This window comes from Eschrichtius robustus, chromosome 4 (genome assembly GCF_028021215.1).
Source record: "Eschrichtius robustus isolate mEscRob2 chromosome 4, mEscRob2.pri, whole genome shotgun sequence".
Lineage (NCBI taxonomy): Eukaryota > Metazoa > Chordata > Mammalia > Artiodactyla > Eschrichtiidae > Eschrichtius > Eschrichtius robustus.
In genome coordinates this window covers 58314470-58602827 of record NC_090827.1, presented here as the reverse complement: position 1 = coordinate 58602827, position 288358 = coordinate 58314470, and the positions used below count along the sequence as shown (strand labels likewise).

At 38.0% G+C, this 288358-nt stretch overlaps 1 protein-coding gene, 1 long non-coding RNA gene and 2 pseudogenes across 6 annotated transcripts; 3 read left to right on the top strand and 1 right to left on the bottom strand.

Annotated features, from left to right (window-relative positions):
- Positions 1–79848: 79848 nt before the first annotated feature.
- CNOT6L (CCR4-NOT transcription complex subunit 6 like) lies at positions 79849–199028 on the bottom strand. 5 transcript variants are annotated; one of them, XM_068542789.1, is made up of 13 exons: positions 198573–198693; positions 153659–153784; positions 148777–148898; positions 146170–146356; positions 144747–144832; positions 122975–123064; positions 110250–110318; positions 107423–107580; positions 104722–104876; positions 93777–93928; positions 90974–91201; positions 88576–88778; positions 79849–83506 (listed from the first exon to the last, which is right to left on the bottom strand). In XM_068542789.1, the coding sequence occupies exons 3-13, from the start codon at positions 148886–148888 to the stop codon at positions 83294–83296; spliced, it is 1653 nt and encodes a 550-aa protein (XP_068398890.1). In that variant the 5' UTR covers positions 148889–148898; positions 153659–153784; positions 198573–198693; the 3' UTR covers positions 79849–83293. The 5 variants fall into 5 exon arrangements, with proteins under 5 accessions (XP_068398890.1, XP_068398891.1, XP_068398887.1 ...); XM_068542790.1 differs by lacking the exons at positions 153659–153784; positions 198573–198693 and adding an exon at positions 198952–199028; XM_068542786.1 differs by lacking the exon at positions 153659–153784.
- Positions 199029–236607: 37579 nt separating this feature from the next.
- Positions 236608–255063, top strand: LOC137763464 (centrosomal protein of 78 kDa-like; annotated as a pseudogene).
- A 2185-nt stretch (positions 255064–257248) lies between these two features.
- On the top strand, positions 257249–281981 carry LOC137763680 (uncharacterized). The gene is made up of 3 exons (XR_011073836.1): positions 257249–257445; positions 259471–259549; positions 281606–281981. It is a non-coding gene; the product is annotated as an uncharacterized lncRNA (long non-coding RNA).
- LOC137764436 (serine/arginine-rich splicing factor 3 pseudogene) lies at positions 262914–264940 on the top strand (annotated as a pseudogene).
- Positions 281982–288358: the final 6377 nt, after the last annotated feature.

Here is a 288358-nt window from a genome sequence, read left to right as displayed (position 1 = left end):
TCCATGATTTTTGGTCTTGGGCTCACCCTATCCTGAGCAATGTTTCCTTCCCCTTATTAGCCTTTCTCACTAGAAACTGAAATACTTAGAGGTTGATCTTAAGTGGGGTAAGGAAACATGAAGGAATCACAGACTCTCAAAGTTGAGACATACAGCGGAAGTCATCCAACCAAGTTATCTCATTTTCCAGATAAGGAAAGAGTAACCCAAGCTAATTAATAGCCTCACCAAGGTCATGGAACTAGCAGATGTCAGGGTAGCATCAGAGCCAAAATGGGTCATGCTTCCACATTCAATGTTCTTTCTGTCACCTGAACCTAAACTTGGAATAGGCAACAAAGAGGAAGACACACAACTCTATTAATTAGTTAGTTAATTAATTAATAGAGTTTGTGAATCAAATTTTTGAAATGTCTCCATCATCACTTTGCCCACTGGTTGCCTACTGATTATAAGAGTCAGCAAGAGAGAAGTTCCGAGAAAGCTTAGTTCAAAAAGTAAACATTAGAGAAAATACAGGATGAATTACAAATTTCAGACACCACAGTGTATGTACCATTACTACAAGGCAGAGAAATTTAAAAAATTTTGTTTGCATCTCATTTCACAAATTATAAATAAGGCCTGAAAAAAGCTAAGCCACACATAATACCCTTGGCCCAGCCCTCGGATGATTTGTCAGCTGCACCATCTTAAGCAATTCCTTAACCATTCTCTATACCTCAGTTTCCTATGAAATGGTGTAATAATAGCATTATCCTCATAAGCTTGTTATGAGGACCAAAAGCATGAATATGTATTGTATAATAATTATAATAATATAAATATCCAGATATAATATATATTATATCATATATACATTCACAAACTGTGAGGCATAGAGTGAAATTATATAGGTGTTTGCTATTCTACTTCTTTGTTAATGTATCTGAAAGGGTCATATTCAACAAAACTCATTTTGGGGAGTGAAAGCATGAAAGGGAAGTCTGAATTAGTATTTATCAGATGGAATTAGAAAAAAAAATTCCCTGAGGGTACAGAATTGCACAACTAAGTAAGTCTGAGAGTAGAAGGAGCTTAAGAGGAAAAGACCAGAGTGTGGTTGCAGAAGGTCTGAGGGCACAAACTCTGTCTCCTAAAATTAATCACCTTAGGCACTAATATTTCCAAGGGACACCACCACTCTCTGCCACAATGCTGGCTAAGCTTCAGCTGAAACTCTTGGAGTACCAGTTTCCTAAGGGGTAAGCAAGCAGATTGAACAAAACGTAATCTGAGGTCTCTTTCTGAATTCTATGACTTTAGGGGACTTACCTGAGGCTACTTAGCGAATGAGGGGCAGAAACAGGGTTGAAACTCACATTTCCTGACTCATTCCACCTTCACTTCTTCTCCATTCTTGCTGCTACCACACAACTATTTTTTGTTTCTACTGGGTCACTCTTCACTCTTTTTAAGGTTGAATTTTATTAAACTGGAGAAATATTTTATCCTAATTAAAAAAACCCCACGCATTCAATTTGTCACTTATTTCATCAATATTTGAGAAGCAACAGGCTGTTTGGGGACAATAATGAGTTAAGAGTTAGACAGACCTGGTTCAAATTCTGGTTCTGTTATTTAAGAGCCATGTGACCCTGGCCCAACTACTTACCTTTGCAGAGTCTCAGTTTCTCCATCCAGATGATGGAATGGATAATATCCTCTTCTCAGATTTGTGTGAGGATTAAGATAGCATATTTTTAATGGACCTGACACTCTACATCTTCTCCCTTGTGTCAGCCAGTACTCTCAGTACAGAGTCATAAAACTTTTTTAGCTTAGCTAGGAAAGACAATTTCTTTTGTGCTATGTAACTCAAGGGTGCAAGGCAGAGGCACATGGTGCTAGCAGGAAGCCAGGCAGAAGCCTGGAAGTCAGATTGCTCCCATGTGAAGTCAGTTGGAGCCCGTGCAGAGCCAGAACCAGAGACAGCTGAGGGCAAGAGGCTCTGATGTGGTGATTAAGAGGCATGTGATCAAGGTAGCTCCCCAGAGAGAGAGAGAGAGAGAGAGAGAGAGAGAGAGAGACATGCTGTGCAGACAACACGTGTCCCCTATTCCCCCACTGTGAGCACGGAGATCTGATTTGCATCACGGGCAGCTTGCTGTTAAGGCAAGTCTTAGGCCAGGTGCACAGCATCCAGATTAATCCCAGCTCACTTTAGTAATATTTCCATATTGTACCTCACCACCTTGACGTTATGATCCTAGACTTCGACTTGACTAGCCACAGGCCGGTTCACTCTTCTCATTTCCAACCGTTTTTCCTTTTTTCAATATTTCAATGTTCATTGATATGGAGTTCCATTTTGGTGACATAATCTGTTTGATCTTTCCTCCAAAGTTTCTTTGGCCTAGGAAAAGATTATTTCTCAGAGTTTTCACACATGGTTCAGCTACAGTCACACAGAAAACTTTGAGTAAGTAAATAAATGCTCAAAAACACACCCAATCATTTGATTACAGCACATGAAAATAGTTATAAAAATTGCATTGTTTCTGAGCATTTATTTACTTAAAGTTCAGAGTAGGAGACGTGTTTAATCTTTCCTGTGCCAAAATTTCTGAGTGTAAATTTCTACAGATTCAATAAACAATTAGACCTGCATAGCAGTCGAACTTCAGACAACATGTCTGAGCCTAGCTCCACTGTCTCTCAGCTTCTGATTCACCTTATTCTTCCCTTTAATTCTTAGCACAATTAGAAAAAATTCTCCTCATGTCCTGGAGTGGGAAACTCTGTCCACACTTGGACCTTCTTCAAATCTTTGTTTCTATCTCAAATGGCTTATCAGGAAATGTCTTCTGAACAAAATAATGTGCTCTTGATGAAAGATTCCAAGTAATTTGTTCCACCTCATTTCAAAGCACGTTCAAATTAACAGAACAACATAAAGTGTAAAGCTTTATCTTCCAGATACTGAATATTATAATTATTATTGTCATCATCAGAAAAAATCTAAAATTTTAGGCATTGATAGAAGATGTAGGAAGACTTTTGGGGGGCCTCTAAAAAAGTCACACCACTAAGTAAGTAGATTCTACTTTCATGTAATTAATATTGGTCCATAATTTCCCCTTCACTCTTACTTTCCTCAATGCAATGACTTAGCTCCAGAATCATTTTCCTGAGGTTCAGATGATGATATTGAAAATACTATAGAGGTATAATGATGAGTCATGTCTTTTCTAGGTGTTTCCTGGAACCACAGGGGCCAGGACTGAAAATTGGGCAATTTGTTATAATGGGGATGTGTGGTTTTTAAAAACAGTCAGTTGACAGTTTTTGTATAGGCCAGCCTAAGCAGCCTTAGTTACTCCTTCCCTATTTCTTCTGCCAAACTTCAGCATCTCCATTTTTCCAAGATTTTGAGGATTATGCCCAAGAGTTTGAAGGCACCCAGCACACCTTTTCTGCCATCTTTCCCCACTGAAGCATCAGCAGCAAATCTGACTCACATATTTGAGGTAGCTGAGGGCATGTCCATGGGCAATTGAGAAACTGAGCAAATCATACTCATAGTTATAACTCATAGTTTCCTCATCTGAACTCAATGGCCTTGGATATCCCAGCCAAGCATTACCGACCTCCTCCTTATGGGACTAGGGGAAATATAGACTAGGAAAACCCAGTCCCAACTTATGTGTTGTTCATCATTTCACTGGGAAGTAACTATAATGCCAGGCAACATGTAACAAGAGCTGTGACAGCAGGCTCGAGAGGACAGCTTGACTCTAATTATGTGCACAAGGAAAAATCTGCTGGGCTTTGAAGATTAAGTAGTGCTTATACTTGTGAATATAAGAGAAAATGACATTTCAGGTAGAGGAAAGAACTTATGCAAGAGACATAAGAGTGTGTTGTAAAGAGATGGAGCCCGGAGAGTAGAAATGCTTGTAATAGAAGAGCAAGTCTCCTAGGTAACCGTGCAGTGTAGAGCCAGCCAACAGGCCTCGTCCCTGTTCATTCCCTTCATAGCACCTATCACAATTAGTATGTATATATTTATTTGTTTATTTGCTTATATTTTCTAATGTTTTATAGCTTTATGGATTTCTAACATAATTTAAGCATTATATGCTTAATTAATTTGTATATATATATATATATATATATATATATATATATATATATACACACACAAATTGGGCTGTCACACTACCAGCCATCTGCCACTCACACTGCTTTTCATTTCTAGTAAGAGTTCTTATGTTCAGAATTATAGGAGACAAATATTTTAACTGTCATTACTAAAATATCAGTTGTACATCACTCTTGCCAATTGTTCCATTTTAAGATTCGGAGCGATTGTCCTGAGAGTACCATTGTTCCTGACGAATTACTTCCCTCTGGTTCCCATTGAGAATCCTCACTGTTTCAGGGCTTTGAAGCCAGTGAGCAGAATCTCTCTGCACTGATTTTACCTGTGCAGGGCTGACACTGAGTCCACTCTTACCTTTGTTCACAAGAGATAAAGGGAAGTGGTGTTTTTGCTGTGCCTTCCTTAGAAGTGGCAGGGCAGGCATGATTCAATCCAGGACCATACAAGAGATTTATAGATTCAGCTGAATAGAAGGCTCTTTTTCCAAGTTCTTCTTTTTAAAAATTCAAGAGAATTGTTTGGTTGTCCTCAGAGATTATGTGACTCTGATTTGGTGACTGTACATTGCATTGGGGCTATTCAACCTTGATTTAACCCTCAAAATTGGAGCCTTTTGTCCCTGCCTCTTTATCTGTAAATGGGGTCTACAATGTTGATTTCATGAAAGAACGGTTTAACGACGTGGCTGAGTGACACAGATAAAGCATTTGGTACTCTGTCACCTAGATCGAAGAAATACACTAACCATGGTAAAATAGGAAAGTATCTGTGAGACCACTTACCTAAAGTAAGGTAGAATAATCAACTCAGACACCCAGTATCTGTCTGTCCTCATACTATTCTGAACTTTTTGTATTTGGAAATCAAACCACATCTTCATTGAATAACATAGGCACATTGGATAAATATGCAATGAATTATGTAACATTTTAAACAGTTATTTTCATATTGCTTCTAAATATTCAGTTAGGAGTAAAGTCCTGTAAGTAAACTATTGATCATAACTATGTCTGTGTGGCCTTTTGAAATTGGGTATAGGTATTCAAAACCTGAAAGTATCCACTTTTAAAAGACAGAGAGAATGGGAGGATTAACCAAGATGGCGGAGTAGAAGGACGTGCTCTCACTCCCTCTTGCGAGAGCACCAGAATCACAACTGGCTGCTGGACAATCATCGGTAGGAAGACACTGGAACTCACCAAGGAGGACACCCCACATCCAAGGACAGAGGAGAGGACACCCCACATCCAAGGACAGAGGAGAAGCCACAGTGAGACAGTAGGAGGGGCGCAATCAGAGTAAAATCAAATCCCATAACTGCTGGGTGGGTGACTCACAGACTGGTGAACACTTATACCACAGAAGTCCACCCACTGGAGTGAAGCTTCTGAGCCCCACGTCAGGCTTCCCAACCTGGGGGTCCGGCAACAGGAGGAGGAATTCCTAGAGAATCAGACTTTGAAGCCTAGTGGGAATTGATTGCAGGACTTCGACAGGACTGGGGGAAACAGAGACCCCACTCTTGGAGGGCACACACAAAGTAGTGTGTGCATCGGGACCCAGGGGAGGAGCAGTGACCCTGGGGAAGACTGAACCAGACCTACCTGCTGGTGTTGGGGGGTCTCCTGCAGAGGCGAGGGGTGGCTCTGTTTCACCGTGGGGACAAGGACACTGGCAGCGGAGGTTCTGGGAAGTGCTCCTTGGCGTGAGCCCTCCCAGAGTCTGCCATTAACCCCATCAAAGAGCCCAGGTAGGCTCCAGTGTTGGGTTGCCTCAGGCAAAACAACCAACAGGGAGGGAACCCAGCCCCACCCATCAACAGTCAAGTGGATTAAAGTGTTACGGAGCTCTGTCCGCCACAGCAACAGTCAGCTCTACCCACCACCAGAGCCTCCCATCAAGCCTCTTAGATAGCCTCAACCACCAGAGGACAGGCAGCAGAAGCAAGAAAAACTACAATCCTGCAGCCTGTGGACCAAAACCCACAGTTACAGAAAGATAGACAAGATGAAAAGGCAGAGGGCTATATATCAGATGAAGGAACAAGAAAAAACCCCAGAAAAACAACTAAATGAAGTGGAGATAGGCAACCTTCCAGAAAAAGAATTCAGAATAATGATAGTGAAGATGATCCAGGACCTCGGAATAAGAATGGAGGCAAAGATCGAGAAGATGCAAGAAATGATTAACAAAGACCTAGAAGAATTAAAGAACAAACAAACAGAGATGACCAATACAATAACTGAAATGAAAACTACACTAGAAGGAATCAATAGTAGAATAACTGAGGCAGAAGAACGGATAAGTGACCTGGAAGACAGAATGGTGGAATTCACTGCTGTGGAACAGACGAAAGAAAAAAGAATGAAAAGAAATGAAGACAGCCTAAGAGACCTCTGGGACAACATTAAACGCAACAACATTCGCATTATAGGGGTCCCAGAAGGAGAAGAGAGAGAGAAAGGGCCAGAGAAAATATTTGAAGAGATTATAGTCGAAAACTTCCCTAACATGGGAAAGGAAATAGCCACCCAAGTCCAGGAAGCGCAGAGAGTCCCATACAGGATAAACCCAAGGAGAAACACGCCGAGACATATAGTAATCAAAATGGCAAAAATTAAAGACAAAGAAAAATTATTGAAAGCAGCAAGGGAAAAACGACAAATAACATACAAGGGAACTCCCATGAGGTTAACAGCTGATTTCTCAGCAGAAACTCTACAAGCCAGAAGGGAGTGGCATGATATACTTAAAGTGATGAAAGGGAAGAACCTACAACCAAGATTACTCTACCCGGCAAGGATCTCATTTAGATTTGATGGAGAAATCAAAAGCTTTACAGACAAGCAAAAGCTAACAGAATTCAGCACCACCAAACCAGCTCTACAACAAATGCTAAAGGAACTTCTCTAAGTGGGAAACACAAGAGAAGAAAAGGACCTACAAAAACAAACCCAAAACAATTAAGAAAATGGTCATAGGAACATACATATCGATAATTACCTTAAACGTGAATGGATTAAATGCTCCAACCAAAAGACACAGGCTTGCTGAATGGATACAAAAATTAGACCCATATATATGCTGTCTACAAGAGACCCACTTTAGACCTAGGGACACATACAGACTGAAAGTGAGGGGATGGAAAAAGATATTCCATGCAAATGGAAATCAAAAGAAAGCTGGAGTAGCTATACTCATATCAGATAAAATAGACTTTAAAGTAAAGAATGTTACAAGAGACAAAGAAGGACACTACATAATGATCAAGGGATCAATCCAAGAAGAAGATATAACAATTATAAATATATATGCACCCAACATAGGAGCACCTCAATATATAAGGCAACTGCTAACAGCCATAAAAGAGGAAATTGACAGTAACACAATAGTAGTGGGGAAATTTAACACCTCACTTACACCAATGGACAGATCATCCAAAATGAAAATAAATAAGGAAACAGAAGCTTTAAATGACACAATAGACCAGATAGATTTAATTGATATTTACAGGACATTCCATCCAAAAACAGCAGATTACACGTTCTTCTCAAGTGCGCACGGAACATTCTCCAGGATAGATCACATCTTGGGTCACAAATCAAGCCTCAGTAAATTTAGGAAAATTGAAATCATATCAAGCATCTTTTCTGACCACAATGCTATGAGATTAGAAATGAATTACAGGGAAAAAAACGTAAAAAAGACAAACACATGGAGGCTAAACAATACGTTACTAAATAACCAAGAGATCACTGAAGAAATCAAAGAGGAAATCAAAAAATAGCTAGAGACAAATGACAATGAAAACACGACGACCCAAAACCTATGGGATGCAGCAAAAGCAGTTCTAAGAGGGAAGTTTATAGCTATACAAGCCTACCTCAAGAAACAAGAAAAATCTCAAGTAAACAATCTAACCTTACACCTAAAGAAACTAGAGAAAGAAGAACAAACAAAACCCAAAGTTAGCAGAAGGAAAGAAATCATAAAGATCAGAGCAGAAATAAATGAAATAGAAACAAAGAAAACAATAGCAAAGATCAATAAAACTAAAAGCGGGTTCTTTGAGAAGATAAACAAAATTGATAAGCCATTAGCCAGACTCATCAAGAAAAAGAGGGAGAGGACTCAAATCAATAAAATCAGAAATGAAAAAGGAGAAGTTACAACAGACACTGCAGAAATACAAAGCATCCTAAGAGACTACTACAAGCAACTTTATGCCAATAAAATGGACAACCTGGAAGAAATGGACAAATTCTTAGAAAGGTATAACCTTCCAAGACTGAACCAGGAAGAAACAGAAAATATGAACAGACCAATCACAAGCAATGAAATTGAAACTGTGATTAAAAATCTTCCAAGAAACAAAAGTCCAGGACCAGATGGCTTCACAGGTGAATTCTAGCAAACATTTAGAGAAGAGCTAACACCCATCCTTCTCAAACTCTTCCAAAAAATTGCAGAGGAAGGAACACTCCCAAACTCATTCTATGAGGCCACCATCACCCTGATACCAAAACCAGACAAAGACACTACAAAGAAAGAAAATTACAGACCAATATCACTGATGAATATAGATGCAAAAATCCTCAACAAAATACTAGCAAACAGAATCCAACAACACATTAAAAGGATCATACACCACGATCAAGTGGGATTTATCCCAGGGATGCAAGGATTCTTCAATATACGCGAATCAATCAATGTGATACACCATATTAACAAATTGAAGAAGAAAAACCATATGATCATCTCAATAGATGCAGAAAAAGCTTTTGACAAAATTCAACACCCATTTCTGATAAAAACTCTCCAGAAAGTGGGCATAGAGGGAACCTACCTCAACATAATAAAGGCCATATATGACAAACCCACAGCAAACATCATTCTCAATGGTGAAAAACTGAAAGCATTTCCTCTAAGATCAGGAACGAGACAAGGATGTCCACTCTCACCACTATTATTCAACATAGTTCTGGAAGTCCTAGCCATGGCAATCAGAGAAGAAAAAGAAATAAAAGGAATACAAATTGGAAAAGAAGAAGTAAAACTGTCACTGTTTGCGGATGACATGATATTATACATAGAGAATCCTAAAACTGCCACCAGAAAACTGCTAGATCTAATTAATGAATACGGTAAAGTTGCAGGATACAAAATTAATGCACAGAAATCTCTTGCATTCCTATACACTAATGATGAAAAATCTGAAAGAGAAATTATGGAAACACTCCCATTTACCATTGCAACAAAAAGAATAAAATACCTAGGAATAAACCTACCTAGGGAGACAAAGGACCTGTATGCAGAAAACTATAAGACACTGATGAAAGAAATTAAAGATGATACCAACAGATGGAGAGATATACCATGTTCTTGGATTGGAAGAATCAACACTGTGAAAATGACTCTACTACCCAAAGCAATCTACAGATTCAATGCAATCCCTATCAAATTACCAATGGCATTTTTTACGGAACTAGAACAAATCATCTTAAAATTTGTATGGAGACACAAAAGACCCCGAATCGCCAAAGCAGTCTTGAGGGAAAAAAACGGAGCTGGAGGAATCAGACTCCCTGACTTCAGACTATACTACAAAGCTACAGTAATCAAGACAATATGGTACTGGCACAAAAACAGAAACATAGATCAATGGAACAAGATAGAAAGCCCAGAGATAAACCCATGCACCTATGGTCAACTAATCTATGACAAAGGAGGCAAAGATATACAATGGAGAAAAGACAGTCTCTTCAATAAGTGGTGCTGGGAAAACTGGACAGCTACATGTAAAAGAATGAAATTAGAACACTCCCTAATACCATACACAAAAATAAACTCAAAATGGATTCGAGACCTAAATGTAAGACTGGACACTGTAAAACTCTTAGAGGAAAACATAGGAAGAACACTCTTTGACATAAATCACAGCAAGATCTCTTTTGATCCACCTCCTAGAGTAATGGAAATAAAAACAAAAATAAACAAATGGGACCTAATGAAACTTCAAAGCTTTTGCACAGCAAAGGAAACCATAAACAAGACGAACAGACAACCCTCAGAATGGGAGAAAATATTTGCAAACGAATCAACGGACAAAAGATTAATCTCCAAAATATATAAACGGCTCATTCAGCTCAATATTAAAGAAACAAACACCCCAATCCAAAAATGGGCAGAAGACCTAAATAGACATTTCTCCAAAGAAGACATACAGATGGCCACGAAGCACATGAAAAGATGCTCAACATCACTAATTATTAGAGAAATGCAAATCAAAACTACAGTGAGGTATCACCTCACACCAGTTAGAATGGGCATCATCAGAAAATCTACAAACAACAAATGCTGGAGAGGGTGTGGAGAAAAGGGAACCCTCTTGCACTGTTGGTGGGAATGTAAATTGATACAGCCACTATGGAGAACAATATGGAGGTTCCTTAAAAAACTAAAAATAGAATTACCATATGACCCAGCAATCCCACTACTGGGCATATACCCAGAGAAAACCGTAATTCAAAAAGACACATGCACCCGAATGTTCATTGCAGCACTATTTACAATAGCCAGGTCATGGAAGCAACCTAGATGCCCATCAACAGACGAAAGGATAAAGAAGAAGTGGTACATATATACAATGGAATATTACTCAGCCATAAAAAGGAACGAAATTGAGTCATTTGTTGAGAAGTGGATGGATCTAGAGACTGTCATACAGAGTGAAGTAAGTCAGAAAGAGAAAAACAAATATCGTATATTAACGCATGTATGTGGAACCTAGAAAAATGGTACAGATGAGCCAGTTTGCAGGGCAGAGGTTGAGACACAGATGTAGAGAACGGACATATGGACACCAAGGGGGGAAAACTGCGGTGGGGTGGGGATGGTGTTGTGCTGAATTGGGTGATTGGGATTGACATGTATACCCTGATGTGTATAAAATTGATGCCTAATAAGAACCTGCAGTATAAAAAAACAAACAAACAAAACAACTAATACTAAACTTTCATTGGGTTATTTGTATGGAAATATGTTAATATAAATGTTTCAGACATTACATGAAATTTCTAAAAATCTTATATGTTCTGGTATAATGTTATAAGTCATAATCCTAGTTATTATCTTAAAATGTATATCTCAGAAATAACTAATTTTCTTGTCAACTGCATTAATATGAACTTTCATCAAATTTTTAACTGTGGTCACTTTTAAGTCTTTTGTCATTTACAGACAGTTCTGTGTGTACTCTGATGCTTTTGCAAATATGTTCCTATAAAAAGGTTTCATCTTTAAGAAATTCATGGAAAAGACTCTGACAAGTACAGGTTTCTGGTAACTGATTGTACTGCTGAACTGAATGAATAAGCAGAACTGAATTTTCAGAACTCTAATGAAAAACTGATGAACTCATAAAAGTGCTAACAAAAGATCAAGATGGAAAAAAAAATTAATTACATGGGACTGAGTGAACTGATGAGGATGAGTATAATTTTTGTGACTTTCTGTCTGAATTAAAAAAAAATCCAACAAGGACTCAGAGGCAAAGAATATACAAATCAATTTTCACTGCAAAGTAAAGGAGCTGTTACAGTGGAGGATTACTGGACTGAATGTCAATATTATGACATAGTATGAGTGTGTTTCATGTTTGGTAATTGCAATCATTGTTGCTTTTGTTGTGGTCATCCATGTACAATGCTTGGTGTCAGTCTACTTATCTCTTGTAAAAATAAAATAGAGTGTGTGTGTGTGTGTGAAAAAAAAAAAAAGACAGAGAGAATGAACAATTATGTTGTCCCATGGGGAAATTTTTCTACAATGTTAAATAAGAGGGATAGTCACATATTAACAAGAAAGTCTGATATTCCCAGTTTGAGCAGCATACAGCCTAGAGAGTCTGAAAGCAATGAGGATGGAGAATCCAAGCCAGTGGACACCTTTAGCCAAGAGGATGATAAGTTACATCCAGAGAGGTGAGCTGAGGCAGAGAGTATACAGGCAAGGAGACAAGTCAGGATGATCAGCTGAGGCCAGGCCCACTGACCCAGACCAAGAAACTCAGAGCAAAGAGACCTAAACCCAGACAAAGGGTCTGAGTTACCAGGAGTTATGAGTTAGCCAAGGGTTTGGGTTAATTGGCATGGAGCCCCACCAACTGGATACTGGATACTGAAATACCTTGCTAACTATAGTTCCAGATCCCTAGCTTTACTTCAAACCTGGACATTTGTCAGGTTTGTCTTGGTTGAACATCACCCAGCAACCCCCCCTGCCCCAAACACACACACACACACACACACACACACACACACACACACACACACCGTATAGTATTCCAGTGAGTGCCCTTCTTCCTTCAATTATGGAATCTGAAGTAGAAAATCCTCCCAGTTCCCATGGCCTGCAGCCGTGGGTCAGGGGCACGTGATCCAGGATTAAGAGATCAGACACTCTTGCCCAGGACTATGAGTTTGATGAGAGGCACAGAGATGAAGGGATGCTTGGGGTTTACTCTGGGCAGCTCAGATGGTATCTAGAGATGGTGGCAGTGAGTGCTGGCATGATCCTATGGTAGCAGTGGTGGCCTCCTGGCCACAGTCTTCCTGATACAAGGCTCTTGTGCTTCCTACTTTTTTGTACTTCTAGAGCTTTTTGGTTCCTGCCTGTCCTCCAACTCTCATTCCCTACCCTCCTCTGGATTCTGTTAGCCACCAAGGTCCTTGTAGTAAACTCCTTATTGGCTTAAGATAGCCAGACCCTGCTGCTGCTGCTTGCAGCCAGGAACCCCATCAGTTATTTCAAAGTCTATATTCCAAGTCTCAGTGACTTTCAACACTGACTTCTGATCAATCATCAGGTCTTACAAAATCTGCCTCCTCAGATTCTCATATCTACCTGTTCTTCCATTTCTACTGCAGCAGCCACATAACTTGTCACTGAGATGACTACAAGATGACAGGAGACGCTGCCTGTCTGATCGTCATATGTTCATCTTCCAAACCACAGCTAATGATGTCAGTAAGGTTGGCCTGGATCTCTGAGCAGAGGTTATACAAAACAAAATAAAACAAAACAAAACAAACAAAACCATGAACCCATTTCAGGTGAGAACACCAGAACCTTTCCACCAAAGTGAGAACATAAACTTCCCACAGGAGAACTCGGTTTTAGTGTTGCTGCTTTCCACAGCACTAGCCCACTCAGCCAACCTCTCAACAATCTCCTGAGGACACTGATATCCCCATTCTAAGCAATCACCTCTCTCAAATGCTGTACATTTTCTATTGAGAACGTGGGGACAATAGTCATTTTCTTTCATTGACTCTTGATGACTGACCTTTCTGAAATCATCGTGACCGTGTCACTCCCATGTTTAAGATCTTTTGGCAGCGTCTTCATATCTTTCAAGATAAAGTCCAAAGTGCTTAGCTCAGCAGATGGCCCTATATGATGGGACTCCTGACTTTGTCACCTCCTCTAACTCCCTCATCTAACCTCTATTACAGCCATGAGACAGTTCCTTGGAGAAGTTAGAACATTTTATGCAAAACTGTTCCTTCTGATTGGGATTACCTTTGTTTCATTTTCAAAATTTAAAATGTATATGGTTTAGAAAAGTAAAATAGTTCTACAAGACATATAAGAAAGGAAGTTTCTAGCTCCATCCTTCTCACCCTTGAATCCCATTCCCCAGAAATGACCAAAATTTACTCTTCTCATCATGTCTTCTCTTATTTGGCTCCATATTTCTAAATAACATGCTTGTACTGTTAGCTCTTAATATTTTTCAGGTTTTAATATTATTATTTGACTTCCAACTATATGATAAAGATGTAGCTTTTCACACACACACACAAACACACACACACACACACACACACACACATTTACAGTATCCTGATCCTCCTAATTAGTTATAACATCTGGCTAGCTTTATATTTAATATTTATATTATTTTGACTTTAAACATTAATCACAGAAGGTCCACATAGATTCTTTGATTATGGTTTTGGTCCTGTTTTGATTCCCTGTTTTGATTGCCCTTTTAAAATTCATTTTCTTGGTTTTCTATGTACCTATCATTTATTAATTCACAAACTCCCTAAGAAAATGTTGGTCTCCATTCAATAATTTCAAACACACCTGATAATCAATCATTTCACCTTTTTCTTGGTGACATCTTTCCTGTTCTAATCTAGACTGGTTGGTGCACAGCTGTCATTCTAGGCTCTTCCTTCACCCCTTCCCATGTTGGATCCACCAGCTACTCGCTTCTTTTGTTGGAACACACTCTCCGATAGCTTTCTAAAAAGGAAGGAATTTTTGTTTTTGAGATTTTGAGATCTAAAAATGGCATGAGTATCAAATTATAGGTTGGAATTATTATTTTCCTCATAAATTTAAAGACATTGCTCTTTTTTTGCAGCCTCCAGTGTTGGTATGAGTAAATGTGATATAATTCTAATTACTGATCATTTGTATATGACCCATTGTTTTTTCTCTCTGAGAAGTTTAGAGATCTCCCATTCGACTCAGGGTTCAGAAATATGATGCTATGCCTTGATGTGAGTCTCTTCCCACATCTATTGTGTGAGGTTTTATGGAATGAATTGTCCCTCTTCAGGGTTCCCTTTTTTTTTCCTTTTCTTTTTTTTTAATAGATCTTTATTGGAGTATAATTGCTTCACAATACTGTGTTAGTTTCTGTTGCACAACAGAGGGAATCAGCTATGTGTATACACATGTCCCCATATCCCCTCCCTCTTGAGCCTCCCTCCCACCCTCCCTATCCCACCCCTCTAGGTCATCGCAAAGCACCGAGCTGATCTCCCTGTGCTATGCTGCTGCTTCCCACTAGCTAACTATTTCACATTCGGTAGTGTATATATGTCGATGCTACTCTTCAACCCAGCTTCCCCCTCCCACCCCATGTCCTCAAGTCCATTCTCTATGTCTACCTCTTTATTCCTGCCCTGCAGCTAGGTTCATCAGTACCATTTTTTTTTCTTTAGATTCCATATATATGCATTAGCTTTTAAAGAAGATTCTACTTTCTCTGGTCCACTAAGTCAGTTATCACTTGTCAATTTGTTATATAGCTTCCTTTTCCTCTCAGCATCTTTGCTCTTGGGTTTTTGACTTTTTAAAATGTTTTCAATAGCATTTTAGTGGAAGTTGAAGATTTCAGTCTCTGTTGAAGGATGGGCTGCAGCACAGCTGGAAGAGGGGTGGTGCTTGTCTGCTGGGGTCCAGGACAGGCTGGGAAGTTCCCCTCCCCTCTCGGAGCCAGGCTCCTCTTGCTGTATGACTTCTAGTGAGGCCTGAGGCCTGTGTCAGGCAGAACCAAGGCACTCCATTTCCAGTTTGCGAGATGACCAAGGATGCTCAAGCCAAATCAAATGTTGACAGTTCTTCAGGCTTTTCTACCACAATATTGGAATTGAACACATTGGCCAAATAAAGTTGAAAAATCTTTTAAAAGGCAGAGTGGGAAAAAGAGGGACCTTGTTCAGCCTTGAAATCTATGGGCTCAGCCCCCAAAGCACTGGGAATCCATCCTCCCCAGTGAACAAAGGCAGCTACAGCTTTTTCTCCCCTTGGTCAGTAGTTCCAAATATTTTTGTTATCACAGTTCCCGTTCGTTGTATGTATGTCCTCTTGCTACCTGCATTTTTTCTCACTTTTTTTTTTAATGAACCCATCAATTTTCCTTTATTTATTTAACTACTCCCAAGCAAAAAATGAAAAACAGAAAAACCCCAGTATGCTCATTACATTTTTCTTTAGTCAAACCAAGCTGTTAACAAGGTGAAGAGTCAATACACAAAATATTCAATGAAAATTATACAAAGCCACTCTAAAAATATCATTAGTGCAAATCCACTTGTGATTCACATTCTAAATAACTGGTGAAACCCAACGATCAGCATTTCATCCACCTTCAGCTTTTCTGCAACCATACCACGGATGGAATTATTGGCAGCTGGCTGTTGACTGTGGCATGCAAAAACATGATGGATTTGGGGTAATGGCATATTCATCAGCTTCCCCCTGACAGCTGCTTTTCCTTGGAACTGTTTCCCTCCCAGGACAAATGTGTTGCCTGGGTACAGAGATCACCCAGCTGTCTCCTATCAACATCAAAGTGACGATAATACAGGTGGACAAAACTCACCCTGACTTACTCCCACATGGGTCTCTCAGCCATTTCACTCAATATCTGCTCTAAAGTCTGGGGAGGAAACATCCCGAGCCACCAAGCCAGCAACATACAGTGGACAAAAGCTGGAATGACTAACCTGTCCTGGGAGGAAAAGTACAGTTTTTAAACCTATTTGTGCTCAATTTATCATTTTCAACTGGAAGATCCTCTGTTTGGAATACTCCTGACCTACCTATCGGGTTGGACCATATTAAATTACCAATTTCTGAGCTATAAGAATGGTAATTTCATACAGTTCAACCCAAATCACTTCTACCTGTCCTTCAGGACTTGGCTCAGCTATCCCCTCGTCAGGACTCCTTCTCTGGCTTCCCTGATTTAGATGCTACCATTCTGCTCCCATTGCATGCTGGGTATATCACTAGGTAGTACTTATTTCTTCACAGTGGTATCTTGTGTTTACCTCTGTCTTTTCCACCAGAATTAAGGAACCATGTCTTATTTAACTTTGAATACCCTGCATGTAACTCAGTGACTGGCAAACAGTAGGCACTCAATAAATGCTTAAGTAAATGAGAATATAAAAGAGAACAGCTAGCTGGACAGATTATGGCAGAGATCTGTAATCTCATCTAAATAAGGTCCAGGTGTGGATGAGTCTCCTTGGGTGTATCTCCTTAAATACAGCTACTTTGAGTACTGTTCCTCTCAATCTACAGATCTGTGAAACTAAAGAGATAGTTATCTGTGTCACATACACCCAAAATACAATGATCATGCAGGCATAGGGCAATTGCTATAGAAACTCCTACTCAAAAAGTGGGAAATGGGATACACAAAGGAGTTACTGCCCATAGCAATTCTGAAATCCAACAGAGGGAATACTGCAAGCTCCTCCCTTTGTTTTCAAGGCCTGGGAATAATTCTCCAGGGCTCTCAGCTCTATTCTGTAGGCTGTTCCACCCTCTGAGTCATCCTTACTTTTTCATGAAAGATAGCACTTGTTTGTGGTTGAATAATTTTCTCAGTCTGCTTCCTGCCAGTAGAATTTTGGAGGCCCAGTGGCCTCTTTCCATTCTGTCCTGTCTCTGTTTCTTTCAATCCAAGCTATCAGTGTTTCTGTTTATATAGTTTTCTCAAAAACTTTGTGGGACTTCTGTGCAATTCATTGGGTTCACACCATTAGACACGTGTCACATCCATAAATCTCTTCTAGATCAGCTCTTCTCTATGCTGGGCTCCTGCTGAGAAGAATGAGAGCCCACATTCTAAGCTTCCCTTGTTCCCTATTGTTTGAGAAGACTTGTGAGATGTGTCTTTAATCTCTTCAAAGGGCCCTCTGTGGACTAAATAACCTGATCCTTTGATCTTTCTGGGGTCTGAATAAAATGTTGTACAGTTACTCCTTTGGCTTTATCCCTAGACCACGTTTCCCTGATAGTACTCAGAGGTCGTTTCTTAATTTTAGCATTTTTTGTTCTCTAGAGAGGAGAAGATTTTTTCAAAACTTTCAAGTTCAGGCTTCTTTCTATTTAACAGTCCTTTCCTCAAGTTCTCTCTCTCCTCTTGCATTTCATTATGAGCAGCAAGAAGAAACTAGGCAGCACCTTTCACACTCTTGGAAATCTCCTTAGCTAAATTACCAAGTTCATTCAGCACTTTTCCTGCTTTCCATCTAAGTGCAGATGACAGTTAACAGTGTTGCTAAGATTTCTGACAATACATAACAAGGATTCCCCTTCCTCCGGTTTGCAGTAACACGTTTCTCACTTCCTTTTGAACCCTCACAGGCAGCATCCTCAAGGTCTGGATTTCCGCTGCCAGGTTGTTCAAGGTGACTTCTTAAGCTTCCTATATCATGCTGCTCAAGGTCTTTCCAGCTTCCTCCCACTGTCTGGTTCCAAAGCAACTCTGAAATTTTTAAGTATTTGTTACAAAGGCACCCCACTTCTAGTAGCAAGATATGTATTGGTTGTGTAACACCACATAACAAATTATCCCAAACTTAGTGGATTAAAATAGCAAGTTACTGGATTCCTGGGTCATGAATCCAGGTGCAGCTTAGCTGGGTCCTCTGGCTCAGTGTCTCTCACAAGGCTCCAACGAAGGTGTCAGAGGGGCTTCAATCATCTCAAGCCTTGAATAGGGAAGAGCCCTCTTCTCAGCTCACTTACATGTTTGTTAGCAGGATTCAGTTCCTGGCAGGCCATTGGCCAGAGGACACCCAGTTTCTTGCCACATGGGACTCTCCATAGGGCAGCTCACAATGGCAGTTTGCTTTATCAGAATGAGCAAGAGAAAAGAGTCAGAGAGAGAGGGAGTGTGAGCAAACAGAAGCCACTCCCTTTTATGTCTTTATCTCGGAAGTGACAGCCCATCACTTTTTCCATATTCTATTAATCATAAGCGAAACCGTGGGTAATCATTAGTCAAACCCATTTCACTTGCCTTCACTAATCAAGGTAGTTTTAAGACTTGCATGTTCTCCAAGCGGCATGTAACCTAAACAATAAGATGTTTGCCTGTTGTTTTCCAGGAACTTGGAGTCAGCTGTGTCTAGTTCGAGCTGAGCTGGTTAAGATTGGATAGGACCACCTACCCTCCAGCTGGGCATGTGCGAGTGTTCGCTTAGTGACCTTTTGACGTCAGAGGCTGAAAACTCCACCCTCAGATCGTGCTAAGTGCCTCCTTTTTTTAACGTGCAGAGGCCTGTAGCTTAGTTACACCTGCCAGAACAATGATGATCGCTTCTTTTTCCAATCACCTTTCCCCACTGCTCCCCACACTCACCACACCTCAGACCGCCCTGCTTCTTTATTCTTTATCCCATAAAATCCCCGAGCTCCTTGCTTTCAGAGAGGCAGATCTGAGATGTGTTCTGCCATCTCCTCGCTTGCCTGCCTTGTGAATAAACCCTCTCTTTGCTGTGAACCTTGGTGTCTCAGAATTTAGGCTTGTTGCGCATTGCGCAAAACGAACCTGGGTAACTTAAGCAAGCCTCTCAGTCCAACCCACACTGAGGGAAGGGGATTACACATGAGCATGAATAAAAAGAGGCAGGGATCATGGGGACCCATTTTAGAGGCTGCTGAACTACAGCTTCATAAAGATGCATGAATGGGCAGTTATTATTATTTTAAATTTAATGTTTATTCAGAGTTTATTATGTGCCACACATTATTCTAAATGTTTTGCATACACTCATTTGATTCTTAAAACAACCCTCGGAGGAAAGTACTATTATCACCCCTATTTGACACATGAGTTATCTCAGGATTTAAGCTTAAATAATTTAAAGTTAAGAGCATAAATAATTTGCAAAGGATTTCCAGCAAGTAAATAGTTAAGCCAGTATTTGTTTGTTTATTTATTTTTAAAATTTATTTTTGGCCACCTTGTGGCCAAACTCTTTGTTGCTGTGCACAGGCTTTCTCTAGTTGCAGCGAGCAGGGGCTACTCTTCATTGCGGTGTGCAGGCTTCTCATTGTGGTGGCTTCTCTTGTTGCGGAGCATGGGCTCTAGGTGAGTGGGCTTCAGTAGTTGCAGCAGGTGGGCCCTAGAGTGTCCAGACTCAGTAGTTGTGGCTCGCGGGCTCTAGAGCGCAGGCTCAGTAGTTGTGGAACATGGGCTTAGTTGCTCCGCGGCATGTGTGATCTTCCCGGACCAAGGATCGAACCCATGTCCCCTGCATTGGCAGGTAGATTCTTAACCACTGTGCCACCAGGGAAGTCCCTAAACCAGTATTTAAACCCAGGCAGTATGGCTCTAGAGCCTCTTAACCACCACAATCTACACCTTCTTATTCAAAAAGGTAGGACACTAGGGAGGAATAGATTTACAGTTGGATCCAGACATTGTGGAGTGCCCATTAAATAAACAATTCTAGAGCAATTTTCTTTCTTCTGAACTTTTCATGGTGCTGTTGTAGAAGAGACAGGATGATAAATATCTCTATATTAACTTTAAATTTTCATAAACATTCTTTTCATGGGAAAAATTATGATTGGAGAGATTTGAGTGACTTGCCCTAAGACAGTACACTGTGTGCTGCTTTTCTCATATTATATTCATAAATATTTTCCCATATTATTAATCATTCTTGAAAATGACAGTTAATATCTGTGCTTCTTGAGCTTTAATTCAATATTCATATGACACTCTTCATTCTGAGAGTGCTTGAAACATCTGGATTAAATTCTTTAAAGTCACAGTGTGCTGCTATGCAGAATTAGAATTCTGGAGGAAAAATAATGTTTAAAGCACGTTGGTAAAACACAATAGAGTGCCAGGCAATATGGAAGCTAGACTCTCCTCTCCCGTGCCCTTTGAAATTCCCATTGAAATGGAGGACCCATTATAAAATTAGGGGGGCACAGCAACAACTCTGGAACCACTGTCCACATATAGGATTCTCTGAGGAATTTCTGTTAGATGCCATGGGATGAAAATGGATTTTTATAGCACTGATTTCCTTTGTGAAATTATTACACAATAACGTTAAAGGTTTAAGAAAAATACATGTACTCAGGAGACTTGTGGTATTGCTGGAGACTCGCAGCATGTCTGCAGTCAAAGACCCTCTGCAAACTTCGCCTATTGGGACAACCATAGTGAGGGGAAGCTGGGGCCACTGGAGGAATCCGCGAGTATCTCCATCCACGTGGGTCAAGCTGGGGTGCAGATGGGCAATGACTGCTGGGAGTTCTACTGCCTGAAGCCCCGCATCCAGCCCAAGGGCACCGTGCCCAGCGACACAGCTCTAGGGAGCAGCAATAACTCCAGCACCTTCACTGAGACAGGGGCCGTCTTTGTGACCCTGTCATAGGTAGGGTAAGAACTGGCACGTATAGGCAGCTCTTGCACCCTGAGCAGCTGAGGTCTGGCAAGGAAGATGCTGCCGACAACTGTGCCGGAGGCCACTACGCTGAGGGGTCCCAAGGAGATGCATCATTAGTCGGGTGCTGGAGCAAACCCAAAAACTGATGAGTGGACCAAGTGCCATTAGCACCTGCAGGAGATCAATGCATTCTTAAACCTCCCTCCCTGGCCTAGGAGGCTAGACACGTGTGGAAAAAAGGGAAACCACAGGCCTGTGGCTGTGACTAGTGTCTACAGTGTCCCCAAGGTTCCTCCAGCCTGTCCCTCCACTTGGCTTGCCCTAGGGGTAGCTGTGTGTCCTGGTTTGGATCTAGGGTTAGAACCTGGCTCTGCCCTGAGTCTGTGGGCTCAGGCTTCTGCCCTGCCCGATTCCTCGCTTTGCCAGGCATGATTGTCTGATCCAAGCCTTCTTTGAACTTTGATTCATCTCTAGCCTCAGCAGGTGGGAGGAAGCTTCCTGGCTGCTCAGCTTATTGTTCTTAGACTCCTAAGCAGAACTGCCCAGCTGGGAGAGGCTCCTGCTTAGCTTTTAGCCGCTTCCCCAGTTCACCCCATCCCTTGCCCGAGAAACTAAGAACCAGAAGCGAGGCCAACTAGGAGCCAGCACTTTGGCACTGGTCCTCTAGAGGGATGGTCCAGACATACTCCCTGCTGCTCAATAGACTGAGGATGAGTGGGAGACCTGAGGAATGGGATTCTGTGTGAAAATAAAACAAAGCATCCCCTAGGCTTAGACCTTTCTTAAATGGTGAATTTTTTTTAAGTTATCAATTTGCATTAAGCCCGCTTTTCTTTTTATTTAATTTATTTTTACTGAGATATAATTAATATATAACATATTAGTTTCAGGTGTACAAGATTTGATGTATCTATAAATTATGAATAAATGGAAAATTTTGTATTGACAAAAAAACCCAAGTACTTGGAAATTTATTTTCTTTTTCTAGTTGCTACTTTCTTTGTACCATCTAAGAAATCTTTTCCTACTCTAAAGTCACAGAGAATTTTCCTGTGCTTTCTCCTAAAACTTGATAGTTAGCTTTTATGTTTAGGCCTTCGAGTAATCTCAAATTGAATTTTGTGCTAGATGTCAGGTAGAAGTCTAGATTCATTTTTTTAAAATACGAGCTTACTTTTTAGAAGCTGAAGATATCTTTCTGCCACACACTCTTTAATTAAAAAAAAAAAACGAAGGCAATTCTCACCTTTTTTTTATTTTCTATGTTAAACACAGAAACTAATCTCAATATTTGTATCAGTTATGATTAGGTTTGACTGTGAATAATAGAGATCATAAAAACAATAATTCAAGAGAGTTAAATGTTTCTTTCTCTCTCACGTAAAAGCAATCCAGAAGCCAACAGTCTCAAGCTTATATAGCACCTTAATGGTCATCAGAAACTCAGGCTCCTTCAAGCTTCATCTATGCCATCCTAAGCTGTTGCCTTCATTCTCATAATCCAATGTAGGGATGAATATGCAGCCAATATGTCCACGTTCCCAACAACAGATTAGAGGATGGAAACAAAGCATTTGAGCAACCTTTCAGGTGACTTACCAGACATTCCATTTATATACCATAGGCCAGATTTTAGTCATTTCATCAAATCTAGCTACAAATCAGTATTTTAGCTAAGTAGCTAGCTAGGTTATCAACGAAAAGTTGGGGTTCTATTGCAGCATTATTCACAATAGCCAAGATATGGAAGCAACCTAAGTGCCCATCGATAGATGAATGGATAAAGAAGATGTGGTATATATATATATACAATGGACTATTTTTCAGCCATAAAAAAGAATAAAATCCTACCTTTTGTGATAACATGGATGGGCGTAGAGGATATTATGCTAAGTGAAATAAGTCAGACAGAGAAAGACAAGTACCATATGATCTTACCATATGTGGAATCTAAAAAAACAAAACAAATGAACAAACATAATGAAACAGAATCAAAATCATAGATACAGAGAACAGACAGGTTGTTGCCAGAGGGGAAGAGTGGGATGGGGTGATGAGTGAAATGGGTGAGGGAAATTAAGAGGTACAAACTTCCAGTTACAATATAAATGAATCGTGGGGATGAACTGTACACCATGGGGAATATAGTCAATAATATTGTAGTATCTTTGTATGGTGAAGAAGGTGGTCAAAAGGTACAAACTTGCAGTTATAAGATAATTCAAATACTAGGGATGTCATGTACAACATGATAAATGTAATGAACACTGCTGTGTGTTATATATGAAAACTGTTAAGAGAGTAAATCCTGAGTTCTCATCACAAGGAAAACATATTTTTCTTTATCTTTTATTTTGTATTCATATAAGAGGATGGGTGTTCACTAAACTTACTGTGGTCATCATTTCATGATGCATGTAAGTCAAATCATTATGTTGTTACACCTTACACTTATACGGTGTTGTATGTCAATTTATCTCAATAAAACTAGAAGAAAATCAAGGTAGAGGTTCTATTGAGAAAAAGGAGAGAATGAATATGAGAAGGACTTAGTACTCTCCTCAATGGTATACAGCACTAGGACACTTTAGAAAAAGTGTCTAGCCATTCAACTTTAAACAAAACAAAACAGCCCATAAGCTTTTCTTCTTGGAAAAAAAAAATTAACATTTGTTTTTTTAATTTGCAATTAATTTTTCCACCATGTAAAGCCAATTCGAACAAAAGGTCATTTTCCTTACTTTGGCATCATTTCTATCCTTCCACAGCCTGTTAGAAGAAGCTTTAGAAAAAGTGTGACAACTAAGCAGCCCTGTGTGGAGAGAGGCTATTTATTTAATACCCACAAGGAAATGACCCCAGTAAAAACCGAATCTAAGGAAATAAAGCATCTGAGATCATTCTTAACCTCAATTTTCCCTAAAATAGCATTTCATAAAATCTTAGAGGGGTTAATACCCTGGAGTTAAGGACTCTATAGAGCTTCATGACAAATATATACTGTTATTCCACTTTGCTTTGTTTTATTATTGTTGTTTTCCTTTCTCCCTGGACCCTAAAGAACTGTTTTGAAATCTCAACTGCTGTCAAATGTTGTCCAAAATGGTTGTATACACCAAAAGCACAAGCAACAAAAGCAAAGATAAACAAGTGGAACTACATCAAACTAAAAAGCTTCTGCACAGCAGAAGAAACAGTCAACAAAATGAAAAGGCAGCCTACAGAATGGGAGAAAATATTTGCAAGTCATATATCTGATAAAGGGTAAATATTCAAAATACGTAAAAACCCCATACAACTCAATAGCCCCCCAAAAATCTGATTAAAAAATAGGCAGAGGAATTGAACAGACATTTTTCCAAAGAAGATACACCAATGGCCAATAGTACCTAAAAAGATGCTCAACATCACTAATTAGGGAAATTCAAATCAAAACCACAGTATCGCCTCACACCTGTCAGAATGGCTATCATCAAAAAGACAAGAGATAACAAGTGTAAGCAAGGGCATAGAGGAAAGGGAACCCCTATACACTGCTGGTAGGAATGTAAATTGGTACGGCCACCGTGGAAAGCAGTATGGAGGTTCCTCAAGAAATTAAAAATAGAACTACCATATGATCCAGCAATCTTACTTCTGGGTATATAACTGAAGGAAGTGAAAACAGGATCTTGAAGAGATATCTGCACCGCCATATTTATTGCAGCATTATTCACAATAGCCAAGATATGGAAACTACCCAAATGTCCATCAACAGATAAATGGATAAAGATATGAGGTACAGACATAGAGAAGAGAAGTGTGGTTGCTAAGGGGGTGGGGGAGGGAAGGATTGGGAGTTTGGGGTTAGCAGATGCAAACAATTACATATAGAATGGATAAATAACAAGGTCCTACTATATAGGGAACTATATTCAATATCCTGTGACAAACCATAATGGATAAGAATATATACTTTACTGTATAGCAGAAATTAACACAACATTGTAAATCAACCATACTTCAATAAAAATTTTAAAAAAGAAGATGTGAGATAGATACATATAAAATTATTATTATTATTATTATATGAAATATTATTCAGCCATGAAAAAGGGAAATCCTGCCATTTGTGACAATATGGATGAACATAGAGGACATTGTGCTAAGTGAAATAAGTCAGACAGAGAAAGACAAATACTATATGATATCACTTATATGTGGAATCTGAAAAAAGCCAAACTCATAGAAACAGAGAATCGAGTGCTGGTTACCCAGGTCCTGGGGGATAGGGAAACGGGAAGATATTAGTTAAAAGGCACATATTTCCAGCTATACGATTAACAAGTTCTGGGAACAGCGTGGTGACTGTAGCTAATAATACTGTACTATATACCAGAAAGTTGCTGAGCGAGTACATCTTAAATGTTCTTACCACAAAAAAGAAATGGTAATTATGTGATGGGATGGAGGTGTTAGCTAATGTTATGGTGGTAATCATTTTGCAACATAAGTCAATCAAATCAATACATTGTACACCTTAAACTTATACAATGTTATATGTCGATTATCTCTCAATAAAGTTGGAAAAAAATAAATGCAAATATTAAAGTCTAAAAAAAAGGGTCTTATAAACAACTTGTGGCAAAGACAGTAATGCTTACCAAATAGTACATTAGCTTCCTCCATACTCAGTCCCCTAGTCCTTCAGTTCACTCCATGTTCAACACCCTGGTCTGTTGGTTCCACGTGTGCTCAGTCCCCTTGCAGTCAGGGAGGGGCAGGTGACTAGTTCTGACCAATGGGCTGTGAAGGAAGTGAATGTGCATTACTTCTGGGCTATGGCAGTGAAAGCCCACTTGAACTCTCCAGCGTTCTTCCCCATTCCTCTATGGATGCAGAGGAAGCTCCTTATTCAGAGAGAAAAATCAGAGGGTCAAAGCAGTTTAGATAGCTGAACCATTGCTGAAAGACAGGTGCCCTGAAGAGCCATCTAGATTTACAGATGACTTTGCATTAGCAAGAAATAAACCCTTGTCTCCTAAAAAACTTCTGTTTTGCAGTTGTTCATAGCTATAAACCTAGCTTATCCTAACATGCAACCCAACAGAGCAATACAAATGTTCAATAATATTTGATGAAGCATTATGTAGCCATTGAAAAGAGCTGTCACGAAACTATTAACAACATTAAGAATTATTATGTTATTAATTGGAAAAAAAACGCAAAAAACACAAATATGATTAGAAAGGTAGATGGGAATAAAAAGCAGGGCTTTCCCAGTAAAACTGACAGAATGGATAAAATTGTGATTCAGAATTTTCCATAAAATGTTTTCCAGAAAACTACTGACATATCAGAATATGTGTATTTACTGGGGAGGGGGAGTGAGGATGAAGAATGCGGTGGTCCCCGCTGAGACTAAACCCATATTCAGGCTTGTTCAGATATATGTTGACTTTCTGCTAAAGAAGGAGCTTCTAGGAAAAAACCCATTTTAAGGACGGACAGAATAAAGACACACATTTTGTTCAATAACAATTTATCAGTCTTTGGCGTGAAGGGGAACTCATGTCTGAGCCCTTGAATTTGTTCTCTGACCCAGATTCCTTGGACTCATGTCAACACTTGAGAGCTGTTTGTCACATGTCTTGGTGTGCAATATTAGAAGCCCAAGGCTGTGTTACTTTGGGAACAGGGTAGGGGTGGGAGTCAGAAATTCACTTGGATTCAGTGAAGGACAGCACTGATCCAGCATAACCTGGAGTCGGGGTGTAACAGAAGGTGGCCAATGTCAAGGGCACTGCAATGACACCAGCAAGCCAACTTCCGGGGGCAGCAGGAGGGCTATACATGATATAGGCTTAGCAAGGGCTATACATGATAGGCTTAGCAAGTGTACCTTAGCAAGGCTCCCAAGTGTACCTGTGGCTCAGAGGTGCCAGCTAACTCAGCAGCAGTGGGAGGCAGCTTTTGAGCAAGGGGCAGCACTCCTAGAGCAGACATCAGTGCTGTGGATGGCCACCCTTAGCTCTGGGACGGTAGTGACCTCAGAGGTCAGTGGAAGCTGCAAGAATTTATTCATGAGCTTTTGTGAGTGGTATCCTGGGAACTCTCAGAAGAGAGGGCTGGAAATTTGCAATAAGTCAGAGAGACGCAGAAGAGGGCAGGAGATCCCACAGTAAGTGGGGAGAGCTAAGCCAAGCAACCTTGTTTATTATTGCAGTGACCCCCATTTTCTGCCCAGACTGAACAGCTTAGGACATGTATGTTTCCAAATGACAGACACTTTAACAGAAGAAAAGAGATTAACCTGGAAATGGACAAATGAGAGTCACGGAGGCAGCATTTCCTAGAGCTTATCCCTCCAGCACCGTCCACAGGAGAGAAACTCTGATCTGGGGAAAAGGCTTTAGATCACCAGAGAAGGGTTTGTCAGGCCTATATGGAAGCCCCCTCTACTAACACCCATTTTGACATTCCAGGTACCCTGATACTTGCAAGATGCTGCTCAGGAGAGTAACATGAATATTTCAATCACTGCAAAGTAATCCACTGGTATGGACAGTGAATGATCAATGATAGTACAAAGTGCATGGTCCCTTTCATAATCTTTAAAAAATAAAGAGGCATTCTGGTTATCAGATCAGTCTCTTGGTTAAAAAGAACCTGTTCTCAAAAGACTGAATGCCCTTGGGTTACACTGATCAGATCACTTTTGAACCTACAAAGCTGAGATTTGTGACTCCAAAGTAATGTCACTAGGAGAGATCTGATCACAGCTGCTGTCTAAATTGCTGATATCATTGGCATACTCTATAGCTGCCACAAAAATTGTAAAAAAAAAAAAAAAAAAAGGCAAAATCATCAAAATATCACCATTATTCAAATTTCTATAATAATAAATTAAATTGTCATTATATGTACACATATATAAGAGAACAAAGGAAAATGCAGAAAAGAGGTGTGCTGGATACTGTTCCTCCACATTTAACCTCCACCCTTCCTCACCCTGATCGATGCCCTTGGTGGATGGCTTCCACTCACTATATGAACCCAATCTTTTCTCTGTGAACTTTGTCTGTGATGTTCTTCCAGGAAGAGTTGATAAGGTCAGTTCCATCAACATTTTACCCTATAGTTTATGCTTTTAGGCCCTTGTTTTAAAAGGCCTTTCCTATTCCAAAAATATTCTCCTGTGCCTTCAACTATTAGCTCTATGGTTTTATTCCACATTTATGTTGCTTTCATTTGTTTGTTTGTTTGTTTTGGCAACACTGCATGGCTTGTGGGATCTTAGTTCCCCAACCAGGGATTGAACCTTGGCCACAGCAGTGGAAGTGCCAAGCCCTAACCACTGGACCACCAGGGAAATCCCATATTTATGTCTTTAATCCTTCTGGGGTTCACCTTTATGTGGTGTAAGGCAGATATCCAACTTTTTCTCTACATAGTGAGCTACTTTCCCCAACTTCATTTGGAAACATTCTGTAATTTCCCTTACTGATTGTGAAGTTACATTTATCACATAAATACTCATATACAATATTTCTGGACATTATTCTTTCATTATATTCTTTCCTCTCTATTTTGTTTCATTAGACTCTTTCACTGTTTTTATGAATACAGATTTAAGAATTCCTACTATCTGTCATATTTTCCAGAGCTGGCTTAGCAACTTTCATGGATCTTGATATTTCCAAATTTTAGGATAAATTTGTTAAGTTTCTCAAATAAACTTGCTAGACTTTTAACTGGAATTGCACTGGGTTTATCAATCACTTTAGAGATAATTAAATCTTTATAATACATACTAAATGAAGTCAGACAGAGAAAGACAAATATCATATGATATCACTGATACGTAGAAGCTAAAAATATGATACAAATGAACTTATTTACAAAACAGAAACAGACTCACAGACATAGAAAGCAAACTTATGGTTACCAAAGGGGAAATAGGGTTGTGGGGAGGAGGGATAAATTAGGAGTTTGGGATTAACAGATACACATTACTATATATAAAATAGATAAACAACAAGGACCTACTGTATAGCATAGGGAACTATATTCAATATCTTGTAGTAACCTATAATGGAATAGAATCTGAAAAAGAATATAATTCTGAATCACTTTGCTATACACCTGAAACTACCACAACATTGTATATCAACTATACTTCAATTTTTAAAAATCTTTATAATATTATCTTGCCCTATCCAAGAATATGGAATGCTTCTGCATTTATGCCAGTATTCTTGTATGTCACCTACATGATTTTTAATTGCTCTTTTTAAAGGTATTGTGCATTTTTGTCAGGTTAACTCAATAATCTGCATTTTTCTTGCTATAGGTAACAGTAAACCCTCTAAAGCTGTTATAAAGAGGGTAAACTTTGGAAGCACATGTACACTTGAGAATTCTTTATTTCACTCTCAACTTAAATGATAGATTAGCTGGTTATAAAATTGTGGCTTCAGCATTCTTTTCATTTACTACTTTGAAATATTTTTTTGTCTCCAATATGTGTTTGGTGTAATTCTTATTTGTGGTTCTTAGTAGGAGGCCTTTATCTCTTGAGGTTTTGAGAATCTTTTTTTTATCTTTGATTTTTAAAATTTCACAGGAATTCCCTGGCAGTCCAATGGTTAGGACTCCATGCTTTCACTGCCGTGGCCTGGGTTCAGTCCCTGGTTGGGAAACTAAGGTCCCATAAGCCATGTGGTGTGGCCGAAAAATAAAAAATTTCACAATATAATGTACCTAAGGACTTCTAGGAACAAACACTTTCAATCTGAGGTCTTTCACTTTCTTTAAATCTGGGGAAATTTTGGTCATTATCTCCTCAGATATTTTCTCTTCTTTGTATATATATATTTTTTACTCTCTTTCTAGTTCTACAATAAAACAGATGTTTACATAACTACTATGATCTTCTTAATTTTTTCTTTCATATTTTCTAACTCTTTACCTCTGGCTGATGCTTTATGGAAGAATTTCTTGATTTGATCACCCAGCTCATTCATTTATTTTTCAAATTGCATGCATTTTGGGATTCATCTCTATTACTGTTTTCTATTTCAATCATTTAATTTGTATATACATTATATGAAGTCAGGTTTAATAGGTTGTCTCTAATAAGCATCTTTCACCCCACATGGTCTCAGGATATAGAAGGCGAGGTCAGGGTGAGGAAATATCCAGAGGCTGAGGGCCTGTGGTATCTTTGCTATCCCGTTTTCATTCCAATCAAACTAGAATACTGTTCTGATATCACCCTATCATTGGGTTTGCTCTTCCTTTCAAGACCAAGTTGGTAGGAAAAAAAAGGGTGTGGATTATAAAGCTTTTCCCTGGCCTTTCTGCATCAAAGGCACTAGATCCTCTTCCATTCTGGGGTACCATTACCTTCTACACCAGGACTCAACTACCTTTATAGTTTTACCTTAATTTTTCAGCTTTGTTGACTTTCTTCTACTTCTGTGGCTTCCACAGGGCTAAATTTGAGTGAGGGGGTAACTCTTCTGGTTAGTTTGCCATCTTTGTTGAAGTGGAATGGGGAAATCCTTTCTAAGTTTAAATGCAGAATAGAAGCTGTTTTATAGATATGAATCTGGCAGCATTTTGTAGACATTCCTTGGGAATTCGCTGGTTAGCAGACCTAAGCCCATTCACAAAGAGACCTGTTAGCACTACTTAAAAAAAATAAAGATATCTTCAGGGACATTCAATGCAATTAGGAGTGTTGACTTTGGTAGGGGAACTCATCACTAAAAATGTTCTATTATAAAACTTCCGAAGAAAAGCTTTGAGAGTAAACAGGAGAAGAGGAATGTCAAGGGGTTCTCCTTATATCTCGTGGAGAACAACAGAAACAAAGGACTGGACCCTCTGTGTTCTACCTGTGCCCCACAGAGGAATAATATAGCGAGCAGGTGGGGACTGAAGGCTTGGCAGTCACTACTAACTGGAAGGTGGGTCGAAAAAGAGTGGGAGTGAAGATGGAAGAAGACAGGCTTGAGCAGCAATATGGTGGAAAAAACATGTATATGAATAGAACAGGAGAGATATTTAATGGCTGGATGAATGTAGACATTTAGGGAATGGAAAGAATGATTAGAGGAAATCATTGGGAAGATGTCTATGTGGTATGCTGTATAAACCCCCATAGGAAAGTCTATATTATTCCTCAAGACACCTGGAGTCTTATTTGTGTTTTCATTTCCTGTGACTCTATGCAGAGGCTAGGCCACTAGATCCTTGGCTTTTATTAAAAATATTGATAAATAAAACCCTTGTCCAGGTGCAAATTTGTTTTACTTTGTTTTTCCAAGTCATCAGATCCTGAGTATCTCGTGTGTATCCTTTAACACAGCACTTGCCAAAGTGGGTTCAGCAATTATAAATAAAGAGGGTTCTAGAGTCAAATAAGTTTGGGATGTGTAGGGTTATACAGTATTAACATGAGTTCTTTGCTTGCAGGATTTCTCAGAGCCATTAATATGCAAATATTACTATCATTTTCCAAGAAGGAGACATGGTATGCCCTATTTCTCAAATTTGACCATAGAATCATTTTTCTCAAGGCATCTTAAGATACTACTGTTCCATGGACCAAACTGCTCTGATGGATTGCCTACCTTTGTTTGAGTTATAATGTGGACTTAGCAGATGTAGTCAAGGGCAATTTTTTTGCAGCTGTTATGAAATAGCACCTTGCAGGATGCATTCTTCATGTTATTACAATCTAGCAATTGCTTTAACCATGAAAGTGTTATCTGTCATTTCCATCAATATGCATGATTATATTCAATTAAGTAATTTATTTCAAAGCCACTTGTATTGTTCTCTCTTTGTGCACCTCATGTGGTTAGTCTTATTTTCCTAAGAGTGTGTAAGCTCTGTAAAGGTAAGAATCATGCCTATTCCTTTACTGAATCATGCATAGCACTTGGTGCAGTGCTAGATGCAAGATCAAGATTCAGTAAGTACACTCTGATTGGAAAAAATAAAACTTAAAATGCAGCAGAAGCAAACTATTATAAACTTCCTATGTATTTGATAACATATCATCCAAGTACTTTTGTGCTTTAATTATCACTCCCCACTCCTTTTTTCTCTCTGTGCCTTTTCAGCACTAAATACACCCTGGAAGGAAAATGGGGGCAATAAATCTAAGCAAAGCAGCCCTGAAAAGTTTTTTTCTATTTGTTCCAATATTAAGAATAAATCTTTGGCTAACAACTTCAAACTATTCTGACTCATCTTTTTGTTTGATTCCCTCCCAGTTTATTCGTTAATTGTTCAACATTTTTGCTCCTACTTTTCCATGGCTGTGTTCTCCTTTAAATATAAAATTCAGTATCTTTCAGAACATTTTCTTTGCTTTGCAAGTCAGGAAAAATTTCCCTACCACCTCATTCTGAAAGCACTTGGCAGGTAAACTTCTATTATCATATCACTGTATATGAAGGTCCTTAGCTTAGTCTAATTATGCTTTGCCAAGTAAACAATTTATAGTGTATTATTTCCATTGGAAAGTCCCCTTTTCAAATTGAAGGATTTCACAATAAAAAAAAAAAACACTGGTTAAAGAAACCCCAAGTTCTTCTTAGCATTGGGGTTTCAACTTAATGGGGTCATCATTCATAAGACCAGGTTGATAACACCAATACATCAAATTTACAATGGAAATTTAGGACCAAATTGTTCTGTCAACAGCTCCATTGTTCCCAGTTCCCTTGTCTGCCTGCTCCCTCCCACATCTCCTTCATCGATAGACTCATTGGCCCCTCCACGGGAACCTCTCCAGATCCTGCCCTTGCTATCCCCTCAGCCTTACCCCGCCTGGAACTTGTCTCTTACCCTTGCTTCTTCCCATTAATGACCCTTGCTGGCTCCTTTCATTGTTCCTTCCCAAACTCCATGAACTGTCCACATACTTCCTCTTTCTTCTCAAGTCTCTCAATTAGTGAGAGACTTTCTCCAACCCCAATCTAAACCCGAGCCAAGAGATGTGGCTGACATACTCCTCACTGGCATTTCCAGACCATAGCACCAAACATTTTATCAATAACGCCACTTACTCTGCTCATACAGGATTCTTCCAACATTCCTACCACTGTCATTTCAGCCTCCAGGGCCAACCCTCAGCTTCGTTGATGCCAAGCTCACAGTTTTCATTCCTACTGCATTTCCTACCAGAGATGGAGTAGAGTATCAAAGTTGACTGTCCAACCAACGTCCTGGCCTCCCAGCTTCAGCTTTTTCCTTTTCTCTGACTTCCTAATCCACTCCAACATGGTACCTCCCTACCACACATGCAAACACAGTCATGCCTTAGAGGTTTATATTGGGTGCTGACTAGGTCAAAGATCTTGTAATTGGCCTATCAAACAAGCTGGACTCAGTAAGGGTGACATTATAAACTAGCTTAATGTTTATTTTCACACAGCTGCCTTTGACTCCATTGAGCTTTTTCAGTCTTTGCCCTCCTGAATGAAATTTCAGGCAGATTCCATGTTTTCTCTGATTACTCTATTCCCAGCTATTAATAAATAGCTCCGTCTTTGACTTAGTAAAAAAGTTCAATTAAATCTAAATCAAAACTTCAGTCTCTCAATCTGTTCAAGTGTTTCCCTTCCCCTCTGTCAAGTTACTCTCCCTATTCCTCTCCATCACAGGTTAATTAGCCACTCATTCTGATCCCTTGGGAAAATGAAGGTGATAGAAGGGAAAGACTTAAGGAAAAGGAGAAATCAGACACTGATGCCACTGAAATCTCTGTGTTGCATGCCCCAATTCTGGCTCTTTTTCTTTTTAGTGTTTTATGAGTTTTTAGGAGACTCATTTACATTCTTTGAGCAAGGCTGATGTCTCCTCCTGGATTGTCACACATGGCATAGCTCTGCTCCTAACTTCTGGTGATCTTTGCTAGTCTGACCTTCCCACTCTTCCTAGGAGACCTGTATGGCAGAGATTCTTTAAGACAACTCAAAAACAGCTACCCATAGCTCAACAATAACAAGACAAATGATCTATTTTTTAAAATGGACAAAGGGATTTGAATAAATTTCTTTAAAGAAAATATATAAATGGCCAGTAAACACATGAAAAGATGCTCAACATCAATAATATTAATGTAATGAAAATCAAAACCACAACCATATGTCACTTTATACTAAGGATAAAGCCACTAGGGTGGCTACAATTTTAAAAAGGTAGAAAATAACGAGTGTTGGCAAAGATGTAGAGAAGTTGGAGCCCTCATACACTACATTCTCATTGTTGGTAGAATGTATAATGGTACAGCAGAACAGTCTGGAAGCTCCCCAAAAAGATGAACATAGAATTACATATAACTCAGCAATTTCACCCCCGGGTATATACTCAAGAGAACTGAAAACAGGCATTTAAACAAAAACTTGTAACACAAATGTTCCTAGCAACATTACTGATAATGTCAAAAAAGTAGAAATAACCCAAATGTCCCTCAACTGATGAATGGATTAAAAATGGTATACCCATACAATGGAATATTATTTGGCCATAAAAGGTCATGAAGCACTGATTCATGCTATGACATAGATGAAACTTAAAAATATTATGCTAAGTAAAAGAAGCCATACCCCCCAAAAAAGGCAATATATTGCATAATCCAGGGGTCCCCCAGGCTGCAGACCACTACCGGTCCTCAACCTGTTAGGAACTGGGCTGCACAGCAGGAGGTGAGCAGCGGGTGAGCGAGTGAAGCTTCATCTGCCGCTCCCCATCGCTCGCATTACCACCTGAACCATCCCCCCCATCACTCGCATTACTACCTGAACTACCCCCTCCCCTCACCTCCCCGTCCGTGGAAAAATTGTCTTCCATGAAACCAGTCCCTGGTGCCAAAAAGGTTGGGGACCGCTGGTGTAATCCCATTTATATGAAATGCCCCAAATAGGCATATCTATAGAGGCAGAAAGTAGATTAGAGATTGACTAGGGCAGTGGGGTAGGAGGAATGGGGAGTGACTGTTAATGGGTACAGGGTCTCTTTTAGTGGAAATGAAAGTATTCCACGATTAGAAAATGATGATGGTTCCACGACTCTGTAAATATATTAAAATACACTAAGTTACACACTTTAAAAGGGTGACTTTTACGCTAAAATAAAGCTGTGAAGAAGGATAAGGAAGAGGAGGGGAGAGCAGTTGCTATATCAGGTCCATATCATCGCTGCTGTGGTCCTCTCTCCTTACTCTAATGCCATTCACCCTCTAACAAGGCTTTCTCTTCTAGACCTGTTTTTCAGGAATGACTCAGGAACCAGTCCCTGTGTCATCCCAATTTCAGGAAGCATATGTTCAGCTCTCAAGTGATTCTTCTGAAGTCTCCGTCTCTTGACTTCAGTTTGAGAATGAGGATGGGGAAAGCATCTCTCTGCTTTGCCCCATGGAGATGTAGCACACTAATTCTCCAAAGGAATCCTTACTGTGTCTGAGCGATTGTGAATTCTTAGCCTCCTCTTAAGAAGCTGTTAATGGGTTACTGGTGGGAGAGTCTGATTAGAACCACCCTCTTTGCAAATCCTTCAAGATGGGGTAGCGCGTGGCTAAATCAGGGGTCAGCAAACTTTGTGTCAAGAAGCAGACAGTAAAGGTTTCAGGCTTTGCTGTCTCTATAGTCTCTGCTGCGACTCCTCAACTCAGCCACTGTAGTACGAAAGCAGTCATAGACAAAACGTAAATGAATGAGCATGGCTGTATTCCAACAAAACTTTCATTACAAAAACAAGTGGTGGCCAGACTTGGTCCATGGGCCTTAGTTTGCTGACCCCTGTTCTAGGGTCACTTGGAGGAGTTTAGATAGTGAAAGGGGATGCTTGACACCTTTTGTTTTCACTGAAACAGAAGAGCCCATTTTAACATCCTGTCGTAGTAACAGATGATGAAAATCCTCTCTCCAACCATATTCTCTGGTCCAGCACTCTAAATGTTTTCCCAACCCTGAGCCTACACTGTGCTCTCCTTACCCCTCTTGTCCCTTCACACTCTCCCATTTACCTGATTGATGAGGTAACTGCCTCATTTCAGTCAATCCCTCACATCCTGGTCCATGATCTCAACTTTGCTATACCTTCCTCCTAGATTCACTTAGCCCCTTGACCTCCTACCAAACCTTAAGAATTCCCAACTTTAGAAAATCCAGCTATGTGCTATTTTTCCTGCTCCTGGACTGCCCAGAGCTGCCAGGGTAATCTCACAACCACAGTAGTAAATTCTAGCACATGGTTAGCCCTCTAGCTACATCAAGGCCTTGCCATAAACCAGCAGACTTTTCTCTAACTCTCAATCAGGATGTTTTTAAATTGAAGTAGAGTTGATCTACAATATCATATTAGTTTCAGGTGTACAGCATAGTGATTGAGTATTTTTGCGGATTATATTCCATTAAAAGTTATGACAAGATAATGGCTATAATTCTCTGTGCTATACAATATATCCTTATTGCTTATCTATTTTTTATGAGGTAGTTTGCATCTGTTAATCCCATACCACTAACGTGTCCCTCCCTCCTTCCCTTTCCCCTTTGGTAACCACTAGTCTGTTTTCTCTATCTGTGAGTCTGTTTTACTTATACATTCATTTGTATTATTTTTTAGATTCCGTATATAAGTAATATCCATACAGCATTTCTCTTTCTCTGTCTGACTTATTTCACTAAGCATAATATTCTGTAGGTCCATCCATGTTGCTGCAAATGGTGAAATTTTATTCTTTTTTATGGCTAATATTCCATTGTATGTATGTGTGTGTGTGTGTGTGTGTGTGTGTGTATGTGTGTGTGTATTTATATGTTGGATATTAACCCCTTGTTGGTCACACCATTTGAAAATACTTTCTCCCATTCCATAGGTTGTCTTTTTGCTTTGTCGATGGTTTTCTTTGGTGTGCAAAAGTTTTTAAGTTTACATAGGCCCTCAACCAGGACTTTTGATCTCTGTTTTGCATTGATGGTAGAGACCACCTTTATGAACTCCCATCCTCCAATTTAAAAGTGCTCTGTATCTTATTTTTTTTTTTAAACATCTTTATTGAAGTATAATTGCCTTACAATGGTGTGTTAGCTTCTGCTTTATAACAAAGTGAATCAGTTATACATATACAATATGTTCCCATTTCTCTTCCCTCTTGCATCTCCCTCCCTCCCACCCTCCCCATCCCACCCCTCTAGGTGGTCACAAAGCACCGAGCTGATCTCCCTGTGCTATGCGGCTGCTTCCCACTAGTTATCTATTTTACATTTGGTAGTGTATATATGTCCATGACACTCTCTTACCCTGTCACATCTCACCCCACCCCCTCCCCGTATACACGCAGGTATAGATTGTATCTTAATCTATACCTGCGTGTATACCAATATGGTGGCCACAAGCTACTTGTGGCTACTGAGTACTTGAAAAATGTCTAGCTTAACTGAGGAGCTAAATTTTTAATTTTTACTTACTTTTAATTCATTTAAATGTAAAAACTAAAGCAGTGTAAGATATTTTCTGCTAAACACATGTATTTGTTTTAGTTGGACAGTTTCACTTTAACCATTGAAAATGTAGCATCTGAATTAAGATGTGCTGTTAAGTGTAAAATACAGTTAATCCTTGAAGAACACGGGGCCTGGGGCGCCAATTCTCCACACAGTCAAAAATCTGGATATAACTTATATTGGGCCCTCTGCATATGCAAGGTTCCTCCCTATGCACAGTTTGGCATCTGCAGATTCACCCAACCATTATCATGCAGCACTGTGGTATTTACTACTAAAAAAAAATCCACGTATAAGTGGACCCACACAGTTCAAACCCATGTTGTTCAAGGGTCAACTTACACTGAATTTCAAAGACTTAGAAAGAAAAAAAATGTAAAATAATTCATTAATAGTTTTATATTATTACCTTTTGAAATGATAATATTTTGGATATTATTTCTATTGGACACTGTTATGCTATACTCTTCTCAGTTCTTCCTGTATCAGAAGAATAAGTCACTTCATTTTTTTCCTTCAGGGCTGTCCCCCACAAAATTTATGAATCCTGAATCCATTTGTCCTATAGAATGTCACATAGAGTTCCTTTTCTCAATTATCATCAACGATTTGCTCTCTACTAGTTCATTTTTATCAACGAAATATCAAAAAAGAAGGAAGGATGTTTAGGAGCAAGTTCTGCTGAGACTTCCAGGGGGCATGAAGAAAATGACTTGGAATCAACTCAAATAGCCCAAAGCTAAGGGCTGAAAGTCCAAAGCAAATTTCTTTCCTTACCCAAGTGATTAGAGACCAAAAACTGAAGGGCCCATTCCCAAAGACAAAATTGAAGAGACCCTCAGTACATGTGCATTACTACTGCATCTAGTTATACTGAGCTACGTAATAAGGAGCTTGATCCAGAACTTAATCCAAAGTAGATACTTAAAAATGGACTAAGATAGTCTGCTAATTGGAATTTTGGAAATGTGGCTACAAAAGGACATAACTACCTCCATTTCAGTGAAGGCCAACAACTATTAGTGTTTGGGGGTGATTTTTCACTGCTATTTCTTTTTTTTTTTCTTTTTTTCTTTTTATTTCATTTTATTTTTTAACATCTTTATTAGAGTATAATTGCTTTACAATGGTGTGCCAGTTTCTGCTTTACAACAAAGTGAATCACTTATACATATACATATGTCCCCATATCTCTTCCCTCTTGCATCTCCCTCCCTCCCACCCTCCCTATCCCCCTCTAGGTGGTCACAAAGCACCGAGCTGATCTCCCTGTGCTATGCGGCTGCTTCCCACTAGCTAACTATTTATGTTTGGTAGTGTATATATGTCCATGCCAATCTCCCACTTTGTCCCAGCTTACCCTTTCCCCTCCCCGTATCCTGAAGTCCATTCTCTAGTAGGTCTGAATCTTTCTTCCCGTCTTGCCCCTAGGTTCTTCTGACCTTTATTTTTTTTCTTTAGATTCCATATATATGTGTCAGAAAACGGTATTTGTTTTTCTCTTTCTGACTTACTTCACTCTGTATGACAGTCTCTAGATCCATCCACCTCACTACAAATAACTCGGTTTCGTTCCCTTGTATGGCTGAGTAATATTCCATTGTATATATGTGCCACATCTTCTTTATCCATTCATCTGTTGATGGACACTTAGGTTGCTTCCATGTCCTGGCTATTGTAAATAGAGCTGCAATGAACATTTTGGTACATGACTCTTTTTGAATTATGGTTTTCTCAGGGAATATGCCTAGTAGTGGGATTGCTGGGTCGCATGGTACTTCTATTTTTAGTTTTTTAAGGAACCTCCATACTGTTCTCCATAGTGGCTGTATCAATTTACATTCCCACCAACAGTGCAAGAGGGTTCCCTTTTCTCCACACACTCTTCAGCATTTATTGTTTGTAGATATTTTGATGATGGCCATTCTGACTGGTGTGAGATGATATCTCATTGTAGTTTTGATTTGCATTTCTCTAATGATTAGTGATGTTGAGCATTCTTTCATGTGTTTGTTGGCAATCTGTGTATCTTCTTTGGAGAAATGTCTATTTAGGTCTTCTGCCCATTTTTGGATTCGGTTGTTTGTTTTTTTTGATATTGACCTGCATGAGTTGCTTGTATGTTTTGGAGATTAATCCTTTGTCAGTTGCTTCATTTGCAAATATTTTCTCCCGTTCTGAGGGTTGTCTTTTGGTCTTGTTTATGGTTTCCTTTGCTGTGCAAAAGCTTTTAAGTTTCATTAGGTCCCATTTGTTTATTTTTATTTCCATTACTCTAGAAGGTGGGTCAAAAAGGAACTTGCTGTGATTTAGGTCATAGAGTGTTCTGCCTATGTTTTCCTCTAAGAGTTTGAGGGTGTCTGGCCTTACATTTAGGTCTGTAATCCATTTTGAGTTTCATTTTGTGTATGGTGTTAGGGAGTGTTCTAATTTCATTCTTTTACATGTAGCTGTCCACTTTTCCCAGCATCACTTATTGAAGAGGTTGTCTTTTCTCCACTGTATATTCTTGCTTCCTTTATCAAAGATAAGGTGACCATATGTGCGTGGGTTTATCTCTGGGCTTTCTATCCTGTTCCATTGATCTATATTTCTGCTTTTGTGCCAGTACTGTACTGTCTTGATTAATGTAGCTTTGTAGTATAGTCTGAAGTCAGGGAGCCTGATTCCTTCAGCTCCATTTTTCGTTCTCAAGATTGCTTTGGCTATTCAGGGTCTTTTGTGTTTCCATACAAATTGTGAAATTTTTTGTTCTAGTTCTGTGAAAAATGCCTGTGGTAGTTTGATAGGGATTGCATTGAATCTGTAGATTGCTTTGGGTAGTAGAGTCATTTTCACAATGTTGATTCTTCCAATCCAGGAACATGGTATATCTCTCCATCTATTTGTATCATCTTTAATTTCTTTTATCAGTGTCTTATAATTTTCTGCATACAGGTCTTTTGTCTCCTTAGGTAGGTTTATTCCAAGGTATTTTATTCTTTTTGTTGCAATGGTAAATGGGAGTGTTTTCTTAATTTCACTTTCAGATTTTTCATCATTAGTGTATAGAAATGCAAGAGATTTCTGTGCATTCATTTTGTATCCTGCTACTTTACCAGATTCATTGATTAGCTCTAGTAGTTTTCTGGTAGCATCTTTAGGAATCTCTATGTATAGTATCATGTTATCTGCAAACAGTGACAGCTTTACTTCTTCTTTTCCCATTTTGATTCCTTTTATTTCTTTTTCTTCTCTGATTGCTGTGGCTAAAACTTCCAAAACTATGTTGAATAATAGTGGTGAGAGTGGGCAACCTTGTCTTGTTCCTGATCTTAGTGGAAATGGTTTCAGTTTTTCACCATTGAGGACGATGTTGGCTGTGGGTTTGTCATATATGGCCTTTATTATGTTGAGGAAAGTTCCCTCTGTGCCTACTTTCTGGAGGGTTTCTATCATAAATGGGTGGTGAATTTTGTCAAAAGCTTTCTCTGCATCTATTGACATGATCATATGGTTTTTCTCCTTCAATTTGTTAATATGGTGTATCACGTTGATTGATTTGCATATATTAGAAGAATTGTTGCATTCCTGAGATAAACCCCACTTGATCATAGTGTATGATCCTTTTAATCTGCTACTGGATTATGTTTGCTAGTATTCTGTTGAGGACTTTTGCATCTATGTTCATCAGTGATATTGGCCTGTAGTTTTCTATTTTCATGACATCTTTGTCTGGTTTTGGTATCAGAGTGACGGTGGCCTCATAGAATGAGTTGGGGAGTGTTCCTCCCTCTGCTATATTTTGGAAGAGTTTGAGAAGGATAGGTGTTAGCTCTTCTCTAAATGTTTGATAGAATTCTCCTGTGAAGCCATCTGGTCCTGGGCTTTTTTTATTGGATGACTTTTAATCACAGTTTCAATTTCAGTGCTTGGCATTGTTCTCTTCATATTTTCTATTTCTTCCTGGTTCAGTCTCGGAAGGTTGTGCATTTCTAAGAATTTGTCCATTTCTTCCAGGTTGTCCATTTTATTGGAATATAGTTGCTTGTAGTGATCTCTCACGATCCTTTGTATTTCTGCAGTGTCAGTTGTTACTTCTCCCTTTTCATTTCTGATTCTATTGATTTGAGTCTTCCCCCTTTTTTTCTTGATGAGTCTGGCTAATGGTTTATCCATTTTGTTTACCTTCGCAAAGAACCACCTTTTAGTTTTATTGATCTTTGCTATCATTTCCTTCATTTCTTTTTCTTTTATTTCTGATCTGATCTTTATGATTTCTTTTCTTCTGCTAGCTTTGGGTTTTCTTTGTTCTTCTTTCTCTAATTGCTTTAGTTGTAAGGTTAGGTTGTTTATTTGAGATGTTTGTTGTTTCTTAACGTAGGCTTGTATGGCTATAAACTTCCCTCTTAGAACTGCTTTTGCTGCATCCCATAGGCTTTGGGTCATTGTGTTTTCATTGCCATTTGTTTCTAGGTATTTTTTGATTTCCTCTTTGATCTCTTCAGTGATCTCTTGGTTATTAAGTAGTATGTTGTTTAGCCTCCATGTGTTTGTATTTCTTACAGATTTTTTTCCTGTAATTGATGTCTAGCCTCATAGCGTTTTGGTCAGAAAAGATACTTGATACGATTTCAATTTTCTTAAATTTACCAAGGTTTGATTTGTGACCCAAGATATGATCTATCCTGGAGAATGTTCCATGAGCACTTGAGAAGAATGTGTATTCTGTTGTTTTGGGATGGAATGTCCTATAAATACCAAATAAGTCCATCTTTTTTAATGTATCATTTAAAGCTTGTGTTTCCTTATTTATTTTCATTTTGGATGATCTGTCCATTGGTGAAAGTGGGGTGTTAAAGTCCCCTACTATGATTGTGTTACTGTCGATTTCCTCTTTTAGAGCTGTTAGCAGTTGCCTTATGTATTGAGGTGCTCCTATGTTGGGTGCATAAATATTTACAATTGTTATATCTTCTTCTTGGATTGATCCCTTGATTATTATGTAGTGTCCTTCTTTGTCTCCTGTAATAGTCTTTGTTTTAAAGTCTATTTTGTCTGATATGAGAATTGCTACTCCAGCTTTCTTTTGATTTCCATTAGCATGGAATATCTTTTTCCATCCCCTCACTTTCAGTCTGTATGTGTCGCTAGGTCTGAAGTGGGTCCCTTGTAGACAGCATATATGCGGGTCTTGTTTTTGTATCCATTCCGCCAGTCTATGTCTTTTGGTGGGAGCATTTAATCCATTTACATTTAAGGTAATTATCAGTATGTATGTTCCTATTACCATTTACTTAATTGTTTTGGGTTTATTATTGTAGGTCTTTTCCTTCTCTGTGTTTCCTGCCTAGAGAAGTTCCTGTAGCATTTGTTGTAAAGCTGGTTTGGTGGTGCTGAATTCTCTTAGCTTTTGCTTGTCTGTAAAGCTTTTGATTTCTCCATCAAATCTGAATGAGATCCTTGCTGGGTAGAGTAATCTTGGTTGTAGGTTTTTCTCTTTCATCACTTTAAATATGTCCTGCCACTCCCTTCTAGCTTGCAGAGTTTCTGCTGAAAGATCAGCTGTTAACTTTATGGGGATTCCCTTATGTGTTATTTGTTGTTTTTCCCTTGCTGCTTTTAATATTTGTTCTTTGTATTTAATTTTTGATAGTTTGATTAATGTGTCTTGGCCTGTTTCTCCTTGGATTTTTCCTGTATGGGACTCTCTGTGCTTCCTGGACTTGATTAACTATTTCCTTTCCCATATTAGGGAAGTTTTCAACTATAATCTCTTCAAATATTTTCTCAGTCCCTTTCTTTTTGTCTTCTTCTTCTGGGACCCCTGTAATTTGAATGTTGGTGTGTTTAATGTTGTCCCAGAGGTCTCTGAGACTGTCCTCAATTCTTTTCATTCTTTTTCTTTATTCTGGTCTGCAGTAGTTATTTCCACTATTTTATCTTCCAGGTCACTTGTCTGTTCTTCTGCCTCAGTTATTCTGCTATTGATCCCTTCCAGAGAATTTTTAGTTTCTTTTATTGTGTTGTTCGTCTCTGTTTGTTTGCTCTTTAGTTCTTCTAGATCCTTGTTAAACGTTTGTTGTATTTTCTCCATTCTATTTCCAAGATTTTGGATCATCTTTACTATCATTATTCTGAATTCTTTTTCAGGTAGACTGCCTATTTCCTCTTCATTTGTTAGGTCTGGTGGGTTTTTGCCTTGCTTCTTCATCTGCTGTGTGTTTCTCTGTTTTCTCATTTTGCTTAACTTACTGTGTTTGGGGTCTCCTTTTCGCAGGCTGCAGGTTTGTAGTTTCACTTGTTTTTGGTGTCTGTCCCCAGTGGCTAAGGTTGGTTCAGTGGGTTGTGTAGGCTTCCTGATGGAGGGGACTAGTGCCTGTGTTCTGGTGGATGAGGCTGGATCTTGTCTTTCTGGTGGGCAGGTCCACGTCTGGTGGTGTGTTTTGGGGCGTCTGTGGCCTTATTATGGTTTTAGGTAGCCTCTGAGTTAATGGATGGGGTTGTGTTCCTGTCTTGCTAGTTGTTTGGCATAGGGTGTCGTGCACTGTAGCTTGCTGGTCATTGAGTGGAGCTGGATCTTGGCATTGAGATGGAGATCTCTGGGAGATTTTTGCCATTTGATATCACGTGGAGCTGGGAGGTCTCTTCTGGATCAGTGTCCTGAACTTGGCTCTCCCACCTCAGTGGCACAGCCCTGACGCCTGGCTGGAGCACCAAGAGCCTGTCCTCCACACGGCTCAGAATAAATGGGAGAAAAACAAGAAAGAAAGAAAGAAGAAGTTAAAATAAAATAAAGTAAAATAAAATAAAATAAAGTTATTAAAGTAAAAAACAATTATTAAGAAAAAAAGTTTTTTAAGTAAAAACAAGCAAACAAACAAAAAAACGGACAGACAGAACCCTAGGACAAATGGTAAAAACAAAGCTCTACAGACAAAATCACACACAGAAGCATACACATACACACAGAAAGAGAAAAAGGGAAAAAAAGATATATATCGTTGCTCCCAAAATCCACCTCCTCAATTTGGGACGATTCGGTGTCTATTCAGGTATTCCACAGATGCAGGGTACATCACGTTGATTGTGGAGATTTAATCCGCTGCTCCTGAGGCTGCTGGGAGAGATTTCCCTTTCTCTTCTTTGTTCGAACAGCTCCTGGGGTTCAGCTTTGGATTTGGCCCCGCCTCTGTGTGTAGGTCGCCTGAGGGCCTGTCCTTTGCCCAGACAGGACGGGGTTAAAGGAGCAGCTGATTCAGGGGCTCTGGCTCACTCAGGCTGGGGGGAGGGAGGGGTATGGATGCGGGGCGAGCCTCCAGCGGCAGAGGCTGGCGTGACGGTGCACCAGCCTGAGGCGCGCTGTACGTTTTCCCGGGGAAGTTGTCCCTGGATCACGGGACCCTGGCAGTGGCGGGCTGCACCGGCTCCCGGGATGGGAGGTGTGGATAGTGACCTGTGCTCGCACACAGGCTTCTTGGTGGCAGCAGCAGCAGCCTCAGCATCTCATGCCCGTCTCTGGGGTCCGCGCTGATAGCCGCGGCTCGCGCCCGTCTCTGGAGCTCCTTTAAGTGGCGCTCTGAATCCCCTCTCCTCGCGCACCAGGAAACAAAGACAGAAGAAAAAGTCTCTTGCCTCTTCGGCAGGTCCAGACTTTTTCCTGGACTCCCTCCTGGCTAGCCGTGGCGCACTAGCCCCCTTCAGGCTGTGTTCACGCAGCCGACCCCAGTCCTCTCCCTGGGATCCGAACTCCGAAGCCCGAGCCTCAGTTCCCAGCTCCGACCTGTCCCAGCGGGTGAGCAGAGAAGCCTCTCGGGCTGGTGAGTGCAGGTCGGCACTGATACTCTGTGCGGGAATCTCTCCACTTTGCCCTCCGCACCCCTCTGGCTGCGCTCTCCTCCGTGGCTCCGAAGCTCCCGCCGTCCGCCACCCGCAGTCTCCACCTGCGAAGGGGCTTCCTAGTGTGCGGAAACCTTTCCTCCTTCACGGCTCCCTCCCACTGGTGCAGGTCCCGTCCCTATTCTTTTGTCTCTGTTTTTTCTTTTTTCTTTTGCCCTACCCAGGTACGTGGGGAGTTTCTTGCCTTTTGGGAGGTCTGAGGTCTTCTGCCAGCATTCAGTAGGTGTTCTGTAGGAGTTGTTCCACATGTAGATGTATTTCTGATGTATTTGTGGGGAGGAAGGTGATCTCCACGTCTTATTCCTCCACCATCTTGAAGCTCCTCCCCCCATTGCTATTTCTTATTGTTAATACTATTTTTTATTTTTTATCCTCCTTTGAGGATGTACAACGGGAGGAAATTATTGATATATTTCTCTCCCCCTGAGACTGACTGGGAGCTTAACCCAGCTTCCAAATGGAAATAGAGGCCAACAGGTCAAATCCCTGGGGCTACCATAAAAAAGTAACTGCTAATCTTTACAGAGATCCAAGCTGAGCTCTTGTAGGTCCCTTATTCCTTAACAAAAAGGAGTACTGGATCCATATTTTGCTATCATCTTATCGAAAGTCTATCAAAAAAAGGGCTAGCAGATTGTTTCATCTCTGAGTTTCATCTTTGAATGTACCTGAATTTTAAATAATTCCCTTTCAAATCTATGGTTTGAATCTATAGTCCCTGATAAACTTCTGGTATAGAGAAAAGGTCTTCTTGTTGGTAGCCTGGATTTTGAATTTTGAGACCTCTTTGTGTAGACCTTTTTGGATTTCTTTATGTAGAAATAAGAGAGAAAGAGGGAATTTGTGTATTTACACATGTGCCTTCATGCATACCTATGTATGACACAGGACAGAAACTAATGCCAGAATAAAATTAAAATAGAACTGGCATTTTGGAGAAATTTGAGCTGCTCTCAAAAGTAGGTTCATCTGACTTCCTTCCAAAGAGAACAGTATGGAAAGGGGGAGAAGGAGTGTCTTTACAGTAAAGAAACCTGATGAACAGTATCACCAAGCAGGTAGTCCAGTCAACATCAACAGTGATAAGCCACGTTGATAGTATGTACCCTTGATATGATGTAATGAGAATGGCCCTTTATCTCTGGGGCCTTCTTCCCAAAAACATGTAACTCCAGTCTAGCCATGATAAAAAGAAAAATCATAAAAATCCCAAATGGGGAACATTCTGCAAAGTATCTGATGAATACTCCTCAGAAGTGTCAAGGTCATCAAAAACAAGGAGAGTCTGAGAAACTGTCACAGCCAAGAGAAGCCTAAGTAGAATGACAACTATATGTAATGTGGTGTCCTGAATGTCATCTTGGAACAGAAAAAGGATATTAGGTAAAAAACTAAGGAAATCTGAGTCAATTACAGATTTAAGCTAATAATAATGCATCAATATTGATTCATTCATTATAGCAAATGTACCATACTAATACAAGATATTAACAATAGGGAAACTGGGTGCAGGGTATATGGGAACTCTCTATATCCACACTGTTCTAAAATGAAAAGTTTATTAAAAATTAAAAAAGAGAAATGCTGCTTGTTTGTTCCAGTGTAGGTCCCTAGTAGATTATTAAATAAAATGAATATAAATGACTTGTTATGAACCTTGCTGTAATAATGTCCTTGAGTTCATGCCATAGAACTACCTTATAAATATGATCATTGTAGGACAAGCTTCTGTTAGTGCCTTAGTAATTAAAAGTCCCAAATAGCATTCCTCACTCCCAAGGAAAAGTGAGTGGATCCCTGGGTCACACAGGACTTAAACAGATAATAGCATCACCCTGGCCCATTGTATTGCCCATTCTGCTGCTGGCTGAAACCTACTGTTATTCATGACATTAATAATTGGATTTTCTTGGAAAAAATATTTCTCAGTGTAATAAAAATACCATGAAATTCAACTCTGTGTAGTAACTCTTAATAACCCAATCTGCTCTCCACTGCAAAGTGAACAAATTTGGAAAGAAGCTTGTAGACCTATAGAATAAAGTATTTGTTTAATTTTCTAACCACACTTTTCTGTTCAGTTTTTCTCAATTTAGCTAATAAATTAAAGTTGCAGATTGACTAATACTACTTTCCAACTAAAAAGCAGAATCTCTATAATTTTAACCACTTCTTTGATTTTAGAAAACAAAGCTAGATTTTTTTCAAAAGATGTTGCAAATTGAATAATTTGGCATTATGCTTTCATGGAAGATTGCTTTCAGAAAGAGTTTAATTATCAATAGGAGTGTGTGCAGTATTTTATTTAGAGTGCAAAAATATGGTAATGAGAAAAACAGATCATTCATTCTGCTCATTCAGCAAACAGTGAAACAGTATCTGCTATGTCCCAGGCCCTGTGCTAAGCACATGAATATAATGGGGGCCAAAACAGATGGAGGCCATGCCTCTTGATGCAGGATGACATTAACCAAGTAATTTATGTCAGACTATGTAACTAATTTGACTGAGCAGTCTCAACAACTTGGGTATAAACACAGGACTGTTTTATTTTTCCAGTAAATGTTTTCAATTCTGCTCTGTTAATCCTCCTTTTTACTGGGTAGCATGACCCCTAATATCATCTCAGTTCTGTCCCTTTCAGTTGTTAAAACAGGATGTCTTTGGTTATTAGGACTCAGTTCTCTTTCTTTTTAAATTTCAGTCACGTTTGATAGAGGCTCCCCTTTCCTACCTTGCAAGCTGACTTACAGCTTAGGTGGGTAGAGGTGGAATGTGATTGGCTCTTTCACACCACACCCCTCCTTCCTTGAAGTTTCCCTCCTTCCAAGCCCAGAGGGATAAGAGAAAAAGACATCTGCTTATGGGACAGACCAGGCGATGCTGATGTTCCCTTTCTCCCAGTCATCTCTACTGATCATGCTTGCTGCCCATAGACATGGTGTTGAGAACCAGTGCCCAACAAGTTCACTGATGAGGAATTTATTCCAAGTAACTTGCCTAGGTTTAGTGGTCCCTTGGGAGATTCAGCCATACCTTCCAGCTGGCGGCCTCATACTGTACTCCTCTGATGTGCATGCCCCTGGAACAGCAAGCCTGCCACTCCAACTCTGCTCCATGGTCCCAATTCTGGAGTGTATAGGAATGGGCAAAATTCATTTTCTGTACCTATCTGGAAACACAAATTTTCTACCTGGCTTGACATTACCAAACACTATGTCCTCTCAGACCTCTTTCCCGATCTTCACCCTTCTTGGGCAGGGACAGGTCAACAAGTCTAGTAGCGAGAGTACATCCAACTAGGAAAGGAAATGTCAGTCTCCAGATGCCCTCTTAATTACCAGCAATTCTCTTGCCCACCACTCCCCACTTCCAGAGTTTCAGTGGAAACTAATCAAGCTTACCCCTTCCCTACAGAGAAATGAAAGAAAGGAAATACTCCACCCTGAGGCTTTCAATGGTCACTTGGTGTATCAGCTAATTATGCAGTGGCCCATGCCCCAGCCTGTGAGATGCCTGAAGCTTCTGGGCCTCCAGAGAGGAAATGTGGGAAATTACAGATGAAACATATGTGAAATGTGTGCAGGAAACAGAGCCTGAGCAATCCAGATGCAAAGCATCTGTTTTGCAGTATCTATTAGAGCTGAACACATGCCCACCATATGACACAGTGATTTTACTCCTAGGTGTATACTCAACAAAAACGAGTACATAAGCACCCTAAAGGCACAACAGTGTTCATAAAAGCATTTTTCATAATAGCCAACATTGAAAATAAATAGTAGAAATTTATTAGAAAGGCTAAACAAATTGTGGCATTCTTTGAAGCAAAGAAGAGAGACAAACTTCTGCTATATGCAACATGGATAAATTTCACAAATTATAATACGGAGAGAAAGAAACCAGAAGCAAAAAAAAAAAAATACATAATGTATGATACCATTTATATGAAGTTCAAAAGTAGACAACACTAAATGATGGTGCTAGGTGTCAGGATAATGATTACCCTTGTGGAGGAAAAGTGTATTAAGGTAGAAGAATGGGTGCTTCGAATGCTCTATTTCTTGATCCAAAGTGTTCACTGAACTCTACACTTATAATCTGTGCAGCCTCTTGTGAAGTACATGAATTACACTTCAACAGAATGATTGTTTAAAAAAAGACAATTTAATTCCTTCTCAAAAAAGTTAGTAGTTGTTATATAAAAACTGTGCCCAAAAAAGCTGATTTAACACACGCAGCCTCAGAAGTTAGTATTGATACTTATATATCCTCAGGTGAAGCATGACTTTTCATTTCATTTCATTTATGAGCAAACATAAATTATCTTGCTCTTTTTCAGTTCTAAGTGTTCTTTGCATGTACCAAAGTGAAGTGAGAATGTGTTGGTTCCAACAGCAGGAAAAGTGTTCAATTATGTCAGTTTTATGTCAAAGACTCCAGATGCTTCAGAGAGAAAGTCAGTTAGGATAAGTCCAATATTAGTTCATTGTTTTCCTCCACTGCAGGGGATCAAGGTTGGAAGTTCATTACAGTAAGAGTGAAATGGCTCTCACAATTGTGAATGCTATTGTAAATTCAGTTTAAAATTTCAACATTGGAGATAAATTTACTTGGTTTTTACAGTTACAATATTTTGGTTTAATGCACATATATTTTTATTGAAAGTATTTTAAAGTAGGACAATTTTATAGGCCTATCAATATAACCAAACCAATATGTTACATAGTTAATAAATTCAAAAAAATTATATAATTTTAATGATTTTAACCATCCCCTCTCAATAGTGTACCAGTTCTCTTATATGTTTTATATATAAAGTTCACTTTCAAAAGTGTCCCAAATAAGGAGTGACATGAACAAGATAACAGAATAAGAAGCCCCAAACCTCATTCCCCCACAGAGACACAATTAACAACAACGTATGGTACAAAGGCTTTTTGAGAACTCCAGAAAATAGTTAAGAAGTCACAATACCCCAGGCAAGTGCAAAGCAAGAACAGCTGTATTGAAATTAGTAAAAAAAGCCGTTGCTTTTCACCTAAGATAACCTTTCTTCCAAGCTAGCACACCTCAGTCTGATCAGGAGAAACTGCTCAGCTCATGGCTTCTCCCTCAGGAGGGAAAGAGTAGTACATTCATCCAACATTCCAGCTTTTCAGGGGCTACCAAGGACTAGTATCTCTCTAGCCTGACTTGGAACGCTGATGAGGAATTGACATACTTTGGGTGCCTGAGGGCCACTGAAAATGAAAGAGAGCTCAGTGGCGTGGTGCTGCACCAGAGAGCCTGAGGTTCAGAGAGACATCAGAGGGAGCAAGAGATTATGAGCGCCAGAAAAAGAAACAGGCAAACCTCTCTACCTGGGAAATTACATGTACAAGGCCAGAGAAGACATATCCTCAGAAAGTTTGAGAGGCCTCCAGAATCTCTACCCAGGCTGATTGGTGAAAGTCTTCCCCTGTACAAAGGCAGTCTGTAAAGAATGGGAGAGGTGGCTGTTCTTTCAAATACCCAAATCCAAAGATAAATCCAAAGAATTCCACACCAATACACATTATAATCAAATTGTCAAGTCAAAGATGAAGAAAAAATCTTGAAAACAACAAGAAAAAAGTGATTTGTCATGTACAAGGAAGCTCCCATAATTATCAGTAGATTTCTCAATAGAAACCTTGCAGGCCAGAAAAGAGCGGGATAGTATATTCAAAGTGCTAAAAGGAAAAAAAAAAAAAAAAAAAAAACTCTGCCAAATAAGAAGCCTATATCCAGCAAAACTATCCTTCAGAAATGAAGGAGAAATAACGACTTTCCCAGATTAAAAAACAAACAAACAAAAAACCACTAGACCTGCCTTACAAGAAATGCTAATGGGAGTCCTTCAAGTTGAAATGAGAGGATGCTAGACAGCAACACAAAAGCATACAAAAAAGTATAGCTCTCTAGTAAAGCTAAATATTTAGACAAATACACAATCCTGTAATATTGTAATGGTGGTGCATAATCACTTTTATAGAATTTAAAATATAAAAGCATAAAAAATAATAGCCATAATGATAAAAATATGTTAAGTGACACACATATAAAAAGATGTAATTTGTGACATGAATGATATAAAGTAAGAGAGATGTAAAAGAGTAGAGTGTTTTTATGCAATTGAAGTTGTTATCAGTTTAAAATACATTGTTAGAGGGGAGCTCAAGGTGGCAGAGTAGGAGGATGAAGAGCTCACCTTCTGCCATGAACACATCAAAAATACATCTACATGTGGAGCAATTCTCACTGAAAACAAACTGAAAACTGGCAAAAAGACTTGTACAACAAAGGCTGTAAGAAAGATCCACATGGAATCATGGAAGATTCACTAGAGGGTTTCAAAAGCAGACTTGATCAAGCAGAAGAAAGTATCAGTGAACTCAAAGAATCTATAGGAAAGGAAAAATTCCACTAGTAAAGGGAAATACATAATAAAAACTGTTGATCAACCACTTAAATAAGCTAGTGCAAAGGTTACAAGACAAAAAAATTGTAAATTCAACTATAACTACAATAAATAGTGAAGGGATAAACATGAAGATGTAAAATATGACCTCAGAAACACAACAGTGGGGACTTCCCTGGTGGTCCAGTGGTTAAAACTCCGCCTTCCACTGCAGGGGGTGTGGGTTCAATATCAGGTTGGGGAGCTAAGATCCCACATGCCTTGTGGCCAATAAACCAAAATATAAAACAGAAGCAATATTGTAACAAATTCAATAAAAGACTTTAAAAATGGTCCACATCAAAAAAAAAAACTTTAAAAAACCCCACAAAAGTGGGGGAGGGGAGTAAAAAAAAGTAAATCTTTTAGAATGTACTTGAACTTAAAGGACTACCAGTTTAAAACAAATAGATATAGTTATAGGTCAACACACATGAACCCTGTGGTAACCACAAACCAAAAACCTACAATAGATACACAAAAACAAGACACAAAGGAACACAAGCATATCACTAAGGGATCCATCAAACTACAAGGGAAGAAGCTAAAAGAAGAAGAAATGAACAGAAAAGAACTACAAAAACACCCAGAAAATAAGTAACAAAATGGCAATAAGTACATACCTATCAATAATCACTTTAAATGTCAGTGGACTAAATACTCCAATCAAAAGACATAGGGTGACTGACTGGATTAACAAACAAGACCCATCTATATGCTGCTTACAAGAGACTCCCTTCAGAGCTAAAGACACAGACTGAAAGTGAGGGAATGGAAAAAGATATTTCATGCATATGGAAATGACAAGAAAGTGGGGGCAGCAGTTCTCTCATATCAGACAAAATTGACTTTAAAACAAAGACTATAACAAAAGACAAAGAAGGGCATTATATAATGACAAAAGGATTAATACAAGAAGAGGATATAACACTTGTTAACATATATGCACCTAATACAGGAGTACCTAAATATATAAAGCAAATATTAACAGACATAAAAGGAGGAATTGACAGTAATAAAATAATAGTAGGGGACTTTACCACTCCACTTACATCAATGGACAGATCATCCAGACAGAATCCAGACAGAAAATCAATAAGGAAACAGTGAACATAAATGACACATTAGACCAGTTGGACTTAACAGATATCTACAGGATAGTCCATCCCAAAACAGCAGAACACACATTCTTTCAAATGCACAGGGAATGATCTCTAGAATAGATCACAAAACAAGTCTCAACAAATTTAAGAGGATAGAAACTATATCAAGCATTTCTTCTGACCACAACAGCATAAAACTAGAAATCAATTACAGGAAGAAAAATGAGAAAAACACAAACACGTGGAAACTAAAAAACATACTACTAAAAAAGAACAAAAAAACCACAATGGGTCAATGAAGAAATCAAAGGGGAAATCAGAAAATACCCTGGGATAAATAAAAATGAAAACAAAACTTTTCAGATCTATGGGATGCAACAAAATAGTTCTAAGAAGGAAGCATATAGCAATACAGGCCTACCTGAAGAAACAAGAAAAATCTCAAATGAACAACCTAACCTACCAACTAAAGGAATTAGAAAAAAAAAGAACAAAGCCCAAAGTCATCAGAAGGCAGGAAATAAAAAAGATCACAGAGGAAATAAATAAAATAGAGACCAATAAAACAATAGAAAAGTTCAATGAAACCAAGAGCTAGTTTCTTGAAAAGATAAAAAAATTGGTAAGTCTCTAGCCAGGCTCATCAAGAAAAAAAGAGAGAGGATCCAAATAAAGAAAATAAAAAATGAAAGAGGAGACATAACAACCGATACCACAGAGATTCAAAAAATCATTAAAGAATACTATAAACAGTTATCTGACAACAAATTGGACAACCTAGAAGAAATGGACAAATTTCTACAAACATACAACCTTCCAAAACTGAATCATGAAGAAATAGACAAACTGAACAGACCGCTCACTAGCAGTAAAATCGAATTTTTAATTAAAAAAAAAAAAAACTCCCAGCACACAGAAGTCCAGGAGCAACAGCTTCACAGAGGAATTCTACCAAAAATATAAAGAAGAGGTAATACCTATCCTTCTCAAACTATTCAAAAAAAAATTAAAGAGGACAGAACATTCCCAAATTCATTATACAAGACCTCCATTACCCTGATACCAAAAGCAGACAAAGATACTTTTAAAAAAAGAAAGAAAATAAAATTACAGGCCAATATCTCTGATGAGTAAAGATGCAAAATCCTCAACAAAATATTAGCAAACCAAATTCAACAATATATAAAAAGGGTCATACACCATAATCAAGTGGGATTTATTCCAGAGATGTGACATTGGTTCAATATTCTCAAATCAATCAATGTGATACACCACAATAACAAAGGAAGGGTAAAAATCACATGATCATCTCAATAGATGCAGAAAAAGCATCTGACAAAATTCAACATCCATTCATTATAAAAACTCTCATCAATGTTTGTATAGAGGGAACATATTTCAACAAAACAAAGGCCATTTATGACAAACCCACAGCTAACATCATACTCAAAAGTAAAAAAAGCTGAAAGCTTTTCCTCTAAAATCAGGAACAAGATAGGGATGCTCACTCTCACCACTTCTATTTAACATAGTATTGGCATTCCTAGCCACAGCAATCAGATAAGAAAAAGAAATAAAAGGCATCTAAATTGAAAGGGAAATTAACTGTCACTATTTGCAGGTGACATGATAACATATATATAGAAAACCCTAAAGTCTCACACACAAAAAAACTATTGTAACTAATAAATAAATTCAGTGAAGTTGCAGGATACAAGATTAATATACAGAATCTGTTGCTTTTCTATACACTAATAATGAACCATCAGAAAGAGAATTCAAGAAAACAATCCCATGTATAATTGCATCAAAGAAAATAATATACCTAGGAATAAACTTAACCAAGGAGGTGAAAGACTTATACTCTGAAAACTATAAGAGATTGATGAAGGGAACTGAAATTGGCAGAAATAAATGAAAAGATATGCCATGTTCACAGATTGGAAGGATTAATATTGTCAAAATGTCCATACTACCCAAAGCAATCTACAGATTTAAGGCAATCCCTATAAAAATACCCATGATATTTTTCACAGAACTAGAACAAATAACCCTAAAATTTATATGGAACCACAAAAGACCCCAAATTGCCAAAGCAATCTTGAGAAAAAAGGACAAAGCTGAAGGTATCACACTCCCTGACTTCAGACTATACTCCAAAGCTCCAGTTATCAAAGCAGTATGGTACTGGCACAAAAAAATAGACATAGAGATCAATGGAACAGAATAGAAAGCCCAGCAATAAACCTACACACCTACGATCAACTAACCTACAACAAAGGAGGCAAGGATATACAATGGAGAAAAGACAGTCTCTTCAATAAGTAGTGCTGGGAAAACTGGACAGCTACGTGTAAAAGAATGAAATTAGAACCTTTGCTCACACCATATACAAAAATAAAATCAAAATGGGTTAAAGACCAAGTGTAAGACCAGAAACTACAAAACTCCTAGAAGAAAATATAGGCAGAACACTCTTTGATGTAAATCATAGCAATATTTTTTGCACCCGTTTCCTAAGGCAAAGGAAACAAAAGCAAAAACAAACAAATGGGACCTAGCTAAATGTAAATGCTTTTGCACAGCAAAGGAAACCATCAACAAAACAAAAAGACAACCTACTCAATGGGAGGAAAAAGTTTGCAAATGATATGATTAATAAGGGTTTAATCCAAAATATATAAACAGCTCATATAACTCAACATCAAAAAAAACAACCTGATTTTTTAAATGGGCAGAAGACCTGAATAGACATTTTTTCCAAAGAAGACACACAGTTGGCCAACAGGCACATGAAAAGATGCTCAACATCACTAATCATCAGAGAAATGCAAATCAAAGTGAGATTATCACTTATTTTATTATCACAGTGAGATTAACACCTCACACTTGTCAGAATGGCTATCATCAAAAAGTCTACAAATAACAAATGTTGGTGAGGGTGTGGAGAAAAGGGAACCCTTGTACACTGCTGGTGGGAATGTGAATTGGTACAGTCACCAGGGAAAACAGCATGGGGTTTCCTCAAAATACTGAAAATAGAACTACCATATGACCCAGCAACTCCACTCCTGGGTATATATTCAAAGAAAACAAAAACACTAATTCGAAAAGATACATGCACTCCAATGTTCATAGCAGTGTTATTTACAATAGCCAAGGTATGGTAGCAACATAAGTGCCCATCAACAGATGAATGAATAAAGAAGACGTGGTATATATATACAATGAGATATTACTCAGTCTTAAAAGATAATGAAATTCTGCCATTTGCAACAACGTGGATGGACCTAGAGGGTACTATGCTTTGTGAAATAAGTCAGACAGAGAAGGACAAATACTGGGTGTTATCTTATATGTGGAATCTAAAAAATAACACGAATGAATATAACAAAACAGAAACAGACTCACAGATACAGAGAACAAACTTGTGGTTACCAGCGGGGAGAGGAAAAGGGGAAGGGGCTAGATAGTGGTAAGGGATTTAGAGGTACAAACTACTATGTACAGAATAAATAGGTTACAAGAACATATTGTACATTACAGGGAATATAGTATTTTATTATAATTTTAAATATAATGTATAAAAATTTTGAATCACTATGCTGTACACCTAAAACTAATATAATATTATAAATCAACTATATTTCAATTTAAAAAATAGATTTTTATACCATAAAATGTTTCAGATAATCTCCATGGTAAGAAAATACGTAGAGAATGAGAACAGAATCACAGCCTGCACTGTAAAAAACCAACCAAACACAAAGGAAGACACTGAGAGAGAAATAAGACATAAAGAAAAAATTAACAAAATGGCAATAGTAAGTCCTTCCCTATCAGTACTTTACATATAAATGGATTAAACGTCCCAAATCAAAAGACATCAAATGACTAAAATGGATTTTAAAAAAAGATCCAACTATATGCTGTCTACAAGAGACTCACTTTAGATGTAAGGACACACATAGGCTGAAAGTGAAAGGATAGAAAAAGATAGTCCATGCAAATGGTAACCAGAAGAGAGCTGGGGTGGTAATAATTATGTCAGCAGAGACTTTAAGTCAAAAACTGTCGCAAGAGATAAAGAAGGACATTATGTAATTATAAAAGGTCAATTCATGAGGAAGATTTAATAATTATAAATATATATGCACTAACATCAGAGCACTCCAATATGTGAAGCAAACATTGACAGAAATGAAGGAAGAAATAGGCAGTAACACAATAATAATAGTAGATTCCATACCCCACTTTCAGTAATGGATAGACCAACCAGACAGAAGATCAATAAGGGGAAACAGAGGACTTACACAATACTAGAGACCAACTGGACCTAACAGATATACACAAAATTCTGTTCAACAATAGCAGAACACAAATTCTTCTCAAGGATACATGGAACATTCTATAGGATAGAGCACACGTTAGGCCACAAAAAAGTCTTAACAAATTTAAGAAGATTGAAATCATACTAAATATCTTTTCCTTTCACAATGGAATAATATTAGAATTCAATAGCAAAATAAAAACTGGGAAATTCACAAATATTTGGTAATTAAACAACACGCTCTTGAACAACAAATGGGTTAAAGAAGAAATCTCGAGGGAAATTAGAAAATATCATGTGATGAATGGAAATGATAATACAACATATCAAAACTTCCAGGATGCAGCAACAGCAGCACTAAGTTTATCGTTAGTAAATGCCTACATTAAAGAAGAAAGATCTCCACTCAATAACCTTACTTGACACTTCAAGGAAATAGAAAAAGTAGAACAAACTAAGCCCAAAGTTAGCAAAAGGAAGGAAATAATAAAGATTAGAGCTAAAATAAATGAAATAGAGAATAGAAAAAAATTCAACAAAACTAAGAGCTGGTTTTTGAAAAGATAAACAAAATTGACAGACTCTTAGCTAGATTAAGAAAAAAGAGAGAAGACAACACAAATCAGAAATGAGAGAGGAGATGTTTCAACTGATGCCACAAAAATAAAAAGGATTATAAAAGACTACTACAAACAATTATATGTCAGCAAATTGAATAATCTAGAAAAAATGAATAAATTCCTAGAAACATACAACCTACTGAGACTGAATCAGGAAGAAATAAAAAATCTGAACAGACTTATAACTAGCAGGGAGACTGAATCATTAATCAAAAACCTCCCAACAAAGAAAAGCCCTGGACTTGATAGCTTTGCTGGAGAAGTCTACCAAACATTTAAAGAAGAATTAAACTAATCCTTCTCAAATTCTTCTAAATATTAAAAAGAAGGGAGCACTTCTAAACACATTTTATGAGGCCAACATACCAAGGCCAGACAAAGATACTATAAGAAAAGAAAAATTCAGACCAATGCCCCTGATGAATACTGATGTGAAAATCCTCAACAAAATACTAGCAAACTGAACTCAACGGCACATTAAAAGGATTATACGCTACAACAGAGTGAGATTTATTACGATCCTGGAATGAGATGAGATTACTACGATCCTGGAATGCAAGGATGCTTCAATATACAAAAATCAATCAATGTAATACACCACATTAATAGAATGAAGAGGGAAAGGCCACATGATCATCTCAATTGATGCAGAAAAAGCACTTACGAAATGTAACAACAAACTAGAAGGAAACTACCTCAACAGAATAAAAGCCATATATGAAAAACCCACAGCAAACATATTATTTTGCTTATTTTGTGAAATAAGCCAGTCACATGAAGACAGATATTACATAATTCCCTATGATGTATGTAAAATAGTTGAACTTTTAGAAACAAAAAGTAGAATGGTGGTTGCCAGGGACTAGGGGTAGGAAGAAAAGGGGAGTTTCTGTTCAGTGAGTACAGAGTTTTTGGTTTTGCATAGAGTTTATACTACTGTACCATACACTTAAAAATGGTTAAGAGAGTAAATTTTATGTTATATGTTTTTTACCACAATTTTTAAAAAAAGTGTCCCAGTTAAGTTATATGTTATACATAGGTTAAGTTATGTTATATGGTCTCCCTACCAATGACACATAGCTGAGTCATTCAAGTAATCTGAAGCAAGCCATCTCCAACACCCCTCCCCAACCTACTCCAGAGAATGAATCACTCAAATCGGTGTTTTATGATAAATCTGCTTGAGGTGGGGGAAATATTCAAACTTCCATGACTTTGCACGTGCTCTTCCCCAGTTTGAAAAGGTCATGGCTTATCTGGGGAACTATTCCATCTGCTGTGGCAGGGAAATAAGGGCTGAAGGGGTAGGAAGAAGGTGAGGTTGGAAAGGTCCAATGCTGTGCAAGGCCTTTCAAAATCTGACCCCATCCAAAAAGTGGGAAGTTTATCCTCTAGTCAATGGAAAAATCTCTAAAAAGTTTCCACAGCAGTGAGTGACAAGATCCCATTTGTGTTTTTAGAAAAATATTTCTGACAACTGCAAAGGATGGATTGGCAAGGGCAGAGTTGGTATGACTCAGCTGGTGTCATCTATACTTTTGCAAAACTTCTTAAAGAAATTGTGGAAGGGATGAATTTAGGAGATGTTTTTGAGGTAGAATTAAGAGGATTTGGTGACTGACAGTAATGGAATTAACTGAAAAGCATTTGAAGGAATAAATGTAATTCACCTGGCATAGGGCCTGACACATAGTAGGCAGCTAATACATATTCATTTCCCCATTACTTAGAAGTACATATGCTTTACAAGTAGCATAATTGTTCTGTTACTTGGTTGCTGGAATAACTAGGATTCTTCTTTTTAAAATAAATACATGCATACCACATTTTATTGCCCTTTGCTTTATTGCACTTTGCAGATATTGCATTTTTAAGAAATTGAAGGTTGGTGGCAACCTTGCGTTGTCAGATGGTGGTTAGCATTTTTTATCAATCAAGTATTTTTAAATTAAGGTATGTACATTGTTTTTTTGGTTTGGTTTTTTTTGTTTGTTTATAAATTTATTTATTTATTTATTTATTTTTGGCTGTGTTGGGTCTTCGTTTCTGTGCGAGGACTTTCTCCAGTTGTGGCAAGCGGGGGCCACTCTTCATCGCGGTGCGCGGGCCTCTCACTGTCGTGGCCTCTCCCTTTGCGGAGCACAGGCTCCAGACGCGCAGGCTCAGTAGTTGTGGCTCACGGGCCTAGCCGCTCTGCGGCATGTGGGATCTTCCTGGACCGGGGCACGTACCCGTGTCCCCTGCATTGGCAGGTGGGTTCTTAACCACTGCGCCACCAGGGAAGCCCCTACATTGTTTTTTTAGACACAATGCTATTGCACACTTAATAGACTATAGTATAGTGTAAATACCGCTTTTTATATGCACTGGAAAACCAAAAAACTTGTGTGTCCTGCATTATTGTGATATTTGTGGTCTGGAATCAAACCTGAATTACTGCCGAGGTATGCCTGTAATATATTTTCATCTGCGAAAAAAATTTTAATACAATGGAAATAGAAGCAACCAGTCAGGAAAACTTTTGGTAATCTTTGGCAAAATTTGGCAAGATTGAGTCAAATTGAATATACTCATATCCTAAGACCATGCAACTCCACTTCTGTCTATAATCCCTACAGAAAGTCTCATGTATGTGACAACTGAGAACAAAGAACCAACCAAAATGTCCGTAACGAGGAAAATGGATAATGAATTGTAGACTATTCATACAATGGTATGCTATATAGTACTTATGAGCATGGATAAATCCCAAAAATATATTAGGCAAAACAAAAAAGTTGCAACGAGATATGTATGATACCACTTAAAGTTTAAAACCTGTTAAATAATACTATGTAATAAATAAGAGAAGAGGCTTGTATAAAGGAGGAGTGCATAGAGGGTCTTAGTTACATTTATGACATTTAACGTCTTTGAAAGAAGGGCTTGCACAGGTACAGCATAATGTTAAGATTTGACAGAGGTACATACACTGGTGTTCATTACCAGATTCTCTATACTTTTTTTTTTTTAACATCTTTATTGGAGTATAATTGCTTCACAATGGTGTGTTAGTTTCTGCTGTATAACAAAGTGAATCAGCTTCACTGATGTATGCATGTATCCCCAAATGCCCTCCCTCTTGCATCTCCCTCCCATCCTCCCTACTTCACCCCTCTAGGTGATCACAAAGCACCGAGCTGATCTCCCCATGCGATGCATCTTCTTCCCTCTAGCTATCTATTTTACATTTGATAATGTATATATGTCAATGCTACTCTCTCACGTTGTCCCAGCTTACCCTTCCTCCTCCCCCTGTCCTCAAGTCCATTCTCTATGTCTGCGTCTTTATTCCAGTCCTGCCCCTAGGTTCATCAGGACCATTTTTTTTTTTTTTTTTTTTAGATTCTATATATATGTGTTAGCATACGGTATTTGTTTTTCTCTTTTTGACTTACTTCACTCTGTATTACAGACTCCAGGTCCATCCACCTCACTACAAATAACTCAATTTCATTTCTTTTTATGGCTGAGTAATATTCCATTGTATATATGTGTCACATCTCCTTTATCCATTCATCTGTTGATGGACACTTAGGTTGCTTCCATGTCCTGGCTACTATAAACAGAGCTGCAATGAACATTGTGGTACATGACTCTTTTTGAATTATGGTTTTCTCAGGGTATACGCCCAGTAGTGGGATTGCTGCGTTGTATGGTAGTTCTATTTTTAGTTTTGTAAGGAACCTCCATACTGTTCTCCATAGTGGCTGTATCAATTTACATTCCCACCAACAGTGCAAGAGGTTTCCCTTTTCTCCACACCGTCTCCAGCATTTACTGGTGGTAGATTTTTTGATGATGGCCATTCTGACTGGTGTGAGATGATATCGCATTGTAGTTCTGATTTGCATTTCTCTAATGATTAATGATATTGAGCATTCTTTCATGAGTTTTTTTGCAATCTGTGTATCTTCTTTGGAGAAATATCTATTTAGGTCTTCTGCCCATTTTTGGATCGGGTTGTTTGGTTTTTTGACGTTGAGCTGCATGAGTTGCTTGTAAATTTTGGAGATTAATCCTTTGTCAGTTGCTTCATTTGCAAATATTTTCTCCCATTCTGAGGGTTGTCTTTTCGTCTTATGTTTTCCTTTGCTGTGCAAAAGCTTTTAAGTTTCATTAGGTCCCATTTGTTTATTTTTGTTTTTATTTCCATTTCTCTAAGAGGTGGGTCAAAAAGGATCTTGCTGTGATTTATGTCAAAGAGTGTTCTTCCTATGTTTTCCTCTAAGCGTTTTATAGTGTCTGGCCTTATATTTAGGTCTTTAGTCCATTTTGAGTTTATTTTTGTGTATGGTGTTGGGAGGTGTTCTAATTTCATTCTTTTACATGTAGCTATCCAGTTTTCCCAGCACCACTTATTGAAGAGGCTGCCTTTTCTCCATTGTATATTCTTGCTTCCTTTATCAAATATAAGGTGACCACATGTGCGTGGATTTATTTCTGGGCTTTCTATCCTGTTCCATTGATCTATATTTCTGTTTTTGTGCCAGTACCATACTGTCTTGATTACTGTAGCTTCGTAGTATAGTCTGAAGCCAGGGAGCCTCATTCCTCCAGCTCCGTTTTTCTTTCTCAATATTGCTTTGGCTATTCGGGGTCTTTGGTGTTTCCATACAAATTGTGAAATTTTTTGTTCTAGTTCTGTGAAAAATACCATTGGTGGTTTGACAGGGATTGCACTGAATCTGTAGTTTGCTTTGGGTAGTATAGTCATTTTCACAATGTTGATTCTTCCAATCCAAGAACATGGTATATCTGTTTGTATCATCTTTAATTTCGTTCATCAGTGTCTTATACTTTTCTGTATACAGGTCTTTTGTCTCTCTAGTAGGTTTTTTCCTAGGTAGTTTATTCTTTTTGTTGCAATGGTAAATGGGAGTGTTTCCTTAATTTCTCTTTCAGATTTTTCATCATTAGTGTATAGGAATGCAAGAGATTTCTGTGCATTAATTTTGTATCCTGCTACTTTACCAAATTCATTGATTAGCTCTAGTAGTTTTCTGGTAGCATCTTTAGGATTCTCTATGTATATATCATGTCATCTGCAAACAGTGACAAGTTAATGTCTTTTCTGATTTCTATTCCTTTTATTTCTTTTTCTTCTCTGATTGCTGTGGCTGAAACTTCCAAAACTATGTTGAATAATAGTGGTGAGAGTGGGCATCCTTGTCTTGTTCCTGATTTTAGAGGAAATGGTTTCAGTTTTTCACCATTGAGAATGATGTTGGCTGTGGGTTTGTCATATATGGCCTTTATTATGTTGAGGTAAGTTCCCTCAATGCCTACTTTTTCTGGAGAGTTTTTATAGATTCTCTATTCTTATTCATATGTTTGAGACATTTGCAGTAAAAATTTTAAAATGAAGTAGTCAAATGTCTACTGTCCTCTAAGCTCCAGAAAAATATTGTGTCCAGTATTTGCTAAAGCTGCAGGACAGAAACTAGGTCACATTTTTAACCTCGAATGGTCTCTGTAGAAACAGCAACCACTTTGGTGCAGTGGACATGGGGTTCTGAGAAACTAGTGCTCATCTGGCTCTGATCTTGGGCAACTCAATAATTCTCTTGTGACCTTGAGCAATTCATTTTACTCTGGTCGTCAATTTCCTCACCTCTTCTTCAACCAATACAGCTTAAATCCCCTTGAATTCAGAGGAGAGCCTGAATGTTACAGTGAATCTTAAAAATAATAACAAGGATAGCTTACCATTATTGCTACATGCCAGAGATTCTGGTAAGCACTTTAATGAGGAGGATTAAAAGGTACAATGCATTTGTGTCCTGTTATTATCTCTAATCTATACATCAGAAAACTGAGGCTTAGAAAGGTTAAATAACTTGCCAGTGACACACAGACAAAGCAGGGATTTTAACCCAGATATATCTGTCACTTTCTGACTCCAATGCCCATGCATGGTCTTAACCAGACCCGAGGACCCTTGCTTGGTCAGATCCACACTATTAGTAAGTACCCCTCCTAATATTCGGAGTAGGGTGGCCACGTAACTTATTCACCAAACTGTGACACTGAGAGTAAAAGGGGGACTATTAATAATTATGCCAGGCATAAACCAGGACTGTCCCAAGCAAACTAAAACACAAGGTCACCACATTTCTGACTCTCCAGCAAACAAGTTCCAGCAGGATTTTTAGAGATACCATACAAGCACAGTGGTTTTCTAGTAGCAATCAAGTGGGTCATTTAGATACCCAGTCTAAGGGTCTGCTGCTCTAGTAGCACCAGAAGTACTCCCAACCCAGCTGGCAGAAATAGCTGCTGGAACAGTGCCTTCTGATGATGTCTTCATACACAGGTGTTGCCCACAGAGGGACACAGCAGCTGCTCCAAAGTCCTTCCACAGTTTCTCTCTTACTGCCCTATTCATATTCTGGAACACAGAGTTTCTGCTTCCTCACTTGCTGAGGCATTTAGGAAAATCCTGTCTGCTGAGAAGGCTCTCACTCCTGGAAGCCTTGGATGGGATAATGTCGCCCTCTAGTGTGATCAAGGAGGCAGGGAGCACAGACCTGGTCAGGAGGAGGGTGCCTTACAGAAGTGAAGGCGAGGAAAGCAGTTCTTACCAAACAAGCATATTAACAAGTTTTCCTATTTAATTCTTACAACAACTTTACAAAGTCCATTCTTATGTTATCCATTTTTAGAGATAATAGAAGTGCTCAGAGAGATTGAGTAACTTATTCAAGCTCATACTACTAGAAAATGGATAGAAGTTTAAACCCCAGTCTCTCTAGTATTAAAACCCATGGTCTTTCCTTGTATCATTCTGTAGGCCATATAAAAACTGGGTCTTCAAATATTCAAAATATATTTTGGAACACTATTTAATGCCAGAAATCGAAGTTAAGAATAGATTTATTTATTCCATAAAGAGACCTCAGAGTACTTTAAGATGAAGTATGTGTACCCATCCGTGTGTGTGTGTGTGGGAGGACAGGGGTGGGGGAGGAAGTGGAAACAGTCCCTAGGTGCCTTTCCTTATGTGATTCTTTCACTTATAATGGCCTTCTACATCTTTGTTAATATTTTCCTGTATCATTCATAAAAATTCAGCGTTCCTTACCAATCCTTGTCTCTCACTTCTGAAGCACCTACCACTTTTCTTAGTGAACTCAGTATTACAGTCATCATCACATCGAATTCCTCCATCCACCATCCATGTATTACTTAGTAAACTACCTGAGAGCTGAGACTGTCTTACTTTTTTTCCACTTCAAACCCTTGAACTTCTATCACAGTGCTCCACAAAGAACAGACCCTCAAGGCATTTGCAGAATTTGGACTGCAATAGATGTTGGTCACTGTCCTTGATGAGATTTTAATTCCAAGACATTAATAGCTTCTTCCAACTTGATAACATCCCACTGTGTCCTCTTACAGAGCAAATTAGCCAAGTTAAATGTCTAACAGCCTGGCAAGATCAAAGCTCTGCTAACTCACATCCAGATACTGGTGAAAATATAGGTCAATGAAACTTGGAGTTGGGAAATGGGCTGAAGGTGTGGTCTCTCTCCTCATCTCAAGCGTGGAGGATGTGGGCCAGTGTTCCGCCATGCCTGTCTCGGTCTTCCTTCATTTCCTCATCCTCCTCCCTCGGTATTTGGTGATTCTGTTCTACCCTAGCACCATCTACCCTCTCATTCAATTGCTCCCTTAAATAGAACCCCTCTGCTTTTTCCTTTCCCTAAATGGCTTTCACTGATCCTGACTGGTGTGTCCTCTATGTTTAGGGAAATGTGACTAACCTCCTGACCTCTAATTCTGCCACAGACCAGCTGTCTTCCATGTATTAACCCTGTTTAAGCAAGTATTTAAATTCCTGGGATGCTCAGTCAGCAGCATCAACATCAGCAGCACCATCTGCTGGGAGTTTTAACCCCTGGCTCCCTGGGTTGTAATGGTGGAGGTGGATTAGCAACCCAAGTTTCACATGGGGCTAGGTCTGAGCCACATAATATCTTAATGTTCCTCTGCAATTCCAATGATTCTAAATGTTGGCAAAGTAAGTTTTGATATTGAAAATGTAAAATTTTAGTACATTTATGTTAGTCTCAGCGATATATAATAGCAAAATATTAGAAGCAATTTATATATTCATTAAATACAAAATTCAACCCTATGAAAGCACAACCAAAACATTTTGAATGGCTTTATAATATTCTGTGGTTTTGAAGTTATTATTTATTAACCTGGAGAAATGCTTAAGTTATAATGTTAAGTGGAAAAGAAGTAGGATATAAAAATGAATTAAAACATAGTAACCATTTTGATGTATTTTCATCCATTTTTTCCTGCACCAATATTCTTAAAAATATAAAAAGAGAACTTCCGTTAGTTTAAAAAGCACTTTTACATATTCATAGTAATACCAAATCAATGCAATACGATAGCTCTGCTATAGGTATAGCGTGTTAACCAGCATAAACCCACAGCTAACAGGTGAGCTAAACCATTTTTATTGTTTCCTCCAGTTCCTAGAACTCTTTTTTCTACTACCAATTTTTCAACACTACCACCATAAAAAAAACAAAAACAAAAAAACAACCACCCTTTCAATTCTCTTCTTTCTTCTTTTTCTTCCCAAAGTCATCCCAGGCCCTCTTCTTTGCACCTGAGTCTCAGATAAGGGGAATAGAAAAGCAGATCAGAGCAAACATTTCTCCCATTTCATCTTTTCACTAAGACACTCCTCCTTACATCCCTGAAAATACACAAGGCACTGTCACTACAGAAAAACTGGTGGCCCATGAGTTCACAATTCCACTAGAGATGATAGTCCCACCACTGCAGTTTCAGACAAGATCAGAATTTTGTATAGTAATTGCATAATTGCCTAATTCTGGCAAAAAGACAAATATTATACATGCTTTTAACAACTGTACTATAATAAGGCACTCTCAGACCTTTGGCATGTATGCTGAAAGGATTTCTTATTCCTTTCTCCTGCGTTTGTTTTCAGGATAGGAAGAGACACTGAGAGCTCATATGACATAACACTTGTCCCTCCAGACAGCTGAGTATTTTCCACAGATAGACAACGACATTTACTTGGAGAAGCTTCTTTAATATGCATTTAGACAGCAGATGTTTAAAACACAGTTCAGCCCTGTCAAACAAAGACCCATTTCCAGTCGTTTCACTTGTATTCAGAACGTAATCAGGTAAGAGGAATACCCCTAGATAACATTAGAGTAAAAAAGACGTTCCGTATAGGCCAGTAACAAAGCCCATCCAATGTGGCTTGGACTTAAGGAGGAAGTATGCAGAGGAGAGGGACAAGGAGGTATAGATTTAATCAATTCTTTGATAAGTTTTCCATTTTTATGAAATCCCACAATTGATTATTTTTTCATTGCTCATAATCTATTATAGCACGCACACATATACACCACCTCCCAACTGTGGAGATTAAGTTCCCAAATATCTACAAAATGGGAGCAGTTGAATGTGAGAAACTTAAGAGCCTAAAGCACTAGGAGTTGGCAGACCAAGTTTAGTATTGAACTTTTAGAAGTCCTTTATAAATAAAACTATAAAACAGCACAGTAAAAAAAGACTATCAATGACTTTTTGTACAATTTAAATTAGTAATAATAGATTTGTACTTAATAAAATAGAGAAGAGATAGTACTTATCAAGTCCTACTGGTCTTACATCTGTAATGTTTCTGACTGACCTCTTGCTTTCCATGGCTCCCCAAACCTTGGCCTACTCCTGACTGGTATCTTTTACTCACCCTACCTAAGAAACCAAGAGGAGGAACAGGACAAGTGATGGAAAGATTCATTTAATTTGGAATATAGTGAAATTAGTGTGCCCAAGAATTTCACTGAGGCAGTCAGAAATAGAGGACTAAAAATAAAGAAAGAGATTGGGGTAGAGTTAGACGTTAGGGAGTCGTCTATGGATGGAATAATGAAAAGGAAAGGAAGCACCTAGGGCTGATGCTTGGAATAATTCAAGGGTAGTGGAGAAAGAAAGAAAAGGAACAAACAGGGAAGAAATAATTTTTCCTGAGTCTTTTTCAACTCTTCTGAAGGTTCACAAAGGCCAAGAGAATGGAATTTTTAAGAAGAAATGGATGCTTATCATGAGTGAATGTGACAGAAAGGTTGAGGGAAATAAGGACCAAGGTCATTGATTTGATATCTGGGAGTTGGCCGACCACCTCTGGGTTTCTGGACCCACTACTCCACTAACCTGCTTCCCTCCAGGTCCAGAGGGTCTAAAGAGTGAGTGAGAGAGGAGGGAAACAACAAGAATTTTCCTTTCCTTCACTGTCAAATTTGTTATTTCCCTTTCTTTTGTCTTCTCTTTCAAGATGAGAAGGTAATGGAATCAAATGAACATTCTACAGAATGAAAGAGGCTTAATTATGTCCAGTTAAGAGTTGAACTACTTATTCAATTACTCATATACATAAATAAATTGGCCATTACATTTCCTTCAGTCCCAGTTATATTTTAATTCTTTGCATACTTCAAAGACATTTTTATTAATGACTATGAACATAACTATCTGAATGATAATGAAAATTGAAGATTCTATGAGTCTAAATGCCAGAGTTGGGAGGCCAATTAGTGGTCATCTAGACTTACTGTCTACAGAAACCGTATTTTCTTCTATGGTGTTTCCAGAAGTAGTAGCAAGGAAATCTCTATGTGGTCTGTTTTTAAATACTTCTAATAATTTAAAAACTCTCCCATTTATTGTTCTGTGTGTCTTTAAAGGAAGGAAAACTAAGAACAGAGGGTAGCTATTAAAGAGAGGCTCAATAATTCCTCTCCCATATGATAAAAGTTTTCAAACATTTGAAGGGCTGTCATATTTCTAAGTCTTCTTTAATGAATTCATTCAATAAACATTTTATTGAGGGCACTGTGCAAAGATGATAAAAGCTGCTCCACCCTCTAAAACTGGGAAGTTGCAAAAGGAACCTAATTTTTTGTATCTTCTCACATCCCTCACTTAGCCTACACATTTCCTAATGGCTCCATGCCTTTTTTTTTTTTTTTAGTTTTTTCCCCAGAAGTATGCCTATGAGCTGGCCTGCATCAGGACAGTAGAAGAAACATTTGTCTTTTGCCATCTTCACATTGAATCCAGTAGTCACCGTCACGTAGTCTGTACGTGGCGAGTTTGTTAAGTCAGATGTTTGTGGTGATTGCCAAAGATATCCCCTTGGTTCTAATGGAAGGCATTACTATATACAACTGAAACCCTGGTCATGTGGAGAGCATCCAAGACTGTTCAGAAACAACTGCTTGGCCAGTTGTGCTGAGGAGAAACCCAATCTGGAGGGTTAAAAGAAGTAGCACATTCTCATGCTGTCAGCCTCTCTAGCAAATCTTTCCTCCCTCCTATGGGGGAAAAAAATAGAAGCTGTTACATGGATCATTGGGTCAACGCCTGAATCTAACTTCCTGATCACAGGGTAGAGAATTCACATAGTCAAAACATAAAGTCTTTCTTTTTTAAACCTGGTATAGAATGTAAACTTTCCAAACTTATCTGATTTTTGGTAGATAAGAGTTGACAAACCATCAAGGGTATAAGCAAAAAGTTTGGCAAGAGTATTTTTGGCTTAGAATAAGACTCTTAAAACAAAAGAGTTCCCTTTTTCCCCCTCATAGAATATTTTATAGATGTGGAAATACTAAAAATAAGGATTAAAATTTCCACGGAAATAAATATCTCACAGCAGGATTCTCCATACTATTTCCTCTCCATATGTTTAGTACCTCATTTTGACACATCACTTGTGGTCTACTAAATTTAGACTAATCATCTTGGCTATGTAGTTGCAAATTACTAAAGAAAGCCAAGCTTATGGAAGGGAAGGTGTGTGTTGTTCTTTGGGTTTTCTTAATTTTCTCTATTAACAGGTAAAATATTGAATAAAGTAGTCAAAATAATGAAAGTACTTAGAATCGTATTTGAAAGCTTGCTACTTCAAGTAATTTCATGCCTCTCATAAGATGATATTTATGGTGATTTCTTCTATATATAAAAAATATGTAGGTAGCCCTACCAGAAAATAATGCTAGGATGACATAAGATTCATCTGGCATTCATGCTGTTACTACTAATGACATACAAATATAGCCATATGTTTGCAAGCTTTTCTGAAGCAAAGTCTGTACTGTATCATCTCTATGAATCCGCCTACAGCACCAAGTGTGTACATAATTACAAAAAAGGGATATACTTCTTGTGCTGGTCATTTGCCTGCTTGCTCTCAGATTCATTCCCATTCTTCCCTAGTTCTGCCTGTATCTCAGGATCTACATTTCCCAGGGTCCCTTCACAAGTGGTTTCTCAGTAGGTTTGGCAAATGGGAAGCCTTGCTGGATTACTTGGGAGTGGGAGAGAGAAGTAGTCAGGGCATTTTACCCTCTCCTTCTCTGCTTTGGTGGCATCTCTGGCATTGGCTATGTTCCCTCCATAACACCAGTTCCCATGGGATAATCATTCCTATATATTTCAGATCTCACAAGATAGCCACTGAGAGGTTCCAGCTCCCAGTAGATGGCTCAGCTTCTGAGCCCTGGTAGCACTCTGTCCTCCCTACATTCCATCCACCCGAGTGGTGGTAGCAGTTTCCTGCTTTTCCACATTTTTTAGGATTGCCTCAACACCTTCTTATTTGGCTTCCCAGTTCTTCCATTTCCTGTAACCAATCCCCCGCATGAAATTTCTTCTGTTTGCAACGCCCGAAGTGGTTTCTACTTTTCTGAATGGCTCCTTACTGATACAGCTCTTGGTATCAGGAATGGTTGCAGGAAATTGATATTCAACATGGAACCCTGAGATTGGGTTGTTATCTGTTTGACCAGGAATGCAGTGAAGACCTCTTTATAGGCAATAAATGAACACCAGTAAGTTGTGGCGTGCAGCATCATCATGATTACTTAATAAGCTGTGGTTTCTTGAGACTAGTACAGGGTTAAGACAACGCTTTGGCCAAGTAACTGATGCACTTGACCATTATGATAATAATCATGATTAACAAGAATTATTAGATGGTATGGATGCTTCTGATTGATCTGAAGAGTATACACAAAGAAAAAGATAAACCTAACACCTTAAAGTCTTAACACAAAACCTTAGGCTTCATAGCCACATTCCATTGCCCTGTAGTCACAGAGCAGACATGGCTGATAATACAGACTGAAAAGTTGCAACATTACTTAAATGTATAGTCCTATTAGTTATTTTATGCTAAGATAAGGGCTCTGGATGCAAAGGAGCATTTCACTGAGACTTTGGATGGTGGCATTTGCGCAGACAGAGATGAGGCTGCAAACTCTGAAATTTCCAACTTCCTGAATCTTCCTAGCTAGCAGTAGTTCTCCCCTTGTCAATTTGTCAATTTAACATCTCACCCAAGGCAACCAACCCTCACTTGCATAAAACCTTTGCATGACTTCACTTGTGGCATTTGCCAGAGAAGAGGATGATTATTCCCCATAGAACCCATTCTAACCATCCATCATTGTCTCTAGTCTCATAACAAAAGTTCTATCCCAACATAGTCCAGATGGAAAAGCTGGTACAGGACCTGCTCCAGTGAAAGACAGCAAATACACCAAAGGAGTTGCAGAATTTTGTCAGTTCGTATTGAAAGAAGTCTTGAAAACATGTATAGGAATATGTCTTAGTCCATTCAGGCTGCTATAACAAAATACCACAGACTGGTAGCTTATAAACTACAGAAATTTCTGACAGTTCTGGAGACTGGAAATCCAAGATCAAGGCACCAGGGACTTCCCTGGTGGTCCAGTGGTTGGGACTCCGTGCTTCCACTGCAGGGAACACGAGTTCGACCCCTGGTCAGGGAACTAACATCCTGCAAGCCACGTGGCGTGGCCTAAAAAGACAAACAAACAAACAAAAACAAGATCGAGGTACCAGTGTGGTCACCTTCTGGTGAGGGCCCTCTTCCTAGTTCATAGATGGCACCTTCTTGCTGTGTTGTCACATGGTGAAGAGACAAAGGATCTCTCTGGAGCCTCTTTTATAACGCACTAATCCCATTCATGAAGCATCCAACTTCATGGCTTAAGCCCCTTCCAAAGGTGCCACCTCCTAATATCACAAACTTTGCGGGTTAAGATTTAAACGTATGAGTTCTAGGTGACGTGATCATTCAGACCACAGCAGAATATATTCTAAGACTATTCAGAAGAATGGAGTTCAGAAGACTGAATCAGTGTGAACATACTGACATGCGTACACCTGCCTGGGATTCAGGATTAAGTGTGTTGACTGAAGCACCAGGGGGTGGGACTAACCCCGTTAGGTTAGTACAATAATGCCAAAAACATGTGAGGCAGAGATGGCAGAATGTGCTTGGCACACTGAAGAACAGTGCTATCAGACAGAAATATGAGCCACATATGTAATTCCTAGCTTTCTAGGATCCATATTTTAATCAATTTTTTTTAAACTATCATTTCAAGTGCTCAACAACCACATGAGGCTAGTGGCTACCACGGTGGGTAGCACAGGCATAGGCAAAGGCATCTGGAGAATCCTAGAGATGAGGCTCTGGAACGGGTTCATAATGTACAAACTGCTTAGCCGCTCCCAACCATACCCTCACCTTGAAGGGCCCAGAAGACATTCTTTTGCCACAGTATTAAGAAATACATCTGCGACAGGAGCATATTTGTGTAAAGGACACTGGCGTCCTGTTACATAGCAGCATTAGGTTGTGGTTGTATTGACACTAAAAATGGTTAGACATGAAGAAGGGTTCTAGGAAGATGGCAGAGTAGAATGCACCAGGAATCTGCCTCTCCACCTAGACAACAATTACACTGGCACAATCTATCTGAGAACTCTGGAGTCTACTGAAGACTTGAAACTTCCAGGGGAAGGCTTGGACGGTAAATCGGGATTAATTTTGGTCAGTGTCAGCTCTTAGCATAGTAGCAGCTACCCCACCCCCAGCCACGTGGCGGGCAGCTGTGCACCTGTTCCTGGAGCAGCCAGCGCACAGCTTGCAAGAGGCAGGGTGAGCAAACAGAACCCAGTTCTCCAAATATTGGGGATCTGTGCTCTGACTGCCAACTGCTGCCTTTGATCACAAAGGTGCAAACACAGGGAGATCAGCTGGGTGCTTTGTGACCACCTAGAGGGGTGGGATACGGAGGGTGGGAGGGAGATGCAAGAGGGAGGAGACATGGGGATATATGTATATGTATAGCTGATTCACTTTGTTATACAGCAGAAACTAACACAACACTGTAAAGCAATTACACTCCAATAAAGGTGTTAAAAAAACACAAAACACAAAGGTGCAAAGTAAGAGGCAGCCAGTGCTGTTGCACCTCCCCTCACTGTTGCAAGCCCCTCCCCTCACTGTTGCAAGCCCCTCCCCCTCGGGCTGAAGTGACTTCCAGAAAATATAAAGGGTTGGTGCCCTTCCCCCTGGAAACATCACAGCACAGCCTGTGCAGAGGAATACAACAGAAGAAAACAACTTTCCCAAAGAATTATAAGACCTGGGCTAACATTATGACCAGGTACTGGAGAACCATGTGGAAGTGGATTTTGAAAGCGCTGGGCCAGAGAGACCTCAGTTAGAGTACATAAGAAACAATTTATTGACACAGTGGCACTCTCTAGTGATTCAAAATTTACAGTCTTAGCAGGGAGTCCTGGAGGCAGTCCTAATATGCTTCTGGCATGACTCCTTAAAACTAGGTGTGGCAGGTCCTGTTCCTTGGGAAGCATACTCTGAGACGGAGATTAGTGTGCAGGAAACTTATTACTTTAGGAAGTGCTCTCAGAATCACACCCCGTGAAAGGAATTAGAACTGGACCAAGGGAGAAGTTGGGTTACAGTGAAGTCTCAACAGAGGCACCATGGGGAACTCTGAACATCTGGTGGGTTGGCCCTTCAGAGTTGCTGAGGTGTGGACTGAGACCAGGCCTTCATGCCCACGCTGCCCAGGCACTGGATGTAGGCTGCCCCCAGGAACGGGCCATGTGGGGCTCACCATGCTAGTGTAAAGGTTCACCATACTGCCATGAGAAAGTACGGGTGCTACTACTACAAAATGGGAGGCAGGAAGAAGCATGTCTGGAACCCACGGGATTCACTGGGCGGCTCTTGGTAATTTCATGCCCAGGGATGGGTTAGCAGACTGTTTACCAATGGCCCAACAAGCATAATACATCTTGTTGGGATGAAGGTCTGGGTCACCCAATGTTAGGGAAGGAACCTAGACCACTGATGTGGTGGTGCAAAGCTAGATGTGGAATGCATGATGGAAGAGGGAGGATGACATTAATCATAGATTAATTGTAGCCTCAGCTCCACCAAATGTTTCTCGCTTTCTGCACCATCTCCCACCACATTTCTCCACTATTATTGTATGGGATACCTGCAGGAACCTGCTTAGTGCATTTGATAGGTGTACAAACATGGATAGGAAAAGGAATTAACACCCATGGAGCAACCCTTGCCTCATGGGAGATGGGACTCCACAAACAAATCCTCTCCTCTCCTACCCCTCATGGAGACAATTTTGAGGTGCATTCCATTCAGCTCTTCAGAGGGTCAGTGGCAGGTTTACGCCCCAGTTGCCCACAGAGGATTAGCTCAACAGTGCATCCTTGACTTGGCTTTCCCTCCTTCCCTGTTTCATTCTTCCTAGTGCCCTACTCTGCTTTCTTGGGATCACTTCTTCAAATAAACCACCTGCCTGCAAGCCCTTGTCTTGGTGTCTGCTTTTTGAGAGAAACATTTCATGAGATTTAGTTTCTTAAATTCATTTTACCAATGAGGATGTGTTTTGCCCAAGATCACATGGTGGAATGCAAGGTCACCTGGTCAATGTCTTGATTGCCCTGTGTGTCTTCTTAGTAAGGCAGTATCCTGAAACCTGGTCCCTTCAAGATCCACTTCAGAGGTGAGTGATTCTACTTTTCGAGGACTTCCAAAATGCTGGCCAACATCAAGGCCTCTGTAAAGAGATGGTCCTCAGGGTCAGTGACAGGCTCACAATGGGTCCTTAGTAGAAAAGACAAATCAGTAGGCACTGAGCTTTCAGCCTAGAGATTTGATGTTCTTAGCAATCTGTTCCAAAATAATCTGTCAGTATCTTCCCTAAACACTTGTTAAACTGGGCAGTTCAGTTTTTTATTGTGTTTCACTCAAGAATAATATTGAATTATTCATTCAAAAATAATCTGGTCCCAATCACACCATGCGTTAATATCATTTTTCTACTGAATATCCCTAAACATAGCTTTCAGAATTCCTAATTATTTCACTGTGTGCCTTTCCCTCTCCTCTTCCAAGATTCTAAGATTTAAGATACCTTTAACTAAAACACTTCACTATTTTCTCCTTAATCATAAATAAAAGAGGATTTGGAAAGTGAATTCTTGGAGGATGGGGAACCTGTCCAACTTGTTCATAGCAGATACTTAAATGTCTGTTGAATGAATTTACTCTAAGTCTTGGCAGGTTCACCTGTTGAGATTAGTCAATACTGGTAACTCGGCACATCTGTCTGATGGTTGTCTATCGGTCAGGACAGGCTAGATTATGCTGTAATAACAAACGTTTACTGAATTAAGACACTGAGATTTGGCAATTGTTTTTCACTCACACTACATGTCCTATGTAGTTCAGCAGGGGAGCTCTGTTCATCATTACTCAAGGATCTAGGATGAGAGGTTTGATCTCAACATACGTTGCTATGATCATCAAGGCAAGAAAAGGGAATATGACAAATTGCACACTGGCTCTTAGAGCCCCGCTCAGAAGTGACACATGGCCCTCTGCTCAGATTTCTTCAGCCAAAGCAAGTCTCATAACTATGACTATTTTCCAAATCTATTCTAAACAAAGTGTTACTTAAGTAGTAATGTAGTTTTCACCAGGAAAAAAAAATGTAGTATGAATTTGTAATTTTTGCCTGACCTTGGTTCCCAACTTCACTTTAGAAGAGATACGCTGACCTTAAAGCAGACCTTTAAACTGCACACATAAAGAGTAAAAAACCAAGACAAAGGTATGCAGTTGCAAAATGGCCATTTATTGCCTACAGGGGAAGGAACGGGAGGGAGAGAAGGGGAAGTACACAGGTGCGAGGAAACAAGCATATATTTAGCCCTATACATCATGTGTGAGCAGTACCCAATCTCCAAAATGGAAAAAAGTATTTTGTCATCTGACATAGTAGTTAAGGTTCTTAAGCACCTCCCTCCTGAGCTGCCACAAGATTTAAAAGGCAGGACTGCTTTGATTAGTCAATGTTCACATTAATGAAAAAATACTACCGCCCAACTGTGTCCTTTTGCACGCATATTTTGTACAGTGTCTATTGTGAAAAACATCTCAGCTGAGCAGTTTGGTCAAGATACAGACCTCATCAACTGTTTAACCGTAATAAATAGAAAAATAAAGCAGCTGGTGATTTTGTCAGAGAGAATGTGTTCCATAAGAGTAGAACCACTTTCTCCGGGGATGACAGAGTGTTAAATGATTAGAACACCACAGAACCAGTCTATCAAACATTAAACACTAGTAACCTACAATTACATGGCACTTCATTAAATCTTCTGATTAAAAAAAAAGAAAGAAAATCTCAGATTTTAAACTGATTATTAGAACACAATAACAAATTGATTTAGGGCTTGGCTTTTTCTTAGGACAAAAGCAAAGTAAATATACAACCTAAAACAGTAGAACCTGTTTTGGAATAGCATCAATAGAAACTACCAAGTTTGCAAGGAAAAAAATTACCAAAACTTCTTGTTCAGTTTTAAACTCATGTGCTTTGCTTTCCAACCATTAAATTAGTTACAAAAACACTTTAGAGGCCACAGAATGACTCAAATGTAGGCAAAACAATGGATTATTAATTTAATGCCAAGAAATTAAAATAAATGAGCCCTTCCCTATTCAAATGGTAAACTGAGTGGAAGAGTCCAGTCATCTCACGGACAATTAGTTGGCACTTGTTTTATGGTTGAAAGAAATCACAATAGAAAAAAAATATAAATTAATCCACGGTGAATTTGACCAACACCCTGGCCCTTTCAGAGAGAAAAGGTACACACACACTCTCAAAAAAATCCCCAAACAAAAAACCACCTCCCTCCATGCCACCCCACTCCACTCAGACAACAAAACCAAAAGTTGAAACATTCATCCCTCTCAAAACATACTAAGTACTCCAATGAATCCTACTCCTCAGCTTCTCCTAGATGAAAGAATTGCTTGCATGTGGACAACTGTACGAATGCCCATAGTGCACTTCTCAGTGCTGCTGGTGTTTAAGAAATTTGCCACTCACAACACTGAACAATTCCACACCCAGTGTGCAGTAACACAGCCATCCAAACCACACCCCCAAAACCTGGCAGAGCACCGCCCAAGAATTTCAAAGGTAAGGAAATATATTTTAAGCAAATTAAGCACAGAGAAAGAACAGTACAGTTTCTGAATAAATACACACCCAGACTAGTGCATCACTTACTGCATCAAGATTTAAACAAGTAGCAGGAAACTAAGCCTGTTCAGTAAGAAGCAAAGTCATTGTTTGACACATCAACGCTGAGCCAATTGTGTGAGTTAACTAATTAAACAAATGTGGTACATATAGCCATTGATAACTTGAAAGAAAACAGTCATATAGCAGTAATTAGAAATTAACACAAAACTGAAATGAGCAAGAAAGGACCACTTCTGAGAGGGCTACCATGATTCTTACGCTTTCGAGTTAAAAGTGACAGACATACAAATAGGGAAATTATCTAAATTTGGGGAGACTGTTGTAACAAAAACAACAACTAGTAGGCGCCAAACTATATGCCTTCTGAAAGTTTCTGGAAGCTGAATATATCCAATGCTACTGTGCCAAAAGACTCATATCACTTGGCATTTGCAAACACTCTTCATAATGGGATTTATTTCTGATGACACAATTTCTCGTGTCAGTATAATGCTACTAAATTTTACACCACTGCCATAGAAAATTAATATTTAATATGCAGAAATGTCCTTATTTCCCATGCTTTGAAAGTGAAAATTATTTTACTTAAAATTCCATTACTTTGATGTCATAATGTTTGTTGAATAAAACCTCAACATGCTTGTTGTCCTTTGGTTCCAAGAATAACCAAACAAACTTATGCCAAAAGAAATTACTAACTAGGCTAATAAAGCTTGCTTTTCCTGGTATTTCCCTATTTCTTACAGAACTTGTGATTTAACAGAGAAACTTACACAAGGCATTTGGTTATAAACAAGAAACATGCATGTTCTCCCTTACCATCTTCCTGAAAAGAACTACTTTTTTCTTTCTGTGGATCTTGTTCAGAACACCCTGCAGTACAGGTATAAGAACCTTCTTTTTTCTTTTAAGCTTTAAGGTGACACACAATGAAGATGTATCATGCTGTAAAACACAAGACGCTCTTGGCATCCTGTTCTTAAACAGATTACAACTTTGGTAAATAAACCAGGTTAAGATGTACTAATCTACTTAGGTTTGAATTCAAATTTAGTAATCATGAGGCTGTTAAAAAATTACAATCACTCAAAGCAACCATAAGTATAAAAGTTCTCATCTGTCTACAAATTCAAAACTTTAAAGCTCCTGGCTTAGAAAAATATTCTAATTTCCCTAGTTAATTTGTGTACCAATAATTCACAGAGTTCTACAAACATGATACAGTTCAGAAGGAAAAGGTTAAACAAATCTTCTACATATGAGAAAGGTGTCTTTTTTTTTTAAGGGGGAGGACAGGTAGAAGAGAAAGACTACCTTACAAATGTGAGAATTCACATTTCTGTCAAAATGTAAGTATATATGAGTGCTATTTTGAAAACGTGCAGTGAAGTCTTTGCTTGCTATGAAACCATTATTCTCAGGGCCTGCCAAATGTATCAGAAACTGATGACGTTTTCTGTGACTGAAGCTACTGATCAGTCAGTGCCTTTTACAAAGCTATTAAAATCCCTCAGACACTTAGAATATAAGACCTTAGAAACAAAGAAGTAAGTACTGGGGATACAGTCAATTTTTATTGCTAGAAAATCTAGCCTTGGATTGGGAATGACGAATCATATGCCTCTGGTTCCATTGAAGAACACATTTAACTTTTTTTTTTCTTGTGCTTTCTCTATTCTTTGCTATTTGATTTGAAAGTATACATGGCACTAGTGATTTTTAGAAACTCTTGGAAATGCAAACACAAACTTAATCTTTCACCCATTTAATGGTATATACTTAGGAGATACAATTTTAAAATGGAACACCATATGATTGCCCATGTTCCAGTTTTAAGGTGTCACATCCTCAATTCTAATACAACCCACCGTAGAATCAAGTGATATGAGCCTTCGGGATCTTTCAACTTTCTCCCTTGCTTCTCTGTGATTTAATAGGTAACTTTAAAACACCAAATAGGGACAAGTAAGAAATGAAGCTTTATATTTCTGCAAACTACAACACTAAAACACAGTGGCTTCTTTAATACATTCACACAGGATGCTTATTAGTAAAATTAAATATTTGCCTATGAATATCAGAAAAGTAATTTGAAAAGAAAGAGCTCGGAACAAGGCAAATGGGAGGGAGGAAAAGCTGGTCTCAGAACCCATTGTGCCATACCTGACTTTAACATGTGATATTCAAACGAACGTTCACACGCCTTACATCAAAGAAATGAAACAAAAATATTCAGCTACGTTGTACAAACATTTTTTTTACATAAAACATCATAAATCTTGAACAGATTTACTATATTTGAATTCTAAAAAGTTGCCTATAGAATGGTGCTGGGATTCTGTTCTCTGCTTGCTTTTAGGCAGTGCTGTTGCTTAAAAGTTGACACCAGGCACAATATTTTAAAACAAAGTCAACAAGCAAGGAGCAGTAAGTGGATTTGAGCCTTTCCCAGATGTCAGTCCTGAGGATGCTGCAAGACTCCCCATCAACATGTGTAAAGCTATGAGGCGGATACTGATGCCTGAGAGAGCGGGTGACGACACGCACTGTGTGACTGTTGTAATGCCAAATAGTGCAGTTTTCCCCTCCTCAAACAGCACTGTTTCAATAAATTTAAAGAACACTCCAGTTCTTAGAAAAATATCAGAAATCATATTTAACAGTTAAAAGAAAACATTATCACAATCTAAAAATGCCCAAATTTTCTCTCATCTTCAGATAAAATATGCAGCAGCCCCATGGCATAAAGCTTATTAACTTATTCTGAGAACCAGAAAGTATATGAGCATAAATATTTTACTTTCACTGAATATATACCATATGTCATTCACCTCTTCCTTTTGGCTTTTCATGCCAAAGGTCCAAATGGCATGCGTTTTTAACAAGACAATACTGAGGAGAGCAGCATTTCTGATCATCTGAATTGGCAGCTCAAAACAGATACCACTCCTTTTACAAAGGGAACAAAGGGTGAAGGGTGTGTGAAATTTGGGCAGTGGGCTAAAGGGAAACCGTGCACATGAAATTTGGGTCACCATGCCCCAAGTGTGTTTGCCACCCAAAACATAACACAATTACCTACTTCAACAGAGCTACTACCAACATTTACTAAAACCACATTAAAAATACACAGGATAATGAATGGTTTGAAAGAGTGCATTTGGAAGCAGAGAGAACCCAATTACACACCTTCCTGCAACAGAGTGCCTCAATCATACACAAAATAAACTTAAGCTGTTTACAATGTTTCCCAATTTTTTTTATTTTTCCCTCTACATTTAACTATTAAAAAAGTTTTTTATTAATAAATGGGCTCCTCTGTGGTTCATATACAATCATAAGTGAACTTTAAATTCCATTTTATACAAACATCTCAAAAAATATTGGGAGTGAAGTATGGTAAGAAATATTGCTCACATTGCTAATTAACATGCGTAGATGAAAGGAGGAAAATGTTTTGTTAGTGCATATACCTCCAGAGCAGAAAACCCACCCAAAACAAAAGATTTAAAATAAAACATACAGTAGCTGATTACAAAAAAAGGTAATGTCCACAAAATTAAGTTTTTCATGCTATTCTACTTTCCAGTACTATGTAATCAATTTGCATGGCTAGATGTTGAATGCTTGAGGTATATAAGAAGGGATACCTGCACATTGAGGAAAATCTGTCATCTTAAGGGTTGTTTCTTTGTTTATTTTGTTTATTCTGATATCTTGACATTTTTAAAAGAATATTTTATTTACATCAAACTTCACTCAACTACAATGACATTCCAATTATAATAGATGACAAACAACGCCTCTATCACTAGGCACTTTTAAAAGGGAGTTTAGGCTTTACAGAACCCTTCTGATGCAATCCCATATATGACATTACATCAACCCACCTCCCTCGTTGCACTAAAATTACCCTTCAGGGGAAATATCATATTATGTAGCCTGATTAATTTACTATGGAAGAAATTAGTATAAAATGACCAAAGGAAATGCATCATTTAAGACTAATAAAACAGCCTAAGATGTCAGGTTTGATAGAGGAGACAAATTGTATATATTTAAAACTAATTAAATAATTTAAATTTGACCTGTACTTTATATATTAGTGAAACACAAATATAGGTTATTTTCTTTTAAAATTTCATTCACATAATGGAAAGTTTCTTGTTTATTAAAAATATCACATTTTGAGACTAGAAACAGTAAAGTGCATGAAAAGTTTAAAATATAAATTTCAGAAAACTCTTATAGCAGCAAAAAAGCAGAATAAAGAAAAACTTAAAAACACAGACACAACCTTTTCCTGTTACTGTGCCATAATTAACATCAAGTAGCCAACCAATTTTTCCCCCATTAAACGGTATTTCAATCACTGCCTCTTGAGTCACAGACTTTCAGCTGGCCCCTCCTGGGCGAAAAAAGGATTCCAACATATCTAAAGAGCATCAACAGTTGGGAATAAACCAGTAGCTTCTTAATTCAACCCTGACAGACAACGGAAACAAAGATTAAAAGCATATAATGGCCATTTGGCAACTAGAGTCAGGAAAAATGATCCAAGGTTTTCAACTACTCCCTGTTCTCTCTCTCTCCCAAATCCTTCCCACTGTCACCTCAAAAAGCCAAAACCAACAGCCACTTGACCTACTCTGGGAAACACATGAAATATTTGTAGCTTTCGTCTTCTAAAACTTTGATCAGGGCCTTTTCATTCAGTAGTTATTTTTTAAACATTTGACCATAACAGCAAAAATGATACAGATCATATAATATCTGTTTTTTCCAGCACAACCAGGCAGAAAAGGGTGGATGGAAACAATAAAAAATACTGGACACTAATTTTGTGGGCATCCTAAATAGACCAAATTCTATTTTCAAGATGTGTGGCAGCAGAAATTACCCGTTGTTTTCCTATAACGAAACTGAAGAGACAGGCTTAGAATTAATACTTCTAGTACGGTTATAACTAATAGGGGAACAAAATACAGAATGATTCCTCAAAAAACAAAACAAACAAATAAAAAAAACCAACCAGCACTTGCCCAACAAATTGTTGTGTGCTGTTAAATGCTTGATTTTGAAAGCATATTGTGCAATCACCTTTCATTCCTCAGTTTTTCTCATTATGGCTAGTTTATGTACAGATCTAGCAAATTTAAGTGCTTTGTTAATGTGCAAATGACTGGGGAGACAAAAATCAGTTTGTTATCATGGAAAACAGAAATTCAAGGAAGTTTCCTGCAAGGCATGCCATCATTCAGTTTAAAATCTTATATTTATAGTTTTTAAAAACTGCCTTTCACAAAAATGAAAAATGGTTGGCTCACTTGAAACCATTCAAAAGAAAGTATTTGTTTTGGAAAAACAAATACCCTGTTGTTGGGCCTTGAATCGGTGATTTATCAATTATGAATGCTGACTCCTAATATAATATGAAGAAGGTCCAACTTAAAAACATGTTAAATTAAAAATTTGGAAAGAGAGTGATAATACTTTGGTTCCAGCCCTAGTGCCAAATGATACCAATATGCACAAAATTGTACAAAATCTTATAGCAAACACATAATGAAAGGAACCTGAAGAAGCAGCTTAAGGATGGCCATACTTCACTCCTACATACTTTGATTTACAACTGTACAGGTCCATAGTAACAGATCCCCGTCTTTGCGGGGCAGTACTCCACTACCTCCGATTAGGCAAGTGAACACCATTGACAAGAGGCAGGAGTGGAGGGTGGAGTTCAAGTTGTGTTAACAGTGAGAAGTGGTCTGAAGGGATGTGAGGGTGTGGACACCCAGTGATGTTGTTCTCAACCAGCCATTGAGGATCTAAAGGCCCCAGGACACCAAGCACGTTCATATGAGTCTTGGAATAGAAAATGTAGTCAATCACGCCCTGAAAAGAGATTGGGAGTTGGGAAAAAAAGAAAAATATATGCTTAGATAAAAGAAAAACTTACGATATATAAAAGAACAATACATAATTTGTAAAAGCCAAATACCTGAGTAACCTGTATTTCTGGTACACCTGCTGTCTTCACAATGGGTCAAATAGAGCTCAAATCTTGAATGGGTACTACATGAAATAAAGGTGGCTGGACAGGGAAACACAGTACCCTAGTGGAATCATAAAGCCTTGCACATGTGCATAAGTGGTAAGCAAACTGAGAAGCTAAGCACACCAAATCACGTCTAGGTATCTTTAGAACTGGCTTGCTTGGGTCAGTGAAATCTAATTTATCAGTATAAACAATATGGAAACTGCACTGACTCTGTTACAATAAACAGAAAATCAGAATATTTATACAAACATATACAAAGTTAATGAAAAGTTATGACAAGAATAATTCTTTTAATGATAACTGGTATGATTTTCAGTTATTTGTACATCAATCAAACACATCTGAATGAAGCCACTGTAAAGCATGTTTTCAGATTTGCTAATCCTAGTTCAGCTTTCCCAGATTTTATACATATATACAAAATACTGCACACATTTAATCATCCTAATCTGTTCTTAAGTTTAGAATATTCATTTTCACAAATCCTGGTGTACTATAAATTCTGGATTCCTTGATGCATAACAGTACCTCAGCAAAAAACATTCAGTAAAGACCTATCTATATATTCAGTTGTATCTCTCAGAGCTAAATGATTCGGTTTATCTGATCAGTAAGTTTCAAAACTAGTGTGCTTTTTTTGCCCCAGGCTATGTATGCAAGAGTGTGAAGTCAGATTTCTTCCTTCCCACATCAAGAGAGCCTGAGCCCAAGTACGAAGAAAGAGTTCCACACCTGGAAATACCTATTCATAAATACTATACACAGTGAGTTCTAGCTAATATTTTTAAACGGTATCACAGTGAAATGGGCTACTTTACTAAAAGAAAAAAAAAGAAAAGAATTCAATGAAAAAAATTATACTGTGAAATTTCGGAAACAATTACCTTAGTTTGCTGATTTTGACATGACCAAGACCAAAACAACAGAACAGTTCTTTTGAGGGAGAGGGCCTTATTCAACATTAGATACTTTAACTTTACTTTACCACAAATTAAGGAACCTACGTGAATCCAGGGGAGTACTTTCTGCCATTAATGCTCCAAGTCCAAATAGTCAAGAAATATTAGCGCAATGTATTTTTATCCCTTCATTTTGGCTAATGCCTAGTTTTGCAGTGACATTTTAGGAAAAGGGTTGACAAGAGTTACAGTGGTTTTACTTTCTTTTATGAGACCACCCTTTGCTTCAGCAAACACATTTAAAACATTTGTGTTTTAAACAAAACACAAACAAAACATTTTCAATTATTTATGTTGAATAAAACCTCTTATATCTTATCACTTTATTATAAAGTATCATTATGCACATTAGCTACTAGAGTTAGAGAATCCTTTGCAAACATAGGTCCCAATAAAGATGTTAAACATTCCAGAAAGTAAGAACTGGAGATATCACTTGTAACTGTTTTCTTGGTTTGAAACATCCAGAGTAAAAGCTCTTATCAAAATCCTTAGCAAGTTCATGTCTGAACTCACCCAAATATTTATACATATGTAGGTACACTTGTACACTGTATCATATTCACAAAGAAGGTTACAGACTAATGATTCTTAACCTTTTCTGATTCAAACTGTTTCTTTTTTAAAAGACCATAAAAAGGTGGGAAAAGTCTTTATATTAGTAAAGTCTATAGGTAAGTCTATAGAAGTGTATATGAGAAAAAAGTAAAAACAATGAAAATAGTTTATGAGGTGACATTATGCTAAGCTTTGTTTTGTAAAAGAATGTGAGAAAATTATACACTATACATTTCACAATGTGTTAACAGAAAGATTTACTACTTGACATAATAGGAAAACTGTCCTTCCTCTTTTCATTAAGTGGTTCAGACACACCCTTAGATTGGCACGGGGCAGGAGGGGGAGCAGGTGATGGTGAAAGCAGCGGCAAGTTTGAATTAGGCTGTTTATTCAACTTATCTGATGTTATGAACTGAATGTTTGTGTTCCCCCCAAATTCCTATGTTGAAATCCTAACCCCTAACCTGATGGTATAAGGGGGTGGGGCTTTTGGCAGGTGATTAGGCCATAAAGATGGAACCCTCATGAATGGGATTAGTGCTCTATAAAAAGAGACCCCAGAGAGCTCTCGCTCCGCCATGTGAGGATGCAATGAGAAAACAGCTGTCTGCAACCCAGAAGAGGACCCTCATTAGAACCTGACCATGCTGGCACCTGATCTTACACTTCAAGCCTCCAGAACTGTGAGAAATAAATTTCTGTTGTTTTATAAGCCACACAGTTTATGGTATTCTGTTATGGCAACCTAAACTCACTAAGATACCTTGTCTACAAGTAATTCTCCTAACTGCTTACCCTTCAAGTCATTCCAAATCAGTTCCAGATTAAATGACTCTGAGTTCTAAATACCACTTTTCTACATTTCTAATTTATTCGAGAACCAAGAAAGTAAAAAAATGCTAAGCCAAGTAAACAAAATTTAACAGTACTCCATTGATGCAATGGCAGAACACCATACTTGGATCTGTATTTAATGCTAATCACATGACATTTTTACATTTGATGTTACCTATCCTTTTTTACCAACTGCCTTCAATATTGGCACAGCACTAATTACATAAAATGCTTTGTATGAAATTGAAAAGTTTATTGTCTGCTACTTGGACCAAAAGCTTAATTCTCTCTAGTCAGGTATGCCCTTAGTTTGTTCTCTGATCATCCTTCTTTTCCATCCTATTCCACCCTCCCATCCATCTACCCCGCCAGCCAGCGTATTTATCTTCCCATTCATGCCTCTCTCGCACGGATTTAGAGTTCTGCCCTTTCTCACCCTATCCTACATATGCAAACATCAAACACTCTCTGAGGCATGCACTTTTGGTTCTTTAACTGTACTTCTTTAGGCAATATAAATGGTTCAATAAGATTCTTTTATTCACTTATTAATACATGTAAGTTCTTTTGAAGAAACATCAGCAAAAGGTTTGAAAACAACTCAGATGATAGAGGAAGATGGCTTAGATTAATATTCTAAACCTTATTTCCCTAATTTTTACTTTGTGGATAAGGTGAAAGCAACCTTTATAAAAGCCTAGTTAAGGTAAAAATGATTTGGTTTTTTTACCTACACACAAACCAAAAGAACAGTAAGAGTTGTAGAATTACTGAACAATTATTTTAAGGAACTTTATTTTAGGTTTTCTGGGTTGTGCTGTGCTGGCAGAGCTGTATTATATACCACTGTATAGGATTTAACCTACAGTAATCTGTGTATCATTAAGTCCTGAGGTTTTCCTTTAAGCTTACACAAGAAGCTGTGGTGTGATAGAGTCAGCTAGTACTTGCTTTCTTAGCACTTCATCCCAACTCTGTGTTCAACAGTATGATGTTGGGAGCTTGAAATCTACTACAATGGGAGCACATGTACCACAGAAATCAGCAAACACTACAAATTTGGGCTTCTTTTTTTCTCAGAAAGCTGATTATTAAATATTTACCAGTACATTACTGCATATGAGTGATCTGAACAAAATCAATTATCTCTGAATAGTATTTTCTACTCTAACAGCAAAAATACTAAAATTAGATTCAACTTCTAAACAATTCTTTTCCACTTCTTGATTACAAAAACTGACCAATAACATAAGCACACAAATTTCCTTTCTTCTTCCTACTATCTGTTTCTTGGAAAGGGGCTAACAAGCAATGAAAATGGAAAAAGGTTATCGGAGATGTGTAAGAGCCCAATTCATAAATTTCCTTTGGTATTTTATTAAATTCCCCATCTAGGATTCTTACTCCTAACCACTTTCTAACAACTGCATTTTTTCAGGATTGTGTAAGACTTTAGGATAGATGCCTGAAATGCCAGAAAGTCAAACAAAGGTACAATAGAAGAGCTACAGGCAGACAGAGTGATTAGAAAACTGGCAAAGGGAAAGGGACTGACTACAGAAAATCACTACCAATCAATGTTTCAAAAGAACAACTGGGGGCTTCCCTGGTGGCGCAGTGGTGGAGAATCTGCCTGCCAATGCAGGGGACGTGGGTTCGAGCCCTGGTCTGGGAGGATCCCATATGCCGCGGAGCAACTGGGCCCGTGAGCCACAATTACTGAGCCTGCGCGTCTGGAGCCTGTGCTCCGCAACAAGAGAGGCCGCGATAGTGAGAGGCCCGCGCACCGCGATGAAGAGTGGCCCCCGCTTGCCACAACTAGAGAAAGCCCTCGCAGAGAAACGAAGACCCAACACAGCCATAAATAAAATAAATAAATAAATTTAAAAAAAAGAACAACTGGTTTTGTATAACTGGCCCTCTAATTTTTTTTTTTCTTATTGTGCAAAAAAAAAATATCTTTCTTGTCCTTTTACTAAGCTGGAATGGTCTACTGCCTGGGCATTGATTAGCATGACAACACGGATATAAAATAGACCCTAAGCACAACTTTCTCTAACCCATTTCACAACGAAACCTGGAATATATAAAGATAAATAAGATATCAATGGAAAGTACTAAGGAAATTTTGAGGGACTATTCTACAGATTCATTCAAGATGAATGTAGCTATATCAGGTTGCTTATTATTTGGATCCTTACTGAAAGTTAGGGATGGTACGGACAAGTGAAGATTAACTATATTAATAAATATAAAGTGCTTTTGAACAGTGCCTGGCACACACATAGTAAAGTATTTTGGAATTTTTTGCTATTATCATGGTTATTTGAAATTTGAACAAATAAGGGTTCAAAGAGAATTCTCAAGTCAACAATAACCACCACAAAACCTAAGAAACCTCCTTACATTATGTGCACACTTAGCCAAGACGTTTTGAGAATGTAAAAAATCCTGAAGTATATACTATTAAGCATAAATAACACATATCTTTCTTGTCACATGTTTGTATTTGACATAATTTCTATGCCAACCCAGAGGCTGTCACTCACTTTGAAATCAAAGGTGTAATTGGTGTAAGGCATCAAGTTATTTTCATAGGCGCTCTTCAGTTGGAAGCCATGTGTGATTCTCCCTTCTGAGCTTCCATTCTTTCCATTGCAGCTGAAGTTCATAAGACACTCATTGTACCTTAGTTCCTTGAAGTCTTTATGGTTGTCAGCTACTCCTCCATTGCTTAAATATTCCACGACACCTAGTAGAATAAAGAAGGAAGAAACACTACCATTTAGCATTTAGACCTTACAGAAGACTTCATGGCCAAAATCTGTTGCCAGGTGCATGCACCAAGTTCAGAGTGGTTTTACTACACTGAATATTTACTTTTACATATGAAACTGCCTTTTTGTTGTTGATGCTAAAGAAATCAAATATCAGCAATTTCATATGGTTCCATCAAACTGAGGTGTATTTGCCTACTCCAGAGCAAAACATCCTGATCACCCAGAAATATCTTCAGTTTTCTTAATGGTTCTTCAAGCTGAAGATGATTCCCAGGGTCTAGGATGGCATTCACCAGGAGGGTCTTGACCCTAAATATTTTTAGAATATTATTCCAAAGCACTATCTCTTTAGCATTTCACCATTCTATGCAGTCAATCAACGACTTCTGGAATATGTAAAATATAGCATACATAATAAAAAAAATTTTAAATCATTGACAGTAAAAATAGATTTTGCATCTTCAACACTGCAATGTCTAGCTTCAGCTAGGCAACATCATTCTTTGTTTTGAGCTACAGTGACACTAAACAGTACATTATATGCTGGAGGTATACCACTTGGTCAAAAATATTAGATGTGCCTAAAAAGCTGAAGAGAGTAGAGGCATTCAAAAAAAGCTCACCACTTCCACTGAATAAGTAAACATGAAAAAAATACCACAACCCTTCTTATGACGATGATGATTACTAAAGTTTGTCAGTCATCTCTTTCTATTTGTGATCAGGAATGACAGCAACATATATAATGAATACATGATGAGTGCAACATCAGTAGTGTGAATAGCTGAAAAGGAGCTATCATTTATCCAGCAGTTACTACATGCCAGGCACTGCTGTAAGTGTCTTACACACTTAAACCTTACAAACAACTCTATGAAGTGGATAAAATGATTATCCCTTTATTTAAAAATGAGGAACCTAGCCATAGATTGCAGAGCTCCTGAGTGGCAGAACCAGGATCCAGGCCTGACAGTCTGGCTTGAGTCAACTCAGCCTGCTGTGATGCCAAATGATAGCTCATTGGCTTAACCAAATCAAATGAGATGGGGGAAACCTGTGCTTGAGAGCAATTTACTCAAAAAAAAAAGAAAAGGATTAAAAAAGGAGGACATGGTTAAGGTGTCAATGGGCCTAAGGGCTGAATACAAACATTTGTGAAAGGATGATTTCGGCATTTATTTGCTAAGGAGAAAAAGCAAAGGTGTTCTCTAGATTTGAGACTTTTATTAATATTACAATTGTAGGCATTTGGGTTATGTTATATTTATTCTTGAGTGGTTATTTTAAACAATTTAAAGTAGCTTACTGAAAATACACAAAATTTAGAACATGCCTCAGTAACAGCAAAACTGTGATACTTTAATGTTTTACATTTGAATTTTAATATCTAAGTGCAGAACTGATTTTTTACAAAGATCTAGAATAATTTAAGTTAGGACATAAAGTAGTTAAGTGGAGCTCAAGAAGTAATGTGAAATCCTAAGATAATTTTGATTACTCTTCTGCACCTAATATCAGAATTCAAGCATCATTTAATGAATTCACTTAAAGGTTGCCAACATTATTAAACTAGATAGCTACCTGTGCTGCATATTTTCTGGTTGCTTCTTCAGGTCACCCTTCTCCACTGCATTCTGTGCGGCAGGAGGCTGACCTTTACTTGCATCAACTGCAAACCCCTCCCCGCTCTAGCTTCTAGTTGGATTTGGTCAATGGACAGCAGTGGCGAGAGATCAGAGGACAGTAGCAGAGTGAGGCAGGGATATATATTCCCCTGGCTCGTCAGTTTGCAAGGGATTGATTGCATCCCAATTCAAATCCATCGCTCCTATTACATGGCCCTCTCCTCGTAACTATTTTTTCCAAGTACTGATAACAGCTCCCACCACTTTTCCCCCTTAGGTGTACAGGTAGTGAAGGGTCCCTATCTCCCCTAGTGGCAGGGTACTGCATCCTTCATTGTTTTATGTCCCTAACCCTGCACACGTCTTTGGAAATAGCTTAACTAAATAAACTCTCCTCAATTACTCCATGCTCCATCCCTGGGATTCTTACTGATACACTCTATAATTTAGAAAGTCTCTACTCAAAAGTTAAGAGCTAACTGACCTTTCAACTAGAAGTAAAAACAAAACTGAAAGTGAAGAGGAAATGATGTTATAAATACCTGAATCTGGCAATGAGTTAAGATCTGCACATAGCACCAGCGGGATGGAATTAGGATCTGCAGTTGGGCTGCCAGGCCTACTTGAGGCTTTCTCCAGAATGTTTTTAACCTCTGAGACAAACATCATGGTCTGAATGAGTTTCACATCAGAATACTCTGGGTCCCAATGCATGTGGGCATTTGCCACTATAAGCAGCTGTTTGTCTGCAGCATGAATAGGCTTCATACCTAAATTTAAGCATTAGGGAAACAAAGGTTAAGCTTATACTTTATGTATCAAAAAAGCAGTATCTTAAGGTTTTCTCCCCCAAACCCATAACCACTTCTTTATTCTTTTCCATTCATTTATATTTTCCCCTTTATCTCATAAAGTAGTTCTTAGAAGCTAAAGTGCTGAGATTCTGGTAATCCCAACATGGGGGTCGACAAACTGCAGCCCATGGGCTAAGTCTGGCCGACCACCTGTTTTTGTACAACCTGCATGAGCTGAGGCTGGTTTTACATTTTTAAAGATTCTACCAAACATTTTTTAGAAGATTGTGATAGAGGCCATATGTGGCCCACAGAGCCTAAACTATTAACAACCTGGCCCTTTACAGAAAAAGTTTGCCAACTCCTGCTCTCTACCCAAGTTAGGAGCTATACTGTGATGTAACCAACATTTAGTTATAGTACCTTGATTTGCTGAGCTTAGTGTAAACAAGCAGTTTAAATATCTCTGTCATTTAAATATCACAGTAACCTAGTGAGGTAGGTTTTCAGTTATTTGAATCACCTAAACCTTAATTTAAGTTCTTCCTACTGCCCAGTATTTGTTCACCTTGCATTTCCTGAGCACATCAGTGACAGGGTCAGCGGTAAAAGGCAGTAACATTATATTAACCTATACAAAATAAAGTAAGGCAGTGAATTTGCTATGAATCTGCTACCAAAACAAATTCATACCACACACCCAAAAGAAGTAATGTAAAAATTGAGAATTAGGGAGTAGTGTGCTCTCAAAGTCTGGACATGGGTTTCACACTTGGCTTTATTACTAATTACTAACCTTTATTTCTAATCACTTAGCCATTCATTTGGACAATGAGGTATTCAACTATAAAATCTCTAAGGTTATTTTTCCCCCTAAAATACTGTTTTATAATTCTGTTAAAATAAATATTAACATGGTGGATGAGGATAACACATTAAAAAACTTGCCCTTTCAAAGAGGCCATACGTACCTCTGAAGGGGCAAACTGTGACAATTCAACTCAGTTAACATGTACTGACAGAGAAAAAAAGTGTCCATAAAGTTCTTAAGGCTCAAAACTCAATATGCACGGTACGATGCCATTTAAATAAAACTATACACATATATGTTAGTAATGTGTAAAGAATGAATAAGAGTTACTCCGAGAGGGTATGAATAAGATGAAGGGACTCTCACGTTTTACTCTATGTACTTTTGTACTGTTGGAATATTAGATACATACAAAATTAACTTTTCTATAGAATTTCTATAAGTATCTCTTAACATTTTCTATTAAAAATATCAACTCTGCAGAAAGACCTGATTTTCTTAGTCTACTATTTTGGTAAAGTTTCCGTCTTACCAAGCTATAATTATCTTTAATGTTGAGTAAAAAAATAACTGAAGTTATCTTTCATATGTGACAGAAATGGTCATTTTTAAAGCAATCTGATCATTCTCTAAGCTCTCTTCTTTTCCTAGGAGTTTCACAGTATCACTTTTGGCTGTAGATTATATGTTCACTATACTAAATATTAAAAACTTGCCCCTTCAAAAAGGCCATAAGCACCTTCTATAATATTAAATTACTCTTCCAGGAGTATAAGAGAGAGGTATTTCAGAATGTGAAAGTTTTAACTATATAATTTGTAATTACTCTTCTGCAAATTAAAAGGAGAGTAAAACTCTAAAAGAAATTCAATGTTCGCATTACCAGAAAAAATGGTACCAAACTTTTGAGAAGAATGAGACTGGAAAGGACATAAAAGTCAGTAAAAATGGAGAGGCTAAAAAAGAAGAAGGAATTTAAAATCTCACATCAAAGACTGATTGTCTTTGATGATGGATAAACTGAAGAACAGTGAGAAAAGGAGGTTTGACAGATATGCATGGTCTGAATAATTCAATCAGTACTTAAGGCAAAAATCTTTTCTTCTACAGGTAGTAAGTAAAGAAAAACAATTTAAAATAAAAGCCCTGATGTTGTCTTGACACCTTCTCCTTGCTCTTACCTAAAATATAGTTAAGTAAACAATGAAATGCTGAAAGGCAGGCAGTAGAGAGGGGAAAAAAAGGTCTGGATATGCAAAGTACATAATGAGTTTCTTACTTTGAAGGTAGCTATAAATATCTAAAGTGGAAAACAAAAGTACCAGGTAGATAAAAGATGCCTCTCTTACCCTGACAATGACTGAGATATAACAAAGAAATTAGAGAAAATGTGCGAAGTACTTAACCTTCAAGACAAAAGATTTCACAGTCAAGAAGCTAAAAATATGGCTAAAAGGAGAACCAAATCATCGTAATTTCCAAATTCAGCTTAAAACTATTCTTATTTCAAATAACCTTCTGGAATTAATGGCATAGTGAAGATTTTCCTTTTTACAGATTACCTGGCAAGTAATATTCCAAGATATAGATGACGCTTTACACAATTCGTGCTGTTTTCCAGCCTGTCTCCCTTAAATTTTCTCAAAAGACAAGAAAATAACTATGCAATAAATATCAGCAAGACTCGCTGCACTTGAGATGGTGCTTATTTTTTCTAAGAATATTTTAAACTGCACTCACCTGCTCCAAATAGTTCTTTGTGGACCTCTAATACCACAGCGACACCAATATTATCTTTTGTCATCACTCTGTTCAGCATAGCTTCGGATCCATCTGAATTAGCCATTGCCACTTGGTTAAATTCCACTGTATGCTTCTGCACCAATGTAAATCTAAAAGGTACAATGCATTAGTATTATGATATTAGATACTTGGACTATCATGCTAAAAGCCATTAAATGAAGGGAGCACAAGGTATAGATGCTACTCATTGTCTCCTTAGTCACTTTCTAGCTGCAAGGGGCCTTGTGATATAGTTCTGGCCAATGAGAGGAAAAAGGTCTGATTACTGTAGAAACTTTCTTGGAAGTGCCACCTAGCAAAGATGGTGCGTGTGCATGTATGTGTATGTGTGTATTCCTTTACCCTTTTCTATCTCTGCCCCTGTGGTGAGAAACAGGAGGGTAAAAGCCCACTCTGAATGGAGAAGCAGCTGAACCAGTTCTGGACTGCCATTTTTGGACTTCTTGTGTGAGAAAATTACTCTCCTCCTACTTCTTTAAGCTACTGCTGGGATTTTCTGGTACTCAAAGGTGAACACAACCTTAACTAAGTCAGCAGATTAATAAGAAAGAACAGCAAGAGGGAGGGGATATGGGGATATATGTATACGTATAGCTGATTCACTTTGTTATACAGCAGAAACTAACACAACAATGTAAAGCAATTATACTCCAATAAAGATGTTAAAAAAAAATAAGAAAGAACAGAATAAAATCTACCTACCCTGTTTGCAGTTTTATTCTCACCACATCAAGAAATCTGTCAAGAAAATGCAGGGACACACCCTTATCTCGGCTAAGTCGAAGCCGATTTTTCCATCTGGCTTTTACTAGAAAGCTGGAATTAGGTGAATGTAAGTGAACAGAAAGAAAGATTCTATAAGATGAGGAATGGCTCTCCCTGTGATTATAGCTTCTGCATCTGCACTAATATTTCGTTTCCTTAGTGCCAAAGCAGGTATTCTAGCATTGTAGGATTTAATAGAATTGAGTCTAGCACTGTCATTTAATAGCAGTATGACTTTGGTCAAGCCATTTAACCTCTGTCAGCCTAGTTTTATTAAGTTTGTGAAGTATTTATAAACAACCAAAAGCTACTAAATATACTGTCTACCTTTCACTAGGTTTTAAGTGGAGAAAAGACATCTTTGCTCTTATAAAAGGTCCCCACCCCATGTTCTCCTAGCTTTGAAAGAGAAGCCTGCACACATTCCTTCAAAAATACTGACTAACATCTTACTGTGTTGCAGGGCACTGCTAGATGAAATAACACTCCTCTCCTTGCTCCAATTCTGAATGTCTCAGATGCGCTGAGAAGAATAAAAGGTCGGGTCATGTGCCTACTCCTAAGCCAGAGTGATTAAAGGGAGTGCAGTTTCCACCCTCTACCTTAAACAGGGGATATTTAAACTGAAACATGAAGGATGAGGAACTACCAAGGTGAAGAATGGAATCAAGAGCATTCCAGGGCTTCCCTGGTGGCTCAGTGGTTGAGAATCTGCCTGCCAATGCAGGGGACATGGGTTCGAGCCCTGGTCTGGGAGGATCCCACATGCCGCGGAGCGACTGGGCCCGTGAGCCACAATTACTGAGCCTGCGCATCTGGAGCCTGTGCTCCGCAACAAGAGAGGCCACGATAGTGAGAAGCCGGTGCACCGCGATGAAGAGTGGCCTCCGCTTGCCACAACTAGAGAAAGCCCTCGCACAGAAACGAAGACCCAACACAGCCATAAATAAATAATTAATTAATTAAAAAAAAAAAAAAAAAAAAAAAAAAAGAGCATTCCAGATAGAGGAAGAAGAGAGAGGTCCTGGGTCAGCAAACAACTTTGTACGTTTATAGGTTAGAAAGGAATGGAAGGGTGGAAATGGTGTTGGAGATTAAGAGGAAGAAGACTGAATAGGTTCTAAGCAAGGATATGTTATTATTTGATTTATATTTTTTAAGATCATTGCAGCTGCACTGTAGAGAATAAATTACAGGAGCCAAAGTTCAGGAATTATGAGAACAATTAGAAAGTTTCTGAGGTTGTCTGGATGACAGATGATGGTGGCTTAGACTAAGGCAAGAGAAATAAAGAGAAGTAGGCAGATTCAAAATAAGTTCTACAGATACAATTGATCATTCTCCATATCAGACTTTTAAAAATGTCTTTAAGCAGTGGAATACCTTTTTCAAACAATTTCTGGTAAGATTCTTATATATAAAACAGATAAAAGCAGTATTACATTTAAATAAATCAATCACTGAAAATGATGAATCTGTTTTGATTATAAAAATTTGAAATCAGAGGGTATAGATGATAATTATAGTCATATCAGTCTCAGTACCCAGTTTATTTCTCTATTCTGTTTTGGTTACACAGTATTAATAATAAAAATCCTGATTCACACAGACACACAGATACAAGTGGTAAATAACTGACTTTGAACTCAGAAAAAGCAAGCAGGCAAAAACTCAATTCAGAGGTCTGCAACAAGTCAACTAAGCAGCGTATCAGGAACATGTTATCAATTTCCAAAGTGTTAAAATTTGATATTTGAAACATCTGAGTGAACATGTTAGTTTTAAATTACAGTTTAATTATTTGTATTTAATTTTTGAAATATCTTGTAAATATTAACTCTTAAGGCTTATTTATAGGAACCTAAGGTTCTGTAGGAAAGTTTGAAAATCCTACTTAATGGTTATATTTTTAATATTGGAATATTTTTCTTCTACCAAAGTCAGGTTATTATTTGGTAGGGGTTCTAATAATTAGATATTCTCTCCCCCCCATATCTAATATCTAACTCTTAGAACTAATATATCTAATTATTAGAATTGTCTAATTATTAGAGAATATCTAATTATTAGAACTGTCTTCCCTAACTAAAATTTGTTTCCCTGTATCTTTCTTCCATCAAAACTAGATCTATATCATTTCTTTACAGGAATATAGAATTTCTTTTCCATTTGACACTACTTTAAACATCATCCCCAAGTCTTCCCCAGAAAAGAAATCATCAATTCTTTATATGATATATGGTGTAAAACAGTTGTTCATTTGAAAAACTCAAGTTCACCCAAAGGTGCAGTACCTAGAACTGGGCAAAAATGAACTACTGCCTTCCTCATTTTGGACTGTATTTTTGTTAATAAAGACTGAAATTGCACTTGGGGACAGCCATATTATTTATAAGCCAAATAAGTACTAATATATATCTAAAACTTTTTGGTCCTTTTAGCTCTTAAACCAGGTCTCTTCAGTTCTGCATTTATAGATGCTTAAAAACAAACAAGTGAAAAAATGATTTTATTAAGTTACATATGTTTATTATAGAGATTTGGAAATGAGTTAAAAACATAAAGAAAACTTCAAGTCACTTGCAATCTAACACCCCCATCAACAAGTCAATATATTTCCCCAGACTTTTCTCCATGCACGTGCACACAAACATTTTTTATACAATCAGAATAATACTCTAGGTCTATATTAATGAACATTCTACCACGGACATTTCCCTATAAAATACTATATGTTTCAAAAGTCAATTTTTATGATTGCATCATAGTCCACTATACAGATTCACCATAATTGAACTATTCTGTGTTGGACATTTACTTCTGATACGAGCTATTATAACTAATGCCGTTAGTTATAGTAATTAACATTTAGTTTAGTAATGAACTTTTTTCAGTGTAAATATTCTTCTGTGCTCTCAAATAATTTTACCTCTTCCTCTTTCTTTCCCTTTAACAATCTAAGAGTAGCAGACTTTATTTCTGTTGAGTATCATTTCATGAGCTTCTGCGCATTAGTTCACCCATTCAGATATTAAGGGTACTTGGAAACTACATTCTGTTTTTCCAAAAGATTAAATATCCCTGCCAGCTTTTCAGTTTTTATAAATCTTATATGTATATATATATCTTCTCTTAAACAATCAAAATTCTCAATAGGACAGTACAAATAATAATAAAAATAAAAATAAGGGGTCCGTTACTGAGGATCTACTTTGTATCAAGACCTGTGATAGGTACTTCATACATATTAGTCCTAAAATTTGTTAAAACTTTGCAAAGGGGTGGACATGAAGAGATGCTGCCCAGATTCCTCATCAATCCTTCAGGAATTGCTCCAGTTGCAGAGAGCTGCCCCACCAAGGTCAAGTACTTCTGGGAGTGGCACATATCCAATTACAGATCAAAAGCAAAAGATAAAGGTCTGGGGATTTTGGCCCCTCCTGGGTTAACTCTCACAGGCCATTTCAGCTCTAAAGCTACAGGGTGGGGTCAGCTGAGGCTGTCCAGGTCTGCAGCACAGCTCTACTCTCTATGCTCATTTCTGCTTTTTCCCCTTCCTTTCCACAGTTGTTGATCCCTAATAAACTCCTAAACACCAAAGTAACTTGGAGTCTTCTTTCTGGAGAACTCAAATTGCAACAGACAGTATTACTATTACCATTACAAAGATGAGGAAAACTGAGGCTCGCAAATTTTTTGGAAAATGAGGTGGTTTATTTGTCCCCAGTATATTAGGACTTTTCCTGTACACCAATATTCATGCCATCTATTGGGCTGGCCACAAAGTCCGTTCGAGTTTTTCTGTAACATCTTATGGAAAAAACCCGAACGAACTTTGTGGCCAACCCAATACTCCTCTAATCATACTCTGGCAAGATATTTTAATACTATGGGGACATGGGATATAATTATATTGATATGGAAACCTAACTAGTTAAGGCACTTTAGTGACTCTCTTGGCTTACCAATCTCCTCTTCTTGGTTTGCCAATCTCCTCCTTACCTGGTCTTAGTCTTTCCACTTTGAAAATAATTCTCCTCAACAGAGACCATGAAAGCAAAATAGAAGTTGCATACCTCTGTTTTTTTCTTGATCGTCAATTAGTGATGGCACAATCCACAAACATATACCCCTTTACAGTGCATACGTTATTTAAAATATCCTCCTCGTTGCCTTAACACTTTCACCCAATTTTCCCTTTTTCTTAATTTTCATGGCAAAGAACATAGGTTCATAAACTCTTTTTTTTTTAACACATACTTGGTTATTGACTTTTTTAATCAAAAAGAAAAAAAAAAAACACCCCAAAACAAAAAACACTCCTTTTAAAACTAATCCTGAACAATTACCCGGTTCATTAGATGCCTCCAACTACCCCTCCAACTTTCTTCCTCATTGTTAGTATAATTTATAATTGTATTGCCTTAGTTTTGACTTTTGAAACTTCCCAATCTTCTTGAGGTATCTGCTTTTTAATGTCTTTGGTTTCAAAAAGTTCAGAAAAATAACACCAGTTTTCCTAAATAGAGTACATGTCATTATAACTTACACCTCCCTCCTTGGGGCTTAGAGATACTAAAAGGGTCAGGGTTATATGCTCAATTTTATTATTTCAGCTTCACCAGTAGTTGAAGAACCAAAGAGATAGTTGAGAACTAAGGAAAAGAAAATTCCTTCTTTCCAGTGAGAATTAAATAAGAGCATAGATACACTTCTTGAACCATAAGAACTTTTCAGGGACTCTGCTTTTATAAAATGAGATTTCCAGCACCAGTATAGGGAGTTATAATCTCCTATAACTTATCTTGTGTTTGTGTTTATTTTATACTATATTTATAATACATTTATAAAATAGTAAGAAATAGTTATCCATATTCTATCCATACTACTTTAGAACAATACTATTTCTTACTTTCTCCTCTCCTACCTACAACCAAATAACCTTCACTCTGCTTCTACTTTCTGTTAACTATGACCCTTTCTGATCACATTAAACTCACTCTTAAACCTAAACCAAATAGAAGTTTTTTATTGTATATTCAGTATAAGATGCTATAAAATGTGTTCTTAGGTCCTTTCAAGTAATCATGGGAGTGCCAGAAAACAATCTGCTAGAAAAGGTAAGCTTAGAGAGTGAGATAAATAGGGAAGAAAAGTGGATATTCACCATCCTACCTATATTTGTACAACACTTTTAACCACTAAAAGCACTTTCACATTCTTGATCATTTTAGCCCCATACGAAACCTCTGAAGTTAGGCAGAACAGTTATTATTATCCATACTGGAAAGGTAAAGGAAACTGGCATAAAGCAATAATTTTATGTTTCAGATTAAATTAATGGGAAAGCTAACACTGGAAACCAGAAACCACAATCTCAGATTTTAAAATTCTAAACACAACCACCACCTATGACAGACAAAATTAGTAACTGAGAAACTATTAAGACAGGATTATCACAATAGGTCATTTTGGGACAACACTATAACCTCTGAATGACCTCTTCTCAACCACAAAACCACCTGTCGTAATACAGAAGGAAAAGCAAGGACTTGGCCTTACCTGGTACCTCTGAGACAGACAGCAGAGGCAATACAGTAAGGACTAAGCACCATGACAACCTAGTTCCCAGTCCTATTGGAAGAGACTGCCTCTTCACAGTGTAATGGTCACACTGTTCTAAAACTGCTGTTTTCATCTTTCCCTTTCTCACTGATTTGAAACAAAGCATGATCAGATCAGAATTGCTAACCTCAGGAAAAGCAAGTAAGTCTAGTATCTAGATCTGGTTTCAGCTCCATTTTTCAACATTTTGGATTTCTTCAATTTGTGTATCGGGCTCCAAGACTCCATTTCTACTAACTGTTTAGTCTATAGGACAAAACATGGGAAAGAGAAACTTTCTGACTCTAAAAAACTTATCTATAATAACAGTCTCTTCTTACACACACACACAAAATACAGGCTTATATGTATATGTCTGTTTTATAAAATATTTTGGACTGAAGAAAACACCTATTAAGGTAAAGGACAAAGATAAAGGTGATTTCTGGCATCTTATCAACCAAAATTTCTATTTTCTGGTATCTAATTACCCAAAAAAAGATGTTCATAATAACCAAAAGGTGCTACCAAATCTTGAAGTGCCTTCTGAATCCCCAAAGATTAAACTAGAATGAATACAATATAAAGTATAATGTACACAATATAAAATATAATGTATTCTAATTCTCTGAATAATGGTCTGTGTCCAGCCATTACTAAGCAATATACTATCCTTCCATCATGATGGATAAGAGATTTTTATTATAATATTTTGCTAAAAATAGCGATTATTATAGTTTCCATTTATTGTTACCCATTCTGTACCACTGTTTTCCATGAAGGGAAAAAAATGTCATCAATGAAGATGAGAAATTATCTGATACTCTGGTTTTAGAAGATTAAGACCCTGAGAATGAGTACAGAGAATTGAAGCACTCTTCTACAGCTATCTTTTAACTGTTAGTTTTGTAAATCATATAAATTCTCTTACAAGGTAATACACAAATATGTACAAATGAGAAAATAAGGCCAGAAAGGGTAAGTGACTCATTCAAGATTATACAGCTACATAAGCAGGAGAATCACCCGGCTTCAAAACAGTCTTTTCTTTGCACTGCATCATTTCTCCAATCTGAAGAAGGAGTAGAAGAAATGCAGCATAGTATACTTTGTGTTAAATTCCAAATAGTTTGGCATTGGATAGATAACATGACCATCAGCAAGTTATTTGGCACTGTTCAAAACAGGTGGAATTTAACAACATATCACACTCAAGGTCTTCATCTGTTGCTGGATCCATGTTACTATTTAGGCAAAAAGTCGAAGAAGGAAAGAAATGCAAATGATGCATCTAAGTATTTCCTATGTATTTATCTCTTAACTAATTTACAGCATTTTTAATAATTCAAGTATCAATTTTCAAATATTTGGTTGTTTAAAGTTGCCTAGACAATTATTAGTTCAAAATCTTAATTACCTCTAGTAAATTATCAAGGCAGTTTAGACTTTCCTCTCAAAACTGTGAAGGGAATGAAAAAAATTTTATGTATTATCATCTTTCAGAAAGAAACAATGGCAAATGGAAAAACAGATTGATATTACACGTCTCAATGTTATCAGTAATTCTTTTTTTAATTATGGTGTTTCAAGGAAATTTGTGCGTGAATACTGGTAACAAATATCAAATTCAAGGCAGTATTTCCCAAATTAGGTAACCTTTTAAGAGGTACAAGTGATATTGGAAGCTGAAACAATAAGTCTAAAGATAAACAACAAGGACATACTATATAGCACAGGGAGCTATACTCAATATTTTGTAATAACCTATATAAGAATCTGGAAAAAAAAATATATATGTAAAACGGAATCACTTTGCTGCACACCTGAAACTAACACAACATTGTAAATCAACTAGACTTCAATTAAAAAAAGTAATAAATATTAAAAAAAAAAAAAGAAATCTAAAGACACAGTTTAGTACAGTGGTTAAAAGCATTGACTGTGAAGTCAGATAATCTCTATGTCTTGGTTTCCTCATCTATAAAAATGAGGAAATAGCTCTATTCCTACCTCTGAGGATTGCTTTAAAAATTAAATAAGATAATCAGTATAAATAAAAGAAAACGGCCGACATGTAAACACTATGAAAGTAATAGCTATTGTTATTCTAAAATTTGTAAAAAAAAAAAAAAAAAATCACTAACCCACTAGAAGAATTTAGCATATCCTGACCTCAAATACTTCAGGGCTGTGTACTAATTATTAAACAAATGAAAAATCTCTATTAAAAAGTCACAGAAAAGATATGAAAGTAGGTACAAATAAGTGAAAAGAAGGGGCTCAAATAGCTTTCAAATTCACTTAATTCATTTACTTAAAATAACATGCCAGGTTGGTAATAAATAGGCCTGTATCAATAAAAATATTGAAATGATTTGTTATAATAGGCACCAAACAGGAAAATATAGGAAAATAGTCACAGGCATTTAATAGATGATTCCCTATCTAATGTATCAAACCTAAGTTATTAACTACGGGATACAATCTCTATGAGAATCCATATATTTCAGTCTTCTATTGGAGGTTCCTTCAAATTTTCCACTGTAAAACTGGCAGCCTTTATGAGGCAAAAAAACACTTCTCTCTTTTCCTCAGGATGATAACCAAAGGAATCTGCCTCTAACCATCTAGTCACTCAGCCAGCGTTCAAGAGATAGCCTTCTATGAAATAATGCCATTTGCAGCAACATGGATGGACTTAAAGATTATCATACTAAGTGAAGTAAGTCAAAAAGAGAAAGACAAATACCATATGATATCACTTATATGTGGAATCTAAAATATGACACAAATGAACCTATCTAAGAACAGAAATAGACTTACAGACATAGAGAACAGACTTGTGGTTGCCCAGGGGGAATGGAAAGGGGGAGGGGCAGTGGCGGAGAGATGGATTTGGAGTTTGGAGTTAGTAGATGCAAACTGTTATATATATAGAATGGATAAACAAGGTCCTACTGTACAGCACAGAGAACTATATTCAATATCCTATGATAAACCATAATGTAAAAGAATATAAAAAAGAATGTATGTATAGCTGACTCACTTTATTGTAAATCAACTATACTTCAATAAAAATAAATATAAATAAATAGATACATAAAAGAATGAAAGAGTCACATAATAAACTCTTCACAATTCCAAACCAAAAAAAAAAAAAAAAAAGGGAGAGATAGCCTTCTAAGTGTGTTACAGCTCTGCACCCTCAAGTAGGAAATGCAGTTCCTAAATCCAATGCACACAACATCATAAACCCAGTAAGAGAGAAATACTAATATTGCAAAGGATTACAGAAACAGAGAAATATGACAATAATAAAAATATTTCCAGGACACTTAATGATTTACGAAGTACCTATCCATTCGTTATCTCCTTTAATTCTTGTCGCTAACTCTGAACAGATACTCTTTTCCATTTTAAACTCAAGAATACTAAAGCACAGAGGTCTCTACAAGATTGTTCATGTATTTTAATAAGCAGTCATCATCTTTTTATCTTTGACTGTATTTTCATCAACTATATTACAGCCCTGAAAAAACAAAGGTCATGTTTTCTGTTTTCCACTTCAGGTCATGACCGCTTTCCACTGTCCTGTCTCAGTCAATCCTTTAACTCCCTAGCTCCATAAGCTCTGTGCACGTCCTCCCTTATCTATCCTTGCATATCTCCGTCTCACATATACCATATTAGATTGTGATTTTCCTACTAGAGCTCTGAGTGGGATAGAAACTATATGTCTTTGAGTCTATTGTGACTAGCACAGCACTTGTCACAAAGCAAATGCTCAGTAAACATTTAGTGAATGAATGACTAAATAAACATATAGAATGTTAATTTAAAAAGATGAAAAGTTCATAAAATGAATGATTCTGAAAAAGGTCAACTAGCAAAAAAAAATCTACTTTCTTTTTTACACAAAAACTAATATTTTACTTCATGAAAATATATATAGAAATACAGTATCATTCAAGTATATACCCTTTAATATTTTTAATGTAATTTGGCAAAAAAAACATAAAGAATAATACAGTAAACATTCTTATTTCCAATACGAATCAGTATAAATAAAACGGCTGACATGTAAACACTATGAAAGTAATAGCTATTGTTATCCTAAAATTTGTAAAAAAAAAAAAAAAAAAAAATCACCAACCCACTAGAAGAATTTAGCATATCCTGACCTCAAATACTTCAGGGCTGTGTACTAATTATTAAACAAATGAAAAATCTCTATTAAAAAGTCACAGAAAAGATATGAAAGTAGGTACAAATAAGTGAGAAGAAGGGGCTCAAATAGCTTTCAAATTCACTTAATTCATTTACTTAAAATAACATGCCATGCTGGTAATAAATAGGCCTGTATCAATAAAAACATTGCCTAAGAAATAAAACATTACCAGCAGTTTTAAACTTTTATATTACCTGTCTATTTCAGGGTCAAACCAAAGACAGTTTCAAATGTGTGGTAATTAAAGAAATAAGTACACTATTATGCTTCATTTCCTTAACTCACTTTTCTGTTTTGAAGAATATTGCACAACCATCCACATGCTTTCTCTCCTGCTCAGACATGATTTTGGCACGTGACTTTGGAGAAAAAAATCCATCATATCCACGCTCCTTCAATGCTGGCAGAAAGAGAGTGAAGTATTGCTCTGTTTCCACTTCCTGAGACGAAAGAAACATTATCATTGACATGACAGAGGAAAACTAAGATATAAAAACGTGCAGCATTGTGAGTAAGGTGTGACCAAGTTAAAATACTTCACTTAAAAAATACTATCTAAGTACCTTACCTTATTGCTGGCAGCCACCATTTGACAATGGCAGCTTTTTAAAACCTAAGAGAACCAGTAAGTAACGTGATTTTCTCATGCTCACACAGGTAATTGGTCCCAAGTCTCTTGACTCCCAATTTAGAATTCATTCCACTATACTTCACTTCCTCAACTGGTAAATGAACAATGAAAGTTGGTCATATTATAGATTAGGTGGTATGAAATAGCAAATTTTATATTATAAAGAGGTAATTTTAAAAATTATTTCAAATTTCTCAACTGTGGTGGAAAGAAATGATACTCAAGAGTGAGAAGCTTAAGATCTACCAACAAAAAATTCTACTTAAGGAATTTTTAGGTACCTGAATACCAATAATCCAATGGTCTGTGTTGAAGTAGTAATTATTAAGTTAGACCCATAACATATTTTTAACAAATCTTTCCAAATGAAATAATCAAGTGTGAAGATAATGATTTATGTATGCTAATGCTCATAACAACATGATTTTGTAACAGTGAAAATATAAACAGCCTGAATGTCCAACAGTAGGGAAAATGCTAAATCAATTAATATATATTCATATAATTGGCTTTGAGGAATTTTAGTAACATGGAAAGTGTATTAAGTGCAATAAACAAGAAACAAAATACATCAATGGTGTGATCTCTATTTTGAAAACATATCTGTACATATCTGTAAAAAAATAGGCAAGTGAATTTTTTTAAGAGTGTACAAGAAATACTTCAGAAGTTTTAACCCAGCAACTATATTTGGGATATGGGATTAGGTGTTTTCCTCCATTATTCTTTATATTTTTTCAAAATTTCCAACTTCTCTAGAATGAACACTTTATAATATAATATTACTTTAAATATGTTCTTACTATAATAAGAACGTATTTTTAAAATTATGATGCTTTTTTTTTATATTTTGGGCTTTGTGGTCCATTTTCTATCTTTATTTATTTATTTATTTATTTATTTATTTATTTATGTCTGAGTTGGGTCTTTGTTTCTGTGCGAGGGCTTTCTCTAGTTGTGGCAAGTGGGGGCCACTCTTCATCGCGGTGCGCAGGCCTCTCATTATCGCGGACTCTCTTGTTGCGGAGCACAGGCTCCACGGCAGGTGGGATCTTCCCAGACCAGGGCTCGAACCCATGTCCCCTGCATCGGCAGGCAGATTCTCAACCACTGCGCCACTAGGGTGGGATCTTCCCAGACCAGGGCTCGAACCCATGTCCCCTGCATTGGCAGGCAGATTCTCAACCACTGCGCCACTAGGGAAGCCCCATATGATGCTTTTATACTTCATACTACACTTTACTTCTGAATCAAAAGGAGGACAGTTAAGTAACTACAACAAGCCTATGCTTATTTGCCTCCTCCTCCCCCCAAGTTTGTGTCAGTTGTCAGTGTTTAAAACAAAATTTAATTTCTGAAGACTTCTTGTTATTTCCTAGGAAGTCAAATGAACCATGGATAATAACACAAATATAAATAAGCTGTTCTAGTACAAAAAAATTATTATAAAAAGTAATAGCTTTCTTAAGCTATGCTGAAAAGGAGGTATGACATTATAACACTTAAAATTTTTAAATACCTTTAAGCATTTAATATGCTTTGAAAGTTGCTAAGGAAAAAGTACTAAAAACTACACATAAACCTTCTTGGCCATTCATTAGCTGAGTGTTGAAAAGAAGCAATAAGACAAATATTTCAATGGAAAGGTACTTTGTCAGTTAAATTCACTATAAAGTATCTAGATTTCTGAGGTTGCTTTTAAAATAAGGCAAAAATGCATGATTTATAGCGCAATATTTTTAAATGTTTAAAATGCTTATCACTGGGACTTCCCTGGTGGTCCAGTGGTTAAAACTTCACCTTCCAATGCAGGGGGTGCGGGTGCAATCCCTGGGTGGGATCCCTATTCAGGGAACTAAGATCCCGCATGCCTCGTGGCCAAAAAAACCAAAACAGAAGCAACATTGTAACAAATTCAATAAAGACTTTAAAAATGGCCCACATCAAAAAACAAATGTTTATCATTAAAGAACAACGGTGGGCAAGTAATTCTGTTTTACAGAACCCAGTATAAGTTAAATTTATAAACCTTAGAGATGCAATATTCTGCAGTTTTCTCTTTCGGCAATACCAACGATTTGTTCATAAAATGAATTAACATGAATAGTGTGGTGAGATTACTTTCATGTAAGAAAATAGTAAATGAGTATAAGTTGGTGGCTATACTTAGCAAAACAGTTTCACTGTAGAAATATCTGAAGTGCTTATTAAAATTGTCCTTTTTTTTTTTTAAGAGGAAAGAAAATAATTGCTTTGGGTTTTCCTTCGAACACAGGAACTCTCCCAAAAGTAAGGTCTTCTATAATTTTTAGGTTCACCTTTAAGTTAAAGACAATTTAATTTCTATAGTGTTACCTGAAGACTAATGATATCTGCGTCACAGTTAACAATTTCTTCCATAATTCCCTTTTTCCTGTATTCCCAGTTTAATGCCCAGGATGGGCAATAGCCATATAGCTGCCGGGTGGCGTATTTATCACATAACACATTGTAACACATAACCGTGAATGATGCTAAGAAGTGGGAGAAAAAAACAACAGACAAAAGGGAGAAAATTAGGCAATGTTTTCTAAAGCAATATCACATATACACCTACACAAGCACACATGCCACACAAACATACCCCAAATATCTTCATCGTGAAATGCCTTGGGCAAGATTCCGTTAAACTATACCTACAAAACTTCACTGGAATCCATCACACCAAAGTTCTTTTACCAGAATTAGACTAATACTTCATATTTGTGATTTTTTAGAATATTTTAATAAATAAAAATTCAACTTTTAAATCAGAATACTATTTTTTGCACATAATTTACTGAGCGAAACTTTTCTCTATAAATGGAATAAAAGTAAATTTTAATTTCTTTCTCGTTAAAAGGCTCTAATTTCATTAACTTGTATTAACAAAATATCCATACTTAATACTTTTTTGGGCCTCTTACTGCTCTCACTGCTCTGAGCCAGAAGAATATGGACTAACAAAGTTCAGTCATAAGAGAATCCTTTTTTACCAAATCAAATGTTCATTTCTAAAACTAAATTCTCATTTTAAAATGCCTATAAAAGGACTACAAGCAAACTAATAGGAAAACGCAGCTTGTATCCCTGCTACTCAAAAATGTGCTCTAAGTACCAGCAGCATCAGTTATCACCTAGGAACTCAGTACTGAAGAATTTCTGGCTTCACAAAGACTTAATGAATTGGAACCTGCAATTTAACAAAATCCCCAGGTGATTCATATGCACATGCACACCAGTTTGAAAAGCCCTGATTTTTATCATTAATTCTCTATCCTGGCTGTCCATTAGAATCAGTTTGTAGAACTTTTTTTAAAAAAATGCTGATACTCAGCGCCCTACTCCAGACTAATTAAGTTAGTATATTAGGATTTGGGTATTAATATTTTTAAAAAGCATCCCAGGTGATTATAATGGGCAGACACAGTTGAGAATCAAGTACTTAATAAAAGGTGAGGAATCCAAGAATGAAGTAACACTTGACTGAAGTTGATTCAAAGTCAGATGATGGGAAAGGTATTAAGAGAAACTTAGTTCAACGGTCCCCTGGAAATCTGACTGGTGGCCATTTTGTATACTGGTACCTCTTTTCACTATCTGGGATTAATTCTTACATAGTTTAATTACCATTATAGTTTTGTGGCTATAAATCACCCATAACCATTGTTAGTTATTATACACATCTCCCTATGCATCAGAAGTAAAAGGCATTTTTAATATCTTTTTTTTTTTTGTAGCACTGATTCTACTCACGGAAGTCAGACATCCCAAGAAAAATCCATAGTGGTTTTTCAATAAGGAAAACCCAAGAACACATTACTTGAGACTTCAACAACTAATAAAAACTTGTTTCTGTTGTTCCTCTTCTTAATGGAAATGAAGGTATGTGATATTAGGAAAGATCTTCTTCAAGATTATGTTAACTCGTGCTCAGAAAGGGATTACTTTGAAGAACTAGAAAATGGTGTTTTTAATATCATTTTAATACCAGAAAGGGAACAATTAATTACACATTAAGGAAGGCTAAGCATAAAATAAATCTGCCTAACTTAAGGCTTTGTAGAAAAACTGAGGTATTCGTTTTACTCAGACCATCAAGGTGAATCCTGATAACAGAAGTGTTATTCTTGATAACACTGATACAGTACCTCTTAGAACAGGCTGATACTATGGCTCCAGAGTGTGGTGGTTTTAAAATTATTACCTCTAGAAGATACAGAAATGTACTGATATGATAATATTTCTCAGTGTTATTAAAATATAAATAGAACTATGAACACATCACACTTCCCACATCGCCCGATACCTAAGCTAATGATTTTTTCTGAATCCTTCCACTTCTTACCTTAAACTAAAAAAAAAAATAAGACGGGCTTTATATTGTTGTAAAAGTACATAATAAATTCTGTGGTTTACCCTTTAAAAATTAAGTATCGGTATTCAGTGATTGGTTTACCTTCATATTAAAACAGTAAAATTTTCATTTTTAAAACAAAATTAGGTATCATGAAAACTATCACTTGTGATTAAGAGGAATATTAATTCATAACAACTTATTTTAAGCAGAATTCCCAATCATAAAATGTCTAATAAGCAGTAAGAAGCCCTATAAATGTCAAATCATCATTGGTCTGCACCAAAAGATAAAGGTTTATATTTCCTACATTACTGCAGTTCTAGAAATGCTAAATCATATAATTAAACTGCTCAAATCTTCACTCTGTATCATTTTTATACCCTTGGCCTGGTATCATATTTTGTTTCCAATATAGTAAATTTAACTCAGTCTAAATTATCCTTCTACAAGCGTTATCAGCCTACCCACTCAAAAAAGATAAAGTATCTAAGTAGTTCAAAATTCTTCAGAAGAAAATTCATTACTACTCACATTTTTCTTAAATCACCAAACCCTATGTGAAGATGCCATTTGGAAAGCTCTATTACAAGAAATAATTTTAAAACCAAGAGCTGCATCACTGTGAAAGGTATGAGATTCCTGTACATAAGCCTTAGAGTAGACTTTTAAGTCTATTGATCAGTATTTTTAAACGCATCTACTTAGGGGAGGTAAAATGAAGGCCTGCCAATTTTATCACAAAGTCCAAATGGCATTTCAAGTATATCTGAGAAAAGTCAAGGAAAAATAAGAAAAACTATTTACCTGATGGCAGAATTTGGTCTCGTTCTTTTAATGTAATCCATGGCCTCGGAGGAAGCTGCTCTGGATGAACTGGAAAAAATGTATATTCTTTTAAACATATTTTCATATCTTTCTAAAATCAGTATCATTTGCTTTATAATGTCAAATCAGCTTCTGTTTTCTCTTCAGCTATAATGCCCCACAAACTGACTTAAAAATATAGTACTGAAATATAATGAAGATTTAGAAGCTGAAGGAAGTTGACGAAGGGTTCTGCATAAAACACGTAACTAATATCCAAAAAGAACATGAGGAAATTCATTAGTGGCATTTATACTTACACAGTATTTATAAAAAAGTACCTATTTAAAACCTTCAGTAAGGTTGCTTCCATGTCCTGGCTATTGCAAATAGTGCTGCAATGAACACTGTGGTACCTGACTCTTTTTGAATTATGGTTTTCTCAGGGTATATGCCCAGTAGTGGGATTGCTGGGTTACATGGTAGTTCTGTTTTTAGTTTTTTAAGGAACCTCCATACTGTTCTCCATAGTGCTGTATCAATTTACATCCACCAACAGTGCAAGAGGGTTCCCTTTTCTCCACACCCTCTCCAGCACTTTTTTTTTTTTTCAGCATTTATTTTTTGTAGATTTTTTGATGATGGCCATTCTGACCGGTGTGAGGTGATACCTCACTGTAGTTTTGATTTGCATTTCTCTAATGATTAGTGATGTTGAGCATCCTTTCATGTGTTCGTTGGCAATCTGTATATCTTCTTTGGAGAAATGTCTATTTAGGTCTTCTGCTCATTTTTGGATTGGGTTGTTTGTTTTTTTGATATTGAGCTGCATGAGCTGCTTCTATATTTTGGAGATTAATCCTTTGTCAGTTGCTTGTTTGCAAATATTTTCTCCCATTCTGAGGGTTATCTTTTCGTCTTGTTTATGGTTTCCTTTGCTATGCAAAAGCTTTTAAGTTTCATTAGGTCCCATTTGTTTATTTTTATTTTTATTTCCATTTCTCTAAGAGGTGGGTCAAAAAGGATCTTGCTGTGATTTATGTCACAGAGTGTTCTGCCTATGTTTTCCTCTAAGAGTTTTATAGTGTCTAAAGGCAGGACGGGAATAAAGACACAGACACAGAGAATGCACTTGAGGACACGGGGAGGGGGAAGGGTAAAGCTGGGACGAAATGAGAGAGTAGCACTGACATATATACACTACCAAATGTAAAACAGATAGCTAGTGGGAAGCAGCTGCATCGCACAGGGAGATCAGCTGGGTGCTTTGTGACCACCTAGAGGGGTGGGATAGGGAGAGTGGGAGGGAGACGCAAAAGGGAGGGGACATGGGGATATATGTACACATATAGCTGATTCACTTTGTTATACAGCAGAAACTAACACAACATTGTACAGCAATTATACGCCAATAAAGATGTTAAAAGAAAAAAAAAAAAAACTTAAGTAAGATGTTATGTCTTAATTACACATGTAAATTGTGTTGACCCAGCCTTGTTTCCAGCTGGAAAATCAAAGCTATGTGAAGTTTCAACACACTGATGAACAAAATATTCAAATATTTTTAAAATAGAAAAAAACAAATATGCATGCATAATAAAAATTACTGAATTTTCTAACAGGGCTTTCATTTCCTAATTTTAACTCTTTCTCTCTTTCATAATGTCAATGCAAAGCAAGAGATTAGAGCTACATTATACAGAAAAAAAGAAGGCACTGGTTAAACATTAATTGCTCAGATATGATTGTCAATACTATGGAACTAAATGTTACCAAACTATAAGATGAAAGAAAATTACTAAGTTAAGATTTAACTTCCTCTTTTTCTTCTCCCTTTTAAACACATTTGCAGTTACAGAACAATTTGATTAGAGGTTGCAGATTTACCCAGGGAATTAGTGGATAAGAAATGTATTCCTTTAAAACAAAAACACTCCATCGTCATCCAGCCACAGATATTTTGACCACAGTATCCAAGACCTTTAAAAAAGTTTCACTTTACTAATCATTTTGATGTTCTGAAGTCTACCTAAAGGATGCCTGTTTTAGCAGCCATGCTTTTCACAAAGTGAAATGAATGTTATTTTGCACAGTCCATATGAAGGTCATCATAAGATGACAAACAAACCATCCAGCTGGTTCAACACATTGAATCCTGGAAAATAATCATGCCTGCTAGGAGTGCCACGCCAGAATCTTGGCAACTATCTCAAAAAATGGAAAGCTCATTATATAAATATAATGAAGAGTAAACAAGGAACTTTTTAGCTGCTGGGATCCTTATTAGCAAATAGTTAAAAATTCAGAAAGCACAAAAAATATCAAAATAAGACAAGTAAGGTGATGTCAACATTCTGACACTTCCCATATCTTAACTGATACAGCACAATATATCAGTGTAAGTAAAACGTATAATATTCCCCAACAACAACCAAAGAACAAAAACATAGGAAAAGATACTCTATCTCACCAGTAACCGGGAAACGTTAAAAAATGAGATAGCATGTCTTTATCCAGATTGACAAAAAAAATTTTTAAGTTTACTAATATCCAGGGTTGGTGAAGGTGATAAGAAACAGATACTTGCATGTACAACTGGTGGGAATACAAACTGGTACAGCTATCTGGGAGGACAAACTGGCATCATCTTTTAAAATTTAAAACATTCATGTCCCTGTGACCCAGCAATTCTATTTCTTGGGATCAGCCCTATCTGCTTAAAGCAGCATTCAAATATATATTCATTATGCCACTGTTTATAATAGCAAAAGCAATGGTAAATGGTAATTATCGATTTCACAGAAGTCTATGCTACAGTTTAAAAGAAAAAAGATATATGTGTGCTAAAGTGGAAAGGTATATAAGAAATACTGTTGAGTGAGAAAAAAAGTAGAAAAATATATAAGATACATTTTAATTAAATAATAAGATACATTATAACAATAGGATAGATTTTATTAGAAAAAAGTTTAAAACACACATGCAAAGTAATACCATAAAATTTCTACTGGTATAATTTTTATATGTAATGTCTATAGACACGTCTACAAGGATACACACCCAACTTACAAGTGTGTTTACTTACACGGAGGGGAGTGGAATTAAAGGTAGTGGTCAAAGGAAAATCTAGTCTTAACCGGAATTTAAGTATTTCTTCCAAGGAGAATAATATATTCTTGTGTGGCACATACTTAAAATTGACTTTTTTCAAAGATAAAATTGCATAGCCAATGATACGACAAAGGAGAGGAATACAGAGTTATATGGGCCAACTATCAAATCAGATAAAGACTGTTTAATAGATAAATCTATATGGTCCTAGACACAGCACCAGGATTTGGATCAAAATTGAAGATAAGTCTATTCTCATTATGAAGAGAAGAAACAGCAGTTGACATCTTAATACGTCTTTCAGCATCATACCTATAATGTGATAAAACAATTCTCCCATTTTTATCTCCCACACATGCCACACTAAGTGCGAGACAGCCCTGAAGCCACCAGGAATAGACCCAGGGTGGCGAGGCATGCAAGGAAAGTTCTGATTTCCCACACCTCCCAGTGGCTGGCAGCACTGGGCCTGGTCTCCCCACAGAGAGGGTGCCAGCTGAGCCTGGGAGGAACAACAGAACCTACAGGCTAAACCTAAATTGGCTGCCTGCTACTGAGGTTTTTAAAAGGTCATGAATCTCCTAACAGAATATTCAAAATATCCAGGGCACAACTGAAAATCACTGGTCATACCAAAGACCAGGAAAATCACAACTTAAGTGAGAAAAGACTACCAACAGACAACAACACAGAGATGATTCAGATGCTGAAATTATCTGACAGAAATTTTAGAGCAGCCATCATAGAGCTGCTACAAAAAGTAATTACAAATTCTCTTGAAAACTGAAAAAACAGAAAACCCAAGCAAAGAAGTGGAAGGGCACAATAATAACGATAACCAAAGATAAAATGATTGGATTTGAGAACAAATCAAGAGAATTTACTCAATAGGAACAATAAAAAGAAAACTGAAAAAAACAATGAACAGAGCTTGAGGAACCTGTGGGACTATAACAGAAGATCTAAGATTCATATCATCAGAGTTCAGAAAGAGAATGTAGACTTAAAAGTATTCTAAGAGATAATGAGTAAAAATTCTCAAATTTAATAAACAACATAAATCTACAAGTTTAAGAAGATGTGCAAACTTCAAACAGAATAAAGCCAAAGTAACCCACACCAAACCACGTCATAATGAAACTGCTAAAAATTAAAGACAAAAATCCCAAAAACCTCAGCGAAATGACACATTACCTAAAGGGGAACAATAAGTCTCTTTTCTAAAACCATGGTGCCAGAGGAAGTGATAAAGTGCTAAAAGAATAGAACTGTCAACCTCAAATTCTGTGTCCAGCAGAACTTTCCTTCCTAAATCAAGGAAAAATAAAGATGTTATCAAAGGAAAACTACAAGACTTTGTTGCTAGCAGACCAGCCCTTAAAGAATGACTAGAGGAAGCTCTCTAAACAGAAAGAACATAACAGAAGAAATGGAACATCAAAATGGAAGGAACAGAGAATGACTAATATTAAGGATAAATATAACAGATTAACCTTCTCCGCATAAGCTTCTTAAATCATATCTGACGGCTGAAGCAAAATTTGTAATGCCTGTGTGGTACTTAGTACAGGTAGAGGAAATACTAGGGACAATAATATTTTAAAAGTGGGGAGGGTGAAGGGACACAAATGGAAGTAGGGCAACAATAATTCACTTAAAGTGATAAGACACCATTATCAATAGACTGTGGTATGTATGTAATTGTGATATTTAAAGTAACGACTAAGAAAACTATACAAGACAATATACTCTAAAACAGCATAAATGAAACAAGACGGAATCTTAAAAAAATGTTTAAGTAACCCACAAGAAACCAAGAAAAGATAAATGAAGGAGAAACAAAGGAAACAAACAGAATACAAGTATCAAAATGGCTGATTCAAGTTCTACATATCAATAATTATTTTATATGTACATGGTCTAATAAATACACAAATTAAATGAGTGGAATCTTGGCAGAGTAGATAAAAATCATGACATAAAAGTCAACTGTACACTAATACAAGAAATTCACTTCACATACACATAGTGAAGCTGAATCTAAGAGTATGTAAACATTAAACAAACCAAAAAGAAGCAGAGTGGTTATGTTCACATCAGATAAAGCAGACTTAAGAGCAAAAAAGATACTAGGAACAAGGGAGGTTATTACACAATGATAAAAAGATCAATTCATCAAGAAGATGTAGCAATCCTAAATATGTATACATCAAACAACACCACTTCAAAATACATGAAGCAAAGACTGACAAAGCTGAAAGGAGAAACAGACAAATCCACAACTATGGTTGGCAATTTCAGCACTATAACATCTGGTAAGACTACTACATAGAAAGTTACAAAAAATATAGAGGAATTAAATACCACCAGCAACCGGCATGATCTAATTTGCATGTGTAGAATACTCCACCCAACAACCCACAAAATATATACTTTTTTCAAGCACTCATGGAACATTCACCAAGACAGACAATAAAACAAACCCCAAGAAATTTAAAAGAATTGAAATAATACAGAATGTTTCCCAACTGGTCCCAAACTGGAATCAAACAAAAAGTTAGTAACAGAGAGCCTCCCATCAAGCCTCTTAGATAGCCTCAACCACCAGAGGACAGACAGCGGAAGCAAGAAAAACTACAATCCTGCAGCCTGTGGACCAAAAACCACAGTTACAGGAAGATAGACAAGATGAAAAGGCAGAGGGCTATGTACCAGATGAAGGAACAAGAAAAAAACCCAGAAAAACAACTAAATGAAGTAGAGATAGGCAACCTTCCAGAAAAAGAATTCAGAATAATGATAGTGAAGATGATCCAGGACCTCGGAATAAGAATGGAGGCAAAGATTGAGAAGATGCAAGAAATGATTAACAAAGACCTAGAAGAATTAAAGAACAAACAAACAGAGATGACCAATACAATAACTGAAATGAAAACTACACTAGAAGGAATCAATAGCAGAATAACTGAGGCAGAAGAACGGATAAGTGACCTGGAAGACAGAATGGTGGAATTCACTGCTGCGGAACAGACTAAAGAAAAAAGAATGAAAAGAAATGAAGACAGCCTAAGAGACCTCTGGGACAACATTAAACGCAACAACATTCGCATTATAGGGGTCCCAGAAGGAGAAGAGAGAGAGGAAGGACCAGAGAAAATATTTGAAGAGATTATAGTCGAGAACTTCCCTAACATGGGAAAGGAAATAGCCACCCAAGCCCAGGAAGCGCAGAGAGTCCCATACAGGATAAACCCAAGGAGAAACACGCCAAGACACATAGTAATCAAAATGGCAAAAATTAAAGACAAAGAAAAATTATTGAAAGCAGCAAGGGAAAAACGACAAATAACATACAAGGGAACTCCCATAAGGTTAACAGCTGATTTCTCAGCAGAAACTCTACAAGCCAGAAGGGAGTGGAATGATATACTTAAAGTGATGAAAGGAAAGAACCTACAACCAAGATTACTCTACCCGGCAAGGATCTCATTTAGATTTGATGGAGAAATCAAAAGCTTTACAGACAAGCAAAAGCTAAGAGAATTCAGCACCACCAAACCAGCTCTACAACAAATGCTAAAGGAACTTCTCTAAGTGGGAAACACAAGAGAAGAAAAGGACCTACAAAAACAAACCCAAAACAATTAAGAAAATGGTCATAGGAACATACATAGCGATAATTACCTTAAACGTGAATGGATTAAATGCTCCAACCAAAAGACACAGGCTTGCTGAATGGATACAAAAACAAGACTCATATATATGCTGTCTACAAGAGACCCACTTTAGACCTAGGGACACATACAGACTGAAAGTGAGGGGATGGAAAAAGATATTCCATGCAAATGGAAATCAAAAGAAAGCTGGAGTAGCTATACTCATATCAGATAAAATAGACTTTAAAATAAAGAATGTTACAAGAGACAAAGAAGGACACTACATAATGATCAAGGGATCAATCCAAGAAGAAGATATAACAATTATAAATATATATGCACCCAACATAGGAGCACCTCAATACATAAGGCAACTGCTAACAGCCATAAAAGAGGAAATTGACAGTAACACAATAATAGTGGGGGACTTTAACACCTCACTTACACCAATGGACAGATCATCCAAAATGAAAATAAATAAGGAAACAGAAGCTTTAAATGACACAATAGACCAGATAGATTTAATTGATATTTATAGGACATTCCATCCAAAAACAGCGGATTACACGGTCTTCTCAAGTGCGCACGGAACATTCTCCAGGATAGATCACATCTTGGGTCATAAATCAAGCCTCAGTAAATTTAAGAAAATTGAAATCATATCAAGCATCTTTTCTGACCATAATGCTATGAGATTAGAAATGAATTACAGGGAAAAAAACGTAAAAAAGACAAACACATGGAGGCTAAACAATACGTTACTAAATAAACGAGATCACTGAAAAAATCAAAGAGGAAATCAAAAAATACCTAGAGACAAATGACAATGAAAACACGACGACCCAAAACCTATGGGATGCAGCAAAAGCAGTTCTAAGAGGGAAGTTTATAGCTATACAAGCCTACCTCAAGAAACAAGAAAAATCTCAAGTAAACAATCTAGCCTTACACCTAAAGAAACTAGGGAAAGAAGAACAAACAAAACCCAAAGTTAGCAGAAGGAAAGAAATCATAAAGATCAGAACAGAAATAAATGAAATAGAAACAAAGAAAACAATAGCAAAGATCAATAAAACTAAAAGCTGGTTCTTTGAGAAGATAAACAAAATTGATAAGCCATTAGCCAGACTCATCAAGAAAAAGAGGGAGAGGACTCAAATCAATAAAATCAGAAATGAAAAAGGAGAAGTTACAACAGACACTGCAGAAATACAAAGCATCCTAAGAGACTACTACAGGTAACTTTATGCCAATAAAATGGACAACCTGGAAGAAATGGACAAATTCTTAGAAAGGTATAACCTTCCAAGACTGAACCAGGAAGAAACAGAAAATATGAACAGACCAATCACAAGTAATGAAATTGAAACTGTGATTAAAAATCTTCCAAAAAACAAAAGTCCAGGACCAGATGGCTTCACAGGTGAATTCTATCAAACATTTAGAGAAGAGCTAACACCTATCCTTCTCAAACTCTTCCAAAAAAAAAAAAAAAAGTTAGTAACAGACAACAGGAAATTAAGTAACATACTTCTAAATAATCCATGAGTCAAAGATGAAGACTCAGAGGAAATTTTTTTTAAAATACACTGGACAGAATGAAAATGAAAATACAACATATCAAAATGTATGGAATGCAGCTAAAGTAGTTCTGAGAGGGAAATTATAGTGTATAGTGCTACATCCTTACATTGAAAATGAGGAAAGATTTCAAATCGACAATCTAAATTGTTACTTCAAACAAGAAAAAGAACAAAATAAACCTGAAGTAAGAAGACCGAAGAAACTACTACGATATAGGGATACAGAAAGGTTTAACATAGAAAAAACAGAAAAAGATATACAGTGCAAATTCTAACCAAAAGAGAACTCATGCAGCTGTATTTTTTTCATGTAGCTATATTAATATGAAAGTAATAAGAACAGCATAATGATAAAAGTTTCAAATAACCAGAAAGATGGAACACATGAAAATATATCCTCAATATATGTAATGAAAAGTTGTAAGAACTACAAGAAGAAATAAACAAATCTATAATCAAAGTGGGAGATTTTAACACAGCTCTATTAGTAATGAATAAAAACAAAGTAATCATTAAGTATATATAACACATTCAAATTAGCAAACTTTAATATACATAGGATGCTGTACCAAACAACTATAGAATGTACATTCTTTTTAAGTACATATTTAACATTTATAAAAAGTAATTAAGCATGAGCTGGCTAATATATAACATATTTTTAGAATTTAAATCAGAGTATGTTCTTTGACCACAGTGGAATTAAGCTAGGAATCAGTGACAAAGAAAACTAGAAAAACTCCCCTAAAAATAAAAAAATAAACTTCTAAATGACTCATCAGTCAAAGAAGAAATGAGAGCTTGGAGAAAATATGCTGAACTGAATGATAATGAAAATCATACAAATTAGAACTTGCAGGATACAGCTAAAAGTCATGTTTAGAGGGAGATTTATTAATGAATACATCAGAGAAAAAAAAGTCTAAAAGTGAAAGATTTAGGTGTTATAAGAAGTTAGAAAGAAAACAGCAAATGAAACCCAAAGAAAGCAGAAGGAAAAAATAAAGATAAGAAATTACTGATAGTGAAAAAAAAGTATGATAGAGATGACCAAAAAAGCTAAAAATTGGTTCTTTTCTTCAAAGAAAATATTGATAAATCCCTGGACAAGACTATTCATGAAATAAATAGAGGCAACACAAACAACTAGTATCTGGAATGGAAAAGAGACATCACAATACATTAAAATGGACATTAAAACCTCATAAAAAGATATTCTGAACAACTGTATGCCAATAAATTTGAAAAATGAGATAAAATATTCAAATTAACAAAAAAAAACTTTCAGAAACTGATAAAAAGAGAAATGGAAAATCAGACGAGTATTATAGTTATTAAAGAAATTAAATCAGTAATTGAAACTGCCTACAAAGGAACCCCAGGCTCAGATGTATTCTACCAAATATTTAAGAAAGAAAGAATACCAATCTTAAATAAACTCTTCTAAATAGCAGAAAATGAGGAAATAATCCCCCAAAACTTTAATGAGGCCAACATAACCTTTATATCAAAACTTGACAAGAAAAATTACTGGCCAGTCTCACTCAAATACACATGCAAAAAATCCTAAGTAAAATATCAGCAAACAGAAACAGGGATATATAAAAAGAATAATAATATATTACAAGTTACTTGGGCTTATTCCAGGAATACAAAGGTGGTAATACGAAAAACCATCAATGCAATTACCAAATTAACAGAATAAAGGACAAAAATTTTATACTCATCTTAATAGAAAAAAAGCATTTGATAAAACTCAACATTTATTCATATTAAAAAATAACAGACTCTCTTAGCAAACTAGGAATAGAAGAAAATCCTTAATCTGTTTAAACTATCAATATAAAAACTACAGTGAACATCATACTTAATCATAAATTATTAAAAGCTAATAAATTATGAAATTAGACAATGATTCCCATTATCACCACTTTTAGTTAGCAGTTTACTGGTGGTCTTAGCAAGTGCAATAAAGAAAAAGAGTAACAGATATAAGAATTAGAAAAATAATATTAAAAGTAGAATTTACAGATGATATGATTGCATAAATTGACATTAAAATGCATTAGGATTAAAAAGAATTGAGCAAAGTGGTTGAACACATATTTAGCAAGTGTTCAGCAAGGTGGGAATACCAAGAAGTATACAAAACTCAACTGCACTAAACAAATCAGCAATATCCATTAAGATACTATTTATTTTCAAAAAGACTATAAAAGCATCAAAAAAGTCAATACCTAGAATAAATGTAATAAAAAATGCACAAGACCAATACACAGAAACCTAAAACTAAATAATGAGATAAATTAGAGAAGGCACAATAAATAAAAGAATATTCTACACTGTTAGATTAGAAAACCCAGTGTTGTAAACATGTCAATTCTTTCCAAAGCAGTCTACAGTTGACCCTTGAACAATATGGGGGTTAGGGGCCCTGACTCCTGTACAGTCAAAAATTTGCATATAACCTTACAGTCAGCCCTTCATATCCACGGTTCCACACCACAGATTCAACCAAACGTGGATCCTATAGTACTGTTCATTGAAAAAAAAAATGTGCATATAAGTGGACCCGTGCAGTTCAAACCTGTGTTGTTCAAGAGTCAACTGTATCCCCAATCAAAATCCCTACACTTGGGGGAGGGAAGAAATTTGAAAAGCTGTTTCTAGCAATTTTAATGAAAATACAAGGCAAAAGAAGCATGGGGCCAAAACTAGCCAAGACTTTATAATCAAATCAAGAGGGAAGACTTACTCTACTGTATCTCAAAACATTTTATAAAACTGCCATAATTAACAACAACGTTATACTGCCATAAAGACTAGTGGAAGAGAACAAAAAATAGAGAATCTAGAAATACCATACAAACATTGATGATTCATGACAAAGATGGCACAAAAAAACAGTAATGAAAGGACAGTCTTTTCAATAAATGGCTAAGGGTTAATTTAATACACACATGGAAAAACTGACTCCTGTGTTACACAAACATCAATTCTGGGAAGACTATAGCTCTAAGTGTTGCAAGTAAAAAATGGAGTTTTTCGATACTAACATAGGAGAATACATTCATGAGCTTGAGGTAGAGAAAAATTCTTAAAGAGAACACACAAGCAGTACCACACTAGAAAGATCAATAAAGCAGAGTATGTTAAATTTTTTCTATTCATCAAGAGACAAATTAAGAGAGTGAAAAAGCAACAAGAGCACCAGAAGAGGTATTTGCAACATATGTATCAACAAACAGCTTATATCTAAAACACGTGAAAAACTCCTTAAAAATTACACACACACACCACACATGCCATATGGCTGGGTCAACAGGCTATATCCATAGAGACAAGAGATACTTAATTTTTAAACAACAAGGAAATAACATACACATGCTTTGTATACAACTTAACAGCCACATATTCTTAATTTCTTACTAAAAGGACTTCTCTAATAAGTTTGTTATCTCTCTCTCATCAATCAACCAAAAAACTTTTAAATAACATTAATTTGACTTCACCTTATTGTAAATCTTACGATTTTTTTTAAATTTTGTATGTAGGTGGGTGTCTTCTATGATACAATTAAAAAGAGAACAGCCAAAATATTGTGATGATGGCCTCTATGCTGGGATCTAGATTTCTCTAGCTCTGTTTCAAGATTCTGTGTTTTAGAAAGGCATTATTCCAAGAAAAATATCTGAATTTAGTAGCATCTCCATTCTTTTAAATGTATTTTGAGTGTTTAAACAAACAAAAAAGTTTTAAGTCAAATACTTAATAGCTTTCTTACATTAAAAATTTTTCATCTAGAATATCACTATTTTGATCAGATAAATCTGGTGTTCTTAATTAAAATCTTGCTTTCAAAATTTCCACAGATGTGTAGTGAATCAAACAAGTCATTTCATTCATGAAAAATGTGCACAATGTGTGGGTTCCAAACATTCTGCATCAAATTCAAACAATTGATAACTATGTATCTTTGTGATTAAGAGCAAGACAATCTTGAGTTCACAGCTCTGGCATTAATCAGCTGTGTACTTAGGTAATACTTTATTCTCTGAATCTCAGAATTTGCATCTGTATAATGCCAGTAAAAATTCCTACCTCCTATGTTCCTAAAAAGATTCAACAAGACGATGTAACTAATGATCCTAACATAAAGCACTCAGTATGTGAAAAGAAGAATGTCCCACTACCATGGAATATACTAACGCCAGAAACTTCAATCCTATAAGCAGTTATAAAAAAATGGTCAGATGCCTACAATAAAAATTTTTAAAAATAATAATAACAACAACTAAAAAATAAATGGTCAGAAGCTCTTAAGCAACATGTGATCTATTAGCTAACGGTAATATCTGTAGAGTTTAATATTTACCTGCAAGATTGTCAAGCATGAAGTTCAGTAGCTTTCGGGTTCCATCTGGGTCCTGGTATAAATTGAGAATATCCTGTGATAAAGGATTGCCTAAAGACGAAGAGAAAAATAAAATCTGTAAGAGTTACAATTGGAAGACAAAACAAATGTACACTATAAAACAAAATACTAATTTTCTAAAGTGAAGTTTACTGTACTTAATCTGTTACATAAATTTAAAGAAATCATAGAATTAAATACTCTTTGTTGATAAAGTCATAAAGAAAAACTTCAAAAGAATTATTTCTTTCCAGATTTCAGTTTATACTGTATACCTATAATTTGGGTGTGTCAAAATCACATATATACATACATACATACACACACACACATACAGATATTAATCTTGGTCAGTTCTGAAGTAATATCAAAACTTGGCACCCTTAAGTAACCCATAGGTTCTACATTTATCTTTGAAGATAATACTCTAACTGAAAGAAAAACAGCCTTGTATGAGAAAGAACGAGTGATATCATAAAAAAGGAGGGTCTTCCTAGTTAGAATATTTATACTACACATGGAGAAAAGGAAGGTATTTCAAGTGAAAAGAAAACCTATCATTACCAAGATGAGTTAATGAAATGTAGAGGGAAATAAGAATTTTTTTTATGACAGTGATCAGGGGTTATCTGAATACTGAGAGTACAGATATATCAACTTTCAAAAAACTAACTACTGTTAACAGTCTATATATTCTTTTAAGAAATAAAGGCGGTATTTATTAAGACAAGCATGCAAAAATAGTCTAGCAAACAGATTTGAGAAAATAAAAATTGTAGAACTTTCAGAAATGAAGTTTCTAACTATTAAAACAAAATCTTCAATATAACACACACCAATCAGAATAGCTAAAATTAAAACGCAATGACCAACGAAGTGGTTAGAAAGAATGTGAAGTACCTGGAACTCTCAGAAGTTGCTGGTGAAAGTGTAAAATAGTACAACTATGGTGAAAATCTGGTTAGCAGCTTCCAACTGACTTGAAAGTGGGAAAAAGAAACTTCCTGGGTTGATGGAAATGTTCTACATCTTGAGTTAGGCAGTTACGTTTGTCAAAATTAGTCAAGCAGCATACTTAAGTACTTGGGTATTTTACTGTATGTAATTATAACTCAGTAAAGTACTAGGGGAAAAAACCTAGGCAGTAGATGACATACAGCTGAAAATAAAATAAGTGAACAGGAAAACCATATTCAAAGAAATTACCCAGAATGCATCACTGAGCATCAAGAAAATGTAAAATATGAGACAATAAAAATATGGGAGTTAGAACAAGAAATCTTAATATACGTTGAACTGGAACTCTAGAAAGAGAGAACAGTAATTTGGTTTCTGGTCCGACATGTAAAGAGACTGGAAGTTGTCACTCTCACCTCCACAACTGAGGTCACAGGGCAAACTGCTATCCTGAACACAAGCAGGGCCCTATACTTTGCTGCATTTTACTCCCCGGGGTCCTACTGGGTTCTCACTATAAAGACTGGAAAAAAAAACCCTTGTGCTTCTGTTAGGGGAGAGGGAAAGTAATGTTCTCCTTAACCAATTCTGCCCACAAGGGAAACCATTTTACCAGAGTATAACCAAGTGGGGTTTTACCAAAGCCTAACCAACCCAATATTTCTCTTATCCCACTCCAGCCCCCTCTAGCGTGTGGGGAGGGAGGATACCCAACTCAGACTCACCAAAAGACTGAGACCTAATCATAGGACTAGAGGACTCTTCTTCTCCTTCACACTTTATCACATCAACAGAGCTCCTATGTAACAGAGGGTTAGAGCTCAAGAACTGCAAGCCTCAGACCCTAGTTAAAGAGTCTCTGGGAAAACCCAAGGATAACAGAAGTGACAAAAACAAGGACATGAGAGGAAATTTTAGATTCTGACACACAGATGGAATAAACAGTAAACACATTCTAACTCCTAGCCAGAAGGAGATTAGAGAAAGAGGAGAAATGAGACAGGCAATATTCAAAAAGAAAAAGGCTGCAAACTTTCAAAAGCTAACTTCTAAAAAATTGAATAAACTTATACAAGAAGCACAATATATACAAAGAAGTTTACGAAAACTTTCATTTTACGTTGTACTGCAAACTAGAGAATGCCAATGGCAAATACAAGACTTTAAAACCAGATAGGGAACCACAGTTACAGAAAGATAGACAAGATGAAAAGGCAGAGGGCTATGTACCAGATGAAGGAACAAGAAAAAACCCCAGAAAAACAACTAAATGAAGTGGAGATAGGCAACCTTCCAGAAAAAGAATTCAGAATAATGATAGTGAAGACGATCCAGGACCTCGGAATAAGAATGGAGGCAAAGATCGAGAAGATGCAAGAAATGATTAACAAAGACCTAGAAGAATTAAAGAACAAACAAACAGAGATGACCAATACAATAACTGAAATGAAAACTACACTAGAAGGAATCAATAGCAGAATAACTGAGGCAGAAGAACGGATAAGTGACCTGGAAGACAGAATGGTGGAATTCACTGCTGCGGAACAGACTAAAGAAAAAAGAATGAAAAGAAATGAAGACAGCCTAAGAGACCTCTGGGACAACATTAAACGCAACAACATTCGCATTATAGGGGTCCCAGAAGGAGAAGAGAGAGAGAAAGGACCAGAGAAAATATTTGAAGAGATTATAGTCGAAAACTTCCCTAACATGGGAAAGGAAATAGCCACCCAAGTCCAGGAAGCGCAGAGAGTCCCATACAGAATAAACCCAAGGAGAAACACGCCGAGACACATAGTAATCAAAGTGGCAAAAATTAAAGACAAAGAAAAATTATTGAAAGCAGCAAGGGAAAAACGACAAATAACATACAAGGGAACTCCCATAAGGTTAACAGCTGATTTCTCAGCAGAAACTCTACAAGCCAGAAGGGAGTGGCATGATATACTTAAAGTGATGAAAGGGAAGAACCTACAACCAAGATTACTCTACCCAGCAAGGATCTCATTTAGATTTGATGGAGAAATCAAAAGCTTTACAGACAAGCAAAAGCTAAGAGAATTCAGCACCACCAAACCAGCTCTACAACAAATGCTAAAGGAACTTCTCTAAGTGGGAAACACAAGAGAAGAAAAGGACCTACAAAAACAAACCCAAAACAATTAAGAAAATGGTCATAGGAACATACATAGCGATAATTACCTTAAACGTGAATGGATTAAATGCCCCAACCAAAAGACATAGACTGGCTGAATGGATACAAAAACAAGACCCATATATATGCTGTCTACAAGAGACCCACTTTAGACCTAGGGACACATACAGACTGAAAGTGAGGGGATGCAAAAAGATATTCCATGCAAATGGAAATCAAAAGAAAGCTGGAGTAGCTATACTCATATCAGATAAAATAGACTTTAAAATAAAGAATGTTATAAGAGACAAGGAAGGACACTACATAATGATCCAGGGATCAATCCAAGAAGAAGATATAACAATTATAAATATATATGCACCCAACATAGGAGCACCTCAATACATAAGGCAACTGCTAACAGCTATAAAAGAGGAAATCGACAGTAACACAATAATAGTGGGGGACTTTAACACTTCACTTACACCAATGGACAGATCATCCAAAATGAAAATAAATAAGGAAACAGAAGCTTTAAATGACACAATAGACCACATAGATTTAATTGATATATATAGAACATTCCATCCAAAAACAGCAGATTACACGTTCTTCTCAAGTGCGCACGGAACATTCTCCAGGATAGATCACATCTTGGGTCACAAATCAAGCCTCAGTAAATTTAAGAAAATTGAAATCATATCAAGCATCTTTTCTGACCACAACGCTATGAGATTAGAAATGAATTACAGGGAAAAAAACGTAAAAAGGACAAACACATGGAGGCTAAACAATACGTTACTAAATAACCAAGAGATCACTGAAGAAATCAAAGAGGAAATAAAAAACTACCTAGAGACAAATGACAATGAAAACACGACGACCCAAAACCTATGGGATGCAGCAAAAGCGGTTCTAAGAGGGAAGTTTATAGCTATACAAGCCTACATAAAGAAACAAGAAAAATCTCAAGTAAACAATCTAACCTTACACCTAAAGAAACTAGAGAAAGAAGAACAAACAAAACCCAAAGTTAGCAGAAGGAAAGAAATCATAAAGATCAGAGCAGAAATAAATGAAATAGAAACAAAGAAAACAATAGCAAAGATCAATAAAACTAAAAGTTGGTTCTTTGAGAAGATAAACAAAATTGATAAGCCATTAGCCAGACTCATCAAGAAAAAGAGGGAGAGGACTCAAATCAATAAAATCAGAAATGAAAAAGGAGAAGTTACAACAGACACCGCAGAAATACAAAGCATCCTAAGAGACTACTACAAGCAACTTTATGCCAATAAAATGGACAACCTGGAAGAAATGGACAAATTCTTAGAAAGGTATAACCTTCCAAGACTGAATCAGGAAGAAATAGAAAATATGAACAGACCAATCACAAGTAATGAAATTGAAACTGTGATTAAAAATCTTCCAACAAACAAAAGTCCAGGACCAGATGGCTTCACAGGTGAATTCTATCAAACATTTAGAGAAGAGCTAACACCCATCCTTCTCAAACTCTTCCAAAAAATTGCAGAGGAAGGAACACTCCCAAACTCATTCTATGAGGCCACCATCACCCTGATACCAAAACCAGACAAAGACACTACAAAAAAAGAAAATTACAGACCAATATCACTGATGAATATAGATGCAAAAATCCTCAACAAAATACTAGCAAACAGAATCCAACAACACATTAAAAGGATCATACACCACGATCAAGTGGGATTTATCCCAGGGATGCAAGGATTCTTCAATATACGCAAATCAATCAATGTGATACACCATATTAACAAATTGAAGAAGAAAAACCATATGATCATCTCAATAGAGGCAGAAAAAGCTTTTGACAAAATTCAACACCGATTTCTGATAAAAACTCTCCAGAAAGTGGGCATAGAGGGAACCTACCTCAACATAATAAAGGCCATATATGACAAACCCACAGCAAACATCATTCTCAATGGTGAAAAACTGAAAGCATTTCCTCTAAGATCAGGAACGAGACAAGGATGTCCACTCTCACCACTATTATTCAACATAGTTCTGGAAGTCCTAGCCACGGCAATCAGAGAAGAAAAAGAAATAAAAGGAATACAAGTTGGAAAAGAAGAAGTAAAACTGTCACTGTTTGCGGATGACATGATACTATACATAGAGAATCCTAAAACTGCCACCAGAAAACTGCTAGAGCTAATTAATGAATATGGTAAAGTTGCAGGATACAAAATTAATGCACAGAAATCTCTTGCATTCCTATACACTAATGATGAAAAATCTGAAAGAGAAATTATGGAAACACTCCCATTTACCACTGCAACAAAAAGAATAAAATACCTAGGAATAAACCTACCTAGGGAGACAAAAGACCTGTATGCAGAAAACTATAAGACACTGATGAAAGAAATTAAAGATGATACCAACAGATGGAGAGATATACCATGTTCTTGGATTGGAAGAATCAACATTGTGAAAATGAGTATACTACCCAAAGCAATCTACAGATTCAATGCAATCCTTATCAAATTACCAATGGCATTTTTTACGGAGCTAGAACAAATCATCTTAAAATTTGTATGGAGACACAAAAGACCCCGAATAGCCAAAGCAGTCTTGAGGCAAAAAAACGGAGCTGGAGGAATCAGACTCCCTGACTTCAGACTATACTACAAAGCTACAGTAATCAAGACAATATGGTACTGGCACAAAAACAGAAACATAGATCAATGGAACAAGATAGAAAGCCCAGAGATTAACCCACGCACCTATGGTCAACTAATCTATGACAAAGGAGGCAAAGATATACAATGGAGAAAAGACAGCCTCTTCAATAAGTGGTGCTGGGAAAACTGGACAGCTACATGTAAAAGAATGAAATTAGAATACTCCCTAACACCATACACAAAAATAAACTCAAAATGGATTAGAGACCTAAATATAAGACTGGACACTATAAAACTCTTAGAGGAAAACATAGGAAGAACACTCTTTGACATAAATCACAGCAAGATCTTTTTTGATCCACCTCCTAGAGTAATGGAAATAAAAACAAAAATAAACAAGTGGGACCTAATGAAACTTCAAAGCTTTTGCACAGCAAAGGAAACCATAAACAAGACGAAAAGACAACCCTCAGAATGGGAGAAAATATTTGCAAATGAATCAACGGACAAAGGATTAATCTCCAAAATATATAAACAGCTCATTCAGCTCAATATCAAAGAAACAAACACCCCAATCCAAAAATGGGCAGAAGACCTAAATAGACATTTCTCCAAAGAAGACATACAGACGGCCACGAAGCACATGAAAAGATGCTCAACATCACTAATGATTAGAGAAATGCAAATCAAAACTACAATGAGGTATCACCTCACTCCTGTTAGAATGGGCATCATCAGAAAATCTACAAACAACAAATGCTGGAGAGGGTGTGGAGAAAAGGGAACCCTCTTGCACTGTTGGTGGGAATGTAAATTGATACAGCCACTATGGAGAACAATATGGAGGTTCCTTAAAAAACTAAAAATAGAATTACCATATGACCCAGCAATCCCACTACTGGGCATATACCCAGAGAAAACCATAATTCAAAAAGACACATGCACCCGAATGTTCATTGCAGCACTATTTCCAATAGCCAGGTCATGGAAGCAACCTAAATGCCCATCAGCAGACGAATGGATAAAGAAGAAGTGGTACATATATACAATGGAATATTACTCAGCCATAAAAAGGAACGAAATTGAGTCATTTGTTGAGACGTGGATGGATCTAGAGACTGTCATACAGAGTGAAGTAAGTCAGAAAGAGAAAAACAAATATTGTATATTAATGCATGTATGTGGAACCTAGAAAAATGGTACAGATGAGCCAGTTTGCAGGGCAGAAGTTGAGACACAGATGTAGAGAATGGACATATGGACACCAAGGGGGGAAAACTGCGGTGAGGTGGGGATGGTGGTGTGCTGAATTGGGCGATTGGGATTGACATGTATACAGTGATGTGTATAAAATTGATGCCTAATAAGAACCTGCAGTATAAAAAAACAAACAACTAATACTAAACTTTCATTGGGTTATTTGTATGGAAATATGTTAATATAAATGTTTCAGACATTACATGAAATTTCTAAAAATCTTATATTTGTATTTGTATGGAAATATGTATGGAAATATGTTAATATAAATGTTTCAGACATTACATGAAATTTCTACAAATCTTATATGTTCTGGTATAATGTTATAAGTAATAATCCTAGTTATTACTTTAAAATGTATATCTCAGAAATAACTAATTTTCTTGTCAACTGCATTATTATGAACTTTCGTCAAATCTTTAACCGTGGTCATTTTTAAGTCTTTTGTCATTTACAGACAGTTCTGGGTGTACTCTGATGATTTTGCAAATATGTTCCTATAAAAGGGTTTCATCTTCAAGAAATTCATGGAAAAGACTCTGACAAGTACAGGTTTCTGGTAACTGACTGTACTGCTGAACTGAATGAATAAGCATTTTCAGAACTCTAATGAAAAACTGATGAACTCATAAAAGTGCTAACAAAAGATCAAGATGAAAAAAAAAAAATTAATTACATGGGACTGAGTGAACTGATGAGGATGAGTATAATTTTTGTGACTTTCTGTCTGAATTTAAAAAAAAAAAATCCCACAAGGACTCAGAGGCAAAGAATATACAAATCAATTTTCACTGCAAAGTAAAGGAGCTGTTACAGTGGAGGATTACTGGACTGAATGTCAATATTATGACATAGTATGAGTGTGTTTCATGTTTGGTAATTGCAATCATTGTTGCTTTTGTTGTGGTCATCCATGTACAATACTTGGTGTCAGTCTATTTATCCCTTGTAAAAATAAAATACAGTGTGTGTGTGTGAGAAAAAAAAAAAAAAAAAGAAGAAAAGAACTAAGGTTGTGGTTTTGGAAACTATTTTTATTCTTTTTCCTTCTTGGACTCTAAAGCACATTTATTTATTAAAACTTTTGAGAAATCAAAAAAAAAAAAAAAAAAAAAAAACCAGATAGGGAAAAAGGATCAATTACTTCTAAAGAAAAAAATATGAGAATGCCAACAAAATTCATTAACAACAACAGAATACAGTACAGTAACAGTAACAATACAGTAGAATAATATCTCTAAAGAGTTGCAAGATGGTATTTGAGACTTTAATACTCCTCTACCAGTCACCAATATAAAAAGTAGACAGAAAATCAATAAAAATGAAGAAGACCCTAACAACACTGTCAAACAACTAACTGATATCTATATAATACTCTACTCAAACACAAGAAGATATACATTCTTTTCGAGTACACATGAATATTCACCAAGAGAGACCATACTTTGGGCCAGGAAACAAACTATAACATATTTAAATGAAATGAAATCACACAAAGCATACTATCCGACCATAACAAAACTAGAAATCGACAACAGACAGACATCTGGAAAATCCCCAAGTACTTTGATACAACTAAATCAGTGTTTAGAGGAAAATTTATAGCATCAAATGCTTATATTAGAAAAGAAAAATCTAAAATCAGTGACCTAACCTCCATATTAAGAATCTAAAAAAAGAAGAGCAAATACACCCCCAAAGAAACCAAAAGGAAGGAACTAATAAAGAGCCAAAATCTATAAAATCTAAGATAGGAAAACAACAGATTCCTACTGAACCCAAAAGATGGTTCTTTGAAAGAGGCAATAAAATTGACAAACCTCTCTTTGACCAGGACAAAAAGACACAAACTATAAACATCAAGAATGAAAGACAGAACAGCCCTTGAGACATTAAAAGGATAGAGAGTATTAAAAACTGTTTATGTGCATAAATTCAACAACTTAGAAGAAATGAATAAGTTCCTTCTAAGACAGAAACTACCACACCTCCAAAAGAAATGGATAGAGAACAGCAAAAACGGCAGAGAAGAACTCCAAAATTTTGCCCCTCCACGAAAGCAGTATCAAAAACCAAAAAAGCTAGCAAACATTGCAGACTCAACTATTTCAGAGCTCTGGAAATTAACTAAATGATTACGGCAACCCAGGGGGTCAAGAAAAAAGGACAGTGATTTGTGGAGTTTTAAACCTTCTCCTGGTCCCTCACGGCCGGGGCAGCTTGGCAGCCACTTTGGAGCAACCAAAACTGAGCTGGAGCACTCTCAAAGCCTCATTCCCAAACACTAGTCATTATCTGACCTGTGTGGTGGTTCCTCTACTCTTGCATAGTGTTATAAGACTTCTTCCTGGAGGAGAAGGAGGAAACTATTACTGGCAAATGTTTTAAATTTGTAGGTGTCCAAGGTCATGGAAACAGTTGGGGCAAACAACAGACTAACCAAAAAGCTTAAAAGGAAAAACTTGGGAATGAGATGTCAGTACGTGCTCCAAAAAGCTCTGACATACTCCTGGGACTCTAGAAGGTCATATGGACATGGAGGTCTACGCACATGCTCAGGAAAGACCTAAAAATAGCCTAAGCTCTCACCTCTGTCTGACCTTGAGGCTTTGCAATGAAGGAAGTGAAGGACAAGGCAGAGTTATAAACTTCTTGGCTGAGTAATGAAGGTGAGCCCCAAAACACAAACCGAGCCACTTGGCCAGGAGTGGGAGACTTACTGGTTACAGGCAGTTAAGGAAATCTCTGTCCAACCATTAGCTGACCGTAAACTGAATAAAAAGACTTCAATGGCCACACGTGACAAAGCATACAAAATTTACAGAATTAGTTCTGAAAAGTCACTAAAGCAACAAACAACAAATAAAACAAGCAGCAGCAACAGACAACCCTGGGAAAGGGAGAGAGTCTAATTCCAAAGTTGCTGCATTATTTGAAATGTCCAGTTCTTAACAAAAAAAACCTATAAAACATACAAAGAAACAAGAGAGTATGTCCCATACTAAGGGAGAAGAGCCATCAATAAAAACTGTCCCTAAGATAAATAAAAATTGTACCCAAGGACTTAAGAGAAAACACTTTGAAAATCCACTATTTTAATATGCTTAAAGAGCTGAAGAAAACCATGTCTAAAGAATTAAAATGAAGTATGAGAATGATATCTCACCAAACAGAGAATATCAAAATAGAAACAGAAATTATAAAAAGGAACCAAATAGAAATTATAAAACAAAACAAAACAAAATCACTAGAAGGGCTCAAGAGCAGTACTGAACAGGTAGAAGAAAAGATCTGTGACCCTGAAGAGAGGTTAGTTGAAGTTACACAGTCTGAAGAAAAGAAAAAAGAATGAAGAAAAATTAACAGAGCTCAGAGATCTATCAGACAACAAGTGTACCAACATATGCAAAATGGGAGTCCCAGAAGAGGAGGAGAAAAAAGAACAGGAAAAAAATGTAAAGAAAAAATGGTCAAAAGATCCCAAATTTAAAGAAAAGCATTAATAGAAGAAGCTCAATAAACTCCAAGTAAAATAAAATGTAAGTGAGATCTACTCCTGGACAAATTATAATAAAACTGTGCAAAGTCAAAGACAGAAAGAGAATCTTGAAAGCTCTAAGACAGAAGTGACACATGGTATACAGATCCTCAAAATAAGATTAACAGCTGGTTTCTCATCAGAAACCATGGAGGCCAAAAGGCAGTAGAATAACATATTTAAAGTACTGAAAGGGGAAAAAAACCCAAAAAAAAAAAACAACTATCAACCAGGAATTCTATATCCAGCAAAAATATCCTTCAAAAATAAAGGGGATAGTAAGACATTCCCAAATAAACAAACAGAATTTCTCACTAGCAGACCAACCCTACAGGAAATACTAAAGAGATTCCTCTAACTGAAATGAAAGGACACAGGACAGTAACTTGAATCCATATGAAAAATCAAGAGTACCAGTAAAGGTACTCTACATAGCACATATAAAAGACAGTATAAATGTAATTTTTGTTTTTAATTTTTTTTCCTGATATGAGATAACTGCATACAGCAATAATTTTATATCTATGTCGATGGGCACACAATGTAAAAAGATGATATTTGTAATGATAACAGCATAAAAGAGAAGTGAATGGAGTTATAGGTGCAAAGTTCTTTTATATTATTGAAACTAAATTGCCATTGATCCAAATTAGATTGCTGTAAACTAAGATGTTAATTGTAATCCTCAGGGTAACCACTAAGAAAATAACTCAAAGTAACACAGTAAAAGAAACAAGGGAATTAAACTGTACACTGGAAAATATCCATTTAGCACAAGAGAAGGCATTAATTGAGGAACAGTGGAACAAAAAGGACATAACACATACAGAAAACAAACAGCAAAATGACTGACATGAATCCTACTTTATCAGCAAATACATTAAATGTAAGTGGATTAAACTCTGATTAAAAAGCAGAGATTAGCAGAATGAATAATTAAACATGATTCATTATATGTTATCCAGAAGAGAGACACTATAGATCAAAGACATAAATAGAAAGTAAAAGCACAGAAAAAGGTATGACATGCAAACAGTAACCAAAAGAGAGCTGAAGTAGCTACACTAAGACAGGGATAACCTCAAAGTCTTGTATCAATGAAAGAAACTGAATTAGTAGTTAAAAACTTTTCAACAAAGAAAATTTCAGGCCCATATAGTTTTACTGGAAAATACTACCAATAGTATAAGAAAGAAATAATACAAATGGAAATGCTTCAAGAAAATAGAAGTGTTAGTAACAGTTTCCAACTCATTTTACGAAGTCAGTAGTATCCTTATCAAGCTAGACAAAAACATTGTAAAAAAAAAAAAAAAACTACAGAATGCCTTACAATCATAAATGTATAAATCCTCAACAAAATACTAGCAAGTCAAATCCAGTAATATATTAAAAACAAAATACATTATGGCTAAGTGGTATTTAAAATGGGAATAGAAGGTGAGTTCTACCTCTTGATAGAAGTCTGATTATTATTGAAAAACCACCAATGTAATTCAGCATATAAACAAAGTAAAGAAGAAAAGTTATGATCATTTCAACAGTTGCAGAGAAAGTATCTGACCAAATTCAACTTGCATCAATGACAAAAATCCTCAGCAAAAGTGAAGAAATAGAAGGAAAATTTATTTAACCTGAAAAAGCATCTACCAAAAAACTTGCAGTTGATATAATTCATGGTGAAAGACTGAACGCCTTCTCCCTAAAGTTAAGAACAGGGCAAGGACATGCACTGTCATCACTTCTATTTAATATTGTCCTTGCCAGTGTGATAAGGCAAAAAATAAGGAAAGGAAGAAATGAAAAGGTCTTTATTCACAGATTAAAAGGTTGTAAAAGTTCCTAGAAGTAATAAGTTTACTAATGTTGTAAGGGATAAGGTCAATATACTTTTAAATGAATTGTGTTTTAATTCTATAAAATATCAATGGGTAACTGGAACTTTTAAAAGTAGTATCATTTACAATAGAATCGAATATCAAGTAAGTAGCAAATCCAACAACAATATATAAATCTAGCAAAATATTTGCAAGATCTGCATGCTGAAAACTACAAAACATCAAAAAAATAAAGAAGACCTGCGTAAATAGAGAGGTACACTGTATTCATAGATTGCAAGACTCAGTATTAAGTCTCAAGATTAACATACTGATTCTAACTCCAAACTGATCTACATATTCAGTACAATTCAAATAAAAATTCTAGCAGGGTATTTTGCAAAAATCATAATCTGATTCTAAAACTTATACGGAAATGCAAAGCATTTAGAGGTGTCAACGCAATTTTGAAAATAACTATAGAGTTGGAGAACACATACTATATAATCTCAGGGCTTACCACAAAGCTGCAGCAATCAAACATTTTGGTATTGGCATAGATCAGTGGACAGATTATATATCTAGCGGTAGACCCACCCACATAAATTTGGGTCTAATGAATTTTGACAAAGTTACAAGAAAATCCACATGGAAAGCATAATCTTTTCAACAAATAGTGCTGTAATGACTGGATGTACATATGCAAAAGAACAAACTTTGCACCATACTTACAAAAATTAACTTAAAACAGACCCCAGACCTATATGAAAAACCTAATTATAAAATTTCTAGAAGAAAATCTTCATGTACTTGGGTGAGGTAAATACATCTTAGATGTACTTGGGTGAGGTAAATACATCTTTGGTGTATTTGGTAAATACACCAAAGACATAATCCATAGATGAAAACAAGTGATAAATGGGACTGCATCAAAATGGAAAATTGCTCTTTAAAAGGCCCTGTAAAGAAAATAAACATACAAGCCACAGATTGGGAGAAAATATCTGCAAAACATACTTTAAAAAGGACTTGAATCCAAAACATATAGTAAACTCTCAAAATCTCAGTAATTAGAAAAAAAGCAACTCAATAATAAAACTAGGCAAAATATGTGAATAAACACTTCCTTCACCAATGAAGACATACAGATGGCAAATAAACACATGAAAAGTATAATTACTCATTAGAGAAATGACAAGCTAAACCACAATGAGATATTACATCCTACTAGAATGAAAAATTTACCAAAAAATTGATAATACCAAGAAGTACTGACAAGGATGCACAGCCAACTAAAACTCACTCATATTTTTGGCAGGAATACAAAATGATAAATCCACTATGTTGGATTATCACACAAACAGTCTGGCAGTTTCTTATGAAGTTCAACATACACTTACCATACCACCTGGCAGTTCCAGTCCTAGGTATTTACCCAAGTAAAATAAAACTTACTTCACACAGAAATCTATACAAATGTTTACAGTGCCTTTATTCCTAATCACTCATAACTGGAAACAACCCAAATGTCCTTCAACTTGTGAACACATAAAAATCGGTGGTATATCCACACAATTGGATACTACTCAGCAACAGAAATGAGCTACTGAAATACACAACAAGATGGATGAACCTCAAATACATTATGTTAAATGAAAGAATCCAGACTCAAAAGGCTACATACTATATTTCCATATATGACATTCTGGAAAAGTAGTTGCCAAGGGCTAAGAGTGGCATAAGGTATTGACTTCAATGAACACAAATGAATTTTGGACGGTGATAGAACAGTTCTATTTCTCAATTGTAGTGGTGGTTATGCAACTGCATACATCTGTCAACATTCACCAAATGTGAATGTCTGTCAACAAAGAGGTCAATTTTACTACATACATATATTTCAGTAAAAAAGTTGCTAAAAATTTAATTTTTCAAAAATATATTCAAGGTATAATTTCAAGAGTGACCACTGAGAGTCCAGAAATAGAATGTACAAATCCCACACCAACAGAAGTATATAGATCAAGAAACAAACAAGGGAAAAAAAAATCTGTTTTTAGAAAGGCAAAAAGAAAACAAAAAATCACACAAAGAATGGAATCAAAAAGTAGGATGGCAACCAGACAAAAATATCAATAATTGCAATAGAGGTAAGGCAATTGGCCTGAACCCACACATTAAAATAGTCAGACTGGATTAAAAACAAAGACCAGTTATATACTTTTTGTAAGAGACACACCTAAGCATAAGTACACAGAAAGGTTGAAAGTAAACAAAGGAGAAAAGATGTATTATACAAACATTAACCAAAAGAAAACTTGCATAGCTATAATATGAGACAAAAAAGACTGTAAGATGAAAACCCTAACAGGAGGCTCATGACCTAATATCAGGTTCAATTTACCAGAAGGTATAGCAATATATAGGCATAGTTGGTATACTTAATAAAATAAACTCAAAGGCTATAAGCAAAAGCTGACTGAAGTACATGGGGAAATGAACAAATTCAGCATTTAAATGGAAATTTTAGCATATATACCTTAATTATTAAAAGAGCAAACAGTCAAAAATTTATAAAGATACAGCAAATATGAGGAACACAGCTAACAAATTTGATCTAATGGAGAAACATATAGATCTGTACCTAACAATTAGAGAAACAATACTCTTTTCAGATGCAGTAAAACATTTATAAAAATTGATCACATACTAGCCCATAAAGCAGGAATCAACAAATGTAAAAGAACTGGTTCATACAGGTTACCCTAACTGCCTATAATGCAATTAAGTTTAAAGTTAACAATAAAGAAAGGTAAATTTAAAATCACATGTGCATGGAAATTTTAAATAACTGATGAGTTAAAGAAGATATGATAACCTATATTAATAATACTTAGGCAAAAATGATGACAATATTTCATATCAAAATCATGGGATGCCAAATAAATTTATAGTCTTGCCAAAAAAATTTATCATCTTAACTGCTTATATTTATTTGAAAATAAGGAAATCTAAATATGAATAAGCCATATATCCAACTTAAAAAGAGAAAAAAGGAAAAAACTATAATAAATCTAAACAAAACAGAATAAAGAAAAACAGAAACAAACCAGTTTTTAAAAAATAAAAGCCAATATTGACTCACTGAAAAGAACGTAACCAACAAATCCCTGGGGAGACTAAATCAGAAAAAAAGATAGAAAGCACAAATAATCTTACTAATGAAGAAGGGGGTAATATAAACAAAAGTCTAAAAATATATCAAGAGAATATTATGAACATTTTTATGCAAATTTGAAAACTTTAAAAAGTTGAAAAATTCCAATATTACAGATACAGTCCAAAAAAACTGACTCTTCAGCAATTAGAAGACTCAATGATTCTTATCACTACAAATACACTGAGGTGATAGTTCCACCAGGCAATGGTAGTTTTATAGTCTTGTTCTACCAAAATTTCAAGGAACAGATTAATTCAATATTATACAAACTCTTTTGAGAAAATTGAGTAAGAACAGTAAGAACACATGTCTATCTTATTCATGAACATACATGAAAAATTCCTTTAAAAAGTTAATGTGAAAGGCAGTCTGTCAGGGTCCCTGTGCTTCCCCCCTTCATTCTTTGTGAGTGCAACAGATTCTGAAACTTATCTGTCTCTTGATACTGAGCAGTTTCTATAGCTAGTTAAATAGGGAACTAAACAGGTAAAGGCAACCAGAGCAATACTTCCATATAACTCTTTGTACCCTTGAAGAAGCAGGACTAGTTGTTTTGTTTTGGGTTTTTTGCAGCTAGCTACAATATTTGCTGCTTGCTTGAAAAGTGCTGCACCTTTGGACTTAGATTACTCAATTGCAATGCAAACTCTTTGTGTATACAGCATGTGTCTGGGTCCACCTTTTTGCTTGAGTGATAATATTCTTTGTCTCTGACCCAAGAGTCTCATGTCTTCTACCATTATCCATGAAACAATAATTGGCTAACTTATTAGCTTGTAATAGGGTAAAATCTCAGAGCCTTAACAGTTCTTGACAAACACTATCAAAATAAATCCAGCAGTGTATAAAAGCACCAAGTTGGGTTTACCTCAGGAATGCAAGTGTGGTTTAAAGGGGCAGGTTGGGGGGATGCTTACATATAATTTACCACTTCAATATATGAAATGAGAAAATAATGTAATCATCTCAACAGATGAAGAAAAGCATTTAATAAAATTCAGCACCCGAATAAGGATTAGCAAAGTAGAAATAGAAGGAAACTTCTAGAACCTAAAAACTTTTTACCAAAAATATAGAGCAAATATTCTTAATGGAAAAATATTAGAAACATTTCCTTTAAAATTGGGATTAGAAGCATGCCCAGTATTAATGCAATATTGTATTAAACACGCCAGTACATTACAATAAGGAAAAGAAATTATAAGAATTTGAAAGGAACAAAGTCTTTATCAGCAGATGAAATCATTATCTGCATACAATACCTAAAGAATTTGTAGACAAACTTTTAGGAAGAATGAGAATTTAGCCAAGAAGGCTTACTGTAAGATCTTTTTTCTTTTTAATGGTAATTCGTATACCCCAACAGCAAACAGGCAGAAAAAGCAACTTAAAAAAGACATGGTTTCTAAGAGGAACAAAAAAACTTATAAAGTATCTAGAAACAAATCTACAGAAGATATGCCTGAACAGTGTGCAGAAAGTTATAAAATTTTATTCAAAGACATTAAATAAGATCTAAATAAATGGAGAGAATGCACAAATTCATGGATAGGAAGACTCAATATAATTAACATGTCAATTTTTCTTAAATTGATCCAGACATTCAATGCAGTTCCAAAGTCCGAACAGCATTTTTTGTGAAACTTAACAAGCTGTTTCTTATGTATGAGGAAGATTCAAGGCACCCAAACTGCCAAGACATTGCAAAAGTAAAATGTAAAGGGACTTCCCAAAAGAGATATCAAATCTTAATATAAAGCCATAGTAACAATTATGACAAGGTAGTAATCAGTGCAAGGTTAGACAAACTGAGTACTGGGTACAGAGAATGGAGATCCCAAAACAGGCCTACTACACATTGCTGATATATGAGAGAGGTGACTTTGCTGATCAGTGGGAAAAGGGAAAAACTAGTCACTAAATGATGTTGAGACAACTGGTTATCCACAAGGAAAAGACAAAATGAGATCCCTCCCAAAATTAGACCTCTCATACCATGTTAAAATATCAACTCCAAATGAAAGAAAGAATTAACTATGAAAAGCAAAACTTTACAACAACTTTTAAGAGATAATATAGAAAAAGTATTTTTGACTGGGGTAGGGCAGGATTTCTTTAATAAAACATAAGATGCACTAGTCACAAAAGAAAAGACTTTTAAATTCAACTACAATAAAAAAAATCAAATCTATTCATTGAACAATACCAACAAAGAAAACAGAAAGAAAAGCCAGAGTGGAAGAAGACATTTACAATACAGAATAGACAAAAGTTAAAAATTCCAGGTGAAAATAAGCAAAAGATATCAACAGCAATTTCAGAGAAGAAACGTGGCCAATACATATATGAAAAGATTCTCAGTTTTATTATCAATTAGGAAAATGTAAATTAAGAGTAGAACTAGAAACTGTTTCACACTTAATAATTGGCAAAACTTTAAAAATCTGACAATACTAAGTAAGTGTTGGGAAGAAGACAGAAAAATGGCAACTGTATTACTTTGGGGAGTATATTTTAGTACAGCTACTTTGTAAAATATTATGGCATTACCTAATAAAGCTAAGAATGTATAAAGTTTCTTTCTATAACCCAACAATTCCATTCCTAGGAACTCTATCAGGAGACATGTACAAGAATGTTCATGGCTACATTGCTTATAGTAGTCAAAAAAAGGTGGAAACAATCTAAATATCTATAGTAGAATGAATGAATTACAGCATATTCATGTAACAGAATACAACACAGCAATGAAACAGATGAACTACAATTACACTCATGCATGAATGTATGAATCGTAAATACATAAAGTCAAATAAAACCAAGTCACAGAAAATTACATTCAGTAGGATTCCATTTATATAAAGGTTAAAACACCCTTAACAGATACATATATAAGCTCAGTATCTGGCACATAGTATGTGCTCATCAATACCTGTTGGATGACAGAAAGAAAACTAACAGAATTTAGGACAGTAATAACCTCTGGGAGAAGTGATGAAGATGTAATCAAGAAAAGGCACAAAGGAAACTTAAAAGATACAGGGGATCTACACCAACAAGGTTTGATTGTGCCTATTTCCCAATAATCTCACCAACAGTTATTTTATCAAATTTTTGGAATTCATCCAATCTGATAGGTAAAAATTGAGTATAGCTTCAATTTGCATTGTTATTACTATATAAGGTTGATCAACTTTCTAATTTTAGAGCCATCTGTAAATCCTCTTATATGAATTATTAATATGCTCTCTAATAGACTATCTTTTATTTATTGATTTCCAGAAGCTCATTATATAATACAGAAGAAAGTACTTTGCCTCCTACATGAGTGGCAATCGGATTTTTAAATGCATTTTTTAAAAAGGTACTGAGAACGTTAGATAATGGGTGTGTAGTTATTTATTTTATTATTTTCTTTAAAATGTTACTCTTTGTATATTATGATATATTTCATGAATTAAAAAGTTTACATAGTAAAAGAATCTTCAACTGCCATGGTCCATTTTATTTTAAGGGAGATAGGTAATTCTTAGAAGGAAGCTAGAAACCTTCACAATTATTGACGTTCTAAAGTTTTTATTATTTGGGGACATCAATGTTTAATGCCTGAGGGCAATTGTTTGGCCCATATGTCAGAGAAAGTATTGCTTTATACCTTAGGACATGAATTCTAAAGTATTTAAAAATAACTATATGAGAATTGCTTTCACTTACACCTTTTCTTCCATAAAACTAATAGAGTTTGGATTTTTCTTGTAAGTGACTTAAAAGAACATTTCCAACTTCCTGGACTGGCCATGTTTGTAGTTTTTAAATTGGCCTTCCTATCCTAACTCTTCAAATACCCTACCCACCACACATACTCCTCAAGTCTCAAAATAGCATTTCTAAAAATTAACTTGTTGAGCCAGGAAGATCAAATTCATTATCAAAATTTCAGTATCTGTGTTTCAGAGGAAGACAGGAAATGTAAGAAAGGCACTCCTTTTTCTAGTTTCAAGACAAAATGGAATCTTAGAGGCAATCCATTTTCATTGTTTCTTTTAAATATATCAAAGTGCTATTTTAAGTGCTCCATTCTACTCCCTCCCCCTTTCTTTGGACACAAAGTACCACTATGTGGTTATTAAAACTGATTAAGAAATTATTTCAAGTTTTACCTTCCTAAGAATATAAAGCTACCATTCATTAGGAACATTTTATTCCTTCAATTCCTTCATAAAATCAATCCTGTTTTTACCACCTTAAAGTTTTGAAAGAAGGCAGGGACGGCTCTGGCTTTCTTTCACTTCTAAAAGGTCTTTGCTCTTCTGTACTGATCACCTGAACGTAAAATAGCACTGCCAGAAAAACAGATTCTCACAGAAGAGGAAAGGCTGCAGATAGGTATTTATATTGAATTTAAATTGAAGTTTAATGAAAAGGAATTTATCCATTGGCACGGACAAAGCTAAGTTACAGCTGGTAAAGCAGAGCTGGCGCCTGATTTGAAAGTCTAAAGTGAGATTTTAACAAATGTGAATCATCAGTAGACAAGGGACACTAGAATCAAAGTCCAACCAAAGACAGTAGTTTGGAAGACTAACATTTTAACTAGTAAAACAGAATGAAGAACCCAGGAGATAAAGGATATTCAGAAAGATTCATTCAGTTGATACTAAGCATAAATTTTCTGAGAACATGTCTCTATATGAGATAACATGGAGTAGAGTTATGAAACAGTAAGATATATAATATTTGCTTTTCCAGGAAAGTTTTGTGGTATGAAGGGTAAGTCCAACTGGGTTCAATACCAAGGTATTCATTTGTCATTGACATGCTCTCCATCAAGATTAGGAGGAGGAAAACAGCTGTTCTGATTGATGTTGAAAGTAAGAAACAATAGTTATCCTTGGAGACAAAAAATATACAATTTATTATAATCAGTATGAAAGTGTGAATTCTGAAATCTAAGATTATATAAAATGACAACCATTCCATACTTTTTAATAGAAACGAACAGACCTGCCCCCATTCCAACTCTAGCTGGATGGCTGTTTCAGCTACATTTACAAGAATAAGATTTAGCACATAGAGAATAAGGTGAAATGTCCCAACAGTTAAATTTCAAATGCCTTGGGTTAATTCTCAAGAAAATACTTTAGATAAAAAGTATTCCCCGTATGTCTACTTCATACACGATAAAAAGCATCAGCAAATTCCTACAAAGAACCTAAAATCACAAGTTAGACCATTCATATAATTATCCAACTTACGAAGGGTTAACTGTATAAGGAAGCCTAACACCACTTCTGTCATTTCAACAAATAATGTCAGCAATCTTACCACTCTTATTCAAGCTTCTTTCTTAATGCTCCATTATATGACTTAAGCAAACGCAAACAGAACACGTTCATGAGACTCAGTAGTCTTTGAAGAAGGAAAATAAAACATATGAAAGTGTATACTTTATAAGGCTTTGATTAATGTTCACTCCTCATTAGCACAGAAAATGTTTAACCAATACAGTAAATCTGTATTTAGTCCTCTGCATTCAAAATAAACCCTTCTTCCTATGCTATGATATAAGAGAAAAATATACAAATCTCAGTATTTATGTGATTTGAGTATGACTTTCATTCCAAACTGAGATGGTATCATCAGAGGAACATGCATTTTGGATTAATACACTATTTACAATAATTACACTTATTAGATATAGCTCATTTTTACTGTAATGTTTTCCCTCTTATAAACCTAATATGCCAATGCTATCTACTCTATCAAAACCAGACATTCTGGCTGAGGTTAAAATTTATTATGTTACATCATTGTTTTTTAATTTTTTTTTTAAATGGGAAAGAAACTACAGTGCTAAGTGTTAATTTAAACTATCTCCTCCAAGAAATTTCAGTAAAATATAAAAACAAAACAAAGCGAAAAACCCCGAAATTTCCCCCATTCAAGTTTGTTAAAATGATGGCAGCTTGTTGAAATCGTGAAGCTCAATTTGATACAGAAGAACCACTTTTCTTTCAAGAGGAATGTATAGTTACATTCTCAAAATTATACTAAAACCTGACCTAATTGTAACCAAAATGGTCTTTAAAAGGCTAAGAAAACCTCAGTCCTGAGCGCTAATGCTATCATTTTTAAAAAATCACTCACCTTTCAAACCTAGAGTTTGTAGCTGGAAGAGCCGACCAAGTTCATAAGGCAAAACCCGTAACAGATTGTTATTTAAAAGCAATTCCCTGTTTTTTTTAAAAAAAACAAAACAAAAAACTGTTTTAGTTTAATATATCAAACTTTATTAATACCTACAGTCGTTGTTCTTAACCTGCCTTCTAACATAACATGAGTGATGTCTACATTCAGGGTATATTTCTCTACATTCATCCAAAAATGTTGTAACTGCCACAATTATTAACAGTGTTTCTATGATTTACTCATTCTCTAGCACAGATTAAAGTTAAAGGTATAGGAACTGTATGTCATTCTCAGGCTAAATATGCTCCCCTTTCTCTCTCACCCAAAATGCCTCTCAGATGCAAATCAGAGTGACACATATTTTATGTATCCAAAGACAGCAGATATCCTTGAACCTAGTCTCATTCATAGAAAAAAGTAACCTTTTTAAAATAAACTTCAGGATTTAACTATAGTAGCCAATTCCCTGTATCAATTTTTATAACAATACAACTATTATCACTTCAAGATACAACAATCATTGACACAGAATATAAACATTAAAAATAAAGCATAGGATAGCATAAATAGGATAGCACAGGTAAGATCTGATTTATGATTGTGAAATTTTGGGCAGACTACAGAAAAAATAAACAGCCCCTGTAATTAATTAATGACCAAAAGGTATAAAATAAATGACTAAAAAGTATAAAAAACAACAAAAACACACAGTAAGGGGATGGCAAAAAACAAGATTTTTAAATGATATTAAATATTTAATTTTAAACATGTGATAGCAATTTTTTAACATTACTATTCAGCAGATAAGGAAGAAAAGCAATCCTTGTTTTCATTGGGAACATTTATACAAGGTCTCAAGATTCCTATAAAATTTTCTCCTATGAAGAAATTCTTAAAGAATCCTGAAAGACTGGAAATAAATCCATTTATTATCAGGTTTTAAGATTTCCTTAAGGAGTTGTAATATACAAGTATACCTTGCCTTATAAAATAGATATGTTCCTAAAAGCCTTACTTATAAGCAAATCGTTTTCCCAATTATTTCTCATTAGTCTAGACTATCTAGCCCCAATTAATTCTGATGAGATTTGTCACTTGAGTGTAAAGCAAGACTTAGGTATTTTAGCCCTATCCCACCTCAAGTCTGTCAAAAGAAATTGGTAATACAAGCACATTTCTAGCCAGAAACCTCCAAATTTAAAGGAAGAAAGGAAAAGAAGCGTTCAATGGAGCCCAACTCAAGCACTCTGCTTAGACAATTTATATCATTTAACCTTCATATACATATGGAAATCCTACTGTAAGATGAGTAACCTCCCATAATATTCTTATTTGGTAAATTTAGAATTTTATACAGTGAGTCACATTTATATTTCCTCACCTGAGAGACACCATGTTTCCTAGTTCTGCTGGTAAACTTCTGAGTTTATTGGATGACAGATCCAGGTAAACCAGATTATGAAGCTTGGCAATATCAGGTGGAATGCGACTAAGGTAATTGTCATTTAGGTGCAGTGCTGTCAAGTGTGTCAATGACCAAAGTGATGTACTTAAGCTCCGCACTCTACCTAAAAGGCAAAATATTGATGCATTAAACTTCTAGGCCCAAGACAAAGACTGAACTACAAGGACTAAAAAGTGGGAGAAGAGCCCACAAATACATACAGATATTGTGACTCTGGCATTTTAATTTTGTATTTAATGCTACTTGATTGCTTCCAAACACACCTGGTCCTTCTTTAATTTCATGCCACTTTTCCCTGACAACCATTCTTTCTCATGAATCTTCCATGTATTAAATAAGATGTGGCATAACGAGGAGACCCTTGGAGTCGGGGTGATCACATGGTCTCAAGGAGAAAGCGTGGGGCTGAATTGAGCTTTTGCAGTAGAACAGTCCTGAATTTTTTTTCTTTAAGTTATGATCCTCACAAAAGCACTTCTCACATACGTCGTAAAAATTAATAGTGCAAGGTTTATCTATATCTAGGGCCTGAATTAGTCTACAAACTTTAAATAGACAGGAGTAACTGCTATGATTTAGAACCAACCTTAGATTAGCCACCGGGAAAACTATTTTACTCCCAAAGGAGACATCTTCCCCAGCCTTCTCATATTTCAATTATACATTAATAACTCTGGTTTAAGATTCTGCATTTAAGTGCAACATACTCAAGGAAATAGTCACTCATTAAGCTTTACCTATCAGTCAGCATCTGACAGCTATGGTAGAACATGTACTGGAAAAAGAAGACTTGGTTCACAGTCCTGATTTTTACCATTTATTAGCCATATAAGCCTAAGCAAATCACATAGTTTCAGCTTCTGTAAAATGGGATGTTATCTTAACAATAAACTTATATGAAGAGACTCTGAAAACTTTACCAAAGTAAAATGCTAACAGATATTGATTAAAAGAGCAGTGGAAGGTAGAGAGAGCAAAAGTCTCAATAGGGAAATGTTATTTTTCATATGGCTATCAAGCAGTAGACTCGAACTTAGATCTTCTGTTCAGGGTTCACAGGTTCCTTCATGCTGTCTATAATCAGGCTTAAAGTGCCAATTAGGATTTTGCATTTTAATGGGAAACAAAGTTTTCAAGTGAAAAGAGGCTCTAGTAAAAAAGAAACTTAGTTTTACCCAGGGTTTAACCAAGTGGTTCTCAACCAGGGGCAATACTGCTCCCCAAGGGGCTTTAGCAATCTGGAGACATTTTTCGTTGTCAAAACTAGAGGGGTGCTACTGGCATCTAGTGGGTAGAGGCCAGGAATGCTGCTAAACATCTGACATGCACACAACCACTCCCAACCACAAAGAACTGTCCAGCCCTAAGTGTCAATAGTGCCAAGTTGAGAAACCCTGGGTTAACCTAATAGGATTTGCTCATATTCATTTTTTTTTTAAATTATCAATCACCTAACCACCACCTTTTAGCTAAAGATACAGGTAATTCTTGCTATTGACACAATATGGGTTTAACTCTTCCAAATGAAAGCCTACTAGGGAAAAAATTACACTCTAAATATAATCTGTATTATATCAATTCATAAAAGAAAAACTGTACTTATATTTTATTTTTAATAAACTTTTAAGTTTGTGATAATTTTAGATTTACAGAAAAGCTACCAAGATAATACAGTTCCTATATCCCCCTCATCCAGTTGCCCCTAGTACCAGCATCTTATATTACCATGGTACATTTGTCAAAACTAGGAAACCAAGATTCGTACGTAGTGTCAATATTAACTAATTTATAGAGTTTATTTGACTTCACCAGTTTTTACACCTTTTTGTTCGAAGATAACTAATTTATAGACTTTATTTGAATTTCACCAGTTTTTACACCTTTTTGTTCAAGGATCTGGAGGATCATATTTTTTGCATTTAGTCATCATGTCTCCTTAGTCTTCTATCATCTGTGACAGTTTCACAGTCTTTCCTTGTTTTTCATGACCTTGACAATTTTGAGGATTACTAGCTAGGAATTTTGTGGAATGTCCTTCGGTTTGTCTGATGTTTTTCTCACTATTAGACTGGTTATGAGTGTTTAGGAATCAGATTCTATTTTAACAACTCCTAAACATGTAATTTATAGAATAAACAGATAGCTTCTAGGTTTCCCATTCTACCAACAATGGGATGATAGGAGGATGGCAAAGATATCAATTTGCAAAAATGATTACTCTGCAATAGCCAAAACAAAATCTATTATATCAAAGAACCTGGTTTTACATAGAAACTGAACTCCCAATGCCTTCAATTTTAGATGCCAACTGTGGCCCCCAGTATTAATCTCAAAAGAAAGAATGGGAACAAAGATATTTAGTCACAGATAAATCAGTAAGTTAAACACTAGTGCTTCAGCATCTTGTATTTTCTCAATTAATTCATCTAATTAAAAATGTACAGCAAAGAAATAAGTATAACACTCAACTCTTGTTCATCATTGCTATTATAGCCCAGATTAAATGTTTCAGATTCCACTCACCCGAGATTTCTAATTCTGCCCAGTGAGATTTTTTCCCATTGGCTACCTCCTCTGCTGACATGATGGTATAAATTCTGCGAGGATCTGGAGGATCATATTTTTCCTTTGGCATCCCTATTAGTCTGTAAGGGAAAAAAAAAAATCAACAATTATAATCTAATAGAAAAAAAGAGAGAACGAAAAATGAGATGGTAAGTTTTCTTCTTCTCCCCCCTTGCCAGGCTACTACTAAATCCTCACTAGAAGGAAAACACATCTAAAGTATGCTAGGCTATTGCAGGTACTCAGTAACAGACGCCTCAGGAAAAATGCAAAGAAGCAGGGACACTGGACTTCACAGAAAACATGGTGGTTGCTTCCCAAACATCCATTGCACCCTTTCCCCTTCATTTAGCTGCCTTGCTTCCCAAGACAGACTGACCCTATGCAAGTTTCCTGAATGGACTCTGACTGGCCTAAGAAAATCAGAGTAATCTTATCCTCCTTGTCTCAGTGATATTCAGATATTCCATATCTAAGACAATTAGCACATGACATTCCCCTTGTCACAGAGATTAGTTCAGAAATATCTAATATCACTAGGCTTAAGACTCATTTTATGTTTATGGGAGGAGCAGGCTTCTCTCTCCTGCTGGTCATAAATGAAAAAGAATATAGCACAGCTATTGTTGGCAATCATCCAACTGTAAGGGAAGCCAGCCGTAGCAGTCAGAGATGAGAAAATAGAGAAACAAAGCCAGAGTCCTCACCAAACCACACCTGTAGCACTCTCAAATACTGGGCTTTTTGGATACACAAGTCAATCTATTTTACTTACTGTTTAAACTACTAGTTTATGTTTAAACTACTGCTACTTGCAATCAAAAGCATCTAATTAAGACTATCATGTATCTTGGTTTGCATGGACCAGTCTTGGTTTATATCTGTTATTCTTAGGTAATTATTGATATCACTTCTTCACTCCCAAAAGTGTCCAATTTGGATAATGAGTTACATGGCCACCCTAATTGAAACTAATATTATACAGTTCTATTCAGTTAACTGCCAAAATAATCACTGAACAATCATCAGTGATGACCAGCTAGACATAAACTCCTCAAGAATGCAATGTATGAATCAGATGACAAACGGCCATAAAAGTAATCATTCAAGAGGTCTAATACAAGAGTTACTGCTCAGTAATTGGCAGAAAATGAAATCCCGTTCAGATCTAACAAGAATAGCAAATTACAAAATCCTGAACCTAATTAAACTCCTGCATGCTATCAGTAAATATCCTCATAGTATTCATAGTTGGTTCTTTGTTCATATTTTAACACACAGAGACATACATACACACACCAAAACCAACTGCCTAAAACTGGGAGTGTTTCTAAGCAGTTTAGAAGTTCTATCTCAATGGAAGAGTTACTTTCAGATGGTCTGAAATTTGTTACATAAAGAGAACAAAGAAAGATAGGAAGTATTCTATCATGTATCAAGGAATCAAAGCTAGAAAAGAATACAATCAAAATTTCCCATACCATAATTTGTCCTCATATTGTGGAAGGAAAAACAGTCATTCCTTCCTATTTACTAACAGGGGCAAAGAGAAAGTTTTCCAGATTTTTTCATCTGTTAACAGTAATTAGCTTCCAAATTTCCAGGTTAAGCTCTTCTGCTCTAACCTTATCACACAACTGGGTGATACTGAAACATATTTTATTTTCCATAAATGTCCCGGATCTTCACACAGCACAAAGAGTATGATCATTTTCCTCAGGGGAAAAACTTGAGTTTTACCACTTTTGGCCTATGTAAAGTATTTCTGAATATAAAATTTTTAGGTAACAAGGTTTTCAGAATTTCTACTATGCACCATAAGGTACATGTGTCTCTGTGGGTACTCCTGCATACTAATATAAGATTCTACAAAAACACAAGTTAAGCAAAACCAAATCAAACAGATTCAGATCCAAAGACATGCTACAAATCCATCATCTACAATGAGGATGGATAAAAAAACTAAGACTGTGACATTTGCAAAAACATATGTTTCATTAGTTTTAAATCATTTTTATAAAATATAGTGCATAGGTCAACTTAATTTGGCAGTTTTAATCATGGCTCCCACTAGACAGTGTGTTATTTAAGGGGACAATGAGTTGTTTCTGTGTGGAGGCATATCCTTTTTATAACTCTATACAGTTCCTACCACATAGTAGGCACTGAATATGTATTTGTGGAATGATCATATATGCTTTATAATCCTAAAAACTACCATCTTCCTCTCACCTTTCCCAATTAACAGTCAATGCTCTTCTAAAAATTAATCTCATGAAATGGTCATTAATCCACATGCTCAATTGCCTTAAATATTTATAAAATCTAGATAGGAGATTAATAATCATCATCTCTTCTGGCCCACTAATGCTAATCTCTAAAACAGCTACTATATAAGAACTATATTTCTTTTTTTTTAATTTTTCATAAGTCTCCATCTTTGTAAGTCCAATAAAATTTATAAAATCTATTCCTGCAAAACATATCCATAAAATGTTTACCAGTGTCTATAATATGTAAAAACCAAAGTAATATTAATACTGTTATATTAGGGGTCAAAGGTCTCCTTTGGATTTGATTAGGAAGTCAATAAAAATACAAGTCACTTAATCCTTCAAAATGAAACTAAATTTGAAGTTAAAACATTTTTCATTTGCACTAACTAAGTAATTTAGTAGAGTCTATAGATCTGGTGATCACTACTGTCCCAAACATCAGGTTTTCAAAAACATGCTACTAAAAACTTAGCTCAAATTTAGGAAACTGGTATTATTGAATACTCCTATTCAGCTTTATCTTCCCTCTCAGTTCCTCAGCATCAACCTTCCATCCTGGAGACATACCACAAAAACCTATTTCAAAGTAACTTAATATATAAAATAATAATTCAAATGTAATTTAAATCTCTAAATGTGACACTGTTAATGTGCTTTCTCAACAGTCTTAAGATATAGGTCAGTCCAAGGCTTAAATACTGGATTGACACTTTTCATCCAAAAAGGAGAAATGTTTTATTTTGTAAAGCCTAGCAGCTAATTTCCTTTTCCTATCTTCTTTATCAAATTGATGAAGAGGCAGGTTTTTAAATTGTTTTTTCCAAGAGTTTCTAATTTCTGCAATATCTTACATCAGTTCCCAAAGGATCCTCCCATTATATCAACCTAATTTATATTGGGGATCCTGATCACGTAACAAAGTAAACTAAAAGCCCCTTCACAACACAGCCTTTTTAACTTCCAGTCTTCAAACCCCATTTTGACACTATGAAAAATACTCCACATAGCTCCCCAAATACTAACTACATAAGCTTCTTTGAACCTACCATCCTCTCTACTCCATTCCTTGAATCTCATTTTATTACCAACGCAGCCCCCTCAGAGTCTAGGGCAAAATTTCTGAGAGCAACCGTCAGTCCTGGAAAAACAACCTGATTATCTCCTACTTCTTCATTTCTATGAACTATCCTGAAAGTAAACAAGTCTTAATCTCTGTCACTGAAGGATGATTAATTACTACATATAGTGAAGATTTTCATTAGTTTAGTTCTCAGTCTTATGTATAATTAAGCAAAAACTTCAAGTAAACCTGTAAAATACTGACTTCATGGAAAATGTATTCCAATCTTTTTTTAGCTGCAAAGCAACACTTATGTAACACTAGGGCTACTTTGCCTTAAAAAATTTACCTTGGAGTTTCCAACTGTAAATAAAATACAAGATACCTACATAGCATCGTGTTCAGTGAATAGCATGTTACAAAATATATATATGAGTTACGCCCAAATACACTATTGCCAAGGAATCCCAAATCTCAGGTTTTATATCTGGGGCTAGGAAAATAATGCAAAATAACTCCTCCCTGCCCCATCCCCGAATAATAATAATCTGAGCCAAATCAGAGCAAACTGTTAAAGGCCAGAACTAAACTTCTGCTAATTTTGGTCATCTGAAGCATCTTATTAAAAAAACAGCGGGCTCTATAGTACATATAGAGATGTTAAGTCCTTAATGGTGTTAAACCACAGCTTTCCTCTCACCACCTTCTCTAAATTTAAGATCATTTTATCTCAGTCTATAGTTCAGCACAATTAATACTATTTCATTTAGAACTTAGAATAAGAAAGAGAGAATGCTACAACCACCAAAGAGTGCTTCATAACGAACCACAGACTTCTAACTCAATGAATCCAAACCTAAAGTACAAGCCAGTAGACATGCACTTATATCCATAGAAATATTAAGTGATTGTCTCAACAGTAGTTTGCAAAGCAATCTTAGGCAGAGATGCAGACTTCCCAAAGTTGAAAGAAGACAAAATTAAGCCTACATTAGATATTTCTGCTTACATTTTGGAGTAAGATGTAGTGACTTATTACACTTTACATATTCTCAGATAAATCTGTCTTCTATCAGCATTTATTTCCAAAGGTTATGGAACACATTGTTTGTTATTTATTGAATACCCACCTTGACTAACATCCATCCTTCCCAACTGTTCTTAATCATTAAGACCATTTTCCTTTCTGAGAAAATATGTCTAAGTTTACCTTTTTTAATAAAGCAAAATAACCCTTGCACTACAGCATTTCTGAAGTTTCTATTTCCTCATCAATATCTATTTTTAGCTATACACAAGTATTAATCATTACAACTGTCATACAAAATCTATACCTTCCCTAAGTGAGCTCAAGAGCTGATACTAAAAAACAGCACCTAGCAAATCACACTGCATATAGTAGAATCATACTGATAAAAATAAAGATTGATGGCAATCACAAGAGCTGAGAAGACACCCTGAGATAAATAACAATTTCATCCACATTTCCACTCCTCTTCTATACCAAGGGCCTCTGGATGGCATTTGTCTTCAATGAGATAGTCAACTCAAGTCCGTAGATGATGATAATGCAAACGTTCAGAAAGAATCCATTCAAAGTTTTCATGATATCTCCCAATCTGTCACCATTCTAAACAAAAACAAAGCAAAACAAAATCCGTGTTTTACAATGGTAAAGCCACCCATCATTATGGAAAAAATAACCTTCAGACTTCTGGAATTTCATGTTTCTGATCAGTTTAACATTTATTCAAACATTTACTGCAGGAGTACTAATTATAATGTATTATACCAAGCACTAGGACTTCGACAGTGAACAAGATGAGCAGCATAATTGCCCTCAGGTAGCTTACATCATTTTCATAGCACTACTTGAAAAATAAAGTTATAAAATATTCTACTTTCAAATACTTCTACGAAGAATTTGGCATTTCTTCTTGTTACTACTTTTTTTCCCTTTATCAGGTAATTGCCACTGCATAGGCATATATAACAATAAATCCCCTGAATGAAAATGAGATAATTGTAATGACTGTTATACTCCTTTATAAAGGTAATCCAAAGAAAACTTTAGGGTAATCCAGAAAGATAACTTCCGACTCTGTAAAAGGGGAAGTGTTAGGGTTAGTCTACTTGTCAGTTAAAGCACTATCACGAGGGAGAAAAAAGGCAGAAAGAATAAGAATGTAACTCCTTTTCTGCATATCTAGAAATTTTTTCCCATATATGGGATACCAGAAAACAAGAGCAGCAGCAACATAAAACATAAATAAATACTAAAAGGAAAAATGAAGACCTGGAATTACAAATCTACCAAGCACTTCAAAGTTCCAAAATGATGCTATTATTGGACAAGTTTCATTTTATTTCACTAGCAATCAATTTAGACAACCAAAGCTTATGATTCTTGTCCTATCATTCCAAATTAGGTCTTAGTCTCTATCTAACAACCACTATGCTTTAATGTTTCTTGTATTTAATGCCTCCCACTTACCTAAAAACAGTGAATACAATCTATCTATCTTACAGAAAACAGGAGGTAATTAGACTAGATTAAAAATTTCAACATCAATTTTCTCAGGACTATGACTTCTTCCCCAAATCTCTATCTTTCCATTTTTTTGGTGTAGCCTGTGTTTTCTACTTCCTCTGGTATATACATTCTCATCTCTTTCAATGATGTCAAATTCCTATCCATCCTTCATGGTTTAAGTCATCTTCCATCTCTTCTTTAGAATATTTCCCCACCTAAAAATCAACAAGCTGATTCTCAAATTTATGTGGAAGGACCTAGAAGAGCCAAAACACTTTTGAGAAAGAAATATAAACTTGGATGTGCCCACTATCTGATGTCAAGCCTTACTAGAAAGCAATGATAATCCAGACAGTTTGGTACTAATGAAAAGACAGACACATATAGTTGAAAGAAATATAACTGAGAAACTAGAAATAGACCCACGTATATACAGTCAATAGATTTTCCGTGAAGGCACAAAGGTAATTCAATAGAGAAAGGATAGATTTTTCAACAAATGGTGCTGGAACAACTGGACATCCATATGCAAAAAATAAAGAAATAAGCATCAATCCACACCTTGCACCATACACAAAATTAACTTGCAAGGATCATAAGCTTACGTGCAAAAGCAAAACCTATAAAACTTATAAAAGAAAACATAAGAGAAAAATCTTTGTGACCCTGGATTAGGCAAATATTTCTTTGATAAAACACAAAAGCATGATCCATAAAAGAAAAATACTGATAAACTAGATTCCTTGAAAATTTAAAACATCTACTCTTGAAAGATGAATGAAAAGACATGCCCAGAGACTGAGAATAAATATATGCAAAACACTTACATGAAAAAGCACTCTGGAATATACAAAGAATTCTCAAAACAAAATTATAACAAAGTCTAATTTTTAAAAAGTGGCAAGAGATTTTAACAGATACTTCACCAAAGAAGATACATAGATAGAAAATAAGCACATGAAAAGATGCTCAACATTAGGCATTAGGGAAATGCAACTTAAAACCACAATGAGATATCACTACATAGCTATTAGAATGATTACATTGAAAACTTACAATAGGACTGACAAGGAAAACACACACACGTGCACGCACACACACACACCCCATATCCTTGCGTGTATGTTTACAAATATATACATATTTGTACATAAATACACACACACTCACAACCTCATATTTTACTGATGGGAAAGTACAATGGTACTGTCACTTCAGAAAACAGTTTCGTAATTTCTCATAAAGTTAAACATACACTTATAGAACCCAGCAATCCCATTCCTAGATATTACCCAAGCCAAATTAAAACTTATGTTCATACAAAAACCCATACATAAATGTTTTCAGCAAGTTCATTTACAGTCACCCCGAACTGGAAACAATACAAATATCCTTCAACTGATGAATAAACTGTGGAATAGCCCTACACTGAAATACTACTCAGCAATAAAAATGATTGAATTACTGACACACACAACATGGATGAATGTCAAATGCACTACGCTAAATTAAAGATGCCATACTTAAAATGTTATATACAGTAAACTTCAACATAATAAAGGCCACGTATGACAAGCTCACAACAGACACCCATACTCAATGGTGAAAACCTGAAAGCTTTTCCTCTGAGATCAGGAACAAGGCAAGGATGCCCACTCTTGCCACTTTCATTCAACATGGTACTGAAGTCCTAGCCAGAGCAATTAGGTAAGAAAATGAAATAAAAAGGGATCCAAATCAGAAAGGAAGTAAAACTGTTTGCAGATGACATGATATTATATGTAGAAAACCCGAAAAACATTAGAATAAATGAATTCAGTAAAGTTACAGGATACGAAATCAATACCTAAAAATGTGTTGTGTTTCTATACACTAATAACAAGCTATCACAGAAATCAGGGAAACAATCCCATTAACATTTGCATCAAAAACAATAAAATACTTAGAAATAAATTTAACCATGATAAAAGACCTGTACCCTGCAAACTGTAAGACACTGATGAAAGAAAATAAAGACACAAAAAGACAGAAAGACATCCCATCTTCATGGACTAGAAGAATTCAATGCAATCCCTATCAAAATTCCAATGCCATTTTTCACAGAAATAGAACAAATAATCCTAAAATGTACATGGAACCACAAAAGATCAGAAGAGCCAAAGAAATCTGGAGAAAGAACAAAGCTGGAGGCATCACTGTGAAATCACTTCCTGATTTCACAGTATATTACAAAGCTACAGTAGTCAATATAGCATGTTTTTGGCATAAAAACAGACACACAGATCAATGGAACCAAATAGAAAGCCCCAAAATAAACCCACAAATGTATGATCGGTTAATTTATAACAAAGGAGCCAAGAATATACAATGAGAAAGGACAGTCTCTTCAATAAACAGTGTTGAGAAAACTGAACAGCCACATGCAAAAAAGCAACTGGACCCCTATCTTACACCATTAACAAAAACCAACTCAAAATTAGTTAAAGACTTGAATGTAGACCTGAAACCATAAAATTAGAAGAAAACATAGGGGGTCAGCTCCTTGACATTGATCTCAGTAATGATTTTTTGGATTTGACACAAAAGTAAAGACTACGAAAGCAAAAATAAACATATTGGACTACAACAAACTAAAACACTTCTGCTCGGTAAAGGAAACCATCAACAAAATGAAAAGGCAACCTATAGAATGGGAGAAAATATTTGCAAATCATGTATCTAATAAGGGGTTAATATCCAAAATATATAAAGAACTCACACAACTCAATAGCAAAAGAAAAAAAAAATTCCAATTAAATAATGGGCAAAGCATCTGAACAGACATTTTTCCAAAGAGATATATAGATGGCCAACAGATACATTAAAAGGGGCTCAACATCACTAACCATCGGGGAAATGCAAATCAAACCCACAACGGGATATCAACTCACACCTGTTAAAACAGCCATTATCAAAAAGACAAGAGATAAATGGTGAGGATGTGGAGAAAAGGGAACCCTTGTGTACTGTCAGTAGGAGTGTAAATTGGTGCAGCCACTATGGAAAACAGTAAGGAGGTTCCTCAAAAAATTAAAAACGTAACTACCATATGATCTAGCAGCTCCACATCTGGGTATTTATCCCCAAAAAACAAAATCACTATCTAGAAAAGATATCTGCACCCATGTTCACTACAGCATTATTTACAATAGCCAAGACACAGCAACAACTTATGTGCCCATCAACAGATAAATGAATAAAGAATATGTGATACACACACACACAAAACACACAATGAAATATTATTCAGCCATAAAAAAATAAGGAAATCCTATCATTTGCAAATGGACCTTGAAGACATTATGCTAAGTCAGACAGAGAAAGACAAATACTGTATGCTGTCACCTGTATGTGGAATCCAAAATAAAAAAAAAAAATAGTCATAGATACGGAGAACAGATTGGTGGCTGCCAGAAGTGGGGGTGGGGGCGTAGGCAAAATGGGTGGAGTCAAAAGGTAGAAACTTCCAGTTACAAAACAAGTAAGTCCTGGGGATGTAATGTATAACATAGTAACTACAGTTAACAATACTCTACTGTATATTTGAAAGTTGCTAAGAGAAATCTTAAAAGTTCTCATCACACACACAAAAAAATGTAACTGCGTGGTGATGGATGTTAACTACACCTTTCTCAGTGCAATCATGTCACAATATACACATATAACAAATTGTTACGTTGTACACCTAAAACTAATACAATGCTATGTGTCAATTATATCTCAATTTTTTATAAAAAGCTATGTAGTATACAAATCCATTTATATGACATTCCACAATAATCAAAACTATGGGAACAGAAAACTGGTAAGTGGTTGCCAGGGGTTAGGGGTGGAGGGAGGGATAGACTATAATAAGGATAAGGGAATTTTTTTTTGTGATGATGTGAACTACATATACTGGTTAATCTATAATTACTCACAATATCATCATCAGAAAGACACTTAGGAAACAAAATAATTTAATCCTTCATGTCTCTTGGTAAAGCAAAACAACTTGGGGAAAATTGCTTTCCCATCCAAAACACTACTTAAGTGAATAAAAAAGGAAAATAAACAGAATATGATTCCATATCTCTAGCTTTACCACAAGGCATTTATAAATGTTAGCCTAAAAAGAGCATAAATTGACTTTAGCAAATCAAATCATGAAAGTTAAATCCATAGCATTTTTCAGACTCTTAGTAACAATGCCAAAGAGTTGTAATAAGTCAACTTTATTATTGAGTAATAAATGCTAACAGAGTTTATGTGACCCAGGCCATTTGAAAAGAAGATCCCTCCCCCGCTACTCCCCCACCCAATCCTCACCACACACACACACACACACACACACACACACACACACGTGCATGCTTGCACGACAAGGGGATTACAAGCAGTTCAGGGTTGCTAAAAATATCACTGGAGGCATGGAGAGATGGTGTTGTACAGGTGGACAGAGGAAAGATCATGGAAAGTTCAAAAATCTGTTTATGCTTTCCTACAGAACATTTTCCTAACATGAAAAACTGCCAGCCAAAGAGACTCTAATAATAAACACGATACTATCAATCCTGGTTGCCTCCTTCATTCATTTCCTTTTACTTGCTTGCTCAACAGCATTTCTTCTAGTCACACTTCCAAGAGGTCCTATATCCTCTACTGATTCAGCTGTCACATTCTTAAATTACAAATCTATTAAAAAATAAAAATGAATAATAAAAATGCACAAATCATCTGAAAAAATTATAAATGCATTTAAAACCCTGTACTTATATGAAATATAAAATATTCTTATCACTTCCCATCATAAAAGCAAGACTATATAGCACGGTATTTGACTGTTATCACATTTAACCCAAGTTTTTCAGCATACACAATTATAATGACTAGTGTAGTAAACAGATCCAGTTAGCCTAAGACCCAATTCTAAAATATATACTCATACTCTTCTTTGGAATTGAGAGAATAATACACTTAAAGCAGACTAGCTCTAAATTCAGGATTCTTTAGAGTCAGCAACTAGCCTCTATTCTAGTTCTAAAATACTGTAAATCCTTTCTTTCAGGTTTCGAAAACAAATGTGAGGTAGAAATCCAGATTTAGATTATTCCATCTAAAAGAATGATTTTATGCCACAGAAGAAATGCAACAAAATCCCAAGCTTATGTCCCCAAGGTTTAATTTAAAATTCCTATTTAGTGGTAGTTGGCTATAATTTTAGAAAGTTTCATTTATTAGGCTATCCCAGCAAATTTCTCTTCAAAAATTTCCAAATTAACACATATTTAATGAAAAACACTATTATTTAATGGCTACATTAAAATATCATAAAATTTCTAAACTAATATTTAATGAAAGACACCGTAATTTAATTTTTATACATAGATACATCAAATACAGGACGAAAAAGAGCTACAGCAATCCAAGTCCATAAAACTGAAGTAGACAAATAAATTGTTTCAGGGGGAATGTTTTTTCTACAGTTCAGTTTCCTCATGATTCTCTTTGAACAGGGAAAGTTATAATATACCAAATAATAAACCCCCATGTTCTCAGGAGTGAATTCCAAAGTGAATAAATGAAAAGGGACTCTCCATGATGGTTAGGAAGTGATGCTAGTCATTCCAAAATGGTGACCAAAAATATGTACAATAGTAACTAAAAGATCATATATTCTATACAGTCTTAGTAAAATTAACTTTAACCAACATACATTGTTATTTGTTATCCTTGCTTTTAAGAACTAGCCTCCAATAAAACTAGTAGCTCTTTTACACTGATAACAGCCTAATATAAGTTTCCTTTAATAACTACCTCAAAATCCCATGATTTACTTTAAAAAAAACACAGTATTCAAATAATGACAGTTTTTCAAAGATGAACAAAATATAATTACTACGGAAATTGGTTTAGCCAGAATTCTATTATTTGGTCCTCTCTAACACCTAACACTTGTGCCAATCTACAATTCTACAATAAATAATCCCAAAGAATAACATTTATAATCAGTATAGAGTGGATGTTTATTTTTTTGTAGCCCAACCTTCAAGTTGGTAATCTATATTTAGCAAAAAGCACCTTTAAAAATCAGAACAGTCCATTCTCCAATTGTGAAAGGGCACTAAATTCATATTTTTTTACTTTTTTGAAGATTTAAATCTGTGGGAAAGTATTCAAGATGTACTGCTAACTAAAAACAAAAACTGATTTAATATATAATAATCCCATCTTTGTAACAAAACGTGTATATGAAATCTGTACCAATGTGCATGAAAGAGTCTAAAAGAATAACAGGATTATGAGTAATTTTTATTTTTCTTATTTAGTTATATTCTCTAACTTTTCAATATTGCCAATATATTGTTCTTGTAATATGACAATAAAACTTTTTTATTATTAATAAACTTTAATTTTAGGGCAATTTTAGGTTCACAGTAAAATTGAGCAGAAAGCACTGAGCTCCCGTTTTCTTCCTTTTTCCACACAGCACAACCACCCCCAACAGTTATTATAATCAATGAACCTACACTGACACGTTATCAACCAAAGTTCATAGCTTACAACAGGGTTCACTCTTGCTGTTTTACATCGTTACATTCTGGCTATTTGACATGTGTATGATGACAATTAACTACCCATGTAGCACGGTACAGAATACTTTCACTGCCCTAAAAATCCTCTGTGCCCTGCTTATTCATCCCTCCCTCTCCTCTAACCCCTGGCAACCACTGATCTTTTTACTGTCTCCATGGTTTTGCCTTTTCCAGAATGTCTATAGTTGGAACCATATAGTATGCAGCCTTTTCAGACTTGCTTCTTTCACTCATTAATGTGCATCTAAGGTTCCTTCATGTCTTTTCATGGCTTGATAGCTCATCACTTTTTAGCACTGAATAATACTTCCATTGTCTGAATGTGCTACAGTTTATTTATCCACTCACCTACAGAAGGACATCTTGGTTGCTTTCGAGTTCTGGCAATCATGAATAAAGGCTGCTATAAACATCCATGTACGAGTTTTTACGTAGACATAAGTTTTCAATTCATTTGGGTAAATACCAAAGAGCATGACTGCTGACTGGATCATACGATAAGAATATATTTAGTTTTATAAGAAACTGCCAAATAGCCTTCCTTCCAAAATGGCTGTACCAATTTGCATTCCCAACAGCAATGAAAAGAGTTCCTGTTGCTCCAAATCCTCGCCAACATTTGGTGTTGTCAATGTTTTGGATTTTTGGCCACTCTTACAGGTGTGTAGCATTCACCGTTATTTTACAAAGAGTTTTTTTAATTAAAAATTTCAAAGGCACCTGACATATATTTGAAGATACATGCAAAACTTTCACATTTTAAAAAATAATTTCTTTCATAATTCTGATACTAACCTAGCACATTATCAATGCTGATAAAGTTATATCCTACAGACATCTGCAAAAATATCAAGATAAATAACAAGCTCATACTGTAAAATACAAAGACTAATAAAACAAGAAATAAAATTCTGCCAAATAAGATAATTTAAGAATACTTAGATTCACAAAATTAATGAGTCTTGTAAAGAGATCACTGTCCATTTAAACATCCATATTTTCTTTGATGAACAGCAGTATATTCAAGCATTTTTGTGCTTAATTGTTTAGTTATTATAAGCCTAAGACTACAGAAGTATACTATGGCATATAATTTATCTAAGGTTTATTCATCTGTTGCACCAATATTTTTCTAAATTTTTTTCCATATTCTGGTTAAGGAAATTAACCTGTTTTGCTTAGTATTATTTAAACTATAAATATAGGATATTTTTAAAATCATTTGGTATTATGAAAAATATTCTGATAAGGCAAACCACATCTAAAAGAAACACTAGCTGGGGACTTCCCTGGTGGCGCAGTGGTTAAGACTCCACCTGCCAATGCAGGGGACATAGGTTCGAGCCCTGGTCCAGGAAGATCCCACATGCTGCGGAGCAACTAAGCCCATTGCCACAACTACTGAGCCTGCGCTCTAGAGCCCGTGAGCCACAACTACTGAGCCTGCATGCCACAATTACTGAAGCCTGCATGCCTAGAGCCCATGCTCTGCAACAAGAGAAGCCACCACAATGAGAAGCCCACGCCCCAAAACGAAGAGTAGCCCCCGCTCACCGCAACTAGAGGAAGCCCGCGCACAGCAACAAAGATCCAATGCAGCCAAAAATAAAATTAAAATAAATTTTAAAAAAAACATTAGCCGTTTTTAATTTATAGATTCAAAACCATATTCTTCCCAGAAAATGTACATAAACACACATATCTGAAGCATAAAGATCATATTCAAAAGCATGTTTAAAAACTTACTGCCAATAACACTTTACACTGTATTTACTCTTAAGTTGTTCAGTAATTTTAAGTCAAATAGAATACCTTGCATTGTTATTTCTTTTTCTTTTTCTTTTTAAGATCCTGTTTAAAGGTCACTTATGAATGCCTAAAGACAATAGACTACCTCCAAGCAAAAATTTCCTTTTTGGGGGTAGGATATACTTGTTTTCCCAGCCACCTCTGAACATAGCATAAGAAGTGGAATCATAAGACAGGTGACTTCCTATCTCTTCTTTTTGAAAACAAAGTGCAATAACATACAAAAAAGTTTAGACCTGGGTGCTGTTATCCACTGAAAAATTCCCTAGATGCCTAAATCCATTGCATCTACATGGGCAAGAAAAGATTTTTTTAAGCCATCACTTTGAGCAGTCACTAAAAAAACAGAGATACCCTACCGACCAATCCCAGTAGCAGCAACTAATCAAGCAGCTATGCTAAAGTGAAAATATGAGAAAGATCTATTGAATAAAATTAGTGGCAATCTTGAAAAATAAGTACTGATTAATAAAACCGTCATGGCTCTCTCAAAGAAATACTAAAACAACAAATCACAGTTTCATATCACAGCACACACCTGAAGCCCCCTCTAAAAAAGTAGTTCTCAACCAGGTGTGATTTTGCCCCTCGGGAGACATTTGGCGATGTATAGACACATCTTTGGTTGTCACGACCTGGGGGATATGCTGCTAATGAGTAGAGGTCATGGATACTGCTACACATCCTGCTCAGGACAGGCCCTCACACAAGAAATATCTGACTCAGAAGGTCAATAGTGCCAAGGTTGAGAATCCTGCACAAAAAATGAGTCCATAGTGTATGTTAAACAAGTGCTTAGAGAAATCAAGTACTACTGCAAAAAAATCGCTTGTGATAGAAAGGAAAAAGTCAAAGGTTATGAGTTAAATTATGAGTTACATTTATTCCTAAGTTCTTGGCTAAGGACATCCTAGCCAATTAAAGTTGTCTCCAGGTGCTAAGACAAGCAGATAGTTATTCCACCAAAGGCTGAGCATCTCAGCAATTTCCACGTAGAGACAAATATCAGGCTATAGCTACTACTCAAAGAGCACCAACCATCTGAAAACATTATCCACAGTGTTTTACATATATTAATTCACTTAGTAATCACAACTACTCTAAGTTGTAGGTGCTTTAATTATTTCTATTTTGGAGAGGCAAGGCAAACTTGCCTCTGGTTACATGGCTAGTGGGCGGCAGAGCTGGGATTTAACCCAAGCAGTCTGGTCCTACAGTCTCAGTCTTATCCAACACACCATTACTGCTTCATATGCTGGACCTGGGAAAGTCTGAGAAGAGAACAACAGGGCAGAGAGAAACTTCACAATAACTAGAGCCTTCTCTTGAGTATTAAAGAGTAGCCATCAATTGCTGAGTGTTGGGCAGGGAAGCTGTGAAAGACACAGCCAACGTAACTAACTACAGAAATTGCTCAATTTCAGATGACAGATAAGCTCTCTGGTGGGGAAGAGTGTGTGGTGTGAGGATGTGTATGTGGGGTGTGTGTGTGCAATTTGTTATGAATTTCACTAAATTAAAATGTGCCACAAAATTAAATAATCATAAAATATACAGTACTCATTATTGTAAATTTCATGTAACCAATTGACTCTCACACAATGTTTTAGTTCATTTGTTATTGAATTCTTGTTTCTGTAGCTAACGTATGGTAGCAAATGACAAATGAATGCAGTTTCAACATGAATTATGGTTAACAATTTCATTTACGTTAAAAAGATAAACAATAAATATCAGAACTTTACTTGTTTGTCAATAACACGAGAAATTTCTTTGCTGATAATGGTTGTCTAATACTGGAAAAATATTTCCTTAATTTTTTTGTGCTACTCACAACAGACTCAGAACATTAAACTTTAATCTGGATTAATAATATTTGCTCCATCATTTTCCTAACAGTACACAATTAACAAATTAAGCTCTATTTGTAGCATTTGCTTATCTGTAAATCTCCCATATGAATAGCAAATTTCAAGTTATCAATAGGATGCCCAGTAATAACAGCATTAGGTTGTAATTCAGAAGTAAATAATCTCAAGAGTATAGACACAATAGCAAAATAATTACTAAGTGATGAGTTTTGAGTATTATCTTTGTTTCTAATATGATTTAATTTTGTTATATAATTTAATTTGCAGTAGGTTGTATTTAATAACTGGCTTGCAAAATACCTTAAAAATGAACAACTGGCCATCTCAAACCAGCACAAGCCAACTCCAGCACACCACTGTAGCACACCACTGCCTTCCCCTCTCTTACTGATCCTCTGTTCCTTGGAGTCAATTCTGCTTCACTGAAAAATCCAAACCAAACATCAACTTACTCTGTGCTGTACCTAGCAAAACTAATTTACTTCTCCCACTCCACTTCCAAGGAACTTCATTCATTAAATAATAAGACACAGGAACTGCTCTTTATTTATAAGAACATATGCATCCTATTATATGAAAAGAACAAAAATAAATTTTAGAAACAGAAGGAAACAGAGATCATATGTAGTCCAGTACTTCTCAACCACAGTTAGTCTTTAAGGAAGAAACAATACAAATTCTACCCAAACTCTTCCATAAAGTTGAGATGAACATTACCCTAATACCAAAACCAGACAGTACATGAAATGGTTTTTAAATCTTTAGCAAATTGAATCCAGTAATATATCAAAAGGATGATATATCATACCAAGTGGTGATTATCCTAGAAATGCAAGGTTGTTTAACACTAAAAAAAAAAATCTGTATAATCCACCTATATCCAGACTAGTATATACAATAAACACACACACACACACACACAAAATCCTCAACAAAGGCACAAAATGCATTTTAAAAAATCTAACAACCATTCCTATTTGAAAAGAAAAGACCTCTCATTTCAAAAATAAAAAGAAACATACTCAGCCTGATAAATGGCATCTATGCAAAACATACTTAATAGTTAAACTCTGAATGCTTTCCTGCTAAGATCAGGAACAAGGCAATGATATCTGCTTTCACTTCTTTTCAACTTTGTACAGATGGTCCTAGCCCATGCAATCAGGCAAGAAAAAGACATAAAAGGCATTGCGATTGGAAGGAGGAGTAAAAACCCATCTTTATTCTCAGATAACCCAACTGTTTATATGTAGAAAATCCCACAGAATCTACCAAAAAAGCTACTAGAACTAATAAGTTTAGCAAGGTGGCAGGACATGATACAAATATATTCCCCTCCAAAACTGCATTGTTAAAACTGAAATTTTTAAAATACCATTTATAGTAGCATCAAAAATTATACAATACTTAGAGATTAATATGAAAAAAGATGTGCAAAACCTGCACACTGAAAACAACAACACTGCTGAGAAAACTCAGAGCTAAAGTAAATGAAGACATACAGCATGTTCATAGAACAGAAGACTCAACATTGTTACGATGTCAATTCTCCCCATATTCACCTACAGATTCACTATAATCCCAATCAAATCCCAGCAGGTAGTTTTTATAAAAATTGACAAGCTTGTGTTAAAATTTATATAGAAATCCTAAGGACCTAGAACAGCCAAAATAACTTTGCAAAGGAAAAATAAAATAGAAGACTTATACTATCTGATTTCAAGAGTTATTATAAAGGTACAGTAATCATGGCGATGTGGTATTAGCATAAAGATAAACAAATAGATGAAAAGAACTGAATAGAGAGTCTAGAAGTAAATTCACATATATATGGTCAATTAAAACACAGATGCCAAGGCAATTCAATAGGGAAAGGATAATCTTTAACAAGTAGTGCTGGAGCAATTAGATTGCCATATTCAAACTAATGAATCTCAAACTTTACTTCACACCATATACAAGAATTAACTCAAATTCGGTAACAAGTATTAATTTACATGTATTATTAATTCACTTAGTAATCACAACTACTCTAAGTTGTAGGTGTTTTCATTATCTCTATTTTAGAGAGGCACAGAGAACTATAAACATAAAAGCTAAAATTACAAAATATCTAGAAGAAAACACAGGAGAAAATTCATAATCATGAGTTTAGCAAAGATTTCTTAAGCAAAAGAATAAGAACATGATCCATCAAGCAAAAAACTGGTAAGTTGAACTTCATAAAAATCAAGAACTTTCATTCTTTGAAAAACATTATTAGGAAACTGAGAAATCAATCCACAGACTGGGGAAAATATTTGCAAATCATATGTGTAATAAAAAAATGTATTATCCAGCATAAACAAAGCATTCTCAAAAATCAATAAGAAAATTTTCTTAATGGACAAAACATCTTAACATATACTTCACCAAAGAAGATATGTTGATAGCAAATAAGCACATGATAAATACTCAATGTCATTAGAGAAATTAAAATTAAACCACAATGAGATACCATCTACTAGAATGGCTAAAATTTAAAGACTGACCAGGTGAGAATGTGGAGCAATGAGAACTGTCAAACAATGCAGGTAAAATGAAAAATAGTACCACATTGGAAAACAGTTTCACAGTTTCTTAAAAAGTTACATGTTAAATACATACCTATCAAGTGACACAGACATTTCACTGCTAGATATTTATTCAAGAAAATTTAAAACATATGTACACTCAAAGACTCAACTGAAACCAAATGTTCTTGACAGTTTTATCTGTAATAGCCAAAAACTGGAAACAACCTAAATGTCTATCAGCAGCCTAATAGATAAATAGAATGTGGTAAATACAAAAAATGAAGTACTACTCAGCAATAAAAAAGGAATGGCCTATACTATTAATACATAATGATCAAAGGATCAATCCAAGAAGAACACATAACAATTGTAAATATATATGCACCCAACAGAGGAGCACCTCAATATATAATGCAAATGTAAACAGACATAAAAGGAGAAATTGACAAAAACACAATAATAGTGGATGACTTTAACACCCCACCCACATCAATGGACAGATTATCCAGACAGAAAATCAATAAGGAAACACAGGCCTTAAATGACACATTAGACCAGATTGACTTAATTGATACTTACAGAGCATTCCATCCAAAACTAACAGAATACATTTAATGCACATGGAACATTCTCAGGATAGATCACATGCTCGGCAACAAAGCAAGCCTTGGTAAATTTAAGAAAACTGAAATCATATCAAGCATCTTTTCCAACCACAATGCTATGAGGCTAGAAATCAACTACACACACACACAAACACAACCTGCAAAAAACACAAACACATGGAGGCTAAACAATATGCTACTAAACAACCATGGATCACTGAAAAAATCAAAGACAAAATAAGAAAATACCTAAAGACAAATGAAAACAAAAACATGACGATCCAAAACCTATGGGACACAGTAAAAGAAGTTTTAACAGGGAAGTTTATAGTTATACAAGCTTACCGCAGGAAACAAGAAAAACCTCAAAAAAACAACCTAACCTTACACCTAAAGCAACTAGAGAAAGAAGAAAGGAAACCCAAAGTTAGTAGAAGCAAAGATATCATAAAAATTAGTGCAGAAATAAATGAAATTGAGACTAAAACAACAATAGGAAAACACCAATGAAACTAAAAGTTGGTTCTCTGAAAAGATAAACAAAACTTATAAACCTTTAGCCAGACTCATCTAGAAAAATGGGAGAGGGCCCAAATCAGTGAAATCAGAAATGAAAAAGGAGAAGTTACAACCAACACCACAGAAATACAAAGAATCATAAGAGACTACTACGAGCAACTACTATGCTAATAAAATGGACAACCTAGAAGAAATGGACAAATTCTTAGAAAGGTACAAGTTCCCAAGAATGAACCAAGAAGAAACAGAAAATACAAACAGAGCAATTGTCAGTACTGAGATTGAATCAGTAATTTTAAAACTCTCAACAAACAGAAGTTCAGGACCAGATGGCCTCAGGAGAATTCTATCAAACATTTACAGAAGATTTAACACCTATCCTTCTGAAACTATCACAAAAAAAATTCCAGAAGAAGGTTCTATGAGGCCACTATCACCCTGATACCAAAACCAGAAAGCTATCACTCACACACACACACACACACACACACACACACAAATCACAGGCCAATATCACTGATGAACATAAATGCAAAAATCCTCACCTAGCAAGCTAAATCTAACAATACACTAAAAGGATCATACACCATGATCAAGTGGGATTTATTCCAGGGATGCAAGGATTTTCAATATATGCAAATCAATCAGCGTGATACACCACATTAACAAACTGAAGAACAAAAAACATATGATCAACAATAGATGCAGAAAAAGGTTTTGATAAAATTCAACATCAATTTATGATAAACACTTCCAGAAAGTGGGCATAGAGGGACCATATCTCAACATAATAAAGGCCATATATGACAAACCCACAGCTAACATCATACTCAAGAGTGAAAAGCTTAAAGCACTTCCTCTAAGATTAGGAAGAAAACAACGATGCCCACTCTCACCACTTTTATTCAACATAGGTTTGGAAGTCCTAGCCACAGCAATCAGACAAGAAAAAGAAATAAAAGGAACCCAAGCTGGAAAAGAAAAAGTAAAACTGTCACTGTTTGCAGATGACATGATGCTATACATAGAAAATCCTAAAGATGCTACCAGAAAACTACTAGAGCTCATCAATGAGTTTGGTAACGTTGCTGGATACAAAAATAATATACAGAAATCTGCTGCACTTCTATACACAAATAACAAAACACCAGAGAGAAACTAAAGAAACAATCCCATTTACCACTGCATCAAAAAGAATAAAATACCCAGGAATAAACCTACCTAAGGAGGCAAAAGACCTGTACTCCAAAACCTATAAGACACTGATGAAAGAAATTAGAGGACACAATAGATAGAAAGACACACCACGTTCTTGGATTGGAAGAATCAATGTTGTTAAAATGACCATACTATCCAAGGCAATATACAGGTTCAATGGAATCCCTATCAAATTACCAAGTGCACTTTTTATGGAACTAGAAAAAAATTAAATTTGTATGGAAACACAAAAGGCCCCAAATAGCCAAAACAATCGTGAGAAAGAAAAACAGAGCTGGAGGAATCACGCTTTCTGACTTCAAACTATATTACAAAGCTACAGTAATGGCATAGTCCTGGCACAAAAACAGAAATATAGATCAATGGAACAGGACAGAAAGCACAGAAATAAAGCAAAGCATCTATGGTTAACTAATCTACGACAAAGAAGGCAAGAACATACAATGGAGAAAAGACAATCTCTTCAATAAGTGGTGCTGGGAAAACCGGACAGCTACATGTGAAAGAATGAAATTAGAACACTCTCTAACACCATACACAAAAATAAACTCAAAATGGATTAAAGACCTAAATGTAAGACCAGATACTACAAAACTCCTAGAGGAAAACAGAGGTAGAACACTCTGACATAAACCACAGCAATATTTTTTTGGATCCACCTCCTAGAATAATGAAAATAAAAACAAAAATAAAGAAATGAAACCTAATTAAACTTAAAGAGATTTTGCAAAGCAATGGAAACCATAAACAAAATAAAAAGACAACCTATGGACTGCGAGAATATATGTGCAAACACTGCGACCGACAAGGGCTTAATTTCCAAAATATACAAACAGTTCATACAGCTTAATATTAAAAAAACAAACAACCCAAGCAAAAAATGGGCAGAAAACCTAGACATTTCGGCAAAGAAGACATATAGATGGCAATCAGGCACATGAAAAGATGCTCAACATTGCTAATTATTAGAGAAATGCAAATCAAAACTAGAATTAGGTTATCACCTCACAGCAGTCAGAATGGCCATCACCAAAAAGTCTATGAATAATAAATGTTGGAGAGGGTGTGGAGAAAAAGGAACCCACCTATGCTGTTGGTGGGAATGTAAATTGGTACAACCACTATGTAGAACAGTATGCAGGTTCCTTAAAAAAACTAAACATAGACTACCATATAACCCAGCAACCCCACTCCTGGACATATATCCAGAGACAACTCTAATCTGAAACTCTAGTGTGCACATCGGGACCCAGGGGAAGGAGCAGTGACCCCATAGGAAACTGAACCAGACCTACCTGATAGTGTTAGAGGGTCTCCTGCAGAGGCGGGCGGTGGCTGTAGTGAGGCTCACTGTGAGGACAAGGACACTGGAAGCAGAAGTTCTGGGAAGTACTCCTTGGCGTGAGCCCTCCCAGAGTCCGCCATTTGCCCCACCAAAGAGCAGGGTAGGCTCCAGTGTTGGGTCGCCTCAGGCCAAACAACCAACAGGGAGGGAACCCAGCCCCACCCATCAGCAGACAAGCAGATTAAAGTATTACTGAGCTCTGCCCACCAGAGCAACACCAAGCTCTATCCACCACCACCAGTCCCTCCCATCAGGAAGCTTGCACAATCCTCTTAGATAGCCTCATCCACCAGAGGGAAGACAGCAGAAGCAAGAAGAACTACAATCCTGCAGACTGTGGAACAAAAATCACTTTCACAGAAAGACAGACAAAATGAAAAGGCAGAAGGTTATGTACCAAATGAAGGAACAAGATAAAACTGCAGAAAAACAACTAAATGAAGTGGAAATAGGCAACCTTCCAGAAAAAGAATTCAGAATAATGAGAGTGAAGATGATACAGGACCTTGGAAAAAAAATGGAGGCAGGGCTTCCCTGGTGGCGCAGTGGTTGAGAATCTGCCTGCTAATGCAGGGGACACGGGTTCGAGCCCTGGTCTGGAAGACCCCACATGCTGCGGAGCAACTAGGCCCGTGAGCCACAACTGCTGAGCCTGCGCGTCTGGAGCCTGTGCTCCACAACAACAGAGGCCACGACAGCGAGAGGCCCACGCACCGCGATGAAGAGTGGTCCCCACTTGCCGCAACTAGAGAAAGCCCTAGCACAGAAATGAAGACCCAACATAGCAATCAATCAATCAATAAATAAATCTTTTTTTAAAAAAATGGAGGCAAACATCAAGAAGATGCAAGAAATGTCCAACGAAGACCTAGAAAAATTTAAAAAACAGAGATGAACAATACAACAACTGAAATGAAAACTACACTAGAAGGAATCAATAGCAGAATAACTAAGGCAGAAGAACGGATAAGTGACCTGGAAGACAGAATGGTGGAATTCACTGCCATGGAACAGAATGAAAAAAAGAGAATGAAAAGAAATGAAGACAGCCTACAAGACCTCTGGGACAACATTAAACACAACGTGCGCATTATAGGGGTCCCAGAAAGAGAAGACAGAGAGAAAGGACCTGAGAAAATATCTGAAAAAATTATAGTTGAAAAATTCCCTAACATGGGAAAGGAAAGAGCCACCCAAGTCCAGGAAGTGCAGAGTCCCAGGCAGGACAAATCCAAGGAGAAACAGGTCGAGACACATACTAATCAAACTGACAAAAATTAAAGAGAAAGAAAAATTATTGAAAGCAACAAGGGAAAAACGACAAATAACATACAAGGGAACTCCCACAAGATTAACAGCTGACTTCTCAGCAGAAACTCTACAAGCCAGAAAGGAGTGGCATGATATATTTAAAGTGATGAAAGGGAAGAACCTACAACCAAGATTACTCTACCCAGCAAGGATCTCATTCAGATTCAATGGAGAAATCAAAAGCTTTATAGACAAGCAAAACGAAGAGAATTCAGCACCACCAGACCAGCTCTACAGCAAATGCTAAAGGAACTTCTCTAAGTGGGAAACACAAGAGAAGAAAAGGACCTGCAAAAACAAACCCAATAACAATTAAGAAAATGGTAACAGTAACATACATATCAATAATTACCTTAAACATGAATGGATTAAGCGCTCCAACTAAAAGACACAGGCTCGCTGAATGGATACAAAAACAAGACCCGTATATATGCTGTCTACAAGAGACCCACTTCAGACCTAGGGACACATACACACTGAAAGTGAGGGGATGGAAAAAGATATTCCATGCAAATGGAAATCAAAAGAAAGCTGGAGTAGCAATACTCATATCAGAGAAAACAGTCTTTAAAATAAAGAACGTTACAACAGACAAGGAAGGACACTACATAATGATCAAGGGATCAATCCAAGAAGAAGATATAACAAATATAGATATATATGCACCCAACATAGGAGCATCTCAATACATAAGGCAACTGCTAACAGCTATAAGAGAGGAAATCGACAGTAACACAATAATACTGGGGAACTTTTAACAGCTCACTTACACCAATGGACAGATCATCCAAACAGAAAATTAATAAGGAAACACAAGCTTTAAATGACACAATAGACCAAATAGATTTAATTGATATTTATAGGACATTCCATCCAAAAACAGCAGATTACACTTTCTTCTCAAGTGCGCACAGAACATTCTCCAGGATAGATCACATCTTGGGTCACAAATCAAGCCTCAGTAAATTTAAGACAATTGAAATCATATCAAGCATCTTTTCTGACCACAACGCTATGACATTAGAAGACAATTACAGGGAAAAAAACATAAAAAACACAAACACATGGAGGCTAAACAATACATTACTAAATAACCAACAGATCACTGAAGAAATCAAAGAGGAAATCAAAAAATACCTAGAGACAAATGACAATGAAAACACGACAATCCAAAACCTATGGGATGCAGCAAATGCAGTCCTAAGAGGGAAGTTTATAGCCATACAAGGCTACCTCAAGAAACAAGAAAAATCTCAAATAACAATCTAACCTGACACCAAAAGGAACTAGAGAAAGAAGAACAAACAAAACCCAAAGTTAGCGGAAGGAAAGAAATCATCAAGATCAGAGCAGAAATAAATGAAATAAAAACAAAGAAAACAATAGCAAAGATCAATAAAAATAAAAGCTCATTCTTTGAGAAGATAAACAAAATTGATAAATCAGTAGCCAGACTCATCAAGAAAAAGAGGGAGAGGACTCAAATCAATATAATAAGAAATGAAAAAGGAGAAGTTACAACAGACACCGCAGAAATACAAAGCATCCTAAGAGACTACTAAAAGCAACTCTATGCCAATAAAATGGACAACCTAGAAGAAATGGACAAATTCTTAAAAAGGTATAACCTTCCAAGACTGAACCAGGAAGAAATAGAAAATATGAACAAACCAATCGCAAGTAATGAAATTGAAACTGTGATTAAAAATCTTCCAACAAACAAAAGTCCAGGACCAGATGGCTTGACAGGTCAATTCTACCAAACATTTAGAGAAGAGCTAACACCTATCCTTCTCAAACCCTTCCAAAAAATTGCAGAGGAAGGAACACTCCCAAACTCATTCTATGAGGCCACCATCACCCTGATACCAAAACCAAAGATACTACACAAAAAGAAAATTACAGACCAATATCACTGATGAATATTGATGCAAAAATCCTCAACAAAATACTAGCAAACAGACTCCAACAACACATTAAAAGGATCATACACCATGATCAAGTGGGCTTTATCCCAGGGATGTAAGGATTCTTCAATATAGGGAAATCAATGCGATACACCACTTTAACAAACTGAATAAAAACCATATGATCATCTCAATAGATGCAGAAAAAGTTTTTGACAAAATTCAACACCTCATTTATGATAAAAACTCCAGAAAGTGGGCACAGAGGGAACCTACCTCAACATAATAAAAGCCATATACGACAAACCCACAGCAAACATTGTTCTGAACGGTAAAAAACTGAAAGTATTTCCTCTAAGATCAGGAACAAGATAAGGATGTCCAGTCTCGCCACTATTATTCAACATAGTTTTCGAAGTCCTGGCCACAGCAATCAGAGAAGAAAAGAAATAAAAGGAATACAAACCGGAAAAGAAGAAGTAAAACTGTCACTGCTTGCAGATGACATGATACTATAAAAAGAGAATCCTAAACATGCCACCAGAGAACTACTAGAGCTAATCAATGAATTTGTAAAGTAGCAGGATACAAAATTAATGCACAGAAATCCCTTGCATTCCTATACACTAATGATGAAAAATCTGAAAGAGAAATTAAGGAAACACTCCCATTTACCATTGCAACAAAAAGAATAAAATACCTCAGAATAAACCTACCTAGAGAGACAAGAACTGTATGCAGAAAACTGTAAGACACTGATGAAAGAAATTCAAGATGATACAATCAGATGGAGAGATATACCATATTCTTGGGTTGGAAGAATCAATATTGTGAAAATGACTATACTACCCAAAACAATCTACAGATTCAATGCAATCCCTATCAAATTACCAATGGCATTTTTTACAGAACTAGAACAAAAAAAATCTTAAAATTTGTATGGAGACACAAAGACCCCGAAGAGCCAAAGCAGTCTTGAGGAAAAAAAAACGGAGCTGGAGGAATCAGGCTTCCAGATTTCAGACTATATTACAAAGCTACAGTAATCAAGACAGTATGGTACTGGCACAAAAACAGAAATATAGATCAATGGAACAGGATAGAAAGCCCAGAGATAAACCCACACACATATGGTCACCTTATCTTTTATAAAGAAGGCAAGAATACACAATGGAGAAAAGACAATCTCTTCAATAAGTGGCGCTGGGAAAACTGGACAGCTACATGTAAAAGAATGAAATTAGAACACTCCCTGTAACACCATACACAAAAATAAGCTCAAAATGGATTACAGACCTAAATGTAAGGCCAGACACTATAAAACTCTTACAGGAAAACACAGGAAGAACATTCCATGACATAAATCACAGCAAGATCCTTTTTGACCCACCTCCTAGAGAAATGGAAATAAAAACAAAAATAAACAAATGGGACCTAATGAAACTTAAAAGCTTTTACAAAGCAAAGGAAACCATAAACAAGACGAGAAGACAACCCTCAGAATGGGAGAAAATATTTGCAACTGAAGCAACTGACCAAGGATTAATCTCTAAAATTTACAAGCAGCTCATGCAGCTCAATATCAAAAAAACAAACAACCCAATCCAAAAATGGACAGAAGACCTAAATAGACATTTCTCCAAAGAAGATATACAGATTGCCAACAAACACATGAAAGGATGCTCAGCATCACTAATTATTAGAGAAATGTAAATCAAAACTACAATGACGTATCACCTCACACCAGTCAGAATGGGCACCATCAGAAAATCTACAAACAACAAATGCTGGAGAGGGTGTGGAGAAAAGGGAACCCTCTTGCACTGTTGGTGAGTAAATTGATACGGCCACTATGGAGAACAGCATGGAGGTTCCTTAAAAAACTAAAAATAGAATTACCATATGACCCAGCAAACCCACTACTGGGCATATACCCAGAGAAAACCATAATTCAAAAAGACACATGCACCCCAATGTTCATTGCAGCACTATATACAATAGTCAGGTCATGGAAGCAACATAAATGCTCATCGACAGACGAATGGATAAAGAAAATGTGGCACAGATATACAATGGAATATTACTCAGCCATAAAAAGGAACGAAATTGGGTCATTTGTAGAGACGTGGATGGATCTAGAGACTGTCATCCAGAGTGAAGTAAGTCCGAAAGAGAAAAACAAATAATATTGTATATTAACGCATATATGTGGAACCTAGAAAAATGGTACAGATGAACCGGTTTGCAGGGCAGAAATAGAGACACAGACGTAGAGAACAAACGTATGGACACCAAGGGGGGAAGTGGCGGGGGTGGTGGTTTGATGAATTGGGAGATTGGGATTGACATGTATACACTAATATGTATAAAATGGAGAACTAATGAGAACCTGCTGTATAAAAAAATAAAATAAAATTCAAAAATTAAAAAAAAAGAAGATATGGTACATATATAAATGGAATATTACTCAGCCATAAGAAAAAATGAAATAAATGGGAAGGAAATCTGAAGAAGAGCGGATATATGTTTACGTATAACTGATTCACTTTGCTGTAGAGCAGAAACTAACACAACACTGTAAAGCAACTATAGTCCAATAAAAAAAATAAAGAATGAAATAATGCCATTTGCAGCAACATGGATGGACCTAGAAATTATCATATTAAGTGAAGTTAAGTCAGACAGAGAAAGACAAGTATCATATGATATCACTTATATGTGGAATCTAAAAAAATGATACAAATGAACTTATTTACAAAACAGAAATAGACTCACAAACAGAAAACAAAGGGGATAGAAAGGGGAGCAGGGAGATAAATTAGGAGTTTGGGATCAACATATACACACCACTATATATAGAACAAATAACAACAAAGACCCCCTATATATGTAGCACAGGGAACTATATTCAGTATCGTGTAATAACCTATAATGGAAAAGAATTTATATATATAAATCACTTTGCTGTATATAAATCACTTTGCTGCACACCTGAAGCATATACAACACTGGAAATTAACTATACTTCAATTTTTTTTGAAAAAAGGTTAAAAGAATAAAAATTAAAATAAAAGAACATTACAAAATATGAAAAAAAAGACCGACCTATTGATACACATGGCAACATAGATAAATTTCAAAATAATTTTGCTGAGTGAAAGAAATTAATTTTTCTAGTCTCAGAAAACTGATTCTTAGGCAAATTGATTTTCAAAAAGTTGATCTAGAAACAGAAGAGATGAGGAGTAGGAGGTCCATACAGGTCTTAATTTTAAACCAGCCCAGCACAAGGCCTATATATTAATGAATTGCTAATTCAATTCTCATTTTTCTTCATATATACAGTCCCCTCAGAAACCCCAAGGACAGAGGAATGGATAAAGAAGATGTCCCCAAGGACAGAGCAATGGATAACGATTTATGGTTGGACTATTACTCAGCCATAAAAAAGAATGATATAATGCCATTTGCAGCAACATGGATGGACCTAGAGGTTAACATACTAACTGAAGTAAGTCATACCTGAAATCTAATTTAAAAATAAAGATACAGGGTTTCCCTGGTGGCACACTGGTTGAGAATCTGCCTGCCGATGCAGGGGACACGGGTTCGAGCCCTGGTCTGGGAAGATCCCACATGCCGCGGAGCAACTAGGCCCGTGAGCCACAACTACTGAGCCTGCGCATCTGGAGCTTGTGCTCCGCAACAAGAGAGGCTGCGACAGTGAGAGGCCCGCGCACCGCGATGAAGAGTGGCCCCCGCTCGCCGCAACTAGAGAAAGCCCTCGCACAGAAACAAAGACCCAACACAGCCAAAAATAAATAAATTAATTAATTTTTTAAAAAAATAAATAAAGATACAAATGAACTTATTTACAAAACAAAAACAGACTTACAAATATAGAGAACAAACTTATGGTTACCAAAGGGGAAACGTGGGGGGGTGGGTAGAAATCAGGAGCTTGGGTTGAATACACACACATAACTATGTATAAGATAACCAAGAAGGACCCACTGTATAGCACAGGGAGCTCTACTCAATATTCTGTGATAACCTATGTGAGAAAAGAATCTAAAAAAGAATGAATATATGTATACGTATACCTAAATCACTTTGCAGTACACCTGAAACTAACACAACATTGTAAATCAACTATACTCCAATAAAAAGGAAGGGAGGGAGGGATCCCAAGGAGACAAGTAGAACTCCAACTAGCTGGATAGATGGGTAAATGAGAGTATAGCTAGAGACCCAGGAATACCCAAATCCTATTACAATCATAACCCTAACATGCTGAATCCAAGTAACCTGAATGGAGTACATACTGACTCAGAAACAGTTCAATTTTCTGACACAGGCACAACAAATGTAACATCCATTACAGTGCAGCTTACTATTCAATAAACTTTGAGATAACACAGGGAAACAATGTTCCTATTTGTCTAATGAATTCTCACACTAGCAGTTCCTCTCTTTCATTTCCTACTTCAATCACAGACACTGACAAAATAAACAAGAAAAATGGTTTGTGATTTTTAAAATTTGTATGCTTGTCCTCTAAATTCTCTATCAGCCTAACTCCAATATACCTCACATCCCTCTTTGAAGGGCAGTTGTAAGATATCCAGGGTAAGCAAGAAAAATGTCACAGGATGACAACGAGGTTTCCACCCTGTTGTGTACTCAAGATGCTATTATGAAGTCAGGAGGGAACTAACCAATACATCTGGCACGTGTTCAAGGATAAACACGCAAAGTCTATTCTCCAGCATTCTCCTTAACATACTAATCATCAAAGGTCACTATATCTGACTGCTGGAAATTCTCCTTCGAATTCCTCTTCTCCACCATAGTTAACCTACTAAAGTTAAGTGGGAAGGGAAAAAACAGAAGCAAGAGTACTCTATTCACAAAGATGTCTACAATTTAAGATCAGAAAGTTTACTGCAAGCATTCTCCTAAATCTCCTAATCAATAATAAGTAGTACCCAAAGAAAAGTATTCTCCTACATCAGTTGTCTGTGCAATCTAAAAGAAGAGTAAACAAGAATCCACAGCAAAGTCTGTTGCTTCAAACCTACCAGAAATGAAAAGATCTTTGCTGCTGTAAAGGAAGTCAAGAGTAAATATGTTCAGACCCAAACTAAGACAGGCTGCAAGGGCAGTTTTAAGAGGATCACAGATCATCTAGATAAGCCACACTTTTAAAAGTAAGCATATCAAGGGAATTCCCGTGGTCCAGTGGTTAGGACTCCCCGCTTCCACTGCAGGGGGCATGGGTTCAATCCCTGGTCAGGGAACTAAGATCCTGCAAGCCGTGTGGTACAGCCAAAAAAAAAAGTAAGCATGTCAAGAGTATGAGAGTTCCTATGACTCAAAATAACAAATCCACTAGAAAAACTGGACTCAGTCCAACGTGTTAAATGTGAAAAAAACTTAAGTAACATGCTAACACTTCATAACAAAATAAAATACTTCATCTTTTCTTTCTCCTACCTTCTAATTTCAGACTCTGCCTCTCTAGCAGTCTGTAAAATCAAATAATTCACTAATATTTCACAAATATAATGCCTTAAGTCTGTTTACATAAGCAAAAAAAATCACCTGTGTATAAATTATGAATGTTGTATTGCACCAAGAAAATTTAAACACTAATTCAAAAACTCATTTGGGGGGCTTCCCTGGTGGCACAGTGGTTAAGAATCCGCCTGCCAATGCAGTGGACACGGATTCGATCCCTGGTCCGGGAAGATCTCACATGCCACGGAGCAAACTAAGCCCGTGCACCACAACTACTGAGCCCGCGTGCCACAACTAGTGAAGCCCATGCACGTAGAGCCCATGCTCCCCATCAAGAGAAGCCACCGCAATGAGAAGCCCGCACACCGCAACAAAGAGTAGCCCCCGGTCGCCGCAACTAGAGAAAGTCCCTGCGCAGCAATGAAGACCCAACGCAGCCACAAATAAATAAATAATTTATTTTTAAAAAAAAAATCATTTGGTTTCCATTACTAGAAAACTGAACATGATAGCAGTATCAAAAACTAAGGATTTAACTAAAGAACACTTTTCATAATGAACAGCTCTTCTAATTATTTTAGCTTTTCTATTTCTTTGGGAAAACAATTTAATTAAATCTTGAATACAACGTTTTATTGACTAACATTAAAGTCTGACAGTAATCATAATAGTTGTCCCATACTTTTTGACCTGAACCAAACTGCACAATGCTCCAATGTTAGATATACATAGCAAAATATACATAAAGAGGTGTTAAACCTAGTTTTACTTATCTGAGAACCAGGGTTTAGAATTTGGAAAAACCATATCTAAATCTACAAGTCTCCATTAAAAAGAGAGAAATAAAACAGAAAAGCCTTAGTAACTAAACTCTGTCTGGGATAAAACTCGATAAGGCACAAAGAAAAGCTCCATCCAGGAAAGGGTTCCTAGGTGCCAGCATCTTAATCATGAAATAATTTAAAAGGAAAGGCCAATGCAGACTCACGCTGATCCAAAACAGACAGCATTAAACAACAGAGCTAATCCTTAACTTTTTGACATGAATAAATGCCTTAGGAGAGTACCCACTCTACTCATATAAATGACTGCCAATAAGGTGGTGCTTTGTGCTGAGTGGAAAAGGTTTGAAGGGAAGGGGTGTCAGCTTTAAAACAGTTCCTAAAATAGTTGCTTAAAAAGATAAAGAAAAAGAGAACTTACAAAGGCTTTGAGTCACGCTTGGTTCCAGGAAAAGGATACTTTGGCTCTATGTGAAAGCAAAAACCAGTCATTGTAAAATACAGATACCCAGATTTTGTCAGCAAAAGGAAGAGTATTGTCCATTATTTCCCACAAAGGCAGCAGAGCCTTTAACTTGGATTCCTATTTTTTCTTGGCAGGTAGATATTCTGCAAAAGCAACAAAGCAAACTAAATATAAAACTCTTCTGAAATTCAACCCCGCAGTCAAAATGCCAAATTCACAAACTCATCAAAGGTCACAGAGGAACAAATTTCCTGTTTTTTTACTTAAACTCATTACCTTCCTCCTGAGCTAACCAATACAGAATTTCCTTCTTCTTGTTTTGAGGCTGATAAAATGAGGACAGCATACTTACAACACACTAGGAACAATAGGCAGTTACCCAGAATCACAGAATCAAGGAATAAAATTTGATATCATTTTCTAAAACCCAGTTGCACATAATCCATGTCTATTATTTCTCCATTTGAGAAGAGTGAATTGTTTTATTAACAATTTTTAAAAACTTTATTTTGAGGTTGTTTTACAAAAAGACTAAAAGAAAATGTAATGCTTTATAAACATTTATCAAAAATCCATTACTTTTAATTATTAGAACTATGTTCCTTGCCCTAAACACCTTATAGTCTAGGAAAGATGAGGAAAAGGTAAACAATGATCACTATATTGTAAACATTTATGTATTTCCCATCTCTTTCTAAAATGTATTTAAAGTTGCTTTCCACAAAGAATATTTAAGTGTTTACAAATAACCGTAGTTTAATGAAGAAACGAGTGTAAATTCAATAAAAGAGCTACTAAGAATAAAATTTGAATGGAGCAATAGTTCTTGACCAAGCTGATGATTAATCGTGAAATGTGCTACAAGTACTGTAATTTGTAAACTAATAATAGTAAAAATGACCTAAGTTTGTGTACAATTTACACACACAACATATACTATATATGTATTAGTACTGCTAATCCTATCCTTTTACCAACATTCTACCAATGAGAGAAAAAGGAAGAGTTTCAACTATTTCTCAAAGATATTATTAATATTGATGGATACACATTGCATATGTGAATATCATCCTTCAGGTATGTTGCATAGTTTTACATAGTCCTCATCCTAGTAAAATATGGCTGTCTCTCTTACCACTCTAATAAAAAATGTTCCTTTTAAACATACATGGCTTCAAATGACTAAATTGATTTTCAATCCCCTTTTAAGTCAGTACTCATTCTGTATGGCTTCTCTGGTTTTAAAAAATGAGGGCCACCCTCTTTTCTTGAAACTTTCCCTCTTTATCTTCTGAATCAGATTTTAAGTAGGCTGAAGGAAGATAGAGTTTATAAATGGGGGAGAGAAGAAAACATGTATTGAATGCCCAGTCTGTGTCCAGATACTGTGCTAGACTATTTGCATGCATTATATATGTAATTTCGCTAAAAATATAAACTATTATTAATTGCTATTTTACCAGTGAGGAAGCTGAAGTACAGAGAAGTTGTGAAACATCCAACACCTCACAGCTAATAAGTGACTGGACCAGAATTTAAACATAGGTAAATCCAACTACAAAATCCAAGCTGCTTCTACTAAACCATAACAAGTTTAATTTCAGACATTTCTAGAAGAAAATGAAGAATAATCATCTTGTAATTCTGGAGTGGAAAAAGCTTAAAGCAAGGTAAAGACCATACAAAAAAAAGAATGACAGAATAAACAATATAAAAAAATTTTAATGTCTGTAAGGCAAAGAGCAAAGTCATAAAGTCAAAAGATAAAGAGGAAAGTGGAACAAAAAGTCTCTGTAATATTTATAATAGACAATGAGGTAATGTTTCTAAAATACAAACAGCTTTTACAAATTGATAAGAATAAATGTAAACATCTCAAGGGGAAAATTGGGATTAAAGGTCATGATAAGGCAAATCACAAAAGAATAAATACAATGACCAAAAAAAGTGAAAAAAATAATGCCTAATCATCAAATAATTTAAAAAATTTAAAAATATATGACTTTATTATCAAAAGGCAAAGATTAATAATGTGAAAGTGTGTGGGGAAATAGACATCCACTGCACAACTGATAGGAGTATAATTTTGTACAACATTTCTAAAGGGCAACCTGACAAGATATCAAAATTTTGAATGTGTAATCATTTTAATCCAGCAAGTCCACTTCTAGAAACTTACCCTTTAAAACAGTGTGCAAAGGTGTATATATGAGTCTTTTCATTGCATTAGTGTTGATAATTGCAGAAAATAAGGAAATCAATTATTTGCCAATCAATAGCAGACTGAATTATATAGCACGTCAATAAAATGGACTACAATGCAGTCATTAAAAAGCATGATAAACAGAAATGTAAAATGATGCAGCTGCTGTGGAAAAGTCTGTCAGTTGCTCAAAAAGTTAAACAGAGAACTATCAGATGATCCAGTAATTCTACTCCTAGGTATATACTCAGGAGAAGTGAAAACTGATGTCCATACAAAAACCTTTTCATGAATATTCATAGAATTATTTATAACAGCCATAAAGTGGAAACAACCCAAATGTTCATCAGCTATGAACAGATAAAATATGGTATATCCATACAGTGGCATATTATTCAGCCATAAAAAGAAATGAAGTAGTGTTTCTTGCTTCAACATGGCATAATCTCGAAAACATGCTAAGTGAAAGAAGCCAGACACAAAAGGTCACACACTGTATGTTTCCATTTATATTAAATGCCTAGAATAGGCAAATTCATAGAAACAGAAAGTAGATTGGTAGTTGCCAGCAGATGAAGGAATGGGCAAACTGGAACTGCTAATAGGTATGAGATTTCTTTGAGGTTGATGGAAATGTTCTGGAATTAGATAGTAGTGGTGGTTCACAACACAGTGAAAACACTAAAACCACTGAAGGGTACACTTTCAAATGGCGAATTTTGTGTTGTGTGATATACATCTCAATTTTTTTTAAGCCATAAATTTTTTAAAGCATGAAGCATACCCAGTGATAGAAAAAATGCCAATAATATGTTGTTAAATCAAAAAGCAAGTTTAAAAAACAGTGCATATAGAATGATTCTATTTATGTATATTTATGTGGCTATATAAGTTCATCTTGCCCAGAAACAGATAATGGTACTATATATATAGTACACACTACTAACAGTCTTGATTTCCATGAGATAGGATAACCAGAAAATTATGCTCTTTAGCATCATTTTTTTGTACACAAAGAGCACATAATTATTTCCAAAAGCAGACATGAAAAAATATTACCATCTGCAAAGAAAAGGAGAATAATATGAGAAAAATACACATAGTAGACTGAAACCAGGAGACAATACAGCAAAGATTATTAACCTGAGGTCCATAAACCTCAAAGAATCTGTAAATTTGTAAAGGAAAAAAATTATATCCCTAGTTTCACTAACCTCTGTTTAAAATTTAGTACCTCTTTCAATTAGACCTAGACAACCCACCATAATAATATTAGCAGCACCTGTGGTTTTTGTCACTAACAAGTTGTATTTCACATCACATTACGGTTGTTACAGATACCTCAAAATATTATCTACATATATATTACTTTAAAATTATGGTAGTTATTATAGACTCACTGCTAGATCTTGTTCTTTAAGTGCATTAATAAAAGGGTATATATATTAATCTTCACAAATTGTTTTTATATATTTCAACATAACACGTTCCTTTTTAATCTTATTTATTTCATTCACTAAAAATCATTATTCCAAAAAGGCTCCACAGTCTTCTCCAGACTGCCAAAGAGTCCATACAACCAAACATCCACCCATATCCAAACATAACACCCATGCATTAGAGGGAGGAAGGGAAAACCAATCCTGAGGGTATGCAGGCATAAAGTAAGTAGGGCCTAAATACAGGCAAAAATAGAAATAATTCCAATTTTAATCAATTTGTCTAATACAAAATTCATAATTTTCTTCCCCAAATTGTATCCTCCTTCTGATTTTTCAGTTATCTTTGACTTCCTCCTTCATATTCAACCACTGATGTCACTTAAAAGCTTTCTTTTCTATCCCAATTGACACATCTCTCTCCTGACTTACCACTTAATATTTTAATTTTAATTCTTTAAAAAAGAGCCTCCCTCCTCCCACACTGATCTCCGCAACTGGTTCTGCATACCTCAACCAGATTAATCTTCTTAAATAATTATTTCCAAACTGCCACCAGGCTCTCAAAATCACTCAATGCTCCCAAAGTCTTTAATAGTAGTATTGATAATTACTTGATTCTAGAGCCATATCTGCAATAACTATTAATCAAAACAATTATACAGCCATGTCCTATAAAATATCATCTAAACGATATTATGACATAAAATTCAGGTATTACTAAGAGAACCCCAATTTACGGATGTAAAAAAACACGTGGTGTTCTAGAATTAAACCTAGGATAAGACTTAAATTCCTCATTCAAACCCCTCCATTATAATCATGCTCCAATTTGCCCTATCACCTACTTGGTCCCACTGAAGCTCTGGAAGTTAACCAGATATTAACTCAATGTCCCTCTTCTCCTTGAACCTGGACTCATACCTTTTATTTTTCTTTTTAAAACATCTTTATTGGGGTATAATTGCTTTACAATGGTGTGTTAGTTTCTGCTTTATAACAAAGTGAATCAGCTATACATATACATATATCCCCATATCTCCTCCCTCTTACGTCTCCCTCCCATCCTCCCGATCCCACCCCTCTAGGTGGTCACAAAGCACTGAGCTGATCTCCCTGTGCTATGCAGCTGCTTCCCACTAGCTATCTATTTTACATTTGCTAGTGTATACATGTCCATGCCACTCTCTCACTTCGTCCCAGCTTTCCCTTCCCCCTCCCCGTGTCAAGTCCATTCTCTACATCGGTGTCTTTATTCCCGTCCTGCCCCTACGTTCATCAGAAGCTTTTTTTTTTTTTTTTTCAGATTCCACATATATGTGTTAGCATACGGTGTTTTTCTCTTTCTGACTTACTTCACTCAGTATGGCAGACTCTAGGTCCATCCACCTCACTACAAATAACTCAATTTCATTTCTTTTTATGGCTGAGTAACATTCCATTACATATATGTGCCACATCTTCTTTATCCATTCATCTGTCAATGGACACTTAGGTTGCTTCCATGTCCTGGCTACTGTAAATAGAGCTGCAATGAACATTGTGGTATATGACTCTTTTTGAATTATGGTTTTCTCAGGGTATATGCCCAGTAGTGGGATTGCTGGGTCGTATGGTAGTTCCATTTTTAGTTTTTTAACGAACCTCCATACTGTTCCCTATAGTGGCTGTATCAATTTACATTCCCACCAAAGGTGCCGGAGGGTTCTTTTCTCCACACCCTCTCCAGCATTTGTTTGTAGATTTTTGATGATGGCCATTCTCATTGGTGTCAGGTGATACCTCACTGTAGTTTTGATTTGCATTTCTCTAATGATTAGTGATGTTGAGCATCCTTTCATGTGTTTGGCGGCAATCGGTATATCTTCTTTGGGGAAATGTCTATTTAGGTCTTCTGCCCATTTTTTTTTTTTTAAGCATCCTTACTGGAGTACAACTGCTTCACAATGGTGTGTTACTTTCTGCTTTATAACAAAGTGAATCAGCTATACATATACATATATCCCCGTATCTCCTCCCTCTTGCATCTCCCTCCCACCCTCCCTATCCCACCCCTCTAGGTGGTCACAAAGCACCCAGCTGATCTCCCTGTGCTATGCGGCTGCTTCCCACTAGCTATCTATCTTATATTTGGTAGTATATATAAGTCCATGCCACTCTCTCACTTCGTCCCAGCTTACCCTTCCCTCGCCCCATGTCCTCAAGTCCATTCTCTACATCTGCGTCTTTATTCCTGTCCTTTCTGCCCATTTTGGATTGGGTTGTTTGTTTCTTTGATATTGAGATACATGAGCCGCTTGTACATTTTAGAGATTAATCCTTTGTCAGTTGCTTCAGTTGCAAATATTTTCTCCCATTCTGAGGGTTGTCTTTTCGTCTTGTTTGCGGTTTCCTTTGTTGTGCAAAAGTTTTTCAGTTTCATTAGGTCCCATTTGTTTATTTTTGTTTGTATTTCCATTTCTCTAGGAGCTGGGTCAAAAAGGATCTTGCTGTGACTTATGTCATAGAGTGTTCTGCCTATGTTTTCCTCTAAGAGTTCTATAGTATCTGGCCTTACATTTAGGTCTTTAATCCATTTTGAGTTTATTCTTGTATATGGTATTAGGGAGTGTTCTAATTTCATTCTTTTACATGTAGCTGTCCAGTTTTCCCAGCACCACTTATTGAAGAGGCTGTCTTTTCTCCATTGTATATTCTTGCCTCCTTTATCAAAAATAAGGTGACCATACGTGCATGGGTTTATCTCTGGGCTTTCTATCCTGTTCCATTGATCTGTATTTCTGTTTTTGTGCCAGTACCATACTGTCTTGATTACTGTAGTTTTGTAGTACAGTCTGAAGCCCAGGAGCCTGATTCCTCCAACTCCGTTTTTCTTTCTCAAGATTGCTTTGGCTATTCAAGATCTTTTGTGTTTCCATACAAATTGTGAAATTTTTTGTTCTAGTTCTGTGAAAAATGCCATTGGTAGTTTGACAGAGATTGCACTGAATCTGTAGATTGCTTTGGGTAGTAGAGTCATTTTCACAATGTTGATTCTTCCAATCCAAGAACATGGTATATCTCTCCATCTGTTCATATCACCTTTAATTTCTTTCATCAGTGTCTTATAGTTTTCTGCATACACACACGTCTTTTGTCTCTCTAGGTAGGTTTATTCGTAGGTATTTTATTCTTTTTGTTGCAACAGTAAATGGGAGTGTTTCCTTAATTTCTCTTTCAGATTTTTCATCATTAGTGTATAGGAATGCAAGAGATTTCTGTGCCTTAATTTTGTATCCTGCAACTTTACAAATTCATTGATTAGCTCTAGTAGTTTTCTGATAGCATCTTTAGGATTCTCTATGTATAGTACCAAGTCATCTGCAAACAGTGACAGCTTCATTTCTTCTTTTCCAATTTGGATTCCTTTTATTTCTTTTTCCTCTCTGATTGCTGTGGCTGAAACTTCCAAAACTGTGTTGAATAATAGTGGTGAGAGTGGACAAACTTATCTTGTTCCTGATCTTAGAGAAAATGGTTTCAGTTTTTCACCACTGAGAACCATGTGGGCTTTGGGTTTGTCATATATGGCCTTTATTATGTTGAGGTAAGTTCCCTCTATGCCTACTTTCTGGAGGGTTTTTTATCATAAATGGATGTTGAATTTTGTCAAAAGCTTTTTCTGTGTCTATTGAGATCATCATAAGGTTTTTCTCCGTCAATTTGTTAATATGGTGTATCACATTGATTGATTTGCATATATTGAAGAATCCTTGCATTCCTGGGATAAACCCCACTTGATCATGGTGTATGATCCTTTTAATGTGCTATTGGATTCTGTTTGCTAGTATTTTGTTGAGGATTTTTGCATCTATGTTCATCAGTGATATTGGCCTGTAGTTTTCTTTGTGACATCTTTGTCTGGTTTTGGTATCAGGGTGATGGTGGCCTCGTAGAATGAGTTGGGGAGTGTTCCTCCCTCTACTATATTTTGGAAGAGTTTGAGAAGGATAGGTGTTAGCTCTTCTCTAAAAGTTTGATAGAATTTGCCTGTGAAGCCATCTGGTCCTGGCCTTTTGTTTGTTGGAAGATTTTTGATCACAGTCTCAATTTCAGTGCTTGTGATTGGTCTGTTTATATTTTCTATTTCTTCCTGGTTCAGTCTCAGAAGGTTGTGCTTTTCTAAGAATTTGTCCATTTCTTCCAGGTTGTCCATTTTATTGGCATATAGTTGTTTGTCGTAATCTCTCATGATCCTTTGTATTTCTGCAGCGTCAGTTGTTACTTCTCCTTTTTCATTTCTAATTCTATTGATTTGGACTCATACCTTTCTGCTACTACATTTTTGCTGATGCAATTTCCACCATCTGCAATGCCATTTGATTCATTCATTCATTTAATAAAGTTACTAAGCCCCTAAAATATACTAAACATTTAGTATATCTCTGCCCTTAAAAATCTCAGTCTAACGAGAAAATAGAGACATAAACCAGGTAAACACAATACAGTCTGGTAAATGTCATAAAAGGGGAACGCACAGGATGCTAGGAGAGCACAGAGAAAAAGCATAAAGCAAAGACTGGAAGTGTGAGGCAAGGTTTCCTCGAGTAGGGAGCATCTAAGGTGAGTTATTAAGAAAGTCAGTGAGGTCGTAAAGTATAAGGTATTGTAGGCATGTATAAAGTGCAAACTAGGCTATATATAAGTCACTCAGTTGGCTAGGCTAGAGAATATGTTTGAAGGAGGAGGAGTAATAAATGATAAAACTGGAAAGGTACAAGAAGCCAATAACATGATGGACCTTACATATAATGCTATGAAAGCTCCATTTTATTCTAAAAGCAATAAGCAGCAGCAGGATACACTGGAAAGTATACAAGTTGAGGAATTCCCATGACCTAAATCTGAATTCAATCTCTTGTGTCATTTACTTGCTATGTGACTTTCATCAAATTTGCCTCTCTAAGCTTCAGTTTCCTCAACTATAAAATAGGAATTAAAAATAGCAATTTTGCCAGGATTCTAACAAGAAGTTAATTCATGTAAATCTCCTAGCACAGGGGTCAGCAAACTATAGCTTGGTTTGCCAGCAATGAATGGTTTTACATTTTTAAAGGATTGTTTATTTAACAAACAACAACAACAACGATATAGAACAGAGATCTTATATGACCCACAAAGCCAAAACATTTACTATACGGCCCTTTACATAAAAATCTTAACCAACTCCTACCTTTAAGCACATAATAGGCAACCAAACAATAGTAACATTATTAAGGATTTTAAGTAGGGAATTTAAGCAATATCGAAAGAATTTTAAAAGGATTTCTCTGGTGACAATGCCTACAAAGAAACAGAAGTTAAAGCAGCAATAATGGATGTTGGGAAACAAGCAAGGAGAATGCTGCAGTAATCCATTAACTTTTCCTTTCCTCCTCCTAACTATAAAGGTGAGATCAACTTCCACCTCCTCTCTTTATCCCTGTAGGCTACAACCCCATATGTTCTCTGCTATATGGTACAGCACTTAATGTTCTTTGTCACTGAGCATATTCTGCCTTTACTTGCTTGCTATTTATCCAGGCTTAAATCCCCTATAAGTGTAAGTAGTGTAAGGGTAAATATTCTGGAGTCAAACAAATCTTGTTTTAAATATTAGTTTTATCAATATTTAAGATTTGTTATTTAACTCGTATGGCTCCTAACAATAAGAAACAGTAACAGCTAACATACATTGAGTTTTTTAGTTTTGTTTTGCTTTTTTACTTCAGATGTGCCACATACTGTTCTAAGCACTTTACAAGCATTACTTCATTTAACCCTCCCAACAACCCTGTAGGATAAGGATTATTAATTACTATCTCCCTATTACAGATGAGGAAACTGAAGCATGGAGAAGTTAAATGAGTTTCCCAAGAGCTAGAAAGTGAAGGATCAAAGACTCACATTCTTAACCAGCTAGAGAATGAGAATCATACTGTCTAATTCACAGGACTTTTCTGAACACTAATTTAGATTACATATTTAAAAGGGAAAGTGATGGCTTTCACAGTCCTTAGTACTCAGTAGTCTGATAAATATTAGTTCCACTTCCCGGTATAAAAGACTATATTCTGAACTTCTTTTTATTCCCCAGAACCCTGAATTTAACAGTTTATAGCCAGTAGAAGCTTAATAAATATTTATTAATAGGTTAGATATACTTTCGGTGATTCAAATTCTTATTATTTCAAGGTTATCATTCTGTACATAACTCACAATATATTATTTCATGAATTTATATGTAGATTTTGCAGCACATTGCACTACATATGAACCTATAGCAGAACATACTTTGTCAGTTTTTTGGTTTTGTTTACATATAAACATTATGATCAAAGAGCTATAGATATATATGTAAAGATCCCAGCAAAGTCTGTGTATAGAAAGACATTAAGGTTGGTATATCCTAAATTTAGTTCTATTCTCTTATCAGTATTTGTAACTGGTATTATATAACTGAACTATTTTACTCATTTAGGGAATCTAAGTAATTTGGGGAGAGAAAAATAAAAAGTTTCTAAACTATAAGATTACAGAGAGAGGTTCTCTCTGCAAAAGATGACTATTAAGAAAGATAAAGTATTGTAACTTCTATTTTGTGTCACCAATTTCTATTGTTAATAAAGGAAAACAATATGAAAGACCACAATTACCAGACGTCTGTCTATTCAGCATGAATGAGTCTCTCACACAGCAAAGTGAACTACTTATTTCTTCAAAAAATTAGAAATAAATTTTTACCTATAATGAGATTTTAAAGTAGACTGAAAAAAAATTAATGAAAAGTAATAATCCTGCTACAAAATAGGATACAAAACAAAAATTCTGTTACTACTTATCAATTTTTGCCTTGTGAAGAGAAAGATTCTTGGCTAAACCCAAAGTTATTTGATTTCTGAGACATAACATGAAACACAGAAATACATTTTTAACATTACCTAATCACGGGGCTTCCCTGGTGGCGCAGTGGTTAAGAATCCGCCTGCCAATGCAGGGGACACGGGTTCGAGCCCTGGTCCGGGAAGATCCCACATGCCGCGGAGCAACTAAGTCTGTGCGCCACAACTACTGAGCCTGCACTCTAGAGCCCGTGAGCCACAACTACCGAAGCCCGCACACCTAGAGCCCGTGCTCCCCAACAAGACAAGCCACCGCAATGAGAAGCCCGCGCACCGCCACAAAGAGTAGCCCCTATTCGCCGCAGCTAGAGAAAGCCCACGCACAGCAACAGACTCAACTCCGCCAAAAATAAATAAATGATTAATTTTTTAAAAATTACCTAATCAAAATGCAGCTGCATGCAATCGTGTAATTAAAATTTCAAAAAGTAAACGAAGGATAATCACCACATCAAGTACATCATAACCTTACCTTGCAGGGCAAAATTTCCTAAGAAATCTATTAAACTTTTTAGAAAACTATGCAGAAAACTTACAAAAGTAAAACCATTGATGCTGAAATGTTTTGGGAAAAAGGTCAGGTGACAGCCAGGTTCAAAGTAAACATGGAATTCTTCATTAACCATACACTTTTTATCACAAAGGTTTGTTCCCTTCTTTTTAACTCTATGTTTAGTACTTCATTTATGATTTAGATTCTCTCTGCTTCCTGTGTCCCCCTCCAACCTAGCTATCAAACTAAAAGAAAAAAAAAGTCTCCACACTGATTTTAATTAATGCTTTTCAAAAGAAACAATATTCTCCACTGATCAAAAAACCCGAATTATTCAGAAAATCTTCAGTAAAGGATTAAGGGCCCTCCAAATGTGTATAGGGATTAATGGGAAGACAATTAGAGATCATGAAAGGGGTAGGGAAGAGAGAAAAGAAGGGAGAGGGAAAAAGAGGGGGGGGGGGAAGCTAGCCCCTCTTTCCCAAACAAGCATCATTAACTGCCACGTATCATTGGACTTAGCATCTTCACTTTTCTAATTCATATTTCATACTTCCCTCAAAACTCAACCTTAACACCCCTTCATGATAAAAACACTCAACAAACTAGGAACAGAAGGGAACTTCCTCAACCTGATAAACAGCATCTGTGCAAACCCCATTAGCTAATATCATAGTTAATAGTGGAAGACTGAATGCTTTCCCCCCCAAGATCAGGAATAAGACAAGAATATCTGCTCTTGACACTGCTTTTCAACAATGTTTAGCCAGGGCAATTAGGCAAGAAAATGAAATAAAATGCATCCAGATTGGAAAAGAAGAAAAACTATACTTACTTACAGGTGACATGATCCTTGTTATACAGAAAACCAGATGGAATTCATTTAAAAAACTATTAGAACTAATAAACAAGTTCAGCAAGGTTGCAGAATACAAGATCAATACACGAAAGTCAGTTGTATTTTTTCATACTTGCAATGAGCAGCCCAAAAATGAAATTAAGAAAACAGTTCTATTTACAACAGCATCTAAAAGAATAAAATATTTAAGAGTAAATGCAACAAAAAAAGTGTAAAACTTTGAAGACTATAAAACACTGTCAAAAGAAATTAAAAATCTAAATATATGGGAAGATCCCACGTTCATAAATAGGAAGACTCATTTAATATTGTCAAGATGGCGACACTCCCCAAATTATCTACAGACTTAACACAATTCCTATCAAAATTCTAGCTGGCTTCTTTGCAGAAATTGATAAGCTAATCCTAAAATTCATATGGAAATACAAGTAGATCAGTGACAGCCTAGAATTAGGGGTATGGGAGAATGAGGGATAACTCAAAAGAATACAGGATTTATATTTCAGGTGACTAAAATGTTCTATAAATTTTGGTGAAGGCTGCACAAATGTGAATATACTAAACACTACTGAGATATTTTTTAAATGGGCTACTTCTATGATAAGTGAATTATATCTCAAAAAAGCTGTTACCAAAACAAATCTCTCAACTTTGAGTAGTCCCTGGCCCACCCACCATTCCACTTTACGTTACTCCGTCTCAGAATGTCTGTAAACAGTTTATATTGTAGTGACTCGCACTTGTTCATTTATTGTTTTGAAATAACTAAATTATATGCTTTATTTTCCTTATTCATAAGCTATAAGCTTCACAAGGGTCTCTTCTACTTCTTTCCTTTTAGAACGAAGTATAATAATGGGTACAGAATAGGCTCTCAAATAGGGTTTTTAATTTTCAAAATGCAAAACATTAGAAATACTTAACATGGAGAAGTTAGCCAGACTACTCAAAAATCTCCTTTTGGGGAATACAGACATATATAAAACTCCCCAGATTCCTAACCAAACTGTTCAGAATAAAGACAAATAAAAGTATACCCAGAGCTGAGGTTTCACATTACAATAATCCTAGGCAGTAAAAGAGTAAGTTGCAATTCAATTAAAATTAAAGTCCAGAAATAAAATTAATGTATTATGGTACAGTATTAGTGCAGGTGGTCAAAGAAAGTTGTAGTATTTTCATCATGAAACACGAACACGAGTTAATAATTGAGCCTTTGTTGTTTACTTGATGATTTTATTGTTCTTTCTGGGTTAAGCCTCACAAATATTAATTACAATGACTTTAGAATTACAAAAAACAGCAACAGAAAACACTAAAACACAGTAAGGTCCATCTAAATGATATTTTAAAATAATAATAAGAATAATGCTCTATCCCAACAGAAAAAAGAAAATTTAAAAATACGTTTCCCATGAAACTATACCTCAGAAACTGAAAATCAAAGTCAACTGATTTCAAAGTACAAAGAGAAATAACTCAAACAGCCAGAACCCAGTAGACCACAACAACAATCAATAACTGGATAGCAAAGGAGAGACCCACTAAAGGTTATAAAATCCAATTGTATTGGTCTTTGTAAAATCTGTATCTTTAAATAGCTGCTGACGTTTACCTGTCATTCAAACCCACCTTGGAAGTCCTTCTTCTCCTCCTCCTGTGGCTCTTACTCCTTCCCTTCTCTTCCCACTACTCCCCACCGCTTCACACAATTTTACGCTTTGAAGATGGAAAGCAATTTTTAGTATTATAATTTACCTTTCGGACATAATTTCACAAATATATGCTACCACCTAAAATAACATCATGAAATGCCCCAAGCTGTCCACCACCCAGGGACTACATTCCCATCCCCCTTGCATTCAAATAAGGCTCTGTGACAAATTATCACCAATGAAATGTGGGCAGATGTTTGTCTTTGGGGGTTCTTAAGAAATGTCCTGTGGGTAACAGGCAGGGCTCCAAGGCTCCAGGGAATGGTGGAGACATAAGATGTAAGGCGTCTGGGTTCCTCAATTACCACATGGAGGTAAGCCACAAGCCTGCTAACAAGGAGCACCTGCACTGGACTGTTATGTGAGCAAAATACAAACTTACATGTGCTAAGCCACTGAAATTTTGGAGTATATTTATTACCCTAATTAGCATTACCCAAAGTAAAACATGCATACATCTTAAGTATTTCAATTCCCCCTAATTAAAGACATTTATAAGGGATATTTTGGAAAGATTGTTTAAAAGGCCACTTAAGTAACATTAAATTTTAAAACCTAAACAATTTTCCACCTTGATTTTACTGTAATTACTTTAAAATGATAGCAAGAGGAGTCCACTGTTAGTAATAAATTTCACTGTTCATATATCTTAACATATTATTTCAGTATCTCCTGTTTTCATGATTATTACAGAAAAATGTCTTCCTCAATTCTCCCAATTTAAAAAAAAATTACAAAGTGTTTTAAAATACCATAATTCATAATGTCTAAGGAAAATTACCAAATACCTAGTTAAGGGCAAAATTCATTTCCATTTTATTGTTTTTAAAGTATTAAAAATTATCACATAGTTTTTAAGTTAAGAATTCTTCCTTTCAATATTACCATATGGCAGATAATTCTGTTCACTGTAAATGCACATACACCCATAACACATACACTTTAACAAAACCATGACATTTTGCATTCTAATAAAGTTCTCCCTCCTATCCTTCACAAAAATACTTCAAAAATGTGTTGAAATTTTAGTGCTTTACTAGGTTTTTTTTTTTTTAAGCTTAACATTGCTGATATAAATAATAATGATATAAGGCCTAAGGAAACCTGGTTTAGTAAACACAGACATTACAAACTTAAACCAATGAAACTCCTCCCACATCATCTTCACCCTGCCGTCACCAAAAAAAAAAAAAAAAGAGGAGAAAAAAGAGAAAAAGCAAAAGAAAAAACGCTTTATTTAACCTTTCTGTTGTCTTTAAACTCCATACCATTATTTTTTCCAGCACAATACAATTAAAATTAAGTGAACAGCCCACTTACCACTCCACACAGAATAATAAAAATGGAAAATTACTGAAAGTTGATAGAAGATTTTTGCTTCCACTCAGGAAAATATTCCAAAAGTTTTTGTTTTCTCCGGAATCAGTCAACATGAACTAAAACAATTACATAGCAATTCTGTGGCACTTATAGTTTGTGGATCTATATAAATAAACTCTAGGTCCTTGATCCTTTTTGATGTCTGATTGTATTGGAACATATATGTGCTATATATAGCTTAAACAATTTTTTCCAGGGCTACATAGCAAGAACTCACAAAAACAGTAATGAAACTGAAAGATGGCCTATTCAAAAATACGAAAACAAATCAAGTATGACTAGATAGTCTCTATAAACTGGTACACTAGGCTATTTTAATGACAGTCAGTTCAAGGAAAAAAGACTTCTAAAATACATTTAACATTGTTTATATATACTTTATGCATATCAAAGGACTCAAATGTTCTGTTGTCTTGATTTTTAACTTAAGGTGACACAATATTTCTCTCAGTAATCCAGTAAGTATTTGTACTTATACATGTTTTTCAATGCCTACAGTCAGGGCTGCAAGAGGAAGAACTAGTATTTAACTAAGGAGCTACTATGTGCCATACATATGTTTTTTCAATTTATCCTCAGGACAACCTTACTGTAAACGTCTTATCTCCTTGTTACCTATGAGAAAACAGACTTACAGACATTAGGTACCTTGCCTAAGGTAAAACAGCTAAGAAAAGTGGCACAGCCAGAGTTTTGAGGTCCCTAAAACAAGTCCTTTTTCCACTAAACAACATGTGTTGTTTTTCCAGTAGTGTTCATAGAAAACAGCTCTCCACCCCTCCTGCTCTTCTGCTCACTTCCCAGTGAACAGCAGGAAACATTTCTTTGTGAGACCAGGTTCAGAAAGGAGCAATCTCTGACCATTACACAGAGCATGGCCTGCAAGGATGGAATCTGTATGACGACTTCATCCATAGGGTTTTAGCTAGATGAGCTAACTAGATGCAAATAGAGGGTGGAGTAGATAAAGTAAAGAGCAAATAATCATCCAAATACCATTTATATTTGGTTCTGAAATGCACTGTATGCCTACTGACAGCAGATTTACCTCTACAGTTGCGTTCTGCTTAACTACTCTCAAAATAGCCTTCGAAGAGCACACACTTGGAGTAGACCATACAGGCTGCTTGATCTAGGTTTTGGATACTGTTAGGGAAAACTTGTTTGTACATGACTATCTTGACTGATAACTAAGATAACTAGAGGCAATAACGTAGTACCTCCTAAAATGTAGTACTGTGCTTCCCATGTGTACAAACGACTCAGCTAAACTCCCTGAACACAATGCATCTAAACAGCCTAAGCTGAAGAGTCGGCTGTGCTAAGGAGGATGACAGCTCCAGTAACTTCCTCTTCCTCACAGACCTCCTCAGCTAGGCGTGTACACCCCTTTCCCCCTAGGAGGCAGGATAAAACAATTTCAAATGCACGAAATCCATCCAATCCTACCAACACCATAGGGCAGGGAAGCCAGCTTCCATTTCTTCCCCCGCCCTTCCGAGAAAAATTTTATCTTAAAAAAAAAAAAATGCGTAAGTATCATCAACGAAAAAGTATTTGCAACGAAAAACGAGCTGAAAATATGTACTCAGTCCCTCCACACAGCCTTAAGGAAAGGATGAAAAGAAGGGATCTCGACACCGCGTCTTCTCGAGATTTACTGCTTTGATTCACTTTCCCTCGGGTCCCACCGCCGGCCAGGAGGGAGAGCTTGCGGTCGGAACGCCAAAATATGCCTTCGCCTCTCCTCAGGAGACGCGGGGGCGGCCAAGGAGACGGCGATCGGTGCGTCCCGCCTCCGACCCTCACCTGCCCAGGCCCTCGGCAGCGCCCGGGGCCCGCGCGGGCCCGGCGCCCCGGGAGGCGTCCGGGGAGGCTGGCGGGAGGCAGGCCGGCGGGCGGGCGTACGCCGAGGCGCTTAGGCCGCGCTGCAGGCCGGCGCGCTTCCTGCCGCGGCCCCGGGAACGGCGGCGCGGCCCCGACCCACAGCTCCCGGACCCCGCTGCTGTGTGTGTGCCGAACACACACTCACCCTCCCCGGCCCCCGCGGAGCAGCTCTCACCTGCGAGGCTCCGGAGCCTCGGCCACAAAGGGGGAGGGACACGCCACTCGGGGGTCCCGAACACACGGAACCCGCCCCCAGAGTCCCGGGCCCTGGGCGCGGACCACCCCCCTCCCAAACACACACACACACACGCACGCACGCACACCCCGGAACCTTCGCCGCTTCCGACAGAGACGCGGGTCATCCCCGCACCCGACACACACCCACTCGCTGTGGGTCCTCAGGCCGCCTCCCCGCCCGCCGAAGTCACAACTCGCACACCCCCCAGGCACATCTGTCCCTCTCCCACCTCATTTCCCCGGGGACGCGCTCCTCTTCCCAACACTCTCGATCCTACTCGGAGGCACAAAAACACTCTACCTCATTCTCTTCCTCTGGCCCAGAAGGAGCAACAGCAGCCATTTCCCCGCGGCAGGGGAAACACACACACAAACACGCGCGCGCGCGCGCGCACCAGGCCCCCACAGATGCTTCCCCTCCGGAGCCGCGGCCGCAGACGCAAACACAAACACCCACTGGCGGGCCTCGCTACCGCCCGCCCTGAAGGGAATCCGCGGCCGCGGCCGCGGCGGCGGCGGGCAGGGCCCGGATCCCGGCTCGCGGGTGGCCGGGCGGGCGCGCAGGGCGCCCGGGCCTGGGGTCGCCGAGGGCCTGCGCCCCCTCCTCACCTGCATTCAGCGCGCCGGGGTCCGGGCGGCGACGGCGGCGGCGGCGGCGGGGCGGCTGCTGCTGGTGCTGGTGCTGCGGCGGCGGGGGAGGCGGCGGCGGCGGTGGCGGCGGGGCTGAGGGCAGCAAAGACATGCAGGCAGCCCGCCGGGGGAAGAGGCACCGGCCGGAGGGGACGCGGGGCGGGCGGGCCGGGCCGGGCCGCCTGAGGAACGGCAGACGCGGCGGCGAGGAGGGCGGCTGAGGGGAGCGAGGAGACGGATGAGGGGCTGGGAGGGGGCCGCGCCGCCGGGCTTCGGGGACGGTGACCCTGGGCGCGCAGGAGAGGCCCCGCGGCCGCGGCCGCCGACGCGAAGGGCTCTGCTGGAGGAAGCTGCGCCCCCGCAGCCGCCGGAGCCGCGGCTATTACTCGGAGAGCCGCACAGAGCCTGGCCTTGGCCTTGGCCTCCTGGCGCCGGGGCTGCCGCCGCTGCGGGGGTTGCTGCTGCGCCTGCTGCTGTTGGAGCCGAAGCTGCTGCACAGAGACTCCAGCTTTCGGTGCCTCCGCTCTCGCTCACACACGTTCACACCCCCGAGGGCCGGGGGAGAGGCGTCCGCGCGCTATCGGTATTGAGATTAATAACAAGGTGCAGAGAGTGCAAGAAGGAGGAGGGTTGATTGACGTGGAGGGGCTGACGAGAGTCAGTCACTCCCAGGCGCGGAGGGGTGGGGTGAGGGGAAGGAGGCGGAGCTCCAGCGCCGCGCCTTGGCCCCACCCCCGGGGCGCCGCGTTGGGTCGTGGTGCGCGTGCGCGCGCGGCTGCCAGCTCTCTTACCCATTTTCTCCTTTACCTTTGCTGTTTCCTTACTCGCTTTTCTTGGCTTGAGTGACGAGCAGAGCCGGAGAGGCTGGTAGGTTGTCAAAAAGCCACAACCGCAAAGCCATGGGGGGTGGCGGGAAGTCACTGGTGATCCCGCCTCCCCCGGTGTTCGTGCCTGGGCTTGGCGCTGTTTACTGCCCGCTCGCCGGAGGCGGCCTGACCGCGAAGCCCAGCGCTGGTCTGAGTGGAGAATGGGACGCCAGGTGAGGTGAAGGAAGTGACCTGAAGGAAGAAAATGTTTCCTGACACCTTCAGTGGTTTAATTTTTTTTTTTTTAACGTGTAACGCCTGTGAGTTGCATAGCGAGGGGTAAATAAAAGAGCCCGTGACGCTCTACGATGATCCCGTCCTGTTTATTTTCTGAGTCTCCCCTCTCACGGTAGAAATACATTTGTTTGGCTGTGCCAGTTACAGAATGAAAACGGCAAAATGTAAACTAGGAATAGTAATGTTTACTTGGCGAATGTGGCCTTGACATCTGAAGTTTATGGGGTTTTTGTTTTCGTGGGTCAGCTTCAGCTTTTACCACGAGCAGTCCAAAAACATTATACCAGCTCTAGAGGCAGAATACTGCTGTTGCAGTTTTGCATAATCTCTTTCCCAGCGCATGCCCCGGGCTTGCGTACTTACCAGTGTTGGTCGAGGGTATATTCGCAGTGTTCAGGATTTCCCCCACCTCCCCACAGGGGTGTTGTTTAGCACACCAAGCACGTGGTGTTGGTTGCAGTTAATCTTAGGCCCTATTATTGAACGTAAAAGGCCTTCATCTCTTGGGGGGGAAAGTTGCGGTAAAAATGCAAATCATCATTTAGCCAGAACTGATCAGTTATTGAAAGAGTCCACCAGAAGAACAATTGCATCATTTTTATCTTTGTCACGCGGAAGTGTGAGTGAGTAATTGGAGAAGCACCTCAAGACGTAGAAGACCGCAGGCTACTTTGTTTTCTCCCCCCCCCCCCACCGGTTAAGTTTCCATTTCCCTCCCTAGCAACATCACCCCCTTACCAGCTTCTGCAATGGGTCTGAAAATGGCCTTAATCCTAGAAGTCCCACTTATTCCTAACTATCTTGATTCTAGGCTCACATATAATGAATAATCACCTTTGGCTTTGTAAGCAACAAAGCCAAACAAGTAACTGCAGGAGCCCAGAATAGGAAACCTGCCTCAGTGGCATCTTGCCACGGCATTTCTCCTTGGCGCAGAAACACTTGCCCCATGGAGAAATACTACCAAATGTTGAAGAAAAGAGGAAAATAAACACCTGAAAAATATAAATCAGATGATGGGATATCCTCACAGATTTAAGCTTCTTCAAATACCTGTAGATATATAGATTCCTAGCTATTCATTCATACACCATAAACAAACATCTCTGGAGGGTGTATTATATTCCAGACATTGTATTCAACATCAGAGACACAAAAATAAGCACATGTAGTCCCTATTCTTAAGTAGCTCACAGTTGTTGTAGGGGAAACAGACCCATAAACAGGAAATTCTCAGAGAACAAACCAGAAATGAAAGTATGAAAGGTAACACAAAATTAATAGTCACAATGATGCCCAGGAGGATAAAGCTGATGGCACTAGCAATTTCACTTGAGCCACGTGATACCTGCCAGTCTCACAGGCCGAATAGCCGTAGTGACTGGGGTGAGGAAGGAGGAGAGAGCCTCTGTGGATGTTAAAGAAGCACAAATAAACGGTGCGGTTTGCTGGTCCTGAAGCTCACGTTTATATAGGCCATGTTCATTGTTGACCTTTAAATTTTAAATACTAAATGCGTCACAATCCATTGAATAATTATAATTGTGACATTCAGAGTTAAGAATAGTGGATTTTATTATAAAAAGGTCAGTTGAATGCAGGTTAAGTTTAAATAATCTCTACTCTCTGGGTTGTTCTCTTTACACCATGGAAAATAGATTGACTCACTAAAAACAGGAAAGGAATATTTTCATATATTAATGAGTATAACCGTATCATCAAAAAATACCTTGTTGTTTTTCTCGTTTGCAAGGAGATTGACGTTAAAGAAATAATAATTTTCAAATAGTTGGCCCTGTACAAATGCTGAGAAATTAAGTCTTTGCTGATATTTTTAAAACTCCCTCATAAGACTCCAATTCAAAGACATTCCAACAACAAAAGAGTAGCACTTAAGCCATTTTTAAAAAGTAGTTTTATAGTAGATCAAAGTTTGCAACAGAATAGTAACTTGATTTTGATAGCTTATTTCATGGGTCTTTTTCATGTTTGACAGATATTGCAATTTTTAAATTAAGAGCAAAACAGAAAACAATTCTATGAAAGAGAAAGTATAGAAAAAAAGTAGAGAGCTGATTTTGAACATTGCATTTTTAGGGAACTGAAAGAGAGAGGCATATACTGAAAAAATAAAATAAAATAACTCAATAAGAAAATATCTCTTTAAAGAAGTGATTTATCCAAGTAAAAACTTCTGGCTTATGTAAGGTCTTTTTGACCAAAATGGTTTAATAGCAGCACTGTGTAGGTACAACTTGTTCTGAAAACACTTACGTTTATTCGCATTATTACAGAATTGGTTCATTACTTCTCAAAAAAAAAAAAAGTACTTGATGTTCTAGTGACCACCTGTGTCTTTTCCAAATTAGCAATTAATATTTTATCTGAGTAAATCTGATCTCTCCATGTTTTTTCTGTTGGTAGCACAGGTAGCTAGACTTATAAGATCCCTTGTAACTATGTTCCTTTGTTTTCTGAAATTCTGTTGAGCAGCTTGCTCAAAAGGCAAAGATTTAAATTTTGTGATTTAAGAACTTTATTACTATTTCATAGAGAAACAAATTTGATTTTACTGATTTTAGTACACACTTTTACACTAATAGCTACAAAGCTTTGCAAAAAAAGTGTTACATTTATATTATATAGTAATGTATAATTAATCAAATAATCAAGTGTAATTTACCTGATATTCATTAGTACAACTTTTAAATAGGTATTAATCAAGATGATCTTGAATTTTTACTTCCCAGACCTCCTGACAGGGCCTCCAAACTATATTCCAATGACATATTCTACCTTTTACTGAACTACATTCCTCTCCAACTTCCCATCTTTACTCATCTTATTCTTCTTCCTCTCTCCCCTTCTATCCCCATTTCTAATATTTTTTGAGGTACCAATATACCATGGGTATATTCATCCTAGAAAGGTGCCTTTACTCATTGCCTCCACCCCTCTTCCGGTCCATCAACGCTCTGTTTCCATCAACCTCCCATTTGTTCCTTTCTCTAGAATGACTGTGGATGATACCAAGGACAATTCCATTCTCTTGGCCAAAGATGAACATTTTCCACCATTTTTAATGGTGTGCCATATGATATGCTAGTCCTATATAAAATGACAAAGTAGGTAAAGTTCATTTTGGTGTCCTCCTGCCTCTTCTTTCTACACTCCCAGTCTCAAGTCCCTTGAGAACGTTCAGAATCTCCACTCCAACCCCATCTACATCAGCACCATTCTTTCCAGTACTTCCCTACATTCCAGAAATGTTCTAGAAGGTAAGTACCACCACCACAAATAAATATCTAGTGCTACAATTTTTCAAGGATTTGGAGGCACCTGGCATGCTAGCCAATCAATAAAATCAATTATTTTAATGTTGTACTCCAGTGATCTTCATGGGGCCTTCAGAGTTATGCTTCAGAAGCCACCTAGGGTACACAGAGAGGACCAGATAGGTGGGCTCTCAACTAGAAAGCCTCTGTTTTACATATTGACCATCTAATTGACTGCATTAGAATTTTCCTTTTTCCATGAAACATGCTCCTTTCCTTTGGGGAAACTATTCCTTTCTGTACTATAAACAGGTGATTCTAGTGGCACTTGCAGCTCAAGAGTCCCCCAACTTCTTGACTACAGGGTGGGTATATGACTCAAGCCAAAGCAAGCAGACTTCTCCCCCAGAATGTTTTCAGATAGAACTAAGGGAAGAAGGGCTAGTTCACCATAGTGGTAGTCTGAGGCAAGAAGGAAGGAAAGAAAAAGGAAGACTTGAGAGTGGCCAGCAGCTACATTCTGCCTTGTGTAGAATGAATCCATCACACAGAGATGAGAAGTGTAGAGATTGAGTCCTGGTGGTGCACCAGTGTCAGGTTCCAGTCATCCTTGGGGTCCAACTGCACATAGTGTAGTCAAATTAACTAGTAAATTCTCTTCAGATAAGTAACTTGACTTAGACCTCTGCAACCAAACATCCTGACTAATACGTTGTGTTTCTGCATGAAAGGTCTTTCAAAGAAGGCTAACTGCTGCTAAATAAGTCTGAAAATTATTGAACTAAACTACAACAGGACAGTATTATTGTTTGAATTGTAGTCTTCCAAACGTTGAAGGTCACCTGGTCTTACTTCCTCATTTTCCACATGAGGAACCTAAAGCAAAGTGACTTGCTGAATATCACCCAGGCAGTCAATGGCAAGTCATTGGGTGATATTTTTAGATATCTAGTTCAGTTGTTCTCTTCATTATATTACCCTGTCATCTTAGTCTAATTCTCCCCAGTGGTATTTTTAAGAGGCAGTTACTCAGAGATACAACTGTAACTTAAAAGTATAAATCACAACAATGGCAATTTCAGACACTGCTTAGTGAGAAGATAGTTGGTGGCATAAGGTGAGGCCACAATAGACCCATTTTCCTCTTTGAGACTTACATATATTTTTCATATTGGAGCCAAGCACACTTTTGGAGTCTTAGTCATATCTCCAGGTTTTAACTACCATCTTTATGCTTATAACTCCCAGATCTACATCTCCAACTTAGGGTTCTTGCCACACATTCATATCTATATTGTCAATTTCCTCCTAGGTATTTCCATTTGGACAGTCTACATATGTCAAGATTAGTATGTCTAAAACTGAGTTCGTTGTCTTTCCTCCAAAATCTATTCCTGGCCTTGTGTGACCCTCTCTCATTAAAAATGGTACCACCATGCTAATGGCCCTGTAATCATATACATAGTCACCCAATGCAGAATCCTAGAAAGCATCCTCAACTTTTCTTCCCATCCTCCCCATGATCTACCAATGGACCTACTAAATATTTTCATTACTCTAGTCCCTCCATCCCAATGCACTGCTAATGTCTTAAGTTAGCCTGTCATCTCTTACCTGAGCTTTTGCATTTTGTCTATTAATGTACCCCTACTAAGTATAATCCCAGCATCCTCCAAGAACATATGCTATTCATGTGACTCTGCTCTTTAAAATCTTTCAGTGACTTCCCATAATTTATAAACTAAAACCTAATTTCACAAGCATATCAGCCCCTTAATGATCTGCCTCTTACTTACCATCACCACCTGCAGCCACTTGACCATCTCTCTCACCCCTGGCCTTTAGTGAACTATTGCCATTTCTGAAACAGGACATGCTCTCTTACGTATCTTTTTTTTTTTTAATTAATTAATTAAATTTATTTATGTTTGGCTTCGTTGGGTCTTTGTTGCTGCGCACAGACTTTCTCTAGTTGTGGCGAGCAGGGGCTACTCTTCATTGCGGTGTGCGGGCTTCTCATTGCAGTGGCTTCTCTTGCTGCGGAGCACGGGCTCTAGGTGTGCGGGCTTCAGTAGTTGTGGCACGTGGGCTCAGTAGTTGTGGCTCGCGGGGCCTTAGAGCGCAGGCTCAGTAGTTGTGGTGCACAGGCCTAGCTGCTCCGGGCATGTGGGATCTTCCCGGACCAGGGCTCAAACCCATGTCCCCTGCATTGGCAGGCGGACTCCCAACCACTGCACCACCCGGGAAGCCCTCTCTTAGGTATCTTTGCACGTGATATTTCCTCAGCGTGGTGTGCTCTTTCCTATTTTGTCCTCTTGAAATCACCCTTCATGATTTAGCTCAAGCATCCCTTCCTTTGTAAAGCCTTCTCTAAAAGCCCTAGTGTGTACTTCCTTAGCACACTATGCTCACCTCTATTACAATAAGTGTGATTAAATTTAGTAGTAAATTCTCTTCTACATCTAATTTGAGTTAGACCTCTGCAACCAAAACATCTGAACGAATACATTGTGTTTCTGCATGAAAGTTCTTTCAAAGAAGGCTAACTACTGTTAAAATAAAATTGGAAATCACTGAACTAAACGACAATAAGGCATTATTATTGGTTGAATTATAATCTTTTAAAAAAAGCATCCTATTTGTGGAGGTGAACTAGAAAACCTCCCCCCTCTGGGTGAATGCAGTCTGTCAGAGCACAGCCCCCACTCGACTCTTGGCCAGATGTTTTTTGCAATATGCAAACTGAACAACACTATCACAGTGTACTGCAGTTATCTATGTAAGTACACATCTGTCGTTTACGTCCTAGACTGCAAGCTGTGTCTTCATCCCTAGTACAGCACAGCATCACAGAGTGTCTGACACATAATGCTCAAGGAACATTTGTTTAATTCATTAATTAATAGTAGCACTTCTTAAATCATACCATGTGTCTTAATTTACTAGCAATTAGCTGCTAGTAAAAGAAATCAGAAATAATAGTCACAAACAAAATAAATTTTATTTTTCTCTCACATAAAAGAAGTCTGGAAATAGTCAATTCAGGGCTGATATGGCACATCCATTGTCAGCAGGAACCCGTCTCCTTCTCTCTTTGGCTTTGCTATCTTTAGAACATGCCTTTCTTTCCTGCCTAATCGTCCAATATGGCTGCCAGGGCCACCTGATATGGTTGTGCAGTTTGTTTACTGCAAAGGCACCCAACCAAGAAGTGAGTGGTGCATCTATGCAGGGGAGGAACTTTTTCTAATTCATGTACAAGGATGGGTGCTTCTTTCTATCAGAGATATTATGGCCATTGGGATCCCAACTATCCTATCCATTTTCCTGGCAGGGCAAAAATTATCCCCACTCCTAAGCACTGTCCTGGAAGGCCCACCCAAAAAATATTTGGTTCGACTTCATTGGCCAAAACTTAATGACAGGACACAAATAGCTAAAAGGGAACCTGGGAAATAGTGTTTTAGTTAAACACACTGACACCAGAAATAAACTACTGGGCAGCCTCAGTATAGGTACAGCATATATACAATCCATCACCTCAACATTGACTGGATTGTTGATGAGTGCAAAGAAATAGAGTTAAAGCATTGTACTGAGTTTCATTACTAAAAGTTTTAATTCTAGCAAACTTCTAATTATGTTTATCTAAAGCAAGATACTTTCACCAAAACTTTCATGCTCTGTTTTTAGAAACCAATAATTAATCTCTCTCTCTCTCAAAGGTCAGTAAACACCATCTATATTTAAATTCTCAGTCGTCAAGTAGAAGGATTCCATTACTCTTTGCAAACCAAGCAAACGAACAAAAACTCCTCTTAAGAGGGTCATTCTCCTAACCCAGATACCATTGAAATTTTAGGACTCTGTGTTTTATATTCATACCCATATTTGTAAGCCACTGGTAGTGAAGACTCTCTACTGCCTTTTTTTCAAGGATCTTTATAACCTCAAACACCTTTCCAAATTTAGCACATTTACACTTCACTCACTTTAGGTTCCATCCAAACTTGTTCTCTACATATGCTCTGACTTTCCCACTCTGTACCTTTGTTCACATTGTTCTTGGCTTACACTTCTCAACCTTTCATTTGCACACGATCAAAAGAATCACATCTTTCAAGCACTAGCTCCAATGCTCCTTCATTCACAAAGCCTTCTGGATCCCTCTCCACCTCCACCCTCGCCCAACCAGATATACCTTCCTCCCCATCTGAACACCCACAGCACTTTGAGAGAGGAGACTCTGGCATGTTAATTTGGTGTCGTAGAAGTCCTACGGCTTTTGGAGTAATACCATTCTGGGTACAAATTCTGGCTCTGCCATTTACTATATGATCCCAGGCAAATTGCTCAACTTCATCTGAAACATAAGTATAATATGTACTTGCAGGGTTGGCATGAAAACAAGCAAAATAGTAAATGTTAATCTTGACGAGAGTAGACAATATCTCTTGACTAAATTAATAAATATAGTGTACAGGTTTGTGCTGACTTGTGTTAACACTGAATTTTTCAAAGGTATTTTCAAGGAGCAACTACTGTGCTTTCTCTCACAAGATTTTATCTAAAGTAAAAAAAAAAAATCATATAAACAAAACACACTGACATAATTAAAAGACATAACCACAAGTTGAAAATACTTAAAGCATGTGTTTAATTTATAAATCTCTTCACAAATAATCTCTAGGTAACCATAGCCTGAAAACTTGTAGAAATACACGTATCTGTTTGCACTGAGTTGGGAGGCAGGCATGATGTGTTCTGCTTCCAATTCTGTCATTAAATAGTTTTACTACCTTTGGCAATTTGCCAGGATTTTCATTTCACAGCTTCTTTGTCTATCAAAAACAGGGGAACAAAAACAGGATATTACATACCCTAAACAACTTGAAGATGAAGATAGCCAAGTGAAAATATTATGAGAAATAAAACTAACAAAAAATGCTATATATTAAGTCTTGTAATTATGTTATTATAATAAGACAGATACATGGTTTTTAAAAGTATGTCTCTTTTGGCTCTCTTCCTACAATGAATTTCTTTATTATCAGCTAAAATGACTTGCTTGCTGACAGCACACCCTAAGCAGTTCCCCAGAACCAACCTACCCACCTACCTTACTTTTTTCTTCCTCCTTCCTTCCTTCCTTTAATAGCACAGGATTCACAATTGCCTGATAAATTAAATTAATGTTTCTACCTGACCAACCCTTTTGGTGGATGGAAGAAGATTACATGCTAATGCCTGGGTTGACCCACATAACTGCTTTACCAAAAATACCAAATGTCACCGTGTTCTCTGGCTAAAAGCACTGAGGAAGGACATGCTTTTCTGTTTTCCTTGTTCTTGTTTTTCAGGGCAACCTGCAGTTCTGTGTGGCAAGCATGAGTTAGGGATTGAAATCCGAGAAAGATTATATGACATCAACCCAGGCTTCACACTGATATGTGAATCTGTTGATAAAGTTATAGTCAGTTGCTATAGGGATGATTTTTCAGATGAGAAATTGCCATGAAATTCCAAATTTCCAAAAGAATAAAGATGTTCAACCTTTGGATTTATTTTCGTTTGTATTTTTATTGCGTACTTTTAAATTAAAATATCAGCACATTCAATAGAGAAGTAGAAGTGCCTAAAGAAACCAAGAAGTGGGAAGACAGTGTACATTTATCAAGATTTCACTGTCTGCCACATTACTCTGAAAGCATGCATGGTACCATAATTTCCCTGAAGGACTGTGAAGAATTGATATTTCGTGTTCTCTAAACATTCTATTTGAAGCTTTTTTTTTTGGCTGCACTCCGAGGCTTGTGGGATCTTAGTTCCCCAACCAGGGATCGAACAGGGTGCCCTCTGCAATGAAAGCAGGGAGTCTCAACCACTGGGCAGCCGGGGAATTCCATGAAGCATTTTTATATTTCTTTCAGAAACCAAGGGCATTTTTTTGGGATTTTTCCCTGTCAACGAAGGACATTTATCATATAGCCTCTAAATATATGTCCCATACTGTGCTACAGAGACTGTTGAACTAGCTACACTATTTGGGCTGAGGCCCAAGTCAGGGATTCTTTCCCACAGAAATGAAAATGGCTAGTTGGCTGACTTACCCTGCGGCACGTGAGAAGCTGGATCAGCAAGAAGGAGAATGGTGGACGGGCAGGGACAGGTGGGACAGAGAGAGAATGGCAGTCCACGTCCTCACGATGAGAGGCACTGGGGAGGCTCTGCCCAGATGTCCAGCTAACATCTTGGAGCTAGAAATACAGTCTACTCCATCTGATGTGAGAAAGAAAGTGCGGAGCTGCACTTCAGATCCCAGCAGCCCTTCGCATCTTGTTAATATGGCTAAGTTCTCTCCTTATTTAACACTGTCAATTTTTTATGACCCTGACATGTTGAAGGAACCAGGACAATTGTTCTGGAGAATGTCAAACTTTCTGGTTTGTCTACTGCTTCCTTGTGTTCTCATTTAATTTGTTCCACTATCCCCTGTGTTTTCTGTAAACCGAATGTTAACATCCCAAAGTTTATTGGATTGAAATTAAACATTTTTGGCTCGACTACAACACAGATACATTCGGTGTGTCTTGTTACCTCCCATCAGAAGACACATACTATCTGGTTGACTCACAAGAAATGACAATGAATCTGGACCCTGGACTAGAGTGATTACAGTTTTCTCCCCCAGAAATCTAGCTCAATGATATTTTGCCTGTAGAGACCTAATAGCTATTTGGTAAAATATAGACTTCAGTATTGTTTTTGCCCTTAAGGACTTTCTACGTTAGTTAAGCCTTAAGTTGGTTTTAGAACCCATTATCTGAGTGTTTTGTTTTGTTTTTATTTTGATGGTAGACTTACCTTCACGATTAAGTTTTACTTGGTATGTTATTAAGATTGGTTTTCATAAACCATCTTGTGCAGTAAACTGTGACCCAGAAGCACACTGTATGGCAAGGCCAATAAACTAGATGTTAAAATTTTTCAACAGATATTCCACTCATTAAATAATTTGCACTTTGAAATTTGAAACATGTAATCTAAAATAACTCTTGAAATGTCAAACACTGGGGTTTTTTTAACTAATACCAACTGCTGATGTACCTACACAAAACAAATTCAGTGAACTTCCACCAGCTGACCTTTAAAATAATCATCAGTTAAAGGAATAATGCTCTTTTCTGCAGCAGGGATAATCTTGTTATTTGTGTGCTTTCTAGAATTATACTCCACTTTTGAATTTAGGTTGTCTATATTGGTGGCCTAATCCCCAAAAATAACCAAGAAAGCACAATATTTCTAATATTTCAAATAATTCAATTTCTTCCTATCTACTTTCCATATATAATATTACATTTCTTCTATATCTACACTGTGCAGTTTTTCTATAAACAACTTTCAGACTTAACTATTTTGACTGAATGGACACACCAAATCTGGTTTGTTTTGGTTTTTTCTTGGACAGATTTTTTTTTTTTTTTGAAATAGATCAATCTTTTGATGTGTAGAGAGCCTCTATGTCACCTTTTAGCTCTAAAATGACTCATGCTCATCTCACATTACAATTTGTGTTCTTTTGTTAACCTTTTCGGTTCCTTCTTTCTATTAACCTGAACTTAAAAGTTCTAATTTCGACATATTTAAGACAATCACTACACAAAACTGTTTCCCTATTGCTTGTTATAATTTCTGAAAATTAACCATGGGGTGTCAGTCTTTTGAAAATAAAAAGTTTTGTAAAGTATATTAAAATATATATCATCCTAAATTAGTGTGTCCCAACACCTGCTATGCAGAACACTATTTCCACGAGATTCTCAGGGTATAGGGACCAAGCAGATTCTGTGGTCAAATATATACAGGAAATGCTACACACTGTACTTCTCTTGAAAGCTCACAATATTCTTAAGCTTAACAAAAAAATTGAAAAGTCCTACCTACAGAAACATGTTTTACTTCATTTACCCCAGTGTTTTCTCTGATATACTGACCACAGAACTCTATTTACTTAACATCCATAAATGTCTCCAAGTAGAGCATAGCTGGGGAAACACTACCTAAACCTATAATCAGCAAACATTTGCTTTAGAATCATTGAGCCAGAAAGCTGGAAATCTTGTGTTATTGATCATGTATCTTAAAGTTTTTCAGATTAAAAAATAGACCTTTAAGAGTTAAATGACTTGGCTTAAAAAATAAAGCCAAGATCAGAATCCATATTTCATTCCCATCTGATTCCCGGAACTCAAAACAATACAATTCTGTAATTCCCTAATTGAAATTAAAAAATTATTTGGTCAAAACGCTATAGAACTATAGAGCACATAAGAAGAGACCTCTTCAGTTGGGTTGCTGTGATCCCATAAGATATTACGGGAAAGGGAGTGTGAGTTTTTGTAAATTTTGTTTGTTTTTTGTTTATAAAAATGGGGTCAATCCATAGGTAATGCTTTGAATCTACTTTTTTCACTTGATCCTATATTGTTAATATATTTTCATGACATTAAATATAATTCTAGAGCACAGTTCTCAACCCCATCAAACCCCACACTCCCCATTCATAGCAAATATTTTGTAATACCTTCCTTATTATCCTTAGATGAAATGCATAGATAATATATTGTATATACATAAACAATTTATAAGAAAGATAATGCCTTAGCTGTGATGTATAGGATAATTCAAAGCAATTTATAATGAAATAATATATGAGATGCTCAGGCATGACTTCATTGGAAGGCAGAGTGAAAAAGTTAGATGTTTGTACCTGTAAGTAGCTTTCTTTTTTTAATTTATTTTTTATTTCGGTAACACTAGTTTATAATACTATATAAGTTTCATGTATACAAAGTTATATTTATGCTTGTGAATACACTACAGTGTACTCACCACCAAAAATTTAGTTTCTGTCTGTCACCATACAGTTGATCCCTTTTACCCATTTTGCCTTCCCTTCCCCCCCACACCCCCGGCTTCCCCTCTGGTATCCATTACTCTGTTCTCTGTATCTACATGTTTGTTTTTGTTTGGTTTGACTTGTTTCATTTTTGGTTTTGTTTATTTGTTTGTTTGTTTTCTATATTCCACATAAGAGTGAAATCATATGGTATTTGTCTTTCTCCAGTAGTTTGAATGCAAATGTCCTGACTACAAAAGCAGACTGATAGACATGGTGATTTGTCATAGGAGTGACACTGGCAGGAGTCACATGATTTTACCAAGATGGTGAACTGCTCTTGGTAAAATTCCAAGCAAAACAAAATACGTTCTTTCCGTTATTTACATAATAACTGCAGTCCTAGAAAAGTTATATTAAAAACCATGAAAAAAACCATTTATGCTTTAGGTAAAATGGAGTTGAGGTCTCGGTTCAGATCATATACATGGATTTTTTACCTACATGAATGTCTAGAGGGACATATGAAAATCACGTAGGATGCAAGGGCATGCATCCTTTTATGTGCAGAACTTTCCCGAGGATTCCAGAACATCTAGCATCCCCAGCCCCTGTCCACTAATCCAAAGTATCACTTCCCACTGCTACTCATGTGATTATGATGTCCAAAATCCTTCCCTACAAATTCTGAAAATGCCCTCACCCATGAGGGGGTACATACTAATTAAGGATTGCTATTGTAGAATGTATTTTAAAGATTGCTTAGCATTCCACTGAGTGGATTACCAACTCTTCACTAAATTCAAGGACACAGTCTGCTTAAATTACCAAATAATCATAATTATTATTCTACCAACTGAGAGCACACGATGTCCCAGACATTTTATTTGCATTTGGTTATTTAACCTTTACAATTGCCATATTAAGGTAAGAGGTATTATTTTCCCCATTTTACAGATGAGAAACCTGAGGCTCAAAGATATCAAGTAACTTTCTTCAAGGGAGCCAGGATCCAAATCCAGGTCTTTTTGATGTATAAGTGCACGTACTTAGCCACAACAATATACTGTCAGATGTAGTTTGTATTACTTCTTAGAGCAGCCATTCTCTTTCTGTTCAATTCTTTTCTTACCTTCTGATTCAGCTTCTCTTCATAATTACCTTTCCTTTCTGATCTTTCTGGTACAATTCTTTTCTGGAAACAAGAGGCTGTTCCGCAGTCCCTCCTTCCCCCGCCTTTTAAAGTGGAGATCTGTGTTAGATTTGGATCTGCTGCAATTGGTTCTAATTAATGTCCCTACCTTCAGGCTGTCTCTGAATAAATGACTCAATATAACTGAGCAAATTCAATTTTTAAAGGAGCTTGAGAATTTTTAACCTGAACTAACACATCCAGGGAGTATTCTATTACATGTTCACTTCTTATTTTTCCTCACCAGCCATTCATTTTTTAAATGACTAGATGGTTGCTTTCACTCCCCAACTATTGTCATATGAAATACTATTTCAGTGGTTATGAATGACCTCCTCATTAGTGGAGTGTTTTTTTCCTCCATTACTAGAGTGGAAGTAATTTGAGGACAGAGACCGTATGTAACTATGTTTCTACTATGTTATATTGTAATGCTTGTCCCTAATAAATTCACAGTAAATGTCTATTGAGTGATGACATGAAGCTCAGTTCAGTCTAATTTAGCACAATAATTATAAGCCAAGCATGAATAGACTTCCTCACTTAGATCCTTGGTATTTTGTTTTCCACACCTATAAAACGAGCTGAATTTCTAGAACTGTTACAAAGACACATGAGGTATTTGTGTGTTGCTGGAACTATACTAGCACTAGGGGGAATTTGAGAAGAGTAGCTTCCTTTCCCCCTCTATCTTTTCCCTACAGTCCCCTTCCCTTTACAGAGTACTTTGAGCCAAAGTGTTCAGGATTCAAATTTTGGACTTGTGTACATACAGGGTATTTTTTTCTTTGTGTGTGACATGCGTATGGAATTTGGTGGGATATATGGACACAATTAACAAACTTTTAGCTTTATATTGTTATAATTTTAAAAGATATAGAGCACATTTCCCTAATTAGGAATGAAAGAAGACTCTAGAGCATATAGTACCCTCACTGTATGGACTGACTTTCTCATTATACTGTACTGTATGTATCTCTTGAGAGAATATTCAGCTTATTATGTTGTGGTACAGTCTGAAGGACTAGGTTTTTCTTGTTGATAATTGTCAAGGCAAGAAGCTAGTCCTCAGACAGGAAAGTTTGATTGAGTGGGGGTGCCCAAAACAGATATGAAATGAAATTTGATCTCCAAAGATCAAGGAGTCAGAATGTTTGGAAATGTACTCTTCATAATTACTATTAAAGATGGCTCCCTGATCCCCCATATGGGAGCCAAGAAGGACGGACACAGATAAGACCTGTTTGTTTTTTGTCTTTTTTCCCCCTCCAGGTTAACACATGAACTTTGGAGGCAAGGTATAACTTCAACCCAGATTTTCCAAATTCATGCTATTATTTAGCTTTATTTACCTTTTGTTATCCTCCAATCTTTAATAAACTATTTTAGCTGGATTACAGAAAATGAAGAAGGGGTCATTTGTCCATGCTCGGACCAGACTGCCAAAAGGAGGCTCTTCAACCCATCCTCCACCCTCAGCATGGCTGTCTCAATGGCAATCAATTTAAAGACTCCAATGGCCATGGTAAGGCAGGGGAAACAGGCAGGGCCATGTGGTCCAACCATCTCCTGATCATCTGGAAATTCTTCTAATGCTGAACTTGGAAGATCAGAAAAACAGAATCCAAGTACATATGACTCATTGCTCTATCCTCAGAGCCTTCCTAGTACATGGTGCTCACTAAGAATTTGTATAATAAATAATGAGCCAGCATATACTTACTGAGCTTTGTCTTTCTATGTGCCTATCACTGTGTTTCATAGCCAGCATCTAAACGGCAGTGCAGGCAACTTTTACTCAGGTTCAACTCAGTACCCTTTGAGTACCTTCTATGAGCAAGGAACTGAGTTAGTTGCTCTGGGAGACACAAGTATGGATAAGGTAGGTCATCTTGCTTTAAGGAGCTAAGAATCTAGTGGTGGAGATAGACGCAGACATAAATAACTGTTTCTTTAACGTGTAACCTCAGGGAGGTCTCAAGTTCCCTAACTCATTACCTTTCTCTCTTTTTGTAAGCATTTTTCAACTTCTCTTTCCCTTAAGAACACTCGTGCTTTTGTGCTTCATCTTCCTTGCCTTTTTCACTCCCTTGGCACCATTCTTATGTTCTTTCCTATCAACAATTCTTATTGTTCTAATAGCTCCCTCCTCCCTTTACTGAAGCAAGCTTTGAGCACATCCTTCTTGACTGGAGAAAAGACTTCCCTGGAGGCTTTCTTTGATTATCATTCAAGTTTGGTTTCTTTTCATTTTTTCTTTTTTTAAGTTTTTCTGTACTGCAAGTTGGCAATTCTTAACTTCTGGTAGAATAGCCTTCTGTATATTTTCTCCAGAAGACACTTAGGAAATGTTTTATTAGTAAAGTGAAAAATCTGTACCTAGTATGTTTCTCTCCCCCATCCTCCCTTAACACATAATATATTACAGAAGCTGGTTAAAATTCTTCATGGTGAACATACGCATGCTGTCTATTATAAACAATATTGTCTCATTAAAATCGGATGAGACAATAAAAGTCATTATCTGACTTGTGTAGCAAAGATCCAACAAAATGAATTAAGGCAAAAAAATATAATGCCATTCTAAACCTCTCCAGTTTTTTCTAATTTTAGTGAAGGAAGAAAAATGAAATACTACTTTGCATTTTTAAACAAATATTTTCTTACTATAGTTCTGATTTTGTTTAGCAGTTTACAAGTTACAAAACTTTTTGATGTACTATCAGCTCATTTGATCTTTAAAACCACATTGTTTTGAAAAAATCAGAGTTATGTCACAACTGTCATTTTTAGTAGATAAGAAAACTCAGAGATGCTAAATGACATCTTTAAATTCACAAGATCTGCTTATATGCAGCAGATCTAGATCTCAAATACAAGCATTCTAACGTTTAGAACATGATTCTTCCACATCTTCATGCTATACATTATTTCATAAGGCTATTTATATTTACGTTTAAATGAGATTTTAATTATGTCGAAATTTCTGAATCACCACCTCTATTGTATAAATATTTTTCACTAAACACTTGTGTAGCAAAGTAATATAGGTTGTGTGGTTATCTAGTAGGACAAAACATTTCATCATTTAGAATCCAGACTTTAGCAACTACTAACGCAGAGAGTGCTTCCTGAAGCGCAGGAGCTGGAGGAACCCAGGACTCTATAGGTCTAAATAATTGCACTGAATCCAAAGACAGCTCTCTAATGAGCTATATTTTGAAGACTGCATGAGAGTGAGAACACTTACCCAATTGTCTATGTCAATGAATTAGCACCATTTATCAAAATTTTGGAGAGTTAGGGGACTATTATGGTATTAAATGAATAGAACAATGATCTGATTTTCATTCAAATGAAGTTTGGTGGAATATGATTTATATCAGTGAAACAACATGGGGCAGCTACAATTGCGTGAAATCAAGGTAAATGAATAGAAATCATCAGAGAGTTTTTAACTGAGATATAATTGACATAAAACAGATTAGTTTCAGGTGTATAACATAATGATTTTATACACACACACACGTATATATAGCTAGATAATCACCACAATAAGTCTAGTTAGCATCCATCATCACACATAGTTACAAATTTTTCTTTATCTTGTGATGAGAACTTTTAAGATCTCCTCTTTTAGCACTTTCAAATATACAATACAGTATTATTAACTATAGTTGCCATATTATACATTACAAACCCAGGACTTATTTATTTTATAACTGGAAGTTTGTACATTTTGACCACCTTCACCCATTTTGCCTCACCCCTTACTGGCAACCAATCTGTTCTTTGTGTCTATGAATTTGGGGGTTTTTCTTTTTTCTTTTTAGATTCCACATATAAGTGAGATCATATAGTGTTTGTCTTTCTCTGTCTAACTTATTTCACTTAACATAATGTTGTCCTAAATGGCTGGATTTCCTTTTTCTTTATGGCTAATAATATTCCATTTTTTGTATACGTATATTCTCATATCTTCCTTAACCATTCATCCATCTATGGACACTTACATTCTTTCCATGTCCTGACTACTCTAAATAATGCTTCAATGAACATAGGTGCAGATATCTTTTTGAGTTTGTATTTTTATTTCCTTCAAATAAATACCCAGAGGTGGAATTGCTGGATCATATGGTAGTCCTATTTTCAATTTTTTGGAGGAACTTCCATACTGTTTACATTCCCATCAATCGTGCACAAGGGTTCCTTTTTCTTCACATCCTCGCCAACACTTGTCATTTCTTGTCTTTTTGATAGTAGCCATTCTAACAAGTATGAGAGTGGTTTTGATTTCCTTGATGATTAGTGATGTTGAACACCTTTTCATATACCTGTTGTTCATCTATATGTCTTCTTTGGAAAAATGTCTATTCAGATCCCCTGCCCATTTTTCAATCAGAGGTTGTTTGTTTTTCTATTGAGTTGTACGAGTTCTTTAGATATTTTGGACATTAACCCCTTATATGAGAGAGTTTTCTAATAGAAGGATTAGAAGGGAATGACAAACTAAAAATGAAGTAAATATGAAAGATCTTAAAATGTATTACCTTCAAAAGTCTTCAGTAGTCTTGTATATGTCTAAGTCACATAAGACTAAGTCTTATAAGTCTCATAAGTACATAAGTCTCATGCACTTAGCTGCTTGCCATACTGAAAGGCAAACTGCAAATCAGCCAATGATAAACACATTTTTAAAAACTCTTTCTTTTCTGTACTTCTCACATAAGACCAGCTCCCAACTAACAAAAAAATTTCTTTCCAAAAATTTATTTTTAAGATAGTTGTCTGGGACTTCCCTGGTGGCGCAGTGGTTAAGCATCCACCTGCCAATGTAGGGAGCACAGGTTCGAGCCCTCATCTGGGAAGATCCCACATGCCATGGAGCAACTAAGCCCGTGCGCCACAACTACTGAGTCTGCAAGCCAAAAGTACTGAAACCTGCACACCTAGAGCCTGTGCTGTGCAAGAAAGGGAAGCCACTGCAATGAGAAGCCCACTGGCCGCAACTAGAGAAAGCCCGCGTGCAGCAATGAAGACCCAACGCAGCCAATAAATAAATAAATAAACTAAAAGGAAAAGAAAAGGAGTGGCAACAAAGGCACCATATTAAAAAAAAAAAAAAAAGATGGTTGTCTAACAGACTATGTTTACATCCTGAGTGTTTGTGAATTGGATGTTTGTCACTCAGGGAGTACAACAATATCAAAATCAGGTAAGTAAATTCAATAAGGTCATTCAAGATGTGGATTAAAATCTCTATCAGCTCTTATTTCTATTATACTTTTATTTCTATGATTATACATTTGCAGACTAAGATGTTGCATAAAGCAAAGAAAGCATTAGAACAGAAATATGTCGGCATCAATTTTTCATATAATTGAGAAAAGAGCCTGATCCATGATGCTTAAAAAATGCAACAGGCTCTGCATGTACTCCTAGAATGTAGTACTGGGTTTTGTTCTGGCTGCTGGAAAGTCTTTTGATTGAAAACATCTTATGAGCAGTTCACATGGGGCATATAGAATGTTTTACTCAGAAAGAAGACTAATTTGTTAATCTTGCCTTTGATGTCTCTTGTACATTGCTTTGTTTTTCTGCTCTCAGTAGTAATTTCTTGGAAGTCATAAAGGATTGTTAAGCAACTAATCATGTTGTATTTTGTATATTTATCTTAAAATGTTATCTGTTTTTTCAAATTTCATTTTGCTTTCTTTGGGAGTTAATGTCTCCTGGAAGCTTCTTTCCCTGCTATAGTGCCCTAACCTGGGTACAGCCCAGGTCCTGAGTTGACTGCTTAACCAGCCAGATGTGTAATTTTGGAAGAATCTTTTCACCTCTTGGACCTCAATATTTTACCTATAAAATGAGAAGTTTGGCCTTGATATCCTCTCAGGGTATTCCTTCTTAAATATTCACTGACCTAAAGCAGGTGTTCAAAAAAACTCATTGAAGGAATAAACATTAGCCTGTTTTTCACATGCATGTTTGGCCAGAATCATGAGGGTCTCTCAGATCCAAATGAGAGTATAAGCTGGGAAAGGGGATATACTAAAGGCCTCCTTGCTGGAAATATCCAATATGTGGTATCATGAAGTTCAAGTCTAGCAATCATTAACAGGACAAGCTAAAGCCCTGTGAAGAGTGAAGACAAAATTTTGATACTGTGATTGTTTTGAAGTTTTCAACTCTTACTTTTATGGACATCAATAGGACTGTGGAGGAGTTGGAAAGATATGTTCCTGTACCCTGCTACTTAAACACTAGAGTGGGAAGGAAAGTCAACAGACCACTGATCAACTGGGAGAGGCACACAGTGTTGGCAGTCTTTGGGTAACAAGATTCTCTTGGGCTTTCACCAATTATAGAGGAGGTTTAACTCTCAAATTTCCCAGTACTTTGGAAATTTCTACTTTCTTGGGTCACCTACTATAATTTAGTGCATAGGAAAAAAGTGCTGGATGAATAAACATGCTAACAATGGTTATTCCTAGGGAGTGGGATTACTGGAGAGAGCCTTCCATTTTTACTTTACACACCTTAGAATTATTATATTACTTTTGTTATAAAAGTAATCCAGACATCCAGACATTTCAGGCAATGGGTATGATTCTCAGGCTGAAAAAAAAATTCTTTACTTACTTTTTTTAAAATAAATTTATTGATTTTTGGCTGCATTGGGTCTTCATTGTCGCGCACGGGCTTTCTCTAGTTGTGGCGAGCCGGGGCTACTCTTCATTGCGGTACGCAGGCTTCTCATTGTGGTGGCTTCTCTCGTTGCGGAGCACAGGCTCTAGGCGCCCAGGCTTCAGTAGTTGTGGCTCGCAGGCTCTAGAGCACAGGCTCAGTGGTTGTGCGCACGGGCTTAGTTACTCCACGGCATGTGGAATCTTCCGGGACCAGGGCTCGAACCTGTGTCCTCTGCATTGGCAGGTGGATTCTTAACCACTGCGCCACCAGGGAAGTCCCTCCATTATGGTTTATCACAGGATATTGGATATATTTCCCTGTGCTATACAGTAGGACCTTGTTGTTTATCCATTCTACATATAATGGTTTGCATCTAATATTTCAATTTCTAAAGGAATTATTAAATAAGCATTTTATGTTGACAAAACTCTTTGATATTATTTAATTAGGTTTTCTTCACGACTACTCTTCTGGTGCTATTATCTGAGTTTTTAAAAAGTTATTAAATGAATGAATGGATGGATGAATAAATGCTTTGCTTAAGATCCCGAAGGTAAGAAATGGCAAAGACAGGTTAAAGTTCATTGACTCTGTCTCCCCAGACTACTGTTTGGTCCCCTGAGCCCTGTTGTCTCCCCAGAACAAAGAGGTAGTACTACAATGCTTCTTTACCCATGGAAGTAAATAAGTGGGTCATTTGCTGTAGTAAATGCTTGACAGGAAAAGATGAAAGAGTAAGCCAAATAAGAAATATCTACTTACTGCAGGTACAGCTTAGCATCTTGGTTATAACTTATCTATAAGAAATGTTATGGTCATCATTAGCAAGTCTTTGCAGTCTTTAAATATACAAACTCACGTCTTCTCCAGTGCCAAAAAATAATTTCTCTCTGTTCTATGCCTGGGAAGAGAGAGAGAGAGGGATAGAATGAACAAAGTTAAAATGGATCTGAAATACTGAGATTTCTTTGCTATATTTTATTGAATTTCACATTTTAAAATTGAGTTGGAATGGTTCTTACTAAAAAAAATGGTATTGATGGATACACTTTGAAAAAAGAAAGGGAAAATTAAGGTTTTGGCAGTAGGTCAGTTTTTACTAAATCTATTTTCCTTTCTTTTTTTTCCCTTATGACATTTTTATTGAGTCTTTTCCTGTAGTTTTTTGGGACTAAGCTAGTAGCTATAGAGGGAAACTTGTTTGTATGCACAAATGAGTTTTTTCCCCTACTTCCTTTGATGTTCATACGAATTTTTATTAAATTTCTTTGGCTTTGGATATTTACCTCTCTAGATCTTTCGTGTTCTGAACAGCATTTTCCTTTCCATCTATTGCTCATGTGAATTAGGCATTCACAGTTGCATTTACAAACTGTTGTGGAAATAAAAATTTTCCTCTGTGGCATGCAACTCTTACAGCACAGTCCACTCTCGGTGGGTGCCAGTTATGCCTGGTACCTATCCCAGTCTAAGCACCAACACAGGTGGCTGGCTGACACCAATGTTGAATTACAGCTTTCGACTAATAAATACAAAATCCCTATTGTTTCATAGTTCTATTTGAAAACACAAACGTTCTTTAAATGATTTGTTTTTGTTTTTTTTTTTCTATTCCAAACTCTTTTTCTTAGCTTTATCTGCCTCTGAAATATTTGTCAGTGTTATGTCTCAGTATAATCACTGATAAATGTATATCATTATTGTGCTGGCTTTAATTCCTTACTAAAATTTAAATATATTTGAGATATTATTAATACCCACTTACAATATTCTTTTGATTCTTAATATGGAACAAATCCTGCTGGATAACATTATACAAAACAGTGATTTGATTTACTAAAAGTAAACCTTAGTAATGAAAATTCCTACCCTTTGGGATCACGCATTATTTTAAATGTCAAAATCTGCGGAGAAAAATCAACTGTATTCCCCTCCTAGGCAATAAGTTACAACCAGAAATGAAGAAAAAATTGAAGTGCTTTTTAAAAAATATAGTTACAGCATTAAAAATTTATCTTGAGTTTCTAATACAGAATGTCTAATAGAACTCCCCCTGTACCAAAGATGCAGCCCACTTGTAGACTTTTGTTTGGGAAAAGATCATTTAGAAATAATTGCTTTTTAGTACTGCTAAATTATTAAGTTCTATTCTCATTTTTAATGGAATGTGGCAGATATCACTCACTTTCATGAGTGTCAAAGGAGTTTTGTGATGAAATTATTACAGTTTCTCCCCTGTCTTTATTAAAATCCTCAATCCCCAAGGATTACAGTGATAAACCAACTCAGTTTAGCAGGCCAGAGCTGCTCTTTCTGGTGGGTCTCCCACAAGTCTTCCCTGGTTTCCAGACTTCCTAAGCCACTTCCTTTCCCAGAATTCTCTCTGACAGTCTCTGCTCCTGGCAGTGCCAAACCCCACCCAGAATCCCCTTCCCTGTTGACCTTCCATTGCAAACTCAGCGGTGAAATCCTCCCAAATACCAACCTTCTTTCCAGTTAGTTTGAGATTCCTCTAGGGCAGTGGCTTTCTAGTGTGGTCCCCTACAGGCAGCAGCAGTATCTCATCACCTAGGAACTTGTGAACAATGGAAATTCTCCTGTCATGTGCTAGACCTCTTGAATTTGAAAGGGGGTGGGGCCTATTGTGTATTTTAACCAGCACTTCTGGAGATGCTGACCCACAGCCCTAGGGCAGAGATCCACTAATATCCATCTCACCCTCAGACTCTCACTTGTTTTCACGGTTAAGTGCTCAACGAGGCTTTCATATGAAACCAATCCATCTAAACAAACAAATAAAAACAAAAACAGTTGCCTAAAATTGTTTAACCTAAATACATTAATCTGAAGCTAATTTCCCCAAAGCTTATTACTTAATGATGACAGCTGTTAATGACCAATTTACCTAAAATTCAGCCTCCTTTGAGTATTTTTTACCACCTTATCAGTTTCCACACCTACACATTCTTCAAGCTACTAATGAAAGTTCTACTTTCATTCCAAACCTGGGATTCTCCCCACCTGGGCTTAGTCTTTTTCTCTTACTTGTTCCCATAGTGAGTTAGCAGTAGGTTTCTCCCTTGTATAACGTTACATATTTCTTGTGAGCAACATGGTCCTAGTTTTCTGGTTATGTCTCATACAATGTATTATGCATATTAGACATTTGACACGTGCTTGTTGATTTCAATGACAGTACAGTATAATAGCTGAGAGTATAGCCTGGAGCCAAACCTTGTGTTCAGTTGCCACCCCCTTTACATACTAGCTTTGTGACTTTGGGTATGTTTTTAAATACCACTCTATGCTTCAATCTCCTTACCTACAAAATGGGCATAATATACTAGTACTCAACTCATAGGCTGTCATAGAATAAAATGCTTATATATGTAAAGCACCTAGAACAGGGCCAGCCATGAAGTATTATATAAGGGTTAGTTATTATTTCCTTAGTTTCCAAATCCTATTTCTGCTTTTATTCAACTATCTGTTTATGTCTTCTTTTCCTTTTCAACGCCCCTTCTTATTTTACACCCTCTGCCTCATTTGGATTTAATAGAATAATTTTGTCACAAAAAATAAAATATTACCACTTTTAAAAAGTTAAGATGTATGCTTTAAATAGTTCCTATTCTCTGGTATAGTAATTGTTTTTCTAGAACTCTAATTTTTTTTAATAATAAAAATACTTAGTAAAATCTATGGGTGAAAATATTCATTTTAACGTATTAATAATAATAGAGTTCTTCACATATTTTGGGTATGTATTGTATCAGATACATGGCTTGCAAATATTTTCTCCCAGTCTGTGGCTTACTTCTCATTCTATTAATATATCTTTCACAAAACAAAATTTTAATTTTAATAAAGTCCAATTTATCAATCTTTTCTTTCATGGATTGTGCCTTTGGTGTTTTATCTAACATCTCATTTCCAAACCCAAGGTCACCTAGATTTTCTCCTATGTTTTCTTCTAGAAGTTTTATAGTTTTGTTTTGTACATTTAGGGCTATGTTCCACTTTGAGTTAACTTGTGTAAAGTATAAGTTACGTATCGAGGTTCATTTTTTCTACATATAGTTGTTCAATTATACTAGCACTATTTATTGAAATGACTATTTATTCTATGAGTTCAGTTTTTTTGGGTTTTGTTTTTTTCTTTTAATTGAAGTATAGTTGATATACAATATTATATAAGTTACAGGTGTACAATCTAGTGATTCACAATTTTTTAAGGTTATATTCCACTATTTTGTTGTTTTTAACGTCCAATTAATTTGGTTAGTTGATCACATGAAAGTTGGTTAAAAGGATGTGTACTACAAATGCAACAAGACCATATTTTCTTGATCATTATTTTAAAGCCAGCAGTGACTAGACAATGTCAGGGTTTAAGTGGACACTGTTAGATGCCCCAATGACAAACTAGTCTTAAAAGTTTTGCACTTTCAAAATAAGTGTAAAGTTTTTGTCAGCAATGGAGATTCCATTTAGAGCATTCACCCTTAGTACAATACTGATTTAATAAATTCAGTTGCATTATATTATAATGCGGGAGGTCAAGTTTAAAAAATGGGTTGGAATGGAGTGGACAGGCTTCAAACAAGAATTCTGGGCTGGGAATAAAAAACGTCTCTGCTAGCACTATGTTACATTTCACAGCATATACAACTAACTCAAACTGGACAAAACATACTACAAGAATCAAATGAAAAAAACTTTTAAGAATTCATTCATTTTAAAAACATAGCTTGATGAGCTCAGACTAATTTACTGACAGCTAGTTTACCTAAACCAGTTTGACTGAGAGAGTCCAATGTGTTCAAAAATATGTAAAATAGAGAAAGACACCGTTAGGATAGGAAACATCTACCTACTTACAAAAAAGTAGCAAATTGTATAAATAAATACTAAATATACATGGTTAAGATAGCAGGGCCCTTAGGTGAATTGCTTAAAATATGAAAGGCAAATGGACCTTATCTAAGTATTTACTCAGATTTTTATGAGTGGTAATTTCAAAGCTTCACCCTGGTATTTTTGCTAATAGAACAACCATTAAGAGGTTTATTCTTCAGCAGTAGCCCTATTTCTCATTCTGACAGACTCCAGAGGACATAATTTGAAAAGAAGTGGGATTAGAGGTTGACAACTCAAGTGTCTGCAGAGTCTAGGCTGACGCATTGAATGAATGACATGTCCAGAGAGGCAATACAGAGTGGTGACGATTGTGGTGCATGGGTAGCTGATTCCCCAACTAAAAAGTCCAATGCATTCTCAGGTCCAGTGGGTCATGACCATGTAGAAATATGGGCCCAGTATGCCTTGGTCTGTTGGCTATTTTCAAAACAAGACAGAAATCTAGATTTTTTTTAGCTTAATTAGTTATCAGTTCAATTAAAAAACATTTCTGGGCCAATACTGGTTTAACAATGTATATTATCTCTGAGAATTCGTATTTCCCCTTAGGAGGTGTGTGTGTGTGTGTGTGATCTAACAGTTATCTGCTAGGCAACTGAAACAACAAAAAAGCATTTTTGCCATTTGCACTAGAGAGAAAAGTTAAAGAGAATCAGATTATAATGTCAATGTCATAGGGAACTGTTCCGTGGTCCCTGGAGAGTGCTAATGGACACTTGTTGGAGTCTCCAGGACATTATTCTTGACTGAACGACTCCAAATATTAGATATGTATTATTATATATTGGAAGGGTTGTAGATCATGGGGTAAGGCCATCTCTTTTAAGTACAGAAGGAGTTTCAGCAAAGACTGGTGCAGCATTGTACCTTGGAAGTAAGATGAAAGTGGTGTTCTTACAGTAAGACACAGACCTTAGGACAGAGTTAAGAACTGAAGTAACCATAAGAGGACCTGCTGTGAATGGTTTGACTTCTTGCCTGCATTTCCTTTGAACTATGGAAATTGTTATTATTAGCATAGTGTTAAAAATTTTCACCAACAAATATAATTCTCTGTGTATTCCACACAGAGAAAAGTTAAAGTCTGATCTAGCAATACAGTTGGCCCTCCGTATCCGAGGGTTCTGCATGCAGTGTTCAACAAACCGCAGATCAAAAATATGTGAAAAACAATTTCAGAAAATTCCAAAAAGCAAAACTTGAAATTGCCATGCTGGCAATGATTTACATATCATTTACATTGTATTTACAACTATTTACATAGCATTTACATTGTATTAAGTATTACAAATAATCTAGAGATGATTTAAAATATACCAGAGGATGTGTATAGGTTATATACAAATACTATGCCATTTTATATAAGAGACTTGAGCATCATCTGATTTTGGTGTCCACGGGGGGTCCTGGAACAAATTCCCCACAGATACTGAGGAACAGCTGTTTACTGACTAGGTATCTGTATTAGTCAGGGGTGGTACAGTTTAATTAATTTATTTTTGGCTGCATTGGGTCTTTGTTGCTGCACACAGGCTTTCTCTAGTTGCTGCGAGTGGCGGCTACTCTTCCTTCGGTGCGCGGGCTTCTCATTGCGGTGGCTTCTCTTGTTGCAGAGCACAGGCTCTACGCTCATGGGCTTCAGTAGTTGTGGCACGCGGGCTCAGTTGCTCCGCGGCATGTGGGATCTTCCCGACCCCGGCTCAGACCCGTGTCCCCTGAATTGGCAGGAGGATTCTTAACCTCTGTGTCACCAGGGAAGTCCCAGGGGTGGTACAGTTTAAAAGAGTCAGTCACCAAGGATACAGTTAGCAGGGTGGACAGGATAAATAAAGGATATAGTTGGTAGCAAATGGAGTATAACCAGTACAGTATTCTTGTAAAATAAGAAATGATCAATAATTAGCAGATTATAGCAAGGAGAAACAATGGCAGGAAAAAATGAGTATAAGATAATGAAGCATTTTTGTAGCAGGTGGATTTTTGGCAACATGATAAGGGCAGAACAGTTTTGTAAAAATAAAGCTTTGTTCTAATCTACTAAATTATTTGAAAGAGGCAATATAAATGACAAAGGAGGATTAGCCAGTGAGCATAATTTATTCAGATTTTGCCATGAATTGTGATAATGCTTTCTTACTGTAGACTATGAAGGATACTTAATTCTCATAGAATAAGAGATATGATAAATAGTCATAGGTAACTTGATAAGATTTAGGAAATTAGACCAGGATTTCATATTAATTCAGTTAATAGTAAGTTAAGATATATGGTCCAGTGTGTCATATTTTATTATGTAAACTGGAATTACATACTTTATAGAAAGGTACAAGGGAAAAAACCCTGCTAATCTTTGGCCAAAGAAAATTTAGGAGAATTAAACATTAAATGAAACCTAGTAAATAATTGGGCAACATTATTGTAAAAAAAATATAATCATACTTGCTTGTCTTAACTCTCAGAGCGCTTTCTGCATGCAGCTGCTGTTTTCCAGACTGAGGGTGAACTAGAATTTGATTATTTCTCTGCCTTTAGGACACGACCAATAATTATTGGTTCTCTATTTCACCCTAAGATGCTCGCAAGCTCTCCCAAGTTCTGGATGGATGTAAGGATTGTAACAAGGGAGTGTCTCATCGGGGCTCCCAAACACACTCGCTGCTGCCCGACATCAGCACTTTCTGTCCTCTTCTGCTGCTTTTGGTTACTGTCTGTAAGAAAGGTGCCAAAGCCACCAAAGCTGTCCCGAGTGTGTCAATGCACATGGCATTGAAGAGTTTCTCTGATGTCCTCCCTGTTACCTGGTTCCCATAGGCAAGAAGTTCTGGGCTCACAGGTCCCCCAGAGGTCTCAGTGCAATGTCTTTTATATATTTTTCTTATGCCTCCCTGCCCAGGTTCTAACGCTCATCCTTGGAAGGCAGCATGTAGAAGCGGGGCCCTGAAGAACACACCCAGAATTGCTTTCCCTTCACACTGCTCCTGTGCCCTTCAAATGCTCTCACCTCCCTTAGGATGAACTGCTCCTCAGAGCCATGCAAAACACACTGCAGGTCCTTTGTCCGTCCAACACGTGTCTGGATCTTAGGGTGCACACCACTTGGGTTAAGTGGAGCCCTCCCGTAACACAGCCACTACTTCCTGAATCCGTTCTGTGTGCTGTGTAAATGGTGAATTGTGGTAACCCTGCAAACATCCCCACCCTCGCTGTCGGCCATGGCAGGGGTTGGGCCTTCTCCTAGAGTGGAGCCTTGAGCACCAGGGTGTCTTACTCTCCCTAATCTTCTGTAGCCCTCCCCCGAGAGGGTTCAGGAGAGTGATGCATTCTTGTATCTTCTTGAAGAATCACATGTTTTCTGCCAGTTATAATGGTTCAAACTAATGAAAGATAAGCAATTACCAGTACATATTTTAGAACCTAAATTATTACAGTTGAAAAGAAATTTTATTTAGTAAAAAATTTCCATTCTTATCTCTATGCCCAGCCATTATTATTTTCCTTTGATTTTTGGAGAAATCTATTTATTTTTCTAAATACAATCTATTTTCCCTGATGGGTCAGAAATGCTAATTACTCCCTCCCCGTGGGTCCCCGCATATCCCTTTGACCTGTTATGTTTTTGTTTTTGTTTTTTGCTTGGGTTAGAGCTCTGTCATCTGTCCCAGAGGAGCCAGAAAAGCATCTATTATTTACCCATTAAAAATTAACCCTTAACAATTATCCATAGTTATTTAGCATACATTCACAAGGTGTCACTGAAGCTGCGGAACTGCAATGGAAAATCAAGTGCCACAAAAATGTTGTCATTCCTATTTTCACATGGAAAAACTGAGGCACTGGGTGGGGACACAGCTTGCTGGGGTTGGCCATGCCACGAAAACCTGAACTGAACCTCTGGTTTCTTGATTACTAAAGCCCGCTCCACTCTGAGCCTCTTTTCTTCCCATCCCATCCCCTATTCCCTCCAACACCACCACTGTTCTACCTCTTCCACCTGATAACCATGGGAAGAAGAAAAAGGCTAACCCAGTAGCAACAACAGAAAAACTGTTAGACGGAATACAATAATTTAGACCAAGATGAGTTGCTGCTATACATGGGTGAATACTGGAGTATTTGATTCAATATTTTTCAGATAAAAATAACTAAGAAATAATTACTTAATCTTAATAATAAGATTAATAACCCCTTATTAGTCCCTAAGGTCAGACCTTGGAAAGGAACTCAGACTCTGTCTGACCTAATTTAAAAGAACGGACCTGAAAGGAGTGCAACAACAAAATGTCAAGTTCACTTCTAAGTCAACAAAACAATAAAGCCACACAGCACAGAAGGGAGGACGAGAGTCACATCCTTTTAGTCCTTACTGCTTCCTCTCATGAGTTTGCACACTCTTCTATAAAAATAAAACCTCTTCCTGAGAATTCCTTTGTTGCTATTGTTACTTTTCTGAGATTTATAACACTTTAAAAAAATGCATTGCCATGTTTTAGATAAATATTTCAAACAAGTTTTACCTCTGCGTGCATTAGAAATAAAAAAAAAACTAACTCCAGTTAGTGTTTTGTTGGTGCTTGTGATTTCCACCCTTGGCTTTGAAGAAAAAAAATAATGTATAGGTGCTTACATGTTATTTACTTTCTTCCACAAACTCTGATATTACCTGGCCATTTTCTAATGTAAAAAATTGGCATGAGAAATATTGAGTCATAGGTGTATGTATGTATAACCACCAGAGTTTCAGGGTGGTAGTGAAGCAGGAGGCGGGGTGATGGTCAAATGCACTGACTGTGTTGTTAGGCTCGAACACTACTTGTGTGGCCTTGGGCAACTCACTAACTTTTTGGAGCCTCAGTTTCTTTATCTTTAATTAAGCAAGCTACTACATGCTTAGCACAATGTCCAGCAAGAAACATGTGTGTGATAAATGTATACTGGTGGTTACAAACATAGACTCTGGAGTCAGGCATCCTGGATTCAAATCCCAACTCAACTATGTACAAATTGGGCAAGTTACTGAACTTCTCAGTGCCTCTGTTCCTTCATCTGTAACCAGAAATTTAAGAGTATCATAGAGAGGGTTTATACATCTAACTTTTCAAACTCTGAGATTCCATGATTAAGGCTTTGCTACTAATTCTGGCAGAGAGCTGCCAATTCATGCACCTTGACTAGAATAACTAGAGTCCCATGATTTAAATTAGGTCTTTGTTTGTTGGTTTAGAAAATAAAGACATTCACTGGTGATAGCTCAAGAAAACAAGAGTTGTTGTAGGGATATATATGGTAGATATGGATCTCACAAGAAGGCAGGGAGAGGAACAGTGATACTGCAGGCTTGACGGAAATAGGAACTGAGGCAGCATTTGCTATCTTCCTCTCAGAGGCAGGTAGCTCTCTTTCTTCTTCATGATATTTCTGCTTTTCAAGGCATCCTCGCTCCATTCCATTCTTGAAACTGACTGGCTTCATGTGACTCTACTCAGGCATCATTTCTGCTTGCTAATAACCCCAGCTTGCCTTTCAAGGCTTCTCTAGCCTTGAATTTACGCCATGACCTTACAGCTTGAGTTCTCCCACCTAAATGTTTCAGCCCTTCATTTTCCCAATTCCAGTTCTGTGAGAAGGACGACTGGCCCAGCTTCTCTTTTCAAGCCAGATCACTGGCTACAGTTTGAACAGATTTTCCTTGAGTCAGATGGTTTCCACTGATCCAAATAGCTGGGGCTTGTGGAATTTTATTTACGTGGGAGAGGAAAGTTTCCAACAGCAGCAGATGTAGGCGGGGCAGGAAGTTAGTGATATTTCTAGTATCTCCACTGAGTGATGGAGGTCATGGAGTTTATACCTAGAAATTTGGGAATCCACTTAAATTTATACTCTGTATTAGGAAGAGACCTATTCAGAAGGTTCTGGTTTGGGACTAACGATGGAAATATGAATTTTGCTCCAGGATGTGTTCTAGGACCTTGCTACTCAAAGTGTGGTCCATGGACCAGCAGCCTCAGTATCACTTAGGAGCCAACAGATTTCTAACAAGAAATCAGAATCTCAGGCTCTACCTCAGACCTACTAAATTAGAATCTACATATTAATAAGATTCTCAGATGATTTGTATTTACATTAAAGTTTGAGAAGTGTGGCTCTAGGATGAATTGGTTTAGTGTAGGCCTTCTAAAAGTAACCAAAGGCTTTTACTAAGAAACTTCCGGTAGTGCTATAGTCATGTGAGAACCAAGTGCTAGGTTGTCAGAATTTTGTGAGTTGGTTGATTTGATGTATGATAGCGTGAAATCACCTATTTTGGGAATGTTTACACCATGGAGATTGGCAAATACTATAAATTTGTGTCTTTTGTACTGGAAAGCTGGTTGTCAAACATTTACCAGCATTCCACTGGACAGTTCTAAACCTCCTAATTCAATCTGGAATTAAAACAATCTCCTAGGGGTTGTTGGACAGAGAAACTCCCATATATGGAAAGGACAAGACAAAATGAGTTTCAATTCTTCACCAAACTTTCAATCTTCTAAGAAATTATTATTCTAGATAGTGATTTCCTTATTAAAAAAATAATCTGAGTATAAAGTAAGCACAAGGAGGGAAGGGAACCTAGGAGTTGGTAATACTTAAAATCCAGACAGGTAGACAGGCAGACATTGAAAATTCTCCCAGCTGACAGCTGGACAGTTTTGGAGCTGAAGTCCAGATGTGGAATAGCAGTTTCTGTATAAAGGCGAAGATAAGAGTGGGTAGAGTCTGATCCTGGAGACATATCACATGGGGAAATTCATGCTTTTATTACTTATATTATATCGAGTATAAAATTGTTAAATAAAACGACTCCTCCCCAAGTTAACGATACGTATGGATGTAAATGTTTCATGATATCACATAGGAAGTGGATTTTAAAGTGTGGTCTCTAGACTAGTATATAAGCATCACCCAGGGAACCTATTATAAGTGCAAATTAATGAGCCCTGCCCCAGGCCTACTGGATCAGAAACTCTGGGGGGTAGAGCACAGCAATCTGAGTTTTAACAAGCCTTCTGGGTGATTCTGTTGCACACTAATGAAGTAGAAAATGTCATAGAGTTCCTTTTTTTGTCCAATCAGAGTACTCATTTTCAACTTGAACTACAAATGGGAAGAGACTCTTCTTGCAAAGGAGTTTCCAGCTCAATTGGAAGATAGTTGAGGAAGGCAGAGAACACAGATCAAGAGAACTACAAGGTTGGGCAAATATTGAGAAACTTTTCCCAAGGAAATTAGCCAGGCAGGTAGCTGGCATGATGCCAAGACTCCTGAAGAGTAAAAACCTTCCTAGAAATCAATTGGGAAAAGTTGCTTTAAAGTGAAATTTGAGGAAGTACATAAGCACAGCCTAAAGACTTTCTGAAAATACTAATGAATTCTCATATAAAGAAGGTGACATCCTAGCACATATAGGAACAGGAATAGCATGTATCATATTAAGAATTAAGCAGATATTAGAAGAAAGATTACTAGAACAGCTTATTCATTTTACCTCTCTGGTTAAGAGCTCTCCCTGGTTCCTTAGTAATGACAACATTTAACATTTAATGAGTGTTTACTCTGTGCCAGGTATGGTAGTAAGTACCTCAGTAAATTATCTCACAGGTGAGGAAACTGAGGCCCAGAAAGGTATAGTAATTGCCCCAAGTCACACAACTAGTAAGTGATGATACTGGAATTCAAACCTGGGAAGTTTTTCTCCAGAGCACCACTGTTTAACTAAAACGCTCTATTGCTTCTCTTTAATGAGAACCTCATTGTGTGTTAAATATTTAGAGGCTTGGAGTTCCCATCTCAGAGTGTGCATTTTTGTGGTTTTCACAAGTCTCAAGCTAAATAACCTCTTTATATATTATTATATATAGATAACTGGACTCTGGACCCCACCTGACTAATGCTATCAATTTCTGGTGCCCAAAGTGGACAATCAGGTAAGCTGCACCTCTACAGGACACTGCTTCAATAAGGCTACTACTACAAGCACATTACATGTTACTCTAAATCCTAATATCGGATGTTTAAATTCTCTTATTATAACAGGAGACATAAAGAAGCACACACATGGGGGCTAACTGATCCCAACTACGAAAAGGAAGGGATGTAGAGTCTAAGGACCAGAATCTCTAATCTGGATGTTTGGTTTTTGTCTGAGATAAATTAAGTGAACTTGCTCTAATTCTGGCATGTACCCTTACATGAAATTCATTTTTAAGTATCATGAGAGCAACGGCTCTTTTATTCACCATATCTGTGCATAGCCAAGCACACTGCTTGACACATGGCAGGCACTCACGTATTTGTGAAAGGAAGGGAGGAAGGGTAAGGAGGGAGACAGGAAAGAAAGTTATAAAGGTAGATTCCGTTTTTTCTAATTTTTTTTGTATAACAGCCATAAATGGGTGTGGAACTTTTGAAGTAACTGCTTAGGTGTTGGCAAGGCAGGCAAATAAATTAGAAATCTTATACTTCATGTAGATGAGTACAGTATACAAATACAAAATAAAGCATTTGTGAAAATCTTACTTTGACCCAGTTCTATGGGCAGCTTCAGGGAAGCAAATTTACAAACTTGCCATTCTAATCCAGTCAATAATTCATGTGTGCATATAACATTCACTTATTCAACAAATATTTGTTGAGAGCCTCCTATGTGCCAGGCAGGTAGTATGTGCTGAGTTTACAAAAATGAGTAAGACATGATTTCTGTCCCCAAGAGCTCAGATGATTAGTTGAGAAAAACAGGTAACATTGTGGTGATGGTCACACAACTCTATAAATATACTAAAACCCATTGAATTGTACAGTTTAGACTGGTGAATTGTATGGTATGTGAATTATAACTCAATAAAATTGTATAAAACAAACAGATAAACAAAAACAGGTGTAAGCCTTGTACAAAACCGGGAAGAGGTGGCCATAAATCAGCCTGGGAAGGGAAGAGGGAGGCTTCATCAGTGAATAAACCCGGAGTTGAAGTCTTAAATTAAAAAAATTTAAAAAACAGTTACCGAGGTGATACGGTACAGGACGTTCCAGAGGCGACAGAGTGAACAAAGGCCTGGAGGTGAGAAACCGTGTGTGTGAATGGGGTTGAATGGGAGTGGGCTGCGGGCAGAGGGTTGAGGCCAGGGAGGTAGGCGGAGGCCAGAAGCGAGCTTGAGGTAGTCAAGGGAGGGTTTTATATTAAACTGGGAAGTGATATAATTCGTGATCAGATTTGTTTTAGATAAACTACACTGACAGTTGTGACGTAATGGAAAGGATACTGATCCCCCCCCCCCCCGTCATAATAACCTGTGCGTAGGTCTTAGATCTGCCATTTTAAAACTAGACGGTTTGTCAGTAGCGGGAAAATGTAGAACTGCTTAATGTTCAGATTAACTGAAAACCAAGCTGATCTTGCGATGAGTTCAAACGAGTTTGTTAGTGAGTGGGACACCCCCCTTGGGTGGTAGTGGACAGCCTGGTTAATTTTTAAAAGTCTTTACGAGGCTGGAAATGTGGCGGTGGAAGCTGGTGAGATTATTCAGATTTTCTGTTTTTCATGCTCTCCTGGGTACTCTCACAATTTATTAATAAAATGATCGTTCTGAGTGCCCTTGCAGAATCAAAAAGAAAAAAATAAAAAGGAATAAAATAGTTGGAGCATCGCCAACAGGACCATACTTTCCAGGAAGGGCAGATTTCCCTGAAGATGGTTGAACTGTCGAACTGGAACCAGGAAACACTGGGCCCTACACAGCACGCAGAACTAAGGGGAACACAGCCACGGGGCACGCGCGCGGTACGCCCTCCCGCGCCGGCTCGAAGGCTTACTTTGGTCCCAGCTCCTTTCCTCTTGCTCCTTCGAATCCCTTCCCCCGCCGCCATTTCCGGATAGGAACCCTTTGTAAATTCTTTCCAAGTTGAAGCGTGGGACCAATTTCGTCAACACAATCCGGAATGGTCAACATGGCGGCAGCTGTAAGATGCCCTGAAGAAACCATCCTAAATTACGAGCTATGATTGTCACTTGATTTTATCACAAAGAACAATCAGAACTCCTGGTCTTAAGTGGCTTGGAATGTGAAACTAATGAGTCTCTTAGATATTATTAGAGGACCCTACAGAACCCATTGGTGAAAGTTTGGAAAACATTGGGCTTCTTAAAATTAATTCTTATAGTGTGTTACGAAAGATGACTGAACCAAAAGGATAACGGTGTTTCTGGTTCTGTTGTTAGCGTTCTCCATGGAAACATCGCGGAAGCTTCTGGACTCAATTTCCTTCCCCATGTATGAATGTCACTGAAAATATCCAACTCCATTCTATCCCCATAGAACTTCAGAAACTAAGCAAAATGAAGACTCAAAATTCATTTCAAATAATGAGATGAAAATATAATGTAGAATGGAACTGGGAAAATACCTGGTTTAAATTCTGGAAAGTACTAACTATACAACTCTGGATAAGTTGCTTAATCTTGTTTAGTCTAATTTCAAGCTGATCTCACAGGATGTTATGATGATTAATTTAATACCTTTGTATAACGTACAGTGTTATGTAATTTCTTCTTGTTCTTCTTGAGTCAATTCATATCTTTAAGCAACTCACTTTAAAAAATAGTTACTTACTTGCTTAAATTACTCTTACCTTCTATTATCAGCTGAATTGTGTCCTGCTCAAGTTAATATGTGGAAGTCTTAACCCCCAATACCTCGTAATATGACTGTATTTGGAGATAAGGCCCTTAAATAGGTAACTGAGGTCAAATGGGTGGGCTCTAGTCCAATATGACTGGGGTCCTTATAAAAAGAAAATATTAGGACACAGACATGCACAGAGAGAACAAAGTGATTATTAGTAACCACAATCATGTCCTGAATGCATGGAACACGTCACCATTTGCCAACCACCGTATCAAGTCAGCAGAAACTACAGAAATTGAGAGCTCTCCGCAGAAATTCACACACCCGTGCACCAGGTAACAGACCACAGGCAGACGTTCACTCAGCCTTTCACGTGTCCCTCACGGAGGGCACGCTCTCTCCTGGGCGGGGTGAGCACAGACACTTATCGGGAGTTTTACTACTTTTAAAATGCGTTGAGTCTGGAGCCTGTGCTCCGCAACAAGAGAGGCCGCGACGGTGAGAGGCCAGCGCACCGCGATGAAGAGTGGCCCCCCACTTGCCACAACAAGAGAAAGCCCTCACACAGAAACGAAGACCCAACACAGCCAAAAATTAATTAATTAATTAAAATTAAATTATATAAATTAATTAAATATAAATATATAAAAAATATATAAATATACATAAATATAAATAAATTTATATATAAATATATAACATTAAATTAAATAAAAAACAATAAATTAATTAATAATTAAAAAACAACCACTGCAATTAAATATTTTTTTAAAAAATGCGTTGATACAACCATGTCTCACTTTTGCTTGGATCAGTCAGCAAACGCTTTTTTGAAACCCCAAATTCTCCACGCCTCCTACCTTTCCGGCCGCCCTGCTCCTCAGGCCAGGTCCCCATGGGAGGCGGGGCTGCGTGCGGACGCACGGCGAGTGCACTGACGTCCTCGAGCCCCGCCCCCACGGCGCCGCCTGCTGGTTGGAACGGCAGCCCCCTGGCGCGGAGGGCGATGAGGCTGGCGCCAAAGTGAGCGCGGCATGGAGGGGCCTGCCTAACTGGGGCCCGTGGCCCTGCGTCTTCTGGCTGCGACACGGGTCCTGCGCACGCTGCGGGGCTGCAGCCGCCGGGCGGTGGGCGCCCGAGGGGCCGGGAGGCGAGCCGGGGCCCCCAGGCGGGTGTGGGCATCGTGTCCACAGCCAGCGTCCCCGAGGCCGCGCTCGGGCCATGATGACCGGTGAAGCTGCGCTGCGACAGCGCAGCCGACTTCTTACCGCGCTGTGAGGACCTGTGCGCGCTGCAGGACTCGGTGCCTTTGCCCGCCTTGCGCGCTTTCCTGCTGGAGGGCCTGCTGGACTTAACGCCGAGCGCCTCCGAGGGTTGGAATGGGCGCCGTTCCTGAGCACCCTCTGCCCCTGATCTGTATCCAGAGCTTCTTCCAGCCACGGCTTGGCGAGACAGGTTTGTACTTCCCGCTTCCAGGGGCTCTCGTGTGGGTGCTGCGAAGCGGGGTTTTAGATGGTGCAAGGTGGAGGGTGGGCACTAGAACCGGTGCCCGGTAGCCGGGTGTGCGTGCACTAGACGGGGCGTGCGGCCTAGGACTCCTGCCAGCTCGGTGACCCCGGCCGAGTGCCTTAAGGCTTCTAGGTCTCAGTGTTCTCATCTGGAGCATGGGCTTAACAGGACCCACTCTCTGGCGGTTACAAGGACTCACTCTGTTAATGCCTGTAGACTCTACAGTGTAGAACACTTAGCACAGTTTGGAGCATCTTTAATTGTTCCACAGATGTTACCTGGTCTGTTGAATGACTTTGCCTGGTACAGACCAAAGCGATTAGGAAATTGATATATCCCAGCTTCATTTCCTTTCCATTAAAACAGGGCTCAGGAAAAAAAAAATCTTTTTTTCAATAGTCGTATCATGTAGTGGAAAGAGCACCGGTGTGAAGGCAGCTTAGGGTTTGAATTCCAGGGCTTATTCTCTCTGTGGCCTGTGCAGGTTACTTTTGAACTGCAATCCCCACACTTGTAAAATGACATTAAAAACCACTCTTTCTGTGGGTTCTTACAATTAATCAAGCACGTTATGTGTGTAAAGTATCCTGGCACTTGAATGAGTTGTCAGAACCAAGGGCTGCTGGAGACAATGCTTCTGCCCTAGGTACTCTCCCCTTCATACTGGGCGGCAAGTGAACACAAGCACAGTAGTCAGTGCTCTGGAAGAAGTGAGTTCTGGTGCTGCAGAGCACAGAATCTTTTTTTTTTTTTAATTTAATTTTTATTTTATATTGGAGTATGGTTGATTTACAATATTGTGTTAGTTTTAGGTGTACAGCAAAGTTATTCAGTTATACATATATCCATTCTTTTTCAGATTCTTTTCCCGTGCAGGTTATTACAGGATATGGAATAGAGTTCCCTGTGCTATGCAGTAGGTCCTTGTTGATTACCTGTTTTATATATAGCCATGTGTATATGTTAATCCCAAACTCCTAATTTATCCCTCCCCCCCCACCTTTCCCCTTTGCAGAGCACAGAATCTTAAAAGGGAAAGTTCAGGGTAGGCTTCTTGGAGGAGGTGCCATCCTTTCTAAGTATAGTAGAACCTCCTGGGGTGGCAGGAGGGAGCAGTGTGTCAAAGTTTGAGAAATATAAGAAAATATGGCAAAATTAATGTACAGGACTGGACCTCAGGGTTTGGGAAAGAAATGAGAGTTGATACTGGAAACCTAGTGGGGCCCAACAGAAAGAGGCCTTGTTTGTCCTGTCAGAAGTTTGGATGTTTATCCTGAAGGCTGTGGGAAACCCTAAAGAACAGTGAGATGGACTTCTGGTTTAGAGGCTCACTCGGACCTCCATGTGGAAGGCAGTTGATTGGGTGCAGGGTGAATTGTAATCTAAAGGCCCCACTTAAGTTATAAAAGGTTGGACTGGATTTTGGAGATCCGAGAGAGAATGGGTGGGGCCTGGTGACCAGTTAGAAAAGGGAGGGCAGCAAGCGTGGGTGACAGTTTACAGCTGCATCTTTTTGTGAAATACAGAGCACAGTAGGAAGGGATTGGGGGTGGGGAGAGGATCTTACTTCATCTTCAGTGCTTTCGAGGGGCCTGGTAGACGGGTCTGGGCCCAAGGTTCAGATCTGGGCTTTTTGGGAGGACAGGTGTTTGAAGGCATGGGAGAGACTTAGGTTACCCACAAGATGATACAAAGAATCATAGGTCTGAGAGTTTTTTAAGTGAGTATATTTGAGGATGTTTATAAGCTGAGAGAAAGTAGCCAGCAGAGGAAGGGTGCGAAGATTTAGGAGAGGAAATGATTGTTCATTTGTTTTCAAAAAGCTGAATACTTATTGTGTGCCTGGCCCTTTTCTAGGATCTGGGGTTCACACCATGTGTTATCTCTTCTGCAAGGACAGTTCAACTCATCCCCTGGTGAAGAGAAGTCAGATTATTCTTTGCATCCCATTAAGGTGTAAGAACTGTTCTGTCCCTCTGAAGGGACATTACTTAACCAGAGTAATAAGTTAGAAATCAAAAGAAATTATAGCTGGAAGGGACCTGAAAGGCCACGGTACTTAATTTTGCCTAATATTTGACATTGAATGTAAGAAAAGTTTATTGCAGAGCCCATTTTCTTCAGAGTTCCTTCACTGAACTTTCTTTATGTTTTTCATCCACTGGGTCTAGCTTGTAGATTTTGGCCTCCTCCTAAATTTGCTTCTTCATCCATATTATATTACATTTTGCCCGGACTATGGCAGAAGCTCCTGGGTGGTTTCGCGGCCCCTGGGCTCATCAGTTCCTCTAAGTTCATCTGCCTACTCGGGTTGAGTGATCTTCTAACATAAAAAGATACGCTTAAAATAATGCTGCTAATGGCTTGCCCACACAGAGTTAGTGCATACTAGCCGCCCAGCGTGTGCTCTGCACAGAGGCGTGTAGTCCGAACTGTGCTCGGCCAAGCCTCGTGGGGCTCTTTGACCCTGAGGAAGGGGATCTTTTTGTGATCACTCCCTTTATCTAATCAGTCCTTCAGCAGCGGGGTGCCTTTTTCTAATCAGCGGAGGCACCCTTACTCAGCCAGTGGTAGCCCCAGGCCTCATCACCTGTGGGATACAAGCCATGCTCTCTCCCAGGCTTGCTTCGGCCAGCATCTCTATTTTCATTTCTGTCTCTTCTCACACTTGGACCCCTGGCCTTTAGTCATCCCCACCTGCAGTATTTAAAGTGCCCAGCAGGTGTCGGGCTTGAGTTTCTTTGCACAGGTGCTCCCTGTGCAGTTAATGCACCTCCTACTCCAACTCTGCATGCTCTCATCTTTTCTAGATTCTACTTCAGGGTTATCATGAAGCCGTCACTTAGATATAACTTTTTGCCTCCATAGGAACCTCTGTGCACAAAGGTTATGGTTCTTTATCTCATGTGATTGAAATTTTGAGTTTATACATCGCCGTCCTTAATGAAGGCTTTAAGGGCAGGAGTCGTTTCTAATCCTTAGCACAGAGCAGATGCTTTTTTTTTTTTATTTAGATGCTTTTTAGTGATGATAAAATATATGGTTTAAATCACTCATTTTACAATAATTTTGGTTTAGGTTGTGACAGAAATAAAGTTTACAGAAGTCGTGTTCCTGCGATAAGAAATAAAGATGTGACCTTGCAGTTGTGTAAAGCTCTTAAATGCTGTGTAAGTGTGTCGGGTGCGCTAAGGAACCTGGAGCTAAATGGGCTAGTTCTTAGAGAGAGCGACTTAACTATGTTAACAAAGGTAAGCCTTCATTGTGTGCTGCCAGCATTTGATAGTTGCTTTTGGAGCAAACTAAAGCAATAAAATTTTAAACTTGTTCTCCCCATTAAAGGGATTGAATAAATCGGCCACTTTGGTGCACCTGTGTCTTGCGAATTGTCCACTTGGAGATGGAGGTTTAGAAAGTGAGTTTCAGTCTTGTTTAAGTCTCTTCTCATCAGACTGGTCTCGTGATTTCCTACACACCATGTTACTTCCTGTCTACCTTTTCTTGGTGTTGTTCATGCCTGGGTTGTCTCCTGTGCCTGCTCAAACCTTGGTCCATTCTCATTTGTACCATGGAAGTTTGTCATGCTGGATACTGTCAGAACTAATTTTTACTTAAGTTTGTGTTAAGCCACAAACCACACATTTTGTGTATTTTCTGTTTTTTTGTGTTTGTCTATATTTTAATGTTTCTCTTCAAGAAATATTATGGGAAGGGAAATAGCAAGATGTAAAGAGCAAAAAAGTCATCATTATCTTTAAATTGTTAGAACATGTATCTGCAATCATAATTATAATGCACTGTGGTATGTGTTAAAATAGGAAATATATGTCACGTCCCGTAAGAGCAGCAAACTCAGTGGTGTTAGTGGGGGTGTGTCATGGAAGTAATCACAAAGCAGGTGACTGTTAGTTGGGGTCCTGAAACATTAGTGTGTGTTCCCTGTGTCCAGTAGTGGTCTGGAGGGGTAAGGAAGCCTGCCTTTCAATTTGAGGGAGCAGAGGGTTTGAGGTCCTCTCTCTTCTATTGCTCTAGTATACTGCATAGCACCTAATAAAATACTGGGTTTATAGTTGACATTTAAATCGCTGATTGATCATCAAGATTGGGAAGTATCATTGGAAATGAAAATAGGAAGAGTCTTAAGATTTTTAGGTTTTTCTTTTTTTTCCTATGTCTCAAAAGGTATGTAGTATTCTACTGAGTGGTTGGGAATAAAGTTTGCAGTATTCAGTGTATTCAGTTTTAGTATCTAAATAGAATTAAACTGCTGCTGTAAACTGGAATAACACTTTGTTACTGACAAGTTTTCGAATGCATCTGTTCATCAATTACCTGTTTGGGAAGATTGTAGTTAATGATTTTAAGAATGTGGCTATAAACCTCCAATTGACTCAAGAAAAGCAAATAAGTCAAGGTTGACAAATGTATAGGCTCTTCATCTTATTGTGTGTGTGGTTTTTTTTCTTTCTTTTAGTTATTTGTCAAGGTGTAAAGAACTCTACCACTCTTAAGACAGTAAACTTCACGGGGTGTAATCTGACATGGCAGGGAGCAGATCACATGGCCAAGATCTTAAAGGTGATTTTTTTATGTTTGAACTGTCATGAAAACATATGTGATTGAAGCACATTAATATATTGATACAGATGGCAGTTAATTTTTGTCTTTTGATACGTGTGAGTGCAGCTTTCGTTTTGTTGAAAGAATATGACCAGTTTTCAGTTTGGGATTCTGCCATTTAGTAAAGATAGTCCACTTAATTTTAGAAATAAGAGATTTAATATATAATAATATTTTAATGTATTTTTAGTTACTGAAAACATTGATTGTGATACTGTGAAAAAACTATGCCATTATAGTCTTCAAGACTTAAATGAATCAAGTGTTTACTAGCTGCTGTAGTTTATAAACTAATAAAAATCACTACATCAGCAATTTGTAAATACAGTTTTTAAAATAATGCCTTAACAACTTTACAGTGGTTATAATTACTGTATTTAGGCCTAAAGTTATTTAATAATTTGACATGAAGCCTTCTGAATAGTTTGATGGTGCAGATCAAGGGTAGGTAAACTATGGCTGGTGGGCCAGATCCAGCTCGTCGCCTGGTAAAGAAAGTTTTTTTGGAACATAGTCACACCCATTGTTTACATGATAGCTATGGCTACTTTCACCCTACGCCAGTGGGGTTGAGTAGTTGCAACAGAAACTGTATAGCCCACAAAGCTGGAAATGTTTAAATTCAGATTTTAAAAATTGAAAAATTCTTTGAGCCTATACAGGGCAAGTCCATTGACCCCTGGGGTTGAAAACGGTCAAGAACTTGGGTGCCTAAGCCAAATGGCCTAGGTTCAAATTCCCTTTCTCCCTTTTCATAGCATTTGACCATGGGCAAATCACTTAATGTCTATGCCTCATTATGAGGTTTAAATGAACTCATTTGTATAAATAGTGCCTGGCACATACTAAGCACTGTGTAAGTGATTGGTGTTATTTCTGCTTGGAGCTTTTATAAGTTATTGTTAATAGAAAAATGACACTAATGATTTTCCTTTTAGAGTATCAAAGGCACTTTGAGTCTTTTATTTTTTCAAGAATGTAACAAGACTTTTTCCATTTAAAGTCAGTGTTCCCTGTTACCAAACTTTATTTTATGAATATAAAGAATTGAATGTCTTTAAGGCAATACTTGTGGTTAAATGTCAAACCATTATTTTCCCAAGGCGCATCCAACTGGCTGTGCATAGTCCAGGCCTCTAAAGTTGGTGTGCATACCCTAGGTAGCATGTGAGATCCATTTTGTAAATATAGTTTTTAAAATAATGCCTGGGACTTCCCTGGCGGTCCAGCAGTTAAGGCTCTGCGCTCCCAATGCAGGGGCCCTGGGTTCGATCCCTGCTCAAGGAACTAGATCCCACGTGCCTGTCGTAACTAAGAGCCCACATGCCACAACTAAAATATCCGTCATGCTGCAACCAAAGACCCGGCACAGCCAAACAAACAAACAAACAAATAAATAAATATTTTTTTAAAATAAATAAAATAATGCCTTAGGAGTTAGGAAAAGAACATATTAGAACCTATTTAGCTTTGTATCATTTAAACAATATCTGTGTAGTTTATAATGTACATACATTATATGTATAGAACTTCGTGTATATAATTTGTTAAAAAATAAGATGCATATTAAAAAGTTTTCTTATGGGTTGCCCAGTCAGGTGTTTGGAGACCATTGGAGGACAGAATGATGACATTTAGAGCCTCAGCAATGATAGAATTTAGAACCAATTCCCTGACTTAGAAGATAAGGAAAAGAATTCATAGACTATAATTGAGTTGTCCAACTTTACATAACTGTTCAAGGGCAGGTCATCCAGTGGCTGGAATCTAATCACTGACCAACTAGAATCTGGGTCACTGGACTCGTAAAGCAGCAGTGACTGTTTAATTTCTCAGGTTGATTCTCCTGGCATATATGCTTGATATGTATGTGTGTAAATCTCTGACATAATAAGCCATACTCAGTAGGCACACCCTGTTTCCTTCTTCAGGCATCTTAATTTCATCCCATTAAATCTTTGAAGTATCAGACTACCAGAAGGCATGAAGAAACCTGGGCTGAGAGTCTTCGTTCCAGGAGACCTGATCTTGACTGTATGGCTGGTTTGAGGTGCATCACTCTGAACTGCAACACACTCATTGGTGACCTCGGTGCAAGTGCTTTGGCAGAATCTCTTAGTGAGGATTTATGGCTTAGAGGTAAATTCTAAAATTGAAAATATTGAATTTTTAATATGATATATGCTTAGCTTTTGGCATAATACTGTTGTGATAGGATATTTTTTAAAGCCTCATTTTACTGATAACTTTTATTTTGCTTTTAATCTGTCTCTAAGAGTTGCGTATATTCTTTATAGAAAATACACAGTAACAAGAGAACAATTACCTATAATCTTAATACCCAGACATAATCACTGTTCATTTTGGTGCATACACTTTCAGTCTTTTGTTTTTCTATAAATATATTTGTACACTTAGTGATTACAAACATAGAATTGTAGTATACTTGCTATTTCGTATTCCTGCTTTTTTCACTTAATGATGTATAATGTAGTATTCCATCATATTGATGTCCCATAGTTTAATCAATTCTTTGCAATTAGATTTACACAGTTTGCTTTTCCCTGTCAGAAACAATGTGAATACATTGTATATACGTCTCTGTGTCCACTGGGATTACTTCTGTAGAATAAGGTCCTAGAAGTGGAATGACTAAGTGTGACATATTTTTAAGACTTTTTTTTTTTTTTATACTGCAGGTTCTTATTAGTCATCAGTTTTATACACATCAGTGTATACATGTCAATAGCAATCGCCCAATTCAGCACACCACCATCCGCACGCCACCGTGGTTTTCCCTCCTTGGTGTCCATACGTTTGTTCTCTACATCTGTCTCAACTTATGCCCTGCAAACCGGTTCATCTGTACCATTTTTCTAGGTTCCACATACATGCGCGAATATACGATATTTGTTTTTCTCTTTCTGACTTACTTCACTCTGTATGACAGTCCCTAGATCCATCCACGTCTCAACAAATGACTCAATTTCGTTCCTTTTTATGGCTGAGTAATATTCCATTGTATATATGTACCACAACTTCTTTATCCATTTGTCTGTCGATGGGCATTTAGGTTGCTTCCATGCCCTGGCTCTTGTAAATAGCGCTGCAGTGAACATTGGGGTGCATGTGTCTTTTTGAATTATGGTTTTCTCTGGGTATATGCCCAGTAGTGGGATTGCTGGATCATATGGTAATTCTATTTTTAGTTTTTTAAGGAACCTTCATACTGTTCTCCATACTGGCTGTATCAATTTACATTCCCACCAACAGTGCAAGAGGGTTTCCTTTTCTCCACACCCTCTCCAGCATTTGTTGTTTGTAGATTTTCTGATGATGTCCATTCTAACTGGTGTGAAGTGATAGCTCATTGTAGTTTTGATTTGCATTTCTCGAATAATTAGTGATGTTGAGCAGCTTTTCATGTGCTTCTGGGCCATCTGTATGTCTTCTTTGGAGAAATGTCTATTTAGGTCTTCTGCCCATTTTTGGATTGGGTTGTTTGTTTCTTTAATATTGAGCTGCATGAGCTGTTTATATATTTTAGAGATTAATCCTTTGTCCGTTGATTCGTTTGCGAATATTTTCTCCCATTCTGAGGGTTGTCTTTTCGTCTTGTTTATGGTTTCCTTTGCTGTGCAAAAGCTTTGACGTTTCATTAGGTCCCATTTGTGTATTTTTGTTTTTATTTCCATTACTCTAGGAGGTGGATCAAAAAAGGTCTCGCTGTGATTTATGTCAAAGAGTGTTCTTCCTATGTTTTCCTCTAGTGTCCAGTCTTACATTTAAGTCTCGAATCCATTTTGAGTTTATTTTTGTGTCTGGTGTTAGGGAGTGTTCTAATTTCATTCTTCTACATGTAGCTCTCCAGTTTTCCCAGCACCACTTATTGAAGAGACTGTCTTTTCTCCATTGTCTATCTTTGCCTCCTTTGTCATAGATTAGTTGACCGTAGGTGCGTGGGTTTATCTCTGGGCTTTCTATCTTGTTCCGTTGATCGATGTTTCTGTTTTTGTGCCAGTACCATATTGTCTTGATTACTGTAGCTTTGTAGTATAGTCTGAAGTCAGGGAGTCTGATTCCTCCAGCTCCGTTTTTTTCCCTCAAGACTGCTTTGGCTTTTCGGGGTCTTTTGTGTCTCCATACACATTTTAAGATGATTTGTTCTAGTTCCGTAAAAAATGCCATTGGTAATTTGATAGGGATTGCATTGAATCTGTAGATTGCTTTGGGTAGTATAGTCATTTTCACAATATTGATTCTTCCAATCAAAGAACATGGTATATCTCTCCATCTGTTGGTATCATCTTTAATTTCTTTCATCAGTGTCTTATAGTTTTCTGCATACAGGTCTTTTGTCTCCCTAGGTAGGTTTATTCCTAGGTATTTTATTCTTTTTGTTGCAGTGGTAAATGGGAGTGTTTCCATAATTTCTCTTTCAGGTTTTTCATCATTAGTGTATAGGAATGCAAGAGATTTCTGTGCATTAATTTTGTATCCTGCAACTTTACCATATTCATTAATTAGCTCTAGCAGTTTTCTGGTGGCATTTTTAGGATTCTCTACGTATTGTATCATGTCTTCTGCAAACAGTGACAGTTTTACTTCTTCTTTTCCAACTTGTATTCCTTTTATTTCTTTTTCTTCTCTGATTGCCATGGCTAGGACTTCCAGAACTATGTTGAATAATAGTGGTGAGAGTGGACATCCTTGTCTCGTTCCTGATCTTAGAAGAAATGCTTTCAGTTTTTCACCATTGAGAATGATGTTTGCTGTGGGTTTGTCGTATATGGCCTTTATTATGTTGAGGTAGGTTCCCTCTATGCCCACTTTCTGGAGAGTTTTTATCATAAATGGGTGTTGAATTTCGTCAAAAGCTTTTTCTGCCTCTATTGAGATGATCATATGGTTTTTCTTCTTCAAGTTGTTAATATGGTGTATCACATTGATTGATTTGCATATATTGAAGAATCCTTGCATCCCTGGGATAAATCCCACTTGATCGTGGTGTATGGTCCTTTTAATGTGTTGTTGGATTCTGTTTGCTAGTATTTTGTTGAGGATTTTTGCATCTATATTCATCAGTGATATTGGTCTGTAATTTTCTTTTTTTGTAGTATCTTTGTCTGGTTTGGAGATCAGGGTGATGGTGGCCTCATAGAATGAGTTTGGGAGTGTTCCTTCCTCTGCCGTTTTTTGGAAGAGTTTGAGAAGGATGGGTGTTAGCTCTTCTCTAAATGTTTGATAGAATTCTCCTGTGAAGCCATCTGGTCCTGGACTTTTGTTTGTTGGAAGATTTTTAATCACAGTTTCAATTCATTGCTTGTGATTGGTCTGTTCATATTTTCTGTTTCTTCCTGGTTCAGTCTTGGAAAGTTATACCTTTCTAAGAATTTGTCCATTTCTTCCAGGTTGTCCATTTTATTGGCATAGAGTTGCTTGTCGTAGTCTCTTAGGATGCTTTGTATTTCTGCAGTGTCTGTTGTAACTTCTCCTTTTTCATTTCTAATTTTATTGATTTGAGTCCTCTCCCTCTTTTTCTTGATGAGTCTGGCTAATGGTTTATCAATTTTGTTTATCTTCTCAAAGAACCAGCTTTTATTTTTATTGAGCTTTGCTATTGTTTTCTTTGTTTCTGTTTCACTTATGTCTGCTCTGATCTTGATGATTTCTTTCCTTCTGCTAACTTTGGGTTTTGTTTGTTCTTCTTTCTCTAGTTTCTTTAGGTGTAAGGTTAGATTGTTTACTTGAGATTTTTCTTGTTTCTTTAGGTAGGCTTGTATAGCTATAAACTTCCGTCTTAAAACTGCTTTTGCTGCATCCCGTAGGTTTTGGATCGTCGTGTTTTCATTGTCATTTGTCTTTAGGTATTTTTTGATTTCCTCTTTGATTTCTTCAGTGATCTCTTGGATATTTGGTAACGTATTGTTTAGCCTCCATGTGTTTGTGTTTTTTACGTTTTTTTCCCTGTAATTGATTTCTAATCTCATAGCATTGTGGTCAGAAAAGATGCGTGGTATGATTTCAATTTTCTTAACTTTACTGAGGCTTGATTTTTGACCCAAGATGTGATCTATCCTGGAGAGTGTTCCGTGCGCACTTGAGAAGAAAGTGTAATCTGCAGTTTTTGGATGGAATCTCCTATAAATATCAATTACATCTATCTGGTCTATTGCCTCATTTAGAGCTTCTGTTTCCTTATTTATTTTCATTTTGGATGATTTGTCCATTGGTGTAAGTGAGGTGTTCAAGTCCCCCACTATTATTGTGTTACTGTCAATTTCCTCTTTTAGAGCTGTTAGCAGTTGCCTTATGTATTGAGGTGCTCCTATGTTGGGTGCATATATATTTATAATTGTTATATCTTCTTCTTGGATTGATCCCGTGATCATTATGTAGTGTCCTTCCTTGTCTCTTGTAACATTCTTTATTTTTTTATTTTTTATTTTTTTTATTTTTTTAATTATTAGCACCTTTAGTTATTATTTATTTATTTATTTATTTATTTTGGCTGTATTGGGTCTTTGTTTCTGTGCGAGGGCTTCCTCTAGTTGCGGCAAGCGGGGGCCACTCTTCATTGCGGTGCACGGGCCTCTCACTATCGTGACCTCTCTTGTTGCGGAGCACAGGCTCCAGACGCGCAGGCTCAGTAGTTGTGGCTCACGGGCCTAGTTGCTCCACGTCATGTGGGATCTTCCCAGACCAGGGCTCGAACCCGTGTCCCCTGCATTAGCAGGCAGATTCTCAACCACTGTGCCACCAGGGAAGCCCCATTCTTTATTTTAAAGTCTATTTTATGTGATATGGGTATAGCTACTCCAGCTTTCTTTTGATTTCCATTTGCATGGAATATCTTTTTCCATCCCCTCACTCTCAGTCTGTATGTGTCCCTAGGTCTGAAGTGGGTCTCTTGTAGACAGCATATTTGTGTGTCTTGTTTTTGTATCCATTCAGCAAGCCTGTGTCTTTTGGTTGGAGCATTTAATCCATTCACGTTTAAGGTAATTATCGATATGTATGTTCCTATGACCGTTTTCTTAATTGTTTTGGGTTTGTTTTTGTAGATCCTTTTCTTCTCTTGTGTTTCGCAGTTAGAGAAGTTCCTTTAGCATTTGTTGTAGAGCTGGTTTGGTGGTGCTGAATTCTCTTAGCTTTTGCTTGTCTGTAAAGCTTTTGATTTCTCCATCGAATCTGAATGAGATCCTTGCCGGGTAGAGTAATCTTGGTTGTAGGTTCCTCCCTTTCATCACTTTAAGTATATCATGCCACTGCCTTCTGGCTTGTAGAGTTTCTGCTGAGAAATCAGCTGTTAACCTTATGGGAGTTCCCTTGTATGCTTTTTGGTGTTTTTCCCTCGCTGCTTTCAGTAATTTTTCTTTGTCTTTAATTTTTGCCAATTTGATTACTATGTGTCTCGGCGTGTTTCTCCTTGGGTTTATCCTGTATGGGACTCGCTGCGCTTCCTGGACTTGGGTGGCTATTTCCTTTCCCATGTTAGGGAAGTTTTTGACTATAATCTCTTCAAATATTTTCTCTGGTCCTTTCTCTCCCACTTCTCCTTCTGGGACCCCTATAATGCGAATGTTGTTGCATGTAATGTTGTCCGAGAGGTCTCTTAGGCTGTCTTCATTTCTTTTCATTTTTTTTTCTTTATTCTGTTCTGCAGCAGTGAATTCCACCATTCTGTCTTCCAGGTCACTTATCCGTTCTTCTGCCTCAGTTATTCTGCTATTGATTCCTTCTAGTGTAGTTTTCATTTCAGTTATTGTATTGTTCATCTCTGTTTGTTTGTTCTTTAATTCTTCCAGGTCTTTGTTAAACATTTCTTGCATCTTCTCGATCTTTGCCTCCATTGTTTTTCCGAGGTCCTGGATCATCTTCACTATCATTATTCTGAATTCTTTTTCTGGAAGGTTGCCTATCTCCACTTCATTGTTTTTCTGGGGTTTTCGCTTGTTCCTTCATCTGGTACATAGCCCTCTGCCTTTTCATCTTTCCTATCTTTCTGTGAATGTGGTTTTTGTTCCACAGGCTGCAGGATTGTAGTTCTTCTTGCTTCCACCTTTTTAAGACTGTTGATACACATTGCCAAATTATCATCCAGAAATGCTATGCCAATTTGTAGTCCACCCCAACAGTGGATGTGAAGCCTGCCTCACACAAACAATGGCTTGTAGCACTTTTAAAAAAGTGTAAAACTACAAAAATGAGTACCTCTCCCTTTTTCATGCAAGTGGGATTGCTCCAAATTTCATAACTTTTCAGTTAATTTAGCAAGTCAGTAAATTTGCATCTACTGCATCATTTTTTGTGACTGTTCAGTGTTCCATTATATGAGTATGCCACAGTACACATAGCTTATCCATTCTTGTATATAAGCTATGTCCAGTTTTTCAGTTCCAAATAGTACTCTGATACGTATCCTTGCCTATATCTCTGACTATTTCTTTTGGTTAAATACTTAGAAAGAGTTGTTGGATCGAAAGGGTATACACATTTTAAAGGCTTGGCTCAAATCTGATAGGAGAATAACCACATTTTGTTTTATTTTGTATTCCTTTGATTTACTGGTGGGTTTACTGGCTGTTTGTATTAATTTGGCTAGTTGGTTAATTATACCCTGTGTCCATTCTTCTGTAGTGAGAGGTTGTAACGGTTGTATCCTATCCTGTCAGATCCATATGTCTGACTTTCTGTTTCTGTGTGTCATGGGCTGTTGAAAGACTCCAGTTATTTTAACGTGATGCTCCACACAACACTTAAGAAAATGACTCATGGGCTTCCCTGGTGGCACAGTGGTTGAGAATCTGCCTGCCAATGCAGGGGACACGGGTTCAAGCCCTGGTCTGGGAAGATCCCACATGCCATGGAGCAACTAGGCCTGTGAGCCACAACTACCGAGCCTGCGCCTCTGGAGCCTGCGCTCCGCAACAAGAGAGGCCGCGACAGTGAGAGGCCCGCGCACCGCGATGAAGAGTGGCCCCCGCTTGCCGCAACTAGAGAAAGCCCTCGCACAGAAACGAAGACCCAAGACAGCCATAAATAAATAAATAAATAAATAAAGGAGTTCCTTTAAAAAAAAAAAAAGATGACTCACGATAGTTGCCTTTCATGTAATATTTTTTAATACCTGCGCTTTTGTGATGATCCCTTTTGTTTAAGTGAGTAGGTTGTTCAGCCCCAGAACTACTAGAATTCATGATCATTTGTTCTAGTTTTTGTCTGACCTTTTACTGAGAGAGTTCTTGACCATCATACATTCATGATAGGTTTTTAGTATGTACTGTGTCTTCTTCACACATTCTTTGAATTTGTTATTATTTGTATCCTCCTAGACTTGTCTTTTTTGCTCTAAAACTAACAGTTATTACATTTCTTCTCTTTCGTTTTCCCCTTTTAACTAGTTTGAAGTGTGATTTGAAGCTCAAGATCATGATCAAAAGAATGCAGTGTCTTTCTCAGCTCCACCAGTTTTTGCCCTGAGGTTTACATGCCACTGCTGCCCTTGCTAATTATGAACTGAGATTCATTTTGTGATTTTTTTCTCATAGGTTATATACAGTTATTCTTCACTTCTGTAATTATAGAATATGTTGGACGATTTATTGGTACTAAAGGCAGGGTTATCATTGCATATCCAAAAAGTGCTTTTTTTTGGTTTTGTTTTGTTTTTGTTTTTTGCTTTATTGGAGTATAATTGCTTTACAATGGTGTCTTAGTTTCTGCTTTGTAACATAGTGAATCAGCTATACATTTACATATATCCCCATATCTCCTCCCTCTTGCGTTTCCCTCCCAGCCTCCCTATCCCACCCCTCTAGGTGGTCACAAAGCACCGAGCTGATCTCCCTGTGCTGTGCTGCTGCTTCTCACTAGCTGTTTTACATTTGGTAGTGTATATATGTCCATGCCAGTCTCTCACTTTGTCCCAGCTTACCCGTCCCCCTCCCCGTGTCCTCAAGTCCATTCTCTACACCTGCGTCTTTCTTCCTGTCCTGCCCCTAGGTTCTTCATAACCATTTTTTTTTAATTCCGTATATATCTGTTAGCATATGGTATTTCTTTTTCTCTTTCTGACTTACTTCACTCCGTATGACAGACTCTAGGTCCATCCACCTGACTACAAATAACTCAGTTTCATTTCTTTTTATGGCAGAGTAATATTCCATTGTATATATGTGCCGCATCTTCTTTATCCATTCATCTGTCAGTGGGCACTTAGGTTGCTTCCATGTCCTGGCTATCGTAAATAGAGCCGCAATGAGCATTCCAAGAAGAGGTTTTTAAATTGGATTATGCATCATGTGTGTGCATATACGTTTCTGTTTTTTTCCATACACGAAATTACAAACCTGCCATGGCTGGTCTTGTGCAGGACTCTTCCACACGTGAGAAAATGAGAGTTGTCTATATGTTAAATCTGTATAGACTTCGCAAGTGACCTTTTGTCTTTCATCGAAAGCACTTGACCTGCAGCAGTGTGGCCTCACCAGTGAAGGAGCAAAGGCTTTACTAAAGGCCCTTGAAAGCAACAGAACTCTGGTCGTTTTGGATATAAGAAAAAAAGCCACTTGTTGGTATGTGGTCACTTTTTTTTTTAAATTGATTAACACATAGCAAAACAAAAAGAGTTTGTTCATGTATTGACAGTTTTTAAAACTTAATGTGTTTCACTTTCCTCATCGTATACAGTTGGCCCTTGAACAGCTTGGGGGTTAGGGGTGCCGCCCCCGATGCAGTTGAAAATCTGGGTGTAAGTTTATAGTCGGTGGTTCCGCATCTGTGGATTCAACCAACCTTGGCTCGTGTAGGACGATAGTACATATTTATTGAAAAATATACAGGTGTCAATGGACCCGCGAGGTTCAAACCCATGTTGTTCAAGTGTCAACTGTACTTTTCTAATGTTGCACTTCCCTTATGTTTTTAGCAGATAATGTACTAATTAAAGTGAGTTATACCTTTAAATTGTTCTTATCTCTACTCTGAATAGAGGTGAACCTAGATACTAAGCCTGCTTCCACCAAGAGCATTATTTCCTTGTTGTGCAACCTCTGAATTCTTTCAAGGAGTACTTTATTCATTTGTCAGTTTCACAAGTAATTTTTTTAATAGTTTCTGTGTGCCAGATACGGGTCAGGCACTAGGGATAAAGCAGTGAACCAGACAGACAAAAGTCTTGCCCTCGTGGAGCTTACATTCTAGTGAAGGGGTTCAGATAGAAATGAGTAAACAGATAAGTAATATAATTTTAGACAGTAGGAAGTGCAAAAATATCTTAATGTAAGGAGAGTGAGGGGGAGCAGGTAGGACTCCATTGGATAGGTTTGTTAGGGCACGGCTTCACTGGAGAAGTGGCATCTGAACGGAGACCTGAATGAAGAGAGGAGCAAGCCATGGAAGATCTGGGGTAAGCACACTCCAGGACAAGGAGGCAATGAGTATGCAGGCATGTAGGTGGGTGGAGTATTTAAGGAAAAGCAAGGAGGCCAACACGGCCAGAGTACTGAGTGAAGAAGAGTGTGGTATGACGTGAGGTCAAGGAGCTAGCCAGGGGTCTGATCTTGTAAAGTCTTGAAGGCCAGAGTAAAGGTGTGGATTATTCTAAACGAGTAGAGGGTTTTGAACTGGAAAAAGGCATGATCCAAATAGTATCTGAATAAGATGACTTGGTATAGAGAATAGACGTGGGGGGATAAAGAAGAGAAACAGGGAGACCAGTTAGGAGACTATCACAGTGGTCCAAATAAGAGATGTTTATGGCTTAGCTTAGGTTGGAAGTTTGGAGCAAGTGAAAAGTGGTTGAATTCAGGTTGTGTTTTGAGGGTGTAGCTAACAGGGCTTGCCGATAGATTAGATGTGGGGTATGAAGGAAATAGTAACAAGGAGACAAGTCGTTGATGATTATGTGTGCAACTGGGTGGTATCACTTAGAAAAAGGGGGCTGATGGGAGGAGCAGCTTTTGAGGGAATATCAGGACTTTGGTTTGTTACCTTAGATGCCCTTTAGGTATCTAAGTGTCTGGACAGTGCTCAGACTGTACTTTCTATCCAAAGGTATCCAAAGCCACTTTAGATGCAAAATGTTTAAAGTTGACCTTTGCTGCTGCCAAAATAGTAGCCACTGGGGGCAGTCTGCAAGATGGCATCTTAGGTTTTTGAGGAAGAAATTAGAATACACAAAGGGGGAAATAAGTGTATAATTACATAATGTAGACTTCATATTTAATTTTATGGGAAAAGCAATAATTAGTTGGTTTTCGGTTTTAAATGGAAATAGCCACTCACTGGGAAATAATTACTCTAATTTCAATTTATTTTACTTTAGATCATTCTGTGATGAAAGCAGTTATCAAAAAAGTTCTCCAGATGGAAGGAGTGCCAAGTCAGAGGTATATAACATGTTTTAGTTCTCTCAGAAGAATTTCTCTTTAATGGCTTGTTTTTCTTTCTTTCTTTCTTAAAAGAAAACTATCAAGGTACTTTCTGCCATCTTAAAACTAAGTTTTTAGTCAAATGAAATGGCTTTTCTGTTTTTGAAAATGTTGTGTGATGCCTTAATTTAGGTTCCCAGAAATGCAGATTGAAAACCTTTTATTAACTTAAAGTATCTTAATTTCCAATGAAGATCAAACCCTCCTAAATTACCTGTAACTTAAATGGCATATTTATCATTTCTGTCTCAGTACCAGTGGATAACTTCTCCATTGGTGAAGGAACCATCCAAAACTGCTAGACAGAAGAAGAGAACTATAATTTTGGGAAGTGGTCGAAAACAAAAAGCTACTATTAGAATTGGTTAACTCTTTCTTGTTTTTAATGCTACTAGAACTTATACCTCTTATGTTTTCCAATGTGCTAAAATTAAAACAGCCAGTATTAACCACACGCATATTAGGAGGCCTATATTAGGAGTCGCCAAATGTGTCGGGTGCCATGGACAGCTGAGGCACGTTTAGCCCAAAGGAAAGTTCCAGCGCATTGCAGAGAGCAGACAAAATACCCGGTGGTGAAAATTCACTGTTGCTAAGGGTTGAAACGAACCAATAATCCCTCCTGTTTCTCAGGGTGTTCCGTTTGGCTGTTAATGAAATGTATTTCCAAGGAAGGCAGGCATGTGGCTGAAAAGGCCAGCGGTGCCTCGGGGTCACAGCGAGACCCTCCCATCTCGCCCCCCTCGGCCATCCTGTGCTCTGGGAGCAGAGCTCTCAGCCAGAAGTGAAACATAGTAGCTTCCATATCCGGATTCTAAGATTTTCTAAAGCCCTTTCAAGGCCCCCTTCTCTGAGTGGTGCTTGACCTGCTGGTGTTTGGGGCGGGAGGGTGGGCTGGGTGGAGGGTCTGAGCGCCATCCTGAGGGAAGGGCGTTGGAGGCCTGTGTGAGCCTGAGACCAGGGGGCCCAGTGCACGTGTCCGAGGGGAGGCTAGCGCTGACTCCAGCCGTGCCGAGCCAGACGTCGTCCTCCTTCCCGACAAGCCAGCAAAGCCTGTCGCTCACCTTCCTGGCTGTGCTGCTTACACATGCCCTCTGGGAAGGCCAGCCTGGCAGAGCTCTGTTCCTGCCCTCTGGGCTGCTGGTAACTGAGTACCTAGCCTGGGTGCTGGAGGGGAGGATCCGTAGATGGTGGAGGCCCAGTGCCTGCCCAGGGTGCTGCCCCTCTGCTGAGGGACGCTCGCCCAGCTGGTTAGACCTGTTCGCACCCAACTGCCCACAGTCAGCGCCCAGGCTAGGAACAGCAGCCTCCCCGTTTCCTCGGTGTCTTCTAGTTTTGTTCCTTTCTTCTTTTCGCTGCCTTCCTCCCCAGAGAGGCAAGATACTAATCTTCAAGAACCAAATCAGGCCATGATTTTTCAGCTAAACTCATGACAGTTCTGCACTTCTGAATGACTGGGTACAAACATTTGCAAGGATGAGCTCTTGGGTGAGGCGCCAGCCAACTTTTCTAGCTTCATCTCTCTTGTGTGTGGGCACCGCCTGCTGCCCCAGATGCCTTGACTCCTCCATTTTCCTATATTCCTCCTCAGAATGCTGCCACCACCCCATCCTGGCCTTTGGGAATGTTAGCTGGCTGTTCCCCACAGCATCCTGTCACCCTGGTCCACTCTTTCTAACCTCTGTATGCCCTTCTATGAAATCTTGTCAGGTCCAACTGGAGGAAGACCACCTATAGGTCAGTTAGCTTGGGAAGGAACCCAACTGTGTGACCTGCTTCCCCTTTCCCAGTGTCTTTAAAATAACGTTAAAAAAAAAAAGAAAGAAAGAATGTTGTTCTAGAGTTCCTATATCATCTCTTACCACCATCAGAAAACCACCCCCCAAAAGGGGGACCTCATTCATATTGAAAATAACTTCTTAACGTGCAGGCATTACAGTAGGGCATTCTAGACACTGGGGGAGGGAAAAACCATTGTATTTTTTTCTAACATTCATGTTAAACTTCTTTCCAAAGTTCTTTAAACTGCGGTATTCTTACAGATAGACAGTGTTGCTGATCAAGTGCTTGTTTCTTCCCTTTTTCTTCCCCCAGGCTCAAAGATTTGGAAAGAGAGAGTTAACAGAAAAGGTAAGGTAATCTCCACCTTAACAAAATATACGATCAAATGTGACCATTTGACAGACACTATGTAGTTCCTAAAAACAAATTTAAGTGGAATTGGCTCTCTTTTCCCTGAAGTTGAGGATAACGTGGATGTTTTTGTCTAACATGCTGGACTAATAGGCTATTATTGGTTAGCTCTTGGTAACTCATCGAGTTTCCCAGTCTGGGTTCTGTACCGTCAAGTCTGGATTATAATTTGTCCTGGTCACACTGTTTTTCAAAATCAGGTTTGTTCTAGTACGCTATTATGTGTCTGTTTCACCTTTAATCTTTCCATTTTTCACCACTCTGGAGATGGTGTGATATGATCTTAACGAAAACAACAGGAACATGTCTTGTGAATATTTAGTTTTCTTTTTGGCCGACTCAGCATTGCCTGCCAGTCAGTCATTGTTATGAGACCAGGCAGTGTAACTATTTGTGTATTAGTCCATTGGTTCATAGCTTGGGAATGTGGAGACTTCTAAACCTATATCCTTCCCTTAGGAATGCGTGAAGGAGAAATGGAATCTCTTGCCTGAATTTCTGCAGACAGAAATAAAGAATCAGTTATGTGACTTGGAAACCAAATGACATAAAGAAGAATTATCAGAGGTTAAGTCGTCAGCATCCCGGCGGCTAGAAAACGTTTCCTCCCATGTAACTTGTCTGTGACTAGGGTGGCAGGATAATCCCACCTCTCCCTGTTACCTGATAGTTATAAAGGAAGCGCATGTGTTTCCTTATTCTCTCATGGCCACTTGTTTACATTCACTGCTACTTAAATTATCCTTTCCTGCTGTAGGAGGGCTACCTGGCTAAAGTCAAATCCCTTTTAAATACAGATTTGTCCTTGGAGAACGGAGCTCATGCTTTCAGTCGGGAAGTGAATGGATGTCTAGAAAACGGGAGCCAGACAAGTGGTGAGGAGCGCAGAGTGGAAATAGCAGAGAAAAAGAAGTCCGCCAAACCTGTTTCCAAACTTTGCATGCCCAGGAGAAGCAAGTCCGATGGAGAAACAAAATGTAAGAGCACTTGACTCGTTTGACCTCGTTGGAGTCTGGTACCGCCTAAGGGGAGGACAGACTTGGTGCCATAGGGTCTGTCTGTTCCCCCCCACACAACCCCTCCACCGGCAGTACTTGTTTTTTGTGTATCTTTTTTTTTCTTTTATTTTTTTGGGGGTGGGGGGTGGGGGGTGGCTGTGTTGCTCGGCTTGTATGATCTTAGTTCTCCAACCAGGGATCAGACCCGGGCCCTCGGCAGTGAGAGTGCCGAGTCTTAACCACTGGACCGCCGTGGAATTCCCTCTTGTGTATACTTCTAACTAGCTTAGATATATACTTTAAATTTTTGTCTTCGACCAAGTTATAGAGCATTAGATCCCCAAATGTGGTTGAATTTATGAGGTATAAGAAAACAGGAGCTGCTGATATTTATGACTTGTAAGTTACATGCCTGTTTAAGCTAAACATTTATTCTTAGACTCCTTCCCCGCTTGTAGTCAGAGTAACTCTTCTGGAATTTTTAAAAATAAGAACCTGGGACTTGAGCTTAGGTCAGGTGCTTGGCCACTTCATCGTTTGACGAAATAAGCAGAGGCTCTGTTTCCTTTTCCGTCTCAGGGTTGGGCCCTTCATACAAGAGCTTGTGTTAAAATGGCCTAGCAAACTGGCAGGTGCTAATTTGATGACTTTATGAAGACGGTGGTTGCTTAGAATCAGAAGAGAAGGATACTTAATCCTCAGAACCTGGTCTCTGCACCAGCTTGCTAATGCTGAAGAACTGTACCTTGGCTGTGAACTCTTTATTCATAGTGGCTTTTTTGTTTCTTTTCTGTAAGCAGCTGAAGTCTCATGTAGCCCCAGGATTACAAGGCAAACTACCAGGCAGACCACCATCACATCTCATTTCACAAGGGGGTCAGTATATAGTGAATGGACAGCCCCCATTTTAGGGGCCAACTGTTTTTGGTAAAACACATATAGAATTAGTAGGATGTAACTTAGTAATTCTGACTTCCACATTGCTTAGGTTTTCCTTTTGATATTCTGTTTTTAGACATTCATGAACAGCATTTCTGAAGACCTCATCCATTTTTACTCTTAGCATAGGAAACTTCAAATGTACATACACAAAATACCAAGGATAGTAAAATGAACCCCTGTGTACCTATCACCCAGTATCAACAGTTAACAGCTCCTGGCTGTTGTTTCATCTATACCCCCATATGCTCCAAGTGAAGATTATTCCAAATGGATTACAACTCCATACACATCCACGTCCCCCCAATTGGATTACTTTGAAACAAATCGGACATGTCATCTTATCCACAAATACAATATTTCTAGATGACAAGGTCTCTTTCTCTGACAAGTGTTTTATTCATATTTTGCTATAATTGCTAACATCTAGCAAACAGTCTTTTGAAGAAGACAAAACATGCCTTATAAAGTGTAACAGTTCCTTACTAACAAATACATAGCAGTGTTCATACCTCCCCTTGTGTAACAGAGTTTGGGTGATTTGTTCCTTAAGCCTTTCAAGTGATAGATTCCTTATTTTCTTGCCATTTATTTAAAGAAAATAGGTCTTTTGTCTAATAGCTTCTAGGTCTGGCTGACTGCATCGTTTTGGTGATTAATGTGTTCCCTTGTCTCCAGTTTTCTGTAAACTGGTAGTTAGGTCTAGAGTCCTGATCAGATTCCAGCTTTATTTTGTGCGACTGCATTGACAGTATGGGGCTGTCCATCAGAGGCATGTAATGTCTCTTCAGTGATTCTAGCAGCCGTTGATCAAAGTCTAGATCCATTATTTCTTACGGTTTGCAAAATGGTGGTATTCTAAACCTGTCATCCAAAGAAACATTAAGCTCGAAGCTTGTTTTAATGTCCGGCAAAAAGGGCTTCTCCTTGGAGGGAAGAGGGTGTCCATGCCCTGAATCTTTCCAAACAGAGGGTACTCTTGGTAGGGAGGAATATAAGTTGTTTTGTGCCCACTGCAAGTCTAGGGTCTGGCTGAGCTAACAGTGGCCTTACTGTGTGTGACAGCCCTGCCAAACAGAAACCTGAGGAAGACCCTGAAGAAGCAAAATCAGGTGATTCTGTCGATGAAGAAGACAAAGACCAGGTAGGGCTCGCGTTTCAGTTTCTTAACTCTGCCTTATTTTGGTACACTTGCTGGTAATTGTGAATTTACACTTGGTCTGTCTATGGACCGTAAGTGACTGAGAGGGTGTTAGAACATATCCCTGGACCCAGGGCAGTACGAAGTGTATTATGGTTAGACCCGAGGACTCAGCAGGCCCGTAACTTTGGTGCGTTCTCTCCTGTCTACCTTCCTACCTCTCCAGCTGTCAAGATTTGACAGTCAAACCAGCAGATGTGATGCGTTTAAAGCATTTCCTTCTGATGTCAGATAAGCTCCTTTCCCACATCTAATCTCTCTATAAAAGCAGAGTTGTCGTGTTATTATGTGTATTGTAATAATGCTGCTTAGACTTTTTAGGTTAGAAAACTGGTGGCTTGCCAAAGGCCTCCAATATAGAAAATGTCAGTCTCTAGCACTGTCCCGTGTGACTTGAGGGGCAAACCTAGATACTACCAGATGGTCACACGCTATCTATTTCTTTCCTGCCACAGGATTAGCTGTGTAAGTCAGGAAGTCTGTAGGTTTACAGGTGGGTAGTAAATGCCCTGTTACCTGCTAAAGATGAGTATCCGTGGTTTGCTCTAAGGCAGGGTTTCTCAACCAAGGCATTGACTTTTGGGGCCAGATAAACCTTTGCTGTGGGTGTGAGTCCTGTGCATCGTAGAGTGTTTAGCAAGGTCCCGACCTCTACTCACTAGATGCCCGTAACATTCCCTCTCTCTCCTCCCAGTTGTGACAACCAAAATCACCTTCAGACTTTCCCAGATGTCCCCTGGGGGGCACAATTGCACTGAGCGAGAAGCACTGGACTCAAGGCTAGCAATATCATTGAGGTAGACTTGACGTCCTGTTGTAAAAGACATACTCATTCTCCTGTTTCTATTTTGGAAATTAGATGCCACTGTTCATGATCCTTATTCAGATGTCTGTAATTAAGTTGAGTCAGACTACCCACTCACAGGTGGGACACTGAGACAGAGGGAAACAGCTTGTCCAAATCACATGGCCACATCCCTTGCCTCCTAAGAAAATGTGTCACAGGGGAAAGCAAGCTGGCTCTCGTAATATTGACAAGTGTTTTTTTTTAAACAAATGTGCCAGTTTTAGAGTTGTTCTTTGCCCTCTAACCTTTTGGAGGGCTTACATAGCCTTCAAGCTTCTGAAGAAACGAACTGGGACACTCTTTCCCAAGCGGGAAGCAGTTTCACTGGCAGTGTGTGAGAGGCCTTGGGGACTTGGAGGATGAACACTTGTCGCAACAGGGTTTATCCCGATATGCTAGAGTAAGGCTCAGTGCACCAACCGGTGTTATCAGGTAGTGTTTGTTGGTCAAATAAGTAGTACTACAGAGAGAATCTTACTTTAGTGAATTGAAAGTTTTGAGATCTCACTATGTTTTTTAAAACAGGTATTAAATACATGCATTTGGTAAAACAGTACAAAAGGCTGTTTGGTACATAGCAGCCAAAGAAAAACAATGTGGCTATTCCGTGCTGAGCTATGCTGTGAGCGTTATCAAATAGATACTGGATTCTGAGGCCTTTGTTCAGGAACAAAAAAGAATATAAAATATCTCATTACCACAACTAAGGAGCCGGCCTGTGGCAACTAAGACCCGGCACAATTAACTAAGCAGCTAACTGACTATTTTTTAAAATCTCATTAATAGGTTTTTAATATGATTTTTTAAAATTTATTTATTTATTTAATTTATTTATTTAATTTATTTTTGGCTGCATTGGCTCTTCCTTGCTGCATGCGTGCTTTCTCCAGTTGCGGCGAGCGGGGGCTACTCTTGGTTGCGGTACGTGGGCTTCTCATTGCTTGCGGTGCGTGGGCTTCTCATTGCGGTGGCTTCGCTTGTTGCGGAGCACGGGCTCTAGGCATGCGGGCATCCGTAGTTGTGGCTCGCGGGCTCTAGAGCGCAGGCTCAGTAGTTTTGGCGCACGGGCTTCGTTACTCCGCAGTGTGTGAGAACTTCCCAGACCAGAGCTTGAATCCTTGTCCCCTGCATTGGGAGGCGGATTCTTAACCACTGCACCACCAGGGAAGCCCGAGCTCTAACCTTTTAAAAAATGTGTTCCTTCCACCTTCATGGAGCCGGCGTAGGGGATGGGAAGGAGTGAGAACCCGATTGGCAGGGGTCCGGTCACAACCCCGGAAGGGGACGGGGGAGGATCTAAGAGGTGGCACCGGGCCACAGTCGACCCCCAGTGACAGCTAACAGCTGCACTGCTGCCCCTTCCTGCCCCAGGACCTGAGCTCAGGTCCCGGGGCGGCTGGAGAAACGCACTGTTTTTGGTGAGATGCTCTTACTTACTGTGTGGAGCTGCTCCGGCTGCCCCGGCGCCCACACCCCTGCAGGGCCCTGTGCCCATCCTCCCTGCCCCCTGCCCAGGGCTCGGGGAACAGCAGTCTCTGGGGCAACCTGCTTCCAAGTCCTTCAGTGACCACGGAGGACTGGGAACGGGCTGGGCTGCCGGGGAGCCTGGGCATCCAACACCTGAGCTCAGCCCTGGGGGCTCACGTGAGGGCAGGGGCTGGGGGGTGTGGGCGGTGAGCGGAGGGGCCTCCAGCCGGCGTCAGTCTGGGCCCTGGACCCGGGGAAAGGCCTCACCCTCTCAGTCCTGACCTGCCGCTTGGGAACCCTGTGGCCCACCAGCCCGAGGCCTGTGGCGCCCGCCACAGACTCCCCGGCACACGGGTGGGGTGCCAACGCCACACCTGGATTTTGCACGGGGACCATCGGGGGGCTCGGTGCACGGGAAGATGAGCAGCCCCCAGGCCCCGACACGCCCCTTCCATGTCCATCGAGAAGTGCCGGATGGAAGGCCGGCTGTGCTCCTTTTCGTGCCCCAGGGAATTCGCAGGAACAGCCCTCCCGGCCACAGGGTGCCTGCCCACCGGCTCTGGGCCTGCGACCAGCCCAGAACACAGGGTGCAGGGAGCTGAGCCGGGTCTGCAGAAGGGCAGACACCACAGCCTGGTCCACAGCCGACTGGCCCAGGGCGGGTGAGAACGGGCGGGCAGGCTGAGGGGAGGACAGAACGTGGCACAGCCTGCCCGCCTGGGCCCCGGGGAGAAGGTCGGGGCGCTGCCCGCGCCCTCGCTCCGCTCCCTGGCGTCCTTTGTGGGGGCCAAGGGCCGGAGGCAGGGCTCCCGAGGAGCTCAAAGGCCAGGGAAGGACACACGGGACGGTCCAGACCCACCCTAGCGCTCCAGTGGGGTAGCACCCTCTCTGAATTCCTACTGCCACCAAAACACATCCCTAAGGCCTTTTGGGAGAATTGCTAGGGCCCAGGAAGGCGGCCCCTTGCTGTGGTCCAGACTTCACCAGCTGCCGATGACCAGAGGGAGCCAGCCGGCCGGCCTTGAACAGGAGGACAGGACACGGGGACAGGGACAGCCACAGCCGGGCTTCCCGCAGCTGTGCCCACCGCCAGAACCAGCTGTAGCCAATCACAGCCCCCGACATGCCAAACAGTGCTGGGCGAGAGGCCGGCAGGAAACTGACACCCCCTCACTGGAGAGCCGGCCCGGCCAGGGTGGGGGGAGCCATCCCCGTCTGAACTCACCCCACAGCTCAGCCGTCTCCCAGTGACCCAGACGCTACACCAGCAGAGAGCAGCCTGCAACGGCCACAGGGCTGATCCCCGACCAAGGTCAGAACTCCCCCCAGTGTGACGGCCCCCATGCCGCTCCTGTGGTGGAAGGGACCGCAGGCAGAGACCAGGAGTGGAGCCTTTTTATTAATGGCTGCGTTTTCAAGAACCGTTTTGTAAGCAGGAAAGCTCCCCAGGAAGGGATTGCATTAGTGCAACAAGGGGGAGCCTTGACGCCCGGCTTCCAGACACGTCCAGGAGGGAGAGGGAGAGGGGGGAGAGAGGGAGGGTGATGGAGGGAGGGAGAGGGAGAATGAGGGAGGGTGATGGAGGGAGGGAGAGAGAGAGAGGGTGAGGGAGAGAGGGAGAGAAGGAGGAGAGAGGGAGAGGGAGACCTCCCTCCCTCTCCCTCTCTCCCTCTCCTCTCCCTCCCTCCCTCTCCTCTCCCTCCCTCCCTCTCCCTCTCTTCCTCTCCCTCTTTCCTTTCCCTCTTCCCTCTCCCTCTTTCCTCTCCCTCTTGCCTCTCCCTCTCTCCCTCTCCCTCCCTCCCTCTCCCTCCCTCTCCCTCTGAGTCTCCCTCTCTCACACTCTGTCTATCCTCTCTCAGGAAGGAGTGGGAGCAGGAGAGAAGGAGAGGCAGAGAGGGAGAGGGACAGAGAGAGAGAGACAGAGACAGAGAGAGAGGAGAGGAAGCAGGGAGAAAAGAAAGAAAGAACACACCATCTACATTTCTGTCAAATGACACCGGGGATCCTTACACAACCAGGAGAAAATAACACAGGGAGGCTCTTTCTCAGCTGGAACTGGAACTGCAGACGGGGCCAAACACCACCAGGCTGGCCACACATGTCCAGCCACCGCTCCAGCCCTGTCAGCCGTGAGTCCGGTCACCAGGGCTCTGAGTGTCTGCTACAGGGAGCTGGGGTTCACCCTCTCACCCGGGAGGCCGGGCCAAGCCAGTAGGGCCCCGGGCTGGACACATAGGGGGAAAAGCATCCCCACAGGACAGCTTGTGCGAGCAGATTCAGCTGCCAGATTCTAGAGGCCCGGGACCACCCTGTGGCCCGTGAAACCTAGGAGCCACGAGGGTCTTGCATCGTGATTCCTGTCCGTTGGACTGTAAAGTTTATGTAGGGAATCTTGGAAACAGTGGTAACAGGACTGAATTGGAACGAGCTTTAGGCTATTATGGACCACTCTGAAGTGTGTGGGTTGCTAAAAACCCTCCCGGCTTCGCTCTTGTTGAATGTGAAGATCCCCGAGATGCAGCCGATGCTGTCTGAGAACTAGATGGGAGAACACTATGTGGCTGCCGAGTAAGAGTGGACCTGTCGAATGGGGAAAAGAGAAGTCGAAATCGTGACCGCCTCCTTCTTGGGGTCGTCGCCCTCGAGATGATTATCGGAGGAGGAGTCTTCCACCTCCCACACATCTCCAAGATGGAGAGCCTTCTCCGTCAGCCAGAGCAGGTCCCTTTCTAGATATAGGAGAAGAGAGAGATGACTGTCCCAGGAGAGAAATCACAAGCCGTCCCGATCTTTCTCTAGGTCTCCTAGCCGATCTAGGTCAAATGAAAGGAAATAGAAGACCACTTTGCAAGAGGAGTGGTGTACAGGCAATAACTTCATTTGGCAGGAGTATGTACAGAAAATTCAAGTTTTGTTTGAGACTTCTGAAGCTTGGTGCACTTTTTAAATGTTTTAGCTGTTCACATTTGTTTGTCTCTTGGGACAGTGACACATAAAGGTGTCATTCTCTATGGTTTGAAATGGGTCATATGAGGCATGTAATACGAAGAATTGTTACCTTACAATGTTCCCTTAAGCAAAATTGAATTTGCTTTGAGTTTTTGGTCTTGCCTAGACTGATAATAAAACTCTGACTCCTGCCCAGCTAAAGTGTGATGTTTACTATTATGGAAACACACTGGCAAACATTGAAAAGGCTTTCTGTAGCTGGGATATGGTATGCAGCTGTAGTTAAGCAAGCAGTCTTTAAAAGGTGCTGTGAACACAAGGCAGCAGGTAAAAATGAAAGCTGCACCCTTACCCTAGATTAGAGGTTTAAAAATTCCACTAATCTTCACACCGGACAAGAGGTTGTCCAGTGAATTTAGAATCTAAGAAGTTTCAAGGAAGTTAGTTTACCTTTGATTTAGGTCATAAGTCCCCTGTGTGATTGCTGTACATGAATACAAAGCTCTTTGTAATATTACTTGGGAATTTGAGAGTATTTAAGACACCAATGTCCTGCCAGATTAAGAGTATATTGTAGAGCTGAACTTTGAGTTACTGTGCAATTTTTTTTTCATGCTGTCATTTGTAATATGTTTTGTGACAATCCTTGGGATTAAAGTTTTGGTTCCAAAAGAAAAATAAAAAGAATCCGCCTGCCAATGCAGGGGACGCGGGTTCGAGCCCTGGTCTGGGAAGATCCCACGTGCCGCAGATCAACCAAGCCCGTGGGCCACAACTACTGAGCCTGCGCTCTAGATCCTGGGAGCCACAACTACTGAGCCCCCGTGCCACAACTACAGAACCCGGCACGTCTAGAGCCCGTGCTCCGAAACGAAAGAAGGCACAGTAATGAGAGGCATGTGCCCACAATGAAGAGGGGCCCCCGCTCGCCGCAACTAGAGAAAGCCCGCGTGCAGCAACGAAGACCCAACGCAGCCAAAAATTAATTAATTAATTAATTTTTAAAAGAAGACCGCCATTGGGACGGCTGGGGGACAGCTCCACGCTCTGCTTCCCGAGGGGGGCCTGCACCCGGGGACTCAGGAGGCGCCCTTGCTCCTGGCGATGCGTCCAGAGGCCCCAGCGCAGGAAAAGCACACATGGCATCCATGTAGGGAGGCCGGGCCCGGGGAGCACACGGGGTCTCCCTGGTACTATTCTTGCCACTTCCCTACAGGTGTGAAGTTTTCAAAATAAAGCATTCGGAGAAGAGGGCAGAAGCTGAAAAAGCCGCCCAGGCCCCAGCCCTTCACGACCCCACGCCAGGTCAGGTGCAGGAGGACCCTGTGAGATTAAAGAAACATCACAGAGAGCAGGGGTGGGGCGGGGTCTCAAGGGACAACCTCCTTTGGGGCAGAATCTCGGTAGACAGACCACCACCTTCCCCTAGGAAGGATCCAGAACCTTGGGACCCAAACACTCTGAGCGCCTCAGGAGAAGAAGGCCCTCCCGGGGGCAGGGCACACGGACGCCTCTCGACCACCCCGCGGGGCCCGCACGCACCCAGCACCTCGCGCGTGAATGGCAGGAAGGTCACGTCCCCGTTCAGGTTCTTGTTGAAGTCGATGCACAGGAGACTCAGCTTTTTTTTTATTTTTTAAAAATTAAAAAATTAATTTATTAATTAAATTATTTGTGGCTGCATTGGGTCTTCGTTGCTGCACACGGGCTTTCTCCAGTTGCGGCGAGCGGGGGACACTCTTCGTTGCGGTGAGCAGGTTTCTCATTGTAGTGGCTTCTCTTGTTGCGGAGCATGGGCTCTAGGTGCACGGGCTTCAGCAGTTACGTCAGACAGGCTCAGTAATTGTGGCTCACGGGCTCTAGAGCGGTGGATCAATAGTTGTGGTGCACGGGCTTAGCTGCTCCGTGGCATATGGGATCTTCCCGGACCAGGGCTCAAACCCATGTCTCCTGTCTTCTGTGCGAGGGCTTTCTCTAGTTGCGGCAAGTGGGGGCCATTCTTCATCGCGGTGCGCGGGCCTCTCACTATCGCGGCCTCTCTTAATACGGAGCGCAGGCTCCAGACGCGCAGGCTCAGTAATTGTGGCTCACGGGCCCAGCTGCTCCGCGGCATGTGGGATCTTCCCAGACCAGGGCTCGAACCCGTGTCCCCTGCATTGGCAGGCAGATTCTTAACCACTGCACCACCAGGGAAGCCCGGCAGGCGGATTCTTAACCGCTGCGCTAACAGGGAAGTCCTCAGCTTCTTCTTGATGCTCTTGATTTTCTGAAGGAAGAAGACAGCCGTAAAATCGGGGGCGGGGGGTTCAAGGAGAAGAGGCGGATGAGGCTGACGAGAGGAGGGAGACGGGAAAGAAAGGGCCTCAGGTCCTAACTGTTAGGACTCTCCTCAGGAGTTACCCCAAGGTGGCAGCCTAAGCTTCAGCCGTTTCAGCGGAGGTAAGTTTCTGTCCCTTCAGGGTCTATCTGGTTTGCAGAAACAGGTAGAAATGGACCAGCCTGGGGGAGGGAGCGACGTGGGGCGCAGAGGAAGGTGCCCGTTCCCTGGGGCCCCTGCCGGGCCAGCAGCAGGCGGGGCGCCTCGAGGACCTGCCCAGGCTGCGCCCCCTGCCCAGCCCAGGACTCAGCGTGTCCGGCCCCGCTCCCGGGCTGAGCAGACGTGCTTGTCCGAGGACAGGAGGGGCGCTGGGGGAGCGTGCCCGCTGGCTCTGCCAGGCGCAAGGGCTCGTTGGGCACGCCTGGCTCAGAAGCAGCCCGAGGGACGCCGGGCCTCTGCGGGCAGCAGGCACCGTGCCGGGCCCTGGCCTCCCTGCAGCCTCACGGCCCCACCGGCCACGACTGGGCAGGAGCACAGGGCGCCCTGAGAGGGCGGGGCGGCACTCAGGACCCCGCCCCGCGCCAGCAGGCCGCCTCTCCTGGGCGCCCCCCTCCACGGGCGTCCCCGTGGTCCCTCGGGCCAGTGGTTCTCAAGTGTCAAGGCAGTCTGCGCAGCCCCACTGTCCACACCCTCACCTCCCCCAGCCTCGAAGCTCCATGTGCCTGCCGCTCCGGAGGACTTCGGGGCCCACGTGCCTGGGCCCCACCCTGGATGCCGGAGTCCCACAGTCCTCTGAGTCCCGGTTTCCTCCACCGCAAGGCACAGCACCGGCCGAAGCGGGACAGCGTTTGTGTTGAGGAACAAGAACTGTCGCTGAGCCCTGGGTCGGGCCTGGTACCCGCGTTAACCGCCTCTGTCACTTTCTGACTCAAACCAGCCAGCGCAGGGCTGCACCCCAGCCCCTTCTGTATGGGGCTCCCACACTCGGGGCCACCGTCCCCCTGCCCTCATCACCCCGGAGAGGCCCGGAGCCCCGGGCTCATTCTAGCCAATCCTGAGCCTGCTCCTTCCCGGGGACCCACACCTCAGGCTCCAGTCCCCAGCCACCCCTCCCCTCATTCCTGCCGAACCCTTGTGCTCCTGGGAGGCCCTAGGTGACGAGGCGTGCCCCTGCCCAGAACCATGAGTGACAAGCTCTTTCCTCATCTGCTGGCCTCACTGTTCTCTGTCCTCCACACAAACCGACTCAGTCAGCCCTCATGACCACCTGTGAGGGGGTCCTCGGGTCACGCACGTTGCAGAGGGTGAACAGGGACAATGGGGTCCAGTGACCGGCCTCCGGGGACCCAGCCAGTTGGTGGCAGAGCTGGGTCTGATCCCGGCCATCAAGATGCGTGTAGCCACGGTGCCCCACGCTGCGCACCGAGGTGACGCGCTCGACCATGGGTGGCTCGCAGTGCCCACCCCCCTCCCCACCCCACGGGGCTGCCTCCCGGGAGGGGCCGGGCTGCCCATTGCCCGCCTGTCCAGGGTGCCGCAGGGACCCCGTCCTGCTGGACCAGGAGTGGGAAGAGCTGAGGGCTCTGGGGTCCACGCTGGGGGCAGAGGGGTGTCAGGCAGCTGGGAGGACCTGAAGGGACAGGCCCCCCGGGGGGGGGGGGCCCACTGGGAACCCGCGCGGCCGCAGGGCTCAGCCAAGAGAGGAGGGAGGGGGTGAAGGCGGACGCCATGCTCTTCAGCCTCCCATCGTCCCCCAGCCTCCGTGCCCAGCAGTAGCTGCGCTGTGAATTACGGGAGAAAGGGGTCGGGTCTTGGCCCCCAGTCCTGGCACACAGCTCCTAAACCTAAAGCCACAGGCCGGGTTGCATCTTACAGCCCCCGTGCCTGCCCACCTCCTGCGAGGGGAGAGGGCCAGGGGTTGCAACGTGAATCCGTTGCCCACGGCCCCCGCTGTAATCGTGCTCGTGGAACAAAATCTCGGTAAACACGGGGTTCAGAGAGCTGCGGGCTGGGTGCCTGCAGGAGGCCTGGAAGCCCCGCGCCCCGCCCCACGCCTCCCCACCTCCTCCTTCCACCTGGCTGTTCCTTTCTAATAGCCCGGTGCTCTAGTCCATGGACTGGGGGCCTGTGTTCTGGGGGCCCGTGCTAGCCAACGAACGGAACTCGGGCTGGGGGCGTGGGAACTCCTGACACAGCCTGTCGGCTACAAGCGCAGAGGACGACGTGGACCTGTGGCTGGCGTGGGCCGAGCCCTGACCTGCGGGCTCTGACTCCGGGTAGATGGAGTCTGAACTGAACTGCAGAAACCCGGCAGTCCCAGCGCTGCTGCTGCGGGAGCCCCACGGGCCTGGCGTTGGGACAGAAGCTCTGGAAGCGGGGACTGAGGGTGGAGTAGGCTCGGAGGAGGGGGTCCTTCCTTGAGACCCTCCCACCAAAGCCACGGGGGGCGGGGGGCCCGGATGAGGCGGGGGTGTGGTGGGACGCAGGGAGGGGCGCACGCCGCCCGTGCTCTGGGGAAGCCCTGTGACCCTGAGGACCGAGGGCACAGCAGGTGCAGAGGGAGCGCTGGTCCACGTGGACCTTCCCTCCTGGGGTTGAGGCGGCAGAGAGATGGGCAGAGGCCGGCACGCGGGGTTCAGGCCAGGCGCTCCCCTACTGCGAAACTTCCTAAAAAGCAGCCGTCGCAGGACTCGGCAACCGCAGTCATGGGCACTTTTACTTACCCCGGGGAAATGGAGACTGAAGTCCACACACAAGTTGTACACAAACGCTCGCCTGACTGGGAAGAGCCCCAGACCGAAAGCCGCCAGGGGCCTTCCCAGGGCAACGGATGACAGGGGCAGTCGTGTCAACGTCAGGATCCTGCTGGGACGCTGACTTGACTTTCACAAGAGGTGACATTGGGGAAAAGTGGGCAATGTAGTTTCGCTTTCTAGGGAGCTGGCCAACTCCTTTCCAGAGTGGCTGCACTGTCTTCCGCTCCCTCCAGCGACGACTCCCCTGTTCTGTGCTGCCTCGCCAGCAGTGGGCACCGGCTCCAGGTTCTGCTGGGAGCAGAACTTAGGTTTTCTAGTTCTAGGAGAAGCTCCAGAGTGACTCGCTAAGGCCATTAGCGAGTAATTATTTCCCAATGAGTGGCTATTTCCAGTTAAAACCAAAAGCCACCTAATTATTGCTTTTCCCAAAAATTAAATATGAAATCTACGTTATGTAATTGTACACTTATTTCCCCCTTCGTGTATTCTAATTTCTTCCTGAGAAACCTAAGATGCCATCTTGCAGACTGCCCACAGTGGCTACGATTTGGGCAGCAGCAAAGGTCAACTTTAAACATTTTGCATCTAAAGTGGCTTTGGATACCTTTGGATAGAAAGTACAGTCTGAGCCATTTTACAAAATGTGCGGCCATTTTACAAAACAGCTTGACAGTTCCTGCAAGTGTTAAACATAGAGTTACCCTATGACCCAGCAGCTCCACTACTAAATATATACCTAAGAGAAATAGAAACTTATGTCTGCACAAAAGCTTGTACGTGAATGTTCATAGAAGCATATTTCTAAAAACAAAAGGTGGAAAAAATTCAAATGTCAATCTGACAAATGAATAAACAAAATGTGGAATATCCGTACGATAGAATAGCATTCAGCTACAAAAAGGAATGAAATATTGAACCATGTTACAACATGGATGAACCATGAAAGCATTCTGTAAAGAAAAGCAGCCACTCTCAAAAGATCACATATTGTATGGTCCCATTTATATGAAATGCCCATAATAGCAAATCTGTAGAGACAGAAAGGAGATTAGTGGTTACCTAGAGCTGAGAGGGTTGAGAGAATGAAAAAACATTGTTAATGTGTAATGGGTTTCTTTGTGGGGGGACAGAAATCTAAAATTGGATGGTTGTGATGGTTACACACGTCTTTTAGTGGTTACACTAAGAACCACTGAATTGTATACATTAAAGGGTTAAATTATGGTATGTAAAGTACATCCTGATAAAGCTGTTAAAATTATAATTTTATATTTATAAATTTGAAAATTCATCCAAAATTACAAATTCTTAAAACACGCAACCTAACAAGACTAACCCAAGAAAAGAAATATCTAAAAAATCTATATCTACTCAAAAAGTTGTTTGTATCATTAAGTACCTTTACAGAAAATGATTTCCAGGGATAAACGGCCTTCCAAGTAAATTCTTCCAAATATTTAGGGAAGAAATATTGGTAATCTTACATAAAACCCTTCCAGGAAACAGAAAATAATATATTGCTCAAAATTTTTATAAGGCCAACATAAGCTTCAGATCAAAAGTAAAAAGAATATTACAAGAATAGAATCATAGGCCAGTTTCTCTTTTGAACATGCATGCAAAATTTGTAAATAAAAGCACAAACTGTATCCATGGTATGTAAAACAGTAATATATCACAATCAAAGTGGCTTTATTCTAGTAATGCAAGGTTGGTTTAATGTTCCCACATGAAACTGATCCCAGGAATGAATCAGAGTGGGAAAAAAAGTCATTTAAAAAAGAAGTCTTGGGAATTCCCTGGTGGTCCAGTGGTTAGGACTTGGCGCTTTCACTGCTGGGCGCCTGGGGTTCAATCCCTGGTCAGGGAACTAAGATCCTGCAAGCCATGAGGCAGGGCCCCCCCAAAAAAAAGAAAAAATGAAGTTTTAACCACAAGAGTGAATAAACATAACAGATAACACCTTATGAAAAGTAGGTGAAGATTATGGAATATTCTAAACTTTTAAAACAAAGAGAAATTGCTAAAATTCAAGAGGATGTGACAAACGTTGTACATAGGCAAAAAATAAAATATACAAATGATGGGAGCCCCAAAATCCAGGTGCCCAAGTCCCATCTCTGAAAATCCTCATTCAATGGGTTCTGGATTTCCTCTACGTTTAAAAACCTACAGGTGATTCTGATACGATTCATAGACACAATGTAAAGCTTCTGCTTTACAGGAAATAATACCAGATTATTTTGTTATTTTATAGTTATATTAACAAGCTGTACTACTGACGGATAAGTCTGATGTCAAAATGCACTCCCCACTAGGGTTAAAAAAGGAACTAGTACTTTCTACTGCTACTTGGTGGCAGCACGCATATATTGCAATGGCAATTATTGTAAGAAGCCAAATTAATGGAACATTTTAGAATTGGAAGACTACGTAGAGGTCACCTAGTCAAACTTCCAACTATTATAGTTGTGAAAACTAAGGCCCATATAAATGAAATGATTTATCTCCAAAGAGGGTTAGTGAAAGAGTACGAAATAAAAAATATCTCTGAACTTTTAATTTAGTGCTATTTTTATTAATCTCAATATTAGCTCAAACTTCAGTGTGACAGATTTGGGATTGAATTCTTGCTTGAATTTAGTGGTTGCGTGCCTTTTAGTAAGTTACTAAAACACTTTTAACTTCGCTTTTCACATATGTAAAATGGTGAGCCTTGACTTAGAGTATGAGATAGCCTGGCACTGTTTTTAACACAAACAAGTACTTAAAATTTTTTGCCTCTCAACCCTCTTAAACAACCTCTATCCTCTTAACAATAAAAGTGTCTTTCAGCTAGCAAAGCACCCCAGAGCTGACCACATTCTGGCAAGAGATATAGGATTCCTTTTCTTACTGAGGGGTCTTTATACCTGATATTTGAACTGCACTGAAACATGAACATCTCTTGTTTATACTGTATTAATGGATTTGATAGATGAATTTTAAAAAGTAATATGCAGGGCTTCCCTGGTGGCGCAGTGGTTGAGAATCTGCCTGCCAATGCAGGGGACGCGGGTTCGAGCCCTGGTCTGGGAAGATCCCACATGCCGCGGAGCAACTCGGCCCGTGAGCCACAATTACTGAGCCTGCGCGTCTGGAGCCTGTGCTCGGCAACGAGAGGCCGCGATAGTGAGAGGCCCGCGCACCGCGATGAAGAGTGGCCCCCGCACCGCGATGAAGAGTGGCCCTCGCTTGCCACAACTAGAGAAAGCCCTCGCACAGAAACGAAGACCCAACACAGCCATACATACATACATACATACATACATACATACATACATACATACATAAAAAGAATGTAAGCAGACAAGAATAGCATTAAAAAAAATAAAAAAATAAATTAAAAAAAAAATAATATGCAGGAGTTAAGCTGCATTAGTCTCAAGAAATATAATTTGATAGTGGTGGCTAGAATGATAAACAGTGCTTGGACAGGGAGTCCATATTGGATATGAACAACCTGTACTCCCATTCGTCTATTAAGAATAAATAAAATCCTTTCAAAATCTGTTTTAAAGGGCAGTTAGTTTCTTCTGCCTCATTTAACTTACCTGCAAGAAAAAGACAATCTCCTGAATCCTTGTTTAAAAGGCTTTTAATATAAAGCAAATAATTTTTTGCAACATTTCCCAAACTTTTCATTATCAAATTAGCTGAGGCTTCTCAACGATTATCATTTCACAACAATATCTCCATTTTCACCTTCTTTAAATGAATTGGCCGAATAGATGTGCCATTAAAACAGAGCTTCACCCTCAACGTATTTTAAAGTTTGTATTCAAACAGTATGAAGAAAACAGGATCAGGGAATTCAGCCATAAAAGTGAATGGATTACTGATACATGCTACATCATGGATGCAACTAAGTGAAAGAAATCAGGCACGAAAGGCCACATATTGTATGGTTCCATTTATACGAAATGTCCAGCAGTGGCAAATCCATACACACGGAAAATATTATACATTAGTGGTTGCCAGGGGTTTGGAAGAAAGGGAAATAGGGAATGACTGCTTAAAATGGGTGTAGGTTTCCTTTTGGGGTGATGAAAATGTTTTGCAACTAGGCAGTGGTGACAGTTGCACAGCATTGTGGCAGTACTAAATTCCACTGAATTGTACAGTGAATTGTAAAATGATCAAAATGGTGAATTTTATGTTATGTTCATTTTACTACAATAAAAAGGAGAAAGAAATAGGGAAAGACTTTGAGTTTGGGAAAGTAAGGTGAACTGGTCAAGAAAAAGACAGCTCTACCGTTCAGTTTTCTCTCAGCTCTCCCAGTGCATTAATCGTCAGCAAAAAAGGAGCCTGAACTTGTAGATGACAGTCATTCAACAGAGTCCAGGGAAAAGTGAATAAAATAAAACCCAACTATTCTGATTTAGCGCATCTATGACAGGTTAACTTCCTGCTCAGCCACATGGACATTCATGAGGACGTTTCAGGTTAGGTGTCCTCTACTCCAGTACTTTACTCACAGCTCATTCACACATGTATGCAACAGCATTTCTTAATTTAACGGACTCTGGTTGTGCTGGTTGTGATCAGTCTCACGAAAAGGAAAGGAGGAAAAAGCCTCCACACTGGCTTGGTGGTCTTGGGATGAAATGGATGCAGAAGACAGCTTGATTGTCAAACTGGAAACTTTTATTTTCCTTTTCCTCTTCTTTTTATCTTTCCTATCAGGTCTTCTGTCCACTTCCCACTGCCTTCTTTCAAACAGGAAAGACACTGATTAGCTGCTGGATTTTTTTTTGTTGAAACAACTATTGTTTTAGATTTCTTGTTGTTCGCTGAATGTTATGGTTTTTACTGCCAAATGAGCTTCGGTGGTTGATGTAGGGGGTCTCTTGGGAACTTAACTTTTTCAAGTTTAAGTGGAAAATCTTTTTTGTTTGAATTGGCTTTTACTGGGTGCTTCAAGATTTGCTCTTAGCTCTTTGATGGGGGACTGAATAGCACTATGTTTCCTTTGAGGTCCCAGTAAATAAAGGATCCCATGTCCTCCTGGGCACTTTATCTGGATTTTGCTGTGTGTGCTCTCTAACAGCCAGATGCAGATTCCAGGAAAATGACATATAAGTGAATATAAATAATCTAATATTTTTAGAATTTGCTTTGGCCATACTCCTGGTCTCATTCTACTTCTTGTAGCAGAAGGCTTTAAAGAGCATTAGCTATGTATATATTAAATATAATATACATATACCAATATTAAATATTATATTGGTGTACAAATGTAATATATTACTGTTTATATTAATGTATAACAATTATGTATTATATTAACATGTATTTTTGCATAGCATATATTGTACACAAACTATATGACTAATGCAATGTATATATATATATATATGTTTAATATGTTCACAGTATTAATATGATATATCATGTAATACTGATTATAAAACAATTATATCATAATATAGAAATATATCATTATTATTATCTGATATAATACATTATATTTAATGTATTCTATATAACACAATACATAATGTATTATTATGACAAGTATATTATATAATATAAATATAATACTTATATAAAAGTATATATATTTTAATTATACACTACACATACAAGTATGTATAACTATTTATAATTTTATTTACGTAGGAATCTGTTCATAACAATTGATGTAAAAATACGCAATATTTTAAATCAAATGGGCCATAATCTCACTACCTACACATAACTACTTTTAAAATCTTCAACCCTGTCTAAATCATGCTTACATATCTCTCAACCTGTTTTTCTACACATGCACATATACACACATTTATACACAATATATATGTATACTACCACTTTTCAGTTCAATGTATATAAATATATGATATATATAATTATATTCCTGTGTATGTAGACAAATATAAATCATAGGTATGTATTTCACATATTTATATAAATATATCATATAAATAATGTATGTGTACATAAATACATGATTATATACATACATACACAGAAATATACTTATTTAAACAAGAGACCTAAATAAACATAGTTCTCGAAGAATAAAACTAGTTACGTCTCACCGTTTCAATAACAGTTTATAGTTTTCTACTGTATGTGCTTCTATAATTGTTATGAACAATTCCCGTTTGTTGAATGTTAAGTTGTTTTAATTTTTTGCCATTATTAATGAAGCTCTGAAGAATATGGTGGGCAAGATTACTTGAAAAACTCTCCTAAAAGAAAAGAGTTCGGTATGCTAGGTTAAATGTAAACAACTTATTTTTAAGTGCATGTCTGATTTTTGAAGTGTGCAGTAGAAGTTTCCAGGACCCCTGAAAGAAGGGGGGTACATGTGCAAGAGTTATAGCTATGTTAAGAGTGGATTGAAGATCTTGATAGCTTAGAACAGAAGCTGGCAATCCTGTTTTTATGGAGCGAAATAGCAAATATTTTAGGCTTTGTGGACCAAAGAGGCAAAATTGAGGATATTATTTAGGTACTTAAGTAACCATTTAAAATATTACCAGTTAAAATGTGAACATTATTCATAGCTCATAGGCCATAAAAAATAGGCAGCTGTCTGGATTTGGAACACAGGCCATAGTTTAATGACACACCTGACCTGACACAGAGACTTGTTGTTAAAATGGCCATGACCACATGGGAGGCAGGAGATAAGACTCCATCCCTACTAGATGGGAAGTTAGAACTAAACCTATCTATACCTAGGTTCACCTTTAATGAAAGGGTGTACCAGTAAAAAAAATATCTGCTGGCAAAGGGAGACTAAGACCAAATTCTCTTGGCGTCTGCTCTGGGTAGGAAACAGGTAGGAAATCTTGAGAATTCTGAACCCCAGATCTGTGTTCACAGTGTTTGGGTTGCAAATTTATTTGCGGTCTTGCAAACAGAAGGTAAGAAATTACCTTAAAATGCTCCCAGATGGGTGGTATTCCAAACACAGAACTAAACACTCTCTGGAGAGGTAGACCTTCAACCCAGGCCTATAGCGTTCCCACAGATAAAGTTTAGCTAACCATGAGCTCATGATCTAAATTTACACAATAATGAAGAAATCAGCTACAATGGGAGAGACTCAGCAAAAACAATCAATACCAAAATTAGATTCCCAAGGCCATCCATTGAATGTTGGAATTATCAGGTGCAAGGCAGAAAATAGACATAAAACTAGAACTGAAACAAGGAACAGGATGTTTTAAAAGAGTGGGTAGGCTCTTTAAAAAATTTCTAAAGTACATGTCATTGATAAAGCTAAAAACTCAAAGGTTGTGTAAAACAGCAGATTAATCATGGAGAAGAGTGAAATTATGCTGTTTTTAAAAATATGGCAAATCAGATTTTCTGCCTAATTATATAAGTAGATTTATCTTAAAAAAATACACATATTTTAAAGACTTATTGGCTATAAAATAACTAAAGGATATTTCAGAGGGCTTCTCTCCAAAGAAAAGTGAGAAGTAGCAAAACACAGAAAGTCGAGGGGAAAAAATGTCAATATATACATTGCTATAGGGTGCACTAAGGCTTAGGCCAGCAACAATGTGGAGGTGCTGACCCTTAGATACTTACAACTAAGCTGGCATCTTCAAAAAGTTCAACTATTTATAACTAAAAAGACTTATTAAAATTAATAACCAAGTGTTTTAATTGACATCAGAAGAGCAAAACAATGAACCCTGAGAACATAGAAAAAATAGATAATAAAGATATGAGCAGAACTTAATAAAACAGAAAAAAGTATAAAATTGAGGTGATTTAGTAAGTCAAAAGAATATTCTTTGAAAAGATTTTAAAAACACACTTTGATTAAGCAAAACAAAAACATAAGTAAATAATACACAGAAAGAATCAGGACAATGTTATAGCAGAGAGTACAAACAGAGAATATATGAAATGCCAGTAAATTTGAACATTTATGTAAAGTGGACAATTTCCTAGCTCCTAAAGTTTACCAAAACTGACACAAGAGGAAATATATAGCTGGAGTTCTTTCACCAGTAAAGGAATTAAGTCAATAGTTTACAATCTTTCACCAAGAAAATACCAGACCCACCCAGAACGTTTGGGTGGGGAATTCTATCAAACTTCTATTAAACAGATAACATCAGTATTAATAAAGAAAAACTTCTAGAGAGTAGCAAAGGAAGAATGCTCCTTTATTCATCTTAGGAAGTCTATATAATCCTAATACTGAAAATAGATTAGGACTGTAAGGAAAAAGAAATTTACAGGTCAAATTTACTTGTAAATATAAAAGCAAAAATTTTAAGCTATGATATTAGCTACTCAGGTTCACTAGAGTAAGAAAAAGCATGAGCAAGTTAGGTCATCCAATGAATGAAAAGGTAGTTTAATGTCAAGAATATATATCAATAGATTGAAATCACCATATTTTATTTCTTTCATCTGTCTCTTTAAAAAATTGTTAAGTACTTAAATTGATCTCTCTTGTACTAGGCACTGTCCTAAGTCATTTACATATTTACTCCTTTAAACCTTCTATTATCCCTGGGGGAAGGTTCTATTTTGCTTCCATTTCTTAGCTAGGACTCTAACCCCCAGGAAAGTAAAGCAACATTTGCAAGTTTTTGTGGATGGTCAGTGATGGGACCAGTACAGGAACATCCAAAGTCTGTGTTTGGAAACAGTGCCCCATGTTGACACTCACATTACAGATGAAAGGAAAGGAACCATGCACTTACCATACAGATGAAATCTCACATTACAGGTTAAAGGAAAGGAACCATGCACTTACATTATAGGTTAATACCCACATAACAGGTTAAAGGAAAAAGAAACATGTGCTTCTCTCAAAAGTTGTAAAGAAAGCATATCTATTTCTAAATATATTTCCCAATTTCTTTTGCTTGCTTTCTGACCTTTGTAGTGCATTTTGCCATGAGGAAAATTTTAATTCTTATATAATTAAATGTATCCTTTTTTCTTTGTATCTTAGAAAGGTGTTCCTTATGAATAATTTATTTCAAGTCTCCCAGGTTTCTGATACTTTTACAGTTTCATGATTTTTTTACTTTTAACTAGTTGCTATATCTAGAATTTATTAATGATAGCCATATTTTCCCACTTTTGTTGAATAAGTTTGGCTACTGATCCAAAATGTCAATTTTATTTTAATCTCAAATCCCTTACGCTCTTGCATCTAATTTTAAGATGCTTCCTATTCCACTGGTTGTTTTGTCTATCTGAAACAAAATGCTACCTTAATTATAATGTAATTATAATATAATAAATGTAATTAGTAAACATAATACCATATATAATAAATAGCATAATATAAAATAACAAAATATAATTTACCATATAACAACGTCAAAAGAGAACAGAACTATACAATCAGTTGAAATAGCCCCCAAAGATATTTTATAAAACTCAATATTCATTTCTAATTTAAAAGAAATAGTAAAATAGGGATTGATGAATGCTTCCACAGTAAGAAGAAATTATATATCTAAAAGAGAAAGAGGTAAATGATAACCTTTAGTAACACTGGCAATAAATACAGGACAAGATGAAGATGCCTGATATAATGTTAAAGAAAAACTATTATGCAACATTGTCTTTGCAGCACTGATGAGTTCAGTGAAAAGAGAATCTCATGGAAAAGAGTATCTCGTTCTTCTTAATGTCTGTACACTTGTCCATTGCATGAACATAACAGCTTATTTAACCAATATGTTACTGATCTGCATCTGGATTTCTAGATTTTCATGGAATTTTATTATGCACAATTGTTACAAACTCTAGGACTTCCTCTTATGTTTATATCTTTCGAAAGAAACAATATCTCCACAGATGATTTATCTGGGCTGGCTGCTAGCCGACTATGGCTACTTCTCAGTTCTTCCCTTTACATTCCTAGTGAATATGAAAACGGAAGGCAAGAAGGTCTTCTGTTTAGAGACTGTACAGATAGGTCTTGGTGATAAAGTCTTGGTGGTAAAGGCTAAAAATATCAACCCAGAACAAGTGTTTTTCCAGCTGTAACTATGTGTGATTCCCTTGGCTTGATTCTGTAGAGGATGTAAGACAAGACTGTAGGATCTGCCCTCAAAGTGCTTCCAGTAAGATGAGCTAAGTCAAATATGGTGGCATATCTAATTCAAGACAAAATATAATGGCTCCTTTTCTCTCATAGCAAAACTTCGTGGAGTGAATGTAGAAGTCACTGTAGGCTCTCAATTAAAGGAACACAATAAATCTTGTATTTGAAGGTGATTATTCTGGTCTCTTTGTAGAGATGAATTGGAAGTTGTCTAGAAGAAGGAAAATTAGCTTAACCAAAGTTAAACTCATAAACAATTGAGCATTAATTAAACATCTGTGACCTATGTTTCTCTTTGATCATAATTTCTCCCAATGTATACACCTCTTTGATACCCGATTAATCATTGTCAAAGATGCAATTAACAATGATTATTACTGTGTATTAGGTTTTGCCTGAATTGGCAGGAGGATTCTTAACCTCTGCGTCACCAGGGAAGTCCCAGGGGTGGTACAGTTTAAAAGAGTCAGTCACCAAGGATACACTTAGCAGGGTGGACAGGATAAATAAAGGATATAGTTGGTAGCAAATGGAGTACAACCAGTACAGTATTCTTTTAAAATAAGAAATTATCACTAATTAGCAGATTATAGCAAGGAGAAACAATGTCAGGAAAAAATGAGTATAAGATAATGAAGCATTTTTGTAGCAGGTGGATTTTTGGCAACATGATAAGGGCAGAACAGTTTTGTAAAAATAAAGCTTCGTTCTAATCTACTAAATTATCTGAAAGAGGCAACATAAATGACAAAGGAGGATTAGCCAGTGAGCATAATTTATTCAGATTTTGCCATGAATTGTGATAATGCTTTCTTACTGTAGACTATGAAGGATACTTAATTCTCATAGAATAAGAGATATGATAAATAGTCATAGGTAACTTGATAAGATTTAGGAAATTAGACCAGGATTTCATATTAATTCAGTTAATAGTAAGTTAAGATATATGGTCCCGTGTGTCATATTTTATTACGTAAACTGGAATTATATACTTTATAGAAAGGTACAAGGGAAAAAACCCTGCTAATCTTTGGCCAAAGAAAATTTAGGAGAATTAAACATTAAATGAAACCTAGTAAATAATTGGGCAACATTATTGTAAAAAAAATATAATCATACTTGCTTGTCTTAACTCTCAGAGCGCTTTCTGCATGCAGCTGCTGTTTTCCAGACTGAGGGTGAACTAGAATTTGATTATTTCTCTGCCTTTAGGACACGACCAATAATTATTGGTTCTCTATTTCACCCTAAGATGCTCGCAAGCTCTCCCAGGTCCTGGATGGATGTAAGGATTGTAACAAGGGAGTGTCTCATCGGGGCTCCCAAACACACTCGCTGCTGCCCGGCATCAGCACTTTCTGTCCTCTTCTGCTGCTTTTGGTTACTGTCTGTAAGAAAGGTGCCAAAGCCACCAAAGCTGTCCCGAGTGTGTCAATGCACATGGCATTGAAGAGTTTCTCTGATGTCCTCCCTGTTACCTGGTTCCCATAGGCAAGAAGTTCTGGGCTCACAGGTCCCCCAGAGGTCTCAGTGCAATGCCTTTTATATATTTTTCTTTTGCCTCCCTGCCCAGGTTCTAACGCTCATCCTTGGAAGGCAGCATGTAGAAGCGGGGCCCTGAAGAACACACCCAGAATTGCCTTACCTTCACACTGGTCCTGTGCCCTGCAAATGCTCTCCACCTCCCTTAGGATGAACTGCTCCTCAGAGCCATGCGAAACACACTGCAGGTCCTTTGTCCTTCCAACACGTGTCTGGATCTTAGGGTGCACACCACTTGGGTTAAGTGGAGCCCTCCCGTAACACAGCCACTACTTCCTGAATCCGTTCTGTGTGCTGTGTAAATGGTGAATTGTGGTAACCCTGCAAAAATCCCCACCCTCACTGTCGGCCATGGAAGGGGTTGGGCCTTTTCCTACAGTGGAGCCTTGAGCACCAGGGTGTCTTACTCTCCCTAGTCTTCTGTAGCCCTCCCCCGGTGAGGGTTCAGGAGAGTGATGCACTCTTGTATCTTCTTGAAGAATCGCATGTTTTCTGCCAGTTATAATGGTTCAAACTAATGAAAGATAAGCAATTACCAGTACATATTTTAGAACCTAAATTATTACAGTTGAAAAAAAAATTTATTTAGTAAAAAATTTCCATTCTTATCTCTATGTCCAGCCATTATTATTTTCCTTTGATTTTTGGAGAAATCTATTTATTTTTCTAAATACAATCTATTTTCCCTGATGGGTCAGAAATGCTAATTACTCCCTCCCCGTGGGTCCCCGCATATCCCTTTGACCTGTTGTGTTTTTGTTTTTGTTTTTTGCTTGGGTTAGAGCTCTGTCATCTGTCCCAGAGGAGCCAGAAAAGCATCTATTATTTACCCATTAAAAATTAACCCTTAACAATTATCCATAGTTATTTAGCATACATTCACAAGGTGTCACTGAAGCTGAGAAACTGCAGTGGAGAATCAAGTGCCACAAAAATGGTGTCTTTCCTATTTTCACATGGAAAAACTGAGGCACTGGGTGGGGACACAGCTTGCTGGGGTTGGCCATGCCACAAAAACCTGAACTGAACCTCTGGCTTCTTGATTATTAAAGCCTGCTCCACTCTGAGCCTCTTTTCTTCCCATCCCATCCCCTATTCCCTCCAACACCACCACTGTTCTACCTCTTCCACCTGATAACCATGGGAAGAAGAAAAAGGCTAACCCAGTAGCAACAACAGAAAAACTGTTAGACGGAATACAATAATTTAGACCAAGATGAGTTGCTGCTATACATGGGTGAATACTGGAGTATTTGATTCAATATTTTTCAGATAAAAATAACTAAGAAATAGTTACTTAATCTTAATAATAAGATTAATAACCCCTTATTAGTCCCTAAGGTCAGACCTTGGAAAGGAACTCAGCCTCTGTCTGACCTAATTTAAAAGAAAGGACCTGAAAGGAGTGCAACAACAAAATGTCAAGTTCACTTCTAAGTCAACAAAACAATAAAGCCACACAGCACAGAAGGGAGGACGAGAGTCACATCCTTTTAATCCTTACTGCTTCCTCTCATGAGTTTGCACACTCTTCTATAAAAATAAAACCTCTTCCTGAGAATTCCTTTGTTGCTATTGTTACTTTTCTGAGATTTATAACATTTAAAAAAAATGCATTGCCATGTTTTAGATAAATATTTCAAACAAGTTTTACCTCTGCGTGCATTAGAAATAAAAAAAAAACTAACTCCAGTTAGTGTTTTGTTGGTGCTTGTGATTTCCACCCTTGGCTTTGAAGAAAAAAAATAATGTATAGGTGCTTACATGTTATTTACTTTCTTCCACAAACTCTGATATTACCTGGCCATTTTCTAATGTAAAAAATTGGCATGAGAAATATTGAGTCATAGGTGTATGTATGTATAAACACCAGAGTTTCAGGGTGGTAGTGAAGCAGGAGGCGGGGTGATGGTCAAATGCACTGACTGTGTTGTTAGGCTCGAACACTACTTGTGTGGCCTTGGGCAACTCACTAACTTTTTGGAGCCTCAGTTTCTTTATCTTTAATTAAGCAAGCTACTACATGCTTAGCACAATGTCCAGCAAGAAATATGTGTGTGATAAATGTATACTGGTGGTTACAAACATAGACTCTGGAGTCAGGCATCCTGGATTCAAATCCCAACTCAACTATGTACAAATTGGGCAAGTTACTGAACTTCTCAGTGCCTCTGTTCCTTCATCTGTAACCAGAAATTTAAGAGTATCATAGAGAGGGTTTATACATCTAACTTTTCAAACTCTGAGATTCCATGATTAAGGCTTTGCTACTAATTCTGGCAGAGAGCTGCCAATTCATGCATCTTGACTAGAATAACTAGAGTCCCATGATTTAAATTAGGTCTTTGTTTGTTGGTTTAGAAAATAAAGACATTCACTGGTGATAGGAACAGGAGTTGTTGTAGGGATATATATGGTAGATATGGATCTCACAAGAAGGCAGGGAGAGGAACAGTGATACTGCAGGCTTGACGGAAATAGGAACTGAGGCAGCATTTGCTATCTTCCTCTCAGAGGCAGGTAGCTCTCTTTCTTCTTCATGATATTTCTGCTTTTCAAGGCATCCTCACTCCATTCTATTCTTGAAACTGACTGGCTTCATGTGACTCTACTCAAGCATCATTTCTGCTTGCTAATAACCCCAGCTTGCCTTTCAAGGCTTATCTAGCCTTGAATCTACGCCATGACCTTACAGCTTGAGTTCTCCCACCTAAATGTTTCAGCCCTTCATTTTCCCAATTCCAGTTCTGTGAGAAGGACGACTGGCCCAGCTTCTCTTTTCAAGCCAGATCACTGGCTACAGTATGAATAGATTTTCCTTGAGTCAGATGGTTTCCACTGATCCAAACAGCTGGGGCTTGTGGAATTTTATTTACGTGGGAGAGGAAAGTTTCCAACAGCAGCAGATGTAGGCGGGGCAGGAAGTTAGTGATATTTCTAGTATCTCCACTGAGTGATGGAGGTCGTGGAGTTTATACCTAGAAATTTGGGAATCCACTTAAGTTTATACTCTGTATTAGGAAGAGACCTATTCAGAAGGTTCTGGTTTGGGACTAACGATGGAAATATGAATTTTGCTCCAGGATGTGTTCTAGGACCTTGCTACTCAGAGTGTGGTCCATGGACCAGCAGCCTCAATATCACTTAGGAGCCAACAGATTTCTAACAAGAAATCAGAATCTCAGGCTCTACCTCAGACCTACTAAATTGGAATCTACATATTAATAGATTCTCAGATGATTTGTATTTACATTAAAGTTTGAGAAGTGTGGCTCTAGGATGAATTGGTTTAGTGTAGGCCTTCTAAAAGTAATGAAAGGCTTTTACTAAGAAACTTCCGGTAGTGCTGTAGTCATGTGAGAACCAAATGCTAGGTTGTCAGAATTTTGTGAGTTGGTTGATTTGATGTATGATAGCTTGAAATCATCTATTTTGGGAATGTTTACACCATGGAGATTGGCAAATACTATAAATTTGTGTCTTTTGTACTGGAAAGCTGGTTGTCAAACATTTACCAGCATTCCACTGGACAGTTCTAAACCTCCTAATTCAGTGTGGAATTAAAACAATCTCCTAGGGGTTGTTGGACAGAGAAACTCCCATATATGGAAAGGACAAGACAAAATGAGTTTCAATTCTTCACCAAACTTTCAATCTTCTAAGAAATTATTATTCTGGATAGTGATTTCTTTATTAAAAAAATAATCTGAGTATAAAGTAAGCACAAGGAGGGAAGGGAACCTAGGAGTTGGTAATACTTAAAATCCAGATAGGTAGACAGGCAGACATTGAAAATTCTCCCAGCTGACAGCTGGACAGTTTTGGAGCTGAAATCCAGATGTGGAATAGCAGTTTCTGTATAAAGGAGAAGATAAGAGTGGGTAGAGTCTGATCCTGGAGACATATCACATGGGGAAATTCATGCTTTTATTGCTTATATCATATCGAGTATAAAATTGTTAAATAAAACAACTCCTCCCCAAGTTAATGATAGGTATGGATGTAAATGTTTCATGATAGTACATAGGAAGTGGATTTTAAAGTGTGGTCTCTAGACTAGTATATAAGCATCACCCAGGGAACCTATTATAAGTGCAAATTAATGAGCCCTGCCCCAGGCCTACTGGATCAGAAACTCTGGGGGGTAGAGCACAGCAATCTGAGTTTTAACAAGCCTTCTGGGTGATTCTGTTGCACACTAATGAAGTAGGAAATGTCATAGAGTCCCTTTTTTTGTCCAATCAGAGTACTCATTTTCAACTTGAACTACAAATGGGAAGAGACTCTTCTTGCAAAGGAGTTTCCAGCTCAATTGGAAGATAGTTGAGGAAGGCAGAGAACACAGATCAAGAGAACTACAAGGTTGGGCAAATATTGTGAAACTTTTCCCAAGGAAATTAGCCAGGCAGGCAGCTGGCATGATGCCAAGACTCCTGGAGAGTAAAAACCTTCCTAGAAATCAATTGGGAAAAGTTGCTTTAAAGTGAACTTTGAGGAAGTACATAAGCACAGCCTAAAGACTTTCTGAAAATACTAATGAGTTCTCATATAAGGAAGGTGACATCCTAGCACATATAGGAACAAGAATATCATGTATCATATTAAGAATTAAGCAGATATTAGAAGAAAGATTACTAGAACAGCTTATTCATTTTACCTCTCTGGTTAAGAGCTCTCCCTGGTTCCTTAGTAATGACAGCATTTAACATTTAATGACTGTTTACTCTGCCAGGTATGGTAGTAAGTACCTCAGTAAATTATCTCACAGGTGAGGAAACTGAGGCCCAGAAAGGTATAGTAACTTGCCCCAAGTCACACAACTAGTAAGTGATGATACTGGAATTCAAACCTGGGAAGTTTTTCTCCAGAGCACCACTGTTTAATTAAAAGGCTCTATTGCTTCTCTTTAATGAGAACCTCATTGTGTGTTAAATATTTAGAGGCTTGGAGTTCCCATCTCAGAGCGTGCATTTTTGTGGTTTTTACAAGTCTCAAGCTAAATAACCTCTTTATATATTATTATATATAGATAACTGGACTCTGGACCCCACCTGACTAACGCTATCATGTTCTGGTGCCCAAAGTGGACAATCAGGTAAGCTGCACCTCTACAGGACATTGCTTCGATAAGGCTACTACTACAAGCACATTACATGTTACTCTAAATCCTAATATCGGATGTTTAAATTCTCTTATTATAACAGGAGACATAAAGAAGCACACACATGGGGGCCAACTGATCCCAACTACGAAAAGGAAGGGATGTAGAGTCTAAGGACCAGAATCTCTAATCCGTATGTTTGCTTTTTGTCTGAGATAAATTAAGGGAACTTGCTCTAATTCTGGCATTTACCCTTACATGAAATTCATTTTTAAGTATCATGAGAGCAACGGCTCTTTTATTCACCATATCTGTGCATAGCCAAGCACACTGCTTGACACATGGCAGGCACTCACGTATTTGTGAAAGGAAGGGAGGAAGGGCAAGGAGGGAGATAGGAAAGAAAGTTATAAAGGTAGATTCCGTTTTTTCTAATTTTTTTTGTATAACAGCCATAAATGGGTGTGGAACTTTTGAAGTAACTGCTTAGGTGTTGGCAAGGCAGGCAAATAAATTAGAAATCTTATACTTCATGTAGATGAGTACAGTATACAGATACAAAATAAAGCGTTTGTGAAAATCTTACTTTGATCCAGTCCTATGGGCAGCTTCAGGGAAGCAGATTTGCAAGCTTGCCATTCTAATCGAGTCAATAATTCATGTGTGCATATAACATTCACTTATTCAACAAATATTTGTTTAGACCCTCCTATGTGCCAGGCAGGTAGTATGTGCTGAGTTTACAAAAATGAGTAAGACATGATTTCTGTCCCCAAGAGCTCAGATGATTAGTTGAGAAAAACAGATAACATTGTGGTGATGGTCACACAACTCTATAAATATACTAAAACCCATTGAATTGTACAGTTTAGACTGGTGAATTGTATGGTATGTGAATTATAACTCAATAAAATTGTATAAAACAAACAGATAAACAAAAACAGGTGTAAGCCTTGTACAAAACCGGGAAGAGGTGGCCATAAATCAGCCTGGGAAGGGAAGAGGGAGGCTTCATCAGTGAATAAACCCGGAGTTGAAGTCTTAAATTAAAAAAATTTAAAAAAACAGTTACCGAGGTGATACGGTACAGGACGTTCCAGAGGGGACAGAGTGAACAAAGGCCTGGAGGTGAGAAACCGTGTGTGTGAATGGGGTTGAATGGGAGTGGGCTGCGGGCAGTGGGTTGAGGCCGGGGAGGTAGGCGGAAGCCAGAAGCGAGCTCGAGGTAGTCAAGGGAGGGTTTTATATTAAACTGGGAAGTGATATAATTCGTGATCAGATTTGTTTTAGATAAACTACACTGACAGTTGTGACGTAATGGAAAGGATACTGATCCCCTCCCCCCCCCCATCAGAATAACCTGTGCGTAGGTCTTAGATCTGCCATTTTAAAACTAGAAGTGTTATATAAATTTGTCAAGTTTTATTATTCAGTTGATCCTAATGGCACAGTTTGTCAGCAGCGGGAAAATGTAGAACTGCTTAATGTTCAGATTAACTGAAAACCACGCTGATCTTGCGATGAGTTCAAACGAGTTTGTTAAGTGAGTGGGACACCCCCCTTGGGTGGTAGTGGACAGCCTGGTTAATTTTTAAAAGTCTTTACGAGGCTGGAAATGTGGCGGTGGAAGCTGGTGAGATTATTCAGATTTTCTGTTTTTCATGCTCTCCTGGGTGCTCTCAC

Coding starts and splice junctions, on each gene's coding strand:
- CNOT6L (XM_068542786.1), bottom strand. Junction 123,065..144,746: donor ACAAACTCTAGGTTTGAAAG/GTGAGTGATTTT, acceptor CTTCGTCTTTAG/GCAATCCTTTATCACAGGAT. Junction 107,581..110,249: donor AGACCAAATTCTGCCATCAG/GTAAATAGTTTT, acceptor CCCACTTCTTAG/CATCATTCACGGTTATGTGT.